General features: G+C 50.1%; 9 protein-coding genes, 3 long non-coding RNA genes and 2 other non-coding genes across 28 annotated transcripts; 7 read left to right on the forward strand and 7 right to left on the reverse strand.

The window, feature by feature from the left end:
- The first annotated feature begins 801 nt into the window (after nucleotides 1–801).
- On the forward strand, nucleotides 802–10,821 carry LOC137212338 (uncharacterized). The gene is made up of 3 exons (XR_010937456.1): nucleotides 802–2,967; nucleotides 9,275–9,392; nucleotides 10,325–10,821. It is a non-coding gene; the product is annotated as an uncharacterized lncRNA (long non-coding RNA).
- A 2,852-nt stretch (nucleotides 10,822–13,673) lies between these two features.
- On the reverse strand, nucleotides 13,674–81,546 carry FOXK2 (forkhead box K2). 2 transcript variants are annotated; one of them, XM_067715610.1, is made up of 9 exons: nucleotides 81,119–81,546; nucleotides 39,529–39,723; nucleotides 36,707–36,854; nucleotides 33,001–33,147; nucleotides 27,738–27,931; nucleotides 26,746–26,921; nucleotides 25,315–25,611; nucleotides 24,881–25,090; nucleotides 13,674–14,012 (listed from the first exon to the last, which is right to left on the reverse strand). In XM_067715610.1, the coding sequence occupies exons 1-9, from the start codon at nucleotides 81,529–81,531 to the stop codon at nucleotides 13,819–13,821; spliced, it is 1,974 nt and encodes a 657-aa protein (XP_067571711.1). In that variant the 5' UTR covers nucleotides 81,532–81,546; the 3' UTR covers nucleotides 13,674–13,818. The 2 variants fall into 2 exon arrangements, with proteins under 2 accessions (XP_067571711.1, XP_067571710.1); XM_067715609.1 differs by having other exon boundaries at nucleotides 13,674–14,015.
- Nucleotides 69,450–69,522, forward strand: TRNAG-ACC (transfer RNA glycine (anticodon ACC)). Its single transcript has one exon. It is a non-coding gene; the product is annotated as a tRNA-Gly (tRNA).
- Nucleotides 81,547–101,260: 19,714 nt separating the features above from the next.
- TRNAM-CAU (transfer RNA methionine (anticodon CAU)) lies at nucleotides 101,261–101,332 on the forward strand. The gene has a single exon. It is a non-coding gene; the product is annotated as a tRNA-Met (tRNA).
- A 2,760-nt stretch (nucleotides 101,333–104,092) lies between these two features.
- Nucleotides 104,093–125,008, reverse strand: NARF (nuclear prelamin A recognition factor). 2 transcript variants are annotated; one of them, XM_067714619.1, is made up of 11 exons: nucleotides 124,851–125,008; nucleotides 123,833–123,913; nucleotides 120,703–120,846; nucleotides 118,085–118,217; nucleotides 114,947–115,081; nucleotides 110,956–111,074; nucleotides 110,237–110,366; nucleotides 109,155–109,218; nucleotides 108,107–108,244; nucleotides 107,673–107,830; nucleotides 104,093–105,755 (listed from the first exon to the last, which is right to left on the reverse strand). In XM_067714619.1, exons 1-11 carry the CDS (start codon nucleotides 124,875–124,877, stop codon nucleotides 105,514–105,516), a joined length of 1,371 nt encoding a protein of 456 aa, XP_067570720.1. In that variant the 5' UTR covers nucleotides 124,878–125,008; the 3' UTR covers nucleotides 104,093–105,513. The 2 variants fall into 2 exon arrangements, with proteins under 2 accessions (XP_067570720.1, XP_067570721.1); XM_067714620.1 differs by lacking the exon at nucleotides 120,703–120,846.
- A 634-nt stretch (nucleotides 125,009–125,642) lies between these two features.
- On the reverse strand, nucleotides 125,643–129,424 carry LOC137211892 (uncharacterized). The gene is made up of 3 exons (XR_010937266.1): nucleotides 129,332–129,424; nucleotides 128,090–128,245; nucleotides 125,643–127,549 (listed from the first exon to the last, which is right to left on the reverse strand). It is a non-coding gene; the product is annotated as an uncharacterized lncRNA (long non-coding RNA).
- On the forward strand, nucleotides 129,371–135,642 carry CYBC1 (cytochrome b-245 chaperone 1). Of its 6 annotated transcripts, XR_010937265.1 has the most exons (9): nucleotides 129,378–129,517; nucleotides 129,888–130,097; nucleotides 130,551–130,678; nucleotides 131,514–131,555; nucleotides 132,157–132,230; nucleotides 132,807–132,903; nucleotides 133,519–133,663; nucleotides 134,066–134,454; nucleotides 135,171–135,642. XR_010937265.1 is itself a non-coding variant. In XM_067714623.1 (8 exons), the coding sequence occupies exons 3-8, from the start codon at nucleotides 130,594–130,596 to the stop codon at nucleotides 134,184–134,186; spliced, it is 564 nt and encodes a 187-aa protein (XP_067570724.1). In that variant the 5' UTR covers nucleotides 129,378–129,517; nucleotides 129,888–130,097; nucleotides 130,551–130,593; the 3' UTR covers nucleotides 134,187–135,642. The 6 variants fall into 6 exon arrangements, 5 of the variants coding, with proteins under 5 accessions (XP_067570729.1, XP_067570726.1, XP_067570724.1 ...); XM_067714623.1 differs by having other exon boundaries at nucleotides 134,066–135,642; XM_067714626.1 differs by having other exon boundaries at nucleotides 129,420–129,517; nucleotides 129,867–130,097; nucleotides 134,066–135,642.
- On the reverse strand, nucleotides 135,581–153,645 carry HEXD (hexosaminidase D). Of its 4 annotated transcripts, XR_010937264.1 has the most exons (15): nucleotides 152,983–153,645; nucleotides 152,634–152,683; nucleotides 150,720–150,860; nucleotides 147,846–147,955; nucleotides 146,058–146,145; nucleotides 141,448–141,612; nucleotides 140,134–140,317; nucleotides 139,224–139,295; nucleotides 138,898–139,093; nucleotides 138,061–138,143; nucleotides 137,045–137,123; nucleotides 136,868–136,969; nucleotides 136,595–136,684; nucleotides 136,076–136,219; nucleotides 135,846–135,984 (listed from the first exon to the last, which is right to left on the reverse strand). XR_010937264.1 is itself a non-coding variant. In XM_067714617.1 (14 exons), the coding sequence occupies exons 2-14, from the start codon at nucleotides 152,646–152,648 to the stop codon at nucleotides 135,838–135,840; spliced, it is 1,404 nt and encodes a 467-aa protein (XP_067570718.1). In that variant the 5' UTR covers nucleotides 152,649–152,683; nucleotides 152,983–153,644; the 3' UTR covers nucleotides 135,581–135,837. The 4 variants fall into 4 exon arrangements, 3 of the variants coding, with proteins under 3 accessions (XP_067570718.1, XP_067570717.1, XP_067570719.1); XM_067714617.1 differs by lacking the exon at nucleotides 136,076–136,219 and having other exon boundaries at nucleotides 135,581–135,916; nucleotides 152,983–153,644; XM_067714616.1 differs by lacking the exon at nucleotides 136,076–136,219 and having other exon boundaries at nucleotides 135,581–135,984; nucleotides 152,983–153,635.
- On the forward strand, nucleotides 153,591–172,665 carry OGFOD3 (2-oxoglutarate and iron dependent oxygenase domain containing 3). 2 transcript variants are annotated; one of them, XM_067714622.1, is made up of 9 exons: nucleotides 153,591–153,725; nucleotides 155,640–155,857; nucleotides 158,642–158,717; nucleotides 159,847–159,889; nucleotides 162,041–162,105; nucleotides 162,661–162,717; nucleotides 163,656–163,809; nucleotides 167,099–167,222; nucleotides 170,628–172,665. In XM_067714622.1, exons 1-9 carry the CDS (start codon nucleotides 153,652–153,654, stop codon nucleotides 170,762–170,764), a joined length of 948 nt encoding a protein of 315 aa, XP_067570723.1. In that variant the 5' UTR covers nucleotides 153,591–153,651; the 3' UTR covers nucleotides 170,765–172,665. The 2 variants fall into 2 exon arrangements, with proteins under 2 accessions (XP_067570723.1, XP_067570722.1); XM_067714621.1 differs by lacking the exon at nucleotides 170,628–172,665 and having other exon boundaries at nucleotides 167,099–170,322.
- On the reverse strand, nucleotides 163,807–177,141 carry LOC137211893 (uncharacterized). 3 transcript variants are annotated; one of them, XR_010937269.1, is made up of 6 exons: nucleotides 176,957–177,141; nucleotides 176,696–176,774; nucleotides 175,919–176,014; nucleotides 167,740–167,803; nucleotides 166,346–166,417; nucleotides 163,807–164,441 (listed from the first exon to the last, which is right to left on the reverse strand). It is a non-coding gene; the product is annotated as an uncharacterized lncRNA (long non-coding RNA). The 3 variants fall into 3 exon arrangements; XR_010937268.1 differs by lacking the exon at nucleotides 175,919–176,014 and having other exon boundaries at nucleotides 166,346–174,307; XR_010937267.1 differs by lacking the exon at nucleotides 175,919–176,014 and having other exon boundaries at nucleotides 163,807–165,139; nucleotides 166,346–174,307.
- A 5,304-nt stretch (nucleotides 177,142–182,445) lies between these two features.
- UTS2R (urotensin 2 receptor) lies at nucleotides 182,446–186,863 on the reverse strand. 2 transcript variants are annotated; one of them, XM_067714932.1, is made up of 4 exons: nucleotides 186,636–186,863; nucleotides 185,867–186,040; nucleotides 184,736–184,776; nucleotides 182,446–184,147 (listed from the first exon to the last, which is right to left on the reverse strand). In XM_067714932.1, the coding sequence occupies exon 4, from the start codon at nucleotides 184,001–184,003 to the stop codon at nucleotides 182,909–182,911; it is 1,095 nt and encodes a 364-aa protein (XP_067571033.1). In that variant the 5' UTR covers nucleotides 184,004–184,147; nucleotides 184,736–184,776; nucleotides 185,867–186,040; nucleotides 186,636–186,863; the 3' UTR covers nucleotides 182,446–182,908. The 2 variants fall into 2 exon arrangements, with proteins under 2 accessions (XP_067571033.1, XP_067571032.1); XM_067714931.1 differs by lacking the exon at nucleotides 184,736–184,776.
- A 4,037-nt stretch (nucleotides 186,864–190,900) lies between these two features.
- On the reverse strand, nucleotides 190,901–191,482 carry TEX19 (testis expressed 19). Its single transcript, XM_067714231.1, has one exon. The coding sequence runs from the start codon at nucleotides 191,480–191,482 to the stop codon at nucleotides 190,901–190,903; it is 582 nt and encodes a 193-aa protein (XP_067570332.1).
- A 20,988-nt stretch (nucleotides 191,483–212,470) lies between these two features.
- On the forward strand, nucleotides 212,471–214,086 carry SECTM1 (secreted and transmembrane 1). The gene is made up of 5 exons (XM_067714232.1): nucleotides 212,471–212,558; nucleotides 212,742–213,056; nucleotides 213,630–213,662; nucleotides 213,888–213,952; nucleotides 214,057–214,086. The coding sequence occupies exons 1-5, from the start codon at nucleotides 212,471–212,473 to the stop codon at nucleotides 214,084–214,086; spliced, it is 531 nt and encodes a 176-aa protein (XP_067570333.1).
- Nucleotides 214,087–217,102: 3,016 nt separating this feature from the next.
- CD7 (CD7 molecule) lies at nucleotides 217,103–220,015 on the forward strand. The gene is made up of 4 exons (XM_067716291.1): nucleotides 217,103–217,172; nucleotides 218,416–218,730; nucleotides 218,975–219,108; nucleotides 219,908–220,015. Exons 1-4 carry the CDS (start codon nucleotides 217,103–217,105, stop codon nucleotides 220,013–220,015), a joined length of 627 nt encoding a protein of 208 aa, XP_067572392.1.
- The last annotated feature ends 15,005 nt before the right edge of the window (nucleotides 220,016–235,020 follow it).

The raw sequence follows: 235,020 nt of genomic DNA on the forward strand, positions 1-235,020 counted from the left end.
GTTGCCCTACTACAATGCCATTTATCAACTGATTCATTTGTTACGCACGGACTTACTGTACTACTTCACAAAGAACTGTGTTCTGGTTACATGGCTCTGCTGATCGTAAGCATCCTTAAGCATTTTTTTCCCAGATGAACTTTAAATGGAATAATAGCTAAAAATAGAATTTTATTGGAATTCCAAAAACTCAAAAATGATTGTTTCTGAAGTGCTGAGGGACAGAATGTATCAGGATTTAATAAATATTTTCTCCCCAACAGTAACGTGGTAACATCACTGAGGACACCGTAAGTGCACTGTCATTCATATTTGTTTTTTTTAATGACAAAGCTATTCAACTCGTGTGGAAAGAAGCTGTGAGTCTTCCTTTTGTTCTTCCTGTGTCCTGTTTCAATATGATAAAAATTATTTTATGAAATTACAATTTGGAAACTATGGTATGTCTACATTTGCTTTTCTTTGTGTTTATCATGCATGGGGCTTGCTGAGCTTCTTGAAACTAGATTTATGGCTTTCATCAAATTTGTGAATTTCAGCCATTTCCTTGAATAATTCTTCTGCTACTGTCTCTTTCCTATTGGGATTCAAGTACACATGTATAACACCTTATATTGTCCCACTCTGATCATTGAGGCTGTTCATATAGTTTTTACAGTATTTTTTCCTGTTTTTAAAGATAGCATTGGGACTGATCATTGAGGCTGTTCATATAGTTTTTACAGTATTTTTTCCTGTTTTTAAAGATAGCATTGGGACTGATCATTGAGGCTGTTCATATAGTTTTTACAGTATTTTTTCCTGTTTTTAAAGATAGCATTGGGACTTCCCTGGTGGTGCAGTGGTTAAGAATCCACCTGCTGATGCAGAGGACATGGGTTCGATCCTTGGTCCAGGAAGATCCCACATACTGTGGAGCAACTAAGCCCATGCGCCACAACTGCTGAGCCCACGAGCCACAGTTACTGAAACCTGTGCGCCCTAGAGCCTGCGCACTGCAATTACTGAGCCCACGTGCTGCAACTATTGAAGCCCACGCACCTAGAGCCCGTGCTCCACAAGAGAAGCCACTGCAATGAGAACCCCATGCACTGCAACAAAGAGTAGCCCCCGCTTACCACAATTAGAGAAAGCCCACACGTGGCAACGAAGACCCAACGCAGCCAAAAAATTTAAAAATTTTTAAAAATTAAAAAAAATTAGCATAATTTAAAAATGACCTATTACTGCCCACTCTGCTTTCAAGACTGTACCATGTACTTTAAACTTTAGATGAATCGGTCAGTTCTAAAATTAGTTTCTAATTCTTAACTAAGCTTTTTCATTTGCTCATTCACATGAACAATCTTTCTTTACGTCCTTGTGCATATTTGTAGGACATAAGTTAAAATCTTTGTAATTCTCACATTTGGATTTTCTCAGAGCAAGTCTCCATTGATTTTCTTTTATTCTGTGTATGAGTCACATTAACCTGTGTGTCTAGTACTTTGGGGTTGTACCTTGGACATTGCAAATGGTATGTGTGTTGTTATGGATTCTGTTATGTTTCTCTGAAAAATGCAGGTTTTTTTCTTTAAGCACTCTGGACCCACCTGAACAGTCAAGACAAGAGTGAGGCAGACGAGGTGCTGAGAACACCAAGTTTAAGGAGGCGCATGCTCGCAGCTTCATGCCACTGGGAATGATTGTGTCGTTTTGTCTGATGGTCTCTTTGTTAATGTGGTGAATCACATTGATTTTTTTAAATTAGTTTTTATTTATTTTTGGCTGCATTGGGTCATCGTTGCTGCACGGGCTTTCTCTAGTTGTGGCGAGCAGGGGCTACTCTTCGTTGCAGTGCGTGGGCTTCTCATGCGGTGGCTTCTCTTGCTGTGGAGCACGGGCTCTAGGTGCACGGGCTTCAGTAGTTGTGATGCGAGGACTCTAGAGTGCAGGCTCAGTAGTTGTGGCCCACGGCCTTAGCTGCTCCGTGGCATGTGGGATCTTCCCGGACCAGGGCTCAAACGCGTGTCCCCTGCATTGGCAGGTGGATTTTTAACCACTGCACCACCAGGGAAGTCCCAAGACTACATTTCTTGTCATTCGTGATCACTGAAGTCTGTTACTTTAGCTTGTGTTCAGCTAATGTTTTGTCACAGATTTCCTTATGTTCCTGGATCCAATAAGATTAAAAAAAAAGAAGCTATTCTGCCCTTTTAAATCACCTGACCCATGCTGCCAGGGAAGCTACTTCAGGTTGTGGGTGTTAAATAATGGCCAGATCTGAACCAGCCCCTCAGCAAACCGCCAGGCAGATTAAAATACACAACTCAGAATTTTGGAGGAGAAAGTCCCTATTGTCCACCCTGACTTCAGCAAGCTGTACCAGGAACGTGGGGTGCTGTCCCCATGGCTGTCTGCCACAAGGCTGGATGATGGGGGATGGTAGTTGCTACGTGAAATGCCAAAATTCACTGCAATTTACCAGCCTTTCTATATGGAGCACTCCCCTGGATATTGCAAGTGTTTGCGTAGACTCCATAGTTCCAAAATAGTTAATTCAGACAGTTCTTACAAGCTCAGTAGCTGATTTGATGGGGGGACAATTCCTGGAGCTTATCTATGTTGGAAGGTTTTGAGTTACAAATTCAATTTGTTGACAAGTCTATTCTGTCTACCTATTTCTTTAGTAAATTTGGTAGTTTGTGTATTTCGAGGAATTAGTCTGTTCCATCTAAGATGTCAGATTTATGAGCACAATTTTTCATAGGATTCCTTTATTATCCTTTTTACAGATGTGGATGTGGTAATGAAGCCTGCAATTAAGGTTCAGTATTACGTGCTGCCTTAACATTTGGTTCAGCTGGGAAGGCCTGGAATGGCCTAACTACAAGTTCTGCTACCCACTCTACTTCCATGGATAAAGCCCCCCCAGCCAAACAACTCTCCTTATCAAACAGAACAGGTGCAGTTCCTGCTTATCCCTGAGTAAGCATTTTCAGTTCCCTTCCAGCTCATGGGGTTATTCAAACAATCACATCCTCCCGGAACGGGGTCCCGCACTGTTTTTTTTTTTTTTAAACATCTTTATTGGAGTATAATTGCTTTACAATGGTGTGTTAGTTTCTGCTTTACAACAAAATGAATCAGTTATATATACATATGTTCCCATGTCTCTTCCCTCTTGCTTCTCCCTCCCTCCCACCCTCCCTAGCCCACCCCTCCAGGCGGTCACAAAGCACCGGAGCTGATCTCCCTGTGCTATGCGGCTGCTTCCCACTAGCTATCTACCTTACGTTTGGTAGTGTATATATGTCCATGCTCTCTCTCGCTTTGTCACAGCTTACCCTTCCCCCTCCCCATATCCTCAAGTCCATTCTCTAGTAGGTCTGGGTCTTTATTCCTGTCTTACCCCTAGGCTCTTCATGACAATTTTTTTTCTTAAATTCCATATATATGTGTTAGCATACGGTATTTGTCTCTCAGTCCCCAACTCTTGATACTACAAAGCCTGCCTCCTGTAGCCCTAGGTTATTCACTGTGTTCCCAAGTGACGCCCATGTGATCCTACTTGGCTTGCAGTGTCCTCGGGTGTGCGTATGTGTGACTGATAAACTACAGTTCATCTCATCTGGCCAGTGTCATAGTGTCACGTCCAGCCACCCCCATGTACACAGGGTGGGAATACTGCCTCCATAATAGGGTGAACAGGTGGTAGGTAGAGCAACGGAGCTTATCACAGAGAGCCCATCTCTCATTCCTGATGGTGGTCATTTGTATCCTCTCTTTCCTCCGTCATTCCAGTCGAAGTTAATTTGTTGATTTTTTTTTTTTCAAAGAATCAGCTTTGATTTCATTGATCTTTTTTTCTCCTTATTTATTTTTTCAATTTTTGCTGATTATTTGCTATGGGTTATATTCATTCTTTTCTAGTTTAAGGTAGAATTGTAGATGACTGAATTTTAGGTTTTCTTTGTGCTATAAAATTCCCTATAAACACTTTTAGCTGCATTTCACAAATTTGATATATTTTCATGTTCATTCTGTTACAATTATTTTCTAATTCCCTTTAAGACTTCCTGTTTGAATCATGGATTATTTCAAAATATGATGTCTAATTTCAAAACATTTGAGGATTTAAAAAATATCTTTATTATTGATTTCTAGTTTAATTCCCTAATTGTCAAAGAGCATACTATGTATGATTTTAATTCTTTAAAGCTTGTAAGTTTTGTTTTATGACCCAAGGTTTGGTCTATATTGGTGAATGTTCCATGTGCATTTGAGAAGAATGCGTTATTCTGTTGAGTAGAATGCTCTATCAATGACAATTACATTGACTGGTGTTGCTCAGAGCTTTTATATAGCCTTGCTGACTTTCTGTCTACTTATCAATTACCTAGAGAGGAATGTTGAAGTATCAAAATGTAATGTGGATTTATTTATTTTAGTTCTTTCAGCTTTTGCTTCATTTATTTTGTTACGTTGTCTTGCAGAATTGTTCCTTTTATCATGATGAAATGCCCATCTTTATCAGTGATAACTTTCCTTGGTTTGAAGTCTGCTCTCTCTGAAAATAAAGTAACTACTCCTGGGAATTCCCTGGCGGCCCAGTGGTTAGGACTCTTGTGTTTTCACTGCTGAGGCGTGGGTTCAGTCCTGGTCAGGGAACGAAGACCCCTCAAGCCGCGCGGCACCGTCAAAACAACAACAAAAACTACTCCTGCTTTTTTTTTCTTATCAATTTATTTGTTTTTATTTTTGGCTGTGTTGGGGTCTTCATTGTGGTGTGCGGGCTTCTCATTGTGGTGGCTTCTCGTGGAGCACGGGCTCCAGGTGTGCAGTCTTCAGTAGTTGTGGCACGCAGGCTCAGTAGTTGTGGCTCGCGGGCTCTAGAGCGCAGGCTCAGTAGTTGTGGCACATGGGCTTAGTTGCTCCACAGCACGTGGGATCTTACTGGACCAGGGCTCAAACACGTGTCCCCTGCATTGGCAGGCAGATTCTCAACCACTGTGCCACCAGGGAAGCCCCTCCTACTTTCTTTTGTTTTTGTTTTTTTTGTTTTTGTTTTTTGCGGTACACGGGCCTCTCACTGTTGTGGCCTCTCCCGTTGCGGAGCACAGGCTCTGGGCGCGCAGGCTCAGCGGCCATGGCTCACGGGCCTAGCCGCTCCGCGGCATGTGGGATCTTCCCGGACCGGGGCACAAACCCATGTCTCCTGCATTGGCAGGCGGACTCTCAACCACTGCACCACCAGGGAAGCCCCCTCCTACTTTCTTTTGATTAGTGTTAGCATGATGTCTTTTTTTCCATTAATTTACTTTTAATCTGTATTAAGTGTCTTTATATTTAAAGTTTCTTGTAGAAAACGTATAGTTGAGTCTTGCTTTTTGATCCACTCTGACAATCTATGTGTTTTATTGGTATATTTAGACCATTGATGTTCAAAGTGATTACTGATATAGTTGGATTAATATCTACCACATCTGTTATTGTTTTGTATTGTCCTTGTTTTTTGAAAATGTTATGCCTAGGTAGTTGTTTTTTGCATTTATCCTGATTGGTATTCTCTGAGCTTCCTGGATCTGGGGGGAAATTCTCATTCATTCTTGTTTCAAACATTTCTTCTGCTCCTTTCTTTCTGGTACTTCCATTTTCTCTAGTACTCCTGTAACACATAGGTTATACCTTATGTAGCTGCCCCCACAGTCCTTGGATGTTCTGCTTTTTATTTTTATTTTTCCCAGTCTTTCTTCTCTTAGCTTTTTACTTGTGAAAGTTTCTATTGATGCATCCTGAAGTGCAGAGATTCTCTCCTGTGTCCGGTCGACTAGCAAGCCCATCACAGACACTTCTGTTACAATGTTCTTTATAGTTCTTTAAGGATTTCCGTCTCTATGCTTACATCGCCTATTTGTTCTTGCATGCTGTCTACTTTATCCATTAGAGTCCTTAACATATTAGTCCTAGTTGTTTTAGATCCCGTCTGATAACACGAACACCCCTGCCACGTCTGGTTGCGATGCTTGCTCTGTCTCTACAAATTGTTTTCCTTTTAGTTAATACTTGTAATTTTTTCTTGACAACTGGATATGATGTACTGGATAAAAGGAGCTGCTGTACACAGGTCTTCAGTGACGTGGTAAGGTGCAGGATGGGGGTGGGGCAGGGCAGCGGTGTACAGTCCTATGGGCAGGTCTCAGGGAGCCTGTGCCTCTGGGCTATGAACTACATAAGAGTTTCTCAGGTTTTCTTCCCTCTTAGATGGGACAGGGTGGCTAGAGTGGGCTGGTTGGGAATTTCCCTTCTAGGTCAGGTAGGCTCTGGTTAACTCTTTTCTCCTGAAGGCAGGCTTTGTTAAGAACGCAGTACTCTAGGGACTTCCCTGGTGGTCCAGTGGTTAAGACTTCACCTTTCAATGCAGGGGGTGTAGGTTTGATACCTGGTCAGAGTGCTAGGATCCCACATGCCTTGTGGCCAAAAAACCAAAAAACAAAGCAGAAGCAATATTGTAACAAATTCAATAGACTTTAAAAAATGGTCCACATCAAAAAAGAACCTAAAAAAAAAAGTGCTCTGGTCTATTTCAAACATGGTTCCTTTCCCCTCCCCTGGTTTTTTCCAATATTTTCTGTGAGAACCTGGTTGAGTTTCTGGAAGTAAAATGTACAAAAGTGTGGGGAACCCCTAAGACTGGGTTCCCCTGGGGCATTAACTCTCAGAGTTGTCCAGCAGTTGACTGCTCACAGGGGAGGTTTTTGTAGCCCAGCACCGGTCCCCGTGGTAGTCTCCACTCCTGTGTTCGCCCATCTGTCTCTCCTATCTTGGGGGTAGTGGTTTGCCCTGCACCCTCACCTCTCTTAGCTCCAAGACGAGTTGTTGATTTTTGGGCTGTTGCACTATTTATGTGTTAGGAGTAAGTGGCAGCTTCCCAGCTCCTTACACGTGGAACCTGAAACCAAAGTCCCTGCTTCATTTATTTTGAGGCACTGTTGTTGGGTGCTTGGAACCCTAGGGCTGTTGTGTGTCTTGGTGCATTGACCCTGTATCATTATGTAACGTCTTTATGCCTGATAGTTTTCCTTATTCTGAGGTCTACTTTGACATTAATATAGTCACTCCAACTTTCAAGTGTTCACAGGATATACTTTTTCTATCCTTTTACTTTTAACCTATCCATATTATTTAAAGTAAGTTGGGTTTTATTTTTTGATCCAACTGACACACTCTTAATTGGTCTATTTAGACTATTTATACTTAATGTAATTATTGATAAGATCCTACCATATTATTGTTTTTTGCTTGTCCCCTCCCCTTTGGGTTCCTGTTCTCTGCCTTCGTGTTATTTCAAAATAAATTTTAGCATTCCATTTTAATTTACCTTTTGGATTTTTCCTTTACCTTCGTTTGGTATTGGGATTGCACTAGTGACTACAACAGACAAAGCTAGCTTTTCAGTCTACCTAAGAATGTTTTACCACTTCAGTGTAGAAATGTAGAGACCTACAAACCTTTGCCTTCCTCCTTTATATTGTACTTTTGTCAATATGTGTTAAGTTTACATACACTGAAAACCCTGATAGACAATGTTAAAACTTTTACATTGGAAAGTTAGAATATTTTAAAGAAATTAAGAGGAAAAACTAGTTATTATAGTTGCCCAGATATTTACCATTTCTGTTGATCTCTTCCTTCATTCCTGAAGTTCCAAAGTTTCTGTTATTTACTTTTTGCCTGAAGAATGTCCTGTAGCGTTTCTTTTTGAGCAGCTCTACTGGTTAAGAATTCTTAGTTTTCCTTCATCTAAGAATATCTTTTAATCTGCACTCCTGATATTTTCTATGGATATAGTATTCTAGATTGAGTTACCTTAAGCCCTTTAAAATTTTTCTAGTCATAGGGCCTCCATGGTTTCTGATGAGAAATTTGTATTCAGATAGTTACTCTGTATATAGTAAGTAACTTTTCTTTGGGTGCTTTCAAGATAAAATGTTTTCAGTGTCAGTAGCCAGTGGTGTGTCTTGACATGGTTTTTCTTTGAATTTATCCTGTTTGTGGAGCTTTGTGAATCTTTACAATTATATCTGGGACATTTTTAGGCATTGTTATTATTATTTTTAAAACACCAATGTCTTTCTCCTCTTGCTGTGAATTCATTAACCCAGGGTATATTTGATCTTTTTATATTGTCCCACAGGTCCCTGAGGCTAAGGTTCGTTTGTTTCCCAGCATTTTTCTGTTGATCCACCGAATTTTTCATTTGTTAAGTTCTATAGCTTTCGGTTCAAGAGCGTTTGTCCTTACTTCATGGAGTCTGGTTACAGTAATTAAAGCCATAGAAAGCTAATGTCCTTTTCTGATTATTCCAACATGCTTAAGTTGACATCTCTTTTCTTTCCCCTTAAGAGATTTTCCTGGCTCTTTGTACACTGTAATTTTGAACTGTATTCTGGACATTGTTCATTTTATGAAGCTCTGAGTCCTGTTTAAATCCTGTAGAGAATGTAGAATCTTTTTTTTTTTTTTAAGCAGGCAAATAACCTGGCTAGGTTCAGAATAAATGTGCCGACCTGCCCTCTGTGGGTTGTGGTTTGGGGTCAGTTGTTGGGGGTCAGTTGTTTCCCAAGCTCTGCAGTGCTATTTGGGGCCATTCTTCACGGGAGTTCAATTAATAAAGACTTTGCTTTGCTTCCTCAGTCAGTTCCAGGCATGTGCAGCTGAGGGTGAGCCCAGGATGCCATACACAGCCCTAGAGAATCTTTCTCTAACTTCCTGTCTCCTGGGTACCCGGTTTCCTGGCCCTTGGCTAAGTCTCAGGCTTTAGCCTCCCTGCGATGTTGCACACTCCTTGGGGCCAAAGAAAAGTATTTCTCCCTCCTGCCCCCAACTTCTTTGGACTAGAAGTGTCCCCTTTCCCAATTCCTCTTCTCTGAGTCCTCAGTGTCTCCAGGGCTCCTGCTTACAGGTATACAGTTTTGTGATTCCCCTCCACGTGTCCCACAGGGGCCCCCTTCCCTTGTGAGGGGAAGGCTTCTCTTGGGTATTCTGATGTTCATTCCTAACATGCAGTTCTGATATTCAGGCTGTCCTGGAGTCTACATCAGGAGATACAAGAGGGGAGAAAAATTCAGGAAAATAATGACCACGTTGGTTGTTCTTCCAGTTTTAACCCCCTTGCTACTATTTCTTTTTCAGAGGACTGTGACAGTTGCTTTATTTATTCAGCCAATGGGTGAGACACAGGGCAGAGACCTCAGAAAGACATTTCTAAAATCAGAAAATTTTGTGCCCACAGGTTTAGTCATCTCATCAGAGATCACCTGAGAGACCCATGTTAAAATCTAATTTTGTATTGCTATGGATGTAAACATGGAGGGGTAACAACAAGAGGCAGTATTCCACAGAGACCTACGGTGAGTGCTAGCCAACAGGCTACAGTTTAAATCACTACATACTATGGGTTCTTTCACCTCCCATATTTAGGACTGAACTTACCATATGGCAACTGCACATAGCTTCATGACATGCCCCAATGCCTTCCCTTTTTTTTTGGGCCGTGCCGCATGGCATGCGGGATCTTAGTTCCCTGATCAGGGGTCAAACCTGTACCCCCTGCAGTGGAAGCTCAGAGTCCCAACCACTGGACCACCAGGGAATTCCCCCCTATATCTTCCTTAGAGACTAAATGTGGGCCTCTCCGCAATAACTAACATGGCTTTTGCTACATGAAAGACCTCTTATCAGAGTTACTGAATTGTTTCCTATACCTGAAGGCCTCCTGCCTTCAACATCTTTTTCTTGGGTAAAGGTAGGTTATCCTGTAGGATAGCTCTATTTGACTCAGTTTAACTTCAACAAGGCGACCCTAATGAATTACCAGAGGAGCTTTTCCTGAGTGAGAAGGGGGAGGTAAGACCTAATGCACTTTAAAGCATCTACAAAATGGACTGCACCTAAGAGCCTGTGCTCTGTGACAAGAGAAGCCACTGCAATGAAAAGCCCGCGCACCACAACGAAGAGTAGCCCCCGCTCGCTGCAACTAGAGAAAGCCTGTGTACAGCAATGAAGGCCCAATGCAGCCAAAAAATAAATAAATACATTTGTTAAAAAAACCAACATGGACAGCAGATCTGAAAAAAACATTTAGGAATGCTCCCTTTTGTTAGGAGAGAGAGTCTCAGTACACGAAGAGCAGCTCTTTTACGCTAATAGAACTGTTTTTACACTAGGGCATCAATGTCAAGAACAAAACTCCATGTGAACACTCTGTGCTTGAGCTTCATTTAGCTCCCAAAGGGGACTTCGTGTCATTTCAGTATTCTCCCTTCCTCTTCCTACCCCTCAGGACATCAGCAATCCATACCTTCTAGGAGCTGGACAATCCAAGTGTTAACAGTGTGGGGACCGGAATACCATGTGCCTATTTAGACAAGATTTTCATCTCATGGGAGGATGTATCTCAGGCTGTTTGCAATGATCTTTCTCAAGCTGAGGCGCAAGTCTGCAGAAGAAATGGCAGCTACAACCAGAACCTCAAAGTAAGTTTGAAAACTCTAACATGATGGATTGAAAGCCAGCAAGACTGTTATCGCTGCCTGTGACCCAATGCCCTTTTCACACGCAAACACTCAATGCCCCCTTTCTTCTGGTGGAGTCAAGAAGCCTGAACTGCTGTCCTCACAGCAGCTCCTTCGAATACTCGCTCCAGTGCTCTAGGCCTTTGGTGTGCTCAGAGAGCATTTAAAAAAAGCAAAAAAGCATGCCTGCTTAAGCTTATCAAAATGACAATGATACTCTGTATTCAATTAAAATTAATAAAAATATTTTATTGAATTTCAGGAACTTGGTACTTTTAAAATTTCAAATCTTTGCACACAAATCACCACTATACCTTCTAGAATAGTGGAGGTTAGGACTTGAAGATTGTCACTTGTCTCTTTGTGTAACATAGCACAGAAATCCCAAGTCCTGACACGCCCCACCCCCTTCTGACCATGGCCCCCTCTACTCTGTTGTTCTAGGAGAGGACGATGAGAGGTGTGATGCATTTAAGGAGCTCAGCTGTCCGGGTGGAGACTCAACTGACGTGAGAGGAAGATTAATCCAAAAACCATGCATAGACACCTTGGGATGCGCCACATCACTTGGATCACGTGTGAGTTTCCCTTTTGTATTTTTGTCTGGTTCAGGGCAAAGCTGCTGAAATGAAATTTCTAGTCCCTGAGGGAGCTCAGAAGTTTGGCAGAAGTCAAAGCAGAGACTTTTTGAAATGAGACACTTAGGAACCACCAGTGGACAGCCGGGCGGGAGTGAATTGCAATGTGACTGTTGATGTAGCACCAGGCATCAAGTGGAGCCACAAGGACACACTCAGTGACTCCTGGGTGTTGAAGGGCTCCTGGGGATTCAAAGCTAAATTTAAAAAAATTTTTAAGTGCCCAGGACACGGTAGTTTGTTAATCTATGTTTTCCTTTTCCTGCCCTCTCCTTGATATTCTTAAATTCCTGTGTGCCAATGAATGAGCCAAATGAATAAGACAGAAGGAAAAAGGAAAGAGAATGCCCCACCTTTGAAAAAGGCATGCTCTAGCTCCCAGCAGCCAAAACTAACCTTCTCCCTTCTTTAAATTTGAGAACAGGGTACTTTTTCTTACCTATAAACCAAGCAGAAATCCCTCCAGGCCCATAAAGTCTACATTTTAGGCTCAGAAATAATCAACTGATGGACTGGGCTTATGCAGGGAAAATCTACCCGAGTCTTTCTGGACGGCTGTGGAGATGCGTCTCCTGGAGGACGCACAAGGCATTTGCTTAGTGTTGCCCAGCCCATCTCCCCATCAGGGTGGTCTTGTCCACTCACCTCCCCAGAGCTCAAGGTTAGGGGGCTGCGGTGGCCATGACTAAGGTCTGGAGCACTCAGTGGAGTGACCCGATCCCACATGTAGGACACAGCAGATCCGAATTATTTTGCAAATTGCAAACCTTCTGAGTAAAAAGAAAAAAAATATACATTCCAAGGTATCTGTAAAGTGCTGGGAGATGCAGCTTGCTGCCCTGAGGTGCTCTGATCCGTCCGTGCTGCAGTCTGCAAGTTAGATTTTGCTACTGTCACACACGTGGTCTCATTCACATGATGGTTTCGTTTTTATTTTTTAAATGGCTGAGTTATAAATCCAGCTAGTGTGCAGTAATTTCATGGTTTTTAATATGCATTATCTGCAACAACATCGTGACAGCTCCATACCGTGGATTGACACACAATACTTAGAACAGGTTTATCATATTTGGTCTTTAGGTAAATAATAACTGTTTTAAAATTGCCTAAATATACCATTCTGAGCTGTTTCATTCCACCAGGAAAATACAGGGGTTTTTTCCTCTCTTTAAAAAAAAAATTAAATACCAAAATAACTACATTTAAATAAATAATGACGATGACATTTAAAAATTCACAATAAGGCCAAAGCCCTCTTTCTGTTTGCATGCTGCTCAGCTCTGACCCCCAGAACCCTCTGGAAAGGTGAGTGGCTTTCTTCTGGAGGTACATGGGCTGAGGCCGTGCGGGCCTCCTACTTCTCATTCTCTCACCTTTGTTTCCTTTCCTTTCGCTTTTATTTTTTGTAGGAGAGAAGTCAGCCTTAGTACTGAATTCAGTTCTAAAAGGTTGAGGGGAATTTCCTATTACAAATCAGAAAGCAACCTAGGTGTTTCCAATGCTTACCGGGACAGAGGGTGCCTGCTTCCAAGACCCTTGTATCAACAGGCAGCTTCTGCTCCACCCCAGCAGCTGCTCCTGCCATGAGGGGGGCAAACCGCACCATCATCGGGTGGCCGGCTGGTCGGACGATGCCGAGAGCTGGTGACGGCACCTAAAATAGCGAACGTGCCACGGAGAGATCTGTGATGTTTGTTTGAAAAGGGTGTGTGATAAAAGATTGAATCTTTTTTTCCAAATGAAGAAGTAATAGTTCTTTTGTTTTAAACATACACAATACATAGGAGACTTGTTTTACTTAGAGTGGAAAATTATGCCAGGGACAAAGTCAACACAAAGAAACAAACAACAAAAAGTAGCAAGAAAGAGAAATGGGTAAGTGCAGCTCCGCGAGCCTGGCAGCTCTTTCCGTCAGGGTTACAAGTGGCCCGCGGGTGTCCGTCTGTGTGTCTGTCCGTCTTACACACGGAAATGGAGGTGGATTAATTCAGGTAACTGCTCTAACGTGGAAAATTTGTAGATGTCAAGTAGCTCCACTTAACTTAAACAGGACAGACAAAAGTAAATCATTCCATAGGCTGAAAACAAACAACAAAAACAAACAAAACTACTTTGTTTCTTCTCCCCAAATGAAATCCACACAAAAGGTCCTGTGTGATTCCAAAATTACCAGAGTAGAAATGGAGTGATCTGAAATGTCAAAGACCCCATTATTTTGTAAAGAAAGAAAGTACACCTCAAAATATTCTAATTCCACGTGTGAACAACAAAATACTGTCTTGTCTACTGGTGGCGGGGTGGCTCCGGCCCAGCAGGCCTGCTCGCACCGGGTGCGTCCTCCCTCGGAAGGACTGAGAGTATCTACTCGGAACTAAGCTGAGCGCTGGGCGGGGAGACACTGCCGGAGCCCAGCTTTGCTGCGTGTGGTTTTGTTCAGGGGTGACTTCAGTCTTTAAATTAAGGAGTTTTAAGGCCACCTGGGTTTGTGTTTCCAGTGCTGAGGTGAAGTCCAACCGCAGGGCCCTCTACCCACCGAGGGAACGCGCTCTGAGCGTCGGTGAGAGGCAGTGTCTCCTTTTGGCACCACAGAGTTGACGTTAAAGTGAGAAACACTCTCCTGGCCGCTAGTTCTGGACGCCCTTCTCCCGCACGGCTGCCGGCGGCGCATCCATGCTCAGGGCGATGACGAGGCCCTCGCCATCTTCTGTCTTGACCCGCTTTAGCTCTGGCTGCTCCGCCGGGTCGCCGTTCTGGCGCTTGGTGGGCAGGGAGGCCGACGCCGAGGCGTGTGTCGCCAGCATGTGCAAGGGACTCGCCGCTGCTGTGGAGAGACAGTGAGTCAGCGCCCATGCTTCTGGATGGACCCTCGTCCCCACCACACATTAACCGCGTGAACAGTGAGTCTGTTTGTTTATGAACAGCCGGCATCTGTTTATTGCTTCCAATCGTGTGCTGTCTTGCTGAAGCGAGAGGAGGGGTAAAGGGACTGAGGCAGAGGTGGGGCACAGAGCAGACAGCTTTGCTGTTTTGGCCCATGGGCTGCTGCCGGCTTCTCCCCGATGCAGAGTCCCCAAACCCAGAAGGGGATCGGGGTGCAGCAAGCCAAGCCTGCATCGGAGCCGCACACCTTCTCCTGAGCCCAGCCTGTAGGGAGGGAGCTCTGCGCGCCCTGGGCCGGCTTCCCCACACCCCTCCACCCAAGCCCTTCTTCTCTCCAGTCTTCATTACAGAGGGGCCCTTCCTCCTCATGGGGCTCTCACTGGGCACAAGGGTCTCCACCACCTCTGATCTCACCTGCCTTGTGCTCTGCACAACCAGGCAAACTGGTCGTCCCACACCTGGAAGTGCTGCTTCCTGGAAGTGCTGCTTCCTCCAAGGGGGAAAGCAGGCCTGGGCTGGGAGGAGCCTGGAGCTATTCCACTCAGAGGGGCTTGGGGGTGAGTGGGGGGTGGGATGTGTGCTGGAGGATGCACAGTGACCTGGAGAAGCAGCATCCTGTCCAGGAAGACCCCTGCCCTCATGCCCCAAGGGAGGTTTAGGACCGTGGCAGCAGGTGGCCAGATGGAGAAAGATAAGTGCACAAAGAGCTGGGAACAGCGACCCTGTCTCCTGAGCACGCCTGAGTTCCAGCAGTGACACGCGTGCTGTCCCGCCACACTGATGTTAGTAAGTAGACATTACGGCTGCTGCAATTCATGACAGTTTGCTCTGCATGCTGCATAAGAGCTGTAAGTATAAGGAGTTTACGCCAAGCTTTATAACTTTAGGTGTTTAACATACCGCTTTAGCTGGCACGGGGATTACAGAATTTCCTCTCAAGAAATGGAACTTGAAGCTAAGTGAGATGAGGGAGGGTCTACAAAATGAGAGACAGGAAGCCACGGGACACAGACTGAGGTCAAAGAAAGGGCAGCTCTGACACTGCCAGGATGCCAGTGTCTCCACTTTGATCTCCAGATTCAACACCATTCCAATCGAAAGTCCCAGTAGGAGTTTGTGTAAGGAAATTTCACGTGCATGCCTTTAGGGAACAAAGGGACCAGCAGCTGGACCCTGGTTAACATGGGGCCTCTGACCACCTCCAGTGTCATCTCTCAAGAACGACTGCTGTGTCACTTTCATGAATAAGGGCATGTGTGGTGCTGGGGCAGCACTGCCACGGAGCCTGGGTTCTTCCAGCAGGACACACACTTCACTGCTGCAGTCCATGGCAGAGACCCAGAGCCTTGGCTAGTCTAGGAGCTGCCCCATTCTGGCTTGAATAAATGCTATTTCAGGAGGATTTAGTGGTTGTAGAATCAGAGCAGAATGGAGTTAACGGTAGATCAGTGCAAACGGTCAAAGCCTGAAAAATGATGTGACTGGAAGAAGGGGCTGGTGTGCTGGGGCGGGGCAGCAGAGAGCAGGGCCTGCTGTCTGGGAGGCAGGGATGTGGGTGGAGCCTGGGTCCCAGATTCCCAAGCAGGCATGGCGTGGTTCCTAGGCCAGGCTGAGCAGGGTCTTCCGCTAACTGCATGAACTGCAGACCCTTAAGAAAGGTGACAGAAAGAAAAGGAAAGGACCAGGACAGTGAGGGAGACTGAGGAGTGGGCAGAGGAGAAATCTCAGCAGGAAGAGTGCAAAGGGGCACTCAGGCTACAGTGAGCAGGTGGGACGCCACCTAAGCACGGTGTCGGCCCAAGACTCCGTATCTGACCAAAATGATGAGGAGTCGTTGAAGAAATAACACAGCCATAACCATGCTAGTGAACCACACATGTGCAACTGTGACTGAAGCCAGGGCCAAGAGCCCACCTCACAGCTGGACTCACCCTACCTCTCCACTGCCCATGAACACCAGGCATCAAAATGCCAGGCTTTCCTTTCCGTGCCCTCCTTATGCCCGTGGTGGCAGTAACTGGAGCTCAACGCACGTTCCTGGGGAGACGGGCTTCCTTTCCCAAGGGTGAGAGGGCAGCTGTGACAATGTGCTATGACAATGTGCTGCACCGGGGCGCTCTCGAGAGGCCACGCAGGTGCCCACAGAGCAGGGAGAGCACCATGTTCCTGTTGGGGGTACTCTGCCCTCAGTCACATGGTGCCTCAGCAGGAGGGTGACTCAACTCCAGGGTCACATTCCAAGGGGACGCCAGGCACCATCCTGACCCCTCTCGCCCCCCCACCCATCTAATTAGCACTGTCTGCGTACACAGGCAGAGGCCAGCAGCTCCAACCTGGATGGTGGCACGGCCTCCTGGCTGATCCCCTGAAGCCCCCAGCCTCCTTGTGGCTGTGAATGCCCCTGAAATACCCATCTTAGGCTTGGACACTCGTTGGTTCCCCAGCTTGCCTGCTTCCCACACCAGCAGCCCCTGGCCCTGCAGGTCTCCCTGCCAACGTGCTGTCCTACCCAGTTTCCTGGCTGTGTCCTGGGATGCACTCTCCACTCAGGCGAGACTCAACTCCCCTCCAAGCATAACGCGCGGACACATTTCCTGCTATAGCCCAGCACCACTGCTCCTAAGAGATGCCTGACACGGCTGTGAGTGAATCAGTGCCCAAAGCTGAGCCATACCAGGTGAGATACCAAGCTGGCAGGTGCTGAGCTGCTGCCCCGGGGGAAACACGGGGTAGGGCTTGTCAACTGATCAACACATACCTTGTTTTATGTGGCTTTTGATTAAAGACGACTTAATCTATACTGTTGATCCATTAACACTGAACTCATGCCTGTACTTTCTCCATAAGGCACATCACAGCCTTCTGTGCCTAGAACACTCCAGGCCTTTTCAGAACCATGCTCGGAGTCCACTTTAAACAGCAAAACCGGGACTTCCCCGGCGGCGCAGTGGTTAAGAATCCACCTGCCAATGCAGGGGACACGGGTTCGAGCCCTGGTCTAGGAAGATCCCACATGCTGCGGAGCAACTAAGCCCCTGCGCCACAACTACTGAGCCTGTGCTTTAGAACCCGTAACCCACAACTACTGAGCCCACAACGATGCAACTATTGAAGCCCGCGCACTTAGAGCCCAGGCTCCGCAACAAGAGAAGCCACCGCAATGAGAAGCCTGTGCACCACCATGACGAGTAGCCCTCGCTCACCACAACTAGAGAAAGCCCACGTGCAGCAACGAAGACCCAATGCAGCCATACATACATATACACAGAGTTTTATTAAAAAAACAAACAGCAAAACCACCAACAAAAATTACAAAACATGAAAACCGTGGCCCTAAGAAACAGTGAGTACAACACGTGTTCACAGTGGGAGCTGAAATGAGGAGGGGGCACTGCCGAGTTGTGCTCGGCTGGGAACCAGCATGCTGAACTTGAATACTTTGCTGCTCTGCACAAGCCCGCAAAGGGCTGTGAAATCAATACAATGAGTACTGATCTGGGAGTTATAAGTAAATTTCAGTGATCTGCAAGAAATCTGCAAATACGGAATCCATGGATACAGGCTCAAGTGTGTGGGACCACCTACCAGGAGTCCCACAGAGCAGCAGCCTCACACGGGGCGGGTGTTGCAGATGCAGAGGCAGAATGATGCCCCAGAGGAGGCGGCGCCGCCTCACTGCTAACCTGGCCACGCCCCACCAAGTCCAAGCAGCTCCTCCCCTTGCGCCAGCGGAAGACGGTGCTGGTCCGGCGGGCGCTCTGCCTGCTGCTACCACAACCTGCAAGTGGTTCCCGAAGGACGCTGGGGTAAGTCAACAGAGCACACCACCAGGCAGATGGAGAAGGCTCCCACAAAACCCTTTCACCTCCTCAACACCTAGCAGGGCCTGGACCCCAGGGCAGCACAGGCTGGAGGCTGGGGCCACTTTCTTATAAGAAGGAATAATACCTGTGAGCCCAGGGGAGACTATTCAGGACAACAGGTGGGAACGCTGGTCATACGAGGACACTGTCTGCAGGGTAAAGACACCTTTCCTCCCAAGACCACTGCCCCACAAGATGGAGGTCTAGGGTAGCAGAGTCTCCACAAAAATGGACTAAGTACCTGTGACCATAACTGTGGTCCAGTGCAGAAGAGGCTGAAAAGTGGCCAGAGCATGTTGGACTCAACCAATGGAATACACTGTTTTAACAGACTAAAGGAGTAACGACCATCTTAACACACGACCATCTTAACACAGAAAAAGTATGTGACAAAATTCAACACCCTTTCATGATAAAACTACTCAGCAAACCAGGAATAAAAGGAAAAGTCCTCAACATAGTAACATGTACGATAACCCACAGTTAATCAGCTTCAATGGTGAGAGACTGGATGCTTCCCCCAAGATCAGGAACAAGACAAGGATGCCTGCTTTGTCACTGCTAGTCAACACTGCATTCGAAGTCCTACCAGGGCAGCTGGGCAGGAAAGGGGAATAAAAGGCATCCAAATGGGAAAGGAGGTAAAAAACTATCTCTACTGGCAGATGACATAATCTTTATATATAGAAAATCTTAACAAATTGACATAAGGAAACCCCCTAATCAAAAAGTAACACAATCAGGGCTTTCCCGGTGGCTCAGTGGTTGAGAGTCCGCCTGCCGATGCAGGGGACACGGGTTCGTGCACCGGTCCGGGAAGATCCCACATGCCGCGGAGCGGCTGGGCCCGTGAGCCATGGCCGCTGAGCCTGCGCTCCGCAACGGGAGAGGCCACAACCGTGAGAGTCCCGGCAAAAAAAAAAAAAAAGCAATACAATCAATTAGTATTAGTGTTTGAATTCAGCAAACTTGCAGGGTACAAGATCAACATGCAGAAAAATCAGTTGTATTTCTATACAGTAGCAATGAACAATTTCAAAAGAAAATTATGAAAAGAGTTCCATTTAGAAAAACATTCAAAAGAAATAAAATAGGAAGAATTTTAACCAAGACTTAAACACTGCAAGACTTATATACTGAAAACTATAAAACACTGAAGAAATCAAAGACCTAAATAAATGGAAAGACATTCCATGCTCAAGGATTAGAGAATTAATATCATTAAGATGGCAATACTACCCAAAGTAATCTACAGCTTCAATGCAATCCCTATCAAAATCCCATTTTTTCCCCCAGAAATGGAAAAGCTGATCTTAAAATTCACATGGAATTGTAAGGTATCCAGAATAGTCAGAACATTCTTGAAAAAGGATGGTGGACTCACACCTCCGGATTTCAAAACTTCCTACACAGCTACAGTAGTCAAAACAGTGTGGTGTTGGCATAAGGGTAGACACGAAAATCAGTGAAATAGAACTGAGAGAAATAAATGCATACATCTGAGGTCAACAGTTTCAACAGTGGAGCCAAGACCATTCAATGGGGAAAGAACAGTCTCTTCAACAGGTGGTGCTGGGACAACTGGATCTCCACATGCAAAACAATGAAGCCGGGCCCTCACATTATATACAAAAATTAACTCAAAATGCATCAAGGACCTAAACATAAGAGCTAAACTATAAAACTCTTAGTAGAAGAAAACACAGGAGTCTAAGTGTAAGTCTTCATAACCTCAGATCTGGCAATGAATTCTTACATATGACACCAAAAGCATAAGAAACAAAAGGGAAAATAAACTTGACTTCATCAAAATTAAAAACTTTTGTGCATTAAAGACACTATCAAGAAAGTGAAAAGACAAACCCACTGAATGGAAGAAAATATCTGCAAATCATATACAGGTATCCCCCCACGCCCCCCTTTGCAAAAGTTCCCTTTATGCCACTTCACTTTTATGAAAGACCTACGTTAGTACCCATTTTTGATAATGGAAAGAAATCTGAAGAGGATTTTCACTTTTATGGAGAAAGGCAAAAAGCAAAAATAGCGTTTACCATGTGTTTTGCAGCGAGCCATTGGAGAGGCAGCAACAGCCCGAGCAGTGAGTGACATCGCCAAGTTCCTCCCCAGGAACCATACTCCATCTCAGCATCAAGCCGCCAGAGCTCTGAACTGTGTCTCTGAGTGTCTGTGCTCTACCTTGACTCATTTTGTGCATCTGTTAGGTTTCACAGGAACCCTCTACTTTGGATAGCAGGGGAAACCTGTATCTGATTAGGACCTAGTATCCAGAATATATAAAGAGCTCCTATAACTCGACAACAAACAACCCAATTTAGAAAAAAAGTCTAAGGATTTAGACATTTCTTCAAAGATGCTATACAAATAACCAACAAGCACATGAAAAGATGCTCAACACCATTAGTCATGGGGAAAATGCAAATCAAAACCACAATTAAGAGTAAGATGGCCATGATCAAAATAAAGGAGAAAATACCAAGTGAGGATTTGGACAAATAAGAACCTTTGCACATCATTGAGGATGGAATGGAAAATTGTTGTGGCTGCTGAGGAAAAGTTTGGTGGCTACTCAATAAATTAACAGAGAATTACCATACAACCCAGTAATTTCACTCCTAGGTATACACCCAAAAGAAATGAAAACAAGGACTCAAACCGATACCTGTAATATGAATGTCATAGCAGCAATATTCCCAATAGCCAGAAGGTGGAAACAACCAAAATGCCCATCAACTGATGAATGAATAAACAAAATGGAAACATATTCAGCTAAGGAATGATGTACACATGCTACAACATGGATGAACCTCAAAACATTGTGCTAAGAGGCCAGCTAAGAAGAGCCACAATTCATACGATTCCATCCACAGGAAATATCCAGTACAGGTAAATCCACAGAGATGTAAAGTACATTAGTGGTTACCAGGGACTGAGGTAAGTGGGGAATGGGGAGTAACTGCTTAATGAGTGTGAGATTTCCTTTTGGGGTGATGAAAATGCTTTTCAACTAGTTAGAGGTGATGGCTTCAAAATACTGTGAATGTACTTAATGCCACTGAACCACATACTTTAAAATGGTAAACTTTATATTATGTGTATTTTATTGAATACCCCAATTTTAAAAAAAATACAGATGATTTGAACCCTAAGGAGACACTGGGTATAAAAGAATTATTGTTGGGACGACTTCCCTGGTGGCACAGTGGTTAAGAATCCGCCTGCCAATGCAGGGGACATGGGTTCGAGCCCAGGTCCGGGAAGATCCCACGTCGCGGAGCAACTAAGCCCGTGCGCCACAACTACTGAAACTGCACTCTAGAGCCCGCGAGCCACAACTGCTAAGCCCGCGTGCCACAACTACTGCAGCCTGTGTGCCTAGAGCCTGTGCTCTGCAACAAAGAGTAGCCCCCGCTCCCACAACTAGAGAAAGCCCGTGCACAGCAACGAAGACCCAACGCAGCCAAAAACTAACTAAAAGAATTACTGTTTATTTTTAAAACTATAACAATGGTATTGTGCTTATATACTAAAAGAGAGTCCTTCTTTAGAGACGCATGCCAAAACAGGGAATGACATGTCTGGATCTGGGTGGGAGCAGATGGGACGGGTGAGGAATATGGAACAAGGCTGGCTGTGAATTAATTTTCAGAAAGTTTGTAATTTTCCGTAATAAAAATTTAAAATACCAAAGCTGCTGATTTTCAAAATTCATTAGTACTAGGCACTGCTTCCCTTTCTTGAGAGTGACTTTCAAGGGTAAGGGAGGTCACAGCTGGGTCATACAGCATCCACATCACACCCAACAGCAGTTTTCAAAAAAAACCACCATCAGAGTCTCTACTTGCCCATGGAATCTTTCTATAAGCTGATCTGCCACCTCCTCCCTCCTCCCCTTTCTCAACAGCCTCTCTCTCACCCACTCAACTGGGCTGCTTTTGGGGATGCAAATGTCAAGATGGAGCATGAAACAAAGGAAGAGTGGAACACTGGCACTGTGGACCTGACTTACTACTGACTAGACATCAAATCCTCTTCTAGACCAAGTGATTTCTAAGTAAAAGGTTGAGACTAAATTCAAGGAGAACCAATAAAATTTCCCACTAACAGATAACTCCCACTAAAAGATGACTAAAACTGGAAGGAGTTTTAGCATTTCTTCTACCCTTCCTTCTTCTGAGTGGGAACAAGGTTTCTCAGGGCTTACCCAGCACTTTGCCTACTGTTCCCAGCAGTGATTGTCAATATAATACAATAATTGTGTGGTTTTCTTTAAAGCCCAGATATATTGAAAAATGCATCTTTAATACTACCTACCTATCTATCTATCTATCTACCTATCTAGCTGTGCCATGCGGCTTGCAGGATCTTAGTTCCCTGACCAGGGATTGAACCTGGGTCCATGGTAGTGAAAGCGTGCAGAGTCCTAACCACTGGACCACCAGGGAATTCCCAAATACAATTTTTAAAGAATTATAAGTTTGGTTTTGATCAATTCTATAGTTATAACAATTGATAAGTGAATCCTTATAGTCACAGACAATTAAATCTTTAATATTTCTCCATTTTATTATTGCAAAGAAAATATGTACTCAGTAAATGACATTTAAGCATAAAGTATGTGGCACTAGCACAAAATCTGTGGGGGACATGGGATTGAGCCACGAGGATTGGCGAGCCTGCTTGTCTGTGTGCTGATATGTGGGTGAGAAGGGGCATCAAATCAGAGCAGTATTCAGAGCCAGGAGCACGTTTAAAAGAATAATGTAAGTTTTATTTTAAAACATCAGTATTGGGAATTCCCTGGTGGTCCAGTGGTTAGGACTCCGCACTTTCACTGCTGAGGGCTCAGGTTCAATCCTGGTTGGGGAACTAAGATCCTGCAAGCTGTGCAGCACAGCCAAAAATAAAAATTAAAAAAAATATTTTAAAATAAAACATCAGTATTTTCAATAGTGGAAAATTTAATTCCTTGCTTATTAAATTTATAAAGAAAAATTTTAGACACCAATTTAAATATGTGAAAGGGATACACAGTTTCTCAAACTCCTTAGACAGGTGGCCATAAAAGGGCCCTGACCTGCACAGCAGTTCTCAGAAGGTCTGGAACATGTGAGAAATGTACATTCTAGGGTCCCAGGCCAGACCTGCTCAGTTGGGGACTGTGGGAGGGAGCCCTTGAGTGATTCTAAGGCACATGGTATCCGGGAATCAACAGCCTACACCATGGCTTAAGACAGGGAAGAACGGCTCTGACCAGAAATAGACTGTCCACCTCTTGACACCACCTGCTCACAGCCACACACAGGGCCACCAGGTTTGCCACATCTGGACCACCTGTGACAACCAAGTAATTCATGAAGAAAAGAAGAATGAGGCCTGAAAAACTCTTAGTTACTTAGGAGACACCAGGCTTGAGGAAGAAAGCATTTTAAATGGGCAACTGGTTGCAAACTTCTCAATTTATCCACAAGTGGCAGGTTACCTATTACTTAAAAACAAAAAACTCTCAGTGGTTAGTCTTCCCTAGAAAAGGTTGCAGATATTATTCGTCCATTAAATTTGGGGAGGAGCAAGGGGGAAGCGGAATCACATGAGGTGTCTGTCCCAGGTCTCTGTCCCTTAATAGCTCAGTAAGGAAGGATTCAGAGGTCAACACTATTAAGCCTTCTGTTCCCCACCCTCTTTCCAAGAAACTTTCTCTGGGCACAGAGAGCTACTTTGAGCCAGTAGCTTCTGATTCTACTGCTTGGAGTCCTGTAGTTGAATCACGACAGCCCACGTGTGTGGACAGCAAGCACACTCCACATGCCTGGGTGAAGCCTCACTGCAAAGATGTCTAAACACCAGTTCCAAGGAGCCCAAACTCCTGAGCTGACTTAACAGCCAGCTGGACTCCTACCCTTCACACTGCTCCACAGGACTGGGTGGAAGAAGGTTCTCTGTCCTCTGGTTTAAAAGCCAGGCTCCCTTAGGCTCGTCCATGTCAGAACATCCGTGGGAGCTATGTGCACGGGGCTCCAGAGGGCTTTCAGAGCAAAGAGAACAGGAGACCAACATTCTCCCCTTCCACCATCAGATACTCTCAAGCACACCCGTGCCCCAGGGGAGGGCACCGCCATTGGACAGATCAGCTGTGACAGCCCCCAGGTTGCTTCTAGGCCACACCCAGATGTCTACAAAAGGTGGGAGTATTTTCATCTCTCTAGATAAGCAAGTCCCCTACATACAAACCTTCAAGTTGCAAACTTTCAAGATGAAAATGTGCATTCCATCTACATCAGGCGTGGGTGAAACTGCAGCTTGCCCTCCGTCTCCTATTGCTGTTGATCCTTCAGCTCTACCATCTCCCACCTCCTCTCCCTTCTCCAGTCAGTAACATTTCTTGCCTGTTCACTCCATGCCAGCCCCCGTATGCCAGCTGTTGTACTGTACTACTGTACTTTTCAAGGTACTGTGCTGTAAGATTAAAAATGTTTTATTTTTTGGTGTTTGCTTGTTTTTTATGTATTATATGTACGAAAAGTTATTAGAAACCTATTAACAGTACAGTACTATACAGCCAATTGTGTTAGTTGGGTACCTAGGCTAACTTTGTTGGACTTACGAGCAAAATGGACTTAAGAACGCGCTCTTGGAATGGAACTTGTTCATATGTAGGGGACTTACTATATTTAGAAATGCTTCTCTCTTCAGATGGCTCCTCCAATGGGAATCACATGGGAGCCAATTCCCACAGCCAATTCCCTGGTATCCTATAGCACTATTCAGTTTCCTATAGTTTACAAATGCAAACATTTCTTCAGACAAAAAAATTAAAATTGTAACAGAATGAAAACCTTGAACACCACGCTCCATAAAAGGACAGCAGAGGACCTTTGCTCAAGTTGTTAGCACCCAGTAACCCATGGAGGACACTGCTTACCATTATTCACCTGGCCGTGGATGGCGGCGGGGATTGGCACCACGTGAGTCCCGTTTTGTGTTACAGTTTTTATTGGAAGCTGGTGCTGACCTAGAGGTGCCTGCTGCACTATGGTGACCGTCTGGACAGGGGTGGTCTGTGACGTCTGAATGATCCGGCCAGCGGCACCTAGTGTGGCATGGCTAATCGCAGGAATAGGTTCTACTTTCACTAAATTCAAAGAAAAGGAAAAGAGAAAAAATGACACCAACTAATATTACTGGGTAGCTTACAGAAATCTCACTAGTTTGAAGTACAACAAACCAGGCGGCGAACAGCCCTGCTCCAGCACAACATTACATAACATGTTAGCAGCAAGGGGGTCAGGATGAATGAGGCTGGCGGGTTTCTAAGAGCTTGAAAAGCTGCCCGAAGTGACTGCTTCCGCTGCTCACCTTTTACTTCTCTGTGGTCTCCATTCTCTTGTGGCTCTGCCTTAGGGGGGGCCAGCACGGCCGCCTGAGTGACCACAGCCTGTCCTGCGACGGTGTACGTATTTGCCGGGGCCAGTCCGGCCACGCTGGTGACAGACACCGCTGGGATCTGGTGGACGACATGAACCGTCTGCACGACGGGCTGCTGGGAGGTCGAGGTGGTCACAGGGGCGGCGACAGTGTAGGTAACAGGCTTGATCGTCGGTGGCAGTGGTCGCTGCACGGCGATTAAGACGGGCTGACTAGACAGAGGTGAGCCTACCAAGGACGGGAGTGGAGGTGAGGCTCATACATCCCAAACCAACTAACTACGACCCCTCACTAGCAACATGCAGACTGATTTAAGAAAACAGGACATGGCCCTTTCGCCTGGTAATAATAAAGTCATTCATGATGAAAGAAATGACATATTTAATGGGGATATTTAATGTATGTCTAACTGCTAAAAAGGCAATCTCTGCTTTGTTCACATTTCTTTTCTTTTTTTTTGGCTGCACCATGCGGTACGCAGTACTCCCTGACCAGGGATCGAACCCGGGCCCCCTGCAGTGGAAGCACGGAGTCTTAACCACTGGACCACCAGGGAAATGCCTGTTCAGATTTCTTACAACACCTCTTCCCACAGTTCTCTCATCATGAAAAAGAAAACCTCAACACAGGATATGGGAAGAAGCTGCCCAATGAAGCCTGAAGGAGGGGGCCATGTTCCCCAAGATCAGAGTCTCCATCTTATGATAGGTGCAGAGGAGCAGGAAGTGTGGAGACAGAGCTGGCAGCCAGCAGCTCTGCCAGTCTCTGTTCTTTCTGATTTGGGCGTTTAGGCTCCAGCAACAGGAATGGGGGCTGGCAGGGGGTGTTGCCAGCACGGCCAGGAATCCCAATATACCAAAATGCACATTTTGCCAACCAACTAGGAACCATGACAGAATTACTTTGGACACATTTTCACACTTTTTTTTTTTTTAATTCCCCAGGGCACATATTTTTATTCTACATTGCGACTTTTATAAGTACACTGAGAAATGCTCACCTATTCATTAAATAGACATTTTTTTTGCTGCTAATGTCTACTTTGTCTAATTTATGCTATTTCTTTACGAGGGGAATCTTTCTCATAGATTTTTGAATGATGAAGCAACTAAGAAACGGGTTAATTCTAAAATTTTTCAGGCACCTACATACAGAGTCATAAAAGTTGACTGATTTTTTTTTTAACACAGTGCAATTAATTTTTCAGAGCCTATAAAATAACATTCAGGTACTATGCAGAAAGTATCAGGCACAAGGTGCAAAGGATCCAAGGCCTCTTGCTATTTCTTCTCTGATGAGACTGGCTCACATGCTCATCTGACCCACCCCTCTCCCACCACACTTGCCCTCTGCACATCTCACCTGGTGCACTCTGGGCAAACCGTGCCTCCTGGATGACAGCGAGTTTGGGCTGTGAGGCACCAGGCTCGGGCTCCAGAGGGGCTGGTGAACCTTCCCTCGACAGGCTCTCAGGGGTCTGGGCGCCACTGGAGTGAGCAGACAGCACTCCAGCATGATTGGGGGAGGCTGGGGCACTTCTGTATGACCAAAAAGAAGACAGTGGATTTTTACAGGTAAAGCACTCATAAAGCTGCCTTGTTTTAATAGGTGTATTTTGCAAAAACAAAGGTGTCATTTGTCTTCTGCCAACCAACTACAGTTCCTTAAGTCTTACTTTAGGTGTGATGCCTGTGACCTGAGATGGACACTTAGTGAGGCTGGCATGGCTGTGACAGAGCCACTGTATGCAGGGCGCCGCTGCTCCACACCCAGCACAGGCCGCACAGCATGGGGCGGGACTGGTTGCTTCCCTAAAGCTCCCATCCACAGCCAGGCAGCAGGAGCCAGCAGCGTGCGAGCCGGCTGGGGCTCAAGACTTAACATTACAGTCATTTCTTTTTTTTGTTTAAAAACAGAAATCTACTAATGGAGCTAAAAATATGGATTTTAAAATCAGGCAGTTAACACTGTATAAACCAATCTTGAGTTTAAGCAGCTAAGATGTAGCTTTAAAGAGCTTTTCACATCCAAGAAAAAGGAAAAAACATGATTCATCAACGTGGCATCGTGATATTGCCGACTCATCATATTGACAATATGCATTCAACGAAGCAACAGTGTTACATAGGAATGAAATTTAAGTAAAACTTTATAATCTGAATTGTTTCAGACCACTAGAAACAAAAATACATGGGTGGCATCCAACATTTTTTTTTTTCCCAAATCCCCAACCCAACATTTAATCATAATGCATTTGGTAATTCCTTCATTTTCAAAAGGAAAATTTACCAATACGTCAAAGGTAAATTTACTGACCATTAAATGAGGTCTTTTTGTTTGTCTTTTTTCCTTACCTAGAGGAGAGCGGTCCCAGAGGGGTTCTAAAGCAAGGCACGCCCCTAGGCCGTCTTTTCCTAAAAGCCTGCTCTATTAATTTGCTTTCAGAGGCAGGGTCTATCCTCCAGAATGAGCCTTTGCCTGGTTCTTCCTGGGAACGTGGTACTTTGATGAAATAACGATTCAGAGAGAGATTGTGGCGAATTGAATTCTATGAAACATAAAAAAATACGTAGAATTCATATATTTCTTTGCTGAGAAATAAAAATGTGCCCCAGTTTTAGTGCCCTGCAAAGGTCCTGCAGCTCTGTGCTGGAAGGAACCGGCCCTCCCCAAAGTGAAGGAGGAGCTGCGGGGGTGACTACTCAGAGGCTGCGACGTGGCTTCTACAGAGGACAAGACACAAGGACACAGGGCACTGTGAACAGCATGGCAGGATGGGCACCAGGAGGCAAGGAAGGGAACTGGGGAATGGGGAAGGGGTGAGAAATCTACACCACACAGAAAGAGGCTATTTCCAACAGGAAAAACGTCAACTTCCACCTTTTTACCAGGTAGGAAATCAAGGGCTATCACTGTGACCTCTCCCTGTTTGGAGAAGGACAGCGCTGAGATCCACTATTCCTTTAAAATACTTTTTTGAGCACAAAATTAGCTTATAGAAACTGTCACAGCCTTTAAAATGAATTAATCCAGCATAAAGTATTTGGCAAACCAGCAAAGGAGAAAAAATGAGCCAAAGTTTAGAAATATTATTGACACCATCTGCCCGTAAAAGAACTATATACTTTGATTCTCAAAATAATATTGTGAGGCACATTGAGAAAATTTTTCTCAATTCCTAAGTCCATTCTTTCTATTACAAAAAGCTCAGCTCACAGTTTACATGTGATTTGAGGACAGCTCCCTGATGCACCGAAATCTGAGACCTACGAAAGGTCAGGAAAAGCTGGATGGAATCCTGCATTCAGATCCTTTCGGCATTTACATTAATGCTTAAATTTAAAATTAATAAAGTTTCAACCCAAACTAAAATTCTGGCTATCCAAAAATCACTTCTAAGTTCTCTAACTAACTTTCTAATAGAACTGCTAGTCACGACCTGAAATTCTGAATTCCCAGAGGTGGCTCAGAAATCAAAATATGTCAAATACTACTTTACAGCCAATCCAAGGGACTATTCAAGAACCAGACCAGTCACAGGCCATGACGAACCACCAGTGCCCGTGATGTCAGTCACCTCATTGGCAACATGAAGCGACAGGCTAAGCTATGTCTGTGATTTGTGAGACTGTTTAGAAGCAGATGTAGTATATTAGATTTAGAATACATGCATAACCACAGATACTTGCTATGACGTTTTATCATAGGGTTTGGCTGATAACCAACCAACACCTACCAATCCCTCCAGAAAATCGAATCTGTTATTGGTGCCCCCATCAAGCCAGAGCAGGCAATCCTTCCCCATCTGCATTCAGACCTTTCGGGTGTGGAGTAGAAGGCAGATTCTAAGAAAAAACGCTGAGAAAAGCCAGCCCAGATCATGACACTGGAGGACACTCTCACTGTGAACTGTGGGTGAGGGTCCTGAGTTCCTGACTGCACCGTGGGAGGCCGGCACCCAGATGGGAGCTCAGAAGTGACCACTAAGCCACAGTGCTAGGTGACACGTGACAAGGGAGGTGCCGAGCATCAAGTGAAGGCTGGAACTGCACTGACTTAGGTGAAGTAGGTTCACATGCATGTTGTTAGGAGGAGAAAGGGAGGTCAGCACAGTGGGAATCTGGAGGCAGGAAGTGCTACTTCAGGGGACTGGGCACTAGGATTTCTACCCACTGACAAAGGTCAGAACCAGGATCAGCAATACAGCTGCTCCGTTAACCCTCACACCACGGACAAACTGTACAGTTAAGTCCTTAGGTCAGGGAGTTGCTATTTTCTGTTCTGAAAATGTAACAGAACCCAGTCTGCACCATCAAAAGAGAGTCTAACTTCCTCTGCGCTCTGACAACAATCTCACAGACAAATGAGCCCAATTACTGGTCACCTGTGATTCTCCAGCCAACAAGACTCTAGAAAACATGAAGAGGTAATAAGAGATATTTAATGTATACACAGATAGAATAAATAATTGTATTTCTAAGGTAATTAAGGCCTTTGTAATCTGATCAAACCAAGCTATATACATTTAAACCACCCTGATTCAATTCCAGTGACTCAAATTATTTTAAAGTATTCAGAGAGAAGGCAGGTTATTATTTAAAACTAAATACGAAGAAAAGGATCTGCAATACTGTGCACATTCTCTTTCCCCCAAATTCTCCCCAGTAGGGGCTGCTTCCCAGAACCCAGCTGACAAAGGGGAAAGGCGCAGAGCTGATCACTCGTGCCTGCTCTGTGCTGTCCTCCCTGAGCGCCTCCAGCCTTCCTGCCCATAACCTACACTTCTCATGGGCAGTTTGTGTCTGTTAGTCCCACTCAGCACTGAGCATTTGCCAGTGTGTATTCAGCATAGTAGGACTTGTAAAGAAATTTAAGGGAAGGACCTTCCAGAGGAGAGTCCAGTGTGCAGGGTGTGGGTGAGCACAAGTCACTCCCTCTACTTTCAGAAACCAGCTCTGGTCCTTTCAGAGGCCAAGAGCTCCAGAATTCTCAAACTTTTCAGTCACAACAAATACCTCAATTCTGAGCAGGGTAAAATTATAAGTCATAACAAAGTAAAACATTTTGGCATAAGTATGCAACCAAAAGAGATGCCATCTTTCCAGCTAGTGTTACTCAGACCACCTTGCTTTATACTCAGATTTGCTCCGGATTAATCAAAAAGCTTTTGGCATGGGTAGACTGCAAAATACCAAAAGTCAGTCTGAAAGGAGCCATGGATTTCCATTAAGTGCTCAGAATTGGCATGGTGGGAAGTGTCCACAGGCGTCATCTTAGGAACTGAGGCAGAGCAAGGGGCTCAATCACCGGGACCTGAGCTCCGAGAAGCATGGCACTGCCATCTCCCCTGCCCCACTGGGGAGGGCAGGATGCAGTCTGCAAATCCACACTTGAAAAATGGGCTGTTTTGGTTGACAGTTATTTGTGGGTTTTTTCTCAAAAGAAAAAGGATATGGGTCTTTTATGAAACAAGGTTGCAAAATAGAAGGCTTTTTGTTTTCAGCCAGGAGAGAGGGACTAGGAATGAGCCTTCCGTGTAGAGTCTGTAAGTGCAGTCCCTGAGGATGGGCAGCTCAGAGAGTCCCATGACAGAAAAGGACACATGCGGGCATGCTGGGGAGAGCAAGGACTGCTGAGGACAGGAATTTGAGTGCATATCCATGAATTAAAGGAGGGCTGGAGCAAGAGAGCCCTTTCTCACTAAAATAGCTGGAGCAGGAGGTGTGAAATGTCCCAGGAACAGCCTTACACAGGCAAGAGGCGCAGTCACCCTTACGAACCTTTATCTGGACAGAAAAGAAGATGTTTCAATAAAAACAAGCGTTAATGACAGTTCAGTAAAGAGAGTGTTTATAACTCTCAGTTCTAAGTGGGCTGTGAAGTCACTTCAGGAGCCAGCAGCAATCAGAGTACTCAGGGGTCACCTCTGCAAGCCTCGCCTCTCTGTGATCACGGCCCCTCCTGACTCACTCCCCAGGACCCCGAGGCCAGGAGGAGGTCGCCCTTCAGCCTTCAGCCTTCTTTAGCAAGAAAACCCTGTGATGCACGGAATCAGTTCTCTCGTAAATGGATGCTACAAAGCACAGGGAAATACGACCAGAAGGGAAACACACCACTGAAAGTCTGGCCAGGCTTTTCAGAAACACTCACTCCCATTACAACCCAGCTCACTGGCATTTCAAATCATCAGAATTCTACACACAGCTCCTGGACAGGACTGTGTGACAGATCTCACCTGCCTGTGCCCAGGGAGCTGTGTGACATAGACATGGATATAGACTGTCGTCTGCTTCCACTTCTTTTGTTTTTCGTTTTCTTTGAAGCACAAGCTCACTGTTACAGATTAAAATACGGTAAGTACTGCTGGGACCTAATTGTACATCATCTTAAGAGAACTGCCAGGTAGCTGGATACGGAAGGGTTCTCCCGAGCCACTGTTTCCCTCACGGCCAACTGAGAAATGCCACCTTGCTGTGAACAGGAAGGCGGGCAGGGCACAGATGCTCCAGGCCAGGCTAGGTCTCATTTTGTACCTTTAGTCTTTACACGACTAAAGACCCCTTACAGAGGAAACAGTCAGGATTTGGCTGGAACACTTTTTTATTACAACATGTTTATACATCTGCAGGTAGAAGAAAAAAGGTTTTACCTTCCGTTAAACAGAGTGGCTTACCCCCTACCCCGCCCACGTCACTTGATTATGGTTATGGTTCAACAGATGCATTTTTCAAAGGATCGTTTACTCATTAAGCCTCAAAGGAATTCTGTAGCCACTCCTGGTTACTTAATAAATTCAGAATATGTAAATGTATGTTTCTTCTCTCTTTTGTGATGCTTTTCTATTCCATACTTCAAACTTACCCTTTCCCATACTGTCTGAATTAGTGAGGTCCTGCTAAACACCTGGTAAATGGCCACACATAACACAGACACGCAGAACAAGGGAAAACATACACAATGTAGAGGTTTAAAAATTAAACTAAATTAAAAAGCCAAACAATGGAAATACTATGCACCAATTTCAAAGTGTCCTCTGAGGAGGCCTGGATTCACAGACAGCCTAGGAATAGGCTGGAAGTCCAGGTAGACAACTGAAACAGGGCAGCGCTGTGTTCATCTGCTCTGTACACTGGCCAACTGGAGGAGGTATCTTTTGAAGAAAGGGTTCCTCAGTAAAACAGTTTGAAAACCATCTCTGTGCAAACTTCAAAAAGCTACATATGTCAGCAGACGTATAGCTAAGGAAGACAGAAGAATGCCAAAGTAAATGGATGGACAGGATTTTTAACTCTCCCTCACTTTAGACACATGAACTGCACTGGTCCAAGAGAAACATCTCAAACGATCCACACCTTTCCCATCCATGGAGACCATAACAGTAAGAAACAGTGCTGAGATTTCTTCTAGAACCACTATTCCTCCCACTCTGCGCTAAGGAGGTCAGAGAGAGCGTGGCAACAGCAGGCCTCTTCCTTTCTCGGCACAAGAGGCCCTCACTCATCTCATTCTACCTGTGCCCCAGCTACATACATAGCAGCTCAATTCTCTTCTCATTTGCCAACCAGCATCTACAAGACATGTAACAGAAACATTTAATAACAACTGAAATGGATTTACCTGCCAGCCCTTGTCCGCAGTCCTGTAGTAGGGATAGTTTTTCGTGATGTGCGTATAAATTCCATTTAGGGTGAGTTGTTTATCAGGAGCCATCGTAATTGCTTGTACGATTAATTGTGCATAGGAATAAGGTGGCTTTGAATCATCCTGTGTTTAAGTTAAAAAAAAAAAAAGTACTGAAATTATCAAAATTTTTACTAAATTTACTAAAATTCAAGATTCTTGACATTTTTGAGCATTCCTATGATAATGCTTGGTTTTCCTTCCTATAAAAGTAATCTAATATGATGGGGGAACTCCCTGGCAGTCCAGTGGTTAAGACACTGCACTCTCACTGCTGAAGGCCCAGGTTTGATCTGTGGTCAGGGAACTAAAATCCCACAAGCCACGTGGCAGGGGGAAGAAAAAAAAGTAATATAATATGATGGGAAAGCATTTGGAAAATTGGGAGGAAGCAAATGGATGCATGTACAGCAGCATAAAAAAGAACATTAAAACCACATAAGGAAAAAGTCCAAATGGCAGAAACGGAAAGAATAAGAAGATGAGAAAAGCTGCCTCCCCTCAGCAGGGTCCACAGCATGCACACTAAACCACGCCAGAGGCCCATCACGTGGCTCTAGCAGCCGAGTGAAGAGCTGGGCCAGGACAGTGGTGGCAAAGGGTGGAGTGAGCCACCCTCTCTCAGGCCCCTGTGGGGGTCCTCATACACACAAGGAGATGGGGCAAGAATGCTGAACACCCCAGCGCCAGAGTGAGGACCACTCAGAAACAAGTGTCCATCAAGAGGCTCCTCCTGTAAGAAAACCCCACTCAGAGGAGAGTACCAGAAGCCAGACGCAGGGTTCCCACACCGGGGTCCAAGGCACTTGGGCAGGCATCATTCAGGTGTGCAGGGCTGCCATGCACACCACAGGATGTTGGCATTCCTGGTCCCAGCACACTCAAAGCCACCAGTGGCTCTTTGCCATTGTGACAACTCAGAACCCCATACACATGCACAAAGTCACTGGGGAGACGGTGCACCTCTGCTGTGAACTGGGAAATACACATATCAACGGAGAAACCACAAAACGTAACGCTATGTAAACAGTAAGCTGCAAAAGAATGCATTCAAGATGATACTCCTTATATGAGGTTTAGAAATGAACAATTTAGATATTGTTTAGAGATAAATACAAATAGGCAGACAAGCAGAGGACTGTAGGATGGGTGAGGAAGGAGAGTGAAGTGCCAAAGAACGGAATGCAGGCTTCACCTTCACTAAAGGCTAACTTTAGTCCTGACAGCTGGCCGTGGGCATGTGCTCTGCACTGGAAGACTGAGCCACCTGTTATCCCAGCACCCCACTTTCATTTACATTTTTTATTTTTTAAAATATTTATGTATTTGGCTGCACCAGGCCTTAATTGTGGCATGTGGGTGTGGCCCGTGGGATCTTCGTTGTGACGTGCGGGATCTTTAGCTGCGTCACGCAGGATTTTTATTAGTTGCGGCACGTGGGATCTCTTTTAAGTTCATGTGGGATCTAGTCCCCTGACCAGGGATCGAAGCCGGGCCCCCTGAATTGGGAGTCTTAGCCACAGGATCACCAGGGAAGTCTGTTAGCACCCCATCCATCCATTCATTCACTCATTCATTCATTTATTTATTTATGGCTCCATTGGGTCTTTGCTGCTGTGCACGGGCTCTCTCTAGTTGCAGCGAGTGGGGGTTACTCTTCGTTGCAGTGCGCGGGCCTCTCATTGCGGTGGCTTCCTTTTGCTGTGGAGCACGGGCTCTAGGCGCGCGGGCTTCAGTAGTTCTGGCACTCGGGCTCAGCAGTTGTGGTTCGCGGGCTCTAGAGGGCAGGCTCAGTAGTTGTGGCACATGGGCTTAGTTGCTCCGCGGCATGTGGGATCTTCCCGGACCAGGGCTCAAACCCGTGTCCCCTGCACTAGCAGGCTGATTCTTAACCACTGAGCCACCAGGGAAGTCCGCAGCACCCACTTTTAAATAGCTGATATTTCCTGAGCACTTGGGCCAGGCTCTGCCCTGTCTGTCCCCTGAGTGAGCTCACGCTGAGTTACAGGAAAGGGACAATGGAATGGCTGAGCTGGAGTCCACACCAGGTGAGAGTACAAAGCCTTCCTCACTGTGCCTATGCTGCTGTGTTTCCTTGTTATCTTTCTTCTATACATTTCAATTTTTTAAAAAAGCTTTTTTATATTGAAAAACATAACACAGACAGGAAAGCCCATAATACATCCATATCAGGTAAAAACAAATTTTTGTAAAGTGAACAACAGTACAACCAACACTAGGTCAAGAGAGAACACAGCCCCCGTCTCAGTAGCTTCCTCATCCCCCGCTGCCTCCCAGAGAGGCCACCACTACTCCTGACATTTTATACTAATCATAACCTTACTGTGACTTAAGTTTTACCATCTAAGAATGCATCTTGAAACAGTTTAGTTTTGCCTGGTTTTAAACAGGCAAATGGACTATGGACAAAAATGGAATCCAACAGAGGGTGCCCCTCTGTGTCTGCCCCTGCCCAGCACCTGTGCAAGAGGCTCCTGGCTGCTGTGGAGAGACAGTGCACGGCCACAGCTTATCCATTCCCATGGCTATGACGTGTCCTATGACACGAATATACCACATTTTATAAATACATAAAGTAATACTATGCCTGGTTTTATTTTTTCACGTAGCATTACATCAAGAGCACGTCCATATCAGTAACTATGCCACATAATATCCCCTTACTTAATCATTCTTCCCTCAGTTAGGGGCATTTAGGTTGCTTTCAATTTTCTGTTTTATATGAACTTTTGTTTTGAGATTTTTGTCCATTTCCCCTAAATGAAGTCCTAGAAGGGGTATTACTGGGTCAAAGAATAGAAATAGGCAGGGTCCTATTGTGGGCCATCAATAATTACCATCCAGGGACTTCCCTGGTGGTCCAGAGGTTAAGAATCCGCCTTCCAATGCAGGGCACGTGGGTTTGATCCCTGGTCAGGGAACTAAGATCCCACATGCTGCAGAGCAACTAAGCCTGTGTGCTGCAACTACTGAGCCAAAGCACCACAACTACTGAGCCCAGGCATGCCACAACTATTGAGCCTGCACGCTCTGCAGCCTGTGCTCCACAACTAGAGAGAAGCCTGCGCACCGCAACGAACAGCCTGCGTGCCACAATGAAAGATCCTGCGTGCCACAACGAAGATCCCACATGCCACAATCAAGACCCGATGCAGCCAAATAAATTAAATAAATAAATAAAATTTTTAAAAATAATAATAATAATTACCATCCAAAAGGGGGACTGATGTGTCCTCTCTAAAGTGTGTGTTTGTGTGCATATGTGTTCACATGTACATTCAGACATGTGTGTGTGCAACCTTCACCATCTGGGACAGGAGGACTAAATCCCAAGAGTGGTCTCCTAGGACACCAGGCAGTGACCTTGTGAGGACCAAGGGTTCAAGCTCTCAGCACCTGGGCCCATAGCTGCCACCAAGGAGGGCCCAGTGCTGAATGACCAAAAGAATGCATCTCTAGTGCCCAGCACTGAGAACATGCTCAGCAATGACCCAACATCCGTGCAGACGTGCACTTCTCAAAAGGCCCTGGGGGGTTGTTCCTTGACATGCAGGCAATGCAGTGAGGACAGCTGGCTCCCCAACAGGCCCTGGGTTCTGTTTCGAGGCTATAAAACATTTACCTTTGGGCTGTCTCCACCTGAAGCTTCCTTCTCATTTTCTGGCTGTGAGTTGTCGGCCATTAAATTGAGGTCAGATGGTATCACACGGCCCATTTTGTACCCTGAAGACCCTGCTCCCCGGGGGCTGGATGGACAGGAATTCGCAGCACTGTGGGCGAGAAAAGGTTGCTCCTATTAGTCTATGGTAAAACGTACATCACACTGTGTTTCAATAACTGACTCTTATTTCAAGGAAAACAAATTTTAAAAGTAAGAGAACTTCAGCATTTTCCATGGAAAAATGGACTCATTAACTCTGTGAAATTTAAGATCACCCTAAGAAATCAGGTATTTGCTTCCACATGTATCATCTTAGGAACTTACCAAGGACACAGAACCATGCATGATGGCTCCAGGGCTCAGCCTAGTAGAGGGACACAGACCACTGCTCTGCTCGCCCCCTCCCACCAGGGAGCTGAGGACAGGCTGCAACAAAGGACATGGCTTCCAGCTACACTGGAAAGGTCAGGGGGAGTCTGAAGAGAGGGGGACAGCAGCGAGGCTGAAGACAGGACGCACAAAGAGGGGAGGAGGCCGTGGATACAGACACGCAGGCTGTGACGGGCTCACAGGGAACACCCAGAAATCAGAAACAGGAACCTGTTTTCAAACATGCACTTTTTTTTTTCACAAGGTAGGGCTTGGCCATGATGCTGAGAATGTTCTGATTCTTGATCTCTGCTGATTAAGAGCCACATTCACTTGTGATAATTCACCAAGTTATGTATTTAACTTACTCTCCCTTTTCTGTACAGTATTATACTTCACAAAAGAGAACAAGCTACTGAAATGGAAGGATGCCAAGATAAGACTGTTTTAAAAATCCAGTAAGTTATAGGACAGTATGTATGGTTAGATCTCATTTATGTTTTGGATAAAAAAAAGTCAAGTATTGCAAATGTATAGAAAATTTCTGGAAAAAATACCTAAGAAACAGTAGTTACCTCCAAAAAACTGAACTGGAAAGGAGGGGCCCAGGAGGTGGAACAACACACTATTACCTGCCACCCCCTGAACACTACTGGGCTCTCTACCATGAACATGCACCGTCAGTATATGCACTCACCCACGAAACAAGTGTTTACCGCATGCCAGGAACAACTCTTAAAGCACTGGGGAGAGAGGAACAAGACAGATGGCAGGACCACACTCTTGGAACTCCTGCTTAATGATTTAAAACTAGCTAACATAAATGAAGGGCCAATGTGGTGAGTGGCCCCACTGGCTGGGTGGTGGTGGGCTCCACCACCGTGAGCTGTCTCAACAGGGGGGGTGCTCTGCTGCTCAGTGCTGGCGGTGGGATATGTAGAGGGGATGAGCAAGGAAAACAGCATGAAGATGGGGCAGGGGGTGAGGAGAGACTGCATCAGCTCCTGACCCAATCCCTAAAGTTTCCAACCACCTCCAGTTCCCTGAGCGCCCACAGAACTTCTGTCTCCACATGGCCAGGCAGTGTGTCAGTGATCTGACCCTAAGGCTGCTGCTTCCACTGTGGGCCGTTGTCCCACGTGGGTAAACACGGGCTTTCTCCTCTTCCTCTGTGAATTCTGTGCACTTTTCACACGGTGCTGAATAAAAATCGGGCCACCGGCTGCTGTCTTCTGCCTACCCACTGCCACACTTACCTGGTGCACAGGTAAGTGCACCTGGTCCATCTACTCACATACAGACAAATTCAACCAAGTGGGAGAGACAGAGGCAGTATCCTCAGCAGAGCAGCCATGGCAGGGGGCAGAGAAGGGGCCCGGGAGCAGCTGCACTCACATAACACCAAGCAAGGGTACAGCCAGAGTCTACCCGACACTCCTTCCAGGCCTTTCCAGAAGGATACCTTTCTGTCCATGCTGGTTTTTAAGATAAGAAACAGAAGTGTCCGACTAAAAGCTACAACCCAGAGCTGCCCGTGTTCCCTCTGTGCCCTCCTTGCTCTGCTACATGTAGGGGTCAGTCCCAGTGGACGAGGCAAGGCCTTCTCTGCCTGCCAGCCATGCCCTGTGGACACACCTGGACAGTAGGAGCTTGGCTCTCAAGAGAAGTAAATGTGTTCCTTTTGCACCTAAGTCTAACATTACTCACATGGAAGAAGATGCCTGAATACATACTTCACTCTTCTAAGACCCAACAGAACACAGGAGGACCGACCATCTGACCCTAGGACAGGGTCACGCCTGCTGGTCCCAGGCAATTCCTGACCTGACCCTCAGCTACTGCCCCCTGAAAGCGCGGGTTATGCAGTGGAGAGCACGCCTTGAAGGCACCATCCTCCACTTCCTGAGGCTCCCAGTCTCTCTTAGGACATCAGGACAAACAAGTTTGTCACCTCACTGTGGTCAAACTCAGTAATCCAAAGTGTAAGTCATCAGAATTTGCATGAAATTGTAGGAAACCAAAAAACTCAAAATGCAACTGAAAACCCACCTCACATTTTAGACCAATAAGACAAATCATCTATCCTTTAAACTTACACTCAGATAAAAGAATCCCAAGTGAAAACAAGGAACATTTGTGAACTGTGTTTCATATGCAGGAAACTAAGAGCAAACAGTGCTCAGAAACTAAACAATATTTTAAGTGCCCTCAACATCTCCCTCTCCATGTAGGTCAGCCCCAGGGAAGGGAGAAGACGTTGCTGTGCGCTGCTGCCCACTACTGTGACGTACGATGGCTTCTGAATGTCCCAAGCAAGAGGCAAGGACTGAAATTTGGACAGGGTCATGTCCACCTTGGCACATGCACACCCTGACCCCACGGTGACCCCGTCTACCATGGAAGCTGCTGTGTACCTGATGGTTCCTGTGGGGGAGGGGAGGGGGCTGATGAGGTGGGCCATGGTGTCTGGAATGTTGATGGTCAGCGGCGAGATGTGAGCCTGCACGGGCTTCACGGGGGACTCGGGCGCTTCCTGTTTCTCCCTCTTCTCGCTGGACAGGGCAGTGAATGTGATCTTGATGTTTGTGCTCGGGAACCTGAACGTGCACCTAAAAAAGAAAAGCCAACTGTCAGCGCCCATCTGCCGATCGGTGGGCAGGATGCCCCATCCACAACAGGTCGCAGAGCCCGAGTGTCCCCAAACATACTGGAGCCTCGACTTGCATGGAAGAGTCGGAGAGAAGCCCATTTCAAGTTCACCTCACATGTTACAAGTCGATTAATGAGGGAAACACAAAGGAGGCATCACATGATTTAAAAACACTAGTAAGCAAAAACATCATTTAGACCAGCTCAACAAGAAAAAAAAAAAAAACGGGAGAGGAGACTCAAAAAAGACTCAAATACCACTTAATCTACACTGGGTAAGGGTCTGGAGACAGGCTTGGGATCTGGAGATGTGCTCTTGGCACTGAGTAGGTGGAGGCCAGGCAGGAATGCTGCTAACCCCGCAGTGCATGGAAGGTCCCATCGCAAGAAGGAGGTGCCCCAGGCATGTCCCTCACCTGCTTACCTCTGATGACATCTCTTGCCCAGCCCTTCTCTCAGGTTCCTACTCTAGTCTGTCTGCAGCCAGTAGCCAGGGAGTTTCTAAAACAGCAAGATCTGCACGTGGCGTTCAAAGATACAAAAAGGCCAGCCTCTGTCTCTGCTGCCCTCGGGGCACAGCCCTTTCCTTCTCGAGGTCCTTCTCTCATGCTGTCCTCCCTCCACTTTAATACCCCAGAGGCCCCCACCCCACTGTGGGTCAGACCCCACATCCCTGCCTCTTGTCCGTTCCTCCTCTTGCTCACTACCCAGGGGTCCCCTCCCACCCCTCAGCTGCCTATCCGAGGGTTTCCTGACCGCCCCACACTCTGCCCTTGCTGCCGCCTTGTTCTTCATTTCACTCCGGCCACATGATTCTGTTACCCCACTTTTGCTTGTTGTCACCCCAATAGGATACAACCTCCAGTAGAACAAAGCTCAGTTCACTGCTATAACCTGGAGACCAGAAGAGTCCCTGGTATATACAGAGAAGGCCCTCAGTACACACTTGTTGGAATTAATGAACAAGTACCCAGTTTCATACATTAAAAAGGTAATTAAAACAAGCAAATCACATGAATACAACGAATGGGAAGCCCACAATCGCAGCTGCCCCTTTGTCGCTAGCATGAGATCTGAATAATCAACTCCAGGCCTAGAAAAGAAAGGGATTAAGACCCCACTGGCCTTAATTTCTAGCACAATATATATAACAATTACAGGAGTAAGGAAGTTTCCTCCTTTTCCTCCCATTTGTAGTTCCCGAGCTCCTGTCCTCAGGCGATAGTCACTGTTCACCAGGAAGGCCAGGCTGTTAGAACAAGCATCGTCACCCAGCACGAGGGCATCCGATCCCGCAGAGCAGTTACCTCTCTGTGTCTGTTTCCTCATCCACAGAACAGATGACAGCATCTATCTCTGAGAGTACCATGAGGATTAATTCAAATATTTATCAAACACTCAAATGTTTATTAAAATGAAAAAACCACACTACCTTCAGCCCCACTGTAAGATGTCAATAATACTTGCTTTTCCTACAGTTGGACACTCACCATCCACTGTGTTGTTCGTTCCGTCATCACCTGGGAACTCACAGAAGCCCAGACTGAACCAGAGGAGCAGCACACCCACCTGCCTGTCCTCCACATGCCACGGAAGCAACAAAGCACTGTGCACAATTCCAACACGGGAATGTGAGAATGGGACTCCTCCCTCCCCCAAGGGGTACCTACATGTCTCCAGGGTTTATTTCTGCTTTCCACAAAATAGGACCACACCTTGCATGTTGGCCCTCAGCCTACACGTTCCCTCAGTGTCACCCACAGGGTCTGTTCGCAGACAGACCTCAGCGCAGGCTGAGCGCTGCCTTCAGGGCTAGCACCACCACATGGAGGACTTCCTTCCTTAGTATCCTATTCCCAAAGTTTCCAATTAAAGACAACAATCGTCTCCACGGCACAGGCGCCATCCATAAACCTCAGGCTCCAAGGGCACAGAGGGCATCTAAAGCAACGCAAGGCACTGTCAGGCCACCTGCTGACAGCCTCTGACCGACAGCATGTGAGAGTGTCCCGGCCATCAGTGGACACTGCCACTAACCCCACCCCCTTGACAGGTGAAAATGGTATCTCTGTTTGCATCTAAGCATGAACTTCTCATAGGTGTATGAGCCATAAAACACATTTAAAAGCTACCCAGGTAGTCTGGTAACTTTCTGTTTTTCAATCTGAGTTATGATTACATGGGTGAGTTCCTATTAGTGAAAATTCATCGAGTTACACATGTATGAAACATACACTCTTCTGTGTATGTAGTATACTTCAGTAGAGAGGTTTTTTTTTTTAATTAAAAAAGCCATCTGTAGATGGATAGAAATCGGTAAAATGTTGATAACATGCCAGGGGGTTCACAGAACATTTCCTATACTTTTGGGTTAACAATGGTGTATTTCTTTACCTGGGCAGCCATGTTATAATTATAACCGATTTTTCTATGTAGGTTACATTCGAAGCAAAATATATCGAAACAGTGTTTGAGTTCTCTATGGAGTTCCATTAGTGATGAAATCCTTGTTCCCCTTTAGGGAATGTGAATGGCCACTGCTTGACTTTTCTAAGCTAGAAATAAAAAACAGTGGGATAGGGACTTCCCTGGCGGTCCAGTGGTTACGACTCCATGCTTCTACTGCAGGGGGCCCAGGTTGGATCTCTGGTCAGGGAACTAAGGTCCCACAAGCCACACAACCAAAAAGAAAGAAAATAAATTAATAATGCAGGTAGGTAGCCCAGCCCACCCTACCCAACATGTTAAAAAAAAAACAGTGGGATAATTTTAATTAATTGTTTCACAAAAGTAAAAAGAGCAGCAAAACATTAAAACAGCAGACAAAGCAAGCTGAGTGTCAGATCTCTGTCTCCCCCACACCACCACCAAGAGGCTGTTACGTCTGGGCACGCTGGTCCTCGTTCCCATGAAGCACTTCAGGTCATGGAAAGGGTTTAAGAGCCTAAGATACTATACTGATTAGGGAAATTAAGAGCATGCTGCCCGGGTCTCACGCTGCTTCGTACCATCACAATACCTAACACCGTGTGCTCTTTAAAAATACTTTAACTGATCCTGAAAGATTTGTAATAAAGCTCAGTATAAAAACATGCATCTGTTTATGAGAACTCTGAGAAATATGACAAAATAACAGGGAAAGATTTTAAAATGAACAATAAGAAAAACCAGACCGCAGAAAGCAGAACGGCAAACCCCTAAGCAAAACATGACCAGGTACTGAGCACCTCTGAGAAGCCGTGCAACTTGAGCCACAAGTCAAAACTGAAGCAACACAACAGCTGATGGCTTCAACCTTAGGCAAGGACCCTGACAAAAACTAAGCTTCTTTTACTTGAATAAACATTAACAATTTTAATATGGATTCAGAGTTGCAAATATCCTTTTCTTCACCTCTCTCTTAGTCCCCTATACTTGGTGACAGGCATTTTTCTTGGAATGGAAACTCTTACAAATGACATATGCAAGCCAATGGCTTGGGTCTAGAGCTCTGAATTTTAGAGCTCTGAATTTTCAGATTCACAAAGAAGCTCTAAGGATTCTGAAGACCTGTTATTTATTTATTTATTTTTTGGGGGGTGGTGCTGCACTGGGTCTTCGCTGCTGCGCCCGGGCTTTCTTTAGTTGTGGCGAGCAGGGATCACTCTTCATTGCGGTGCGCGGGCTTCTCCTTGCGGTGGCCTCTCTTGTTGTGGAGCACGGGCTCTAGGCATACAGGTTTCAGTAGCTGTGGCACACGGGCTTAGTTGCTCTGCGGCATGTGGGATCTTCCCAGACCAGGGCTCGAACCCGTGTCCCCTGCATTGGTAGGCGGATTCTTAACCACTGTGCCACCAGGGAAGTCCGTGAAGACCTGTTCTTTATGTATCAATACAAAGCCAGGCCTTACTGCAAATACTTCAACACTAACATCATACAGCTAGGCAGAAATAATAAGCACACTGAAATAAGCCTCCAACCAAACGGAAAGTCAAATTTAGTGATATCTCTATGCAAAGCAAGTTCAAACAATTAACCATTTAGGCAAACTATTCCCTACAACCAAGTCCAACTGGGCCACTTCAGAGGTGTAGGTGGCCTCAGGAAGAGGTTGGCTCCCATACCCTTTACCCCACAGAGGACGAGACAGGCAGGAACAGTGGTCTGGCCCCACAGCACCACTCGGAAAGGTGAGTGCAGCAGAGCAGCCTTCCACCTCAGCATCCACAGTGACGGCAGGCCCCGGGGGAGGACAGCCATCATGTCCCCCAGCCTCCTGTCATCCTTCTCTGTCGTGGCACAGATTACTCAGACACACTTCCTGAGTTGGAAAAATCTCCCCACAAGTGGGCTCCATTTCTACCTACTTAAAACAACACGTCTGAATGCGATTCAGACAGTCATTGTTAGGATAACTCTGGAGTCCCTCAGTTTTTAAACAGTATTTTAGAAAGTTTAATGGGACAAGGCCTGCAGATGCCACCCGCATGGCCAGGGCACAACGCAGCAACAGTGTCCCTGCCGTGGGGCACCAAGAAGACACTGCCTCACCTTTGGATTTCCTGCTAAAAATAACAAACCCAGATCTCACCAAGAGGAAACATCAGACAAATATTCTACAAAACAACTGGCCTGTCCTCAAATATTCTACAAAACAATGGGACTTTCCTGGTGGTCCAGTGGTTAAGACTCCACGCTCCCAATGTAGGGGGCTTGGGTTCAATCCCTGGTCAGGGAACTAGATCCCACATGCCGCAACTAAGAGCCCACATGCTGCAAATAAAGATCCTGCATGCCGCTAAGACCGAGCGCAGCCAAATAAATATTAAAACAAACAAAAAAAACCCAACTTTCTCCAGCTCCCTAAATCTATGACCTGCTAACTTCCTATCTCACCCCCAGCAGATGACCCTACTTCTTTAAAAAAAACCAACCAAACAAAAATCAACACAGAAGACACAGAAAGGCCAAGGAACGGTCACAAATGAGAGTAAAGTTCAATGCATGTGTGATCTGACTCTAGAAAAAGGGCATCAGTAAAAGACTGCTAAGTCCAGTTAAGGCCGGTGGGTTAGGTCACAGTGTTGTATCAACGCTAATTTGCTTTGGTACCTGGGATGTGGTTATGGAAGGAAATTTTTTAGGAAATACACATGGAAATATTTTAGAGGTAAAAATGCATCACGTATGCAGCTTCTCAAAAATTTCAGGGAAAAAACAGAGCAATGAAGCAAGTGTGGTAAAGGTTAGTATTTGGGGAATCTGGGAAAATGAGAATCTCTGTTCTATTTTTGCAACTTTTCTATAGGTCTGAGTAATTTCAAAGAAAAAGAAAAAAATTTGGAAACTTTCAAGATGTCCCATGCAAAGCTTGATGATCTAGGCTGTGCCACTCCAGGTGTTGCTGGGCCTGAGCCAGGCCAGGAACTGTGTCATGAGCCATGACAAGGTGAGCATAGACACAGAGTGTTTGGAAACCACTCACTCTTCTTCTTGTTCAGAGTGGACCTTCTCCACAGACAATCTGAGAGCCCTGCTCTGGGACACACCCTCATCGTTATCTGTCTTCTATACATTTCAGAATCCCACCAAATTCCAAGGACAATCTTGTGGGACCCCTGACACAGTTATGAAATGTCACCTCACTGCAATTCTTATCAACTCCAGACCCTCCTCCAGAGTCTGTTTGTCCCTGATAGTCAGCCTCGGGCTAAGCAGGGAAGTACAACCCCAGTTCTGGAGTTCACAGGACAGGGTCATGGCCACATTCACACAAGTGACCCTGACACCTGTGCCCTCACATTCACCCAACACAGTTGATGTCTGTTAAACCTACACACCGTCCCATCACTGGGCTTCCAGATTGTGACCCAAGAAGCTGTGGTTTGTGGTGACACCATACTCTGTACTCTGGATTTCTTCTCTCCTGGGAAGATTTGTCCCATCCTACATATAACAATATTCACACAGAACAGTATCTCCCTACCATGTTCCTAGAGCACAGCACTGAGTGTCCTGACAGCCAGCATAGGCTGAACCCTGCTGTTCTACATACGGCCCAAGATCTCTGTGGCTCACAGCAAAGGTCTGGGTCCAGCTTCTACCATCCACCCACCCCATAAGTGGCTGCTTGTGGCTGCTCTGCTCCACTTTTCCCTCACTCTGGGGCCCAGGCTGATGCAGTGGCTCCAGTGAGGATACTGCTGGTTCCAAGGCAGAGAGAAAAGACAGAAGGAGCGAGTTCCGTGGCCACACCTGCGGTCAATGGGCAGAAGGGCTTATAGCGAGGACCCTCCCCACATACCACCACCTCCCTAGTGTTAGCAATCCCAAGGGATGTCTGGAAAATCATTTCAAGTCCTTTCAGCTATGCAACTGGCCACAGAGACATTAGCTGAGCAGCTGAACTGCTCTCCAAGGGAAGAAATGAGAGGCCAGTTACTCTGTCATTCACCTGTGACAGCTGACAAAGATAATCTAATAAGAAGAAGACAATCCGATCATTTAATCTCGGGATTGGCAAAGCAATGACTGTGTTAATAAAAATAACATGTCACACAGGGTGGACAGTGCTCTGAGGCCATCGATGACTTGCTATGAGCAGCAGTGATTGCCAAGGAGGAAGGCAACAGGATCTTCTGCATTTGAAGAACTGTGTGGACAGTTACATCCAAGACTGGATCGGGAGGTAAGGGGGGAAATGAGGAAACCAGTGAGGAGGCTTCCAAGGAGCCAGGGTGTGCAGTGCTCACACCACGTGAGGCAGTGAGGACAGAAAGAGGAGACGGGATCTGACTGGTATGGGAGATGGAAATAAACGGCCCTGATGACCCACCAATATGTGTGGGCACAGAAGGGAGAAGACCACAGGACGACTGACTTCACATCTGGCTCGTGTGGCTAAGAACGCTGGTACCAATTACTGAGATGAGGATGGATGAGGAACAGGCTGGGGGGTGCAGTGGCTAAGTGGACACATGACCTCTGAGGTGCCCGTTACCCATAATCCCAGGGGGATGTCCAACCAGCCCCTCCTGAAACCTGAACAGACACACTCGGTGTTCTCTGCAGTGAGAGGGTACATTCGCCACATCACAGAGGAGAAAGAGACTAAGAAACGCAACCAGCAGGTCTGGTGGAAGAGAACAGCCTTCAGGACTCAAGCAAGCATTACCCTGCAGGAGGACACACTACTGTGGGAGTTTAACAATGGGTTCTAGTCCCAACTCAGTTATGATGTCAAGCCATGCCTCTTTTTTATCTTTTACAAAAATGGAAGAAAAATTCCTTTTCTTTCCAAACCCTGAGGCGAACTTAGCCAAGAAGGAACTTTAAATGGGCCTATATATACACTTTGATCATTCTCTTCTACTAGTTTCCTCTAGTTTTTGACAGAAATATCAAAACTTTTACTACAACCTTTAACGAATTGTAGCCTTTAATCAATCACATTTGTCAGTGACTCATAAATCACTCCCCCACCTGGGGCTGCCTTTTCTGTGGCTCCAAGAGCAACATGTCCACACCACCAGTCAGTCCTACCCACTGGTCACGCTGAGCTGCAACCACCATGGGTCTGAAAGGGCCACTTAGAGCCTGGCGGGTGCTCCCTTCGCCCCAGGAGAAGGTATGTGGAGGGGCAGCTCATCAGCTCAGGAGAGGGCTGCCCCTCAGAGGAGGTGTCTTTGGGAGGCCAGCAGCCACTTATTAAAGAGCACAAGTCACAGGTCAACAGCCTGACCCACTATAAGGCAGGTTAGGACAATGAAGACCATACTGGAAGGAGCCCGAAACCCTAAGTAGTTCACAATTTTCTCTGCTGCTCCTCTGCAGTAAACCTCAAGCAACACCTTACCTCAGCTTGACTTCTTACCCTAAAAAATGATAAAACATTCTATAAAACTCATGAAACACAATGGTGTTTATTAAAAGAGGCCACGTTACTATAGTTTTTGTTGGGTTTAGCATGAATTTCTTTTTTTTTTTTTTTTGTGCGGTACGCGGGCCTCTCACTGTTGCGGAGCACAGGCTCCGGACGCACAGGCTCAGCGGCCATGGCTCACGGGCCCGGCCGCTCCACGGCATGTGGGATCTTCCCGGACGGGGCACGAACCCGTGTCCCCTGCATCAGCAGGCAGACTCTCAACCACTGCGCCACCAGGGAAGCCCCGAATTTGCTTTTTATATATAATAAAGCTATTCCTTCTTTTTTAAATTTATTTTTTATTTTTGTCTGCATTGGGTCTTTGTTGCTGCGCGTGGGCTTTCTCTAGTTGCGGAGAGAGCGGGGGCTCCTCTTCGTTGCGGTGCACAGGCTTCTCATTGCAGTGGCTTCTCTTGTTGCAGAGCACAGGCTCCAGGCACGCACGCTTCAGTAGTTGCAGCACACAGGCAGTAGCTGCGGCACTCAGGTCCTAGAGTGCGTGGGCTTCAGTAGCTGCGGCGCATGGTATCAGTAGTTGGCACGCAGGCTTCAGCAGTTGTGGCTTGTGGGCTCTAAAGCAGGCTCAGTAGTTACGACGCATGGGCTTAGCTGCTCCATGGCATGTAGGATCTTCCTGGACCAGGGCTCGAACCCGTGTCCCCTGTATTGGCAGGAGGATTCTTAACCACTGCGCCACCAGGTAAGTCCCTAGCATGAACTTCTAACCAGAGCCTCAAAAGTCTGATTCAATAAGACACCTGTGGGGCTTCCCTGGTGGTGCAGTGGTTGAGAGTTTGCCTGCCAATGCAGGGGACACAGGTTCGTGCCCCGGTCCAGGAAGATCCCACATGCCGTGGAGTGGCTGGGCCTGTGAGCCATGGCCGCTGAGCCTGCGCATCCGGAACCTGTGCCCCGCAACGGGAGAGGCCACGACAGTGAGAGGCCTGCGTACCGCAAAAAAAAAAAAAAAAAAAAACAATAAGACACCTGCAACCTGGGCTCAGGCCCTGCGAGATTTATCTTTGAGTGAAGCACTTTCACTGCATGTTTAGCTTTGAGGTGACTTAGAAACTACACAGCACGTGAAACAAAGCTTTTCTGCGTGGACAGGGCCACTGCAGGCATGTGGCTAGTTAGTGAGTCGAACAGGCGTTGTGCTCAGAAGGGCCCAGATGAGGCTGAATGTTCCGTAGCCAGCACCCTGAAATCTCCTTCATCATTTTATCTGAGTCTGTGTCTTGTAAATGAGGTCCAATGGGTCAAAGGACCACAGCCTGGGGTGTGGAGGCTCAGTTCACACACATCTTGCCTCCCCCACCCCCTTCCCCTCCACGACCACCCACTGTCCAGGACGGGGCCTGGACAGGGGCACCTTGGGCACCTGGGAGAGTCTGCACTTGCCCCACGAGTACCCCTCCACCTAAGAAAGCTTGATATTAATAACAAAAATACCGCAGCAGGTTGAGAGAGAGAGACCACAAAAGAAATGAAAAGCTTTTTGCAGCTTCTTAAAAAAACGAGGTATAGTTGATGTACAATATTATATAAGTTTCCAGTGTACAACACAGCGATTCACAATTTTTAAAGGTTATGTTCCATTTATAGATATAAAATATTGGCTATATTCCCTTTGTTGTACAATATATCCTTGGAGATTTTTGCAGCATTCTTAATCCACACTTTCATTTTGCACTGGACCCGATGTATTATGGAGCTGGCCCTGTATCCTAAGACTAGTAGGAAATGGTGCATTTCCATAGGCAGATCTGCTTTTGTACCCACAGACCACGAAGCCTTGATTCCAGAAACATTCCTGACCCAATTTAGAGAGCTGGTGTTGGGTTTTCCAGCAACACATGTGACCAGCAGCTTCACAACTGCTTCTGAGGTTTTTCTTTGGCTTGGAGAAGAATTTTGTCTGTTGGCCACTTACTGCACTGCAATTCCATTAATGAAGGTACTGGAAAGAGCTGCCTTATCTACTACTTTGCGTGGCAATTTGCTGTTGGGGGAAAGGCTGACTCAGAGAAGCACACTCATTAAAAATCCTGATGCCAGGCTGAGGGTGAAGGCAGTACTGGATATTAGTGTAGTCAATGTGATGCTTTGTGCTTCCAGCAGTCTTGAGCCCTCTCTCGCCTGGATCACAAGCCACCACACCCACGGCTCTGGGTGCAGATGGCTGGGTGGGCCCTCCGTCCGTGTCACTGACGGTAGCAGCAAACAGTTAATCGTGCTGAGCATACAGTAGGTGCTCAGAGAGAAGCGACTACCCCTTTGAGGTGGGACTACTCCTGAGATTACCCCAAACTTGCCAAAATAACATTCACATGAAACCAAAGCAGGCTCTCCAACAGACACCTGACTCAGACTGAACTCACAAGCAAAGCTGTGGGGCAGGGCCTGGGCTCCCTCCTTCCTCTCCCCAGTTCACAGCAATTCCTTCTGCCAATGCAGAAGAGCAGTAGCCTCCAAATATTTTTGATTGTACACTTTTAAGTGAAAAATTAAGCAGGAGTCAACATATGGCTAATATATTATCAAGAAATGAAAAGGCAAGGGACAGAATCGGAGAAATATTCATAATACACATAGCTCACAGATGACTTGTGTTCAGGATATACAAAGAATTCTTAAAATTCAATAAGAACACAACCCATTAAAAATGGTCAAAGAGACCTTCACTAAAGTAGTACAGAAATGGCTAACAAGCACATGAAAATATGCTCAGCATCATTGGTCATCAGTGAAATGCAAGTCAGAACCACAATAAGATACCACTGCACACCCACAGAATGGCTAATATGAAAAAACTGACAAAACCAAGTGCTGATGAGGTCACAGAGCAACTAGAACTCTCCCACACTGCTGGCGGGAATATAAAAGGGTGGGACTGCTTTGGGAAAGTCTGTTGGCTTCTTGGTAAAGCCACTCCACTCTTAGGCATTTGACAAAGAGAAATGAGAGCATCTGTCCACACAGGCTCCTTCATGAATGTTCACAGCAGCAGGATGCATAACAATTCAACCTGGAAATGGCCCAGGTGTCCAGCAACAGGTGAATGGATCAACCAATGATGTTAAGTCCATGCAAGAAGATATTTCTCAACTACCACTCAACAATCACAAAGGAAAAAACTGGGGGCTTCCCTGGTGGCACAGTGGTTAAGAATCCGCCTGCCAATGCAGGGGACACAGGTTTGAGTCCTGGTCCAGGAGGATCCCACATGCAGCAGAGCAGGTAGGCCCGTGTGCCACAACTGCTGGGCCTGCGTTCTGGAGCCCGCGAGCCACAACTACTGAGCCCATGTGCCACAACTACAGAAGCCCGCATGCCTAGAGCCCATGCTCTGCAGCAAGAGAGGCCACCCACCTTAATGAGAGGCCTGCACACCACAGCGAGGAGTGGCCCCCACTCGCTGCAACTAAAAAGAGAGCCCACACGCATCAGCAAGGACCCAGTGCAGCCAAAAATAAATAAATAAAGTTGCAAAACCAAAACAGAACCCAAAAAAAGTGCCCAAACAAGCAACATGGATGAATCTCAAAAACATGTTAATCAAAAAAAGCCAAACTGAAGAGTACACACTGCATGATTCAATTCTTAAGAAATCCTAGAAAAGACAGAACTAGTCTACAGTGATGAAAAGCAGATCAGTGACTGCCTAGGACTTTCAGTTTAGTGAAGAGGGGTAAAAGGGCAGGAAAGAGATTCTGGAAGGGAGAAATGTTCTATTATCTTGATTGAAGTTTTGGTTACATAAATATATGCATCCGTCAAAACTCTTTGAAAGGTACCCTTAAAATAGCTTTTTTTTTAAAAAATTATTTTATTTATTTTTGGTTGCATTGGGTTTTCGTTGCTGCGGGTGGGCTTTCTCTAGTTGCGGCGAGCGGGGGCCCCTCCTTGCTGCAGTGCGTGGGCTTCTCATTGCGGTGGCTTCTCTTGTTGTGGAGCACGGGCTCTAGGCACGCGGGCTTCAGCAGTTGTGGCTCGCGGGCTCCAGAGCGCAGCCTCAGCAGTTGTGGCGCACGCACTTAGCTGCTCTGCGGCATGTGGGATTCTCACAGACCAGGGCCCGAACCCATGTACCCTGCGTTGGCAGGCAGGTTCTTAACCACTGCACCACCAGGGAAGCCCCAAAATAGCTTTGTTTTATCCTATGTAAAGTATACCTCAAAAAATGTTTTTTAAAAGAAAAGATTAATGTGGCAACAACACATTCACATATGTATAAATTATATTACTGTACTACACATTATAAAACATAAAAATAGCAACCAAACAGGACGAGAAAAACAATCAGAAGTATATCTTCTTCCAAAATTCTAAAAGATCATCTTGATCTCTTTCTGGGGTACACACACACACTCTGGAGACTAATGTACTAGAGAAAACATCACTTTTGTTTTCCCTGTGAGGTTCCAAACACAAGGAATATAATGTCTAGGATTGTGGAATTTTTTTGTTATATTGAGATATAACATGATATAAGTTTAAGATAATGTAAGGTAATGATAAATGCATATAGTGCAGACTGATTAGCACACTAAGGTTAGTTAACACCATCAACTCAATAGTTACAGTCTGTGTGTGTGTGTGTGTGTGTGTGTGTGTGTGCAGAACTTTTAAGATTTACTGTCTTACCAACTTTCAAATTTACAATACAGTATTGTTATCTACAGGCACCATGTTGTACATTACATCCCCAGGACCTATTCATCTTACAGCTGGAAGTTTGTAATTTTGACCCTCCCCGCTTCACCCACTTCCTCCATCCTAGGATTGTGTTTTTTAAACCATTGATAAGGCTACCAATTACACAGCAGTAAGAGACATGACTGCATCAAGTTCCTTATTAAATGGACAGTTGCTACATATGTTCGACAATGGAGTAAGGCACTCCATTCTTGAGGCAGTTTATAAAAAGATAATTTCCACTTTATGGGTAGGAAAACAAAAGCATAACCCATGAGGTCTGCTCTCTGAATCGGCAGTTCTGATGCAGCGTCACCCTCCACACTGATGTATTGCCGATGCTGAATACCTGCAGATGCATTTAGACTTCTCACTTATTAGGTCAGCTGCACACAAGAGGTGTTCATTTGCTCAATCTGCAGGAAAGTCTTTTCAAAATACTACGCTGAATGGCCAATATGCACAGGAAAAGATCAACGTCATTAGTCATGAGACAAATGCAAATTAGAACCACAGTACAATACCACAGCATACCCATTAGAAAACCTAAAATGAAAAAGAGAAAATGCCAATGTGACGAAGCTGTGAAGACACCTGAACTCTATCTTACACAGTGTCAAAGAAGTGTAAATGCAGAAAGTGTTTTCCAAAGTGGTTGTACCTATGAAAGCTGAACATATGTACATCCTGCGAGCCACTGGAGCTTATCTAACAGAAACGTGCACGTGCTTGTCAAAACACAGCTACCAGAATCTCAGTCAAGTGTTCAACTAAAAAAGTCTTCCACTTAAAAAAAAAATCTGTAAGACTCATAGCAGCATTATCCATTATAATAGCCCCAAATAAAACTACCTAAATGTCCATCTATGGCAAAATATCAAACTGCACTATACTCACATTATTCAATACTTTACAGCAATGAGAATGAATGATCCACAGCCAAGTACAGAAATATGGGCTAATCTCAAAAACATTTTACTCAGTGAAAAGCCAGCACCACCCTCTGAAGTACATTCTGTATAACTCCATGTATACGAAATCAAAAGCAAACACTCTACACAGTTTAGAACTCGGGATAGTGGTTCTGTGGCTAGGAGGGACACATGGCGGGCTTCTGTGCGCTGACAAGGCAACGTTTCTTAACTGGGGGCAGGTTACACCGTGGGTTCTCATTAAGCTTTATACTTAGGATCTATATTGAGCTTTTCTGTATGTAGATTATACTAAAGACAAAAATAAGAACAAATTGTAGACGGTGACAAGACTAGAGACCAACTAAGAAAGTACTCCAGAAGGCCAGGTGAAAAATCGCTAAGTCAAGAGCTATGCAGCAGGAAGGTAAGGGAAAGATCTGAGAAATGTTCAAGTGGAATGAAGGGGACAGATAAATAACTCTATGAATTCAGAGAAGCAGAGCAGACTGGGGACAGTGTGAGCCCTGGTCCTTGATAGACATCAGCTCACAGGAGGAAAGGAGGATACTTGAGCAGAGAGAAACAGCAGGACTGCAGACTCTGGGCTGGAGGACAGCCACCTATCAGCATCTTACTCTTCATATCCCACCACAATGACTTGCCTTAAAGGCCTCTACCTTATACAGGCCCACAACCCCTTGTTCACAAATTCCAAAAAGCAAATAGCTCCAAAAAACCTGATCTGAAATGATTTGCAGCCAATTCTGATCTGAACTGAGAAAGAGCTAATTCTAGCCTTTAATTATCCCACTTAGAAAATTCATGTGTTTTGTAACAGAAATTCTAATGTGTTGGATTACAGGGTGCTGGGAATTTGAAACAATATACAGTACACACACTGTACTACTTTTCTAAAATCCAAACTACTCTGATTCTGAAATACGTCTGGCTCCTTAGGTTCCGGGTGAGATCTGTGTATGCCTGCTGGGTTAGAAATGGTACCATTTCCTTAAGAATTTCTCCAGAAATAATTCTGATTGTTGAAGGGGAAATCAGATGGCTTACTTCAAAAAAAAAAAAAAAAATCCATTAAGCTACTGTCCAGAGTAGAATATCAATTAGTATTTTTGTTGCTGTCATTAACAGGCAATAAATGTGCATGGCACAAAATTTAAAAGCCATGAAATAGTAAAAACAGCAAGACTCCCTCTCACCGCACCAGTTTCTAGTGACAGCTCTCAAAGTAGAACCCAGAACTATTCAAACAAACAAGTAAACAAGCAAAGAGAAGCCTGCCTCAAGAGGCAAAGGCCCTGGGTTCCAAGCAGACCAGCAGTGTCTGCCTCTCTGCTCACTGTCATTTCTTCAACTCCCCCCTTGTGGTGCCTCCCCACACCCCAGAGTAGCTCACAAAGTCCCTTAAAAGAAGTGTTCATCAGTGTGCAAAAAGGTTGTCTCACCTACTGCCTCGCTGGTAACATGATTCACTTGTGAATCATGTCTGACCCTCAATAATTTGATTAGCCTCCACAAATGACCAAATTGCAATGTGTTTTTCTTTTTTAAAAAGACATTTCATCAGAAAATTCTGGCACAGGCTACAGCATGGATGAATCTTGAAGATATTATGCTGAGTGAAATAAGTCAGACACAAAAGGACAAACACTGTGAGATTCTATATGAAGTCCCTAGAGGAGTCAAATTCATAGAGACAGAGAGTAGACTGGTGGTGGCTGGGCCAGGGGAGGGGAGGGAATAGTGTCTAATGGGCACAGAGTTTCAGTTTTACCAGAAGAAAAGTGTTTTGGAGGTGGTGGTGTTGCACAGCAGTGTGAATGTGCTTAATGTCACCGAACTGTACACCCTAAAGATGGTTCAGATAGTACATTTTATGTTATGCGTATTTTACCACAACTTAAGAAAAAAATTTTAAGAGCACTTACAATTGTGTCAGAACATAGTAAGCACTCAATAAATCTTTATTGTTTCTTTATTTTTCAAAGACATTTCACTGAAAGTATTTGAAGACAAGCCTGACTGGGAGAAAATATTTCCAAAAGACATACCTGATAAAGGGGTGTTATCCAAATCACACAAAGAACTCTTAAAACTGGACTAGAAAACAAATAACCTGATTTAAAAATGAGCAAAAGGGCTTCCCTGGTGGCGCAGTGGTTAAGAATCCATCTGCCAATGCAGGGGACACGGGTTCAAGCCCTGCTCCAGGAAGATCCCACATGCCGCAGAGCAACTAAGCCCGTGTGCCTCAACTACCGAGCCTGCGCTCTAGAGCTCACGAGCCACAACTACTGAGCCCGAGTGCCACAACTACTTAAGTCTGCACACCTAGAGCCTATGCTCTGTAACAAGAGAAGCCACCCAATGAGAAGCCCACGCACTGCAACAAAGAGTATCCCCCACTTGCCGCAACTAGAGAAAGCCCGTGTGCAGCAACGAAGACCCAATGCAGCCAAAAATAAAAATAAATAAATTTATTAAAATAAATAAAAATGAGCAAAAGAGCCGAACAGACAACTCACCAATAAAGATATACACATGGCAAATGAATATAAGAAAAGATGTTCCACATAATATGTTAATCAAGGAAATGCAAATTAAGACAATAATGAGATACAACCATGCAGAATGGTAAAAATCCAAAACAGTGGCAACACCAAATGTTGAGAAGGGTATGGAACAATAGGAACTCTTGTTCATTGCTGGTGGGAATGCAAAATGGTTCAGCCATTTTGGAAGACAATTTGTCAGTTTCTTATAAAACTAAACATACTCTTACCATATGATCCAGCACATAAACTGTGGTCCATCCAGACAATCCAATATTATCAAGTACTAAAAAGAAAGGCGCTATCAAGCCTTGAAAAGACAGGAGGAACCTTAACTGCACATTACTAAGTGAAGGAAGCTAATCAGACAAGGCTACATATTTGTGTGATTCCAATTCTGTGACATCCTGAAAAAGGCAAAACTATGGAGACAGTAAAAAGCATCAGTGGTTGCCAGGGGTGGGGTTGGAAGAGGGAGGGATAAGTAAGTGGAGCACAGACGATTTTAAGGGCAGTGAAACTACTCTGTATGGTACCATAATACGGTGGATACATGTAAATATACACTTGTCTAAACCTATAGAATGTTCAAAACCAAGAGTGAGCCGTATTGCAAACTATGGACTTTGCGTGATTATGACCTGTGGATGCAGGTTCATTGACTGTACAAATATCCCACTCTGTGGCGGATATTGATAGTAGGGTAGGCTGTGTGTGTGGAGGCAGGGGGTGTATGGGAAATTTCTGGACTTTCCATTCAACCGTGCTATGAACCTAAAACTGCTCTAAAAATATATTACCCCCCTACCAAAAAAAAAAAGACATCTCAAAATATTATTGATAGCATGTCCAGTTTTTAGTTAATAATTCCAAATAGTTGAGGGGGAAAACAGATTTAGAAAATACTGAGCCCCCCACACGGGAAATGACCTCTGACTTGTGGCCCCTCTGGAGACAAGCCAAAAAGGCCTTGCTACACAGTCAGACACAGGCGTATCCACACAGGCAACATTACGCCTTCTAATCAGCTCAGGAAGTTGAACCAATTCCATATCTCCTTCTCATGTAAATAACCTAAAACAGTAGCCAAAGGCAGCCCATTTTAAAAGAAACAGAGAAAAACAAACCCACACAACACAGCAAGCACCACCTGCACACTGGCTGACCAACCCCTAGTTAATGCAGCTCTAACCGCCCCCCGCCCCCCGGCCAGGCTCCTTCTCTATGTCTCAGCCTTCCCACCTCCTGAGCCCACAGGAGCTTTAAGACACAATGTAGTTTAAATAGTAAGTTAAGCATAATAAAACCATTTATCAGAAGTTTGCCAAAAGTTTTGTTTTGAGTGTCATATCTGGTTGTCACGCAAGTTGTCTATTTTTAATATACAGATTTAATAATTAAAAATTTAAATCATTAGACATTCAGAATCTGTAACTACTTTTTGAAATCCCAACTCCATAAAATTGCTTACTTCAGGAGTACTTTTTTGATGATTTCTTCCACACATGCTCTCCTCCCTCCCTCTGTGAGAGAGGCTGGCCTAATGCACACCTCCGCCCAGAGGACGGCCTGTTGGTGGAGCCAGAGACCAACGCACTCCAGTGTGGACCCACCGCCCCAGAAGGTGGCAAGTCAGTCCTCCAAGGGGGCCGCTGCACTCCAGCCTACACAGTATTAACAAATGAAAAGGCTTCCCACTCTGCAAGCCCAGGTGCCAAGTGCCAGGAAAGCCACCCACTGCTCACCTATCCATATGTGTGCCCTCCGCCATCACTCTTGACAAACTACTTGGGAAAAAAACCTCAGAAAATGAGTATTCAATGAAACCTATGATGTTTCTCCTCTAAACCTCTTCTTAATATGACAAATGACACAAATAAAGTAAATGGTACTAGGTCCAAAATTATTAATTATTTTACTGAACTACTGTTACTGTTGTCTTTTCTTCACTTCTATATATAAGCAAAAAAAATTTTAATGTTTGATTCTTTGTAGTTCATCTCAATGTAACTAAATTAAAAATTTTAACATTTAAATTTACATCCAATTAATAAGTTGTCCTAGCTGTAGATGCAAATTTAAAATACTAGTAATTTCTAATAAACCAAATTTAAATATAAATATTTGACCTAAAAGTCAGTCAGCTTTACAGCTGTAAAAGCTTCAATACTCTTTCATTTCTCCCTCCCACACTCACATCAAGTTTTCAACTTCAAAAAGAAATCCTACCACCTCCCAGTTTTAAAAAAATTTTCTATCTCACCAGAAAACAAACCAGAAAAGGAAAGAAAATAAGATTCTCAAGGACTCATCATCACTGCCTGGGCTGGGTGGTCTGTAAGCCCCTCCTCAGTGTGGTAGGGGGACAAGTCCTTCACTGGGCTGCCCATGGCTGAGCATGGCTGGAGGAGGTATCTTAAGTTTGGATGGGGGTTTCTACTCCATATAAAAAGAGCAAAACACTTTGCTCTTTTATTTTATACCACAACACAATACACAGAGGAGCCCCTAGCAGCAGTCCAGAGGGCAGCTTTCCACCATTCATATGTCACAGACAACAAAAGGACCACAAGAGGATTCTGGGAGAATGAAGAGAACTGCTAGGATGGTAGAATCAGGGTGATCTTTCCTTTTGCAAAATGAACTCAATGGTGCTACATGTCACTTTTAATAAACAGAAAGAACATTTAAAAACAGAAATGTGCATCTGACACAGGAACAGCAATTCTAAGAATCTACTAATTCAAAATTCAATCACAGTATTGTTCATAGCAAAAACAGTTAATCTAAATGTTGAACCACAAGGGATGATAAGGTAATTCACAGCACGTCCAACAGAAGGAAGCTCATGCAGCATGTTTTAAGAGTTAACACCATGAAAAAAAGTAACTGAGTGAAAAGAGGAGACAAAAATCCTATCTATAAAGGGAGCCTCTACTATTTAAAAAACAAATTTAAACCTATTCATTGAATAATGCACATATGTTTTGTGCCAACAGTGGCTATCTACGGATGGTGAGATTACAGGTAATTTTTCCTAACCCCTTTAATGGTTCCAAATGTTCTATTGCAAGCATTATGTTATATTATTTTAAAATTTACAGTATTTCAAAATAAACTTAATTTGATCTTTTAAGCTCTAGCCCACAGCCCCACTCAGCTGTGTGCTGGAGGTCCGCCCTCAAACACATGCCCAGAGCATGACGCACGAAGAGCCTTCTGCAGCAACTGCTAAGTTTTATATGCTTTTTCCTGGAGAGTGCTTTTTAACCTCAGGTGCCTATCAGAAGCTGCTGGAGAGGTTTTCCAAAGTATACACACACACACACATCCCTCCCACTGTCCCCTCCGCCAGTCTCTGCAGGGAAAGGGAGGGTCCAAGCACCGTTTTTCAAAAGACCCCCGTATGACGGTAATGCGTACCCCTGGTAAAGAGCCAAAGGTGGGAACGAACAAAGTTGGACATTTGGCACCACCTCACAGCCCACCCCAGTAAGGGGCTGAGTCAACTAGGGCTCCCGCTTCGCCTGCAGAGCAGGGCTTACTCAGGTTCTAAGCACCAAGTAGGGCCAACACATCACCAAAATGATAGTAATGAGGCCAGTGAGGGGTGCGAGGCAGAGGGAGGGAGCAAAGGCGGCGGCCGGGGAGCATAAGGGCTGAGAATCCCGAACCTGGGCAGGGCACTCTGACCACAGGCCCCACAAGTCTGAGCGACAAGCTCAGCTTCCACTGCACATCCTATCTGCTCCCCAAATGCTATGTTTTTGGCTGATGTCAAAATTGGAAAGGCCAAAGAAACCTGTGCCTTAATAATAAATCCTGGGGATTTACCAGTGCCTCAAATTCAACAGGTCCAAAACGAAATCCAGCCACTCCCCATCGGTTAGGGCAGCACTAAGGTGTAGGTTTACTCCTGGGACCTCCCCGCCCCCGCAGCATGTGCTGCCCTCTGACAGGACCCGGTCCTGTTGAGGTGCTGGTCTCAGCACCCTGTCCACTACAGCCTGTGGCCCACGCAGAACCAACCAGTATGCTTCCACCTCTTCTCATGTTTTGAAACAGGTGACCTCCTGGGAGCACCAGGCTAGATCCTTCCCCTCCCTTCAGCCAGGAGGGAACTCAGGTCCATGGGAAAGCAGGAAGAGCCTAAGGACATCACCACCGAGAAAGACACAGGAGACAGTGGGGAATGGAGACATCACAGGCCCTGAGTAGCACCTGAGACCACCTCAGTCCCTCCTCCTCCATAGTGGAGCTTCTGCTTCAACTAGCTTGAATTCCAGCACTCCGCAGGTCAAAGGGGGCCCAGGACAAGAAATACACAGAACAAAGAAAGGACAGTGAAAACTATAGGACAAAAAAACCAAAACAAAACAAAAAAAACTATAGGACAATACCAGAAAAACCACCAGACTAGAACATTAATGCCAGAAGGAAAAACATAAAGGGCATATACGTAAGCCAGAAGATCTGTGTTATCCTCTTGGACAGGGCTTAGCACCTGCTCTGTCTCCCATGTGCTCAGACTAGTCAATGGCAGCAGCCAGAACCATTAACTAGAGCCTAGAGGTCTGTCTGCCTGATGCCCACACCCCCCTCACTCCCGCGAGCTGCACCATACAGTATCCCTGCTCCCTCCCTCCTTGCAAGAGCACCTATAGTTGCCAGCTTACCCACATGCTCTTGCAGTCAGGTAGAGCCATGAATTCCAGTGCTAAGCAAGAAGATGCACAGGAAGTGCCTGGGACTCCAGGAAGTGCTCACCCTGCTGCCTGGAATGCAGAGGTAATGCTGGAATGCTGGCCATCAAACACTACAAAGACAAGAGCCATAGTAAATTCATATTTTTAAAATAAGAGAGAGGGACTTCCCTGGTGGCGGAGTGGTTAAGAATCCACCTGCCAATGCAGGGGACATGGGCTCGAGCCCTGGTCTGGGAAGATCCCACATGCCGAGGAGCCACTCGGCTACTGAAGCCCCGTGCGCCACAACTACTGAAACCCTCTTCCCTAGAGCCCGTGCTCCGCAACAAGAGAAGCCATGGCAACGAGAAGCCCGCACACTGCAACGAAGAGTAGCCCCTGCTCGCCGCAACTAGAGAAAGTCCACGCACAGCAACAAAGACCCAACGCAGCCACCCCACCACAAAAAATAAATTAAAATAAAAAAATAAAATGAAAGAGAAATACACTTCCATGGGTACAAAATCTCTCATCCATAATTCTGAAATCACCAAAGTCTGGGTTTTTTTGTTATTCATTTGGCCACAGAGCCTGATCTGAAAGCGGCAATGTACATGTTTCTCTGCAGAAACAGGGTATGACTGAGGGGTAGCACTGCCCAGCCTTTGCAGGAGACCCCAGGAGCTGATTTATACTTAAGCACTGGGTCACCCTTCTACAATCCCAAAGGATTCGGAATTCCAAAAGATTTCTGCCCCGCAGGCCTGTGCAAGGATCTTTTTAAGGCGCTGCTAGCTTCTGTCTAGTCACGAGCAGCAAAACCTAGGCCTGGCTCTGCATCCATCTCCAGGCCCCCTCTTCTCAAGTGCAGCACCTAACCCTAATCCCCCACCCCCACCCCACCGCTGTGTAGTCATGATCGTCCTGCTCAGACCACCAGAGCTCCCTGGCTGACGAAGGACAAACTCCTGGGCAGGCAGGGTACTCCCTAGCCTCAGGCCCCATGCCCATCAGTCCACACACGGAGCTTTCTAGACTGTGCCTTACTCCAACTACCCCCAGCCTCCCTGTCCCCACATGCTCCCTCCCACCAAGGCAGGGCCACATCTTCTTGGCCCTCGCATCATAGCCCTGCCTGAAGAAGCTCAACTGCTGGGCCCTCGAAAAGCCAAGGAGTTTCCTCGTGGATTCTTGTTTATTGTGAGGGAGAGACTTGAGATCAGAGAGAGGCAACATTTACTATAGTTTAAAGTACTGGGGACTTCCCTGGTGGCACAGTGGTTGGGAATGTGCCTGCCAATGCAGGGGACACGCGTTCCATCCCTGGTCCGGGAGTATCCCACATGCTGTGGAGTGGCTGTGCCGCAACTACTGAGCCTGTGCTCTGGAGCCCACAAGCCACAGCTGCTGAGGCCCGTGTGCCTGGAGCCCGTGCTCTGCAACGGGAGAAGCCCCAGTGGTGAGAGGCCCCCGCACCACCAATGAGGCGTAGCCCCCACTCGCCGCAACTAGAGAAAGCCCGCGCGCAGCAATGAAGACCCAAAGCAGCCAAAAATTAATTAATTTATTGATTGATTAATTAATAAAACTGCCCATGCTCAAGCTCCAGTCCAGGCTAACTAAATCAGAGTTTCTAGGGGTGAGGCTTGAGTATCAGTGTTTTAAAACAAAAAAAGTACTGACCTCTCTAAACTGGAGGTGCCCTGAGGCCCTGCCCCTGCTTTGCTCCCCATCTGAAGCCTCCTGGGCCCACCCCAACCAGAGAAAGGGCAGGTACCCAGTCACCTAAAAAAGGCACAGTTACTACACGGAAGGAGAAGAGTGACCTTGAACTGTCCAAAGTACAGATGCCAACAACAGACAGGATGGTCTGGGGCAAAATCAGGAAAAGTAATCCCTCTTTCCTTTCAAACATGAAAAGAAAGCTTTCTTTGCCTATGTCCACAGATAAAAACTTTAACACAAGCCCAACAAATAAACAATTTATTTTTGATGAATCGGATTTTCCTTGCTAGCAATCAGAAAGTTAGATCTAAAGAATAAAATCCCCATCAGACTGCCCTATGAAGGCAATGCAAACAGAACACAGAAATTTCAACACGTGGGGGCCATGTAACATTTATGCCAATAACTGACTTCACGTTACTTCCTATTCCTCCTTTAGAGCAGGAGGGCAATCCTCACATCGCTGAGAATTGGAGATTATTTTTAAAATACTCATTCCTAAGAGCTGACAAGCAGTGACATCATCTACTGATGGGCACAGATGCCACAATCTGTGGACACAGCCTATTCTACGAACAAGACACACATAGCATTTCAAAGCGAGACTAAATGTTCTTCCATGTCAAAAGAGTATTACAAAATAAGCAAATATTCACCTATATCATCACAGGTCTTCAGCCTATTATATGACATACACAGGCCACTTCACAGTCACAAGGCAGGTCTAGAAGCCACAGGGAGTGCAATTCACTTGCTGCAGAATATGAATAACTAATATGCCTAAAGAACACATTAATCTAAATCAGACTAGTCAACTTTTAGATGCAACAGTTTCATATTAAACAGAAACATATGCTCATTACAGTAATTTTTTAAAAAAGGAAAACAGCAATGTCAACCCATGATGCCCTTTTTTTTGCGGTTCGCAGGCCTCTCACTGTTGTGGCCTCTCAATGTTATGCCCATTTGAAGATAAGCATTCTTACCATCTTAATGCTGTTTTAAAGGCAGATATGCATCAAGTATGCCACACACATACACATACACGATGGAATTACACCACACACTGTTCTTTAACTTTTCCTGCTGAATACGAGACTTCCTTTCTATGTGAATAAACACACTTCAATGACTATATAGTATTTCCCTGGCCATGAGTAATTTACATATCTAAATGCAAAAAACAGATTAGAGAAATCAGTGCTATTAAAAAGCTTATTTTATTATTAGAGAAATGAAAATCAAAACTACAATGAGGTATCACCTCACACCAGTCAGAATGGCCATCATCAAAAAGTCTACAAATGGACTTCTCTGGTGGCACAGTGGTTAAGAATCCGCCTGCCAATGCAGGGGACACAGGTTCGAGCCCTGGTCCGGGAAGATCCCACATGCCGCAGAGCATCTAAGCCTGTGCGCCACAACTACTGCAACCCGCGTGCCTAGAGCCTGTGCTCTGCAACAAAGAGAAGCCACTGCAATGAGAAGCCCACACACCACAACAAAGAGTAGCCCCCGCTTGCCGCAACTAGAGAAAGCCCACGCACAGCCACGAAGACCCAACGCAGCCAAAAAATACATTAAAAAAAAAAAAGTCTACAAATGATAAATGCTGGAGAGGATGTGGAGAAAAGGGAACCCTCCTACACTGTTGGTGGGAATGTATATCGGTGCAGCCACTATGGAGAAGAGTATGGAGGTTCCTTAAAAAACTGAAAATAGAGTTATCATATTATTTGGCAATCCCACTCTGGATCCTACGGGGCATATATCTGGAGAAAACTCTAATTCGAAAAGATACATGCAGCTTAATGTTCACTGCAGCACTATTTACAATAGCCAAGACATGGAAGCAACCACTGACAGATGAACGGATAAAGAAGATGTGGTATATGTACACGATGGAATATTACTCAGCCATAAAAAAGAATGAAACCTGGCCATTTACAGCAACATGGATGGACCTAGATATTATCATACTAAGTGAAGTAAGTCAGAGAAAGACAAATATCGTAACACTTATATGTGGAATCTAAAAATTATGCAAATGAACTTATTCACAAAACACAGACTCACAGACATAAAGAACAAACTTACGAAAAAAAAAAGAACAAACTTATGGTTACCAAAGGGGAAAAGGGTTGGGGAGGGATAAATTAGGAGCTTGGGATTAACAGATACACACTACTATATATGAATAACAAGGTCCAACTGCATGGCACAGGGAACTAGATTCAGTATCTTTTTTTTTTTTTTTTTTTTTGGTGCGGTACGCGGGCCTCTCACTGTTGTGGCCTCTCCTGTTACGGAGCACAGGCTCTGGACACGCAGGCTCAGCAGCCATGGCTCACGGGCCTAGCCACTCCACAGCATGTGGGATCTTCCTGGACCGGGGCACGAACCCGTGTCCCCTGCATTGGCAGGCAGACTCTCAACCACTGCACCACCAGGGAAGCCCCCTAGATTCAGTATCTTATGATACCCTATAATGGAAAAGAATCTGAAAAAGTACATATATATATATATCTGAACCACTTTGCTATACATCAGAAACTAACAGCACTGTAAACCAACTATAGTTCAATTTTTTTTTAAAAAAAAAGAGCAAAAATAAATAAATTGAATAAACATCTTATTGGATTAAAAAAAAAAAGCCAATTTTAGATTGACTTGTAGAGTTCCCCATCTTCCAACCAATGGCTTTTTCTTGGCCTTGAGTAAAGCTTCGGGCTTTAAAACACTGGCAAGAAAACTGCATGTGGGTTCGAATCTCAGCTCTGCCATTTCCAACCTATGCAACTTTGGGTTAATACCTCCAAGCCTCAACTCTCAACTGGAATAGGGATAGGAATCAACTCAACAGAACTCACAGAGCAAATGAGAGCAGAAGCTGCAGGTTGGTGCCCCACAGCCTCCATTCCATCCTCGGTACCATCTATATGTAAGAACTTCACCCTTTCCCACTGGCCTACACATGGCAACATTTGAAAACATCTGTAATAACTTAAATGCAAAATTATTTCTTACTTTATGCAAAACATCCTGCAGGTACTAAGAAACATTTAACAAAATCACTATTATGATCTTAACTTTTTTCTAAGGGATTTTAAAGAAAATGAATCAACTTCACACAGTGTTAAGACTCCTGAAGAAATTTCATAACTTCTGATTCAAAGTATAGACCCTAACAAATTACTAAGAATAGCCAAGACATACTTATTGGAAGTGAATGAGAGTGTGACTTTCATGTCATTTTGCACTCAAGGTAATTTAGAAATTTTGTCGCACTCTATTTCACTTTTTAAAAAATGAGACAATAAGTTTGATTTTATTCAAATATTGTCATATCTCTAAATGCAAGGAAATCAACTGGACTATTTCATACTCAGTGAAAAATGAGAATTAAAAGAATTAAAAATTTCACTGGCAAGAACTAATCAATCAGGGTGATATCAGCAAAATGGCTCAGTAGGAAGCTCCAAGCTCTCTTCCCCCACAACACACACACAGAAAAACAAGCAGAAACGGTCAGAACCAATTTGTGGAAAACCCTGCAAAGCAGTCAGAAATCTGTAACCACTAAGTGCTGAATTGAGAAAGAGGTACTGGAAGGTAGGAAAGTTTTAGAATTTGCTACCCCTGTCCATCCCCTCTGCAGGGCAGCAGCAGACTTGGTCTTAAAGCATAAATGGTCTTAAAGTGAAGCAGCCTGGGTTGCCAATGTGGGACTGTTTCCCTGGTCCTAGGGAGCAGAGCATATCTTAGGACAATTTACTGCATATGTCTGCTCCAACCCGTCTGAGGGCTACCTGAAGGACTGACACAGGCACCTCTGTGTTTTGCCTACTTCAGAACTCAGGCTGAAAAAGCTTGAAAACACTGAAAATCAAATCTGCCCCAGAGCAGAAGGCAAAAGATTACAGTCCAAATACACAATACACTGCCTAAGGGCAAAAGCTGGGGAGAGTTTTCCTGGGAAATTAGGACATTCAAAAGTAACAGTGCAGGGGGTAGAGGGGGACTCCGAATTGTACTAAATACTTTGCATATTGTCTGATTAAATACAAACAGATGGGGTGGGGGGAGTAACAGTGCATGCTGGGAAATTAAGAAAGCCACACAGATACCCAGCGCAAGATGCATGCTCATGTAAGACCTGAGAAGACCCTGGGCTTTCACCTTCGGCTGATCCCCAAGCACAGTGCAAACCTGACCAAAAGTTGAAGGAGGGCCCAGGCACAGAGACAACTTTCAAAGACTGGGAGATGGGAGAGCTCCTGGTGCTCAAGGAAAACTCTGTCAAAACACCAGCTGAGGGACTTCCCTGGCAGTCCAGTGGTTAAGACTCCATGCTTCCACTCCAGGGGTCATGGGTTTGATCCCTGGTCGGGGATCTAGAATCCCACATGCCACAGCCAAAAAAAAAAAGAAAAACCAAACAACAACAACAAAAACCCCCACCAACTGAACACAAGCCATGAAATAGGACTTCAGGGATCACTTTGTCAATGAATACAGTCTTTGCAATAGCAGTCTGAGAAAATCACTAGGCAAAAAGGAGTCCTGTAGCCTTCAACAAATGAAAAACAGCAACCCCTAGGGAAGGAGGAAAATCTGATTTTCAGAACTATTACAACAGTCAAATGTCCGGTTTTCAACAACAAAGAAATTACAAGGCACACAAAGAAACAGGAAAGTATGACTCAAAGGAACAAAATTAATTAACAGAAATCATCTCTGAAGAAGGTGAGAGACAGGACTTGCTAGATAAAGACTTTAAAACAACTGTGTTAAGTATGCTGCTCAAAGAACTAAAGGAAAACACAAAGAACTAAAGGAAATCAGGAAAACGACGTATTGACAAAAATGGAATATCAATAAAGAATACAAAGTATAAGAAGGAACCCAACAAAGCCTGGAGCTGAAAAGTATAGTAACTGAAAAAATTCACTACAGGGGTCCAACAGTATATTTGAGCAGGCAGAAGAATGAATCAGCAAACTTAAAAGATAGGACCACTGAAATGATCAAGTTTGAGGAGCAGAAAGAAAAAAGACTGAACACAGCCCAAAGGACTCATGGGACATCAACGAGCAGACCAACATACACATTTTGGGAGTCCCAAAAGAAGAGGGAAAAAGATAGAAAGAATATTTGAAAAAAAATCATGGCAGAAAATGTCCCAATTTTGATGAAAGGGCATGAACCTACAAATCCAAAACACTCAACAAAGTCCAAGTAGGATAAACTCAGAGGTCCCACACTGAAACATTATAATTAAACCATCAAAAGACAAAGAAAGAATCTTGAAAGTAGCAAGAGAGAAGTAACATGTTATATACAAGCACTCTCAATAAGGTTAACAGCTGATTTCTTATCAGAGACCACAGAGGCCAGAAGACAGTGGAATGACACTTAAAAACAAAACAAACAAACAACAAAAAAAACTGTCGACCTACCAAGAATTATATCCAGCAAAACTGTCCTTCAAAAACAAGGAAGAAATTAAGACATTCCTCAATAAACAAAAGTTGAGGGAGTTTGTTAACACTAGACCTGCCCTACAAGAAAGGTTAGAGGGTGTCCTTCAGGTTGAAATGAAAGACCAGTAAACAATGACTCAAAGTCATACAAAGAAAAAGAGATTTCTAGTGAAGATAAACACATAAGAAAACATAAAAATTAGTATTGTGACTATGGTTTGTAACTCCACTTTCCTACAGGATTCAAAAAACAAATGGGGCTTCCCTGGTGGCGCAGTGGTTGGAAGTCCACCTGCTAATGCAGGGGACGCGGGTTCGCGCCCTGGTCCGGGAGGATCCCACATGCTGCAGAGCGGCTGGGCCCGTGAGCCATGGCCACTGGGCCTGCAATTCCGGAGCCTGTGCTCTGCAACGGGCGAGGCCACAACAGTGAGAGGCCCGCATACTGCAAAAAAAAAACCAGAAAAACAAATGCATAAAAATAATTATAAATCTGAGAGTTCCCTGGCAGTCCAGGTTAGGACTCGGCACTTTCACTGCTGTGGCCCCGGGTTCAATGCCCAGTCAGGGAACTAAGATCCTGGAAAATGCAAAACGCAACAACAACAAAAAAAACTATGTTATTTGGCACATATGTATGAAGATGTAATTTGTGACAAAACATAAAAGGGAGAAAGAGGAACTGTATAGGAGTAGAGTTTTTGTTTTTGAAGTTGATATCAATTCAAAATAGACTGTTTTAAATTTAGGATATTAAATGTAACCCACATGGTAACCATAAAGAAAATATCTTAAAAATACACTCAAAAGGAAATGAGAAGATAAAACAGTTGACTACAAAAAAATCAACTGAACATAAAAGACGGCAGTTAGGGAGGAAATGAGGAACCAAAAAACTCTAAGACGTTGAAAATAAAACAAATAGCAGAGTCCTTCCTTATCAGTAATTACTTTAAATGTAAATGGATTAAACTCTCCAATCAAAATACTTGAGACAAGAAATTTAAGATGTTTTCTTTAGAGAATATTAATATTCATTCATCAACTCTCCTAAGTCAGGCAAAGGCAATCCATACAATAACCCCATGAAGTCGATTCAGTAATATCCATATTTACAGAAGAGGACCCTGAGGTTAAGAGATTAAATAGCTCAGCCACAGGGGGAGGGGCTCTTGCCTTCCCTTGGCCAAAGTGACATTATGACAGTGTTTCAGTAGCCTGATGAGCATACAGTGCCTGCCTTAGTCATTCTCAGCCCACCCTCAACCCTTCCTACGTGGAGAGGTTTGTGGAGAATAACACAGAGAGGGGAATAACAAGCAACCTCTGGGATGTGATTCTTAAGTGAAGCCCCTGGAAAGCTGCCCTCCAAAGAACAGAAAGGAGACCTAGGCTGATCCAGAGCTACCTAGGGATACTGGACACCAGGAGGTGAGGGATGCTCAACCAGCCTTCTCAGTTGAGCTCCACCTCAACCTACAGACAATGCAATGACTCACAGAGGCTTAGTCAGATGCCCAAAGTTAATCTGCAGCCAAGCCAGGATGCTGTTCCAACAGCATGAGGTGTCCTCCAACAACTCTAACCAAGGCTTGGCGCACTACTTTAACAAATAATGGCGCAAGTATACAAGCCAGTCACAAATAAAAGCGGTCAAATAATCGTCATTCCCAAAATACTAAAATCACTTTAAAAATTATTTATACGGACTTCCCTGGTGGTCCAGCGGTTAAGACTCTGCTCTACCAATGCAGGGGGCCCAGGTTCCATCCCTGGTCAGGGAACTAGATCCTGCATGCCGCAACTAAAAGATCCTGTGTGCCCGCAACTAAAAGATCCTGCATACCGCAACAAAGATCTCGCACCTGGCAACAAAGATCCTGCGTGCCACAACTGAGACCAAGAAATAAATAAATAAATATTTTAAAAATTTATTTATAAAAGTAAAGCTCTTCCCATTAGAGATACACAGGAAAAGAAACCCTAAACATTGAATGCCTGGTTACTAGGAACCCACAGATGTTATAAAGAACTAGATATTTTTCAAAACTGTGACTAACAGATAAATTTGCATCAATGAGAAAATGAACACTCTGAAAGACAACTTTTAAGAGAGAACAAAATAAAAGATCAATGGAAAATAAAGTATAACTTTCAGAGGTGGGGCAGGAGTGGGGGTTAAAGTTGGACCACCTCATTAGGACAAGGACACGCTCTGGACTGGGCAATCCCAGAAGGATCTCCCCAGACCTCTGCAAAAGTCCTAAGCCAGAAGAACCACTAGGAGACTGGCCCTCCTCCAGCCTAAGGCACGAGGCCATAGGAGCCAGGATCTGTGCACCTGCTCTGTGGGAGAAGTGAAGACATATTTGCAGGGATGTAGGCAAGACTAGATCCACCTTGTCTAGCATGGAGCAACACTGAAGAAAAGAAAACTGCATGGTCTGACTTGCTCCTGGAACAGGTCTACAGAAGTTACCCTGCAGCATGACAACCGTTATATGATCAATGCACATCATCAAGGACATTTTTATTCAACTACAGGAAATTCTGTCCACATGTATCCAGGCTTCCCCTGACCCCCTCCATGTATCAATCAACTTTAACTTTAAAAAACATATATACAAAACCAAAAAGCCCACTTAGGATGGTCCACCATCAATATAAACAAGAAGACAAGTGCAGGGAATTGTAGAATCAAAGAGTGAATTTAATTTTATTTATAACTGTTCTAAACTGTTTCCTTTGGTGCAATATCTATCAAACACAAACCTTGCAGCCTACAAACAAATTCACCAACAGACACTTGAGTCCTTATCAGGTTCCTGGCACTACTCAAGGTCACAGGCCACAGTCCCGGTAAGTGTACAACCTGAGGATGAATGAGCCCAGCCCACAGAACACTTGAGTGCCAAGGTACAGGATATGAGCAGTGTTTAAAACACATGTGGGCAAGTCCAGAAGGAGACTAGGCAAAATGGGAACACAAGACTCAAGGAGGAACCAGAATGGACAGTTTACATTTAAACCACATCTTCCTCCACCCAGCTCAAACAGCTGTAAAACTGATGCTCATAAACCTAACATCCTCCAAAAGTTTAGAAGTGGCAAAAACATAGTATTTTTAATACATCACTTATGCACTCAAAATGCTATTACAGTCTGAAAAAGACCAGAAAAACACAACAGTCTCCAACCTACTTGTTTAGGGTTTTCTGTATCCCATCTGTTCAAGAGTCAAAAGATGAGTTTCATACTGCCGATTACTGGTGACTAAATACTATGAGAAAATGGCATCTGACAGCAGTCTTTCACAGTGTGGTTGTAGTGACACTAATTCACACTCCCTCACACCATCAGTTCGTTTTCCAGGAGAACCAAGACCACAGAAAACTGGAACAACTCCACTAAGACAACTCAATGTTCTTCTCATTAACCGTAAATGCTTGTGAAGTAATTTGACCAACCTAACTAAAGCCACTGGATATGCCTGAGTGCACATATTCCAAGGGGGAGAACATCAGGCTACTCCCCAAAGTACTAAGGCCAATCTCCTTACAACCCAGGTTAAGATTTAGGATTGCTTCCTGTGAGCATCCTTGCAAAGCTGCAAAGAGAAAGATTCTATGCCAGGCCTCTCCACCTCAGGTTTCGTTTCAGAAAGGCACCTGCCACTGAATTAGAAACAAACGCTTTGGTACTTTAAAGGTTTTAAATAGGTACCATTTGTAAGTTATTAAAATTCACCATCTATGGGGTTAAGAATAACATCCCACTGTTACTGACTGCTAAGATCACTGTGCTCCAGGGGTCTCCACCGTCCTACCACTGATGCTTGGGGCAGGATCATCCTGCTGTGTATCGCATTATTTTTGGCAGCATCCCTGGCCCCAGCCCACTAGAGGCCAGTTGCACCCCCTCCCAATCGTACCAACCTAACATGTCTCCAGAGATTGCCGAATATTCTGGGGAAGGGAAGGGTACCCCAATGAGAACCACTGTTGTACTCTGATACCTTTCACTGGATAAGATAAGATACAGAAGCACTCTGCAAATGACAAACGGCAGCAAAAGCCAAATAATGTCTAAAATCCCTACGGAATTCTCAGCAGGGCACCAAACATATACTCCAGAAACTGAGGCATGCTAGGAAAGGGAGCTTCCTACGAGGTACTTTCTAATCTCCCTGCAGCCACGTCCGGGGATGATGGCAGTAACACTTTGTCATGGTGCTCAAGCTGCTTCAAATCAAAGACATGGCAATGTGTGCCGCCTTCAACGTGCCCTGGTGTACTGTGTTTCATTAGCAAATTCAAAAAATCCTCATTATAAAAAAAAAAAAAAAAAAATCCTCATTATAAGCTAAGACCAGGGATTTCCCTGGTGGCATAGTGGTTAAGAATCCGCCTGCCGGGCTTCCCTGGTGGCGCAGTTGTTGAGAGTCAGCCTGCCGATGCAGGGGACGCGGGTTCGTGCCCCAGTCCAGGAGGATCCTACATGCCACGGAGCGGCTGGGCCCATGGGCCATGGCCGCTGAGCCTGCGCGTCCGGAGCCTGTGCTCCGCAGCGGGAGAGGCCACAACAGTGAGGAGAGGCCCGCGTATCGCAAAAAAAAAAAAAGAATCCGCCTGCCAATGCAGGGGACACGGTCTTCGAGCCCTGGTCTGGGAAGATCCCACATGCTGCGGAACAACTAAGCCCATGCACCACAACTACAGAGCCTGTGCTCTAGAGCCCGTGAGGCACAACTACTGAGCCCGTGTGCCATAACTACTGAGCCCACACGCCTAGAGCTGGTGCTCCACAACAAGAGAAGCCACTGTAACGAGAAGTCCGCGCACTGCAACGAAGAGTAGCATCCGCTCGCCGCAACGAGAGAAAGCTTGCGCACAGCAACAAAGACCCAACGCAGCCAAAAATAAATTTATTTTTTAAAAAAAACTAGGACCAGAAGTGTGGGAGCTGACTTACTGTATTATCGTTAAGATATTGTAAACTCTCCAAAACCCAGACATAAAAGAAAACATGAGCTACACAAAAATGTTAAACAGATAAGAATACTATCCAAAATGCTAATTGCTTTGGCTAAAAGCTTCCTTATTTTAGAAATCCTCTTTTCTTCATTTAAAACACAAAAAAACCTTTCTCCTCAGCAAAGCAAGAATCGTTGAATTTTCACAGTGGAAAAACTTGCTACTGTTACTGAGGTGGCTGCCTCGTCTTGTGGAATATTTCCACCAATTATGCATGAAGCTATGCTGTGCTTCTGCAACTGTGTATCTAGATGAGACCTGCTGATGAACAGGGTACCATAAATGGGGGAGCCACACCTGACTAGAATCATGACACTAAATGATCAACATTTGAGAATATTCAAGTAACAGTAATGTCCTAAATCAGCAGCCAACAGGCACATGTATGTTATTTTTTTTTAAGATTTTTTTTGACGTGGACCATTTTTAAAGTCTATATTGAATGTTACAATATTGCTTCTGTTTTATGTCTTGGTTTTTTGGCCCTGAGGCATGTGGGATCTTAGCTCCCTGATCAAGGATTGAACCTGCACCCCCCTCGTTAGAAGGTGAAGTCTTAAACCACTGGACTGCAGGGAAGTCCCTGCACATGTATTATTATATATGTACCAAGTGATGATGGATCTGTGCCATTACCAGGGGGTACAAAAACGTGTAGGACCTGGTCCCCACCTTGGAGGACCAGCAGGGGAGAAAGTCAAACAAGAAGACAAGTTCCAGCACAAGGTGATGAGGAGGGAACGTTCTGCCTCACCCAGCTTGACAGCGGAAAGTGTTGCTGACAGGCTAGTCCCAAGAATGGGCTCCATGACCTATCCCTCCTAGGGGGTCCACAGCACTTTGAATGTCTGAAAAGCACACGGCTGACATTCGAGGGCTGCAGGGGAGCCCAGCTTCAGGTCCTCACTGCCTCTAAGAAAGAGACCATGGCCCAAGTTTCAAAAGTATATGGGGGAACTTCCCTGGTGGCACAGTGGTTAAGAATCCACCTGCCAATGCAGGGGACACGGGTTCAAGTCCTCGTCCGGGAAGATCCCACATGCCACGGAGCAACTAAGCCCGTGTGCCACAACTACTGAGGCTGCGCTCTAGCGCCCACATGTTGCAACTACTGATGCCCACGCGCCTCGAGCCCATGCCCCGCAACAAGAGAAGCCACTGCAATGAGAAGCTCGCGCACCGCAACGAACAGTAGCCCCCGCTCGCCGCAACTAGAGAAAGCTTGCGCACAGCAACGAAGACCCAACGCCAACAAACATATATACATACATACGTACATACATAAATAAATAAAAAAATTTTAAAAAGTAAACGTGGTTTGTGGGACTTCCCTGGTGGCGCAGTGGATTAAGACTCTGCTCTCCCAATGCAGGGGGCCCGGGTTCAACCCTTGGTCAGGGAACTAGATCCCACATGCATGCCACAACTAAGAGTTTGCATGCTGCAACTAAGGAGCCCGCCTGCCACAACTAAGGAGCCGGCAAGCCGCAACTAAGGAGCCCACCTGCCACAACTAACACCTGGTGCAACAAAATAAATAAATGAGAAATAATTTCTTTAAAAAAGTGTATGCGGGGGCTTCCCTGGTGGCTCAGTGGTTGAGAGTCCGCCTGCCGATGCGGGGCACACGGGTTCGTGCCCCGGTCCGGGAGGATCCCACATGCCGCGGAGCAGCTGGGCCCGTGAGCCATGGCCGCTGAGCCTGCACGTCCGGAGCCTGTGCTCCGCAGTGGGAAAGGCCACAGCAGTGAGAGGCCCGCATACCGCAAAAAAAAAAAAAGTGTATGCGGTTCATTACACTTCAATAAAAAGGCAATTTTAAAAAGAAAAACAGTATACTGTAAATTGCAAAGTTCTTCGACTGGACAGAGAAGCCATCCTTCATTTACAAAATGAGTTTGGCCAATGGCATTAATGAACAAGAATCCTTCAAATCAGGCGGCAAACAGGACATGACTTTTAACCAGTTCCTTTTCCTGACTTTGCCCCCAAGGCAGAGGCACTTTTCCTTTCCCCCTGAAACTGGGAAGGTTTGTGGTGAAGCCGACATACTGGAGTGGAGGAGAACCAGAACAGAGGCTCTGGGAGAGAGGGCACCCCCAGACAGACCTCTCGTAGCCTGGCGTGCTGGACGACACCATCCTCGTCCCATGGCCTGGCTTTATCCTCAGGTCCTGGCAGCGAAAAGACAACTTTTCCCAGCTGAAGAAATTTCAAACTTTGCTCACTGTTCCCAGAGGCTCTTGATCAATTTACTGCACACACGTGTGCATGTGTGTGGAGCTATGAGCAAGTTGGAGAGTGCTGGCCCCTTGAGGACGTTTTCACCCCCATGTCATATTTTCTGTCACGTTAGATCTCCATAGGCCCCTCCACACCAGGACACTGTGATAGATAAAATACAAGCAGCCCCTGATGTCTAACAAGGGCAAGGGCACAGGCATGGTGCTAACCGTGCCACACAATGTCAGTTATTATCCCTGTTAAAAGTAAGAGAACTAAAACTCAGGTTAAGCGGCAGGGCTGGAATTTGACTCCAGTCCGTCCAGCCCCAAAGCCCATCCTTGCCTTCTCCTGATACAGTTAGCTGGCACACAAATGACCACTACAGGTGACAGGTCCCACCATGTACGCTTGTTTTCAAATTCTGTTAAAAATTAAAATTATTTAAAATCTAACCATCTTAAACTATTCCTTAAGTAAACATTAAAATGAATAGACTGAGCTTTACCACTAGAAGAACTACTAAACACCAGGTAAAGTGCAAGTAAGCTGGTTACTGGGTTATTTTTAACTTAGTCAAGTAACAATTATGCTAAAATAGCTGCACTGTGTTCCCAATGTCTACAAATCAGTGATAATAAAAATGTATTTCAATTTGCCAAATGAATATATATTGTAGCTTTTTAAAAAAATACATAGTGGTCATTAAAAGCAATTAATTTGTAAACTGAGCACTTTCCGAAGTGTAAAGCACCTCCGCTGCTCTGCTATGGATCTGCCATTACATGTCGCCCACTTCTGGGTCCTGGACTCCAGCCATCCTAGACCCCAGATCTTAGCTCTGCCTACAGCTGGTCAGTCTCAGGTCATAAAATGAAGGTGTTTCAGCCAACCCTGCAGCCCTGAAACAAAAAAACACGCCAGACCTCACTAGTGGCTCCGCTTAGGTCTTCTCAGAAGACAACTTCGGGACTTCCCTGGTGGCACAGTGGTTAAGAATCCACCTGGCAACGTAGGGGACACAGGTTCAAGCCCTGGTCCGGGAAGATCCCACATGCCATGGAGCAACTAAGCCCGTGCACCACAACTACTGAGCTCATGTGCCACAACTACTGAAGCCCATGAGCCTAGAGCCCGTGCTCCACAAGAGAAGCCACCACAATGAGAAGCCCGCACACCACAACAAAGAGTAGCCCCCGCTCTCCAAAACTAGAGGAAGTCCGCGCACAGCAACAAAGACCCAACGCAGCGTTAAATAAATAAAAGACACCCTCATTTTGGTGGGAATGCAAACTGGTACAGCCACTATGGAGCACAGTATGGAGGTTCCTTAAAAAACTGAAAATAGAGCTACCATATGAGCTAGCAATCCCACTCCTGGGCATATATCCTGAGAAAACCATAATTCGAAAAGATACATGCACCCCAGTGTTCACTGCAGCACTATTCACAATAGCCAGGACATGGAAGCAACCTAAATGTCCGTCAACATAGGAATGGTTAAAGAAGATGTGGTACATATATACAATGGAATATTACTCAGCCATAAAAGAAGAACAAAATAATGCCATTTGCAGCAACATGGATGGACCTAGAGATTCTCATACTGAGCGAAGTAAGTCAGACAGAGAAAGACAAATATCATATGATATTGCTTATATGTAGAATCTAAAAAAAGGCTACAAATGAACTTATCTACAAAACCTAAATAGAGTTACAGATGTAGAAAATAAACTTATGGTTATGGTGGGGCTGTGTAAAGGTAGGGGAGGGATAAATTGGAAGACTGGGATTGACACATACACACTACTATATATAAAACAGATAACTAATAAGGACCTACTGTATAGCACAAGAAACTCTTACTCAATACTCTGTAATGGCCTATATTAGGAAAAGAATTTAAGAAAGAGTGGATATATGTAATTTTGTAACAGGTTCACTTTACTGCAACTAACAAAACATTGTAAATCAATTATACTCCAATAAAAATTTTTAAAAAAGAAGACACCCTCATTTTATCATCTCCTACTGGGAACTCTAACCTCCACACCTCATCTGTGTCCATTCTTTGGGCCTCAGCTACATCTCTCAGTGGTTCCCCCACCCACTTCACCCTGGTGATCCACATGGTTTCTACTCCTTCTAACCCTAATATCGCCTCTGCCCTCCTTAGAATATCCACACACACCCCCTCACAAACACTTCTTACACCCCCACTCCCTCCTCTCTCTCTTCACCCCGGAGTCCCACACCCCATCTCCTTCCTCATCCTCCAAAACATCCTAATCACCAAGCCCATGGCTTCCCATGGAGGGTGACACTGCAGGTCACTGTCCTTTTCCTGAGGCTCTCCTCTCTTGGCACTCCCCTTCTTATTTCCTTCTTCCTGGTACTGGTATTCTCTGGGAAACTTGGTTCTGCCCAATCCCTTTTATCTAAGCAGGACCGAGTCACTGTGAGATCCTTCAGTTCTCTTCTTGGAGTCTTCACCTGCGAAGCTCCAGAAGCCACTGTCTGCTCAGCTTTCTCCTGTCCTCACCTTAGAGGATGCTACCTGTGATTTAGTGAGGAAGTCTTCAAGTGTGACATTACCAAACTTCATCTGCAAGATAAAACATGCCACATAAGAAAGAGGAGGTTTGCTGTATCACCAACCCATAGGCAGTTAATTCAGCATAGAAACAGGGTCACTTTCTAAATAAACACAACTGCAGTTCTGCATGTTAAATATCTTTGGGCAATAGTAAATTCAACTTGTTCTATTTATGCTTGGCTATTAGATATTTAGGATCTTACTGATCGAAAAATACATCAAATTCACTTGACATTTCAAAGTATAAACAACTGTTAAAGAGTTGTTTATTTTTATTTATAAATTATGCTTAGTTTGCTACCATGGCCACAAGAAGAGCAACAGCAGCAAAACCAGACATTCCTGCCCAACAGATCTTCCTGAAACACTTTACTGCTCACTCAGGCGCCAGACCAGGTCCTTAGACAAACAAGGACCCTGTCCTCAAAGAGAACATTCTTCATTCTCTCGTTGACCACTGTGAAAATGCTCCCCCACCAGGCCCAGGCAAACATCATGCTCCACAAACCTGTCCCCAAAGTCCTTTCCAGCCTGAATTCTATCTCTCCAGTGCCAGGATGCTGGCCCAGCCACACCTGCAAGGTCACTCTACCTGCCCACTTCAGGAGCCCGGCCCAGGTGGCCCAGGGCTCCCCCACCTAGACCACTCCACAGACCACCTCCCCCCCGAGTCCCAATAACACCTGAACCTCCAACAAGTCAGACGCTCCTGGGGAGGAAAAAGTTGCATCTCTGTACACACAGCCCTGCATACTTGGCCAAAAACCAAGGATTTTTGGAAATCACTTGTTTTCTGGAAAACCACACACTATGGCACTCTTGTACATATTCAGCTCAAACCCCCGCCCCCGCAACATACACACTCACGTACGGGTCCTCACTAGGCATGGAACTTACCAACCACCATGGAGAAGGTGCTTGTACTCAGATCTTACCCAAACCATTTAAAATACTCACGACACCAACATACAGGATCACACTCCTCATTTTCCTCTATTCCTCCCAAATTAATACTTTAGTATTTTAATAAAATAGTGAACCATACTTTAAGCCTAAAGTGTTTATATACTCTTCCAAGTTCTCTGTATATAAACTTTTAATACTAACTACAAAATTTAAGTTCATTTTAAAATTGGAATAAAGTCATTTTTATTCAAATAAGAGAGCAACCATAGGCTGTCATATTTTTAAAACTCCTCAGTGATTTTTCAATTCAGTAAGCAAGTATGAAACAAACAGTAAGAATACTTATTAACCTCTGGGCACTTCCCTGGTGGTCCAGTGGTTAAAACTCTGCACTTCCACTGCAGGAGGCGTGGGTACAACCCCTGGTCAGGGAACTAAGATCCCGCATGCATTAGGCGTGGCCAAAAAGAAAAAAAATTTCAACCTCTGCGTAATCACTCTAAGTTACATTTGCTTTTAAACTTTCACAATTTAATTTTTTTAATGTTAAAAAGAACTTGGAACATAAAACTGAGATTAATTTCAAGAAAAAGATTTTTAAAACAATTTCTCTGCATTTAGCTAGCACCAATCGTCTTTACACAGTTTTTTTCCTATAACCTGTATCTATGATCACCCTATACCAACTTGGAAACAATGCCTTACAAAAAGGGAGGTGCTGCAAAATCCTAACAGTTATCCACTCATCTCACACTGTAAAACTGCCAAAACCCCTTCCATGAAAAAAACCACTCCCCTCTGTCAGTATGGGCAGAGGTTCCCAGGCCCAGAAGTCCAGGGCTGGTGGTAGGCTTGGTGGTCCACTGTACACTAGCTGGAGATGAAGGCCAGAGACCCCCGCATCTACCCATCACCTTTTTTTGTTTTGTTTTGTTTTTTGTTGTTGTTGGTTTTCTTTTTTTGGTCCCTGCCACGTGGCACGTGGGATCTTAGCTCCCCAGGATGAAACCCGCACCCCCTGCATTGGAAGCGTGGAGTCTTAACCCCTGGACTACCAGGGAAGTCCCCCCATCGCCCTTCTTACTCATCTCCTCTGAAAGCCTCACTCCACTCCTCAAAAGTCTGAATTCTGCTCCCTCGCAGAAAAATCAATTTATTTCCATGTTTGGTATGTCAACGCAAATGGTTTTGGCTGAATGGTAATAACAGAATTTTCTTTAAAAACCTCAAAGTCCTCAGAGTAAAAATATAATGCCCTTTGCTGTGATGCCAAGTTATTTGTAAACAACCAACCATCAAATTAAAAAGCTGCCATCAGGTCCCTACTATCGATTTTATGCAATCTATAGTACAAATACACACAAACAGCGTTCTAGTTTGAAAAATAACCATCCCATCAAGATTTAAGGAACTAGCTGGTGCAGCTTTCCAGGCTAAACAGTAACACAGCACCCACATACAAAAGTGAAGAAATAAAGAAAAGCAAGAGCTCTTATCACCATCTCCAACAACTGAAAGCAGTCAAAAATTCCAGTTTATGGAGAAAGGTTCTACTTGGAATAATCTAGAAAGCCCCTGAGGAATAACTAGCATTTCCTAGAGAGCAAATTTGTTTTTCAAGCAGACTAAATGATAACTTCACAAAACCACAGAACCAAGCTGAACTGCTTTGTAGCAGGATTGACAGTTCCTCAAGAAGCTCACTTAATTATACTATATAACACGTTATAAAAATTTCTAAATAATTGATTTTTTAAAAAGTATGTTGAAAGTATCTAGTTTTCCAACATTTTAAGGTTCAGAGCACAGATTTAAAAATCCATCATGCTTCAAGAGCTTTCAATTTTTAGGCTACAAAAAGCACAATGAGAAAAAGAAGTCCTTTCAGCTTAAAAAACACACGCTTGAAATAATACACTACTGAAAACGTGTAGAACAAAAAGAAAATAACAGATAACCCAACGGCAGTTAAGAAGACACAGATTTTTGTTTTGAGCAGTTCCACCAACCAGAGTTTTACATTTCTATTCCATACTACCTACATGCTAGTTAGGAAAATTATATGCGAACTCCCAGAACACACAGAGTACCCCAGAAAACCTCAGCCCACGTGGACAGCTGCCTGAGCCTCCAGCTTTGGATAGGTGAGGATGGGGGTCCCGAGCAGGAATTGTAGTCTGTGTTCCGGTCGTGGGTACGGTGGATGAGGTCGGGACATTGGGGTCATGGACTGGGATCCGGTCGGGATGATGGGATCTGGGTCTGGTTCTGGCCGTAGAAAGAACGAACCCAGATGTCGGGATCTAGGTCCTGGTTGGGAAGATGGACAAGGGCTTGGGGTCGGAATGGGGCTCCGAGTCTGGGTCCTGACTGTGTCCTACTCGTATATAGGTCCAGGCGGGGATCGCTGGCCGGGGACTGGGTCCTGTAGGTGGGGGCAGCAGATCCCGGGGGGTGGTCAGGACCCAAATCTGGGTCCTCCTGGTCGTGGGTGGGGGTAGGGGGGTCGTGGATCGCGAGTCGGTGGTCCGGGTCGGGGTAGAGGTCGTGGTCTGGGTTCCGGTCCCGCCGGCCAGGCCGCACCCCCGTCCGCCCGCCCCCCCCGGCCCGGGCCCCACTCACACGCGCGGCAGCTGCAGTGGCGGCGCCCCGCGCCTTTGGAACACGCCGTCCACGAACACGCCATTCTTGCCGAGGCAGCGCAGGTAGAAGTCGCCGCCCGCGTCGGGCCCGGGCTGCGCCGACGGCTCCGGGGCCGCCCCGCCATGGCCGCCGCCGTCCGGGGGCGTGAAGATCTCGAGGTGGCGCCGCGAGATGAAGCTCGAGTGGCCCATGCTCACGTCCACCGAGCCCTGCGACGAGTTGCGCCCGATGGTCACCGAGCGCTTCTTCATCAGGTACTCGAACTCGCGGCCCTCGAGGCGCGCCACGGCCCAGCCGCCCGGCGGGGATCCGCCGCCCGCGCCCCCGCCGCCCCCGGCGCCGCCGCCCGCGGGAGGCCCGCCCGCGCCCGGGAGCGCCGCGGCCGCCGCCATGGGCCTGCGAGGGCCCGGGCCGCCTTCCGCCGCCGCCACGGAGCTGAGGGCCGAGCGAGGCCGCCGGCCGGCGAGCGACGAGCGGCGGCGAGGGGCGGGACACGCGCGGCGCGCCGCGGGCCGGCGCCGGGCCCGTGACTGACGGCGGCACCCGCCTATAGCGGCGGTGCACGGCAGTGGGGCTACCAGAGGCTGGTCAATGGAGAGGCACGCCGGCCGTGCGCCCGCACGTCGGCCGCGGCGCCCGACGCAGGCGCGGCTTCTGGCGGCCTGGAAAACGCGGTACGGAGCAGGGCGGCCTTGGAGCCGCCGAGCCGACGCACGGAGCCGCGCAGAGCGGGGAACCAGGACGGGGCGGGGGCGGGGGCGGGGGCGGGGGCCGGGCCGGGGTCAAGGTCGGCGGGGGCAGGGGGCGGGGGCCCGCACACTCCGCACCGGCCCCGTGGTTTGCCGCTGCCGTCACGCGCGCATCCTCAAGCGTGGCCGGAGCCTGCCTCGTGTTACCAGCCGAAATCCACGCGTTTCCACGGTTGCAATGGCTGTGAGACCCCACCGCGAGTGTCTGCGGGCTGGCGAGGAGGGAGAGAAGAGTGGGGAGAGTCCGTGAGGAGGGTCCACGAGGCAGGGGGAGGGTCCTCCGGGAGGAGAGTGGGGAGGGCCCGCTGGGAGGGTCCAGGGGAGCGTGGGGAGGGGACGAGGGGAGGGGCGCAGGAGCGCGGGTCAGCGTCCCGACGCCGTGGGCCTGGAGTGAGCGGGAAGCTTCGAAGGCCGCAGGCAGGTCGGGCTCCGGTGGTGGCAGAGCCCGGCACTTGGTCTCTGTGTAAAAACCCATTCTAAAGAAATGGAAATTAACGTGCCCCTCTGAATGCGACATCTTCCTGTCTCATGTGCTGTAGATGTGTTTGTGGTTATAGTACAAACCCCCAGGGGTTAACACTGCTTTGAAACAAAGGCCTGGCAGAATCTCCTAGACAGAAGAAAAGTAGTTTCGTTAAATACTTATTATATGTGGGAGAGATTTTAGGTGGTGTTGAGACGAGAATTTAAGTATTGGGTTTGGCCAATGAGTTCGTTCAGGTTTTCCATACGGGAAAACCCGAACGGACTTTTTGGCCAACCCATAATAAGTGGGGAACCTTTCATTTTCAAACAAAACACAGTCGATCAAAAGAAAGAGCATCCCATCAAGTATAACTGATGTTTTCAAACCAGTTGTCAAAGTGACCAGTGTGTTGTCCCGAGGTCCTGGTGCTCTGGTGGGGGACAACCACCACTCTGCCTTGCATTCGGAAGCTTCCGTGTGATAAAGTAACTGACTGTGTTCGGTGTATGTGTTGTGTGCTGTTGAACTTATGTAAGGCTGCTCACTAGAAACGTTCACTTGCTTTTCACATTTTTTCGTCAACACACAGTGTCCACCGCATGCAGGGAACCCAGGCCTATAGGTATGAAGAGGGTGAGTCTGTCCCATTGAACTGATGTGTCTCAACAATGTCCCTCCTATGTAGACACAAGGCCCCTTGATGAAAAGATGGACAATGCCAGGCAAGTGGAAATGGTAACAACCACACGGTTCTGAGAAGGAAACAGGTCACCGACACTGGGATAGTCAGAAAAGGCTCCAGAGCAGAGGGGGCTTGTACCAGCCCTTCCATCCATTCCGAGTGCTCAGTAAGCACCCGTTGTATACCAGTCACAGGCCAGGGTTGGACAGAGAGCAGTGAGCAGACCCGGCAGCCACGTCCCATCAGCACGTGTGAAAGAAGGGGCCAAAAGGAAGCAGCATGCACGATCCATTGAGACAGAGGAAGAGCACCAGGAGATGCTCTCGGGGTTCAGCAGCATCGCTGCTCTTTACATGGAGCAGCTGAAAGCGGAGATGTGGAGGAGACACACCCCACCCAAAGGGCTTACAAACCTATGTTCTCTCATCCTGGAGTGTGTCCATGCTGGACACAGGTGCAGGAAGAGAGCGAGACCACGGGGCACCTGCCCGGTGGGGCACCTGCCTGGTGGTGCTTACGGAGGACCCACAGTGCACGTGTGAACACATATAGGCACAGCCAAGGAGCAGCACATAGAGCAGAGTGAGAGGTCTGAGAGGTGGGCAGGAGGACCAGAGGAGGAGGATACCTCTGACCTGAGGCCTGAAGGACATGAGCCAGGGCCACAGTGACCTCTGGGCAAAGAGCAAGGGCAATGGCCCAGAGGCAGGAGTACTATATGCTCCGTGTGTCAGGGACCGGGGTGGGGGGCCCTGCATGAGGGGAGAGACAGCCAGGGAGCAATTCAGAGGCTGCTGCTCCATGGGGGCCCTTAGCACCTGAGATGGGAAACCACTGGGCATTTCAAGCAGTGAGCAACATGATCCAATTTAACTTTTACAAAGATCAACCTTTCTGCTGTGTGGGACAAAACTGAAAACAGGGAGGCCCATTTGTGTCTCACAATGATTCAGGCGACAGAAAAGGGTAGTTGGACTCATGATACTCAAAGCTTTTTGCGTAAGCACCCAACAAACTATTAGTTTTGTGAAAATTTGTAAGCTTACACATTTAAGATAATAGCAAAAATTTCCACCATGTTTAAATAGTTGCAATAGATACAATTTCCCAAATATTAGAAATACTGCCTTTTAAAATAAAATCATGGGGCTTCCCTGGTGGCACAGTGGTTAAGACTTCGCCTTCCAATGCAGGGTGTGCGGGTTTGATCTCTGGTCAGGGAGCTAAGATCCCACATGCCTCGCAGCCAAAAAACCAAAACATAAAACAGAAGCAATACTGTAACAAATTCAATAAAGACTTTAAAAAGGGTCCACATCAAAAATAAAAATTCAAGTTTTGATTAAGACTGAAGAGTTGAATTATATTGGAGATTTGTCTCCATAATGTCTAAGGCTTTTTTTCCCTGACAATTAGTCCATATATCCAGTGATGAGAATTACTAGAATGAGGCAGGGTACAGAATCGGTATTATCCCTATTTTTTTCATAAGTGTATACACATAAGTAAACAGAACTGGGGGAAGTTTTATTAAAGCAACCTAACTGTTCTTTGAACCTCTTCTGTCTGCAGGTCCTACATGAGAGCTGAACAGAGATTGCAGAGGTCCTGCAGGACTGGGAGATGTTGAAGCAAAGAGAAGAGATCTTGGTGCAGCCCAAGCAAACAGCTGGGACACCAGAAAGGCCACACGCTAGAAAACTGAATACAGCTGAAGAGAGGAAGTTTAAACTCAAAGTCACATCACTAGAAATCATCTGAATCAAAACACAGGGAAAGGGACTTCCCTGGTGGCACAGTGGTTAAGAATCTGCCTGCCAATGCAGGGGACACAGGTTTGTGCCCTGGTCTGGGAAGATCCCACATGCCACAGAGCAACTAAGCCCATGTGCCACAACTATTGAGCCTACATGCCACAACTACTGAAGCCCGCGTGCCTAGAGCCCGTGCTCCGCAACAAGAGAAGCCACCACAATGAGAAGCACATGCACCGCAATGAAGAGTAGCCCCTGCTCGCCACAACTGGAGAAAGCCCACGCACAGCAACAAAGACCCAATGCAGCCAAAAATAAATAAAGTTATTTAAAAAATGAAAATAAGGAAAAAAGATAACAGAAAAGAGTATTAGAGACCCATGACAAGATCAGAAAGGTCTAACGTACATGAAATTGGACTCTTAAAAGGAAGGAAAAAGAAATGGAACAGAAGAAAATTCTTCTTTATAAATTTATTTTTGGCTGCGTTGGGTCTTCGTTGTTGCACGCAGGCTTTCTCTAGTTGCAGCAAGTGGGGGCTACTCTTCATTGCAGTGCACAGGCTCCTCCTGCAGTGGCTTCTCTTGTTGCAAAGCATGGGCTTTCGGCGTGCAGGCTCAGTAGTTGTGGCTCGTGGGCTTAGTTGCTCCATGGCATGTGGGATCTTACTGGACCAGGGCTCGAACCCATGTTCCCTGCATTGGCAGGCGGATTCTTAACCACTGTGCCACCAGGGAAGCCCCCAGAAGAAATTTTTAAAGAGAGAATGTGTACAGATTTTACAAATTGGTGAGAATATACCAACCCACAGATCCAAAAAGATTAGCAAAAATAATATATAAAATATATATTAGGGCTTCCCTGGTGGCACAGTGGTTGAGAGTCCGCCTGCCACCTGCTGCCTGCTGATGCAGGGGACACGGGGTCGTGCCCCGGTCCAGGAGGATCCCACATGCCGCGGAGCGGCTGGGCCCCGTGAGCCACGGCCGCTGAGCCTAAGTGTCTGGAGCCTGTGCTCCGCAACGGGAGAGGCCACAACAGTGAGAGGCCGCGTACCGCAAAAAAAAAAAAATATATATATATATATATAAACATACATAATATATATGCCAAAAATACAATAGAGGAGATGAAACAAAATTTTTAAAGTACATGAATAATTTAGTAGAAGGCAAAAGAGAAGGAATAAAGGGCAGATGGAACAAATACACAACAGCAAGGTGGTGGCTTTAAACCCAACCATGTCAATCATTACATTAAATGTAAACGTACAGAAAACTACAATTAGAAGTCAGAGACTTTAGAATTCCCTGGCCGCCCAGTGGTTAGGACTCGGTGCTTTCACTGCTGTGGCCCCAGGTTCAGTCCCTGGTTGGGGAACTAAGATCCGGCAAGTCGAGCAATGCAGCCAAAAAAGAAAAAAGTCTGAGACTTTAGACTGAAGGGAAAAAAAAAAAACCCACCTAATGTAAATGAGTTTACAAAATCCTGAGCAGATATAATAATATAACTGCCTAATGTTCAAAGCAAAAACTGACAGAACCAAAAGGAAAAATAACCCACTAATAATAGAGTTTGAGATTTTAACACGTTGCTATGTAATTAATGGAACAAGCAGGCATAAAAGTCAGTCAGGATATAGATTTAAATACTTATTAACTAACTCAGCCAGTTACACTCCATAAAAATGATTATGTACCCTGACCATCAAAACTCTGCAGTGGTCCAGCCACATTGTATGCCAGCAGAGTAAGAAGGAAGAAGGCACTGGGGAGAAGTCTCAGATTTCCACCTGGGTCTTTCCACTAACTGATGAGTGGTGTGGTCTGGGCCCCACCGTCTTGTCCACATTCTCAGTTTCCTCACCTGCAAGGTGAGCCACAGCACGGGCTGCTCTCAGAAGCCTCTTCCAGCTCTAACCCTCCATTCTGAGGAAGCTCTAGGGGCTACCCCAGGATGCTACCCCACTTGAAAACCCTCTTTTTAGAATAAAACGAGATTCAAACAAGGCCTGACACCTCCAGTGTTTATGTTGGGGCTGTCCTGACGGAACCTGCTATCAAAATTGTCTGTGATTCAGTTAACAAACTCTTGTGCAGCGTTCTCTGCATGCCAGGTACTGCTCTAAGGACTCTAGATACAGGCTCAGGCCATCCTCATGATACACGTCTAGTTGATAGATGCTCTGACTGCCCACATATTACTCCTCGGAGGCACAGAGAGCTTGACTAACTTGCCCATGTCAGCACACCAATCTGTTCTTTATCACTTCATTGGAGAAGCAAAAACAAGGCTTCCTGTGTGCCACTCACAATAAAGAGGGTGCATATTGATGATATAATAATCATGAATTTTGATACTCTAAGAAACAAAAATTCAGATTAAACTCCAGCACTGCAACTGGTGTCATTTAACAAAATAATATGAACAACTTGTGATGAGAAGTCCTGTGATCTTGAGAATGTAACACCAGTTTTCATAACTTTTCCTAGTAAAAAACCTTCAGAAGGGGCTTCCCTGGTGGCGCAGTGGTTGAGAGTCTGCCTGCCGATGCAGGGGACACGGGTTCGTGCCCCTGTCCGGGAAGATCCCACATGCCGCGGAGCGGCTGGGCCCATGAGCCATGGCCGCTGAGCCTGTGCGTCCAGAGCCTGTGCTCCGTAATGGGAGAGGCCACAACAGTGAGAGGCCACAACAGTGAGAGGCCCGCGTACCGCAAACAAACAAACAAACAAAAAAACCTTCAGAAGTTCATGGTTAGACACCAGATGGAAGCCAGACCCAACAGTCTGTGTTTCCTCCCTGTCCGGCTCCTGCCCAACTTTCCCCATTTCTTCCCACTGCACCCAGGTGGCATGGAGGACCTGTGCCCACCAGCCCTTCAGCTCCACCTGTGCCCAACTCTACCCCGACCACCACCTGCCCGTTGATTCCTGCATTCCACCTTTGTTCATCAGCTGCCTGCACTCAGCACTCCTCCCGCCTATCCAATTCCCTCTCCCTGCACGAAGTATTCCAGGGCTCTGCTAGGCTCTCCAGGGCCCCGGACTTCCTAATTTGTGTGTTCTGTGACACTCAGTAACATACTGCCTACCTTGCATTGTTACTTACTTTCCATACTGTTACTTTTCACTAGTGTGTAGTGTATGTCTTGTCTCCCTGACACTATTACTGCAAACTTTGAGCTGCCACTCCCAGTGACAGGCATTCAGTGCACAGCTGCCTCAGGAAATCATGCAGCTCTAACTATCTGACTGGACTGCCAGGTGCTGCTTTCAGCTCTGTCCTTGGCTGTGGGTACCCTAACCATTTTGACAAGATGGAAGCAGCACTTCGAATTGCATGGAAAAAAATGTACTCTACAGAGAGGAGACAAATATTCTTATTTTGGCCAAGCTTTCAGAGGAAATATAATGTATGTTCATTAAAACATGGCCCTGCTGGTAGTCAGTACTGGAAATTCAAAAGGTATTACCTTGGATAAAAGATTAATTTCACATTTCTGGTTCTCTTTACAGAAAACACAAATACCACGGAATAAATAAGTCATAGTATCATAAACTTTTTGCTACCCAGGATTCTGAGACGAATGAAATGTTCCATTTGATCACACATCCTCAGCTCTGAGGCAGGAAAATGGCTGTTCCTATGTTCCTACCTCAGCATCACAGAGCTGGCAGGTAGTAGGTATTTCATATATTTGTCAAACCACGGAGCTGAATTGAGGCCCACTTGATAAAGAAATCCAAATTTATCATATGATGATATCACTTATATGCGAAATCTAAAATATGACACAAATGAACTTATCTACAAAACAAACAGAGTCACAGACGTAGAGAACAGACTTGTTGCCAATGGGGAGGGAGGAGTGGGGAAGGAAGGGTTGGAAGTTTGAGGTCAGCAGATGCAAACTATTATATATATAATGGATAAACAACAAGGTCCTACTGTATAGCACGGGGAACTATATTCAATGTCCTGTGATAAACCATAATGGAAAAGAACAGGAAAAAGAATGTATATATGTATAACTGAATCACTTTGCTGTACATCAGAAATTAACACAACATTGTAAACTATACTTCAATAAAATAAATTTTAAAAAATTTATCATATGACTGTGAAGTTTCAAATAGTTGTGATACAGTCACAACAACCTGACATCAAAACCTTACTGACGTGACTTTTCTTGACAATTCAGGAGGCATTTCACGATCTCATGGTGCCCATGATCATAATTACAAATACCGTTTTTTCACTGGCATGATATATGTGGAAAAGTACCTGCCAACGTGGAGTTCATCCTGATTGGTTTAGTTAACTATATTGGTATAGATCATTAAACAAAAGTAGTGTATTCTTGAATACTGATTTGCTAAGTTGGTTATATGGCCCAATTGATCTATAGAGTCAATATCATCCCAATCAAATCCCCAGCTAGCTTGCTTGTAGGAATTTACAAGCTGATTCTAATATTCATATGGAAGTGCAAAGGATCAAAATGATCTTGAAAAAGAAGAACTAAGTTTGAAGGATTTACAGCTATATTAATACAAATTAAAATAAAGCTGTAATAACCAAGTGAATATAAGATGCCTTCTCTAATTCAGCCTTTAACAAAAAGCTAATAAAATACAGTATAGCTATAGTAATCAAATCAACATAAAACTATACTAATTAAAATTGTGTGGTACTGGTGTAAGAGTAGACAAATCAGTGGAACACAATAAAAAGTCCAGAAATAAACCTCCACATAGAGAATCAATTGATTTTCAACAGAGGTGCCGAAGTTACTCAGTAGGGAAAGGGCAGTGTGACATAATAAATATACACCTGGCCTGTGCCCCTGGCTCCTGACACAGAGCTCCTAAATCCCTTGGAATTTCCTGGGTGATAGGAGCATCTTTTGTTCTAATGAGGCAACTCTGGGTGGGCTCCTGGATGGGGGCTGGTCACCAGAAAGACCGAGCCAGGGTTAGAAGCGGATGTTTTAGCCCCACCCCCATCCTCTGGGAGAGGGGCTGGAGATTGAGTTAATAATTAATCATGACTATATGATGAAACTTCCATAAAAGTTTCTAAACTATGGGGTTCAGAGAGCTCCCAGGTTAGTGAACACATGCATGTGCCAGGAGGGTAGTACCTCAACCCCACACAGGCAGAAGCTCCATTTAAGACCCTTCTGGAACTCTCATACATCGTTTACAGTAAGAACATACAATGATGCAGCCACTTTGAAAAATGGTCTGACAGTTCCTCAAAAGGTTAAACATAGAGCTACCACATGACCCTGCAATTCTACTTCTAGACATATACCTAAGAGAAATGAAAAAGTATGCCCATACAGAAAACTGTACATGAATGTTCATAACAGAATTATTCAAAATGGCCAAAAAGTCAAAACAACTAAAATGTCCATCAACTGAAAAATGGACAAAAAAGTGTGGTATATGGGGACTTCCCTGGTGGTGCAGTGAATAAGAATCCGCCTGCCAATGCAGGTGACACAGGTTCGAGCCCTGGTCCGGGAAGATCCCACATGCTGCGGAGCACCTAAGCCGGTGTGCCACAGCTACTGACCCTGCCCTCCAGAGCCCGAGAACCACAACCACTGAGCCTGAGCACCACAACTACTGAAGCCCACGTGCATAGAGCACGTGCTCTGCAACAAGAGAAGCCATCGCAATGAGAAGCCTGCACACCGCAACGAAGAGTAGCCCCTGCTCACCACAACTAGAGAAAGCCCCTCCAAAATTTTTTTTTAATTAAAAAAAATTTTTTTAATGTGGTGTATCTACGCAACAGGGAGGAGATATGGGGATATATGTATATGTATAGCTGATTCACTTTGTTATAAAGCAGAACTAACACACCACTGTAGAGCAATTATACTCCAATAAAGTTGTTAAAAAGAAAAAAAATGTGGTGTATCGATACAATGCAGAATTACTTGAAACCAAAAATTTAAACAGTAATACATGCTACAACATGGATAAACTTTGAAAACATTATGCTAAGTAAAAGACACCAGTCACAAAAGACCTCATATTATATGGTTTAGGAAGTCTACTCAATAAACAATGCTGGAATAACTGGATATCTGAATAATCATAACAACCACAAATGAAAACTCTGACCCGTATCTTACACCATACAGAAAAATTAATTTGAGATGGATCATAGAGCTGTATGTAAAAGCTGAAACTATCAAGCTTCCAAAAAGAAAACATAGGAAACTATCCTTGTCTTTTGGGTCCCAGCACCCCAAACATGAAAACCATAAAAGGAAAAGAATTGTTTAAATTAGAGTTATGAAAAAATAAATAGGCAGGAGGCTTGAACAGCTACTTCACAAGAGAAGATATGTGAATGATCAATATACACATGGAGAGATGTTTGGCATCACTAGTCATCAGGGAAACGCATATTAAAACCACAAGGTACCGGAAGAATGGCTAAATTTAGTAAGACTGACCTTTCTAAGTGCAGACAATGATGTGAAGCAACAAGAACTCTCGTACGCTGTCGGTGGGAATATAAAGTTGGTACCACCACTCTGCAAGAAAGCCTGGCAGCTTTTTACATAAAGTCTTACAAACACACACACACACACACACACACACACACACACACACACACACACACACACCCCTACCACGTATGTGTAGATGCAACCACTGCACTCCTAGGTACTTACCCAAGAGAAAAGAAAGCAGATGCCTGCAAAATTGCTTGTCCAAGAATGTTCATAGCAGCTTTATTCGTAATAACCAAAAGCTGAAACAACCGAGTGTCTTCAGCAGGCAAGTGAGAAACAGATGTACGGGATGGGTGCAGCGGGGCAGGGGCGCCTCCCCGGATTCCGGGGAGCTGGTGCGGGCTCTCCCGGGCATGCCCTTTGGTGCCTCCTCATATAAGCATTTTGTAGAAAGTGTTTTGAGTTTTCACAAAAAGGTCATTCGAATAGAGCAAAGCTGGAAGTGTGGTGTCTTCAGACTTGGAGGTTCCAGGTGTAGGAATTTACAAGTTACCAGCACAGCTGTGCTAGGTTGATTCCTGCAGGGTTCAAAACAGAAATCTACACAGCACTGTAATGTACATCAGTGGCAGCCAGCTGCATATTTACTAGGACATCCACACGTTAAAGAAGTGAAGAGGTCCCAAGACTTCCCTGCTGACGCAGTGGTTAAGAATCTGCCTGACAATGCAGGGGACACCCAGGAAGATCCCACATGCCTTGGGGCAACTAAGTCTGTGCTCCACAACTACTGAAGCCGCGTGCCTAGAGCCCGTGCTCCACAACCACACAAGAGAAGCCACCACAATAAGAAGACCGCGCACCGCACTGAAGAGTAGCCCCTGCTCTACGCAACTAGAGAAGAGTAGCCCCTACTCCATGCAACTAGAGAAAGCCCGTGCAGCAACGAAGACCCAACGCAGCCACAAATAAATAAATAAATAATAAATTAATTTAAAAAAAAAGAAATGAGGGCTTCCCTGTTGCGCAGTGGTTAAGAATCCGCCTGCCAATGTGGGGGACACGGGTTCGAGTCCTGCTCCGGGAAGATCCCACATGTCGTGAAGCAGCTAAGCCAGTGCGCCACAACTACTGAGCCTGTGCTCTAGAGCCTGTGAGCCACAACTACTGAGCCCATGAGCTGCGACTACTGAAGGCCACGCGACTAGAGCTGGGGATCTGCAACAAGAGAAGCCACTGCAATGAGGAGCCTGTGCGCCACAACGAAGAGTAGCCCCCACTCACCGCAACTAGAGAAAGCCTGCATATAGCAACGAAGACCCAATGCGGGCAAAAATAAATAAATTAAATTAATTAAAATAAATAAATAAAATTTAAAATTAAAGAAAGAAATGAAGGGGTGCCCAAATAAATAAATAAATAATATATATATATATATATATATATATATATATATATATATATTTTAAAAGGAATTCCCTCGTGGTCCAGTGGGTAAGACTCCGCGCTCCCAACAGGGGGCCCAGGTTCGATCCCTGGTCCGGGAACAAAACCCCACATGCTGCAACTAAGACCTGGTGCAGCATGCATGAATGAATGAATGAATAAATAAATAAATATTTTTTAAAAAAAGGAAATGAAGGGGGTATCTGCCCAGGTGTGGTAATGGGGATGTGGTATGTGCCCCATGGTCAGGGCTGATCTATCACCTATTCACCAGGAAAGGCCCAGAACAACACTCTCCCAGCTGCTCATATGAGCTACTCCCACTTCTTAGGATTCTGCCCTTTTCCATAATAAGAAACAATAAAAAGCATGTCTCACTTTTGTCATTGCAATTTAAAATTACATTTTAATTAAGGTTGGAAAACATAATTAGGTCATTTAAAAGTTAAAAATTGGTGAAATGTTTTAAACCCTGTCTAATTTTTGGAAAAAGTGAGTTTTATAGGTGAATAATACACACATTCCTAGTTGAATTTCATTCTAAAAAAATGAGAGCTTCAGGGACTTCCCTGGTGATCCAGTGGTTAAGAATCTGCCTTCCAATGCAGGGGACGTGGGTTCGATCCTTGGTCAGAGAACTAAGATCCCACATGCTACAGGACAACTAAGTCTTCACGCTGCAACAAAGATCCCACGTGCCACAACTAAGACCCAACCCAGCCAAATAAAATAAATTTTTTTTAAAAAATGAGAGCTTCAGAGATAAATCTTATAATACCAATTTTAAAAAGAAAATACTGAGAATACCCTTAAATTTGCTGATATTAACTGGACCTGAAAGTGTGTTTCTAATCCTCCTCCACCAAAACCTCTTCTCCAAAGACCTCCCTTTGGAGCTTTGGAAAGAGGGGGAGGCGTGTTCTCACTCTCTGTACACCTGGGGGCAGGAAGGGGGTCCTTGGGTGTGTCCCTACATAGTTCTTCACACGTCACAGAAGCCATTACATATGTGGCTATGTGTACAGTAAGTCCCCTAAATACGAACCTTCAAGTTGCAAACTTTCAAAGATTCCGAAGTGCATTCCACCAATGTGAGTGAAATTGCAGCTTGCTCTCCATCTCCAATTGCTGACGATCCTTCAGCTCTACCATCTCCCACCTCCTCTCCCTCCTCCAGTCAGTAACTCTTCTTGCCTGTTCACTCAATGCCAGATGCTGTGTGCCAGCTGTTCTATTTACTGTAAGATTAAAAATGTTTTATTTTTTGTTTTTTGTTTTTATGTATTACTTGTGTGAAAAGTATTATAAACCTATTACAGTACAGTACTATATAGCCAATTGTGTTAGTTGGGTGCCTAGGCTAACCTGTTGGACTTATGAACAAACTGGACTTACGAACGTGCTCTTGGAATGGAACTCATTCGTACGTAAGGAATTTACTGTACTTACCTCCTGAGTTAAGGCAATGCTCCCAGAAAGGCAGCCCTCAGAATGTGCCCTGGGGCAGGGGGGCCCTGCTCCAGCTGTCTTGTGTGCCTCTGTGCTGTAGGCCACATTTTTTTAAAAGATTTATTATTTATTTATTTATTTTTGGCTGCATCGGGTCTTAGTTGTGGCACTCAGGATCTTCGTTTAGGCATGCAGGCTCTTGGTTGTGGTGTGCGGGCTTCTCTCTAGTTGTGGTGTCCAGGTTTTTCTCTAGTTTAGTTGTGGCGCACAGGCTCCAGGGCATGTGGGCTTTGTAGCTTGTGGCACACGGGTTCTAGTTGAGGAACGACAGCTCAGTAGTTGTGGCACGTGGGCTTAGTTGCCCTGCGGCATGTGGGATCTTAGTTCTCTGACCAAGGATCGAACCCACGTCCCCTGCATTGGAAGGCAGATTCTTTACCACTGGACCACAGACCACATTTACCTAAGTTTGAGAAGAACACCAGGAATGGCCTGGGAGCGGGGGATGAAGGTGTGAGGCGTGTGCCCCTTGTAGTGACTGGTGTCCCATGGTCAGCCACATGCAGACCCATCTTCGGTTGCCCTTGGCATCGCCATCCAGCCAAGTCTCCTCCAGGTGACCTTTCTGGATCTCTGTGCTGAGGTTAGTGTCCCCCAAAGCCCACATGGAAAACATGCAAAACACAGACAGTAGGACAGACAAGGATTCAATAGCTAAAGGGTATTTCTGAATAGAGGAACTTCTATTGCCTCAACTCAGGGCCCCCAGCCCCAGCCCCACCCAACCCAGGCTGTGGCTTCTCAGAATTTGTCTGGGCATCTCTGGTCCTCCCATCTCCTGAGCTCTAAACCTCCAGCCTAACTTTGACTCATGGGCTACTCATCGCCCATTCATGCATTCACTCTTTCATTCCTTCATTCAGTAGCTTGTCCACTCATCAAACATTTCCTATTTCCAGCTTCATGCTGGGCCCAGTGCTGGATGCCCAGGCCCACGGGGAGCAAAGGGGAGCCGGGCCCTACCTTCATCGGGACAGGGAGGGGAGGCAGCCTTGATTCATCACTCCTCACCTGGACCAGCAGCCCACATTCCCTCACACATGGCCAGCCTCCTTCCCCGGGTCCCCCTCCCCTCACATGCTCACCCAGCCACCCAAATGCAAGACCCAGCTCCCATGGCACCTCCATCAGCCGCCCCTGCCACCTGCCATGCAGTGAGAACTGCTCCTCCCTCGAAGCCGCTTGGTACCCACCTGGTTCCCAGCTTGCAGTCTGGGACAGTCATTGCGTACATGTTATCCCAACAGGACTCTGAGTCTGGAATTGGATTAGGCTTGGCACTGGTCTGATGCAGAGTAAGTTTGGGAAAGTGACATAATGAGTGAATGATTATTCCAATCAGTTACTGTCCATTGGCCCATGCAAAAAACTTCTCTGAGCTTATGTGAAGCACAGAGGACCAAGATGAAAACCTTGCCTCATCCTGCTGGCCCTGGATTAGGGATGAGAAATAGAGAGGAAGCAGGCAGTCAGAACATGAGCATGGAAGCTGAGGCAACTATTTTGTAGAGAATTCTGATGGTAAACATCAAAGCTAAACATGTCAATTCAACATCGGTGCAGAGCTACATCTGTAGGAGACACTGTGCTTCATTTAGGAAATAAAAAGATGAGAAGACAGGGATCTTGCCTCTAACAAATCAAGTACCACAATTTTTAAAAGTGGGCAAAGAAGATTTCTCATGTTGGAGAGTGAGTTACAGAGAAGCAAGGAAAGGCTGGAGGAAACCACGTGGTTCTGGACTAGAGCTGGAAACGTCAGTATGAACTCATTTCAACCTTCATATGACACAGCAAAAGGGCCTGAAGAAATGTGTTTTCCTATGATAGAACTCCTTCACACAGTCACCTGTAAATCATTGTATGTGGTGTACAGTTATTTTATTTCATAGTCATGGAGCTCAGTACACATAGGGGCAATAAAAAATGCATCTGAGTTGCACTTGTACTTGCCCTAAATTCAGATTAACTTTGTATACTTTTAAAGAATTACCGATCATATCAAAATTCAAACAGAGGGAAGTAGTTTACTGGAAGGGAGGGGAAAAAAAAACAAAAGAAAAAGTCTGGTAGAAACTTCAAAATATCAAAACAAATGTAACACAATGGAAACTAAAAACGGTAATGGTCAAAATCATGAAGGGAAAGAATCATGATAGCTAAGAAAATATGGGTAATGAAAATGACAACACAGAGATGAAAGGTATTATGAGAGTCAGAACACTCCTAAACAGGAAGCAAAAAACAAACAAACAAACAAAAAACAGAAGGAATAAAAAGCAGAAGGAAGATGATGGTAACAGAAAGGGAAACCACAACCAGTCCACTCAGCAGGACACACCAGGTGGCCCCACCCACTGATTTTTTACTTCATTGATTACTTCACTAAACCTGTTAGAATGAACACTAATTCCCCCAACCCTGTTTAATGAAAAATTCATTCGTTCAAAATTATGATTCCATTTACAAAGAATCAAGGTACAACGGACAAAAAAGATGTTTCTTAAAACATTTGAAAGTTACTTTTTAACAGGAAAACTGCTACAGGATGTTGACTAGCCTATTCCAAGACTAACATTGCCTTTATTTGTTTTGCTTGTGTAGTTTTCAATAAGACAGACATCACTTACATCAGACATTCACATCAGTGGATGTCTTTAGAACTGTCAAAAATCATGAAGACTGCACAAAGCACAAGAACATGTTTACTTGGGCCACACACAAATCACATAAAAACAGAGTAGGCTCCTTCTGTAAGGAGGTCGGAAACACACAGAACGTATGGGATCCAATTAGTGAAGATGAGGAAAGCAAACATGGAAAGTGTTTTCCATTTCTTCCTGGTCTGACATGAAATACATGACACAAAGCTCCTAACAAGTCACTGTGAGGCCACCACGGATTAGAGGTGGGTCCCTGCCTCCAGACATACAGGATAGGTTTGGCCAAGTCTGATGGCAACCCTAAAAGAGTATGTAACATCATCAAAAGAACGTAACTCTGGACAATCTGTTCTAAACTATTAATAATAAAAAGCAAAATTTGATTAACCCTGCTAAAGAAAAGACTGAATTATCTATTTACCATATATAAACAGTATTACCAAATCATTCCCATATGAAGGAGTAATTAAGGTCTGCATTCAAAAATTTAGAAAAAATTGAGACTTCCCTCGTGGTCCATTGGTTAAGACTCCACGCTTCCAATGCAGGGGGCCCAGGTTCCAACCCTGGTCAAGGAACTAGATCCCACATGCTGCAAATAAAAGAAAAAAAATTAGAAAAAAATATATGAGGTGTGTTAGGCAGTTAACTAGTGAAATGTTTTATTTAAAATTTTTTTAATTAATTAATTTTATTTTGGCTGTGTTGGGTCTTCATCACTGCGCGTGGGCTTTCTCTAGTTGCGGTGGGCAGAGCCTACTCTTTGTTGCGGTGCACGGGCTTCTCATTGCAGTGGCTTCTCTTGTTGTAGAGCACGGTCTCTAGGTGTTCAGGCTTCAGTAGTTGTGGTCCGCAGGCTCAGTAGTTGTGACTCACAGGCTCTAGAGCTCAGGCTCAGTAGTTGTGGTGCACAGGCTTAGTTGCTCCGCAGCATGTGGGATCTTCCCCAAGCAGGGCTCGAGCACGTGTCCCCTGCCTTGGCGGGTAGATTCTTAACCACTGCGCCACCAACGTAGTCCTAGTGAAACGTTTTAAGTGTTTAAAGTTTGTGATATTAATCAGCTGTGTATAATTTGCAGTTTGTTGTGGTTACTTATTCCTATCAACATTCACCTTCGTATCTAATTCCGCATTCTTCTTAAAAAGGGAGCTCCAAACTGCACAAGCTGGAGACCCCACCCATCCTGTGCCCTGCGTGGAGCAGGGCACCTGGGGCCCGACCGGGAGCGCGCAGCGTCTGCACGGCAGGGGCATCAATCAGCGCGGCCCCACGGAGGGGGCAGGCCCGGAGTTCGCCCTGTCCCCAGCGCGGCCACCAGGGTCCCCGACCCACGCCACTACATGCGAAACGTACGCAACCCCTACGGGTAGGCAGCAGCGCCGCCGCCCGACGCGGATTTACTGCAGGGCACGTGACTGCCCTCCCACGTGACCTCCCCCACGTGACCGCCGACGCCGTGCAGAGGGAGGAACCCAGTTCCCCCGAGACCTGGCGAGGTCCGGGCTGAGTCTGCGGCAGTGTGGCCGCCTCCTTCGGCGACGAGTGGAGCGGGTGCCACGCTTGGCGGTGGGCCTGGGGCCCCGAGTTCGACGGGGCTTCAGGCGGAAAGCGCGGCGGCCTCCTCCCGAGCAATTAGGCACAATTGTCCGCGGGAACGGAGCGCTCCTTCGCTTTGGTCCTAAGCTTTCCCTTCTCAGCTGTGCTGAGGAAACAAATAGGCGCCGACGCGCCTTTCTAGGGCACTGCCTCTGGTGATGAGGTACTGGAAAGAGAAATCCTTTCCCACGAGCAGAGACCTGTCATTGTAAAGCCCCGTGGTTTGCTGGGAGCGGTGTTGTGAAGGGCGCGATGACAGTGGGGTTCCCGAATGGAAAGCAAATAAGTCCAGGTCCGGAATTCGGGTCTGTTCCGACGTGACCTCACCCTCGGGTGGCTGGCTGCCCGCTCTGCCCCGCAGTCAATACTGGGATTTAGGGTTGGCCACTAAAACTTGTACGTGGGAGGCAGGCAGGGCAGGCTTAGTGGGAGAGTCTCCTTCCCTGTCCCCACGGCCAGTTCGGCCCGACGGTTAAGCAAGCATCACTAGGATGGCTGAAGAAAGAGTCTGACAGTTACCTGCAGATTACCTAGGCCACCTGGTTCAGCCTTTCCCACAGTTGAGACCTTTGGAAGAGCTTTTGTGTGGAATATGAATCTCTCAAATTCTGGACCCGTTCAGAAAAGTCCATCCCCACACCTCACTGGCAAAGCTCTTTGACCCCAACCCTCCAATGTGGTTTTGTTCAGGCCCTGCCTGAGGCATTGATGAGATGTGCTGCCTGGAGAGCTTCCCCCTGTCTTCTCCCAGTGGCCACCATTTTGCCTCACAGTGTACCTATATGGCTAGATTTATCAGACTCAGACAACATCCTAGACCCGGGTGGTGGCGATTCAGGCTCACGGTACAGCCTTGTGGGTGCATTCCAGGGAGTCTTATCCCCCAAGGTAACTGCCGGTCTGTTTTGATATTCTGAGCCAGGGGCTGCCCCTTGTGCCCCTTGTGCTGGATGTGTCACTAAAGTTGCAGAAGTCCCTGCCTGGTAGCTTTGCCCAGGCCTTTGCTAAAGTTCCTCCCTCATCTTCACTCTCCCTTCAAAGCCCTTGGCAATGTGGTTGTACGTCTGGATTCTCGTTGTGTTCTGCAGTTCTGGGTGTCTTTTGCTTCCCCTCTAGATCCACCACTACCTTCCTCTTCCCTAAGACCAACAGGAAGCTGGAGGGCAAGAGAGCTGATTGGCTGCAGCCAATGAGAGGCACTGGTAAGGAGATTAGAGGTTGGGGGAGGGGGGAGAAGGCCTGGGTATTCCTCAGTTCTTCCCTGCCTAGCTGAAGGTCCACAGCCTGCTAGGGAAGAAGGCCACAGCTCCTGTTCTTACTGGGTCCAGGAACTCCAGCTTCCAGGCTTTGGGATTCTGACGGCTCAGCACTGTGGCCAGTGTTGGACTGCATACCGTGTCTGTGGCTTCATTTAACCCTGCTTGTAGAAATAGTTCCATGCACCCCAATGTTCATTGCAGCACTGTTTACAATAGCCAAGAAATGGAAGCAACCTAAATGTCCATCAACAGATGAGTGGGTAAAGAAGATGTGGTACATATATACAATGGAATATTGCTCAGCCATTAAAAAGAATGAAATAATCTCATTTGCAGCAACATGGATGGACCCTAGAGATTGTCATACTGAGTGAAGTAAGTCAGACAGATAAAGACAAATATTGCAGAAGCTAAGAAAAATGATACAAATGAACTTATTTATAAAACAGAAACAGACTTAGAGAATGAACTGATGGTTACCAGTGGGGGAAGGGTGGTGGGGAGGGATAGTTAGGGAGTTGGGGACTGACATGTACACACTGCTATGTTTAAAACAGATAACCAACAAGGACCTACTGTATAGCACAGGGAACTCTGCTCAATATTATGTAACAACCTAAATAGGAAAAGAATTTGAAAAAAAATTATAGGTACATGTATATGTATAACTGAATCACTTTGCTGTACACCTGAAACTATCACAACATTGTTAATCAACTATAGTCCAATATAAAATAAAAAGTTAAAAAAAAAAGAGATAGTTCCATGTCCTTTGAATGTCCTGGTGTTCATAGTCTGGCCATAGAACTCCAGCAGTTTCAGTCTCTTTGTTTCTTTTTCCTGATGATTCTGTTGGCTTGAGAGAGGAGACACCCTACTATCTGCAACGGCAAGTTCCATGGACACTTTTTACATGAAAAGCTTCAGCAGAAATTCAGCGAATTTTTTCCCCCAAAGGATTTATTTCCAGAATGTTCTTGGGGGAATAGTTTCTACCTCTTTGAAATGCAAAGTTATTTTTAATTTTTTCTTCAAATTATAAAGCTGAACAGCAAGATTTCATAACACTGTAATTTTAAGCAGTTTTGTATGGAAAAAACAGCTTCCTTGGCCATGGGGAAGAAGTAGGTCAAGACAAGAAGCCGAATTAAAAGGATAGTTTATTGATAATTGGGACAAATTAGGAGTCTTTTTCAAATGATGGGGAGAAACGTTGCTTTTGTTCTTTTCCGAAATCCAACCAGCATCGCTGCAATACAGAACCTGCCACCATTGTCCAAAGACACTCTGGGCTGAAGCTTGTGTTTCTTGACTTTTTTAAAACAGCAGAAAAGGACGTGAATTCAGAGATTTCTCTGGGTAAGAAGTTGAGGGAGGGAGAGCAAAAATCCACATTATTCTTAAAAGGGCACTTGCAGGAGACTCCCTCCCCCCCGCTTTTCTTTTGTCTTCTGGGCTGTACCCCAGGGAGGCTGTAGGGCTTGTTACAGGCAGGCTCAGAGGGAAGGACAGTACAGCAGAGTGGCGCAGCGGGAGCGTGCTGGGCCCATAACCCAGAGGTCGATGGATCGAAACCATCCTCTGCTATGAGCTTACACTTTTGCCTGCTATATCTGGCTTTTGGGTCCCCAGCTGTGGGGCAAGGTCCGCCTGTGGACCCTGGTGTCTAGGGGTGGCAGCTAGTTCTATGATGTAACGGTTAGCACTCTGGACTCTGAGTCCAGGGATCTGAGTTGAAATCTCAGTGGGACCTGTGGACCCTTTTTGTCCCTTCCCAGGGGCACTTAGACCAAGGGTGGCCAGCAAAGGGACACAGTGGCATATGGTTCTAAGGCGTAACGGTTAGCTCTCTGGACTTTGAATCCAGAGATTCAAGTTCAAATCTCGGTAGAACCTGCTTTGCCTGGGACCATTTTGTCTCCCTCTCTTGTGTCCCGAGCAGTGGGACACAGGGACATAGTCTGGCACAGGATAGGTGGTAACTCTGAGACCCTGGCAGTCCACCTGATCACCAATGTTCCCCTCCCTCCCACCCCAGAGGGAGCCACGTTAGGGATTTCCCGATCTCCTTGTTCTTTTTAATGTCCTTCCTCCCGTCCTGCCCCCCCAGTTTGGCTTTAAAAAAAGGAGACTAGGGGAATTCCCTGGCGGTCCAGTGGTTGAGACTCCAAGCTTTCACTGGCGAGAGCCCTGGTTTGATTCCTTGGTCAGGGAACTAGGATCCCACAAGCTGCACAGCACAGACAAAAAAATTAAAATAAAAAATAAAATTTAAAAAGGAGACCAAAGGGGCTCATACGCTAGTTCTGAGATGTCCCATCATGCACATTTAACCTCTAGAATCCCATGTCAGGACTGACAATTACTTAATCTTCTCCACTGATGAGCTTCAGTGCGGACTGTTTACTCTTCATGCAAATGCAGAAAAGGGTCCATTCAGGTACTGCCCATTGGGCCCCTGGGCGGCTACTGTCATAGGAAAGGCTCTTGAGAGTGACACTGCCCACAAGTGCACCTGCTCTTCTCATTGATACCAATACTTCATAGGTCGTGTGCCCAAGTATATGCTTTGTGTGTATGTATATATATGTATATGTGCATGTCTGTGTACACATGTATATGTGCGTGTGCACGTACATATGCCTGTGTATATATGTATGCGCACACACGTACACACGTCAGCGTATATGTGCACACATGCACGTGTATGCGCATACACACATGCTCGTGTGTATGCGTGCATGCACGGGTATGTGCACACGTATGTGTGCACATATAGTTATGCACGTGTATATATGCACACACGTGCACGTACACATATACATGTGTGCACATGTGCATGTATGTGTATGTGCAATTTGATTTCAATTTAAAAATCAGACTTCCGTTCTCGTACCTGCTCTCCTTGTCTTTAAAACGTACGGCTTGAAAATAATTACCTTTCACTCAAAGAACATTGTGCCTAAAAGTTTTCATGAAGCTTGTAAGAAAAGTCTATATAAATTTAATTTTTTTTTTTTTTGCTGTACGTGGGCCTCTCACCGTTGTGGCCTCTCCCGTTACGGAGCACGGGCTCTGGACGCGCAGGCTCAGCGGCCATGGCTCACAGGCCCAGCCGCTCTGTGGCATGTGGGATCTTCCTGGACCAGGGCACGAACCCGTGTCCCCTGCATCGGCAGGCGGACTCTCAACCACCGCGCCACCAGGGAAGCCCTATAAATTTAATTTAAAAGGAAGTCTTTACAAGGAGACGGTAAGAAAGACAGTTTTTCCTTCAAGAAATCTAGGCTTTTGGCAGCTTCAATGTAGCCTTAGAAATGCTAGTGCTTTATGTCTCATAAAATTCACTACTTGCATGACTCACTGAGTGTAACTACCCTTCACTCTTAGAACGCTGTGCTTGAGTTCTTTCATCAAGCTTTTGGAAACATCCATATAAAACTAACGTGGAACACTTTACAGGGACACGGAAAAGAAGACACTTTTTCTCAGTTAAAAAGCCAGGCTTGGGCTTCCCTTTAAGTCAGTGGCAGAACTTAAGAGCCTATAACAGGCAGTGCCCTTGTCTCACACCCTAGGCCAGCATCAAACTGATGTGTGGGCGGTGCATGAACTCCAGTCCTTACTCCAGCAAAGCTGAGGAGGAAGCACCAGTATCTACACTGGCTGGAACTGGACCAAGCGGACAGGCCTGGAGGAAATGGAATTGAGAAATCTGGGCTCGGATATGGTCCAGAGCAAGGGCACTAGAGAACAGCTATTCACCAGGATGACCGACATACACACACCTACAGGACATGATCACGGTCCACTGGAGGTATCAGTGGCACCAGGACTCAGACAACAGCACTCCTGTAGGGCAGCTGCTGGGTGTGACACGAATCTGGACCTATTCTGTTCCCCTCCTCATGCCAGGATAGCACTGCTCACTAGCAGACACCCCCTGCCCGATCATGGTGCCACCCCTCACTGTGACTGCTCATATCACTTGAGTTATAACGAAGTAAAACCAATCCTCATTCCACTTTCCTCTCATGTGGCTGTAACCAAAGGTCAGCTGTGGGTAGGACCTGACGCCACATGTGCGAACGCCCCGTCCCCCAGCCTGGGGGGGCGTGTTTTTGTTGTAGCTGGAAGAGGTGGCTTTCGAAGCAAGAAGAGCAGCCCCACCGGACTCCTGGCATCCCTGGCCCACAGAGGGCTTCGGGCAAAGACGCTCCCCTGCTCCAGGGTGGTGCTGGCTCCCAAAGCGCGAGGGAGTAGCCTGGGTGGGGCTGGTGAGGGAGGGCACACACAGGCCCCTGGCTGGGGAGTCAGCATCTGGTTCATGCACTCTCCACACTCAGACACTCTTCAAGTGTTTATTCCATAATCAGTTACTGTAGAGGATAGAAACTCAATTGTATATAGGTTAAAAGGAAAAAATATACAATTTCACACATTATATCCAGTTGTCAACCCAGATAGGTATACAGGTACAATACAACATAGAGTAGATGAAGGAAATCTAACAGCTCAGGCTTACAGCACTGAGGGATCCAAGAAGAATGTCACCACCCATGATAACAAAATTCAAGTGCTTTGAACAACCAACTGGAGGCCTATCCACAGAAGTCTTTGTTTCACAGGATGAGCCCTGACATGGAGTTCCATGATTCCATAATTTCCAATTCTTTGCTAGCCCTTTCTGTTTGTGGGTAAACTGCTCTCTTCCACCTTTCTTTAAGGCGAGCTCACATGAGCACTACATGCCAGGTGGGGGAGTCCCGTCAGGAGCCACGGAGGCTTCACCGAGCCCTGTGGACGAGCCAGGCCCACGATGTGTGGGAAGGACACCAGGGAGGAGAACGAGGAGAGGCTGGACCATCAGGAAGCTGCCTCACCCGAGTTCAGGGTCAGAAGGGCCGTCACCTGCCTGACCCCACCCAGGGAAGGATGGAGGAGGCTGACTGCCGACCACACAGCCTAGCCTGAGCAGGGCAGCTGCCTCTCCATCCTTCCATCTGTAACACCCATCACCCTTCGCAGGCCTCCCTCTGCCTCAAGGTGAGTTCACTTAAAGAATGTGAATGTGAAAGCGTGAATTTGGGACATAAGCTGCAGAGCCTGCAGGGCCACAGTTAGAGGGTCTGGTCCCAGGAGGCGGCTGTTACACAGCACTCTGGACACCACAGCAGTAAGGAATGTGGCCCACTGTTGCCAGAACTTTTTCTCCAGAAAAGCTGAAAATCCAGATTCATATTTATGAGCCCCCTGATTCCTAAAGGATGCAGTTTATTCACATTCTGGCAAAAACATTTTTAAGAATAAAATAAGTGGATAAAAATAAGAGCCAACTGGGCAGGCCATGGACCCCCGCACCCTGCCCACTTCCTGTCATTTCCACATCAAATCTGTCTGAGGCATGTGTATCAGAATTTCTGGGGTCTTAGCTGTTCACAGGACACTTTCTGGATTTTCACTAAGCCCAGAAGACAGTACTCTGACTCCATTCTTGTTCTTTGGAATTTTTCAGTCTTAAAGGAAACTCAAATTGGGGCACCCTTCTCTCACGTTAGAATATTCCAATCACATACATATTACGAAGATAGCACCTCATCGAACTGAGGGAGGGGGCTGCTGACAAATGGGGGTAGCAAAGAATTCTGAAAAACCAAAGTAGTAAGAGAAAAGCTGAGCTGTTTTCTTCCAGTGTCTCTGATACCCATACATGGCAGCTCCTCCATCCTCAGGCAGCAGACAGGCCTGCCTCCCAGCCTCCTCGACCTTCACCACTTGATGTCTCGGCTGTTAGCAGGATGCCCTGGGCCCTGGTACGCGGTATGCAGGGCTTCCTGGACTCGGGGGGAGTCGGTGCCATCCAGCCACTCCTGGTACAGCTCCTGCACATGGGAACTGGTCTCCGGGAGCCGCACGGGGATGTCAGTGTAGATGCCTTTCATCTTCTGCAGCAGGGCCTTGTCCACGCACCCATCCTCGGTCTGGGCTTGGCCTCTGCCGTTAAGGCACCCTGAAAAACAAAGGGAGCTTACTCTTTCCCTCCTTTCACCTTTTTTTTTGGCCGCACTACATGGCATGTGGGATCTTAGTTTCCTGGCCAGGGATCGAACCCTCGCCCCCAGCAGTGGAAGCACGGAGTCTTAACTGTTGGACCACCAGGGAAGTCCCCCACCTTTCATCTTAAAGGGACGATGGTTCTGGAAGAGAGGAATGACAGCAGTGTGCAGTGTCTCGTGGCCAGAGCCTGGAGCTGGACCTTGGGCCCCAAGACCCCGGTCACAGGCTCATAGTCCCTCCTATTTACATTACCCGTGAAATGTTTTTATCTAAAGCCGAAATAACTTGCCAACCTTTTAGAAGTGAGTGGCTATGTACGCAAATCTGGATTTCCAGTTTCTCTTGAAATTTATCAAAACCAGGAGAACATAGAAATTACTAATGAACAGCTAAATCACTGGTGTCTACATAATGTGTGCATCCACATCTGGGCTGCACAGGGGAGGGGGATGGTGGATGGAGACCCATGAGCCCAACACCCTAACACCTCAGCCTGAATAAGGAACATGCCTCCTATGTATGGGCGCTACTTATTTTCAAACATGTTAGATGATGTCATGACTTGTAAGATAAAAATTCATTTAAGCGAACTTGCAGCAGGACTTCCCTGGTGGTCCAGTGGTTAAGACTCTGTGCTCCCAATGCAGGGGGCCTGGGTTTGATCCCTGGTCAGGGAATTAGATCCCACATGCCACAACTAAGAGTTTGCATGCCGCAACTAAAGATCCCACGTGCCTGCAACTAAAGATCCAGCATGCCGCAACTAAAAGATCCACACGCAGCAACAAAGATCCTGCGTGCCGCAACTAAGACCCGGCACAGCCAAATAAATAAATAAAAACATGAAAATAAAAATAAAAGAATCTGCAGCAAATTTCCAAACCTCCCTCCGCTTATCCCTTGGCTGCACCCAACAGCTGCCCTCTGGACCTCACATCTCACTTGCCCAGGGGCTGCTTCTCTCTCCTCAGATCCCAGCTCCTGCTCCCCCAGCTGATGCTCTAACTACAGGGCACAAGTGAGTCCTGCTGAGCCTCTACCCTGATCGGCATGCAGGTATGGGGTGCCTCTCCTGGAGGGCCTGCATGGACCCCTCAAGCCCACAGCTCCCCCGCTGCCTCCTCGTCCTCATCTCCTGTCCACTCCTCCACTCAGACCATGGGATCTGCCCTCCGTGTCCTGGTCCCTGGAGCGAGGTCCCCAAGGCTGCCCATCCCCCACGGCCAGCGCTCGCCTCTCTGCCCTCAGCCACTCGCACTGGGGCCTCCTCTCCCTGAGCCCGTCTCGCACCTGGATCCGCGTCCCCCCCGCCCCAGGTATTTCCACCTGCGTATCTTGTGGGCACCCCCCACCCCAGAATGGTACAGACATCCCTGACCCCCTCTCTGAGTTGGCTCTATCACCACCAAGGGGCCTGATGGGCCATGGGGGCCGCACGCTTCCCTCCTGCCCGACTCCACCAGCAGGTCCTCTTGCGGGACCCCTACCCCCTCTCATCGGCCTCCATCCATCACACGGGTCTCTCCCATCACTCACTGACAAACCTGGCTGGAGGAGGTAGGGGCCATTCAAGCTACCAGGCAGTCTCAGTGTTCTCGACACCAGCTGCCACACGAGCCGGCTCTCAGCTGGTGTCACCCAAGCAACTCTTCTCTGGGACCATGTCCCCAAGAGGTTTTCCAAGGTGACATCTCCCAGCCTGCATTTTCCAATATGTGGGTGTGAGAGGGACCATCATGCCACAACCACCAGGGCAGCATCCACACTCCCACAAAGCCCTTGGAGCTGAGTGAGGCTGGGGGTGGCCAATAGGGCCCGTTTCCTACAGGGCTCGGAGGTGCCCAGCTCAGCCTGGGCCCCTGAGTCTTACCCCCGGCACAGGCGAGGACCTCCACAAAGTGGTACGGGAACTTGCCCTTCTTCAGCTTTAGGACCACGTTCTGGATGTTTCGAAAGCCATAAGCAGCAGCAAAGCGCAAGAGAACCTCCCCGCTCTTCTCGAGGGTGACCTCCTGGAAGTCTTTGTTCCTATAAAATCAACAGCACAGACTTTCATCTGTAGGGTCCTTCCTCTGTGGTTTGAGGATTATTTCCAGTCTAAGTTTGGAGTGTCAGCAAAATTTAAAAGTCTGTGAATAACACATAAAAGGCCTTTCGATCTTGACTGGTGTAAATTCTATAAATAGGACCTCCCTCCCAGACCTGCAGCTAGCTTTGCAGGGTGGGGGTCCTATTTATAGAATTTACACCTGACAGGCAGCACTGCCCACACAAGAAGACAGAGGCCACCCCAGCCCCACACACCTCAGGGTGCGGTAGGTGACCTCCCCCACGTCCTCGTTGAACAGCTCCTTGGCCGCATGTCTGAAGATGTGCGCCAGGTATCCGTCGGAGCTGGCTCCGTCATGGCGTCTAACCTCCTCTTCCTTCATGTCTCCAAACCTCACCAGGCAGGAAAAGTGACAGCAAGAATTAAATCCAACTCCCTAAGATTTATGATCCAAGGTTGCGAAAACCTTTACAAGTATTTAGACTTTGGGCAAAAACCTCATCTGTGTTGGGTTTCACTGGCTGACATGAAGCCTGCAGGTGCAGGCGCACCCACCACTGCCCCAATGACTCCTTTCCTCTGGCTGCACGTGTGTGAAGGGTACGACCCTTAGAACCTCACAACTCGGGGCATGAGAACTAGGCATCTGAGGGCCACTTGAGAGGGCACACCATCTGTGCCCGGCCAGGATGAGGCCTCTGGGTCAGCCTGGGCCCAAGCACAGGCTCTGGCCACAGGCACACCAGTCGCTTACATCCTATGCTTACAGTCTGCCTTCCACACCAGGGCTACACGTGGGCCTGATGTCACTGCCGGAAGGATCTGCTGCGCAGCCCGTGTGTGCCCTGTGGCCCTCGTGTGCTCTTGCAGTCTGTGTACACTCTGGGGAACAGGATGCAGCAGGACCACGGTCAGTGGTTGGGGTCACCACTGATGGCAGAAACCCAGTCTGCTGCTCTTGGGCAAAGGGACCTGAGGGAGCCACTCTGTGTCTGGAGGTGGCCCCCATCCCCCAGTAGGTCCAGGTGTAACGTCAGGAACATGTGAAGTTCAGGAGTGGGGGGTGCTGGTGTCCACTCCATGGTGCTGCGCATGCTCTATGCAGAGCCAAGGGTCGTACGTAGTGGGGCAACAAAGGGAGTGGCCCCCGAGGCCAGGGGCCTCACCACACCCATGCCTCAGTGTGGCATGTGGCCTCACTGTAAAGGAGGGAGGCCTTGGGACATGCGCCTGGCAGAGGTCACAAGGTCACACAGGAGGCCCCCAAGGTGCAAGGGTGCGTCTCCCTGCAAAGCCACTTACAGAGTGTCCAGAGCAGCGTCTCTCACCGAGAGGTCACTTTGTTCCATCATCTGAGTGATTTCACCTACAGACAAAGAAGCGACATAAGATGCCGTGACAGGACACGGCCCACATTTCCTCAGGAGCTGCTCCCGGTGTCACCTCCTTCCCCCGGAGGACATTCTAGGTTACAATGACCTTGGTCATCACGCCTGTCACAGGCAACAGATGCAAAGTAACACTGATGAAATGCCAGGGAAGAGTCTAATTCCTCCTTCTGCCCCTGAAACGGGGGCTTCTACAAACGTCTCCCGGTGTTTTTGTTTCCTGAGTGGAAAGCTTTCATGTGGATAGGATGACAGTTATCTGCAACAAGACCGATCGAAAATCAGGACCACTTTTGTATCTCCCTTTGCACAAGGGATCCTGAAGAAACCCTTAGCACTAAGGGTGTATCCTGAATCAACTGCTGTGGTGTCAGGTGTGTGTGAGAAGACTGAACATCTGTGAAAAAGAGTAAAAATCTACTGTATTCAAAGAAAAGATGCCCGAGTGTGCTTCTTAGGAAAACCCATCATCTAAGGTGAGCAGAGGGCTGTGGCTGAGGCTCTCCCACCCCACTCACCCCCATCACCGCCATAGGAGCCTGTGCGGTGGGGACCTTTCCACGGGCTTCCATGTGGGGAGTTTCTGGTCAGGGGACCCACTGTCCTCGGAGGTTGCCAGAGAGCCAGCCACTCTGCCTCCATGCCGTAGGGACCTGTTTTCAAGGCCATTTAAAGTACACCCAGCTGGGCTTCAGCAAAGACTTAATCTACCTCTCAACTGATGGCAGCATTCCGAATGGGTCTTGAGGATTCCAGGGAATCACTCCCATCCCAACACTGAGAAGGTGCTGCGGGCTCTCTGCACAAGTCCAGGGGCAGGGCCTCCACGAGGAGTCCCCCAGCAATGTCCCCGGTCACACATGTGCTTTCTGCTTTGCTCTGAAGGAGGAAGCTTCAGTGTCCCCAGTGTGATTGTGTGTCAGGCCCTCACCGCGGACACGCACTGGCCGCGGGGCTGGCCTCCCCCTGCTGCCTTTCCCGAGGCCCCACCCTCACCTGAGGTTAGCACGCAGTCAGTGCCCCGGGAACCCCTCGAAGCCGTGAGAACATCTTCCTGAAGGGCCTCCAGCTTCTTATCATAGCAAGGGGCCACGATGACATGGAAAATCTTGTCTGGGGACAGGTTCTGTGCAGGAAAAGCAAATCCACGTTGGGGGCCATGCAGAAGGGAGGGGGCAGCTTAATGCACTGGACCCAGAACATGCCACAAGGGAGCAGGCCTGGTGCTTTCTCGGGGTCCAAGACCCGGGTCCCACAGACCAAGTTCCTGAGCCGCAGCACCCCCAAGCCCACCCACGGCGCCACCTCGCTCCAGACCTGCTGCCTGGACACTCACAGGGAGAAGCCAGAAGCTGGCCTGTTTCCCCTGAACTATGCACATGGTGACCAAACATCGTGACAACAAGCCGCTGCTGGACTGTAAATGAACGCCCAGCCGTTTTCCCTGCAGACTTTCCAGATGCTTCCCAAGAGACCAGGCCGCCCCTCTCCGTGCCCCTGGCTGAGCAGGAATTGGTGGCAATGCCAGAAGCTGGAAGCTGAGTGACCAGGTGTCTGGATGCCCCCTCAATCAGCAGGGCCTGGGGCTGAGACCACCTTGCACGCCCGGTGGAACCTCCCCTGCCCTCCCTCGCTTGCCCTGAGTTCCCATCAGCACCTGTCCTCACATGGAAGCTCGTTGCCTGACCTGCATGCTGCCCTTCAGGCCGGCTTACCTGCCGTCTGGCAAAGTAGTCCTTCACCAGGGATCCCATAATCTGCTGGGGAGACTTGGCAGTGCAGAGGTGGGGGGTGACAGGGTGACCTAGCACCCGCTCAGCATATCGGACCCAGCCTGAGGAGGAAAGGGCCCCGTGTCAGCTCCTCGTGGCTGCCTCACCCGGAGTAGAGCAGGACACGTCTTCTTTCAGGAGTGCGTGACAAGCTCCCTCTGACCAGGCCGCCTCTCCTCAGCGGCTCGGCCACGGGAATCCCAGGTGCGTCTGCCACAAGACTGGAGGGTGCCGGGAATGCGCGCCTCCCTCGGCCCCAGACCAGACAGAATAGAGCAAGAGGAAGGTAAGAGCTGGGGTTGCAGGTCTCCCCAAATTGAGAACAAGCTTGAAGGAGCAGCTACGAGGTGGCGTCCTGGGCGGCTTGGTTCCAGCTCCACCTTGCCAGCTGCAAAGTTGTTCTCATAGCCAGGATGGGTGGCCACAGTTCAGACAGGAGCCAATGGCCACCAGGCCTACCCAGCTTCACTCACCTATTGGAAATTAACAGCCCAGTAATTGCCCACTGTTAGGACAATGCAATATGAGAAACCCACACCCCCAAGCAATGCACAATAAGCAGCACAACCTGCAGCGTGCCCACGGCATGCCCAGCATGGCCCTTAGCATCTCCCCTGAGTCGCTGACTCCCACAATGCCTTGTGAGTGCACCACCGCTGCCATAGATTCTGGGGCCGACTGCAGGTCAGAAAGGTCAGCGGACCAAACAGCCAGCAGCTCAACCTGCAGGAGCAACAGCCTGCTCCCTTCTCCTGCTGGGCACGACCTGGTGAGGAGAGCGTCTGGTGACACTGCTGATCCTACAGCTGTGTCTGGTGTGCACACCACAGCACCATGAAAGGGGTGTCGGGGGGGGAGCGGGGGCGAGGAAGCCTGGAGACAAGCTGCCCACCAGAACCCTGGGGCAGCCGCCTCCCCATGCCCACTCCCGGAAGGAGGAACAGCAAGCACCAGCCAATCCCATCTGAACAAACTCAAACCACAGCCATCACCTGCTTGCAGGCCTGAGCATACTCAGGCAATGTCCATGGTCACCAGCATAAGCCCCTAAGAGAAATGCTGCTGGAGGATGGCTCCCCTCGTTCCCAGCCTCTGCACATGTACACAGAATGGTTCACATTAAAAAAGAAAAACTAGGAAATTCCCTGGTGGTCCAGTGGTTAGTACTTAGCGCTTTCACTGCCAGGGCCCCAGGTTCAATCCCTAGTTGGGGAACTAGGATCCCACAAGCTGCATGGCGCGGCCAATAAATAAATAAGTAAAAAGAAAAAAGAAAAACTATCAAAGGTCGTTGAGCATTTGCGGGCTCAAGGCCACTCCCACCACAGGTCTGGCTTTGTAAGGCCCCTGTGCACCCTGGTCTCAGCGCCAGTGCCCACACATGCAGACTCGGCTCTCAGGCAGACCCCAGCTCCATGCTGCGGGTGAATGTGCTATGTGCTGTGAAGGCCTCACACAAGATCAGGCAGAACACCAGGCGGTAGGAGCCAGGGCCCCGGAGAACCTCCTGGCCAGGGCGGGGAAGAGGACCAAACAGGCATGAGGAGGAGGAACCGGGTCACAGGGTCCACAGCACCTGGCACAGACACCAGACAGGCTAGCACTTTTTCACGGGCACCCCTGATCAGAACTTGCCACCAGCACCGGCGTGGGGCTTGGTAAGCCCCGCTGGCCCCCCAACTTGGTGGCAGCATGGGTGTGGGTAGGGCACCCAAATCCCACCCTGTCAGACTACCCACCTCTTCACAGTGACCCTCTCTAAAGGCAGAAAGGGAACCTGCTCAGAGAAGTGCCTGGCACAAGGTTCCCGCTCTCCAGACACTCTGCTGGGTTGGAGAGATTATTTCCCACACTTCAGCTCAATGAGTGCTCTTGGCGGGATATCACACAGCCCAAGGCCCGTGAGCATGTCCAGAGTTGAGCAGCTCAATACCCCCTCTCCCACCCACCCCCGCTGGGCAAAGGTGCGTCGGCAAGGTGGTGCTCCATTGGCTTGTGGGCAGCAAAGGCCTGCCCAGATGTCCCTATCCCGGCCTGGACGTGCTGCCCTCCAGTCTGAGGAAGCATGACTGGGACATACGGAACCTGTGTGCAGAAGCCTGGCAAGTCAGTCCAGGACCACCTATAGCCTGATTCTGCGCACCAGGTCAAATCGTCCGACTTGGTGTTGTTTTAATTTCCCTAAGTTGTCACAGGGAAGCAAAACGTCAGCACCAAATTCTAGAAAAGGGTTCGGTCCGAACCAGATCTCACCTCATCTCCCCGAATTTGAGGGGTGGCATAAACATGAACAACAGATACAGTTTTAACTGGCTTAGCTACGAAGAGCTCCCGAAGGAAAATGCATCATTATCTAGGAAGAAAACTCGGAGAAGCTCCAAACCCACGAGTAAACAGCCCTGAGCAGCTCAGGGAGACCACCAAATGCAGCAAACACCAAGCTGGAGGAGGGGGAGTGGCTGGTCTGCAGCAACAGCAGACAGCCCAGGTCTCCACCAGTGCTGCGCTCACTCCAAGGACAGAGGGCCCATTGCTTTCTGCAGGAATCAACCACCTGCTTACTACCCAGGTCAGCAGGGCTAGTTCCTGCCAGGAGTGGAGGCTTCTGTCCCAGGCTCCATCCCAACAGGGCCTCCCACATAAGGAATCCATCGCTATCTGAAGGTTTGGTGTCAGGACAGCACAGGAATTCCTGTGATCCTGCCGACAGGAATGTGGAATGGGAAGTCTGGAACCACCGCCCTGGGGGCACAGGCCGAGCTCGGGTCATTTTATACTGCCTCTTCCTTGGATGGGTGGGAATGAGCCACAGTGAATGGCTGTGTGGCATCGAGTGAGGGCCCCACAAGGAGCCGGTGCTGGGATCCCAGGGGCAGGGGCATCTCTGCAGTGCCCTTGGAGACCTCAGCTGTGCATATCTACTCCTAAGCAGCTGCAAAAACACCTACAAGGACGTAAATGCAGAAGTGGACACCACGGTCCAGCAAAGTGTGCATTTAGAGTCAGTTTATACATAGACTCTGGATACAGAAACTGCCTGACACGCCTGGAGAGCTGGGAGCATCCACGTGGGGGGTCATCTTTCCAGGAGGACAACCTACACACGGGAAATAAGCCCCACCTGATGCTGATGACCTCTCACCGGCCCGTGGGCCGCTGAACAACATCGCTCAGTTAATGAATCAACCCATGGGCCTCTTGGACAGATGGCAAATTTGCTTTCCATGGTTTTACGACTGGGTGGAAAGTATTTCCAAATTCTAAGCAACCATAATGTCAACATTCAACTTTATTAAATCGTAATCCTAATGATTGATGGGCGACATGTAAAATGCTAGAAAAATTTGGAACCATGGTGGGGGAGGAGAGGTAAACTGAAAATAGAAACGTGAACAAAAACCTAAGATTATATAGACCATAACTGGGCTCTCACAGACCTGATTTATTTAGAAATAATTTTTTCACTAAATGTCACTTACCAGTACAGCACTTCCTCCCTTCCCTTACGCATCATCTTTAAACATTTTCTTATTCCAAAACTTTCTATTTTTCCAGAATTAAAAAACCTGTGATAAAATTTCTCTACCTCAGGCACCAAGCTCTATATAATAAAACTAATTAAAGACTGGTTTAAAAAGTGCTCCAGGATGGAATCTAGTATTAATGTAAAGAAATATTTTTTATTATGTAACTTCTATTTAAGTTGGCAAAAGATCCATGGGTGTTCATATTATCTATAATTGTTTGGACATTTGAAATATGTCATACTTTTAATAAATATGTTGGTCGATGTAAAACTACTCAAGGCTGAAACTACTCCCCAAGACCCACTGACCCCCGACCTCATCCACTGCCTAGGCCTGCCCCCAAACGTAGACTGATGTGAAAAGGTGCTTCAGGCACCCAGAGGCCCAGCCGCAGGCCCTGTGCTCACCAGGACAGGCAGAGGTCAGCATGGGTAACGTGGGCTCTTCCTCATTGTGCTGGCGGAATCGACGCACAAATTCTTTTTGACTCTCCAGGATGCTGAAATCTGCAGCGATTGTTGTATCGAAGACATAATGCACCCCTGCAGGGAAGAGAGGCGCATTCGGCTCCACATCACAGGATGTGGGATCTATTCTCAGGGTCTGGAGTGTCAGGGACAAACTGAAAGGGCAGACTCCACAAGCATCGATAGCTGCCGAAGTAGGAGACTGTGCCCTTTACTCTTTCAAACAACAGCACGTATCATTTATCACAATAAAACATATATATTCTCTCTCCTGCTTCCTCTTTTCCCCTCTACATGTACACAAACACCTTACCGTACTCCATATGTAAATTAATGGAATATTACAAGGTACCAGCAGTATTCTCTTCCAATTCACTGGCTAAATTAAATTCCAGTCTGTAATGCTCTTTGATATCTTTAAAATAAACAAAATGAGTAAACTGGCTGAGCATACCTTTATTAAGTTGATTTTTAACTAGCTATTCTTTTCTTAATAAATATTTTTCTTTTTTTAAAACTGAAGTATAGTTGATATACAGAATTATATAAGTTACAGGTGTATGATATAGTGGTTCACATATTTTAAAGGTTATGCTCCACTTATAGTTATTATAAAATATTTGCTATAGGGAATTCCCTGGCGGTCCAGTGGTTAGGACTCAGCACTCTCACTGCCATGGCCCAGGTTCAAACCCTGGTCAGGGAACTAAGATCCTGCAAGCCGCGTGGTGTGGCCAAAAACCAAATTTTTTTTGCTATATTCCCTGTGTTGTACAATATATCCTTGCGGCTTATTTTATACCTAATAATTTGTACCTCTTTATCCCCCACCCTTATAGTGTCGCTCCCCCTCTTTCCTCTCCTCACTGGTAACCACTAGTTTGTTCTCTATCTGTGAGCCTGCTTCTGTTTTGTTATATTCACTAGCTTATTATATTTTTTTAGATTCCACGTATAAGAAATATCACACAGTATTTGTCTTTCTCTGTCTGACTTAATTCACTTAGCATAATACCCTCCAAGTCCATCCATGTTACTGCAAATAAGTTCTTAATATTGGAAAATAAACCTAAGACAAAAGAATGTGCTCTCAATTACAATAAAATAAAGCAAGCAAATAATTTTAATATCTGCAGCTGGTCTAAACCTTAAAAGCAGCCAGTTATTCTTAAAAAGAAATATTATGGGGCTTCCCTGGTGGCGCAGTGGTTGAGAGTCCGCCTGGCGATGCAGGGGACGCGGGTTCGTGCCCCAGTCTGGGAGGATCCCACATGCCGCGGAGCGGCTGGGCCCGTGAGCCATGGCCGCTGAGCCTGTATGTCCGGAGCCTGTGCTCCGCAATGGAAGAGGCCACGGCAGTGAGAGGCCCGCGTACTACCACTACCACCACCACCACCACCACCACCACCACCACAACAAAAAAGACATATTATGGGGACTTCCCTGGTGGAGCAGTGGTTAAGAATCTGCCTGCCAATGCAGGGGACACAGGTTCGATCCCTGGTCAAGAAGATCCCACATGCCGAGAAGCAGTGAAGCCCGTGCGCCACAACTACTGAGCCTGCGCTCTAGAGCCCACGAGCCACAACTACTGAGCCCACGTGCCACAACTAATGAAGCCGTGTGCCTAGAGCCCGTGCTCTGCAACAAGAGAAGCCACTGCAATGAGAAGCCCGTGCACTGCAACGAAGAGTAGCCCCACTTGCCGCAACCAGAGAAGGACCACGAGCAGCAACAAAGACCCAATGCAGCCAAAAATAAAAATAAATTTATAAAAAATAATAAAGAAATATTATAAATATTGTGTCACCTTAAAGAGTTACCTTAAAAATATCAGTTTCACTGTGGATATATTTTCTTTATTAATATTAACACATAATGCCCAATTATTTATTTTTTAAAAATCCCCCCCCAAAAATAGGGCCTTTCACTATGAGAAGACAGAGCATCTAATAACTTCGATCTCTGGTAAAACTAAGCTAACCTTAGGCTTTTTTTTTTTTTTTTTTGTGGTACGCGGGCCTCTCACTGTTGTGGCCTCTCCCGTTGTGGAGCCCAGGCTCTGGATTCGCAGGCTCAGCGGCCATGGCTCACGGGCCCAGACGCTCCGCGGCACGTGGGATCTTCCCGGACCGGGGCACGAACCCGCGTCCCCTGCACTGGCAGGCGGACTCTCAACCACTGCACCACCAGGGAAGCCCTAACCTTAGGCTTTTTAAGATTAAAAGCATAAAGGATGACTTAAGGAGTCCACGCTGGTAGCTGCAGCCTTAGTTTTGATTGTGGCAGGCAGTGCACCGAGAAACAGCTCCACGTGGAAAGCAACACGGAGCAGTGAGGCAGGCAGACCAGTGCGAGGACATTTAGTCTACATGTCATCTTATTTTATTAGTAATCCCAATGCGTTTACATCTTTAAAAATCCATTGAGGAACAGTAAAAACTCTTATTTGGCAAATGGCTCAAGTTCTCCTCTTCTGAGCCCACCTGTAGGACACTCTGGGTTGGAGGGGAAGTTCTAGTCTGACATGACAGACAAGACAGAAGCACTCTTATCACTGTTTGAGGCAGTATTACTCTAGTATTCATTCACATTTGAGTCCTCACGTACTGACCTTTCATTCTTCACACAAAGGACATAGCCCATTCCCTTCCTGCTCTGATCTTCAGAGAGCTTCCTGGGAAACCAGATGCCAATCATCGTAGATGTGATTCTCTATCGAATAAACGCCCTCTGTAACCACTATGAGCCAGGCGACTCGACATTGCTGGGCAAGCGTGGGTCCCAGGTGTCCCCAGCTACGTGCCCTAAGATGGTCATTTGCTGTTCCCAGAGGGGCCAGCCCGGCCGTAACACAACACCCATCTGCATGGCAAGAGGGTAAGTGACACCAGCCTACCATGCATAGGTCAGAGAGACGGTCCTCTTATGTTCCACAAAACTCTCATGGAAGTTCTTACCTATCCTGTGCCCTTGAAAATTGAACTCTAGAGATTAAAAGGGCAGTTAAAAACTCAAGTTATAAATTCAAATTAAATCAAATTTATTTGCTATAAATAATATCAAAAGGCACCTCACCAAGACTTTTGAGGAAGCCACAGAGTCTTCTGGATGCATCAGTCACACTGAGGCTGAATTTAGCAGCAAAATAAGGCAGAGACTGAGGACATACCGACACTGCCAGCACCTTGTGCTTTGAGGTATCACATTTCTAGGAGAAATAGAGAAGAACATTGTACATGTGGTGATTACACAAGGAGTGAAAGTAAGACACCTTCGTGAAAAGTCTAGAACAAACAGAATGTAACAGATGCCCTATGGAAAAACTAATAAAATATACAAGACACTGGCAAGCACAAAGAAAAAGGAGAAAAAAACGAGAATGAAAAGAATGAGACATTCCAAGAGATTTTATCAATTTTAAGAACAATATTAAATCAGAAATATATACATCGATATTATACATAAATGCAAACATCTGGAGAAAATGGATAAATTTAAAGGAAAAATAAAAGTTATGTACAATATTGGACTGTAAGTAACTGAAATGACCCATAACAATGAAAATACATGAAAATGGGGCCCTGAGGTCTGCCCCCAAGAGACCTCAAGCCCAGGTCACTTAGTGGCAAATTTTAGCAAATTTTTAAGTAGTAGATGATCCTCATTTTCTGTGAAGTCTTTAATAAATACCAAACAAACAAGCGTGAAACCAGGCTATCACACCCTGAATCCAAAACCAGATGCTGGCAGTTCAAGAAATCCCTAGAAAAATATGAACAATTTGAGTTTAGAAGAATGCTGACTCATCACGGACACGCAGGATGTAACCCAGGGGAGCAGCATGAGCAAGCATGTCGGGTATTAGAAAGTCAGCAGTGGGATCCCTTGACCTGGGATTAGAGGAGAGAAGATGCAGGATTATCATGACAGAGACTGTTAAGGTCAGACACTGCCTGCAAATGAGGAAAAGCAGAAACCTGGACAGAGGTGTTCAGTGGTCACCTTCCACCACAGTCTACCTGTGGACTGGTCACAGGACAGTCTGGTCCTGTCCCCATGCCCCTGCCTCGAAGCTCAGGCGAGACAATGCTGAGGCTGCCTGTCTCCTCTGGATGGGATTTCACTTTCATGTGACGCCTGGGAAACCCACACCCAACAAATCCATCAGGGCACCAAGCTGGCACACACTGACCTCCAGCTCCCTCACCAACTCCTATGATGCCCGAGCCAGCCAGGCATGGTTTCTGTGGTTTGTGACCAGCAGCATCCTAATATAAATTTGGAAGCAGGAACAAGGGGGTGCAAGTTTCAAATGCTACTGGAGGAGGAAGAGCAGAGGGCGGTCTGTCCCCAGCTTCAGGAGCCAGACTCGGCACTTCCTGCCCCTCTGTCTGACACCCTGCCCAGGGAATTGCGAGGACGCACTCCTCACTTCATTCTCACTCAAATATCACCTCCTCTGAGGGAGCCGATTTATGACCAAGAGGGGATCAGCCTGAGCCCAGAGCCGAGGGCAGCAGGGAAATAGAAACTGCTTTTTCCTGATGACAGCCCTGACTGACTGACTCAGCCAAACCCAAAACCTCTCCCACTTCTAAGCTTTCAGTTTCATGAAATAACTAAGCATTTCCTTTTTATGCTAGTCTGACTTGGGTATCCATTTTCTATAGCCAAAATGCTGATTGGTATGAGTATCTACATCTCTTTAATAGTAAAAGATTCTGCAAACATCTATTTAATAGTAAAACTTTACCAGCATTTCCACTAAAGTCTGAAACAAGACATTAGTACTATTTTTTAAATTTAATTTTATTATTATTATTTTTTTAATTGGCCACGCCACACGTGGCATGTGGGATCTTAGTTCCCCGACCAGGGATCGAACCTGTGATCTCTGCATTGGGAGAGTGGAGCCTCAACCACTGGACCGCCAGGGAAGTCCTGACATTAGTACTATTTTTATCACTACTGCTATTTCAGGTTGATTTAAAGGTCCTAGACAATACCATAAGAAGAAGAAATAAGATATACAAAGACTGGAAAAGAAAAAATTTGTTACCTGCAGTCAGTACACCTAGAAAAAAACCTGGGCCTCACGTGGGCCAAAGTGCCCAGCACGGTGTGTAGAGCCGGTACACACACTTCCTGGGAAGCAGCTGTGAGAGCACAGAAACACCCCAGGCCAGAGTGAGGGCGAAGAGAGATGTGCTTTACAGCCTCATCTGCCTCCGCCTTTCCTGTCTTTCCCCTTCACCTGTCTTCCTGTCACTACTGGAATACAAGTGACACTGAGTAGTTCCGTCTGTACAGGGAGTCTGCAGGGATGAACTGAAGGACCACAGCCCTGCCCCAGGACGCAGAGCCTGTGAGGACAGAAGCCCTGCCTCTGAGAATGCCCCAGAGGCAGAGCGGCAGCAGCTGAGCCACCACACCATCCCATGACCAAGCACTCAGAGGCCTCCCCCAAGCCAGGGGAGCCTGGTCGGTGGTGCCGGCCATAGTTGCTGCCCACATAAATGAGGGAGTGTGACTGTGGATGCGGTTTTGTTCTGACAGGGCTATGGAGAGGGTCAACTACAGCAAGGGACACAGGGCCAGGGCCAAGATGCACTCCCCAAGCCCGAGCAGAGGCTTCATGCCTCACCTTGACCTCCACCCACCTCTGGCGCCAGAAAGCGCCTGGGATGCCATACCTTGTTAAGGTTCAGAACTCGGAAGAAGTCCTTGGCGTTCTGCTGGGAAACCTGGACTCCTTCCTCTGCAGAAACACAGCTGTCACAGGCCAGGCAGTCACTCAGGAATATCTTGGCATCAGCCAATTTATGGAATTCTCCTTTCTACGAAAAAAAGATGATGCTCTGGCCTGATTCTTCAACAAAAACTCTTTAATACTTGCTTTTTTAGAAAAAGTAACAGCGCAAGCATAATACAGAAAACTGGTGCAAAACCCCTGAGACATCCAGGCCAGGCCTGGAGCTTCAGGTGCTGCAGCCACCATGGTACCAGGGTCCCACGGATGGCAATATGCGGGGAGCGGGCCAGCACCGTCAAATGTGGCAGGAGGAGAGCTACACTTCTGGGCTTCTCCTGCCCCCACGCCTCTCCCTGCTGCCACTGGGGGCTCCTGGCTTGGCCTGCTCTGCACTCCCCGTTGAGCTCGCCCAGTCCCACGGCTCCCCACAGAAGCCTCCTGTGGAAGCCCGCAGACTGGCCTCCCTGAGAGGCTTAGCACTAACGTATTTCACTGCTGACCCGTGGGCAACAGGGCCCTCACGTCACAGAGCTGTGACGCTCAAACTCACACATCAGTGACTCTGCTCCCTTAGACACCAAGACAATAACCCTTGGCTGCTTTGTCTTCTCCTGGCTGCTCCTGCGCCCACTTGCTCCCTGCAGCTCCCTCCCTAGGCAGAGGTCCACCAGAACACAAGCCACACCTCCGATGGAGGCCCTCATCACCGTCACTCCTCCCAGCTCTCACCTCTAGCCACTCTGGCCCTTCCTGCTCTGGGTCTCCCTGAGGGAAATGCTCCCTGAGAGCCTGGCTCACCCCTCGGACCCTCGCAGACACCTGCCAGAACAGCACCCCCTGGCATCTACGTGTTGCCTCTTTTCCCTGAAATGCAAGCTCTGAGGGAGCAATCTTGTCTCATACCCTTCTGTTCTCTGACATCTCCTGTATACAGAAGGCACTCAATAAATATTTGGTGGATGAACATATGAATATTCTGAAGCCTACCAGAGCCATTTCAACAGCCCCTGATGGTTGTACATTGGTTCTTCTTTCAAACATTTGGTGAGAGAGGGCTCGCGGTGGGGGTGGTGTGGTCCTCCCATCCACAGCAGCTCTGAACAGGAGTGCACACTGTCACCTCCGTCCTCCCCATGTGCCCCGGTGTCACTGTGCAGCGCTCACTCCGGGACCTTGTTATGTTGCAGATGCTCATTCAGGAGGTATGGACAGGACCCAAGGGTTTGCACTTCTAACAAGCCCCGAGGTGGGGCCAGAGCTGCTGCTCCAAGGGTCTGGAGCACATGGCTTGGCACACAGCTGGTGCCTAATAGGTACTGTTGAGCGGCACTGAGACTTCTGTCTCCACTGCCCCTGCAGAGGTGCCCAGGACCACACTCTGAGCCGCCGCGGGCAGCAGGGCCCCCTCCCGGCCTATGAGCCACACGCCACCCCGTCATCCTCATCCTCTGCAGGCTTTCAAGGGCCAGGCCTGGTTCCTTCCCACCTGTTGCGGTCCTTCCTCTTTCTCCTGCTGCCTCTTAAACACAGGCATTCTCTGCAGAAGCCTATCCATCGGCCCTTCTCTCCAATCAGCCTCACTTCTCAGAGCAGCATCAGGCCCCTACTCAACCTCTCCAATCGCGGCCTCCAGGGAGCTCTCTCCCTCCCAAGCTCCAGACTGATATCCTGCAAAGCTCAGGGTCCGTGCAGCTCAAACTGCACTCAGCTCCCTGTGCCGCACCCCCTTTCCTGCTTCTGCCACTCTGGCTGGCCCACCCAGGCCTCACCACCCTCAGCCTCCCAAGTAGTTTCCTTCTATTCTTCCCCTACTCTAGTCAGCTTAAGCCACCTGCCTTAAGACATGCATCCAATCTATCTCCCTGCCCTTAACACCTTCCCTGTGCCTGATGAGCTTTCACCCCATCCCTACATCCCCCACCCTCAGTTCTCACCACCCCTCAGGGCCCACTCCAGTAGCCACTTTCCTGACTGGCTCTTCCCATCAGGGGGTCCGCCCACTGTGCTGGCAGGGCGCCCACTTAAGCCATGTACACACATTATCTCCCGGCTACCACAGCCCTGGGAGAGAAGTAACCCAACTCCCCATGTCACTGATAAGGAAACTGGGGCTCCCAGGGTTAGATGTCTGTCCAAGGTGATGTAGCCAGAGGGTGGGTGTGGGAGGCCCCAGGCCAGGTGCTCTGGGGCTGGAGGGCCCCAGGTGCTCCCTGCCTCTCTTCTGCCTCAGTGCCCTGGGTGCTTGTCTCATCCCCTGCTGCTCACTAAGGCCTACAGTCACCAGAGCACACAGCAGCACTGGTACATGACAGAACCAGATCAAAGCCTGCCTGACTCAATGTTGTATTAGGACTCCTAAACTAAAGAGGAAACCTGCTGCTTGCTTCTTCCATGTTGCCAATTTTCCATTTCTAAAACCGGTACCAGTACTTTTTAAGGGAAGAAATAACCTTAACCTCCCTGTACCGCATCCTCCTCTCTGTAAAATGGGGACAACAGTAGGGCTTACTTGAAATGCTCATTCTGAGCACGAAATGAGATCACATGTATAAAGCACTTTCTCTAGCACCCAGCTCAGGGTATGCACCTAGTAATTGTAAACTGTCACTACTGGCTAAGGAAAACCTAAAAACTCAAGAACTGAGAGAAGAAACCATTAGAAAAATAAACTTACAGAATCAGGAAATCTGAATTATTTTATAAATTACCTACCTAAAATCCCATCTTACAGAATAGAACTTTTCACTAAAAAGAAAAGAAGATTTAAACATTACAGCTCTATTTCTAATAAACAGCCAAGGACAACATTTTTCTTTGTCCCTAACATGGTATGTCTTGGCTTGGTGTATTCTGCGAAGAGACACTGTTTCGTGCTCTTACCTTGAAGATCGTGTGCCTCCAACTGACTGACTTGCACGTTTGGCCCCTGGCAGGGGCTTTTTAGCCCCTGCATTTCTTGCTTCTTTCTTTCTTACAGCAATGATGTACCTGGTGATGTGAGCCCCCAAAGAGGAGAAAAACAGCAGCAGCTGTTTACTACAGGCTGATACAAAACTGAAAAATCTACTTGCCTCTCCATTCTCGTGGGCTGGACTTGGTACATCGACTGATGCATTCTCTTGGTCATCGGTTTTTGTTTTTTTACTACATTCCTTGAAAAGGCAAAGGAACATATGAAAGAACAACTTTTAATCTGACTCTGTGAATTTAAAAAAACATACATACTTGCTGATGAATTCATCACATGTCTCAAAATCTTTTCTACAGAAATAGAAGCACTTATAATTGTGGACATACAAACACACCCATACACACCTTTATACCTGCATTGTTTGCAGCAAATGAAAACTAGAAGCAATGTGGCCTCTCATGACAGGTAAATTAATGCCAGACTACCTGGACATGTGTATACTTGGAATACAACAGAGGTTGTGTGTAATGCTATGAAAAGGTATCTCCTATATAACGTTGACTGAAAGAAAGAGCAAGTGATGGAATAATATTTATGATACAATCCAATTTTGAAAAAACAAACAGAAACCCCCCTGTGCATCACAGCCTAGAAGTAAGTGGGTAACGCTATCACAGTTACCGTGGTTACCCAGGTAGCAGAAGGCCCAGCCCGTGTTTCCTTCCTGCACTTCTGTGTCGTTTTCGTTACTGTAAGCACTAAAGTTTTTAGGTAGCATAAAGCCCCCTAAAAACACTGTTGATCACCGTATCGCTAATTCACACCAAGGATGGTGTCTGCTGTGAGTGCCCTGACTGGTAGCAAAGGTTGGTCGGTTTTTCTGGTGGTTTTTGGCTTCGAAGATACTTTGAAAGGATAGACATGCGCCCCGACGTCACGCCGCCTCCGGGAGACGGGAGCGGGAACCGGACGCGCGGGTGGCCCACTCTCAGCGGCCTCCACCCCCGAGAACGGGAGCTGCGGGCCGGCGCCCGGAGGTTCTGTCAGCGACGACGCGGAGGCAGAGGCGCTCGGAGCTGCCAGGCTCCCGACGCCCCCGAGGCCCCAGGCTCTGCGAGCGTAGGCTCGCCCCGGCCCCTGACCCGTACCCCGCCCCGGCCCAAGCGCGCGGACCCCACCTTCCGCGTGCAGTGCTCACACTTCATCTGGAGCGGGGCTGGCAGGTCCGGGTGCGCGGCCTGAGCGGAGCACCAGGAGACGCGGTCACCGCCACCCGCCGCCCGCTGCCCGCCACCCTTTGTTGTCTTCGCTCCGACGTGGCCCCACCCTTCGCCGCTCCGCTCGACCAATGAAATCTCCGGGAGCGAGCGAGCCACAAGCCTGAACCAACAGGAACGCGTAGAGGGCGGTGCGGCTCCACGCTTCAGGGCTCTGCCTAGGCCAATGAGACCGCGGGAAAGGGGCGGGTCAGGCCCTGGAGCCAATAGGAGCACGCGGGGCGGAGCGGGCGGGACCCCCGCGGAGACCGCTGCCGGTTACCTGGTGGGTTTCCGCGGCGTGCGGGTCTGACGGCGGCTCTGGGCGAGCTAGCTCACCGTCCCGAAGGGACGGCCCGAGATCGTTCCTAGAGTGCTCGGGCGCGTCAGCTTGGCGCCAGACGCGCGCTCCGCTCCGGGCCAGCCGAGACGGCGCCGCCCCGCCGCCATTTTCGCCCCGAGAGGCGTCACGTAGGCCCGGCGGGGTGGCAGTGCGCACGCGCGGCGGGTCGGAAGCACGTGTCGCCGTCGGGAGCGCGAGGCACCTGTGAAGCGGTGGTGCTGGACCTGCGTCTTTCCGCTGCCTCTAGCAAACCGGGGGTGGTGGTGGGGGATACAGGGCTAAGTGGAGATGCTGAACTCTGTCCACTGTGAACATTTTATGAAGTCTGTGCATGGTCATCGTACCATCGGAAATGAGAAATACACCTGGAAGAAAAGCATGAGGGTGTCTCTATCAAACACCAGCAGTTCACAGGAATCTCAGGAATGGACCCTTCTTCCTCCTAACCTTGGGGGGGGGGCGGTCACAGAGGTCAGCAAAACATTCAAGTATATTCCATGTCCCAGAACGTCACCAGGATCTTAAAATTTTCCCCATTAAAACCTTTTTTTTAATAGTTTTTGGCTCGTACCACTTTTTTTTTTTTTTTTTACAAATGCCATCAGTTAAATTCAGGAGGTCCTAACTGGCTGCCAGATTAACCCATTGTATTACTCAAATCTATGTCTGCACCTCTCAGAAAACATCTTCAATTATCAGCTCAAAGAAAAGAATAATTTTAGGTTGTTATTTGTATATATTTCGTTAATGTTTTAAAAACATAAACAGTATCATCATGTGTGAAAAAAGCAAGTTACAATTAGTTTCATCAAATGTGTAGTTAGTGTTCAGGTTTCTGTCCAGGTTTCCCCAATGGTCTCACATTTTTCTAGTTTCAATCAGGATCTAAATAAGGTTCAATGTTTTATTAGTCTATATTTCAATTGGTTTGTGTGTTTGTCTCTCTTAGAAATCTTTGTTTCTAGAAAAAAAAATAAGGCTCACTTAGAAGTTAACAAATATAGTACAGGGAGTTCCCAGTCTTAAGGTTTTGGGAGTTTTTTTGGTTTGTTTTTTAAATCTGTAGGTTCCATCCACATACCCCCCTCTCTCCTTGCATATCATAAAGAAATCAGGTTGACTGCAGGGTTTTCAGCAATCGCTGACGGCATCCATGTGGAGTTCTTTAGCATACCCTTATTCTGAATTTTCAGCAAAGGGTAGTTAAAACATTCTAGTGGCTTGATCACAGGTAAAAATTTTTTGTCAAGACTACATAGATAGTGTTGTAAAATCCCTTCAGGGGGTTCTATTGTCTGTCCTTCTTGTGATGTTAATTAGCAGCCATTGATGAGATTGCCTAGATTCATTAGGGTGATGTTTTAAAAATTATTTATTGGCTGTGTTGGGTCTTCATTGCTGCGTGCGGGCTTTCTCTACTTGCTGTGAGCAGGGGCTACTCTTTGTTGCGTTGCGCGGGCTTCTCTCGTTGTGGAGCACGGGCTCTAGGGTGCGCGGGCTTCAGTAGTTTCACACGAGCTCTAGAGCGCAGGCTCAGCAGTTGTGGCGCATGGGCCTAACTCCGCAGCATATGGGATCTTCCTGGACCAGGGCTCGAGCCCGTGTCCCCTGCATTGGCAGGCGTATTCTTAACCACTGCGCCATCAGGGAAGCCTCCTCAGGGTGATGTTTTACTCCTATCATTTCTTCTTCACTTATTAGCAGGACTTCCATAATGAGAAATACCTCTTATCCACTATTTTATTATTCTGTTGAATTCTTCTGACAAGACATTAATAGTCTCTTTGCATTTTTAAAAAATAAATTTATTTATTTTACTTATTTATTTTTGGCTGCGTTGGGTCTTCGTTGCTGTGTGTGGGCTTTCTCTAGTTGCGGCAAGCGGGGGCTACTCTTCATTGTGGTGCGTGGGCTTCTCCTTGCGGTGGCTACTCTTGCTGCACAGCACGGGCTGTAGAGCGCAGGCTCTGCAGTTGAGGCGCACGGGCTTAGCTGCTCTGCAGCATGTGGGATCCTCCAGGACCAGGGATTGAACCCGTGTCCCCTGCATTGGCAGGCAGATTCCTAAGCGCTGTGCCACCAAGGAAGCCCAGTCTCTTTGCTTTTTAATACATTTCCTTGTACATTTCTTACTTCAGACCTGACATCAGTCTCACTGGAGGCACTCTGCTACAAAACCACTTTGGGCTTGCTGGGGAAGGTGGTGGATGCTGGGTGCAGTTGGCCAGTGTGTATTGTAAAAGCTGGACACTGGAGAAGCCCTGTGTACTGCAGAAGCCTGTGGATCCAGCACAACAGAACTAGAACCAGGAAAGGAAACTCTTCCTCCAAGTGTCTCCAGCACCCTCTATTGACAAAGCTTAATATCATGCCAGAGAGCACAGAACAAAATAAGGGCTCAGATGCATTTTCATAGAACAGGCAATGAAGTCTGAATTTGGAAGAGATATAACGCATTGATAACTGGCAAAATATGCAGATTTTACTCAGTCCCCTATTTATGGATTTTGTATTTATTTCCAGACTTTTGCTCTTATCAATATTCAGCAGGATTTTAACCAAATCAGACATCATTTGTTCACTCATTTAACATTAGTAGAAAGCTAGTCTAGGCTTCATTTTTAAATGGCTTGTACTCTAGTAAAAAAAGGTGAAATTATGCAAATAACTGTAATGCAAAGTAGAATTATCTGGGTATCAACTCAGTTCTCCCTAAGTCCTAAGCAATTAAGATCACTTTCAGCTGCACCAAGCAAGAGGGACTTAAAGGAGGTGCCAACCAATTCAAATGGACCTTCAAGATGGTGTGGGATCTTACCAGAGAAGGCATTTCAAGAAGATGGAATGTGAGCTGAGGCATCAGGTGAGGAAACCTGCTGCATTCAGGCAGAACCTTCTTCTGTTCCAGCTTAGCGCATAATTTCTCTGAGTGTGGTTCCCAGAGCAGCAGCACGTGTACATTTCAGGCCCCATCCTGCTGGGAACAGGTCCAACAGTCTGTGTTTCAACAAACCCGCCAGGTGATTCTGAACCACAGGCTGAGAGTATATGGAGACTGGTAAAATAGAAAAGTCATCTCCAAATATTTGACATTGTGCCTATATTGATAAAACATCTAGGGTTATACATATACATGTATGTATATTTCTTTATAAGGTAATATGCACTGTGTATTAATCTTATGTAAATTATAAGACACATGACAATAGATATAAAAACATAAAATAAGTAGGAATACAAGCTCTAGTATGTTTTTCTAGCACTCCACAGATCGTCTTGACCATCCCAGTTTGGAGGTCACTGAAGCAGGCAGTGGCCGTGTTGTGGAGGCTCTCCTGTTCCAGGTAGGGTCCTTCTCCATCTGGTGGAAAATAGGCAAGTCAGGGTCCTGCTTGGGGCCTCATCTGGGGGCTGTGGGGACAGGTGCTGAGTGTTTTGGTGGAGAGTGGAGCAGGGAGGCCACCGAAGCGGCCATTCAAGATTTTCCTGGGGAAAACTGTCTCTCCTACTACAATCCTCCTTCCCAGACACTGGGGCAAGTTTCTGAGCAGCAGCAAAACTGCCATCACGAACATGTGAACGTTCAGTTTCCCCAGCTACACTGAGTTTTTTGGGGGTCAAGGATCTCTGGTTTTCCCCTACCCTCCTCCACTGTGCCTTGCAGCATTGTTCAGATTTAGTTTTTTAACCTGCTGATATTCTTACTGGGTTCGCAATTGAATCTGCAGATCACATTGGAAGAATTTACATTTTTACAATAATTTTCCAGTCCATGAACAAATATCTTAGTTCTACTTTAATATTTCTTATTAAAGTTTTTACAGAATCTACCATAATGTTCGTACGTATCTGTTGTGAGGTTGACTACGTACTTCACGTTTTCTCACCATCCTAAGTGGATGTTTCGTAGTACAACCCACCTCACCTTCCTCTGCGGACTTTCTAAGGGTTGTGACCCCAAACGCTTTGTGCTCAGCGCCCGGGCGCGCACACCACACCACGCGGCCGCCTCTGGGGCTACGTAGGCGACCTCCCGTTGTAGCCCCGCCCGTTCTCCCACCTCGAGGGCTGAATGGGGGCCTCAGAAGTCAACGCTCGCCCGCTCCACCGCCAGTCCGGAAGTCAGCTGTCCCATCAGCCCCTGCGGGTCCGGAAGTCAGCCGGCTTAGCCCCCAGCTCCGGAAGTCGGAGGCCGGCGGGTCCTGAACTCTAGCGGTCCGGTCTTTCCCCGCGTCCGCGCCTGCAGGTTAGTGTCCGCGGTGGACGGGCCATGCCGCCCTCGCGGGTGGGAGGTGCGGGGTGGGCTGGGGGGCGGCTCCCGCAGCCGGGGTCCTGCTGGGAGCGCGGTCTCGGAACCCGGCCCGGCTCAATGCCCCGGAGGCCTGGCGGCGCGCGAGCCGGGCGGGGCGCCCGGTGTGGCCGCAGGGATCAGCGGGGCGTGTCCAGGGTGGCTTGTGCCGGTGACAGGCGTGATCTCGCCCCGCGGGCGGCTGAGTCGCGCGTGGAGACAGATGAGGCATGTCAGGGGAAGGAGCCGGTGATGTCCCAGGATCCTGGCTTCGTTTGTGTGAACTGAATTCACTATTTGTTGTCAGAAATTTGACTTGACTTCACAGGGAATATCTGAAAAGCTACCCAGAACGGGGTCCCTGGAGCCAGCATTTCGAGCGTATTGCAGCGTGCAGGGCAGAATTCTCCACGTGTGGAAGAGCAATCCCCTTTGCTGACTCGTTCATTAAACCAGTGCTCTGGACCCTCCACTCCCTCCACTGGGTGCAGACTGTCCTTCTCGGCAGCTGTAGGAGACCGCAGAGCTGGCTTTTTCGGTCAGTGCCAGTACAGACTCAAACCATGATGAGACTTTCAGTTCCCTTTTTCAGAGGCCAGCACAGGGAAATGAGGGTGTTCTGGTAGGTTCCGGTAGGGTGCCGGAAGTTTGAAGCCTGCTGGGGGCTAACGGTTTCCAAGAGACTGAGGTTTCCAGGTAGGAAGGGAGCAGGTGATGATCAAGTGCTTGTTGATGCTTTGTGAGTCGGAGCAGGGGACAAAGCTCCAGTGCAACCATTACAACAGAGCAGAGAAGAAACTTCCTTACAGGTCTCAGGGGGATTAAGTGATTTGCCTGACCACAGAGACTGCAGTCAGCACGGGCTGACTGGTTCCTGAGCCTGTGTGGGCCTTGCTAGTGGGCAGCCTGGCTTCCTGTTCTGGAGAGGAGCTGGGTTCTTGTCTGTTGGCAGTGGCTCGAGGGCTCCAGCTGTCTGTCTGCCCTTCCCCAGCCCCCCAGTCTCCTGTTGAAAGCTGTGGCAGCACGTTCCAGGGATGTATATGCAGGTGGAGACACGCACCAGTTCCTGCCTCCATCTGAAGAGGGCTCCAGGCATCAGGTCCTGGTCCCTGCTGGTTGGTAAGGATGTTCATATTTCTCCTCAAGTTAAAAATCTAACTTTAAAAAAGGATGAAAATTACACTAAATTTTTCCGTGGTTCTGCTACCCCAAGATATGGCAACTATTGTGCCTTTCCATCTTTTATCCTCTACGCGTGCTTTTACAGATGATGTGTGTCTGTCTTGTCTTTTTTCACCATTTAACATCCTTTTGTTAATACTCTGCATGCTCTTCTGAGGTCCCCGTACTTCCCCTTTTGCTTGTTGTCATACACCCAGCCCCAGGTATCTGATTTATGTCAGGGCCCACGTGATGGAGACAGTGAGGAGTAAGGCGGTGGGGGCCCTGGCCTCCATCCCTGTCAGTACCCATTGGAGGGCCCTGCACTCCCTGGGCAACTGCACCATGCTGATTGGAACCTAGGTGTGTGGGGAGAAGCTGCTGTGCCTTCAGCGGCCTGGCTCTGGGCCTTCTTTCCCAGGACTCTGCCTGATTTGTCTCATGTGCCGAGTTGTGATTCTTTACCTTCAGTCTTGTCTTCATTCCACACAATGTGCTGTCAGTGGGTAAAACCCACATCAGGTTCCTCTTTCTGGTTCCCCCGTCAGCTCTGCAACCTCACATAGACATGTGTCCAGTGAATACTGTGACTGGTGTAGAACATTCTTCTCAACAGACTTCCCAGTTGTTTCCCCCACTTCTGAGCCTGGTGGTCTTCTTGCCCCCTGCTCCCTGCCCTCAGCCATCCCAGGCAATGGGAAGGGGCTGCTTACCTGGGTCTGTGGGTCCTGGGAGGAGTTGGGCTCTGGGCTGGTGGTGGCCCAATGGGAAGGTACCTGCTTTCTCCTCGCAGGAATCTTGTCGATTGGCCTGGCTGCTGCCTACTACAGTGGAGGTGAGATGCATCACCTGGCCCCCAGGAACTTCCTCAGCTGATTGGAAGAGGGAAAAAAGGAAAGCCCATCACTTGTAATCTGCCAGGGCATGGCTTTGGGGACTGCCACTGCCTCTAAATTGTTTGCGGATGCGGCCCACTTCCACGTGCTGGTGTGTCCCCCGCAGCTTATGTTTTTCATTTACATCTTCAGCATTTTCATATATCATAAAATATTTTTCAGAAAGGCACTCCTGTGTCTGCCTCATGTTCTGTTGCAGGGATGATCCGTGCTTTCAGCAGCTCCCTGTAAGCGTTCCCACCTTTCTGCTCTTACTCACCGTGCCGCGATTGCCATCACGAGTAGACTTCCAGGGGAGAGTGAGGGCAGAACTGGGGGAGCACGTCCTATCCCAAGTGACAGGGCCTGCAGTGCTAGGTGGCCATGGTGAGGGTTGGGTGTCCTTGCAGGCATGGGCAGCAAGCCAGGCCCCCAGGTGCCACTCCTGCCCTCGGTCTGGGAAGCAGCTGTGCTGGGGAGGGGGCACCGTCTCTGGGCACGTTGGCCTTCACCCCTCTGCTGCCTTCCCTCGCCTGATTGTCTCCTGTGTTTGCTCCCCAGATAGTCTGGGCTGGAAGCTCTTCTATGTCACGGGCTGTCTATTCGTGGCCGTGCAGAACCTGGAGGACTGGGAGGTAAGGCCAGCACAGGAAGGGTGCCCAGGCTTTTGGGCTCCTGGGCTTCCCTGCAGTGCGAATCAAAGCAGGAAGAAAGGCTCCAGGGGCCTAATGCCCCCCCATCCTGAAACTTGAGCTTAGTGGTTTCTGGATAGCTGGACTTGGCCTCTGGACATTGCCTGTCTGTGACCATCCCTAGGTGAAGGAATCCTCTAAAGCTGTTGTTCTCCCAGAAGTTCTCCTAGAACAGAAGGGCAAGGCCACTTCCCTCACCTCCCTTTTGTCCCTCTTCACGTGTCCTTTGGGTCACCTGGCCCCAGTATTGCTGACTGCCGATCTCCATTCCCTTGTTTGATGACCTCGTCCGCTGTGCTCGCTTCTCTTGAGTGCGGAGAGGCTCCTCCTTTTCACACCCCAGCCCCTGGAGAGATCAGGCTGCAGGGGTTTGGGGTTCTGACTGGGATGGGAAGGAAGAGGGGCCGCCTCCTTGAGTGTCTGCTCTGGTGAGGGTGGGGACGCAGTCGGCAAGTCTGTGTGTGTTGGGCTGGCTCACAGGCTAGCAGCCAGGTGACTGCCTTGTGGCTGGCGTTCTAGGAAGCAACCTTCAATAAGAGCACCGGAAAGGTCGTGCTGAAGACGTTCAGCTTGTATAGGAAGCTGCTGACTCTCTGCAGAGCAGGCCATGATCAAGGTGAGGTGTGGGGAGTGAACAGGACACGGGTTACTCTGGGATGGACAGAGGGCGGCGAGCGTCTGTGTGTGATGGCAGGGAGCAGGCTTGAGGCCTGGAAACGGGCTGGGTCCAAGCTGGCCGCTCAGTGACCAGGGTTGTGTTCTGCCTCGTGGACGCTGTGTACCCCGGACGTGCCCTGGCCCAAAGGAAATTGCTGGGCAGCCCCCAGCTCAGTGACTGGCCACTAGAAACCAGGACGGCATTTTCCCGCGGTTGGGGAAAATGAAGCAGAAAGCTGGGCAGCACTGTGCTTAGCCGCCCCCTGACGTGTTAGACTGAGAGAAGGGGTGGGCTTTTCAAGACAACAGTGGGCCTGCTGGACATTCCTTCTCACCCAGACTGGACGTTAACCAGCAGCCACACAACCCTGCACTGTGGTCACTGACCTGTGACATCTAGGGTCAGGGTCTCGGCATGAGCCCAGCCTCAGACATGGAGTGACACGTGCTCTCTGCTTCATGACAAGCGTGATGTGATCCTCTGCATTGTGGCCCCGAAGCAACTGTGCCAGCACCCAGGTGGGAGGGGCAGGGTGAGTGGGGGACACGGCCACTGACAGGGCCCTGCCCACAGTGGTGGTCCTGCTCAGTGACATCCGGGACGTGAACGTGGAGGAGGAGAAGGTCCGGTACTTCGGGAAGGGCTATGTGGTGGTGCTTCGGTTTGCCACGGGCTTCTCCCACCCCCTCACGCAGAGTGCTGTCATGGGCCACCGCAGGTAAGCTGAGGATGGGTGACTTGATTGGCCAGGGCTGCCCCTCGCCCCCAGTCAGGTGGTCCTCCCCAGGAACTGCCCAGCACGGCAGGGCATAGAGAGAGGCCTCAGGAACGTGGGGGAGGAGGTGAGGCCAGGGGAGCAGGCCTGGCACCACCCACTAGGGGGAGGTCAGGGGTCCCCACAGGGACAGAGAGGGGATGGGGACGTCAGGGGTCCCCAGTGGGCACAGAGGACTGGGCTAGGGTCCGGTGGGGGTGGGGATCAGGACTGAAGGTGCTGGGTCCTAGTGGGTTACCGGAGGCAGATACCTGGGGTGAGACAGGTATGGTCTTGTGGCTGCTGCGGGGTGGCCAGTACCTGTCACGATAACACACCCTTCCTCCCTGTGCCCATCTGGACCAGTGACGTGGAAGCCATCGCCAAGCTCATCACTACTTTCCTGGAGCTGCACTGCCTTGAAAGTCCCATGGAGCTGTCTCAGAGCAGTGACAGTGAGGTCGATGGCCCTGGGGACCAGAGCTGACCTCCACGGAACCCCTGCCTTGGTTCTGGTGGGGCCCCAGCAGGACTGATGGGCCGCCTACAAGTCCTCCTCCTCAGCTCCCTGCTGTGTCCCTGGAAGCCCCGGGGCAGGACCCTCAGCCGTTCCTGCTGCTTGCTTCTGTCCTCTGAGCAAAACCACAGTGGGACCTTCTCTGCAGGCTCCGAGCGGTCCAGAGAGGGCACAGGCCTCAGATCTGTCTCTTCCTGGAATCAGACAGCCCACTGGGACAGCGGCCTGGTGTGGACAGGTCAGACATGCTAGCTGTGTGAGGCTCAAGGCCTGTGAAATGGGAAGGAAGAACACCCAGGGTCCCAGGGTATCAGGGCCAGGGCTGAGTTCTTTGGGTCGAGAGGTTCTCCAGGACCAGGTCCTGAGGGCTGCGGTGAGACTCCAGCAGGGCCAGCGGCTGGGCGAGGCTCTGAGGATGGTGCCGCCACACATCATCCCCAGGAATCCCATCTCCTGCCCTGCTCCCCATGCCCATCCCTCCCCGCAGCTGGATGTCCTCAGTGGTCAGAAGTGAGGTGCTTGCCTGCGGAGCTGCCGGGGCTCAGGGTGGACGCTAAGGGGCACGCCTGGTTGGTGTGCTGCAGCCACTCTTGAGGCTTCCACAGCCCCCAGACTGCTGTCCACTCAGGTGGCTCATCTCGAGTCCAACCAGGATTGCAGCCGGGCTCTCAGAGAGGATAACCTCCCGCCCCTGCCCCCAGTATAGGCAGAAGTTCCCTCTTCTAGCATTGTGCAGCACTTAAAAACCTGGACCCATCCCTCAGAACCCAGATTCCCAGCTTCTCTTGAACTCTGGTGCTGGGCCTGTGTGTTTGGGGCCAGAATCGCTGGGCTCATGGCTGCCCCTCAGCAGCGCCTGAGCAGCTAGCTGCAGCCACCCTCGTGGAGTCTGGGTGCCAGCCACACTGACCCTCAACTGCACTATTAGTTTTCTCCTGCTTTCTCTGAACCTAGGCTCCTCCGAGGTACAGCATGTGCCCAGAGCACCTCTGAGTGAGGGACCCAGGAGGCTGTGCACCTGGGAACAGCTGCATGGACCAGGGGTTCTGAGGCTGCCTGGGTGAGAGACAGCAACTTCCAGGAAACTCCAGAGAAATGAGATCCTCTCCCTTACCAGTGGTGGCCGCCAGCCAGCCCTTAATTTGGGCACACAGTCATTTAAACATGCCAAAGTTAGGTTTCTAAATGGTTAAACCTGAAATACTCTTTTCTTAAAAGGTGTGAAACAGCTATGGTTGGTTTCTTGTGTGTTTACCGCTGGGCTGGAGGAGGGAGGGTGTTTGGCCAGCTCCCCTCTCCCAGGGCTGGGTGGGGCGAGGAGGGTGTCCAGACCATCGTGAGGGCCAGTAACTAAGCCTTTGAGATTTCTGGCTTCCACTCTCCTTTTTATTTTGAAAGAATTAAAGTTCTAATGCTGATCATTGTATAGGCCCAGAGTGTCTTTTCCTTCCATGTTTACTCTTGTTTCTGTGGGCGCTGTCTGCTGGCACGGCTGCCCAGGGCTCAGGAGGCGCACGTGGGGCCGGGTGCAGCTGGATGAGGGTGCAGGGAGGCCGACAGCCTGAGCTTGGCCCCCTCCCCTCAGGGGTCCTGACCCGAGTCGGGCCTGGGGCCGGCTGCCTCACCCAGATCCTGCAGCAGAGCCTGCAGCCGCCGCAGGCTGGGGCGCACGTTTTCCTCCAGCCACTCCTCCACTGCGTCTGGGTAGAAGACACGCTGCAGGGCAGCCTCCAGCTCCCCCACGAGAACGCTCCACCTGGCCAGGAGACTGAGGACCAGGAGGCAGTGAGCCTGCCTGGCGAGGGCCCTGGGGCATACCTCATGGCCTCCAGAACCCCACGGGTCAGTACATCCCATACCTCAGTTTACTCATCCATAGAACAGGGCCGTTAGCACCAGCCTCATAGGGTTGTTGGGAATAAGTGAATGACTGTCACAGTTTGGCCTCTGAAACTAGAAGGCACTTCACAACTGGCTGGCAGGGTTTTTCTTGGTGCATGAACCTGTTGACAGTTGACTGCATCTTATACTCAGCGGGGACAGTCTGTGTTGGCCTCTCTCAGAGCCAGGAGAGCACTGGGGAAGGCTGGCTGGGACCCTGTCCCCATGGTGACACATGCAGCCGCAGGGCCAGGATCAGCCCTAGGCAGTCTGGTTCTATGGTGAGCCCTGGACCCTGCTCAGGGCATCTGGTGACCCTCACCCTCTCAGGCAGGAACGCCCCAGCTTCTCTAAAGCCTAAAGGCACAGCTGATGCAGTTGCGTCACCTAGGAATCCACGGCTGCAATACCTAGAAAGCTTGTCCAGAAAGCTGCCAGCATGCAGCAGAGGGTGGGCAGCCTTGGGGATGGGCACAGCTGGGAGGGGCATGGGCTACCTGTGCGCCTGGGGCTGGATGTGCTGGATCATGACGGGGTGGATGAACTTCCGCCTGCGATGGTAGGGGCTGAACCAGCCGGTCACATACCTGGGGGCAAATCCACACACACAGGTAGGTACACTGTGGCTCGTAAGGCTCAGTGGTTGTAAAATAAGACCTTTGAAAATCTGGTGGAAATTTTAAAAAGGTGTTTTCTGCCCAGAAAGTCTTCTTGCAGGATTGGCTGGCCCTCACCCTGCCGGGTGGGGGGTCACTCCCCCGCCCACTCACCTGTCCCTCTCCAGCAGCGCATCCACGGAGCTGCACAGATGGAGGCTGACTTGTGTGATGAGGTTCAAGATGTCGCTGCCAGGGAAGGAGCCGGCCCTCTCACTGCACAGGGAGCCACTGTGCTGAGGATGCATCCAAATATGAGGGGACGGGCAGGGCTGGGGGTGAGGGTGTTACCTCCTAAAGTCTGTTGCTTCCAAGCTCGAAGTCCCAAGAAAGTTCTCCACTCTTGCTTTAACGTTTTCGGCAAAGCCTCCTAAAACCAACCACAGACGGAGGTTGGAGGGGCCTCTGGAGGAGGAGGTGGCCTGGACTCCGTGCTGGCTGGACCTCCTGGCCCTCAGGCATGGGTGGTGGGCAAAGCAACTGAGAAGGACCGCCGGCCAGGCCCAGCTGGGCACATGCTGACCTCAGGGATGGGTTAGCCCAAGGCTACTGCAGCCTGGTGGGGAGGTGAGAACACGCTGGAGGCTCTGTGCTGCCTGCCTCCTGGGGAAGGGGTGCCAAGGCCAATGTGCTCCTATTAGCACAGGCATCTGCTCTGTTGTCTGTACCTTTCCCCAAAGAGTTCAGAACTGACACTTCAAAAAAGGATAAGCCAGAGTCCCAGTATCTGTCCTTCTGGAAACCACCCTGTAGCTCAGCACAATACCAAGTGTGTTTATTTTTCAGTCCTCACTTTCCTCAACCACCTCGATGTTTTTCTGTGCCAACACCACATACGTTGCTACTTAAATTCCCACCTGGTCCCGTATAACATGCGGTTTATGTAACCAGGGCCTCGTCACCAACCTTGCCTGCTGGTCTCCTCTGTCTCTAAGCATCTATGCCCACACCTGGCTGCTCCCTCGGGAACCAGAGGTAAGGGAGCTGCCTCTCTGGGGCCACACCCACCAGCACTGGGCATTCAGGATATTTATGCAGCAAAGGCGGGCTCTCTCCTGCACCCTATGCATGATGAATTTCCTTGTGGGTTCACTGTGCCTGCAGGGCATGTCCCCCTAACTTCCTGGTCTGTGTCTTGGGTTTAGGCTCGAAGACCCGGGCTGCAGTGGGGTGGGTGGGTGGCTGAGCCGGGGCCATGGGTGCGTTCCCCTCCCCCGCACTGGTTGGAAGACCACAGTCCAGCCCCAAGGAGGTGGCAGTTGGGGGCCCCGGGCACTAGGCTTCCTGGGAGAAGCAGGGGACCATACCATGTAGAAGCACCTGCAGACAGACAGCCAGGGACGGGATTCCCACGGGCAGCAGCTCGCACAGCACAGAGAAGTGGTCATACCTAAGTCCGCGGGAGAGGGGTGCTCAGCACAGCAGATGCTCAAACACGAGTCACCACGAGACAGGACAGGGATCTAGAAGCTTCTGCAGAGCGGTTGCTGCTTCCTGAAGGTTCCATGGCTTTGCAGGAACCCCACCCAGAGTGACCTGCCTGGGCTTAGTTCTCTGTGGTTGCCACCCTGAAATCCCTAAGTTAACCTTTGACTGAGCTTTATGAGTGAGGGCTGAGGTCCAGGGTCAGCCCTGCCTCCTGCTCCCTCCTGTGGGTTCAGGGCCTCCTGCTCTTGGTGTCAGGGCCACCTGGCCTCCCCCTCAGGATGGGACCTGAGGGCAGGACTTGCCTGGGACCAGGGGTTTAACTGTAGCTCTACTTTTCAAATGGTATGAAATCCTAAACAAGCCAAAGTCTGACCTCATGCTTCTCCCAACATGACCTCGGGTGGGGCGCAGGATGGGGTGAACAGGCAGAGACGGGTGGTTCGGACAGTGCCCTAGGGCCCTGAACACCCCAAGCAGCGTCCCCTCTGCAGAGTGTGGTGCGAGGGGCTTGACCCCAAGTGGCTTGTTTTGTGCAGCTGGTCCTTCCACACCCTCCTCAGAGGGCCGGCTGCTTCCCCTTGACCAAATGGCGGGAAGGACTGAGGCCCAGCCTGGATGGGCCAAGGAGGGCAGTGTGTCCTAGGTGACGGGAGCCGCTTGGACCCTCCCGGGAAAGGCCGGCCCCGAGAACGTCCCTGGGGCCTGCATGGCCTCACCTCTGCCAGCCAGTCAGGACGATGCCCTGCAGCGTGTCCGCTGGCACACTGCCCGCCACCTGCAGCCACTGCATGTGGTTTCTGAGGTGGTGCTCGATGGGGGTCAGGGCCTGGCTTGCCCCCGTGGCTCCCTTGAAGGCACTGGCGGCCCAGAGCCAGGAGAAGCCGCTCTTCCGGTACTTCTCCATGAGGAGCGCTGGGTGAGCAAGTGAGAGGTGTGAGTGGCAGACCCTGAGGAGGTGCAGCCGGGAAGCCCGAAACACACACTTGTCCAGGTGGAAAACTGGGAGGAGCCCAGGACCACCGGGCTCTGCTCTGGTACTGACCCTTGCTGTGGACGTCCAGGTCGGCCCCGTAGTCCCAGAGCACAGGCTCCACCAGCTGCGGCACCCTCGATGCTGGGGGTGGAGAGAGGCTGTGAGGGTGCGTCCTTCTAACTCTCCCTTATTGTGTTAAAATGGATTTAAGTACAGACTCAATACTATGCTATGATTTGGGCTGTAAATGCCGCAGCCACAAGGCCAGCTGGCTTTGGAAGTGACTGGACACTGCTGGAGCTGCCAGGGGTGAGTCCCAGGCCAGCGGTCCCAGAGCTCCCTCAAGGGGGACACACTGTCTGCACGTGGGGCCGGCCCAGGTACAACAGGGACATACCGCTAAGTGGACTTAATTATAATTAATTAAAACCCAAGTGGCCACATGTGGTAGAGGCTGCAGCAAGGACACCTGGGTGGGCCTTGCGGAAGCATGGGCCACAACCTCCCTGTCTCACCCCAGAGCCTCAGGCAGGCTGGGCCCCGGAGGGCTGGGGGGCCACTGCTTCCCTCCACCAGCCAGTGTGAACCTCAGTAGAGGCCCCTGCAGGGCTGGCTGTGCAGGTGTGTGGGGCTGAGGCCCCTAGAAGCACTGGAAGCTCTCAAGTGGCACCAGGGGCCCTTGCCCCCCCGCACCCCCAGCTTTTTATGGCCAGCGCCCCTCGGGGCCTCGTGCTGCTCTCTGGGTCAGATCTCTCACAACAGTACTGCTGGAAAGACTCCAGGAGGCCTTTTAGGGGAATGACATTTTCATGTGAGAAACGGTCCTAACAGGACGGTCTAGAGTTAGCTTTGGTACGGATCTACTACACGGTCTCTCCTTGACAGTCGGGGGCTCAGAGTAGCTCGGCTTCCTCCCCTCATGGCACCAGGAAGCCCCCTGCGGAGCGTGGCCGGCCCCCCAGGGCCATGCCTGGCCGACCTGAGAGCTGGTCCTCGGGGATGTCCCGCAGCATGTCATCCCACACCAGGGGCGTCGTGGTCGGGTGCCGAGCCTGCACATGGCTGGCCACCGCCTCCATGTAGGACAGACACAGCTCTGCTCTGGTGTTGGGCTCCTGCTGCAGCCACTGTCTTGAGTCCTCACCCTCTCCGAGGTAGTAGACCTGGGATGAGACACAGGTGGGTTTTCCCCAGGACCACCCATCCTCACCCGCGGGTTCACGCTGGGGGACTCCTGGGGCAGCTGCCCACGGGGAGGAGACAGTGAAGGGTGCCCTTTCCTTCTGCACCGAGACCCGAACCTCGACTCAAGACTCCCTTGAGGCTGGGCAAGGGAGTCTTGAGTCTGGAGCCCCACAGCAGCCAGAAGGTGGAAATAACCAGATGTCCAATAACACAAGATGGATAAACAGAGCATGGCCCGTCCACATGCTGGAACATCACTCAGCCACGCTGGAGAAGGTGCCCAGTGAGAAAAGCCCACGCACGGGGCAGGACTCCATTTATGGGGTGCTGGGGGGGCAACGCAGAAATGGAAAGGAGACTGATGGATGCAGGGGCGGAGGACGGGGGGCAGGGAGATGAGAGGTCCTGCAGTAGCCGGGGGGAGGGCTGCACAACACTGAGAATGACTTAAAAGTTACCGGATCATTCACTTTACAGTGGTTACAGTGGTAAATTTTATGTTATGTGTATTTTACTACAAAAAAGAGATTTTGTTTTGAATAAAAGGATCAAGCTCTGGGGTAAAATGTCTACAAACCACCGTCCCAGCTCAGATGCCTAAGCTCAGACGAGCAGAGGCCTTTGGGTCACTGTGCTCGGTGGCTTGGTATCTTCCTGGCCACTGTGTTTCTCAAGGACAAGGAGGGCACCCCCGGGAACCACCTTTCCAGCCAGTGCTCCACGGCCCTAAAGTGGTAATTTCCTTTCTCCCACAGTCCAAAACTGTACTTCTTCAATTGGAGGAAAGTAACCGGCTCAAACTCATGGCCACACTGACCCCGAGGACATGAATGTGCCGTAACCAGGGGCTGCTCTGCTGCTGTCCCGTGGGTGCCTGCACCCCACTGCACCCTGCTTGGCTTGGCAGGTTTGCCAGCACGAGATCACCCATCAGCTGGGACCAAGGCCCTCACTGGGGACATCTCCTCGGCCAGCACTTCTTTATCCTCGGAACTACTTTTCTATTTAAGAGAAGAACCCACGAGGTGGGAGAAGGTGACCGTGAGGTGAAGAAAAGGGGCTGCTGCAGAGCTGGGGGAGCCGCCTGCTGGCAAGGCAAGGCACCCACCTCGTCACAGCCGATGTGGAGCCACCGGGCGCCCGGGTGCAGCGCCATCACCTGGTCAATCATGGCTCCAACCAGTGCCAGGGACTCCGCCTTGTGGGGATTCAGGGTGTTGGGGAAAAGTGCCACTTCCCGGAGGTGAGCGAGAGCCTCGTGCTTCAGCACAAACTGTGGGGAGACAACAGGAAAGCTGGTGACCCTGGGGAGGAGCTTGTCCCCGAGCTCCCCGAAGTCCGGCTCCTGCCTCTGCGTCCTGATGGCCTCATGTCTATTAGAGTCCCCGGAGGGGCTGGCGGGGCTGCACTGCAGACCAGAGCCAGGGTGCCAAGTGGGCGGGTCTCTGAGTAACCTGGCTGCTTGGTCAACAGTCCTTCTCCCTTCCAACTCTAACTGGGCTGAATGAGAAAATGGAAAAGGTAGCTTCCCTTCACAACAGAATTACACACGGGTGGACTTCTTGCTCAAGTGAAGAGGCTGGCAAATCCTCTCCCCAAAACAAGTACAAAGAGGAATGATTTGTCCAAAACGACCTTTTGGGGCTCCAGAAACCAACCAAAGGTGAACAACAAATTGGGAAATGCGTGTTCATGAAAGGTTGCCATAACTGGGTAAAAACAGATTCTGCAGCTTCTGCCTAGGTGCTCCCACCCCCCACAATGGCTGGCTGTGGGTAAACCTGGCCTTTGGGGACCTGTCAGTAAAAGTGGCAAACTGTTCTGAATTCTGTGGTCCCCACAGGGCTACAGAGGGACACATGTTCTCCGTACGCACCGGCTGGCTGGGGCCACACCCACCTGGGGGCCCGAGCAGGCTGGGTGGAAAGCAGAAGCCGCGGCAGACTGAGAACTGCCTGAACCCTGAGTGTGGCCTCCCAACCCCTGTGCCACAAGGTGGGGCCTATGGGCTCGGGCACAACCACCACCCAAGCCCTGCGGAATCATCAGCTGTGAAGACCGAAGAGTGACCCCTAGGGCAAAAACCGAAAACAAGAATACAAAAACAGAGGCATCCGTGGCCACACACAGCTGGGGAGACATTAAATCCAGGCAACTTACAACTACCCATGGGGGCAAAAGTCAGACTTGCTACAACATATGATCTGAAATGTCCAGTTTTCAACCAAAAATTGAGACATGCAAATAACTGGAAAGTGGGACCCAGACTCAAAGAAAAAACAATTCTATGGAAACTGATGCTGAGTGGGCCTAGATGTTGGATTTAACAGACAATTATTTCAAAGAAACTATTATGAATATGTTCCAAGAATTAAAGGAGGGGCTTCCCTGGTAGTGCTGTGGTTAAGAATCCGCCTGCCAATGCAGGGGACACAGGTTCGATCCCTGGTCCGGGAAGATCCCACATGCCACAGAGCAACTAAGCCCATGCACCACAACTACCGAGCCTGTGCTCTAGAGCCCATGCTCTGCAACGAGAAGGCACCGCAATGAGAAGCCCCCACACCGCAATGAAGAGCAGCCCCCGCTCACCACAACTAGAGAAAGCCTGCGTGCAGCAACAAAGACCCAACACGCCAAAATAAATGAATTAATTTTTTAAAAATTAAAAAAAAAAAGAATTAAAGGAAACTATTTACAATAAGGGAAATTAAAAATCCATTCAGGGGGAATTCCCTGGTTGTCCAGGGTTAGGACTCTGCACTTTCACTGCTGAGGGCCCAGGTTCAATGTGCTAGAAAGCACATTTTCTTAATGTTGTATTTCACCTTGCACAATAATACTTTGATGAATATACGGTCAAGGAACTAAGATCTTGCAAGCCACGCAGTGTGGAAAAAAAAAAAATACATTCAATGGGCCCAGCAGCAGATTTGAAATGTCAGAAGAGAGAGTCAGTGATTGGAACAAAAGATCAACAGAAATTCAAGCTGAGTAACCGCGGAAAGGTGCAAGAAAATGAACAGAGCAGAGACCATAGGGCAACATCGAGCTACCAACGCATGAGCAAAGGAGTCCCAAAAGAAGAGAAGGGGACAGAAAAAAACATGAAGAAATGGCCCCAAACTTCACAAAAGTGAAGAAGCTCATCAAACTCCAAGGAAGATAAAGGCAAAGAAACCCAAACCTGGACACATCATAACCTAAAAGGCACATTTAGGGGAATAACACAATTAATGGCTGATATACCACGTTCTGGTTTGGAAAACTCAACACAGTAAAGAGGTAATTTTCTGCCAAAACTGATTTACAGATTTAACACAATCCCAATCAAAATCCCAGCAAGGTTTCTAGTAGATACATAGAGAAACTGAATCTAAAATACATATGAAGAGGCAAAGGAACTAGAATAGCCAGAATAATTCTGAAAAAGAATAAAGTTGGAGGAATCTCACTACCTGATTTTAAGACTTACAATAAAGCTATAACAATCAAGATAATGTGGTATAGACAAAGGGATAACACATGGATCAATGGAACAGAATAGGGTCTAGAAATAGATTCTCATAAATGTGGTCAATTGATTTTTGACGAAGGTGCAAAGGCAATACCAAATTTCAAAGAAAGCAGTCTTTTTGACAAATGGTGTTGGCACCATTGGTCAAGGAGTGCCATACTACATGCAAGAAAAATGAATCTCCACCTCACACCTCACACAAAAACTAACCCCAAATCGATCATAAGTCTAAACGGAAAATGTTCAAGTGTAAGACTTCAGAGGAAAACAGGAAAAATCTTCATCACCTGGTGACTGGCAGAGTTCTTAGAAATGACATCAAAAGCATGATGCATCAAAGAGAAAAACTGATAAACTGGACTTCACCAAAGTTAAAGACTTTTGCTCTTTGAAATACATTGTTAAGAGAATGAAAGGACAAACTGCAGATTGGGAGAAAATGTTTGTAAATCACGTATCTAACAAAAGACTTTGTCCAGAATACACAAAGAATTTTAAAAACTCAACAGTTCAGAAAGTGAAATGAGCAAAATCCTTAACTGTGCTTCACTGCTGAAGAGGGTATTCTGATGCAAGTGACCAGACGTAGAGTCTTCGCCAACCCTGCTGACACTTGACTTCGGACCGCTGTCCTCCAGACAGTGAGAACAAATGTCTGTAGTTTAAGCCGCCTGGTTTGTGGTCCTTTGCTATGGTAGCCCCAGGAGACAAATCCACCGTAAGAGCAGAGCAAGGCCACTTAAGGAGAAGGAGGGCGTGGTACGATGGAGCTGTACTTGAGGCGCTCAGACCAGCTGTGGTGGGGAGCAGGGCGCGGGGTGGGGATGGGCGGAGTGATGCTGGGAGACCCACTGGAGGACTTTACAGCCGGTCCAGCAGTAGCTTAGACAAGGATGGTGACAGTGGGACGGAGGGAATGCTAACTCAGGAGGCAGAGGAGCAAAGGGTAGGACCTGACAGTAGACGGGAAATGCAGCTGGAGTGGGGGGTTGGGGATGGTACAGCCCCTCCCTGAGGCTGGAAGAGGCCTCACAACAGAGACGCCAAGCAGACAACTGTAGACTAGAACCCAGGGTCTGCCCGAGAGACGGGGGTCCTGGGAGTCACTGAGGACAGGAAAGGGAAGCAGGAGGGGAAATGGCTTTATCCAGAGAAGGAGTGTGAAGTGAGTAGAGGGCCCTCGAGAGGTGCCATGGGGACAGCCAAGTCCAGTGCAGCTACAGGACAGCACACGGAGAAGATGTCGGGCACAGCCAGAGCCGGGGACCAGGAGGCCATAGGGTTTAGGAGGAGGGGGTTGTGGGTAACGAGTGTGTCAGGACCGGAGCCCAGAGAGCACAGCAGGGAGAGTCCACCAGGAGAGCTGGAGGGCAGATGGTGGGAGAGAATCCCTGAACAGGAAGGAAAGGGCAATCACTGGAAGTGAAAGTGAAGATGTGGGGGAAGGACTGCTGATAGATCTAAACGGAGCCTGAGAGCCATTAAATCAGTATTATGTTTAATTTGCTTCCCCTTATCTGAGGCAGACGTGAAAAGTATTTTTGAAGATCACATAGGAGCTTGGGAGAATACTTTCAACATTAAGTGAAAAAGGAGAACACAGAAAGCACGTTTTCTTTTTTTTTAATAAAGTATTTTTTAAAAAATATTTATTATTTTGGCTGTGCCAGGTCTTAGTGGCGGCACGTGGGATCCTTAGCTGCGGCATGCAGGATCTTTAGTTATGGCATGCAGGATCTGTTTTTAGTTGTGGCATGCGGACTTCTTAGGCGCAGCATGCATGAGGGATCTAGTTCCCCGACCAGGGATCAAACCCTGGGCCCCCCACATTGGCAGCACAATCGAACCAGGCCTCCCTGCATCGGGAGTGCGGAGTCCTACCCACTGGACCACGAGGGAAGTTCTAGAAAGCACATTTTCTTAATGTTGTATTTCACCTTGCACAATAATACTTTGATGAATATACGTTAAAAAGGAAAACAACCCAGTCTGCAGGGCTCTGTGGGAATCAGGCCCCCCATCCAGCTCTTCCCCTCCCCTCCTTGGACAGAGGGTGCTCCCACCTAGAGCTCCGAGCTCCTCAGCCGTTCACAGAGCTTCTCTGTACAGTGCTGAGCTGCTCCCTGCCTGTGTCTGGCCCCATCCGCGCACCCCTGAACCCCACACCTGGGTACCAGGTAACTTTCCCTCCTCCCACTTACCTCCATGTGCCCAAATGTCTGCACCAAGGGAATGGCCTCCAGCTCATTCAGTGTGGCCAGATGCAGGATCTCTTTGATTTCGGAGGGGCTAGAGAGACCGAGACCACCCAGAGAGCTTCACACAGCCTTCCATTCAGGCTCCCCCCAACCCCCCTCGTCAGGTTCCTGGGGGAGTCTACCACGGAAACTAGCAGGGTTGCTAACTCTGAAAAGCCCAACAGATATTCTTAAGTTTTCAGAGAAGACTCCCACGCTAGAGTTTAGGAAAACGATGCTGTTATGTCAAGTAACAGTTTACTTCTTGTGAGAATAGTACCAGCTATTCTGACCCAAACTCGACAAGAGGCTAAAGCCATTTTACAAGAAACTAGGCCACACAAGCAATCATATTTTAGAGCAAAGGTGGAAAGACGGGCCTGAGAACAAACACACCACCTGTTTCTGTACAGCCTGTGACCTAAGAATGGTTTCTATGTTTTAAAATTGTTGAGAAAACTCAAGAATATTTTGTGACATGTGAAAATCGTATGGAATTCATCCTTCAGTGTCCACAAATAGGGTTTTATTGGAACACAGCCACGCCCACTCATTATTATCACCTGTGGCTGCTTTTGCCCCACTAATAGTTGTAACAAAGATCAGATGGGCTGCACAACCTAAAATATCTACTGTCTGGCCCTTTGTACAAAAGGTTGGTGATCCCTTTAATAGAGGAAAGAAAAATGAAGAGTTTCAAGATTCAGGTGGGAGTGTCCCTTCAGGCCAGCATTTCGTCGCTGAGGCCACTGAGGATGCCAACCTGGAAGGGCCCACTGCCTGCTCCACCATGAGTTGTCATTTGTGAATTTATCTCAAATTCTGTATGTGTTTGAACCATCTCTAAAGTTAACCAGTTCTATAGATGAATTGATTATATAAAGTTCTGTCTTTAAATATACTTTTTCAAGCTTCACTGGAACCCTGGCACCTTTTTCACTTTCAAAAACAAAGGAACAAAACGTGTTCATTGTAGGAATAAACACGAATACCTCCACCATCTCACCACATTAATGCTCTGGTTCATGCCTTTCCTGTTTCCTGCCCACACGTACGTGCTGGGAGTTCTACCACATGGAGCCAAGCTGCCCTCCAGAGCGGCTGGGCTGCTTCACAGCCCACCAGTGGGAGGCTTGCTCCTGCTCACCCCCGTGGACACAGAGCATTAGCATTTTTTTAAAAGCGTCACCAATTTGGTAGCCAAAATGGCATTTCACTGTTATTTTATTACTATCATATACTTATTGGCTATTTTTCTTTCTTTTTGGGGGATCAGAATGTTCTTTGCCCATTTTCTTTTGGGCTATTACCGATTTACATGGATACCCATAATTTTAAAGCCAAGTGGGGTGCACCCATGACCACACTATCCGACTTCACTGATTCTGATTCTCTCCCCTTTAATCCTCACTTTCCTGGTGAAGATCCCGCCTTAAAGAGCAGCCCTCCCTCCCCTGCATGGACACCTGTCAAAGTGTCCTCCACGCACTTCACACCCAGACAAGACTGAAACAGATCACAGCGCTTCCTTGTGGGGGATCATAGCTGATGCTTATTTTCTTCTAAACGTTTCTAAATTCTCTTTGGTGAACATGCTTTATTTTTATGATTAAAGACATGTATTTAACAAGACAGAAGAGGACTGTCCTGCTGTCGTTCAATTCTCGCCTGCCCTCCACTCCCTTCCAGGTTGCCACCCCACACACCCCATTTTCTCTGCAGAGGCATCGCCTTGCTTGGCGGCTCGGGTACCTGTATGCGTGCTTGGCCCTCAGCAGCCTCAGGTGGCCCTCGTAGGGAAACATGTCTTCATACTCGATGAGGAGGCCGTTGGCACCCAGGGCACGGAACAGGGGGAAAATCTGGGGGAGAGGGGGATATGATGAAGAAATGACTATTTGAACAGAAAGTGACACATGTGTAGCTCATGGACTCATTCTTCCAGCTGATGGACATGGATTGTAGTTGATTTTTGTATTTTTCCCACGTACTCTGTGTGACGCCAAATCAAATTCTAATGTAGTGATGTGTTCATTTGATACAAGGGGGCGGAATTGGGGGGTGCTGGGGTAAGGGGAGCCTACAGAGCTCTGGAGGGTTACTGGAGCACCTGGAAGGAGCCTAGAGGAGGGAGATGAAGGAGGAAAGAGGCTGTCCCACTGTGCTCATGGGGTCCCTCCCCTGGTTCTCCCCCACTTCTTTCTCTACCTTTATCTCAAAGAACATGGATCCCTATCCTCCAGTACTTTTAGGACTGTGTCTACTGTACACAGGACTGAGATTTTCTTCTAGTCTGGCATCACGGCCAGGGGTGGGTGTTAAGGGAGGGGGCTCCTGCAGAAACTCAGAATAGTAACCCACCTCCAGACAAGGGCCACTGTGAGTTTTATGTGATTTGTAGCATTCTTGTTGATGTTGCTGTCAGAAGTTTTCTTTCCCCAAGAATATGGGGATGTTCTGAAGCATGCTGGATGGAAAGAGGAAATCAGCTTGGGACTAAGAATTAGCTGGGATAATTGTAAAACGGGTAATCAATAATTGACTGCAAATTACAAGAAGAGGCAGATTGTGGAAAGGAGTCAAACTAACCCAGGTCAGTCACTTACACAAATGGAACATAATGGTTACGGCATTCTCGTGTTTTCGTCAGCGTTTTTGCTCCTGGTTTCCCTTGTAGCCTTTTGGCCATCTGACCACTGGGTGGCCTCTTTGGCACTTCTATTGGGGGTGGTAGGGATCCTTGGTGCTGTTGGTGGCTAAGGGGCTGCTAAGCTCAGCCTAAGGGTGCCACCCAGCCAACTTGTGGAAACAGGAGGAATAAGAAATTGTTGTCTAAACCTCTGACTCTGTCAGCAGCAGCAGGTAATGAAATGGGGGCTCCAGCTACACATAAGCTGGATCTTCTTTGCCTGTCTTCCACATCAATCCATTTGTCACCATGCTTTTATCTCTTTACACTTGACTTTTTCTTCTCTGCCATTTATTTCCCGATACTGTTTCCCATGGCGTCTATTCACTTTTGTTCTTTTCCTAGTTTGGTCTCCGTTTCTGACTTTTTTTTTTCTTTTTCTTTCTAATTCATTCCCGAGTCTGGAGGCAATCTTTTCACAACCTCATTCTGTCTGGCTGTCACATTTCTGGACTTTTCTATTTCTGACTTACACTGTTCTTCCATAACTGTATCACTTTCCTAGTATCTCTGCTCTCTTTCTGAAATACTGCGGAACTATGTCATCTGCTTTGTGGTCACACGTTCCTGGTGCACCTTCGCTGTTACTCAGATCATCGTCCTCTTTTTTCTTAGTGTCTTTGTGTGGCACAACTACACTCCTTTTCTGTTGCTCATTTTTAAATGAGATGTGTTTTCTTGTGTTTTTGAGAGCAGGTTCTTCTGTTTGGGATGGAGCTGGGCCAGGCCAGGGCTCCCTCTGCTGCTGTTACATAAAGGATTAGCGGTTATAGACTTTGTGCAGCTACTGCCACAGCACGTGGTCTCCACTCCCTCTGGATCCCGTCTCCCCAGTATTTGAAACTTCTCTCCACTTCACCCTCAATGTTCCTGCCCAGCTCAATGTGGATTTTTCCCCCAACACTGTGTCCTTAGTGTGGGCTCTGTCCTTCTGGAAGAAGGTTCTGGAAGGTATTCTGGAGTGCTTTGAGGCCTTGGGCACTCACCCTCAACCTGGAGCCAGGGACAACTCGCCCAGTTTCTGACAGACCTTTACTAGCTGGGCTCTTTTCTGGGTCCTCTGGTCTTGACATCGTCTGAATTCTCTTTTCTCTTTCCTCTACCACCACCTGCCTGGCTGCTAACCCCACGTAGGTGGTGTGCTACAGGTGGTTTGGCCCCACCCCTTGCATTTTGGAATTCACGGGGATACCCTGATGCCTACTTTTGATTTAGAGTACATACGTTTTCTGTGGCTGCCATAAGAAGTCACCACAAACTGGGTGGCTTGAAACAGTCAGAATTTATTCTCTCACAGTTCTGGAGGCAGAAGTCCCAAATCTAGGGTGTCAGCAGGGCCATGCTCCCCCTCTGAGGCTGTAAGGGGAATCCTTCCTGTCTCTTCCAGCTTCTGGGAGTTTCCAGCACCCTTGGTCCTCCTGGGCTTGTGGACGCATCGATTCTAATCTCTGCCTCTGTCCTCATGTGGTACCTTCCCTGTGTCCTCACATCATCTTCCCTCTGTGTATGTCTCTGTGTTTAAATTCTCCTCTCCTTATAAAGCCACCACTTATTGGATTAGGGCTCACCCTATCTCCATATGACTTCATCTTATGTCAACGACATCTGCAAAGACCGTGTCTTTAAATCAAGTCACATTCCAAGGTTCGACGGGTTAGGATTTAAACATATCTTTTTGGGAAACACGATTCAGCTCACAATGAAGAGGTTGTATGTGTCTTTTGTCCTTTCTGTTTTTCCTTTTGCTATCCTGGTTGCTGTCTGCTTTGTGAGGGGATTTGGGGGAAATTCAAAATCTATGCTGTTGCCACCACCGTGCCCCAACACAGAACCCACAGTTGTGTTCCAAGCACACGTCTACAGAACATCGATTGTTCACAATTTCATAACCAAACCCAAGGCAAAGTGATTCTCTAGAGGAGAAAGGGAGCTCTCACCTCCGAGAGGTAGCAGACCCTCGGTGGGGCTCCTTTCAGGTCCAGATGAACTAGTCGCATCTTAAATGGTGAGCAACCCGACATCGTACTATTTTTTGTGAAATCATGTGACAAAAAAACCTCTTGTCTGGACACTTCTTCCTAGTGGAGAAATTCAGGGTTATAGACTCCAGAGGCTCAACTGGCCTGGTCCTTCCAATGTCTGTTTCAATTCTGACACGAACTGGGAGGGAACTCATTTCACCGACATGAAATCGAATCAAGATGTCTGTCTTGGGACTTCCCTGGCAGTCCAGTGGTTAAGACTCCATGCTTCAGACTTCCCTGGTGGCACAGTGGTTAAGAATCCACCTGCCAATGCAGGGGACACGGGTTCGAGCCCTGGTCCGGGAAGATTCCACATGCCACGGAGCAACTAAGCCCGTGCGTCCCAACTATTGAGCCTGCGCTCTAGAGCCCACGAGCCACAACTACTGAGCCTGTGTGCCACAACTACTGAAGCCCGTGCACCTAGAGCCTGTGCCCCACAACAAGAGAAGCCACCACAATGAGAACCCCGCGCACTGCAACAAAGAGTAGCCCCTGCTCGCCACAACTAGAAGGAAAGCCCGTGGACGGCAACGAAGACCCAACGCAGCCAAAATAACTAACTAAATAAATAAATAAATAAATAAATTAAAAGACTCCATGCTTCCACTACAAGGGGCATGGGTTTGATCCCTGGCCGGGGAACTAAGATTCCACATGCCATGCAGCGCAGCCAAATCAAAAAAAAAAGGATGTCTGTCTCCATGTTCAAACATAGGGACCCTTGCCATTTAGTTATGATTTGTCCCTAAAATAGAACAGCACTGTTTCCTTATAAGATAGCTACAATCTGTAATAACACAAATGACTGCAAAATAATTTCTCGTTTTAAAGACCCTCTTATCCTATGTATACTATGCCAGTGAAAACAGGCAAATATCTCAAACACTTTTCAGGCCCCACAATATGATGTTTTTGTAGAAAATTTATCCTCAATTTTATTCTACTTTGAATAGCGTTAAAAACAATTATGTTTCTAGAGTTCGAGTCAGCTTGGTTGTACAGAGGAAGAAGCTCTAAAAATTTATTCTAGGTCAGAGAAAACTATCTATGATTTAAAACAGGCCATTGATAATTTAAAAAACAAGTAAGCCACAGTTTATCAGTGTTGGCTAGTTTATGTTAAACTAGAGAAAGTATCTGGATGATACTGAAGCAGCTGGGAAACAGTGAAATCTTATTTCTTCTATCATAAAACACAAAGGATTAGATTGGAAAATGAAAGAAAATCTTTGTACATTGGTCATATATTCAGCTCAGTAATTCAAACTACTCATTCTGTGCAAGGATTCATAAATCCCTGACCTTAAGGAATCCATAATATAGCAGAGGAAATAACATAATGCACACAGAAACCAATCAGTTTGATTTTTTTAAGAATAAACTATATTCAAGACAGTCTCAATGACAAAGTTCTTAAAGCAATTACGTAAATTACCACTGATAAGTGGATGAGTTTAAGACAAAGCATTCTGAAAAACTGCAATGTTTTAAAGTTGAATTGTTTTACATTTAAACCCCCCCCAAAAAAACCCAAATCTATTTTCCTGGGAATAGAATTAAAAGAAAAAAAATTTTTATTTTTAAATATTTTCCTGGCTGCGCCGTGCGGCATGTGGGACCTTAGTTCCCCGACCAAGGATCGAACCTGCGCCCCATGCATTGGAAGTGCAGAGTCTTAACCACTGGACCACCAGGGAAGTCCCAAAAGAAAAAATTTTGAGCTGAGAAGTCTGCATTGGTCCTGTGTGTGCCTCCTCGTGTTCTGAGAGAAATTCTCCAATTATTCTTGTAGTCCTAGGGCAGGAATGAACACAAACATCTTACCTGCATCAGACACATTCAGAGTTGTTTACCAATGTAAGTTGCTGCAAAATCTAAAGGAAAAGGAGAGGAAGAATTCAGTAATCCATCTTGTGAGTCTGTAGTTCTTTGCTTTGATTCCCTCCTGCATGAAGTCTATAAAAATGTGATTATTTCAAAGACTCGGGTCAACTGTCATTGTTACCAGACAACCTGGCAGGTCTGCAATTGTCCCAGTTCCTCGGGCTTCCAGGTAAGTTACCAGGAAATGGCATCCGATTTCCCCAGTTTCGGGACTGTTGGGCAGATCTCTTTTCTTGTTCAATGAGTCTAAGTAGGTTTTCTTTTCCCCCTGTATCAGTAAATTACTCACCTTCTTCAGACTTAATCCTCATGAATGAACCTCACTGCTAATTCCACTCTTTCAGAATCAGGTATCTCCACAGGGTTGGTTAAGATCTTACTTCTTGCCCACTGGACGTAAGGTTCTCTGGGGAAATTCAATGTTGTAAACAAAGCAGCAGGGCCTAACGGATACATGTGTACTGAGCACCAACTGGACCCAGTGCCCTCCAGTGTGGCATGGGCCGGGGGAGAGGGGCATGGAAACCCCACAGAAGAGGGTGCGGAGTCCCTGGGAGGAGGGCTTGGAGACCCCGGGAGAGGAAAGGGCTTGGAGAGCCCCGGGAGGAGGACTTGGATACCCCCGGGAGGTGGGCTTGGAGACGCCGGGAGAGCACGCACGGCTGGGCGAAGACACACTTCAGACGAAGACTTGGAGACTCGTCGGATTCCGCGGAGGGCAGGGGAGGAGGAGGGGGCAGGCAACGGCGGGTGCGCCGCGGATGCCCTCAGGTCCCCGTTCCGTCCCGCTCGGCGCTCGGCCTCCGATTGCTCAGGCCTGGCCACCAGACCGGAGGTCGACGGCGGAACGCGTCGCTCCGCGTCCCCGGCCGCGCTGGTCTCGCGCTAACTCTCGCGGCGCTCGTCCCGGGCTCGCGGCGGATCCCGCGTTCGACCCGGCTCCGCGGCGGCCTGGACAATGGCACCTCAGAGGAGGGGCGCTCCCAAGGCGCCCGAAGGCAACCGGGCAGCTGACCGCCGGCGCCCGAGCAGGTACTGGGCAGCTCCGGGAGCGCGCGGACGGCGGCGTGGGCGGGGCCTGGTCGAGGGGGAGGGGCCTGGTCTGGAGGGGCGGGGGCGTGGTATGGCGGGGCTGGGGGCGTGGCCCGGCCAGGAAAGGCTGGACCTAGCGTGGGCGGGGCCTTTCCCGGGACGGGCCTGCAGTGTGGGTGTGGCCTGGCCTCGAGGGGCGTGGTGTATGCTTGGGCGAATCGGGCTCTAGAGGGGTGTGGTCTGTCTGGAGAGCGTGGCCTGAAGAATCCCGCGAGGCCCGCGCCAGGAGGGTCGGGGCTGGGTGGGGGTCGGCCCAGGACGGGGCAGACCGTCGGGAATCTTTTCTGACCTCTCTCACCCATGTGTACCAGGGGGGCCTGATGAATGAAAAAGTGATCTCATCACGTAGCCTTCGAGGGGATTCTGCCTGAAGCTTTAAGAGCCAGGGGTGTATTTTAATCATTCCAGGATAAATTACCTTGTCGTTGTGCTTGCCCCATGGGCCATGGACCTTGCTCCAAATCCCCTTCTGTTTTGGCAAGATTCTAGGGGTGCAGCTTGAGCGAGCTTACCCTGAACAGGGGTGCTTATTTTGAGGAGACCTCCAGGGGAGTGTTGCATCCGAATCTGGCCCAGGAGGCTGTTTTTTCCCCTCTTGTCTCTGTCCCTTCCTCTCTGTCCCTTTCTGTCTCAGCAGCCGGGCTGTTCCAGGCGAAGGTGTCACCCACAGCTTTGCACCTTCAGTTAGGGTTCCAGCCCCTGCTGCTGAGATGGGCGGGCAGTCTCCCTGCCCCATTCGGAATTGGGGAAGAGAAATGATGGGGCCACCGGAGTGAGGTGTCCACCCTGGTCTAATTAGAGGAGACCAGGTGGGCTGGAGGCTATACAGCAGTTCTAGGAGTGGGGGTGGGGGTCTTTGTGTTCTGGGCACCTATGCTCCCTGTTTAAAATGATCATGTATTCACCCAACCTAGTCTGAGTGAGCTGTGCCCACCTTGGGATTTATTTAATCGGAATTTGTGTGTTATATATATAGCAATTTGCAGTGTGGAGAAACATAGAAAAATAGAAGGCAGGCTATCTGCTTTTAATCATATACTTGAAGACATGAGGTGCACCTCCTGAAAGGATGCCTGGATCTCTTTTCTCATTTCTGCCAGTGCTTCAAGCCCTTCACATTTTTCTTAGATAACAGAGTGCACGGCTACTCAGTTACACACACGTGAAAACACATGTGCATGTACACAGACACACATATGCATGGTTATATACCACCCAAACACACATAGACACACATGTGCACACACACACAGACATGCCTACAACTTCTGCACAGGCAGTGTGAATCCCACAGTTAACCCGGGTGGTACAGAAAGTGTCTTACTGGTGAATCATTTCTGTTGTACTTGTATTCTCTTTGTGGCTGGCTGGTGGTTTTAGTGAAGTGGGCTTGACTCATGCTTAACTTACTTCACATTGTGTGTGTGTGTGCACGCACGCATGCACAGGCATGTGCACTGGGACCATATGCGTGGGGTTGTGGCAGTCATTTTTGGATGCAGGCAACGTGATCGGTGCCACAGACTCTGCCAGGACCTCGCAGACAGGTTCTCCATGGGCCTGGCCAGGCTGGGAGGAACACCAACAGGCAGTTCATCTTGTTGCCCTTGGGAGCAAGTGAGCCCTGTCTGGTCATATGGGGTGAGGGGCACGTTCCCCACCACATCCTCCCATGCTGGCGAGTGCCTCTGGATTGATTGAGAGTAGCTCTGACAGCAGCCAGCATGGGAACAGTTTAAGGCTGTAACTAAGGGTGGGTGTGGTCTCTGGTCATTGTGGTCTCTGGTCATTGTGGTCTGCATTTTCAGCACATGCAGGTGCATTTGGGTGACCACAGCTGTTTTCTGTTCTCAGCACCAAGAGTGTCCGGGCGCCTCGGGATGTGTGGAAGAAGTGGCTGAGAGTTGCCGTCCTGGGGGCCTGCACCACGTTCGTTGCACTCCTGCTCTGGGGCAGTCTGGGGGGTGATGACAGCATCACTGAGGTCCTAGCTCATCGAAGTGAGGTCCTGCCAGGCAGGTTCATTGAGGTTCCCTGCTCCGAGGACTATGACAGTCACCGAAGGTTTGAAGGTACATGACGCCGAGGTGATCCGGGAAAGAGCAGCATGTTAACATGGAATTCAGTGTGTTCAAAATGCGTCTTTTTTTGCTACAATGAATTGATGGGAATCAGGTTGAAAGTAGTGTGGGGGTGGCGTTGGGCAGGTGACCTTCCTCACCCCCCGCTGCTGCCCCCCCGTCCCCCGCCCCCAGTTGGTTAGCCCACACATGGACCCGGAAGTGTGGGTGTTTCAGGCCCTGCCTGTGCAGGGGCAGGCCCACTGGTCACTGCCCAGGCCTCATTGCCCAGGCCGTGGCCAGTGTTTCACTGAGGTCCCCCACACTGTGGGTGCCATCTGATGGAAGAGGCGGTTTGCCTGGAAGGATGTAACAGAACTGGGATGATAGTAATGAGCAAGTGGAACCCAGAAAAGGCATTTTCTGTCTTAGGGTGTTGTAACTGCAGAAGATGTTGCAACAGGGAACGTAGATACCAGAGGCCCTTCCCCCATGTCGTGTGCCCCATCCCAGCGCCTGACTCCTCTGCTCGAGGGCAGCAGTTTTAAAAACCTAACCAGAGTGACTGGGTTTTAAAGACAAAATTCAGTTTATTTTTCTCTTCAGAGCAATGCTTTGGACTTGAACCAAGAAAATATTGCTAAATCCTTCCACCAAGGGGCGCCATTGTGATGCACACAAGCTGGGTTTAGACGAAGGGAGGCAAAGACGCGCCCAGGGAATGGGGGCTGCCTTTCCCTTCAGGGGGTCAGGAAAGTGGATAGGTTCTGTTGTGGGAATGCTCTCTCTGTCTTGGTCAGCTTTTTCACTCTAAAGTCACAGCTTTTGAGAACGTATTTTTCCTACCCATTTAATAATTTATCAACATTAAAAACAGTTGGAATGAGGTAGAGGGGGAGTTAGTGGAGACGGGTATGGGTTTTCAGTTGGGAAGATGAGAATGTTCTGGAGATAATGATGGGGATGGTTGTACAACAACGTGATCATAGTTAACGCCTCTGAACTGTACACTTTAAAACGGTTAAAATGGTAAATTTGGGGTTATATATATTTTACCAAAAAAAAAAAAAAATGGTGGAGTGTGCATTAAAGCCTCTGGACTCCCCATCCCTCGCCCCTCTCTCCTCCTGTAGCTGACAGGGGCTCCGCCTGCCCTGGGCCTGTGTGTCTGGGTGGTGTGTGTGCGTGTTTGCAGCGTGTGCACTCGTGTATGTGCACTGACATTGTCAGCCACTCACAACTCACTTTCTCACCAAATTATGCTTTTGATGCTCATTCACGTTGAGCCTATTGTGTCGCTGCTGGATTGTCTTCTTGAACTTCTGTCTCGCCGTCCCCAGTTACTGGGAACCGCGAGGCAGGGTCCCCACTGAGACTCTGGGTCTGGTGGCCGCTTCGCCGCCAGAGGTGTTTGAGGCGATGTCACTTGGTGCTTTTGTTGCCCCTGCATCTTCCTGGTGAAACTGTTCCTTTTATCAATCTTTTCCCCTCTCACAATTCTTTTGTGTTAAAATGTATTTGTTGATATGATGTTGCTCCCCAAGCTGTCTTTTGGTTATCGTTGTTTTTGCTTTTACCTTCAACTTTTATAAAAAGCATTTTTGTGTCTTAATAAAAACACCTATATTAATATATTGTATTTAGCTCTGTGGAACTGAGGCACCCCTCCCCTAATGACCCCCACGTAGAAGTTTATTTTTCCCACATGATGAGACCCAGAAAAAGGCACCCCAGGCCAGCCTGGCTCCCTGTAAGCGCCCCAGGCCGAGCGCCCCAGCTCTGCCACTCAGCATGTGGCTCACATGGTCCCAGGACAATCGCTCCACCTCCAGGCATGTTCCAGGCAGGAAGAGAGAAAGGAGGATGAAAGCTAAAGGTCAGCCAGCCCAGTGTGTCCTGAGAGTGTCCCAAGGCCAGGGGGTGGCCATGAGGGTGTCTCATCGGCCAGGACATATCCTAGGGCCCACCCAGTGCAAGGCAGCCAGCCTGCCCTTGGCGCCAGGATACCAGGGGCTTGCTAAGCTTGTCCATCTCTGGTGCTCTGCCTCATCCTGGCCCCATCTACCTGACCCTGGCCCTTTCCACCCTGACCCTGGCCTTGTCCACCCCAACCCAGTGGCAACCCTGGCCACTTTAACCCTGGTCCTGTCCACCCTGACCCTGGCCGTGTCCACCCTGGCCCTGTGCTCCCGACCCTGGCCACTTTCACCCCGACCCTGGCCCCATCCAAGCTCCCCCATCCTCCTCCCTCTAAGCAGCTCAGTCCTGGGTGCAGAGGCAGGAGGAAGCAGGGTAGAGTGTGTGGTGACCACCTTGGGGCAGCTTTGCCAGGCCCTGCAGAAGGACAGTGACTACAGTTGCAAGCACAGCTTTGGTCATCCAGGAGGCACTAGCCAACGGGTCTGGATCTGTGGTCAGTGATGGTTCTAGAGTACCGTGGATGCCGCCTCTGGGCTGTTTTCTCAAGGGTGGGCAGAGTGTCAGCTGCTTCAGGAGTGACCCACCTGGTGTGGCGCTGCCAGGACCCACCCCCTTCCAGTGAGATGTGTGCGCTGCAGGGGGTCTGCTTGTACTGGAAAGTCACCGTTGCTTCTCTGAAATTCACATCTGACCGAGTGGCCTATATTTTATTTGCCAAACCTGCCCCCCTAATCCCATGGAAGGCAAGGCCCCATCCCACAAAATTCCGTTGTCCCTGGGGAGGGCCGCCCACAGGTGAGTCCTTGACAGCAGCGGGCAGCTCTTTAGTCGGGGTTCAGCGGGGTTGGCGTCTCATCCCAGCTCAACTCTCTCCAGGCTGCTCCCCGAGGAAGTGTGGCCGGGGCGTCAGCGATGCCATCATCACCAGGGACGAAGCCCGAAGGATTCGCAGGTACACGTGTCTCTGAGTTTCTGTCCTGAACGAGCAGGAGAGTGGGGCTGTGGGTGAAGCACAGGGAATTACTACTAAAAGGATGATTTAAAGAAATTCATTAGAATTCCCTAACAATTCCCCTTTGCACTTCCAAGGCAAAGAGGGGCTTTTCTGATTTCCAGGAGGAGACGCTGTTGTCATCAGTGATGTGGTTGCTGACGGAACCTTCCAGAGGCCTGGGCCCTCTCCAGAGGCAGCAGTTCTGGCCCAGTGGGGAGGTTGGGGGGATGCTGTCCCGTCAGCCATTGAGGGGCCCAGCAGGTGCCTGTGTAAAGACAGTGTGTTCACCCAGCAGCCCCAGGCGGTCACTAGACTATTTTCGTCTCCTCTCCAAAACTGGTTGGGATAGCCCTTCTGCCTCCTAGCCGTGACTCATGACAGGGCAGGAAGTCTTACTCAGAAGTAGTTGGCACTGGATTCTTCCTTATTGTCTTTTAAAAACAAGATCTTGAAGCTCTGATTTTCCAACAAGGAGTTCAGACCCAAGCACGTGCCCAGTGGAGCAGCGTCTGGTCCGCATGCCGAGCTGTGTCTTGAGGGGAGATGTTCCTCCTGTTTCTAGATAACATTGTAGAGGCTGGTTGGGTGGGGAGGGTCCCTGGTGTGAGGGATGGATCCAGCCCCCAGTCAGTTTCCCGGGCGGCCATGAAGCATCTGTCAAAGGCACCAGAAGCCCCTGCATCTTTGGTGACGTGGGTGGTCCTGTGAGCTCCAGCACAGGCCACCATGTGGCCACTGCCTCCTGAGCTGGTGATTACAAAGGCTGCCTCCGCAGCCTGTGATGACAGGAGAGGGACCTTCCAGTCCAGAGGAACCCATTCAACTCAGCACCAGGTCTCTGAGCTAAAGATGGAAACTAAGCCCACTTGTCCCCAAGCTATGTCATACGTGGTTAAGGAGATGGTGACAAAATATTAACATTTACTCACTTAGCTTGAAAGTCAAGTCCTTTGGTCCAAATGTGATTTTGTCATAAACATTAAGCAGTCTGTTAACGTTGTGCTAGTTGTGCTGTTTGATATGTGTCTAGATGTATCATAGATGATGCTGTTAACTGAATTCTGATTTAAGACGGTCTTCCCCACAGCATAGCTGAGAAGGGGCTGTCCCTGGGAGGATCGGACGGAGGGGTGAGTTGTGTGCCGTTCCTGCTTCGGTTTTCTTTTTACCCCTTTAACTTTGCTCTCCCTCCGAGGGGAAGGCGAGGGCACCGGGTGTTCAGGCCCTGCTCCTGGGAATGAAGTACCCCCTCCCTTCACAGGAGGGCTGCCTCGGATCACATCTTTGTGTCAGGCACCCTGGCTGGGGGCAGTGGGGGGAGGTCGTAGGCAGTGAGTGAACAGAGCAGGTGACGAGCAGGGGCCCACTGAGGAGGGTGACGGCCCTGGGAATGGGAGAGCCAGCACACGCAGGAGGAGCTGGTGGGAAACAGTGAGGACCATGCAAGGTGGAGGAGGCTCCCACAGGTGCTGCATGGGGACTGTCATCCACCAGGCGAGACTGCAGGGGGTCTAACAGTGGCCCCTGAAAGATGCATCCACCCAGAACTGTAAATGGGACCTTACCTGGGAAAAGGGTCTTTGCAGATGTCATTAAGTTACGGGTCTCAAGATGAGATCTTCCTGGATTACCAGGATGGACCCTAAATCCAATGACAAGAGTCCTTGTAAGAGGAAGGCAGAGGGAGATTTGAGAGTGAAGAGGAGGCCGTGTGAAGATGGAGGCAGAGGTGGAGTGACGTGGCACAAACCAAGGGACCCCTGGGACCACCAGAAGTCCAAAGATTCAAGGAAGGATCCTCCCCTGGCGCCTTTGGAAGGAGCGGGGCCCTGTCGACACCTTGATCTCGGCCTTCTGGCCTCCAGAGCTTGAGAGGATGAATTCCTGCTGTTTTAAGCCTACTGTTTACGGCAACCATGGGGAGCTCGGACAGGCCAATGCAGCTCTGCATCTCATCCGCTTCCTGGGCAGGCTTAGGAGTCCACCCCTGCGAGCACCTTACGTTGGCCGGAGTTCTCGTGTGGTCCCAAATGGGGATCTCCTCGCCTGGCATGTGGGCCCGTAGGAAGATCCACTCTCCTCTGCATAGTTTGGTGATTATCTTCATGAGTCTTTTATTCTGCAGGCTCTTTCCTCTTGAGATCTGAAAATTAAGCTTCTCCTTTTATTTTGGTTCAGTTCAGGGGAATATTTATTAAAAACCTATTCGTGCGTGGACTCATCTTTTGCCCAGCGCTCAGCATTTACTCGGGAAGTTGTCTTGCAATGAATCATCCAGGTTTGATACCTTTAAGTGCAGTTAACGTTTTTAAAGCCCAAATTGTGTTCAGACGAACCCCTGGGCTGATCGCTGCATCCATGAGAAAAGACACCCAGACAGGGTAGAGGTGGTCCGTGCTGGCGCCCACTCCCCTCTCAAGACGTGGGAAGCCCCCCCGGAGGCAGGGTGGGCAGGGGTGGAAAACACTGGCTGTTCATTAAAGGGTTATGACCCAGCGATTCCACTCCTGGGCATTTACCCAGGAGAATGAGAGCATCTCCCACGATGAAATGCTGTCCCAGTGTCACAGCCACTTCATTTACAACAGCCCTAAGCTGGAAACAGCCCACGTGTCCATCTCCAGGTGAATGGACCAACAACTGACTCCTCCCCAAACGATGGGTGCCCCTTGGCCATGAGACAGTGGGCGGCGGGTACTGCACCGACGTGAGGGAGTCACAGGGAGGCAATGCTGAGTGAAAGGAGCCAGGCCAAGAGCGAAGTGCACCTTCGTGACTCCAGGGCCTCAGGTTCTAGAAAGTAACCAGCTGCTGTGGCAGAAGGCACCTGGGGAGGGGCAGGAGGGAGGGGTTGCAAAGGGTGCAAGGACATTTGAGGTGATGGATGTGTTTCCTATCCTGGTAGTGATGGTGGTTTCACTGGTGCATGCCAGCATCAAAACTTACCAAACTGAACACTTTAACCAGGAGCAGGTCATTGTGTGTTGGTTATACCACAGCAAAGCCGGGGGAAGGGCTTGTTCTTAGACCCATGGAGGAACTGTATCTGTGGACTGTTTTCAGAATTTTAGACCAGAGAGTCTCCATTCTTAGGGCAGGAGAGAAATATCCGCCGTCACACACCTTTGTCCAAACGTCTTGACACCCAGCCCGTGTGCATCGTCGCCCTGACCCGGGTGTGCAAAGATGGGTCTCAGGAACACGTGTTTAACGTTGGTGGCTTTTAGAGCTCAGTCGCCTGCCAGGCAGCCCTCACGCCGCCCTGCCAACGTCTTTTCCAGGCGTCTATCCTGGACCTGCACTCGGGGGCCTTGTCTGTCGGGAAGCACTTTGTGAACCTGTACAGGTGAGAACCCTGGGGTCGGGGGTGGGGTGGGGTCTCTGCTCGTTTCTTAGCTGGAGACACCTGAGTGAGGCTTGCGTGTATGGATCAGAGCGGCTTCAAGTCTTGGGTAAACTGCGACGTTTGCCGTCGGGCCGAGGCCAGATGAGGACTGGAAGGTGCAGCTCTTCCGAAGGGCGGGATCCTTGCCAGCTAGCTTCAGGGAACAGCTTAGTTAGGAATGGACCAAGGGGTGGGGTTGGAGGGAGAGGTGGGAGAGGTGAGCGGCAGGCCAGGCTCCTGAGAGCTGCCTCCTGAGAAGCTTTGATCCTCCCCGAGGGCCAGGAGAAGCAAGAGATTCCCCCAACCTTGATAAATGTCACCCCACCTGCCAGGTCCCTCCCTCCCACCCTCCTCCCTTTTATCACACAGTTATCACTGTAGAAGGAGCAGCTCCAAGATAATAAGGACCAGCTGGTTTTCAGGGACTTGCTGGTTAACTGAAGGAAAGGCTGAATTTAACGGAAATAAGGAAACATTAATAAAACATCACATTTGTCAATACTCATTTTTTCACAGATACTTTGGGGATAAAATACAAACTATCTTCTCAGAAGAGGACTTCCAGTTGTACCGGTGAGGGAAGGAATGCCCAGGTCAGGAAGGGGGAAGGTGGCGGCAGGGCTGGGAGTGCTGGGGTCAGTCCTGCAGAGAACTGGCCCTCAGGTTCCTGGGTGTGCACGTGATACCCTGTCCCACGTGTGCGGACCTGTGTGTGCATCTGTTCACCTTTCACCTTTGCCAGCCCTTGTCTTTCTGTAGTGTTACCGAACCCAGGTCCAGCTGCTCGCTGCTCGAAAGCCAATTCTTGAGAGACAAGTGTTGGTGGGGAAGGAAAGGTTGCTTTATTTCAGGGGCCAGCAACCGGGGGAGAGGGTGGAGTCCTGTCTGAGAACCAACTCCTGATTGCTGCTCAGGGGACAGGGGCTTTTAAAGGGGAGTTTCAGGGTTATATAGGCAGAGAGAGGGAGCAGAACAGCATAGTCAGTTCTGACAGTCAGCTTGAAACCAGTAATGTGGTCTGACCAGCGTCATCTTGGTTAAGTACAGTTAATCTTTAGTTCCAGGGTTTGTTCCCATTTCTCTGAGGCCAGTTCTCGGAATTGTGTGAAGTGGAGTAGCTTATGTCGTGGCTTCAATTTGGTCATCATGTAGTCATCCTCCTTCAACCTGGTGGGGGCCTCAGTATCTGCAAAACAGCTCACAGGATATGGCTCAGAATATTATCTATAGCCCTTGAGGGGGAACTAAAGGTCCTTGACTTTGCTTAATGACTAAACTATTATTATTTGGTCTCATTTGACTGTTTTCCTTTGTTTCTGCATTTTCTCACTTCTCTGATTAAACTTATTCTTTGGCTAAAGTGTTTCCACAGACAAAAGGCAGGCTGAGAACATGGGGGTTGGGGGCAAGGACCAGAGGGTCCTGCTCCGTTTCAGTGTCACATGGTGCGGGCCCTATGGGCCCGGGGAGAATTCTTTCCTGTGTGGCTGACACCTGTGTCGTCTCGGCAGGGACCTGCGGCAGAAGGTCCAGCTGGCAATCGCCCAGGCATTTGGCATCAGCGCGTCCTTGTTGCACCTGACGAAGCCCACCTTCTTCTCCCGCATCAACAGCACGGCGGCCCGCACGGCTCATGACGAGTACTGGCACGCGCACGTGGACAAGGTGAGTGAACCTGGGGCTTGTCCACCATGGCCCAAGCTGGGTGCTGTCTGTTCACGTGGTCAGGGTTTTAGAAGTTTCCTCTCTCACTGATGAGGTCGAGGAGATAAGATTTGTTTCTCGTGTGATGAGGTGACAGAAGACTGTGAAAAGCACGTTACAGAACAGTGAGGGCCTGATGGGGACCATCCTTTGCTACTTGTTCCCACACGCAGAGCTGTCTCCACCTGAGCTTCGTCGGATGTAACCTGACCCGGCCTTGACTGACCTGGCCTTTCTGTCGTGTGGTCTCTCCTCAGGCCTGCGTCCCGCACCCTGCCCAGGAGGCCCCCTTCTTCCCACTTTTCACCTTTCCTTGGGAAGATTTCTCGACCACTCCAGATTCTGCAGATTCCCCTTTCTTGATCTCCTGCTGTTCCCTAGACACAGTGGCGCCTAATCAGTCTGCGGTCCTGGTCAGCCACAGCTGAAGCCCTCTCCCGCCTGCATCGCAGCCACTGCCCCGCCCCACTCAGCCAGCACACGCAGCGTGGCGCCAGGGGACGGTTGGCCACGGAAACGTCTGAGGGCTGTTGGCGGTCACCCCAGCCGCGGGTGTGCTCAGGTGACCCAGATAATCTCTGTGTCGCTTGACCCTGGAACACAGGAAGCGAAGTGAAAAGTAAGCAGAGGGTTTGGGCAGAAGCTCGCAGGTTGGGCTTCTGCCTGAAGTTCAGTCAGATACGCATGTGTTTATTTCATCTCGACTGTCTGAGCTCAGTGGAGGAGGGGAGCACGTAAGTGTGGTTAGTGAGATTGAGGAACCCAGTATTTAATTAAATTAACTTAAATTGAAGTAGCTTTATGTGGCCAGTGGCTTGTCTGAGCCAGTGCAGCTTGGAGGGCTCGATGGAACTCGGGTTGGAAGTGTGGGCTTCACCCTAAGGGGGAGTACAGTGTCTGCTCGTTCTCTTCCCATGGGCTTAAGGTTGATCAGTGGGTTCGGTCTGATCCATCCACGATCAAGCCTCCTGTCCACCCTCACTTCATGGCTCTAGCAGCCATTGACCCATTGATAACCATTGCCCAGGTGCATTATTTCATTAGGGGACCAGGACTGAGACCTTCAGTATAAGATCATCGTAGATATTGCAGAGGGAAAAACAGGGTTTTATGGGGTTGAGGGCAAAGACGACGTGTGTGGAGGACAGACAGGTTCGCACAGCAAGGAGCCTCATGCGTGGGACGGAATCCGGAGAATTTCCCTGCAACGAAGGAAGAGCAGCCCTCCATGTACCGGGAAGTGTGGGTTCAGGAAAGACAACACTGAACGTAGCCTGGTTTGGTGATCCAGCTTCAAAGGAAGAAAGATAAGGAAGAAATTCTTCAGGCAGAGAAAACGAGTCAACAGTGACAAGTGGGGTAGCCTCAGACATCTCAGAGCCAGGAGACCTTGGGACAGGGTCTACAGGACCAGGGTGGCTATAACAGCCAAGGGGTCACTCACGCATGGACACAGCAAAAAGACGTACTCGCACAAGGGGACCCCATGCATCTGCTCCTTCCCTTGAAGCTCTCCAGCCTCTAGCTCAGGACAGCTCAGGCCCCGCTGGCCTCTGCCATCCCATCACCTGCCATTACCTGCCTCCTTCCCAGGTCACTGTGTTCGTGTGGGTTTGGGGTGGTTCCTTTGCAGAATCTGAGCTGGGTGGGTAGGAGAGGGTCAGGCTCCTGGACACCCCCCGCCCCCGGGTCTCTTTTATGTTTTATGCAGGTAGTGGACATGAGGTTCACTGCTGAAGCGATTCAGAAGCACTGCCCTGGGCTGTTCTCAGGTTTAGGTCACTTTGATGTTTGTTTGGTGCCCTGATGCTGGATAAGGGGCCCCTAAGTGGGGTCTTGGTGGGGGAGGTGGAGGGAGCTCAGGTCTGTGTAGAAAGTCCAGTCCCACAGATGGCATGGTACTGAGTTCATGAGAAGGTGACAGGGACTCAGTCACCTTGGCAGGCTTGCTGCCTCTCCCTCCTGGTCAGCCCACCCTCTCTCAGGAGATGACCACTGTCACGGTGATGGTGGTCTAGCTGGTTGCAGGGGGAGCAGGGCTTTTGGACTTTTTGAGCCTTGATCAAATGTGTTATGGATATTGACCTGGGGCTTCTGTGTACCGCTCCCATGGTGCCTACAGGCGTCAGTAAAATCATTTAAGAATCTATTCCTAAACACAGGAGCCTTGGGCTGTGCGATAGGGCACTGGTAGGATGACTTTGGGCTGCTGTCCTCGGACTCTTTCATTCTTCCTTATCTCTTACCCCAGTCTTACTAATTGAATGATTCCTCAGGCTGGGAGCTGTTATCATGTGATTAAAATTCCTTGTACATGCAAGTCACTATCTTTGCGTGGAAAAAAAAAAATAGCCTATCTCACTGATTCCCTCTAATAAGTAGGTGCTAATTTGTATGAGTTCTTATGTCCTTGGAAACAACACCTGCTTCACATATTACAGACAGCAAACTCCTCTATCTCACATTGAAATCAAGCTCTTCATGTGGCACCCCTTACCTATAGTAAGTCCTGAAGATCCACAGATGGGACAACTATCCGGCCACCTCCCGTCCCGGACTTCAAGGGGTCCTTGGGAAACAAATGATAGTGCCTCCTGTTTACATTATATCCAGGCCCAGAGGGTCCACGCTCCTATGAGCCCAGAGCACAGATTTCACCCCCCATCCCCTGCTTTCCACCGCCCATGCCATCTTCCAAAAGAATGTCCACGCAAAGAGGACCAGACAGGAAAGGACAGACAGTGTAGCGTGGGCACTGGGTGGTGGTGGTGGGGAGTTAGTGTTTAATGGGAACAGAGTTTCAGTTTGGGAGGTTGAAGAGTTCTGGCGATGGTCGGCGGGGGTGGGTGCACAGCAGTGTGAATGTGCTTAGTGCCCCTGAGCTGTGCACTCAACGATGGGTAAAGTGGTCAATTGTATGGTTTGTGTATTCTACCACAATTTAAAAGAAAGCTTGGGGTGCCCACATCTGGAGAAGGAGCGGAAGCACCACCTTTGCTCCCTGTGCTGACGCGGGAGGGTCCTATTGGTGGGTGGGTGGGTGGCGTGGCGGCCCTGGGGCTCACGCGTGTGGGCTTCTTGGCGTGGGCTGTGCCTCTGACTGTGCGGGAACCAGGCAGGACCGCACGCCTGTGCTCAGCAGAGGGTTTTCTGTAGTTGGGAGGCAGAGCGAGGCCTGGGTCTGTCCCTCCCTGAGGAGCGTGTCCTCCCACAAGCAGACGGTGACACGCCCTCACGCTCTGCCCCGCAGGTGACCTACGGCTCCTTCGACTACACATCGCTGCTGTACCTCTCCGACTACCTGGATGACTTCGGTGGTGGGCGGTTTGTGTTCATGGAGGAGGGGGCCAACAAGACGGTGGAGCCGAGAGCAGGTAGGACTCATGGGCGGGCGTTTCCCGGGATGCAGCGTTTACGGTGTGTCCAGTGTGTCCATGGAGCACATTCGTCAGAGGAGGAAGTGGGCGTGGCCACGGTCACTGAGTCACTGCAGAGTGAGTTCCCAGAGCCAGCCCCCACTCCATCCCCTGTAGTGACTCAGAAGCTTAAGACAGACGGATGAGGCAGCGATCCTCACCTAATGTTGGTAAACCACACCCGACCTGGTGGTCCCAGAGCTCCCGCTGCCCCCAGCCCAGCTCGGACACTCAGTGCTGCTCAGTGAGCATGTGTGGAGCGAGGAAGCGTCCCCTCTCCTCCCCAGGTTTTGGGGTGGGGAGGGGCGGGGATCCCCCAGGGGCTTCCTGAGGGGCAGCCCAGGCCCCGGCCCAGCCCCAGATGAGACTCAGAGACAGAGCCAGGCCATTTGGCTCCGGCCTGGGCACCTCGACTGTGCAGCACCACTCACCTGCTGCCGTGGCTCACCCGACCCCACTGCGTCACCCTGCTTACTGGGTGTGTAGCTGTGTCCGCTTCCGCCTGGCAGCAGGCAGCTCAAACCAATGAGGCTGTCCACCTGTGTTGGTTTAGAATGTTCCCGTCAGCCATGAGGCGGTCCTGCAAGCCACTGAGTCCAAATGCTCCTTGCAGTAGCGCTGAATCCACGCAGAAGTGGCTTGGACATCAGAAGGTGTAGAAAGGAAGTTAAACAGCTCAGGACTGGCTCTCTTCCCTCAGGGGGTGAGTGCTGGAGGGGGGCAGACCCAGGCGCAGGTCAGTGGGCAGGAGGGGCTCAGAACGCCCTGCAGCTCCAAGGCTTTAATGGACCAAGAGCCAGAGAAGCTGCTGGTGCTAAGGCTGGGGGTCACATGTCACGTGCTTCTGGGAGGTGTCCAGGAATGCTTGTGGACTAAGAGGAGAAATGCAGGTGGGTTCCAAAAACGGAGATGACTGTATTTTTGGTTACTAAGTTGCCGAGCTAAATCCTGCTTTAAAGAAGTGGGTGATAATCTAATAGCTGTTTACTGAAGAAAATAAAAAGCCAGAAAGCACTGTTCATGAATGCCGAAAGTTTCACGTTTCTGGGGTTGGGTGGGCCGTCGCCTCCATGTGAGTGTTACGCCTTGTAGGGTGAGTTACCAGCGCTGGCCTGCTGGTCACTGCGCGGGTGGTGATTTCATGCCAACAGTTTCCTCCTGGTTCTGATGACTGGCGGCCTGCCCTCGGGTTCTTCCTGGTGTTTGTGTCGTGCCCGTCATTGTGTTGATCACTCTGGACTTGGGAGCTGTCAGAATAGGTGTGGGGCTTAACTACTGGTGCATTAAAAAGGAAAGAAGGTCTTAGGCAAGATTGTGAGCCCTTGTGGGCCTTTCCTCAACAAGCTATCACGTTGACGTTGGGTTGGGTCAGCAGATTGCCGTTCCGGGTCAACAGGACGAGAGTCACTAACTCTGTCCCATCTGCACAGACGTCACCGGGAGCCTGGCGTTTGGCGGGGAGCGTGATGCAGCTGCTCTGACAGGCTGTGCCAAAGAGGTTATCATTTTCCCTAGAAGAGTTCATTCTCTCTTATGGAAATTAACAGGAAAATATGCTGAATGTTTTCAGTTTTCCCACTTACTTTCCAGAGCCCTCCGTCCCCTCCTGTGCATCCAGGTTTCCAACAGGTACATTCCCCTTCCGCCTCAGCATTTCTTGGAGTGCAGGTCTGCTGGTGATGGTGTTTCTGAAAATGTCCTTATTTCACCCTTTTTTCTAAAAGATATTTTCACTGGATGTGAAATTCTGGATTGGTGGGTTTTTTTCCTTTTTCTTTAAAAGCATCATCCCTTTCCTCTGGCTCCCCTGTTGCTGTCACCGCTGTCACTGCCCCATAGTAGCTGCCTCTTTGCTCTGCCACCTCCAGGATGTTCTCTAATCTCTGGTTTCATCAGTTTGACTATGATGTGCCTCAGTGTGGAGTTGTTTGTATTTATCCCACTTGGAGTATTTATCCTGCTAAGCTTATTGGATTAAAAGTCAAAGTTTCGTCACATTAGGGAAAGTGTTGGTCATTATTTCTTCAGATCGCCTTTTCCTGCCCCAGTATGAACCCCTCCTCTCTCCGAGGCTCCAACATGAATGGTGGACGGTTTCCTATTGTCCCACAGGCCACGAGGAGCTTCACTTTTCCTCAGTCCTTTTCTTCTCTGTTCTTTGGTGCCTCTGTTTGCAAAGTGTGCAGAAATGCTGGGGTGTGGGGGGGGCGCCCAGAGACCCCCACTCTTGCTGTAAGTCGGCGACATTTGATAACTGTGTCTGCAGTGGGGTGGCGACAGAGGCGTGCACAGATGGCATGGATGGGCAGATGGGCCTGGCTACGTGTCTGAGGTCTCAGGTGTGACTAAAAGTGGAAAGACTGAGGACAAAACGTCCTTTAGCAACGTGAGCCTCAGAAAGTGGCGTGACTCCAGATTGCTCTGGGAAAGAGTGTTTCCTTCAGGTCAGGGGCGGCCTGGCTGGTGCAGAGGAGGGTCTGAGTTCTTGGTGTCCCCGGGCCCCCATGCAGAGGTTTCCGTGTGTCACACGATTTCTTTTGCTCCCTTGTTTCCGGGCAGAGCACGGTTCTCTGTTTACAACCAGAAAGCAGCAGACTCTGGGGTAGACTTTTCTCCTCTCTCAAAGATTTAGCAGTTGAGTTCCTGGCAGTGACCTTCTGAAGAGAAATGAAGTTGTCATGGGACATTTGGGGCAGGGCCGTGTGGCGGTGACGTGGCGCCTACAGGATCCCGGGGCTCCTCCCACACGATTCTGTAACGGTCAACTCGTTTGTCCTAAAAAATCTATGGTGGGTGTATGAGACCAGTTAAATATGGAAGCCCATAAACACGGGGTTCTCTGAACACAGGTGGGTGGAGGACCCCTGCTCCAGGACGCTCGGAAGCCGCCTCCCGAGTCCTGTCTTTAGCTGCCCTGGAGGGAGCTACAGGCGCTGGGTGTCTGTCTCGACACGCCTTCCCTGATCCGTTGCCAAAACATTGTCATCACCTCGCAGGGTTTGGTTTTGTTTCATGTGTGATTAGAAATAAGATCATAAAAAAAAAAAAAAAGAAAGAAGATCATAAGGTGGGCCCGAGGAGGTCACATGGCTTGTAGAGGCCCCTGGGGGTGGCAGCAGGGCCTCACCCCAAGTCCAGGTTGCCCCACAAAGAGCCCGCGGAGGCTGGGCTGGGTGCTTGGGGTGCCCTTCGTCCTGTGCGAGGGCTCTCCTGCTGGTTTGTCTCCAACCCCCGCCTTCCTGCATCAGCTGTTTCTCCAGCCTGCCTGGTTGGTCGTGTTGCTGCATTGGCCTAAACACAGGTCCTCTGAGGCCCGGCCACACATATGGCCTTGAAGTCATGCTCTGCTCTCCTCTCTCCCAGGTCGGGTGTCCTTCTTCACCTCGGGGTCTGAGAACCTGCACCGGGTGGAGAAGGTTCACTGGGGCACCCGCTACGCCATCACCATCGCCTTCACCTGCGACCCTGACCATGGCATCGCAGACCCAACATTCACATAGCCCCAGGAGGCCTGTCCAGCAGCCCTGCAGGGAAGCAGCCATGCTGGCCACACACCCCTTCCCTCTCGCTCAGCCCATTTCCACTGAACAAGGTGCCTTACGAATCATCCTGAATTTTGATTTGCTAACATTTGATCATTTTTCAACTGTGAGTAAATGGAGGGAACCAGTTTCCCCTCACAGGCATCAGCGTTGGCTTTGCTATGCTGATGTGGGGCCCGGGAGCTGGCAGGGCCAACATGCCCTCCTTTTCTCAGGAAGGGATCCCGTGCCCGGGGTGGAATCCCTGTTTGTCAGCAGACAGAGTGTCATTACCCGGCCACTGGAGACTGACTTAAGTGTGGATGAAGCTGAGTGGGGCCAGCAGCCTCCACTCGGGGAACCAGAATCAGCATTATGGCACCTTGGAGAAGGTTCTGGGGGCAGGCGGCTCTGGGAGCAGCAGCTGGAGGGCTGATACTGCTGGATTCTGGGTGGAGGCGAACATCTGATGTTCTGGCGACTCTGGGCAGAGCCCCCAACACTGCTGGCCACTGAGAGTCACCCTGGCACCATGTTCATGCCAGGCTGGGCTCTGCCCCATCACCAGACAGGGTCCCTGACACAAGGTCCGAGGGTGTTCCCAGCGTGGCCATCCGCAGCTCGCCTGGGGCCTTCTGCCAAGCTGAGGGTCCGTCTGCTCAGGTTCAGGTCTTAGCAACCCTCTTCTCGTCCTGGAGCTGTCCATGCGTTTTACATAAAAGTAACAGGGGAGCCAGGAATAGTAAATAAACTGGTCATGGGGGAAGCCTGGGTTGCGCGGCCCCAAGATAAGGGCAGCATGTCCATCAGTTGGCTTCTGCCAGGGTCGGGCAAGGTCCCAGGGCCGCCCCACAAAGCAACTGGCCTGGGGTTTGGGCATCTTCTGGGAGAACAGCTGATCACCCGCTGTGAGTGCAAAGGGATCCCCAGAAATGGCTCTGGGAGCAGGACTCTCCCGGCCACCCTGACCCAGGAGCCTCAACACTTTCCCCTTCGCCCACCCAGCATGGACCTGTGGACACGGCCACCGCAGCCCCACATGCTCCCCACACTCTGCAGTCACAGGGCTGCTTGGGCTCATACAGAAAGGGGCAGCATTCCTGGACCCTGGGATGAGCCATTTGCGTGGCACCTGAGGAGGCTCCATGAGGGTCTGGAAGCCAGGACCCCTGGGTCTGCCCCTTGGTTTGCCGGGTGTCCCTTCTGCACCGTGATGATGATATGCGTGTCTCAGGGCTGTAGGGGCCGAGCTTCCACGTGCAGACAGTGGCTTGGGATCTGCTCCCTTTTGGGTCATGGTTGCAGTTTCCAGAAAGGCAGGGCCACCACCCACATGATGGCCTGGATCGTGGTTCCTGTTTTTAAAGGACTTTGGGCAGATCTGGGAAGGATGAAGCCCACGCTCTGGGTGGCGGGCAGGGCTGACCTTAGGGTTGGCGATGCTTTGGGGACACTGTCTCTAGGCTGGACCAGCCGGCCTCAGTCCTGTGCAGGAAAAGCTACCCCCTCCCATCCAGGTTGTCCTCTGGCTTCTCCTGTCTTGGCTTTTCAAAGGTTTGTTGCTCTGGTCTCAGGTTGGGATGCGAATTCCGACAGGAGAGCCCCATGCAGGCCTCACTTGGTTCTGTAACCTTCACGTTATCTGAATGACGCCTTACCCTCGGCGTGAGGATGGGCAGACGTTCTCGGGTATTCCACAGCCCACTTGGCCACTCAGTACATTTAAGGAGGGGGCGGTCTGATGGTTTAGTTGTGGTTAAAGTGCTTTGGAAATAAGTAAGTTATTGGTTTTAATTGACATTCTTTGCTACTTTTCCTGTTCATAATCATCACAGAGGTACTTGGACAAAGAAATAAAGATATTTGGGCAAAAGCAAGAATGTCCTTCTTTTTAGAAATTCCCTGGCGGTCCAGTGGTTAGGATTCTGCACTTTCACTGCTGAGGGCATGGGTTCAATCCCTGGTCGGGGAACTAAGATCCCACAAGTCACTCTGCGTGGCAAAAAAAAAAAAAAAAAAAAGAATGTCCTTTTAAAATAAGAGAAGATGCGTAGCCCATGCCGGTGACCTCCAGACGCGCTCACCTGGGGCCGCATGGGCATCTCCGTCCTACGGGACGGTCCTGACTGAGAGCAGATGTGGTGTGTTCCAGGGAGAAGAGGACGTTCCTGGCACATCCTCTGCTGAGTGATTTATTTCCTAATAAAAGTGTTTAGTCTGAATCAAAGAACACGAGCCTTGGTCTCACTGCTGGAAAGGAGGGGTTGCCGCTCTGTCTCTCCTGGTGAGCTGGCCGCCAGGGCCAGGTCTGAGCACGGCTGAGCCTCCGTGAGAGCGGAAGCTGAAACATCAGGTCAGGAGCTGACCCAGTGGGACGGGGTCCGAGCCAGCTGCGAGTTACCTCACCTGCCCCGCGCAGGAGGAAATGGCAGAAGATCACAACGTGCCAGGGAGGGCGTCCAGGGAGGGCATGCAGGGCAGGTGTGGTAACTCCCCACCATTTGTGTGGGAGTTGGGCTCGGCCAGTGCAGGGAGGGTGGGGTCCCTGTGTCCACCTTGAGGCTGGGCACCTCCGCTGTGCAGGGCCTCTGCTTTCTCACCGGGTGGGCAGGTGTGGCTGACCTCTCGCCTTGCCTTGGGGTTCCGGGAGGCTCGGAAGGTGCTCGGCAGCGACAGACAGCGGGACCGGGCGTGAGCGTGGGCAGGCGGGAAGGATGTGGCTGTGGCATCCCCGTGATTAGGGCGGGGCCGGTGGGCAGGGGCCGCAGAGCAGGGCGCCGTGGCTTCGGGTGGTTGTCGCAGGGGCCACAGAGGTGCCGCTGGCGGGACGGCATGGAGGTTGCTGTTTATAGAAATCTCCGCAGCTGCCCAGCCTGTCTCAGGGCTGGCCCCAGAGCAGAACACCAGCCTGTTTGTTCCCCTCCGAGTTACAACTGGAGCCACCTCGAATGGGATCCATGCTGCTTCTCAGTCCTGATCTTCTAATCCTGGAGCCACTTCGCGTCCGTGTTCTCTCCTCCAACATGGTCTTCACAAGAGAACTGGGGACCGAGCTGCCCTGGTCCCCACCAGCCCTCAGCCCCCAGGCAGCACTGACTCCCGGGCATCTCTTGGGCTTGTGCTGTGGGGCCTCGGGCGCAGGTATTTCTCATGCAGTCCAGGGAAGTGGTCCCAGCCACCAGCCCCCTAATTGGCGGCATCTCTGCCCCGGCCGCTGGGTACTGGCTCATTTGCCTTCTGAAGTCACAGCGTCTCAGAGCCTCTCACACCTTCTAGAGGTTTTCACAGGGAGGAAGAGTTTGGGGACACTTCTGCTTATCCCTGAGACTGGGGGCCAAGGCCCCAAGACCTCAGCAATGTGAGTCCTGAATGATGCAGCGTATTCCAGAAACCAAGCCAGTCACACCAAACTCAGGGGCCTGGCAGTGCTTAGCCTGGAAGGCAGGGGCCGGGGTGTGTCGGGGGGAGGCAGGTGGGGGCAGGTGGGAGCAGCAAGAGTTTATCCCCCAGCGTGTGTACAATCTGAGAAGTGTTGACAAAGTACAAAGCAGTAAGACAGAGAAAATGACAAAGCAGATTGAGGCCAAGCACGGGAGAACACCAGTGACCCAGATGTCAATCGAACTTCAGGCCTGAGGCTCCCGGTGGCCCCAGGGAAGAGGGAAACATCCTAAGTCCACATCCAACCCATCTCGGGGTCTCCTTGGATGTACTGACACATTAATACCAGTTTCTTATCTTGATCTTGAGTTTAACGCCCCCATTCTGCCCCAGGAATGGGCCCTGCAGGCTCCTGTCTACCAACTCGGCCCCTAGTAGCCCCTCTGTACCCCTGTTCACCCTCGGGGGCCTGAACCTCCCCTGCTGGCCAGCACACCATGCCCTGCAGAGTGGCAGGGGAGGCTCTGGACCAGCACTGATGGCTGTGCTCTGTCCTCTGCAGATCTGAGGCCCCACCTTTGTTGCAGCAAAAAATTAAAAAAAGTAAAAAAATAGAAATGAGTAAACGGCCTTGGGCACGTACCAGCCAAACAGGCCTGAAAGAGTTAAGCAATCTCAGTTATTCTTTAGCTGTTACTACTAACACTTGTGGCTAGACTTGCCCTTCACAAAGCTAATTACTTTCTGATTCCATAGGAATTATACTCTGCACCTGGCATCCTTCTCCCCTACACTTCCTTGTAGGATTCTGCATCTCAAAAGGAAGGTCACAGCGACAACTTCGGGGACACCAGACTGGGTCGCTGAGCTGCCTGACGCCAGCTTTTGGCTGAAAATTTGCAGAAGAAAAAAAAAAAATACAAGACCTTCATTGCTTTGAGACTTATCACCTACCCATAGACCATGAGCCCTGGAATATAAAACTCTCTCCCTTCCCAGGAAAAGGGAGGCACAGTTCTCAAGGCGCTAGCCTGCTGTGTTCCCCCTTTGCCAGGCAAAGAATAAGAAAAGCTATCTTTCCCGTTCCTCCAAAACTCTGTCTCCGTATTTCTTTTCGGCATCGGTGCCCAGAGAGCCAGGATTCTTGGCATCACCTCTATGTTCCTTCCATCTCAGCACCCTTGAGGCCAAGCAGATCCCAATGGAGCTGGGGGTGCAGGTGAGCCCCCATTCCCGAGAAGCCCAGTGGGGGCTCTGGGAGGGCTGGGCCTTGCCTGCCCCAATGCAGGGCACCTCTCCCACCCTGCAGCATGTGGGTCATGGCTACCACCCCCCATCCCGGTGAACACACGAGGTGGAGGCTTGGAATCTTGCTGCAGCGCACACCTGGCCAGGTGCCCAGCTTGAGCGCCCTGTCCCCACCAGTTGTCCCTGGGTTTCCCAGGCCTGGGGGCATTCACCTGTCTCCTCCCATGCCCCTTGCTAAAGAACAGACAGCTTGGGAGGGTCTCTTAGGAAAGGCCCCATTCCCGGAAAATTCCAGTGACAGGAGGAGGGAGGGGAGAGAAGGGGGGAGGTGGGTGGGCACCGTCCAGGTTCTCTGCACACCCAGGGTGGGTCCTGGACCAAGACGTCCTCCCCAGGAAAAAGTGGGCCACGTGCTTATACCTGCTGCCCCTCCCAGAGCCCCCAGCCCCCACAAGCTCTCCCTGCCCGCCCCATGCAGCCAAATCCCCCCTCCCCTGCCCTTACCTGTAGGGGCTGCAAGGGGCTTAGCAGGGCTAAGGTGAGGTGGGCGTGGCAGTGAGGTGGGGGCCACGCAGTGGGTGCGCTCCTGTGCCCGTGTCTCTATGAGGCCAATGCAGGGCGGGGGTGGAGTTGCTGTTCCCTGGGGACCCCTGCCCTCCACGCCCCGCTGGCCCCTTGGAGCCCTCGCTGAGGCCTCACATCCAGGGTGTGTGGGTCTTGCCTCCTGGGGCATGGCATCAGGCACACACCCCTCAGAGGGGGAATCCAGACCCCTCAGCCAGGTCAGGACCTGCCCACGAGACCCCAGCTAGCACCCCAACCTCGCTGCCAGCTCAGGCAGCCTTCCTGCACCCATCACAGGTGGGCACGTGGGCTCACGTTGATCCTGCACACCTCCCCCCTCCCTGTAATCACTCGTGCACCAGGACCACCTCCCGGCCACATCTCTGGTGGAGAAGGCTCCTGGCTTCCAGCTGCCTGCTGCCCAGCCTGGCGCACTGTGGGGCACACAGGGTCCATCCTAGCTCTGCCCAGCCACCGTGGGCTGGGGGGAGGGGCCAGGACGAGGAGAGGGGTGGGGGCGCTGGGAGGCTGAGGGCAGAAATGGAGGTCCCCCCCGCCCCATCAGAACCCAGTCCCAGCCCTGACTCGCCCCGGCCCTGGGGAGTAATCTTGGTGCAGGGCAGCCAACTCTGAACCCGGGCAGCCTCGGTATTTCACACTGACACATAGTTTTGGGGTGAGACCAGGCTCTGGGCTTTCAATCACGCTGCGGGATACCTCGAGCCACAAAGGGCAAAGGCAGGTGGATGCTCCCAGCTCCTGCGGGTCCCGGGTCCCATGTGGCCTGGTTCCTCAGCTGTGAAACAGGAATAAGAGAATTTTGTATAAAAGATGACCCAGTGGTGAGCTCGCCAAGGGGGCCACCTGAGGGCCAGGGAATTTGCACATGGAAGAAGGGCAGAGAGGGGCTGGAACACTGGCCCGGAGTCCCCAGTCCGCCTACCGCCCCAGCTGCCTCCTGGCTCTGACCCTGCTCACCACTCAGGCCTGCAGGCCTTGGTCTCCACAGCTCCAGGAGGGGAAAGGTGGCAGGACAGAGCCATCCAGCCTGGGAGCCGGCTCTGGGCAGCTCAGGGGATGGGGCTCTCCTCTGGGCCCTCACGGGGTCCCAGGAGAACTGGCCCCCACCCCCTGTGTGGGGCTGGGCCCTCGGCCGGCCTGGAAAAGGCAGGAGTCTGGAGCACCTGGCTGCTGGCCATTGGCAGCCTCTCGGGCTTCCTGCTCAGAGCGTCATCTGTCTGGAATTCCAATGGAAAAAACCCTGCTCTTGCAAGTGGGCCCTGTGGCTCTCAGATTCCCGGTTTGGTGGTTTGCAGATGTATGGGACCCAGGCTGGATTCTGGTCATCCCCACCCCCTGCCTGGGATGGGGGGCTCCCACCTTCTGCTGACTGAGCCCCCTCCTTTCTCTTGCATGCTGGGTGTGTGAGTGAAGGTGCCGATGAGCTGAGGGCTTTCTCCAGAGCAAGAAGGCTGGCCCTCCAGGTGACCTGGATCAGGAAGACCAGTCAGCTGGGCGTGTTCAGGTGTGGAACCAGGTAAGAGTTCAGGTCTCTGCACCCCTGAACTAGGCCACCCTACCAGGCAGGGCCACTGTCACTGTGTCACCCATGGCCCCAGGCACTGCCCCCCAGAGCTCCATTTGGTGAGGACAGTCTACAAGAGCAGAGAGCTCCCTAGGCAGGTAAAAGTGATGTGTCTACTGGTTGTAGGTGCAACTCAATTCCCAAAGAATGACTTCCTGGAAGAACTAGGAGTAGAGGAAACTTTGGACTGTGTGTGTATCTTTGTTGATGAGTAATTTACACAAAGTGCAGCAGCCCTGGGCATGCAGCCTGGTGACACGCACTCTGTGCGCTGGTGCATCTCCTTGTGGAACTGGGCTCTCCCTGCCTCCACCCCTGGGGACCCACAGAAGGTGGCAGGGAGGGGCTCAAGGCACAGGTCTCTGGACTGGGCCAGGCCACTCTCCTGGGCCTGTAAAAACCCACAGGTCAGCAGCCAAATCCCGGCCAAGCCTGAGCCTCTTGGAAACTGAGTGGCCTGCGAAGCAGGAATGCGCTGCACCTGGTAAGTCCATCATCCATCATCCGATCCGCCGCCACTAGGCTCCTGGATCCCTGCGCCTTCTGTGAGCTTGGCTGTGAACTCGGCTGTGAACTCACCCGCCTCTGGCTCCTTCCCCACCTTCCACCAACCCCCTCCACCACCTCCAGGAAGACGGTAGACAGAATAAGAGGGGTCAGCGGGTCCCTGGTGGAGGGACAGTTTGTCCATTCATTCATTCATTCCCCACTGGGTGCTGGCCGCCTGGTCACAGGCCCCACAGCCTGCATGACCCCTGTCCCCACTCCTTGTTTTTGCTATAGGAACCGAAGGGAATGGGCTGGAGAAACTCAGGCAAGAGGGTGCAGGGGGTGGGGTTGGGGCCGGGGACATGCTCCCTCCCGATGCAGCTGGGCACCCAGTCCCCATGGCTCTGTGCCCAAGGTCTTCCAGAGGAGCTTCATGCCCCACCCCCAGCAAAGGCCTCCCTGCCCAGCCCGCACTCCATTAACCCAGCTTCAAGGGAGACCCCCCACCCCGGAACCAAGTCCAAATTCACAAAAACCTTCCATCTGAGCACAGTGTCTCACAAAGGGATCCCAGTAGCCGTCTATGAAAAGAAATTGGTTCCCCCAGTGCAGTGTGGGGGTGGCCCTGGGGCAGTGGTCGGGACTGAAGTGAGGGCAACAGTGCCTCAAAAGAAAGCCGTAAGGAGCACCGTGGGCTGAGCCTGGCCTTGGCATTTTGCCTCTTCACCTGCAAGTCTGGGTGTTGGGTGGATGGCATTGAAATGTCGAGACCTCGTCCATCACACTGAGTGACCCTCAGCCCGAGTGCTCATCCGTCAGACAGCCGACAGCCCTCCCGTCCCCACTACTGGCCACCACTGCCTTGGAGGCCAGGGCTGGACTCAGACAGAAGGCGCACTCAGCTCCTGGCATCCAGGGCTGTAGCAGGAGCGCCGGCTGCTCTTCCTGGTCCTCCCGTCATTTCCCACCCCTCCCCCTCCTTTCTCCCCCCATCCCTCCCCTTTTCTCCTTCCTCCTCCCTTCTCCACTCCCCCGACTGGCTCCTCAGGCCAGGAAGGCGGTAGCCCCAGGTGAGGCCTCCAGGTTTCAGGAGCTCGGTCTGGAGCTGATGCTTGCAGAGTGGACAGGGACACTGTCACGATTTTCTCGAGTGGTGGCCTGTGTCCCCCTCCCTCCCTGGTTATGTGTAAAGAAGCTCTGTGCACAGCTCTGGTGGTCCCCTGCTCAGGATGAGCAGATGCTATCATCTAGGGCGTCCAGTGCAGGCTGTTGGGGGACTGGGGGCCCTGACAATGGGAGAAGGACGCCCAGGCAGAGGCCCACGCCCACGCTGGCACCTGTGGGGGCCTGAGATTCTGGGGCAGGCAGGGAAGGGACAGGATGCAGGCAGCGGAGCAGCCCACGCTGGTGCCGACAGCACCTGTGCCCACCCCAGGGGGGCCCTGCAGGACCAGGCCCCTCACCACAGGCCCAAGAGCATCTCAGGCTCCAACTGTGTTGGGGAGTGTGGGAGTTAAGGTCAAAGGGCCCCAGCGCCCGGGGGTGAACATCCACCCGGGGCTTCCCTGGCTCTGTTCCCGATGACCTGCCCCCCACGGCATCCACACTGCCAGATCTCCAGCAAAGCCCTGTGGCCTTAAGCGTCGGATACCGTGAGGGAATCTGCAGAGTGAACCCCGGGTTCTGAGCCCTCCTCCCTGCCTTTGAACTGTTGGAAAAGAGTCAGCATGCGGAGCAGCCCCAGCCTCCCAGCAGGATGTGAGAGCAGCCAGACCTGTGGACACGCCTGGTCAGCGCCTTCCTGGAGACAGGGGACGGGAGGCCTGGTCGGTGCCTTCCCCAGGTCACAGGGGGTGGTGGTGACCTGGTCAGTGCCTTTCTGGGGACAGGGGAAGCTGGCCGAAAGGGTTCCGATGACCTATAGAAGCAAGACGATCCAGAGTGAACATGGCCGTGAGGATGTCCCTTTGTCTCGAGGGGCCCTGCCGGCTGCCCCTCCCTCAGTACATGTTGCCAGGTGGGGAAGCCCCAGGTGGCTGGGACAGAACTGGAGGTGAGGAAGCCTGCACTCACTCCCGTTGGAGGCCAAGGTGATGAGGATGGGAAGGGGGGTGACCCTGCCCCCCACAGCCTGCGGGCAGCACTGCCCTCCCCGCCCCTGCCCATCTGAGCAAGGCCTATGGCCCTGGCCCCACAGGCGCGTGACTCTGAGAGACGGTCACCATCGGAGCTGCCCGTTCTTAATCCGAGTTTACCCAGAACAGCTGCTCTTTCGTCATAAAACAGTGCCTGCCCCGAGGGAGGGCACCGTGGGCAGGACGGAGAGGCCAGGAGGACATGAGGACAGGAGCCCTCACGCAGGGCAGCTGGAAGGAGCGGCAGATGCACAGTCCTCCGGGAACAGTCCAGAGGTTCCAGAGCAGCAACGCCTCCACACAGACGCGCACACGGGCGTCCACGGCGGCCCTGTTCATTTGGAGAAAATGTGGCAGCAGCTCACATGCCCAAAACCGACACGTGTTCATCCAACGGGGCATATTCAGCTCTGCCCAAGCTGTGCAGCCGGGCGTCTGTTCCCGGAATGTGGTGGGTGAGGCTCCTCCACGCGGTGGGAGGCCTTCCAGCAAAACTGGAGGTTTCCGGGAAAGAAAGAATTCTACCCCAAGGCTGCAGCATCTTCTCCTGCCTGAGTTTCCAGCCCACCATCCCATCGATGGACCTCAGACGTGCCAGCCCCTTAATCGCTGAACCAGTTCCTTCATAGAAGCTTCCATTATTTATGTCTGTCCTCACTGGTCAGTTTCTCTGGAGCTCCCTGCCTGACAGACGTCTTGAGACTGGATTGTGAGGATGGTTGCACAACTCTGTCTTTTCACTGAAAATCATTACTTGCACTTTAAGCGGGTGAGTTTGATGGTGTGAGACTGTCCCCAGGAGAGCTGTAGCATTTGAACAGGAGCCCTCACCTGCTAGAGCCGGTTCTAGACATGCCCCGGTTGGCCCCTCACCCCAGGACCCTCTGCTGTCCAGCTTGCCAAGGGCTGGGCACCATTCCTGATGGGCTGGCAACTGCGGGTCTTGAGCCAGACTAGGCCTCCATAAATCACCCGTCCCTGACTGGTTGGTCCCGGGGGCCCGGGCTGAGGGGAGAGGGAGAGGCTGTGGGTGGTGGACCCAGGGAGGTCGGCCAAGCCACAGTAGGCCAGCAGGAGTCTCCTTGTGGCTGTGTGTGTGGGTACACAGGCGTGAGAGCCTGCCTAACATTTTGAAACACTCTGAAACACTCAGGGTGTCATCATGAGGCTCCCCAGAGGCTGGGCACTTCCAAGCGGAAGATGGGAGGACAGCCCCGGCCGCTGTCCCAGGCCTGGCGGTGGAGGCTCGCCCAGCCCACCTGGGAGCATTAACCAGGGTACTCAGGTCTTAAGTTTGGAGCCAAAAATGGAACTTTTTCAGCATCACTCCGAGAAACAGCACACAGAGCACCTTCACACATACAGATGAATGGGGGCCGCAGGGCCATTTCTGGGGGTCTCAGTTTTCTAAGTTTGGGGGCTTCTCAACACATCCTGGAATCAGGATTTGGGAAGCAGAGACCCAGGGTCTTGGTCAAGGTACAAACTTTGGGCTGTTTACTTCCAAAAACATTTGGGGTCCCAAGTTGCACTGGTGGCCTTGGACCCCATACTTAGGGGCCAGTGGGGAGGGAGGTGTAGATCTCCACCTGCCCACACGTTAGGATCCTGTCAGGGTCTTGAAAGGGGTCCAGGAGGGCCTGGCTGGTGGTGAGTCTGATGTGTAGCCAAGGCCGAGGCCCAGCTGTGGGATGTGAGCTGGGGCCACAGTGTGGAGTGTGCAGGCCGCTGGACGGTTGGGTAGGGGTGGGGAGAGGTCCAACATCTCTCCCTGTGGGCGGGCTCTCTGCAGGCGGGGTCCAGTGGCCTTGACGTCCACAGGAGGCCCAGCTCGGATGCTGCACACAAGAGGCATGAGATAAACCCCTACGTGTGTTGTATGATCCACCCCCCACCTGACCCCCACCCCCCCCAGGTCTGGGGAGGGAGAGGCAGGTGAGCTGCTGAAGGGAGAGGAATTCTGGCTCGTGGTTTCAGTTTAGGTGCCGAGTTCCTGCCCTGGAGTGATGCCCCAGCTCCCCCTCCTCCCTGAGCAGCTTGAGGCTGGTGGCTCCCTGCCCCGCCCCAGGGTGTCAGGCCCCACATCCAGGGCCCGGCTCAGGCCTGATGGCGCCCGCCCACCGTGTCAGGAAGGCTGAATGGCTGGACGTGTCTCTTCCCCAGCCAGGTGGACAGGCTCATCCAAGTGCGGGGGGACGTCCTAGGGGTCCTGCCTCTGTTGACATCCCACCCACACTGCTGCGGCAGGACAAGGCTCAAAGAGCTCAGAGTTTATTGTTCCAGGTGCTGAAGCTGTGAGGGATGGAGCCACATGGGAGCCGGGAGGGATGGGGAGAGGGCCATGCACCAGCCAGGAGGAGGGTCCCATGCAGTCAGCCTGTGTGCCTACACGCTGTCGCCTGCCAGTGTGTGCCCTGCCACGCGTCATGTAGGCGCTCACGTCTGCTGGGGGCAGTGAAGACTCCACTCACCACCGTCTTCAGAAGCTGGTCCTGGGCCTGAGCCTCCTACAGACCCTCACAGATGGATGGGGCAGGGGGGCATTACGGGAAGGTGGCTGGGCTGATGGAGCTGAAGTGAGTGATGGGGGAGGGAGAGCAGGAAACTTTCTGGAAGAGGACTGAGGAAGGGAGGCAGGCAGTGGGGGAGTCCAGGAGTGACCTGGGCTCTGGGGGCCACTCCCCACCCCCACTCCAGCGCCCACGTGGAGGCTGGGTACGCTCAGGTGCAGAGCCCCCTAGGGGCGGCCTGGGACAGCGCGATGGTCTCGCTGGCCTGCTGGCTGCTGGAGGACAGTGAGTGGCCTGAGCTGCGCTGGCAGCCGGTGCGGGCCTGCGGGAAGCTGTGGGTACCCCCGGGCCGGTGGGCACCCCTGCCTTGGAGCGAGCGCTGGCGGTAGTCGCGGTAGTTCTTAGTGAGCAGCGTGTAGAGGAAGGGGTTTACGCAGCTGTTGCTGTAGGTGAGGCAGGTGGTCAGGTAGTTGACGATGCGGGCGGAGCGGGGCGTGAGCGGCGGGGTCCCACGGTACTGGGTGAGGAGCTGCCACAGCCAGAAGGGCAGGAAGCAGGCCCAGAAGAGCAGCACGATTCCCAGGATGAGGTAGAGCACCCTGGGGTTGGGTAGCCGCCGTGTCTGTGTGAAGGAAGCCCGCTGCGACTGCCAGTAGGCCCGGGCCAGGCGGACGTAGAGCAGCCCGATGACCACGCCGGGCCCCACGATGCTGGTCCCGAAAAGCAGTGTCAGGTAGGTGCGGTGGGCGCGCTGGCCCCAGGCCGGCAGGCAGAGGCTCTTGTGGCCCCTGCGGACCAGCCGGATGGCCAGCATCATGGGCAGTGCCAGCAACAGCGCCAGCAGCCACGTGCCCAGCGCCAGGACCTTGCGGTAGCCCTTGGAACGCTGCACCATGTCCAGTGGCCTCACCACGGCAGTGTAGCGCTCACTGCTCATGAGGGTCAGGGTGAAGATGCTGGCGTGCATGGTCAGGAAGTCCAGGCTGAAGAGGACACGGCAGCCCATGTCACCGAAGTGCCACGCCTTCGTGACGTAGGTGGCCACGATGAAGGGGATGCTGAGCAGGTAGAGCAAGTCCGCCAGCGCCAGGTTGATGACGTAGACGTACATGGAGGCCGAGGTGTGCAGGAAGCGGCACATGACAGCCAGCGTGTACAAGTTGCCCACCACGCCAACCACGCCCATGGCCGAGAGCACCACCCCAATGGTGCCCGTGGCCACCAGGTCCTCCAGGGAGCTGGGCTCCGCTGGGCTGGCCCACGAGCTGTTGAGAGAGGCATTGGGGGTGCCAGGCGGCTCGGGCATGGTGCTGCCTGTCGTAGCCAGCACAGGGAACCTGCTCAACGGCTCTGGACTCAGCACCGTCTCTGCTGCCTCACACTGGGCTTGGGGCTGGGGCCTGCTGCTCCTTTAGGCAGAGAAGGGGCATCTGTGGATGACAAGCTCGTCCTGCGGGAGAGGATGCCCATTAAAGATGCAGGTCAGGCACCCCCTCCCACTCCCAGGAGGCCGTGAGAGGACACAGTTCCCACTGGGCTAGGGAGGCCTGCAGAGGGATGGGGTTCGCCAACTGCAACACCCCCTTGGGGACTCTTCATTCAAAACTCTAACACTCTGCCTCGCTTCCCCAGCTATGTAGGGGGACCACCTAGACCAGCTGCTCCCGTGCGTGCCCCAGCAGCACCCCCACCCTGGGCCTCAATGCAAGTCCAAAGGCCTCTGGGCTGGCTGGACTTTTCTGAAAACCAGAGCGCAGCAGGCAGACTGCAGGGGTGGGGTCAGCAGTGGATGGAACCAGGAGTCCTCCCTAGGCTTCCTCACTTCCTCATCTGTGAAGGGCAGCGTGACCGTGCTGACCCCTGCGTCCTTTCTCCCAATTTATTTCTCCTGTATGTTTAAAAAAAAAAATTTTGTCCGGATTGCAAAAGTAGTACCTGCTGACTTTAAAGTTCAAATAGGAAAATATGTTTGGTAAAGAGGGGAAAGCCCTTGTAATCTCTCTTTATCTACGTGGGGAAAATGAGCCTTAATGCCTACCTCCCACCACACGTGAAAATAATTCAAGATGGACTGTGCACCTGTATGTAACAGAGTAAATCAATTAATTAATCAAGTTCTGGAAGAAAGGAGAATATCTGCATGACCTTGGGTAGGCAAAGATTTCTCAAAAAAAAAAAGCAAGAAATACTTGCAATAAAAGACCCATCAAGTGGATTTCATTACAATTAAGAACTTCACTGAGAGAGTAAAAAATGTAAACCATGGACTAGGAAAAGATTATCAGAAGACATATATCAGGGCTTCCCTGGTGGCGCAGTGGTTGAGAGTCCGCCTGCCGATGCAGGGGACACGGGTTCGTGCCCCGGTCCGGGAAGATCCCACATGCCGCGGAGCGGCTGGGCCCGTGAGCCATGGCCGCTGAGCCTGCCTGTCCGGAGCCTGTGCTCCGCAATGGGAAAGGCCACAACAGTGAGATGCCCACGTACCGCAAAAAAAAAAAAGAAGACATATATCATACAAAGAACTAGTAATCAAAATATATGAAAGAACTACAAATCAATAAAGACTAATGACTCATTTGGAAAAAAAAAAAAAGACAAGATTTGAATAGGAAATTCTCAAAAGAGGATGCCCAAATGGCCAAGAAGCACATGAAAGGATGCTCAACATCATTAGTCATCCAGGAGATTAGGGTAAAAACCTCTGCACCCCCACCAGGATGGCTGGAATCAAAAAGGCAGATCCCAAGTGCTGGGAGGATGTGGAGGAACCAGACTCCCGAACTGCTGGAGGGGCCATAGAATGGTGCAGCCCCTGTGGAAAACAATCTGGCACCATCAAAAAAAAAAAGTAAAGTTGGACACATGCATGTCCTCTCATCCAGCAGTTCCACTCTTAGGTTTGTGTCCAAGAGAAATGAGTGCAAATGTCCACAAAAAGCAAGAGTGAGAATGTTCACAGCAGGCAGGAGCTGGAAACCACCCAACTGTCCATGAATAGTAGTGTGGATAAAGAAACTGTGACCCCTCCATAAAAATGCTCTGAGATGATGAAGAAGATGGAATTACCCTACAGTCAACAACTTGATGAAACTCAAATATGCTACGTTGAGAAAAACAAAACAAAACAAAAAAACAGACACAAAGAGTACACTGTGATTCCATTTACCTGAAGTTCTGGAGCAGGCAAAATCTCTATGATAGCTGTTGCCGGGGTGTCAACTGGTAGGGGGCGCTGGAGAACACTCTGAGGGATGGACTTGTGCTGTGTCCTCAAGTGGTGGTGGTTACACAGGTGTAGACACGTGTAAAAACTAACGGAGTTGCACGCCTATGACCCTTGCTGTGTGAAAATTGCCGTCATAAGAAAAAAAGACCTAAAACTGGAAATACTCGAACTGAGAGGAGAGGCCCCTCTGTCGCCCCATCTCCCCACATCCAGGGAAAACACTGGCTCCAGGTTTTTCCCCTCTACAGGTCCAGCGTTCACACTAACACAGATAAACTCGGGGCGTCCACCCGACGTGGTCTGAGCCCTCCGTGCAGAAGGGAACCTGGATGCAGAGATGCCGCCCCAGACCCCCTCTCCGCGGGACCCGGCCCAGCCTCGAGTCTGGCGAGGGCAGCTGGGGGCCTTCCTACTGGCCGGAGGCTCCCTCCCCGGCGGCCGCCCCCCGGGGGTCAGGGTTCCGGAGCCCTCCCCCAGGGGCTGCAGCGAACCGAGCCGAGGGCGCCCCCGGGAGGGACGCGAAGCCCTCGCCGAGACCGCGGCGGGCACCTCATCGCTCGCCACCCGAAGCGCTGCACACCCTCCCCGAGGCGCGAGGAGGGCTCAGTGGCCTTGCGATCCTACCTGGCACAGTGCGGGCCGGCGGGGAGGGCGCCCCGCGCACCAGGTCCCGGCCCCCGCCCCGCACCCTCTCAGCGCCCATGCCCACCTCAGTCACTGGGCCATCAGGTCTGTGCGCCGAGCCCCGGGGTCGCGCTCGGGACGTCCTCCTTGCCGCCACGCGTCTCCGGGAACCTTCCCGAGGGTTCCGTCCCGGACGGGAGCGCGGAGGGGCGTGCGGGCTCCCAGCGGCGCGTGGTGGAGGGGAGCCCGCCCGCCTGTCCCGCCGGGAGAGCCTCTCTCCGCGCCCAGACCCCTGTCGCCGCCGCCACCTGCCCGGCCGCCAGCTGGGAATGCGCCGCGGCCCTGCGCCCGGCCTGGGCATTAATAACCCGGGGGGGCCGCGGGAGGGGGGGCGGGGATGCGCTGGGGCGGCTGGGGAGGCGCGGGGGGGGGGAGGGCAGCCGGCGCGGGGGCGGGGGGGCGCGCAGGGAAGGGGGCAGGTCACTCCTCGGCCGTGGGGTGAAGCCGAGTCCAGGCAGGTTGCAGCCCTTGTGCGGGGCGTCTCTGCTTCCCTTCGCCCTCTGCACTCCACCCCTCAGTTTCCCAGGCGCTGAGCGGTTGTCAGTGAAGCCCTGGACCCTCCCGTGCACCTGGTGGGGACACAGTGGGGGGGTTTCTGAGACACCGAGGCGGGGCCGCGACCCAGTGGCATTAATGACATTCATAATGTGCACTTGTCACTACTTCCAAAACCTTTTATCAACCCAAACAGAAACTGTTCCCATTAAACAACTCTGCATCCCACCCCCCCAGGCCCTAACAACCACTATTCTCCTTCTGTCTCCATTTTTTACTTGACTACTCTAGGAACCCACCTCCTGCGAGTGGGATCATACAGTTTTTGTTGTTTAGTGTCTGGCTTCTTTCACTTACTATGATGTCTAAGAGGTTCCTCCATGTTGTAGCAAGTGTCAGAGCTTCCTTCCTTTTCAAGGCTGAATACTATTCCGTCGTTTACATGCCACATTTATTTATCCCTTCATCTGTGATGGACTCTTGGGTTGTTTTCCCCTTTTGGTGATGGTGACTAGTGCTGCTATTTTGATTCACAATTTCCTGTTCCTTTTATGGATCATATTTCTTCCTTAATCTTTTTTTTTTTTTTTTTTTTTTTTTTTTTGCGGTACGCGGGCCTCTCACTGTTGTGGCCTCTCCCGTTGTGGAGCACAGGCTCCAGATGCGCAGGCTCAGCGGCCATGGCTCACGGGCCCAGCCGCTCCGCGGCATGTGGGATCTTCCCAGACCGGGTCACGAACCTGTGTCCCCTGCATTGGCAGGCGGACTCTCAACCACTGCGCCACCAGGGAAGCCCTGGCAGGTGGATTCTTAACCACTGTGCCACCAGGGAAGCCACTGCAGCTGTTTTAATGGAAAGAGTGAATTAATTCTTATTGGAACGGCATTGCCAAGGGGTGGGGGCTGGGAGGACACTGGAGGCTGTTCGTCACAGGTCCTCTGGAAAGAGAACGGACAGTTATCCCTACTCTGGGCCAATGTGCTACAACTTTTACATTTGATTTTTTTAAATTGAGGTGAAATTCACACAACATAAAATCAACTGTTCAGTGGCATGTAGTGCATTCATAAAATTGTGCAAGTTATTGCCTCTGTCTAGTTCCAGAACATTTTCATTACCTCAGAAGGAGACTCTACATCCATTAAGCAATTATTTCCCCCTCCCCCTTTCCCTCAGTCTCTGTCAACCACTCATCTGCTAGTCTCTATGGATTTGCCTATTCCGGACATTTCATATAAATGAAATCATACAATGTATGGTCTTTTGTGACAGGCTTCATTTACACTGTTTTTAAGATTTATCCACCTTGCAGCATCAGAACTTCTCTCCTTTTTATGGTTGAATAATACCCCTTTGTATGGCTAGATCACAGTTTGTTTACCCGTTCGTCAGTTGATGGACTTTTGGGTTGTTTCCACCTTTTGGCTATTGTGAATGCTGCTGCTATGAGCATGTGTGTGTATGTTTTTAAATTATTTGGGTATATAGCTAGGAATAGAATCACTGGGTCGTATGGTAATTATATGTTTAATTTTTTTAGGATACATTGGATCTTATTTCGTCTTCACCATAACCTTGTGAGTTGATGTTCCCCCCCCCCCCATTTTCAGAGGAGAAGAGCTGAGGAACCAGCTGTAGCCTCTTGGCAAAGAGCTGGGGCTCTTGCTTGGATCCTGCTGCAGGGCTGCCTTCTCCTTACCTCCGCATCCCACAATACTGCAAAGCAGATGGGTCATTAAAAAAAAGAGTCTGCCCAAAATAAGGGTTTGTTGGAGTGATGAATAAACGGACTGTTTAACCTGGAGGGACAGAGAGAGGAGGGAACGAAGGCAAGACCGTGCTGAGTTTATTTGGAAGAAGAGCCAGGTGCACGTTGAAATACAGATTCCAAGTCGATAAATGCCCACAGAATTATGAGATCGTGTTGAAATGAAGTGTTTCGAATGGCTGCTGCATTAATGCCTTCTCTCTATCTAATTAGCATCGGAAGTCTTCATGATTTAAGACCTGGAGACTTACTTCTGAAAGATACGAGAGAAAAAGACTGCCCCCAAAGTTCGATGAAAGGATCTCATTGCTACTGTTAATACCTAACACAGCAGCACCCCCTCACCCCCACACCCCCAGAGTGGACCCTTAGATCTGCATCTTTCACTGAAAGGGATACAGCCCATCCTTGAATCATTGGAGGCTATGCCAGCTGAGACCCGCAACGGAGGATTGTAGAAACCTCCAGATTGGTCGTTTATAAGAAAGAGAAGCTGCCAATTAAGAGCTTTTTCCTGGCCCACAGCACCCTGGTGATAAGACCTCCACAGCTTCCTTCTCCAGTGAGTCTGCAGAGAACGGGTAGGCTGACGCATACTGCCCCCTACCCCTGGTGTCATGAACGTTATTAGCAATCTTTGCACATGGTTCTGCCTCGAGTTGTTTTTGTTTTAATATCAAGGGCACAGACTTAGATTCATTAAAATCTGTATTTGGTGACACACTCTCATTGTAGTTCAAAGCATTCCCTTTCTTATTTTAGGCATGTGTGTATGTGTTGTTCTTTATAATGCGATAAATACCTGTGAACACCATGAGCCGAAAAACTGACCAGAACCCTCATCTGGCCTGTGCTGCTCCCCACTCTGTTCCCTGCTCCCAGGGGATTTAAACATGTAACAGTGACTCCACCGAGACACTGAGGCCAATCCGCAGGGACTAGTTGAGGATAGTCAGCACAGGGGCTTGATACAAAACTTTTATTGCATTGTTTAATTAAAAAAACAAACAAACGGGAACTAAACTGTCAAACGCATTAAATGGCCAACATTTGAAACCAGGTCTTCTCCTGCTACAGACTAGAGTGTCCAGTGCTGCTGACAGGGTCCTGTGGAGCCCCAGAGGCCGTCTGGTGATCCTGTCACCCCAGACGCCTGAGTGTGCCTGGAAGTATCTCACCCATAACGTCTCTCCACGAGTCCAGGGCAGGGCTGGGGCATGGCACTGCACCCTGCTCTCCACGCCACACTCTATAGCAGTTGTTCACACCAGCACATCCTTGTCAGTGTCATGTCCCTAACTCCATGACAGCTGACAGGTAAAAACTTCCCTCCCCAACACTGGCATTTGTGTTGCTTTCCCCCTTAGGCTGCGGTGGGTCCCATTTCTCAGTCTCTGGGCCACTCACCATTCTTCTTCCCCAGGCCCAAGTCTCCAACCTTTGCTAATTGCTAATAACAACCCTGGCTGTTGTGGAGGGGTCAGTCCCTCCCAGCTTCTGGTGTCCTGGGGAAGCCAGGACAATGGTGACCACTTGGGCCTCAGTTCCTCAGTTCAGGGGCCCTGGGCTGAGGGTCTGGAAACATGGCAGCTCCCCCAGGGCTGAGGCTCCCATGACAGCCAGGCTCTCCCCAGGCCCTCTGGGCCCACTGGTGCTGGGATCCCATCCTTGGGTGGAGGACTGTGGCCTAGAGGCCGAGTCCCCCTCCTCTGCCTCCCTCTTGGTCCAGGGTGAATAGGAGAGGATGGTGAGTCCCCTTTGAAGCAGGGCTGAGTCCGCAGGGACCAGCTCTTCACTCTGCCCTGGAGGAGAGGATTCCAGAATGCTGAGCCTCCACCGGTGCAGGTCCTGCTTCTGGGGTGCATCTTGGAGTCCCACCACTCTCACCTCATCAGGCTCCAGCAGCAGTTTCCAACACTGGGCTGGGGTCCTCAGGGCCCATCCTGGCTTCATCTTCCGGAGGTAGATGGCGTCATAGCAGCCCACCATAAAGATGACCTGCAGGTCCAGTAACGAGGCCTTGGCCTCAACAGGGCCCGTGGCCCGGGTGGTGCCCAGCTCCAACGCCATGGGCTCCCGCCGGGGGCAGGTCCACGCTGAAAAACGCCTGCCATGGAGAAGGGCTTGGCCAGTGTGAGCAGGTAGGGAGTCCCCCGAATCTCCAGGGAAGGCTTTGGGTCCAGTCAGCATCCTCAGCCCCCAGGCCCAGGGGTGTGGCATCCTGAGGCTCCAGCTCGGTGGGCATAAAGTGCTCGTCCAGGTCCAGGTCCTCCTCGTCTGACTCCACGAGGCCTAACGCCAGGGTGCCCCAGCCCCAGTCCACAGACCCACCCTGTGCAGGGTGCCCTTGGGCCAGCCCCCAGCTTGGGCCCATCCCCGGGGATGACCCCTGCTCAGACCCTGCCTCAATGTGCTCCATCAGCTCAGGGCCCCAATCTTCATCTTCCCAGTCTTCCACCTCCAGCACCTGTCCAAGGTCCAGAAAGGCAGCCTTGAAGCAAGCGAAGCAGACCCTCAGCTGGCTGCCGTGTTGAAGCTCATACATCCAGGACGTGTACAGGTAGGACAGCCCCTCCGCCTCACACCGCAGGCTGACCGGGGGGCACATGGCCACGCCGCCTACAGGACTTGCTGGGATCTTAGGGGGTCTGGCCCACAGGTGGGGGGCACAGTGAAGTGCTGGGGGGCAGGGAGGATCAGGAGGACGACAAAGGTGTTTCCTGTGTGGGGATTTGGGGGCGGGGGAAGAACTGGGTCCTAATCCAACAGGGACCTGCAGAGGTTGGGAGGGACAAACTTCTGGAATTATCTTCAGCTGATGCAAGTGTTCTGTCCTCTGGGAACTGCAAAGGAAAGCAGTGAGGTTAGGGCCCCCCAGCAGGCAGGTGGGAGCAGGTCACGCAGGGACAAGCTGGGTGCAAGGACCTTTGGGGTCAGACCCGGCCCTTTCGCTCTGCCTCTGCTCAGTTTAGCTGATCTGGGGCCAGTGGGCCACACAGCCTCTCCCCCATCCGACTCCCTACTCTCCCACCTCAGGGATCCCCAAACCCAGTCCGCCTTGCCTGATGGAACTGAAGGAAACTGAGGCAACCTGTCACAACCTGAGGGAACCTGACTGAACCTGAGGGAAACTGTCAGAACCTGATGCAAGCTGTCAGAACCTGAGGGAACCTGTCAGAACCTGAACAAATCTGACCGAATCTGACAGAACCTGACTGAATCTGACAGAACCTGACTGAATCTGAGAGAAGCTGTTGGAACCTGACTGAACCTGGGAACCTGAAGAAACCTGTCAGAACATGACAGAACCTGAGAGAAACTGCCAGAAACTGAGGGAACCTGTCAGAACCTGAGAGAATCTGTCAGAACCTAAGGAAAGCTGTCAGAACCTGACTGAACCTGAGGGAACCTGTGAGAATCTGACAGAACCTGAGTGTACCTGCAAGAACTTGACGGAACCTCACTGAACCTGTCAGAAACTGATGGAAACTGAGGGAACGTGTCAGAACCTTATGGAACCTGAGAGAGCTGTCAGAACCTGACAGAACCTGAGAGATCCTCACAGAACCTGAAAGAATCTGTGAGAACCAGTCAGAGCCTGACCAAATCTAACAGAATCTGACAGAACCTGACAGAACCTGAAGGAGCCTGACAGAACCACCCCTACCTGAGCTAGCCCGTCTGGCTTGAGGCCACGCTGGACCACGTGAACTCTTCAGCCGCCAAGCCCCACACTCCAGCAGCCCACAGGCCCCAGACCCGCTCCTCAGTCTGAGGGGCTCTCTGTTGGCCTGGCGCCTCCCTCCTGTGGGCACCTGGGGGGAAAGGAGGGGACACAGCCCACCTGGGTATATAAAGGGCCATTTCCCATGGTGCTCTGGGCTCATTTGCATATCTCCCATGAGCCTCAGCCCACCAGGAAATGAAACTGCTGAGTCATTCCTCTCCTCCCCTCCCCCCTCAACCCCGCCCCACCCTGCCCTGCCCCGCCCCGGAGAGCCTGTGCAGCCCCCATGGAGGGCAGGGCAGTTTCTCCGACACTGTCCACAGGGTGATTGTTCCCGTGATATTTGCACCTCTGAGGGCTGAGAAGACTGTTTCCATCCGTCTTTCAATCTGCCGGTTTCTGAAATTCTGTGGGCAAGCGTCTCTCTTATGGTCACTGTTCTATCCCTGGGTGCCCTGGGTGACCTGCTTGGTCAAGGGTCCTAGCCTTCTGTGATTATAATAGATTCCTTCTTTGTACCTCTTGGTTAAAGTTTCTTTATGAATTTCAGAAACTGATCGATTGCCAATTATTTACCTTTTAAGCACATTTCTGTCTCTTTGGCTCGTCTCACTTTTATTTTGTTTTGTTTTGGTTTTGTTTTTTTTGCAGTACGCCGGCCTCTCACTGTTGTGGCCTCTCCCGTTGCGGAGCACAGGCTCTGGACGCGCAGGCTCAGCGGCCATGGCTCACGGGCCCAGCCGCTCCGCGGCATGTGGGATCTTCCCGGACTGGGGCACGAACCCGTGTCCCCTGCATGGGCAGGCGGACTCTCAGCCACTGCGCCACCAGGGAAGCCCTCTTCTCACTTTTAAAATAAAGCCTCTTTAAATGAGCCTTTAAGCCTCTTTCACTTTTTTGAAAATACATTTTAACCACATTTTACACTTTTGTGTTTCACCTTTTCACTCTGTTTAAAGTCTGTAGGTATGGTTAAATGTATCAATCTCTTTTTTGAGAAAATATTTTTTTGGTCTTTGTAAAGAACATCTTCAGTTCTCCAAGACCACATGTTAGTTTCTTATATCTTCATATAATTCTTTCACATTTTTTTGTTTCTTTTGCTTCTTAATTTTTAATTTAAATGTAAGTTGCTTTTGTAAAAAAAAAAAAAGAATGTAATACAAGAGAATAGGTACAGGTATCCCTCGCTTTTCAAAAGTTCTTTTTACGCCACTTCTTTTTTATGAAAGACCTACATTAATACCTGTTTTCGCTAGCCAAAAGAAATCCCAAGAGGATTTTTGCTTTTACAAAAAAGGTGATTGTTTCATTGCTTTATGCCATTTCGGCTTATGAAAGATTTCATAGGTAGGCTCTACTTGTATAGTGGGGATCACCTGTAGATGGCTTTTTAAATAATTTGCTAAATTAATCACATCATTCAGTCCTTCCTTGCAAATTTCCAACCAGTGCATCCAACTGCATCTGCCACATCTCCCCAAGGACATCTGACGAGTATTCCCAAGTGAACAAGTTTGCGTCTAGGCTCCTGGTCAGCATCTGGGTCTGCAGGAGAAGACCACCTGACTCTGGAATTAGATGACAGTAAAGTTCCTTGGATCAGGGGTTCCCCAGTTTTGCTGCATGTTAAAATTGTCTTAGGAGTTCGAAAAATCCCATGGCACAGCATGTGGCAGACACCCTGAGATGACCCCCAGGCAGTCATGCCCTCCTCATGATTGGAGGGGAAAATGTGAGTTGCTTCTAACCAACAAAAGTGACAAGGTGATGGATGTCGCCCTCTTGATTACATTATTTTATATATATGTACGTTATTGCATATATTATATATTACACATTATTTTCTATACACACATACACTATCAAATATTTATATCTTTATATACATGTACACACATACACATGTACATGTGCAGACGCACACTTCCTCTCCCATGGTCTTAAGGAAGGAAAGCTCTGTGCTGTGACTGGCTAGAGGCTGAAGCTCTGGGGCCCCTGGCCCTTGCCTGCCGGGCAGGGACTGTGAGGGACAGGTGGCTGCCTCGGGTGGTTTGGAAGAGCTGTGGACTTGGAGGTGGAGGGACATTCTGTGACCTGCAGGGACACGAGGTGCCCCCTCTCTGGCCCCTCCCAGGGCTGGGACACTAACAAATAGCAGTGACCCTCCTGGTGACTTCTCACTTGTCTGCTGAGCCCGGCAAGCCATTGCCTCCCCAGCATTAGTCTGTCCTCTCTATGTGCCTTTATCACCACCTCTGGGCCGAGCACCCAGAGCAGAGGACTGACTTTGACTCAGGTCTCTGTATTTGTATTCAGAGAGGAAACTCAGAACATAAAATGTGATCATTTGGAGAGATATTCCCCCATTCCCTTCTCAATGCCCAGGGTTGTCAGGCTTTGATTCCACCCAGGACATCTCTGAGGCAGAGCCTGTGCCCCCAACCCCTTACCTGACCCCAGCTGTCCCCTCCAGCAGATGAGCAGTGCTGAGGCTTGGGGGGCGATGCCCCCACAGCAAGGAGGCCAAGAGTGGGCATCTGAACCCTGGCCTGTCGAACCTTCTCCTGCCACCCGACACTGGGGCTCACCATCGAGGGGCCTGCCCTCAGCCGTGAGCTGTCATGGACTCCAGCATGCAAGGTGACAGTCTTGGCTCGTGGACCCTGAGCCTGGGTGGGAACGGGCTGCCCACCTTGGCTCTCCTGGCCGTGTGTGTGTGTGTGTGACCTAGGGGAGTGAAGGCACTTACACACCTGGCGGGGGCAGCCCCCATCCTCCCACTCCCTCCCCCTCCCGGCATTAGGGATCCCCTCCGGAGCCACTACAGATGAGCACGGAGGATCCGAAGACAGGCTCGCTTCCTGCGGATCCGGTCCTTGATTTTTTTTTTTTCCAAAATTGTAAAAAGGTTAATCATGTGTTCATATATTAAACCCAGTGCTTTAATATTATAACTTCTTCAAAGAATAATCACTTCTTAGATGAAAATGATTAAACTTGCTCTTAATCCGTGTGAATTCAATAAAAATTTAAATATGTTTTGTTATAAAAATCTTATCATTCCTGATGACAGAGTCAGGGTTACTCAAGAGAAACAATATCCTCAATATTTCAATCAGTTTTTCTTCAGTGAATTCAGACATGATTAACTAAGATCTCTCTTTATGAGGACTAGTTTTTTAAATGTCATTTTTTAGATTATTTGTTTTTATTTTTACATCTGTAAAATTCTGGTCATTGGTTTTTCATTGATCCATCCACACATCTGTTCAACAGGCTCCAACTGCCCCTGCCCTGTGCTGAGCGCTTGTCCTCGCAGGACGCACCATTGTCCAAAGACAGGCCCGAACAAACGGCCGGCACAGTGCCAGGACGACATGAGCGAGGTGCTGGGAGCGGTTTCCCACACTGGGGGACGGCAAGACTTCTGGAGCGGTTCCCGAGCTGGGAGGGACAGCGACTTGTTCTCCGTGTCATGGAGACATGGGCACAGGCTTCCCAACATCCACGCACCCTTCAGAATGCTCGGGTGGGTCCATGGAAGGAACAATCTAGAACTTAGGACAGCCTGGGGAGCCTCAGACCCGTGGATTCTCCCCGCAGGTCTCTTCAGAAACCAAAGGCAGTGGCCAAGGATGAAGACAATAATGAACATCATGAGAGAGACGGAAGGGAATGATCCTGCACGACAGGAAGATTGCAGCCCCTTCCCGCGAGGGGTCAGCAAAGATGCTGATATTTACAGGAATAAGTTTAAAACTGCAAAACTGGAGGTCCATTTTGGAACGACGTGAGGAGTGGAAATTGGGAAACAATATCAGCGTCCACCGGTAGGGATGCACAGGATACGGCCACACCATGGAACACACACGGCCACACCATGGAACACACACAGCCACAGACAACAAGCTTCAAAGAAGATCTACTGTGAAGTGATCAGCATCTGTCCAGTGAAAAGAAAAGAGCAGGTTGTAAGTTGTATACATATTATTTTTTAAATGTGGGCCATTTTTAAGGTCTTTATTGAACTTGTGACAATATCGCTCCTGTTTTTATGTTTTGTTTTTTTGGCCGAGGGGCATGTGGGATCTTAGCTTCCCGACCAGGGATCGAACCCACACCCCCTGCATTGGAAGGCGAAGTCTTAACCACTGGACGGCCAGGGAAGTCCCTAGGTGTGTACATAGTATTGCCTTGATTTTGTAGAAGAAAAAAATCTGCGGCCACGTGTGCAAATGTCAGGTGTGATACGTGCAGGTGGATTCCTGCCCGTGTGGACACGTAAGTGCCATGCGTCTGGGCACGTCTGTGCCCTGTGCACACATGTTGGGTATCACATGTCTGCAAGCGTATAAAGAATGGAAACACGAAATCAGCATGATTACCTCTGGGTGGTGGTATTGTGAGTTATTGAATTTTCTTCATAGATTTCCATATTCACCTAATTTTCTAGAATAAATATGTGCTATGACCACACCTCTGGAAGCCACTGAAAGCCCTTGGAAGTGCTTTGTGTGTGGTGGTGGGGTCTAGACCAGTCCCTCCTGGCTGGAGTCCTGAGCACGGCTCTCTCCACTGCTCACCTCCCCCAGCCGCCCTCCAGCACCTGCCTGTTAGGCTGCCATGGACTGTGGACCCTCACACCTCCAGACTCCAGCCAGGGACTGGCGCTCCGTGAATGGATAGGATGGCGGGGTGAGTGCTGTCCCGTGAGACCATGGCAGGGCTGGACCTCCTTCCCAGGGTCTTCTGCTGCCCAGAGCCCTTGGGGGGATGACTCCGGAGCCCCTGGAACCACCCTCAGGTTCTTTCATGTCAACCCTTGTGAGTGTCTGTAGCTCCCCCGTGCCACAGCCTCCACGTGCACTCAGACCTTGAGCGGCTGTACACACATCCATCAGCCGTGCCGTTGCCACAGTTACTTCCAGGCAGGGGAGGCTCCAGCAGCTGCAGCAGCCGTGAGAAGAGCCAGATTCAGGGTGAACATCCCCCAGCAAGTGATCATCACATGTTGCCCGTGTCCCCACATGCAGTGACCAGCCGCCCAGCCTAGCTCTGGTCACACTCTGCTGGGAGGCACCCATCCCTGCTCTGGATGCCACCCTCGACATGGCTGCCTTGACCTCAGGGAGCGCATTGGACATGGGACATCTCAATGTCCCCTACTCCAGAGCCCCCCAGAACGACCCAGGCAGAAGCACGTTCATCCTGTGAGTTTGTGGTGGCTGCCACAACTCAGTGGCTTAAAGCTACACAATTTCTTCTCTTAGAGTCTGTAGGTCTGATGTCTTCAGTGGGTCCAGGGCTGGTTCTTTCTAGAGGCTCCAGGGGAGAAGCCCTCCATCCCCTGTCCCAGCTTCTAGAGGAGCCATACTTCTTGGCTCACGGCCCCTTCTTCCGTCTCCAGGTCAGCAGCGCAGCGTTATCTGTGACCCCTTCTTCCGTCCTCATGCCTTCTCTCTCTGACTCTGCCCCCCTCCCCCTCCCCTTGTAAGGATGCTGGTGATGCCATTGGTCCCACTGGCGTCCACGCCATCCCCACCCCCACCGCATGTCAAGGTCCCTAACTTAACCATACCTGCAAAACCTCTGCTGTGTGCGGTGACGTACTCACAGGTCCCAGGATTAGGGGACATTTGGGGGGATGTTGTTCAGCCATCCTGTGCTCTCAGTTGTTCCTGTCCAGCTCTGGAACTCTGGAAACATCTTTCCTCTCAGGACACATGGGAAGTGCCCTGGCTCTCAGAAGCTGACTTCTTGTACGGGGCCGAACGAGAAGCTCACATGAGTCAGAAGTGGAGGCTCAAGGCCACCCTCTGCTCCGAGTTCTGGGACAACTTGTCACAAGCATCTTCCCAAGGGGCTGAGAAAAGCCAGGCTCTCGGAGCACACACCTCCTTTCCCTCTTGTTCTGGCCTTTTTCATGCCCCATACCTGACAGAACAAGCTTAAACAATGATAAAAAAAAATCTCCCTTCAGTGTCAGATATGAAGAGGGTTCTGCTGCCCAGATGATCCCAAAATGAAATCTCTGCACAAACCATCCATGTTTCTAAAGGGCATTCCTACAACCCTTGAGAAGAAAATGAATTCATCCAGTTACAGATGGTTGGTGCCACAGAGACTCGAAATGCACATTTGCTGTGAGAAGTAGCAGCAGAAGAGAGAAGGAAGAATTAAACGGATTTCCTGCGTCTGCCCGGGATGTTGAGTCTCCCACGAGCATTCCCCTCCCGCACGTGCCCTCTTCCTAGCTGGGATCATAGCATCAACTCCCGCAGTGGCCCCACTGTGTCCACGGCGGCCCTTCCCTGGAAACCCTGCAGCCCAAGTTCCTGCTATCAGACGTGGCCTGTTAGTATCGTTTGGCGATATCATTTACCTCATTCTGGTAAAACACAGAACTTTCAGCCCCAAATCTGAGTCTGGCAGGTCAACTTGGTATGGAGGGCTGGGCGTGTCTCCCCCTACATGGAGGTCCAGCTGCAGGGACATAGTGCAGCTGGATTCTGGAGCCCACTGGGACTCCTGCTGCTGGGACTGACAGCCCACCCGCCCACCCATGGGACAGATGCCTGCCGAGGGCCTGTCCTGGGTTGCGGAATTCAGGGGGTAAAAAAAAACGTGCCATTTCTTGCTCTGCGGGCTCCATTTTAGTGAGGAGGAGCTAACAACAATGTCCTCAGCAGAGAAACACCTTAATTTCAGATGGTGGAAGTCCGGGGCGATGTCGTGGAGAGTGTGGCCACGCACAGGGCATGTCCCTGCAGTGTGACACGTGGCAAGCCCTGCGTAAGGAGGCGCAATCTGCAATATGTTATCCCCCCAGGAAGCCCCCGAAGCTTGTGCTGCCTGGAGACTGGAAAAGGCAAAAGGCCTGTTGGGGAAGGTATCCTTTGAGGTCAGACCTCTAATTGGTGGCAGCTGGAGGCAGAAAGGACGATGGGGCTGTGACTGGATGTGAGACAAAGACCAGTCAGGACAGAAGGAGAACGGAAGCAGCTGAACTCTTTGATTCTATAAAATTCTAACGGTAAGAGGGAAACAGATGAAAATGACTCTCACACGCTTAGGTGCAAATGATATGAAAATGGAAATCCAAGATTCTTGCTATTTCTTCAGATTTATCATGGCATTCAAAATTTAATGTCCCTATAGAAGTATGTGCCTCTAAGGGAAACTGGAGCGATTCGAACCCACCTCTCCCAATCATTGACAAATCAGCTCAAGATGATAAAATTCGGCAAGTATATAAAAGACCTGTACTACCCCACCGATCACCTTGACGGGAGGGACCACAGAGGATACAAGGATGTCTCAAGGACCCCGAGGCATTTATAACAATTGACGTGCGTGAGTGTGTGTGTGCGTGTGTCTCAACTGAGGCACAAAATGGCAAGGTGTCAAAGTGAGGGAGCCCAGAGAATGAGGACTGAAGTTAGAACGAAGTTACAAATTGGCAACAAAAAGATAAACATCACAGCATTTCTGGGATATGAAGAACGTGCTGCTGAATGTTTTTTTTTTTAGTCAGATAGGAAATCAGAACTGAACTCTACGAATTCCTAGACCTGAGGGAAAATGAAACTCCACCTCTAAGCAGAGGCTGAGATTCTAGTGTGAAACTTCTGAGAGAAGAGAAGGGAAGACAACGAGGGAGCCCAGTGCCCTCCAAAGACGGGTCCCAGGATTGTCTAAAAACGTGAAAGATGCACACTTTGGACAACAAGCATGTGTGTTTGTACAGACACAGAAAACTTCTAGAAAGTTATATGAGGAAGTGTACACAAGTGTTACCTCTGGGAAGTAAACAGGAGTCCCAGCGAGATACAGCACAGTTTGTTTCAGCTTATCTTCTTAGGGCATGTGACTGGCTTACTTTCAGTACAAACAAACTAGCTTCATTTCAAAAGTGTAAATGCTTTATCAGGACAGCCATGTTCATCAAAGCTCCGGTGGATCTCATTTCGTAGGGACGAGACTAAGCCCTCAGCTGATGCTCAAGGCCCCTCAGTGTGTAGGACCCTTCTCCCCCCTGCTCGAACAGCCCCTGCCCAACACCCCCCGTTGAGCTGAGAGACCAGGCAGGGCTGGATGGGAGGGGAAGGAAGGACTGACTTGGGAGGTGGCTTTAGGGATCAGACGCTCCTTCCAGCCCAGGTGGGCATGATGGGCAAGGGGATGGCATAACCCCAGGCCAGGTTATTTGTGAGGCCTTTCTCTAGTGCCTCGTTGGCCCTCGGGATGGGGCTGGGGACCCCAATCTCGGTGCCCCTCTGTGGGGGGGCTGAATTTCACACTGACCTTGGTGCCACCTTCCCGTGAGGATGACTGGCTTTGAGGTTTATCTGCCCACTAGACAAAGACAAAGGTTACTCCTTTGGCACATCCAAGACTTTGTCCTGTTCTGCCTAGCTCAGATGTCAGGTTGTTGGTCAACCTTCAGGCCCAAGTCCAGCTGAAGAGGTGGTCCTTTTGCCCTCTGACATCCTTGAAGGCCGAGATGCTCCACCTGTGGGACAGCTGGAATGTTCTGTCCTGTCCAGTCTGGGCCCCTCCTCTGCCACCCACAAAATTCAAGGGTCCCCCAGAACTCAGCTCTGCATCCTTCTCTCTTTTCAGGAAAGTGGGGCATCACCTACTCCGGCACCTCTCACTGCCTGCCTGACAAGGACTTTCCCACCCATGGGTCCACAGCCTGTGGGACCTCTCCCCTGGTGGCCTAGAAACATGTCTTTGCCCCTTACTCAACCCTGCCAGCAGGTCACCTTGGGTTCTAGTGGAAGGGGGCAGTCCACGTGCCACCCAACTGGCACTGGGGACTTCCAGGCTTCCTCACCCCACCTCCAAACCACCAATATCTGTGGGCTCTCCCTTCTGCATACACCTCCGAGCCTTCCCCACCCCCATGGAACCACTGCAAGCACCTCCAGACTCGCTGCCTCCACCCCACCCCTGCCTTCCGGGGGGCTTTTGGAAGCTCAGGTCTGATGAGGGATGTCCCACTCTGGATAGAGACAAACCCCTTCTCCTGCCCCCATCCCCTGACACAGCCCTGCACACGCCCCCTTATTTCTCATAGCCACTGACTCATGACTCCACTGCCCCAGGTGTAAGTTCACAGGACACAGACTGCCTACAGTTGCATCTGTACACCTGCCCCTCTGTCACAAGGAAGATGAAGCTTGGTGAGTTTAAGCAGGTTGGTCAGTGGGGAGTGACAACGAGTGGATGAAGGGTCAGCAGCTGCCTCCTGGTCTGCAGTAAAGCTGGGCCTTGCTGACGAGTCCCCGAAAGCGGGCAAAGCTGGACATGGACCAAGGACTCTGGATTCAAGTCCACAACACCTACTTCCCTCCAACAATTTGAAAAATGGAGCCTAGAGTGAACAAAGAATGACTCAAACACGTCCGCCCTTCCCCACCCATGTAACACTCACATATTGCCCTTATTCCCCACTTTCAGAGTCTCAAAGAGAAACTTTTAGCTTAGTGATTTTCATAATAAGCACCAAAACCATCTGTACATGAGAAACGTACAAACCCCTGTAATAAACCCCTAGCTTCCAATGTTTCTCCAAGGTCAGCACCTATCGGCCTCCACCCTCTGGGAACGATTTCACACAGGTACGCCCCCTAGGTCGCCTTCGTTTGCCCATGATGTGACTCCACACCCACCCTGGGTATGACCCTCAGTGCGGAGGGAGCTGGGAGGAGGAGCTCCTTCTGCTTAAGGGCTAATAAAGGGCAGTCTAACCTTTTAACTCTTTACCACTGCGCCTATTTATCGTGGTTCCTTATCCCTGTCTGCACCCCCAGTCCTACTTCCAAGTGGACCCAACTTGCATTTCTGACAAGTTGGAATCAGGCTCTGAGGAGTCTCAATAGGCAGCACCCTGCCCCTCGGGTGCGAGCCTGTGTGTGTGGGTGGTGCACACAGGAGGGGACCGGCAGGTCCCCTGATCCACGAAGGGCAGTGAACCCACCCAGCTCCCCAAAGAAGCATCTGTTCTGAGGAAGCTTGAGGATGGAGAACTCCAGGGATCGGCTCTCCAGGAAAACAACCACCTGCTGTTGTCTTTAGAATGATCATCTAGTGCAGTGTAGGAAATCACTACCAAGAAAATCGTCAACTTTTCCCGTGAACTCAGGGCAGTTCCTGAAACTCGAGTGACTTCCGATTACTTGGGTTTCCTTCCTGAATATAGGACCTGGGTGCCCAACCTCAGGCGGATCCTGGATCCTCCTTCCCGCCACCTCCCAGCCTGGCTCCGCCCCGGGATCGCTCAGTTTTATCCGGCCCACGGCGCGCAGACGAGCTGCAGCTGCGAGCGTGGAGGAGCCGGGCGCACCAGGACCCTGGACTCAGGTGACGGGCTCGCGGGCCGGGAGGGGAGGCCCAGAGGGGCGGGGGCGGGGCTCCGGTGTCGGACAGCTTGGTGCACTCAGGCACGCGCTGGGATGAAGACGGCGGGGCGCGGAGCTCCCTACCTTCACTCACGCCTGCCGCCTCTTGCCACAGAGATGCTCCCAGAGCGCAGGGCCGGGGTCCGCGAGCCAGCGACCGGGGGCGCAGGTTGCACGCCGAGGGAGGGGACAGGGACTTCGCGTCGAGGTGGGGAACTGCGTCTCTGCAGGGCGTCCCCAGGCTCGGCTCTTGGAGGGGCAGAGAGGTGGCATCTCGGGCTCCCAGGCGTCCACCCATCCGGACAGAGACCCTCCTGCCCCCGACCACGTCTGTGGCGAAACACATTCACGTCCGGGCCCAGCACGGCGGCTCTCCCACTCGCGCACACACGCTCACTTTCGTGCACACATTCACACTTGTGTGCACTCCCAGGGGCGCACACGCACACTCGTGGACTCACAGGCACTCAGCTCATTCACTCACAAACACTCGTAAAACAGAATGAAACCCCCCAGAGACTTCCCCTAAGGGTGGCGTGGGGTGCTCGACTGCCCCTTTCCACGCTTCCCTTTCCTTTCTGGTTTAACTGCAGCAGCAATCACTAAATGCAATTCACCACCCACGACTGATTAATGAGCTGCAGTTTGAAAACCACTTTCCATGCCTGTGGTGCCAGAGCCCCTGGGAGGCCTTCATCCCCAGGAACATAGTGATAGTGATAGTGAAGGTGGTGGGGAGGCGCCGAGGTCCCAGGAGGGTACGACCAGTAGGTGCTGGGGGAGGAGGGTTCTCAGAGGAAGTGCCTTGTGGTTTTATTTAATTATTATTTTATAAAGTCTTATGGGATATACAAATGTATGTATTTGTTTATTTAAAATATTTATTTGTTTATTATTTGTTTTGGGCTCACACCGTGTCTTTAGTTGCGGCATGCATGTGGGATCTAGTTCCCCAACCAGAGATAGAACCCAGGCCCCCTGCAGTGGGAGCACAGAGTCTTACCCACTGGAGCACCAGGGAAGTCCCCAGGAAATACCTTGTGAACGAGAGTGAGAAGGAGCCAGGCAGAAAGGCAGAAGGGAAGGCATGTGCGGAGGCTGAGGTGGGAAGGGTTTTCAGGCTTGGCCCCTAGGCCTGGTGGACTTTCATGCCCAGTGGGGATTCCCTCCAGGCCACTGCAGCAGGGACAGGACATGGGCAGTGGCGCCCTGGACTGGGGCATTTCCTCCGTCTGAGCCAGGATTGGGGCTCTGCGCCTTTTCAGCTATCTTCTGGAGGTGGTTGGTCACCTCCCTCCACAGTGTTGGTGCAAAGCCGGCCGGGGCAGCATTGCGCTCACCTTCCCATGTAAACATCCACGTACATACAAGTGGGTGTTACCGGAGCCTCTGCGGTAGGCGGGAAGGCTGTTCCAGCTGCTCTCAGGTGCTGTGGGAATGGAGATCCCCGCTGACCGAGGACCCCTGTGCACCTGGCCAGCCGACACCCTTGATTCCACAAACCTGCTGCCTCAGTTTCCCCAAGATCCTGTGGCAGGACAAGGTGCTGGCAATGACATGCACTTCCCAAGGTGTTTCACTGACTCCCAAATGTGAACAGCTCCCAAGTGACTGCACAAATCCCAGCTGTGTTGCCCCATCTTGATATGTGCAGATGCCAGCACCTGTGTCCATGATTTGAGAGAAATCTGAATTGTTGCCTCGCTTTTCCCAATCCCAGAAGTCTTGGGGCCCCTCCAGTCCTTGCCCCATGCATGCAGTCTTCCTGTACCACACCTGAGCCTCTGCCTTCTCACCCCTCACTTTCCCTGTTGTGCCCTGGCCTCCCTCTCTCCCATTTGTCTGTCCTTTGCAGCACTGGAGAAAAGAGGGGAGACTCAAGCAGAGGAGTGGAGCTGCCAAACTTAAAAACCCATCTGAATTTCAGATAATGAATCGCTTTGAAATACAAGTATGTCGCGAATGTTGCATAGAATATACCTAGGTTTAAAAATAAGACAGCAGTGGAGCCCCAGACAGATCAAGGCAGCAGAATGTTCCTGAGGACATGGGGATCTCCCTCCATGCCCAGTCCAGCTCCTCCATCTCCAGTATAGCTCTTTGCAGACAGCCCTTCTGTGCTCTATAAGGTGGAAGTTTGTGTGTCCATTATATAGATCTTGTTCAGTTGAGTTAAGACTTGTCCACAGTTTTGGGGGTCTGCCCCGAGGTGGAGGTCTGCCCAGCTCTTAGGCTGTATCCTCTGATGGTGAGGAGCCAGGCCCAAGGTGGCTGTGCTTTGGGGGCAGAGATGGGTGCGACCCAGGTGTTTTCTTATCTGGATTCTGGAACCATCCAGGGGCTTTCCCGGTGAGGAGAACCTCAGGGAGCACATGAGGTTTGACTGAGAGGTTTCCTGTGTGTGAGGGCAGAGCCCCCCATGGCCTGAGGAAGGCTCAGAGGAGACTGGAGGCTTTGGGCAGTGGGAAAATGAGCCTGGAGTCCCAGCCAGGGCCTGTCTGGGAGCCCACACCTTCAGCAGCCTCTGGCTTCCCTCAGACAACATGACAGAGCATGGCCAGGAGTCACCTTTACACAGGTCATACCCCCTCAGGAGGACACCAGGTGGTGGTAGGAAGTCTGTGACACTTCCTGGTCTAATAGGCTGGTCATTTCATTGTGTGTGACAACATACCTATAAATAGCACATCTAATGACTACAGACGGGTGTTTCTTAAGGTGAGGCTAAAATAGATACTGTTTAAAAAATGAGTCAGTGTAAAAAAAATGGTACTGATGAACCTAGTGGCAGAGCAGGAACAAAGACACAGACATAGAGAATGGACTTGAGGACACGGGGGTTGGGGAAAGGGGAAGCTGGGGTGAAGTGAGAGTGGCATCGACATATATACACTACCAAATGTAAAATAGCTAGTGGGAAGCAGCCACGTAGCACAGGGAGATCAGCTCGGTGCTTTGTGACCACCTAGAGGGGTGGGATAGGGAAGGTGGGAAGGAGGCTCAAGGGGGAGGGGATATGGGGAAGTATGTATGCTTATGTCTGATTCACTTTGTTGTACAACAGAAACTAGCACAGCATTGTGAAGCAATTATACACCAATGAAGACGTATAAAAAATAAATAAAATAATTGTTAGGATACTGGGGTATGTAGTGTGGTGAAAACCACAGAGGTTGGGGCGGGAGGCTGGTGGGATCCAGAGACTCGTGGGCTGGCCTCACTAGGATGTTTCCCTGGCAGGCAGGTGAAGTAGGACATACCAATACTGAGGGCAAAGGGTGGCCTGGCGGACCTGACTCAGGCTCGGGGAACCCCTGCACACGTCTCTCAGAGGGCCACGTCCTCATTGCTGGAGATCCCCGGTTGTCCTCCCAGCCAGCCTCTGGACCTCAGCCTGCTGCTTCCTTTTGCTTTCCTTTTACTTGGTAACATACATGCTCCCTCCCAAAGTCCAGCCAGGCAGGTCAGCCTCTGCTACGTAAACATACTTTTGCTGAGGTCACCCCCGCTCCATGTCACCTGATCCAGGTGCGAACAAAGGCTGACCTTTACCCTCCCAGCTCAGCTGAGGTCCCTGCCCAGGGCCCACCATGGGGGACTAACTGCACCCTTCATGGGAACAGCCCTGCAGGGGAGGCTGAGCTGGTCTGCAGGGGTTGAGCACCTACTGTATGCAGAGCAAGTGGGAGGCCCTGAGGGGCCCTCCCCCCAGCACTGTGTGTGTGTGTGTGTGTGTGTGCCCTGTGTGCTTGCTTGCACGTAGAGGGGTGGGCCTCGCAGGGAGTGGGAGTAGGATCAAGGAAGCCTCTGAAGAGGAGGCAGTTTCTCCCGGCTGTTGAGGCCCTGCATGGTCCAGGATTGTGAACTAACCCACCCATTCATTTATTCTCAATCAACATCCCAGAAAGTGTACTTGGAACTTGAAACACGACTCTTAAATTTATAGGAAAGATAAACGCTGGACAACAGTCAGGAAAACATGTGATGAGGAAAGGTTTTGAGGGGGAGGGTTTCCTTCTGGATACTACAGACCCCTGGGTATCTCCCTCCCAGAAAGAACACGCCTGCTAAGTCTCGAGGTTGCACAGAAGGAACGTGGTAGAAATATATTCCCGTTCAGAGGACTCCGGGTGTCAAGTCTGTGCACTGGGCATTCGGTGGATACGCCAGGCCACCAGCAGGGGGCTCCACCACTCATGCCGCTGAAGGGCCAGGCTCCCAGAGCATGGGCTTAGGTGGCGTTCATGTTTTGGTCCCCTGGGGGTGAATCCTTCACGTGGCCGTGAGGACACCTGCCTGCTCCAGCCTTGGGGGTCAGCGGGCAAGCCTCCCTGGGAGCGTGTCCTCCCACATCTCCTGCCTGGGGAGACTTGGCCTGCCTCCCCGTCTATGGGGCACCCAGACCCACGTTGGATGGCCGGGGAAGTGTGGGGACCAAAGACTGTTCTGAGGTCGGTGGAGGCAGCAGAGCGGCAGGGGTCGGGGGGAGACCTTGAGGAGACTGGAAATGCTGGGGGTCCTGCCCAAGGCTTCCTCTAGGGAGGGCCAGTGGCCAGAGATGACCACACAAGATGAGTTTCCTGTCTGCTCAGCCAGACTCGGGGTAGGACACACCTGTGCAGGGGTCTCCCTCCAGGTAGCCCTGAGGACTCTGGCCAGGGGGCCAGGAGTCACTGTGTACCACCAGCAAGGATGCCTTTGGGCCCCATGTGTTGCTCGGCACCATTTTGTGTATTCCAATTTAAGAAAACTTGTTTTGCAAAAATACTCAAGAAAAGGACTGAGCAGATCTTATCTGAGGTGCCAGGAAAAGCCCCAGCACAGAAAGTTGCAAAACCTCTTTCTAGAACCTTCTATCACATAAGGCTCTCAGCAACATGTAATGGTGATGAGCTATTTATACCCATCCTGGCAATTGCTGACTGGCAGTAAAATCAGAAAGGTAGCCACTGGATTGTGTCCAACTGCGAAATCTCAGCCTCTTTTGTGTTATGCTGAGCAGGTTCGGGCAGGATCGGGACAAAGGCCCCTCTCCACTTGGTTCTAAAAAAAAAAAATTGATTAAAATTATGTTAATGTTCTCATGGAACACAAAAGTCCAAGGAAAGATAAACAGCAGTAGAGAGAGCCTGCCATCCCAGGGGTGAAAACACACGATGGACAACAGTGGCTTGGACCGCATGGCTTGGCAGACTCTGAGTGGCCCCGCTTGGTGGGGGTCCCTCGGCCAGAGGGGACAGGGTGCTTCACTCTTCAGTGCCTTGGGCACCACTTGCCCTCCTGGAAGGAAGCAAAATTAGACCCTGTTACATGCCACTTGCAAAAAGACCTTGAGGTGGATTTAAGATTTGAACATAAAAATAGACAAAATTTGGTCATGATGGATTCTCAACGGTCTGGGAGGCCATTTTATTTTTATTTTCTTTTAAATTTATTTATTTTATTTTTGGCTGCGTTGGGTCTTCATTGCTGCGCACGCGGGCTTTCACTAGTTGCGGCGAGCGGGGGCTACTCTTCATTGCGGTGCGTGGGCTTCTCATCATGGTGGCTTCTCTTGTTGTGGAGCACAGGCTCTAGAGCACGGGCTCAGTAGTTGTGGCGCACGGGCTTAGTTGCTCCGCAGCATGTGGGATCTTCCTGGACCAGGGCTCAAAACTGTCCCCTGCATTGGCAGTTGGATTCTTTTTTTTTTTTTTTTTTGTGGTACGCAGGCCTCTCACCGCTGCGGCCCCTTCCGCTGTGGAGCACAGGCTCCAGACGCGCAGGCTCAGCGGTCACAGCCCACGGGCCCAGCCGCTCCGCGTCATGTGGGATCCTCCCGGACCGGGGCACGAACCCGCGTCCCCTGCATCGGCAGGTGGACTCCCAACCACTGCGCCACCAGGGAAGCCCGGTAGGTGGATTCTTAACCACTGTGCCACCAGGGAAGTCCTGGGAGGCCTTTTTAAAAAGATACTTTAAACAAACAAAAACCACTTTAAAACAAAATCTTGAAACTTTCAAGGAAAAGACAGACAGGACGACATAAACATGTGGAGTCTTTATTCCAGAAACAATCAGGGGAGAAATGATGATGGGGAGGCACTTGCCGTGGATGGTGGTTTGTTTCTGTAAGGCGTGAAAGTCTTATAAACCTGTAAGGAGAAGACAGACAATCCCAGGAAAATGGGCAAAGGGTTTGCAAAGGCAGTGGCAATGCAGAAACCCAAAGGGCCAAAAACAGGATAAGCCGGTCTGCCCCCTGTAGTCCCGGGGGACTATAGCTATAATTAAAGTCTCATCTTTAATTATAGCTGCAAAGGCCCTATTTCCAAGTGAGGCCACCTTCACAGGTTCTGGATGGACATGTGTTTTGGGAGTCACCATTCACCCCACTACATACAGTATGAAGGGAGAAAAGAGAGAGGACGGGCAGTGGGCATCTCTGATGAAGCTCGTCTAATATGATTCCACATATGTAAAATTACTCACGTGTGTTTGCACACGTGTGCACAAGAATACGTGTCTCTCAGCTGACATCTTTCAGTGCTGCTTTCTTCCCCAGCTACAGATATGGTACATATATGAGAAAAGAAGACTGTCCTTCTGATGGTGCATTAGGAACAGAAACAAGTTTAGAAAGTCAAACAAAGGAAGCTGGGATACAGCAGCACGGGTCACACGAGTTCAGACTCTGGCCCGCTGACCACTCTGGAACCCGACCCCGACCCCACGAAGCTCAGAACCGCTGGAAGGGACCACACCTGGTGAGGCCTGGCGACTCAGCTTCCAGGGTGGCCTACACCTCCGCTGCCTCAGGACCTGCCACTGCCTCCTGGCAACCGGGTCCACCAGCTAAGCCTGGAAGGATGGCAAAAGGAGGCTCCCCACCCGAAACTGGCCAGCAGCCTATCATACTATTAAAGACAGCTAAAAGAAAGCTTCTCTATTTTTTAGGAATGCAAAGGCGAAAAACAATGCATAAAAAAGCAAGAGAGTGATGTGGAGGGTTGGGAGGGGGAGGCAGCGGCTGGGCCGGCGGGGCCGCCTGGTGGGTGCAGGTTAGGGGCAAGGTCAGCCAGAGCCTGATGTGGGAGGTGGGCTCATGGGTGCTGATTATTGTGAGTGAATGAATGAACGAACTGGACCAGTGGTGGGAAGACACACACCAGGAATCACAGTAACGCAGCTCTGGGCCACGTGTGCTCTTCGATTAAACGGGCATCCAGGCATAGATGGAAAACTGGCATCCAGGGTAGAGCAACTGCCTCTGATTTATGAAGTTTAGGAGCAGTGCTGCTAGCACTGTCATCAGATGCCTGGGCACATGCAGCACAGCGATTAATCAGACCTCAGGGAGATTCAGGGTCCCTGTTCTTAGGAGAATAGGCACATACCACGTAGAGTCCATTCTGGGTTTGCCATGGGGTCTCATCCAGGATGCACCCAGGGTCAGCACCATCTACGAGAGACCAGAGCACCAAGACACCTAAGGGCAGGGGGATGCGTTGTCACCGGTACACCTTACCCTGTACACACCCCACCCCGGGACTCCAGAATCCCATGTGGATTGAGTGAGAAAGAAAGCACCACCCATCCATCAGCCTGGCCATCTGTCTGTTTGCTCTGCCTGGTCCATCCCCCTGGAGGGTGAGCCGGCTGGGACCAGCCCTGGGCCCATGGGCGCAACCATGCTAGAGTCCACCCCCGCCCTCCCCAAGAGTGTGGCCGCCACCCCAGAGCCCCTGCAGACCCAGCCATTCAGGAGGAGGACAGGAGAGCATGGGTTGGTTCGCATTTTACGTTCTTGAAACCCTTCCTGACTCAAATTAGATATTTATTTCAAAAGCTGGATATTGCCATTTTCCTTCCAGGGTAGAGTGGGCCTCCTTCTCCTGCTGCTCCGAGGCCCCCAGATCAGCAGGGCTGGCACCCTGTCCCACTCCCACCAGGAACTCCCAGGTCCACCAGTACACTGGCCAGGACCTGCTGGTCCAACAGGAGTCCCAGGGGCGAGGCAGGTAGAGGAGGCAAGACTACAGGCAGTCAGCTGTCAGCTCCGCTCTGAGGCAGGAGCCCAGTGAGGGTTGGGGCGGAATGGGGAGATGGGACAACAGGGAGGACCACAGGCCCCACCTGGTCAAAGTCCCATGGATTTGACGAGTTTCCACACATGCAGTGCTTGGAATGGGGGTGCGATGTGGCCACAGTGTGTGTTGGGGGGACTGAGATTGTCCCTCCCAATGTCATTCTCCTTGCTCGGCCCAGAGCCTCCTGAGGTCAGGACCGAGCCTGTTCACCGACGGCCCCAAGCTCCTGGAAGCGGTTGCATTCACAGTTCCCTTTGCTCCTGGCCCTTCTGCCCAATTCCCCCAAAAGTGGAAAAAAATCAGAAAGGCTGAATTCAAAATGGAAGGGTCCCAACTCTATGACATTCTGGGAAAGGGAAAACTATGGACACAGTAAAAAGATCAGTGGTTGCCAAGAGTTGGGGGGAAGGAGGGACAGATAGATGGAGCACAGAGGATGTTTAGGGCAGTGAAACTACTCTGTATGGTACCTAAAGGTGGATGCATGTAATTATACATTTGTCCAAACCCATTAAATGTCCAACACCGAGAGTGAACCCTGATGTAAAGCGTAGACTTCAGTCAGTGAGAACAAACCACTATAGGCTCATCAGGTGTAACGAATGCCCCACTGACTGGAGATGCCAGTAATGGAGGATGTGGGAATTGTCTGCACTTCCTGCCCAATTTTTGTGTAAGCCTAAAACTGCTCAAAGACAAAACCAAAAAGTCTATTATTATTATTATTTTAATCAAAGGGTCAATCGTTTAAATAGCTTAAACTAATCAGGATAAATGTCACTTTTACTGGAGGCTGAAGCCTGAGATGGACACTTGTTTCAGAGGCAGTGAAAGTTCAGTTTTCCAGATCAGAACTCACGAGTTCCACAGGAAGACTCTTTTTGTTAATAAATCTGGCAAGCGGGCCAAATGTCCCCAAATGCCCAGCTGTGGAATGCAAGAGCGGGAGAGGGGCTGGGGGCTTCCAAGGTGGTCTTAGGTTGGTGTCAGGTTCAAGCGGCTACACGAGATTCTATGTGTCACGACCCGTCCCTACAGGACACACGGCTCAGGCAGTTTTGTATGTTTTATATAAAATTGAAGGGTAACCCCTGCGATGTAAATGGGGTTGTCTCCCAGGGACTTGTTTCCTGTCTCATCCATGTTTCTCATCTGTCTGACAGTGGCTCCACTGCACACATCATAAAGGTACAGAGAAGGGTCGAGGCACAGTGGTCAGGGAGGAGCTTGGGGACCCCCACCCGCCCTGGCCAGGCTGTGGCCGCTCCCACCGGCTTCTGAAGGAGGCCAGGGGGCCTCTGACTCATCGGCTTTCCTTCCTCCAGGGAGTGTCCAAAAAACCACTAAGGAAGACGAGGGACCCCTGAGGCCTGCTCCCCATCCTGCCGGCCATGTTGACCTCGGCATCTCCCCTTCCCACTCCCAGGATGCTCTGGGCCCTCCTGCTCTTGGCCACCTCTGGGACTGCTCAGAGTAGAGGTAAACTTCGTGGTCCCACTCTGCTAGGGGGGCCCCCCCGGGGGTGAGACAGCGGTGGAAGGAGAGACCTAGGTCAGGCCAGGAGGGCCCAGGCCCCAGGTAGTGTCAGTAACCCCAGGGAGGGCAATCAGTGGAAGTCCTGAGGCCCAGCCGTGACCCACGTGTTGGACTGTATCCCCACAGACTGGGACAGCCCCAGCTGCACCAAGGACGTGGTTTCTGTGTTCAGGGGCAAGCCAGCCGTGATGGCCTGCAGCATCACCAACCTCTTCTCCCACATCAACATCTCCCTGCGAACCTACCACGGGGAGAGCTGGCAGCTCATCTTCAGTGTAAAGGCCCCAGGAAACTTCCGTCAGGATGGATGGCAGCTCTGGGTTAAAGGGGGCGAGGCGCACCTGGTGATTGAAAAAGCCCAGGACACCCAGGCAGGGCAGTACAAGTGGAGTCTTGTCGGGCTCCAGAGAAACCTCAAAACCACCACCCTGAACGTCTCAGGTGAGGAGAGGAGCACCTTGACCCCCAGGTGCTTGCCTGTTTGGGAGGGGCAGCAACCAGGGAGGAGCAATTCCTGCCCACCTGAGGTGCCCAGAGCCACAGGGATGGGGCCTAAAGAGGGCTTCCATCTGCTCCACCCACCCCACATCTGTGACCCCTCCGAGCTTCTCCCCAGGGCAGCCCATGCATGCATGCCCTGGGCACCATCCCCTGTCTGCGCAGGGAGCTGGTCCCTTCCCTCCCTAAAAAACTCCTACCCCCGACTTCCTTTGCTGCAAAACTCCCCAAGTCACCACCCCTCACTCTCATCCCCCCACACCTGGTTGTAATGCAGTCATGGTCACCCCGAGCTCTGGGGACAGGGAGCAGGGGTTCAGCTTTGCCCCCAACCAAGTACAGTGGGAGGGGCTAAGAACGGCACCCCCAGCCTAGCCGGGCCCTGGGAGGGGAAGCCAGTGAGGCCCTCGTGGACTCCTGTATCCAGAGCTCATCTGATACCTGGGGTGGAGGGGCTGCATAAGGGCTGGCCCTGGGCAGGTCCCCACCAACCTACCTGCAATCTCTCTTTGGCAGAGCCCCAAGACACACTCTTCACACCTTCCTGGGGTAGGTGTTTCTATCTTCATCCTGGGGTACAGGAGGGGAACCTCAAGGAAGCCCCCTGGGGTCTCCCCCATCAGACACCCCCACCCTCTGTGCCTGGCACCTTGCCCATCCCATGGTCTCCTTCCAGGAGACCTACAATGTGTGGGCAGTTGGTGTGTCCTCAGGCGTGCCGGTAAGCACAGGTGTCTGCCGATGGCTCTCATCCCTCCCTCCCTCTCTCCGCAGGTAAGGAGGCTCTGAGCCACAGTGCGGAGTCCTGTGCACCACGCACTGCACTACACAAAGAGCAAGTGAGGCGAGGGGCAGGCCAAGGACCAGGAAGCCTGGCAGCATCCTGGCCTCTCGCTGACACGCAAGCCAGGGGGGGCTCTTCAGCAGCTCCTGTGGCCCAAAGTGCAAAAGTCTCAAGTTCCAAAGCACTTGACCCAGCAGGACCCTCCCCCTCCTCTGCTCCATCCAGGCCTCTTGGCCTGGGCTCCTCCCTGGGGCAGGAGGGCCATGCTGCTGTCACCTCGGAGACACCCCAGTCTGGGGTCCTGTGTTGATCGTGGACACTCTCCTGTCTTTGGACTATGAACAAGGACAAGTTTTGGGGACCCTCCTGCCAGCAGTTGTGGCGCCAGGATGCGGGGATCAGGGGCCTGAGATGGCGCGTGGGCCCCTCCTCCACCACCAGGGGGTAGAGCAGCCCCTCTGGAAGGGAAGCAGGGCAGGTGGCTGCTGGGGACCTGTGTCCAACCCCCTGCTCTCCCCTAGCCCTGGGGCTCCCCTCCCCCACATCTGCCCCACCTGCTGGCTCTTCTAGGTCCCAAACCCATTTATGCCAGATGTCTTCATGATCAAAACTGTGTAACTCCACTGAGTGTGTTCTTTTTTTGGCGGCGGGGGGTAGGTCTTTTTTCTTCCTTTCCTCTTTCGTTCTCTCCTCATGATTTGATGACTGTCTTTAGTGTTGTGTTGGAACTCCTTTTTCTTTTTTGTGTGTCTATCTATTATAGATTTTTGGCTGTGGTTACCATGAGGTTTTGATATAGCAGTCTATACATATGCATGATTGTTTTAAGTTGCTGATCTCTTAATTTCAAATGCATTTCAAACATCCTGCATTTGTTCTCTCCTCTCGTGATGACTGGTCTTGATATCATATTTGTGTGTGGGTGGTTTGCTACCTTTACTGTGTGTTTGCCTTCACTGGTGACCTTTCCCGTTTCATAATTTTCTTATTTCTAGTTGTGGCTTTTTCTTTTCCGCCTAGAGAAGTTCCTTTAGTATTTGTTGTAGAGCTGGTTTGGTGGTGCGTTTAGTGTATTCTTAAAAGGTACATATAAGGTGATAAATGAAGGTTTTTCTAGAAGTACTGCATTCAGTGCTTTGCGAAACATCCGTATTGCTAACCCTCAAGATGAATAAACTAAACCAAATAGCAAACCATCAAATGAGCTGAGAAACACATTTTTAAGTGGAGAAAATAAAAATCTGAAACAAGCTGCTTTGAGTCTTAAAAACTAAAAAGTCCCAAGGCATCCAAATGACCAGACATCTGGGAGTCCTCACTCACCATGAAGAATCCAAAACTGGAGACCCTGTGCGGTGCCCGACGACCGTGGCCTCACAGGAGGATGATGACCCCAGAGCAGCTTTGCTGGCACCCAGAGTCCAGGTCTAGAATGGGCTGCATTTGCATCTCTCAGGTTAAAGTAAGGTTCACACGAGAAATACTGGGTTTGTGCCACCACAGGGCCAAGCCCATGGGACACAGTGTGCACGGCACCTGGGACCTCCATGCTTTGGGGGCCATGGAAATCTGTTCCGTTTTGCCTGAAACAGACAAAAAGTGTTGATGCATTTGAAGTAATTCAAAGGTTATTTTAACATTGGTATTATGGTGGGAAGGGCTCGCGTAAGTCATTCAGCCCCTGCACACCCAAGGCAGGAAACCTAGAAGGAAATACTGCATCTGGGTCTTTGACTAATTTTCATTTTCTACTCGTTGCTTGTCTGTATTTTCAAGGATTTCTCTAAAGGAAGTTTAGTTCTGAGTCCTTGCAATGCCCTGGAAGCCCTTCCTCCTGATTCCCCCTCCCCCTCTGTAGCCACACTGGCCCTCTTGCAGACCCTCAGACACACCAGGCACTTTCTGGCCTCAGGGATCATGCAGCTACTGATCCTTCTGCTTGGAATGCTTGTTCCCAGGCACCACATGACCCTCCCTCATCTCCTCAGTCCTTTATTCTTATGGCCCCTTGAGGTTTGGCCCCCCTCTCCCGACACAGGTTGTATGTCCTGTTGCAGGTCTGCTTGTCCATCCCTGGAGGTCAGCTCCAGGCCACAGGCCTCTTGTCCATTTTGCCCTCTGCTCGTGGCAGGCACTGGCACGTACGGGTGCCCAGTGAGTGTTGGTGATAAACAAAGGCAGAATGAGATGAGGAAGGGTCTTGTTTTGCCAAGCCCTATGCTTTCATGACTTCCTGCAAACAACCTGCTAGGTTCCTAGGGGCCTTTGGCAAGATTCTGCCCCCGAAATAGATACCCCTCGTGCAAGGAGAGTCTGTGGGTCTGCCCCCACCCCCAAACCCCACTCAGGACCCTGAGCCATCAACAGACAGGAGCATCTGGCCAGTGGAGGGGGCTTCCAGGGAGGAAACAGCTTAAGGCTGTCAGACCACACGTGAGCCATGCGCACACACCTGTGTACATGCACATGTGGCTTTGGGCGCAACACTTGAGGCTTGGCCATCTGGCCCGTGGCCCACAGAAAAATGACCTCCTGGTTGCCTAGAGTCTGCCTCCGTGTCCTCGGGGTCAGGGGCCAGGCATGGGTCTCCCTCTGCCCTGGGGGCTGATCACCAGGGCCTGGTGCACCAACATAGGATGCTAGTCCAGCTGAGATGCCTCCAGCCCCTGCACCCACAGGAAGCAGAATCTCAAGCCACCAGGGCAGCCGTAGCCTTGGGCACATGCCCTGGCCCGGTCCCTACAGCCACACCAAGCCTCCACACTGCGGGTATGACTGACATAATACTCCAAGTTTCTGGGCATAAATCAGGTCCCCACGTGGGGACCCCCTTATCTTTCTCCTGGGCCTGACCCTTCCTCACCCTCCTTTCTCCTCTCCCTGTTGTGAAGCAGGGGCAGAGGACCAGGACCATGGGTCTACCTGGGGGCACTCAGCAGTTTAGAGGCGGGGGGATGAGGGCCGTCCCTCCCAGCCTCGCCCACAGCGCCTCCCCTCACTCAAGGCACTGCCTCCAGGAAGCCCTCCTGGAGTGCCCAACCTACAGTCACTGTGTGCTGTCCCCCTGCCTACCTCCTGCTCCATCCTTCCGTGACTGCCCCTGGAAGTGGCAGTCTGTGAGGTGGTGGCACACAGTTGGGTGCTGCAGACAGGAAGTCTCGACAGCCCTGTAAGGGGGCCCTGTTCTTCCCCCACTGCAGTGAGCATGGCTGGGCTCCTGGGGCTCCAGCTGCTCCCCATGCTCCTCGTGCTCCCCCGCAACCTGGCTGCCCAAGGTAAGCACTTTCCAACCATCCGTCCCCCCGTCCCCCACTGCACCCATCAGCGGGCTCAGCGCTCCCACCCAGCCACCCTTGCAGCCCTCCCCTCCCCGCCCCGGACTCTCCTTCTGGGAAGGGGGTGCTCCCCCTTCCCAGGGATGCTGAGTGTGACCTTCCCTTGAAGCCTTGGTAGCCCCTCCAGAGGGTAAGGTCCAGCTTTGGACACTTAGACAAAAAACAATGGGCACCAAGATGCTGATATCTGGGTGCAGAATCACTATGGTTGAATCTCTTCTTTCTCTTTACCTGAATGTCTGGGGACTTTCTCTCCTACAACCAGCAAGGCTGTCTTTGTCCTGAGAGAACACTGTCCTTCGGTTTACCTTTTGTGCGAAGTTCTGCAGTAAGAAGGAGAGAGCATGATTAGTTCCGCAAGGTGGGATGGGGGACCCGGCAGGTGAAATTCTTGTGTTCTCTCTCCCAAAAACAGCTGCAGAATTTAGTTTGTGGAGAGCTGGTATTTGGATTATGTTTGCACCTAGAAGTGGGTCCTGCTGGGCCTTGCTGGGCAGGTGAGGGAACTTTCTGGGTGTCCCACAGACAAGCCAGGATATGCCCACCCCATGGAGCCACTGGCTTCAGGTGCCTGGAAATGGTGGAGAAACTGAGGCAGTAGGCATTGGAAAGAGACAGGACAGTGCCCCCAGCTCTCTCGGGAACTGTCGTTTAAGAGAGGGAGAAGGTGTAGAGCCTGGGAGAGTGGTTGGAGGTCTCAGCGGACGGCCTGCCGCTTTGGAAGGAAGAGGCCCCAGCTCTGACTTCCCCCGACCCTCAGGGTGGGGAGAGGTCACAGGCTGCCCAGCCCCCTGGGGCCCCTTTGGAGCTTGAGTATAGCCCAGGGTGCTGGCGCCATGAGCTGCTTCAAGGCTTCCGAAAGTTGCCTCGTCCTTGACAACAGCCGGCTGTCCAGGACTTCCTTGGTGGTCCAGTGATTAAGAATCCACGCTTCCACTGCAGGGGGCAGGGGTTCGATCCCTGGTCAAGGAACTAAGACTCTGTATGCCATGCGGTGTGGCCAAAAAAAAAAAAAAAAAAGAAATTAAAGCCTTCTTTCAATTAAAAAACAAAATAAAATAAAAACAGAAAAACCCAGCGGGCTGACCCAGGGCACCTCTGCCCTGCCACCATCCCTGGCAGAGAGGTGGGTCCCTGCCCCTCTGGCCAGGCTGGTGGTGACAGTGGCAGGTCCTCCTTGCAGAGGTGTGGCAGTCCCCCACCTACACGATCGCTTTAGAGGGGGACTCTGTCAACATCACCTGCTCCAGCCGGGGGCCCCTGCTTGGCCTCTACCTGAAGCAAAGGTGGCCGAACTGCAGCAACGTGATTTACTATGAAAACGGGAAGGAGCCCACCGTGGACCAGCGGTTCCAGGGCCGCGTCACCTTCTCAGGGCTGCTGTACAACCTGACCATCAGCATGCACCACCTGCAGCTGGCCGACACCGGTGACTATGCCTGCCAGGCCATCATGAATGATGAGGTCTGGGGCCCCGGGACGTTGGTCGTGGTGACAGGTAAGGAGTGTGCCACCCCAGGGACCACTCCACCTGCCTGCTGGCCAGCCCAGGCTCCATCTGCCCCCTGTCTGAGGATCTTCCCTCTACCCTTGCTTGAGTTACCATGAGCCCACCTCCTCCAGGAAGCCCCCTGGATTCCCACATGCACACACACTCCAGAGCCCCGCCCTTGCCCTGAACCCCAGAGGCTCTTGTGGACTCCCTCACCTGCCAAATGCCTGTCTCTGTTCCTTCTTCCCAGAAAAACTGCCCCAAACAGTGAACACGTGCCAGGAGACTCAGCTGATACACTTTGCCCTCCCCACGGCCCTGGCTATGGGCTTCTTCCTTGTTGGACTGGGGCTGGGAGCCGTGTGTGTGCTGAGAAGGACACAGGTCAGTGTGGACCCTCAGATGTCATCTGATGTCATCTATAAGCCCGCTTCTCTCAGAGAGAAGGGAGGGAAGGAGAGTGGTTAAGCCCCAGGGAGTTGGCCACATGGGAAACCTCAGCACCCACCCACTCCCTCCGTCAGGGTCTCCTGGAGCTCAGAGGGTTTGGACGGCAAGGTCCAAGGTGGGAGGAAACCCAGGAACTGGAGCCCCCAGCAAGGACGGGTGTGGGGCCAGGAAGACACGTCCTGGTCAGACGTTTACGGGGGAGCGAGAGGAGGGTCCAGAGAGACCCTTTCGGAGAGCATGGGGATGCCGCGCGTAACTGTGAGAGTGTGCACGCGTGTGCGCACGTGTGCATGGGTGTGCATATGCGAGTGTCAGGCCTGTGGGTGTGTGAAATCCATGTGCGATCATGGGCTGGAGGCAGGAGGGGAGGGGGCAACAGAGACAGGGGTCAGGAAGTGGTCAACTTGTCCCTGGTCCATCAGCTTTTGCCCCCACCTTCACCTAGCGCCTCCAATTCCATGTCCCCTGCAACAGCCAGACCCCTCCCTGTCCAGGGCCAGGGAGCAAGGTCACTTCCACCTCCACCTCCCTGCTGCTGCCCAATGGCCCTGCCTCGCCCACACTTGCCCAGGCCTGGGAAGCTCTGGAGAACTGAGGGTCTGGCCGAGGACCCTCCTAAAAAGGGTTCATGCAGTCCCCCAAATCTAAAAGCTTCCTGAAGGGAGGTGCCTTGAAGATAGAGGGTGCCCCTGAGCGAGCTGCCCCCAGTGGTAGATGACAGGCTTTCTTTCAGATCCAGAAACTTTGCTGTGCGAAGGAAAAGAACTCGGTGTGCGTGGTCTACGAGGACATGTCCCACAGACGCTGTAACACCACGTCCATCCCCAACCACTACCAGTGAGCCTGGCAGGACCCCAGGCCTCCCTCTGTCTAGCAGAGCTCTGGGCAGATCATCCAACCCAGCGTGGACACACAGGCAGCTCCCCACAGCAGTCAGGCTCCTGCTGCCTCCTCCAGGCAGCCCTCCTTGCCTGCCTCCCACCCTTGAGGCTGTTCCTGGCACCTTGGAGCCACCGGGAAGGAAGCTTTTCTGTCGTCCTGCTGCCCTGACCCTTCCATGGCAGAAGAGGCTGCTCTGAAGGAGGGACTTGGGCCTGGGGCAGCGGGCAGCTGGGGGGGCGGGCTGCGGAGGCTGGGGACTGAGCGCTGACCCCAGCCCAGCCTTGCCAGAAATAAAGGGCTTGTCTTCTCCTCTTTCCAACTCCAGTGTCTATTTCTCAGCCAGCTTAGAGTCAAGGAGGGGAGGCTTGCCTGACACCCTAGAGTCTCCAAGGACTTTGACAGCCTAAGGGACTATGTGTGAGACTTTCAGGAAGGAGGGAGGGGCAAGGGGACACACACTCACTCCAGCCCCTGTTCAGGCTGGAGAAGGGGCAAATCAACCAGAGTCCTCCTGGCCTCACTAGCCTCCACCATGGGGTGACGTGGGGATGGAGGAAGGGGAGCTAGCAGCAGTGGTCTGGGGGTCTTAACAGAGGGCCACTCCCGGTGTGCGCTCATGTTGGGGTGTGATGCGACCTTGGGGAACCGACCTTGGGGAAACAGGCGTGCCCAGAGTGGATGTGAACCGTGGCTCTGTCCTCCTGGACTCAGGGCCAAGAAACCGCAGACCATGCTGCCCACCAACTGAGATGAGGTAACCCTTCATCCACGGGGTTTGCAAAGATTAAAGTGTCATTAGCGAATGATGTTCGTTTTAGCTGGAATTATATCTTTGGGAAATGATCTTTGGGCATAGAAACAAGATTGCAGTGATATCCATGGCAGTGTTGCTTTCAATACAAAAATCAACAACTGAGAAATTACCTAAATGTCCAAATAAGAGAACTGCTATATCGATTACGGTTTGCACATGCAGCAGACATTAAAAGGGCACCATGGGGGCTTCCCTGGTGGCGCAGTGGTTGAGAGTCCGCCTGCCGATGCAGGGGATACGGGTTCGTGCCCCGGTCCGGGAGGATCCCACATGCCGCGGAGCGGCTGGGCCCGTAAGCCATGGCCGCTGAGCCTGCGCGTCCAGAGCCTGTTGCTCCACAATGGGAGAGGCCACGGCAGTGAGAGGCCCGTGAACCGAAAAATAACACACAAAAAAAGGGCACCACGAAGAATCTGAAACACCACGTTAGGACCTTTGCAAGATGCCGTAACGATACAAGCTGGTGCAGAGTGTGTGTATGATCCCACATTTATAAAGCACAGATGGGTGTATGTAGTTGTTTAAATACATGACTGTACTTTTATGTCTACACAGATCACATAATGGAAGAACAAATGGGGTGTTGACACTGGTTCTCTCGCTGTGAGGTGTGTGTCACCAGGGCAGGGAGTCACTGGGACACCCTGGGCTTGGGTTGGGCAGCTCAGGATGTGATCTCAGCTGTTCTTGTGGAGGGTACCGGGACCTGCAGCTGGGACCCAAACGGGTACCAGGGGCAAAGGCAAGGAACACAGCGCCCCTGTACCCTCCACCTCCCAGGGCCCTGAGGAAAGGCAGGCCACCTACAGAGCCAAGTATACAGCAGGTGTCCACCTGTTGCCTGCTGACTTCTGATCTCCACTCTTGTGGCCTTGGGCAAGTCCTGCCTCTCTGGGCCTCAGTTTCCCCATCTGTAAATTAGAGGAGTGGGATCCACGCTGTCTTCAAGGGCTAGGCTCTGTGGTTTCCCAGTCACACTGGCCACCCTTCCCACTGCCCTGACCCTCAGCTGTCACCCCGACCCTCGGGTGTCACCGTAGCTCTGCCCTCTTCCCACCACCTGAGACGGAAGCAGACAGCGCCATCGGCCCGCCTCCAGAGGCCCTTGTCATCGGAAGCATCTCTCCACCCGACTCCACCCCAGCGACAAGAGGCTGTGCCCCCTCGGTGCTCCCGTCCTTGTGATCTGTGCTCGGGGTTGTGCTCCCTACCGTCCTCCCCTCGCATGATCACCCCTGAATCATCTGCTTCTCTGTCCTTTGCCAGGACTGTGATGACACGAAGGGCAGGGCTGGGTCCCTCCTCCATGTGCCCCCTGCCCCACGTTGAGCACCACTGCATGCTGGGCATGTTACATACATGTAAGCACACTGGCATTTGTTTCCATTGTGACAGAGAACCCGAGTGTGGCCTGAGTCCTGGTTCTCACATGTCTGTGTCTGGGTCTGAGCCTCTTGGGCCTCGATTTCCTCAGTGTAAAATGGGGGCAGGGAAGTGGTCCAGTGGTCAGGACTTGGTGCTTTCACTGCCGAGGGCCCGGGCTCGATCCCTGGTCGGGGAAGTAGGATCCTGCAAGCCGCATGGCACGGACAAAAAATAAAAATAAAAAATGGGGGCAGGGCTTCCCTGGTGGCGCAGTGGTTGAGAGTCCGCCTGCCGATGCAGGGGACAGGGGTTCGTGCCCCGGTCTGGGAGGATCCCACATGCCGCGGAGCGGCTGGGTCCGTGAGCCATGGCCGCTGAGCCTGCGCGTCCGGAGCCTGTGCTCCACAACGGGAGAGGCCCGCGTAACGCAAAAAAAAAAAAAGATAGTCTCAAACTGTATTTAAAAGAAAAGATTCAATACTATATTGTCTGCAAAGAACAATAGGAACAATAGGACACCATGGGTTGGAAGGAAAAGAATGGAAAACATATAAAAAGCAAACATGAACCACAAGAAAGCTGGAGTTATCAATCCTACCTTCTGGCCAAATAGTAATACTGGCAAAGCAACAATAGAACAAAAACAAATAACCAGTGTGAACCCATGAATCTAAAAATAGCAAAATACATAAGAACAGGAAGGACATAACCACTGTGAGAAATAGATCAATCAACCAATTAAGCCTGAGATTTCAATTTGCTCCTTCAGATCTGAACCATGCTGTTGGTTAATGTGAAATCCCACACTCATGGAACAGAAAATAGACATGACTGTACACCATATGTGAAACTTTACAAAATGATCATTTACTATCAAGAGGAGCTGAGCAGAAATAGAAGCAGAATGAGGTCTTCAGGCCCAACGCTGTTGACGTGAGCTACAAACACACACACACAAAACAGCAGTGCACGTTTTATCCTAACTAGACACGCCTGGGACAAACTCAGCCTTGGGCTTCTGAGGAGGGGCAGGTTGTGAGTTATCCTGGACGATCTGGAGGGGCCTCTGTCAGGGACCCAGCCTGAAGGCCACGTGGCCACCCCCCCGTACCACCTCAGGCTCGCCCCAGGGTGCGGCAGAGAGGCTCACTCCGAGGCGTGGGCAGGGGTGCAGCCCAGGGGAGCCTGAGCTCATGCGCACCAAGAGGGGCTCTCCAAGGAAATAAACACGAAATCACCGGTGCAAAACCAGGTACAAAAGCAAATGTTTACTTAGAACAAAAAAAGGAAACCACAAATTTTAAAAAGCATCCAAAATATAAAAGGAAATAACAATATTTTAAAATTAATGACCATCATTAACAATTCTATTTTATGCTCCATAATTTCACTGCCTACCCTTTGGTGGCCTCTTGATATGACCACAAAAGAATCCAGAGAGGGAATTCCCTGGTGGTCCAGTGGTTAAGACTCCGCGCTCCCAATGCAGGGGACCCGGGTTTGATCCTTGGTCAGGGAACTAGATTCCACATGCCACTACTAAGAGCCTGCATGGTGCAGCTAAAGATCCCACATGCAGCAACTAAGACCCAGCGCAGCCAAATAAATAAATAAATATTAAAAACAACAACAACAACAACACAGAGAAATACCATCCTTCTGAAAACACCGGTGGATCAGGATGTGCTTGGCCAGCTGGAGAGGCAGAACAAGTGCCTTGGCTCCCTACAAACACAGGGATTTCAGAACGTTCTATTTTTCAAGAGTCTCATACCAGAAGAAAAAGGGAGGGGGGACGGTGCTGTCGTAATTGGGTCGGGCTGCATCATGGAGGGCAGTCCAGGAGGTGAACCAGGTTTTGACCGGCGTGGATGAGCACCAAGGCTTCTGCCAACAGCTTCACGTTTTACACACCTCACCTGGCACTGCCAGGCACGGAAAGTCGCAGGCTCCCTCCGTCCCCCACCCCTTGCCCCAAACTTTCCTGTCATGAAGCCAGAGAGCCAGCCCACAAGCCGGGTGCGGGGAAGAAACCTGTCTTAGTTTCCCGTGGAGTCCGTAATGAATTACAAATCTGGTTGTTTAAAACAACAGAAATTAATTTTTTCACAATTCTGGAGGCCAGAAGTACAAAACCAAGGTAGGGTTGGTTCCTTCTGGAGGCTCCGAGAGAGGCTCTGCTCCAGGCTTCTCCCAGCTCCTGGTGGTGCCAGTGATGTGTGCTTGCTGGGCTTGCGGCCGCATCGCTCCGCTCTCTGCCCCTGTCACTGAGACAGGAGATAGATGGGCTCCAGGCTAGACATTTACAGCTGGCCTCCTGTTTACATTCTTTGGGGCAAGAAAAAGATTGGCTTCAGGCTGGACACTCACGACCAGCCTCCTGTTTGCACTTCAAAATAGAAGTAACGGGCTTCCCTGGTGGCGCAGTGGTTGAAAGTCCGCCTGCCGATGCAGGGGACACGGGTTCGTGCCCCAGTCCGGGAGGATCCCACGTGCCGCGGAGCGGCTGGGCCCGTGAGTCATGGCCGCTGAGCCTGCGCGTCCGGAGCCTGTGCTCCGCAACAGAAGAGGCCACAACAGTGAGAGGCCCGCGTACCGCAAAAAAAAAAAAAAAAAAAAAAAAGAAGTAACAGCAGAAACAGGGTAAATAAGCCACGACAGTTTAAGATAAAAGTCACGGCAGGAACAGAGAGGGGCTAAACCCTGTTTAAGTAAAAGATCAAGAGGTCATATATTTCCCATCCTTGGGGCAAGGGAGACATTGCATATGCGCAGAAAGGCTCCTTGGGGGTCAAAAAGGAGGGGGCGGCACCCCAGAATAGGTGATGCCAAGGCCCCCCATAGGCCTCTGGTCTGGAATCCATCTTGGAAAAATGTTGCACACTTATGTTGGGGAGGATCCTAGGGCGTCAGGTGTGGAAAAGGCAACCAGATGATGGGTCAAAGGTAAACAAAGCCCGGGAAGAACTGCCCTGTATAAATGATTTAACCGCCTCTTTACTGTGCTCCCTGCCTTAGGGGGGATGCCCACACCCTTTTTCTCTGCGTGTGTATCTCTGCCTTGCTTCTGTCTTAACTAAACAAACTGCTTCTCTGGGTGCTCTCCCACTTGTTGTACTGTCTTTAATAGTAAACTTTGTACCTGTTTTTATAGTTTTTGCCTCCTTGAGAAATGCATTTTCTCAATGGGGGCAAGGGCCGGGGGAGTTTTGCTTCTCAGCCTCTAGCCCCTGGTGGTACAGTGGCTAGGGTTTTCATACAGGTTATCCAGGTTCAATTCCTGGGCAGGGAGCTAAGATCTTGCTTCAAGCCACCTCTCATTGCTGCCTCTCCAAGATCATTACCACATGGCCTTCTCCCTGTATCCAAATTTCTCTCTTCTTATAAGGACACCAGTCATAATGGGATTAAGGCCATTCAGGATGGTCTCCTTTTAACTTGACTACATCTGCAAAGACCCTGTCTCCAAATAAGGTCCCATTCACAGGTCCTGGGTGGACATGAATTTTGAGGAGTACCATTCACCCTCAGTGCACCATCCCTCTCCCAGATACATAGCAAAATCTTCATAGATCTTGAAGCCACTGCACATTCATAAGTAGACCTACTAACCAACTAAATGTATCCCCAGCCCAACTTCCTCTTAGCCAGGCCCCAGAGATGCTCTGGGCCAGCCTGAGGCCACCTGACACACAAGCACACTGGAAGGAGACAGGGGTCTGAACCACCGTGGTTACACACCTTTACCAAGTTTTACATCACACCTTACCCTCCAGGCCTTGGGAGGGGCTGAGGCCTGAGTGTCAGAACCACATAGCAAACCCGCCTGGGCCCACCGGCCAGGGTGGTTCTGGGAGCTACGTCCACCCTGAGCTCCAGCTCAAGCCACCTACACACAGCTTCTAGATGCCACAGAGTGGGTGGTCATTTCTGTACAGCAGGCAAGATGGGGCCCAGGTACTTGAGGGGCAGCACCAATCCCAGGTCGCAGACCCGACTCAGCCCCACATCCTGAAGCTTCCCTGAGGGTCTTCTGTGGGCCTCTTGGACCATCAGGCCTGAGGCCACCCCAAGCCCCTACCCCACTGAGGAACTTTCCAGCCCTGCCATACACCACATTGCAGTGGGGTCAGCTCTTGGCTCCCCAAGTAGGGGACACTCAATTAAGGGGCAGTGGGTGCTCAGCCCCTGAAGAACACGCTGGCTGTGCCCTACAGATGTCCGTGTGATGTCCGTGTGATGTCCGTTGTCCCCAACCAGGTTGGGGTCCAAAGGTGGAGCCAGGGGCAGTTCTTGTTCTTCTAAATGAACAACTTTTATGTCCATCCAACAAATACTGACCGAGTGGCCATTCTGCGCAAAGCACAGGTCTAGGTGCTGTGGGTACAGCGGTAAACAGACTAGGGGCCCTTCCCCCAAGGAGCCAGCACTCCTAGGTGGCAGGAGAGAGATCTGGAAAGAGGCACCTGGGTGCTGGGGAGAAATACCGCACGAGGGGGATGTGGGGAGCCGGGGGCGGGGGAGGGAGGCCATGCTCCATGGGGCCAGCGTGGGGACACCAGGGGAGGGCCTCAGCCTGACACCACGCCGAGGGTCAGGGCTGTAGATGAGTCCATCTGCTGCCCTCACTGCCCCTATGGAGGACTCTCAGGTCTGCAGGCCTGGGCGAGGGGGAAGGGTAAACACGAGGAGACCCTCCCCACAGGCGCAGAGGTGAGCAGCCACAGAAACGTCAGTCTGCTCACAGGCACCTGTCAGCCGGGCCAGCAGAGGCTGTGGTTGCCATGACGGGATCTGCTGTCTGGGTGCAGGAAGGAGAGGCGAGGCCTGCGGTGCCCCCCACCAAATTCTCGCTCCCCCGCCGGCCTCACATCCGCCCCCAGCCCTGCTCAGCCCTGCAGTCCCCCATCCTCCCCAGCCCCCAACACCCACAAGGGCAATAGCACAAGTGGTGCCTGTATCCAGGCAACTGTCTTTCATACCTAAACCAGGGAACCAGCAGCTAATAAAATGTCCCCCCATCACCACCTTGGCAAATGAAAACCCACAGCCCCAACATGGGCCAAGGATGCTTGTGCACCTTGCCCTGAACCCCTGCCCCCACCCAGCCACCGGGGCAGCCACAGTCCTGGTGGGTCCAGCCCCGCCCTGCAAGCTGGGCACTGCTCCCACCTCCCCTGGAGCCCTTGGCCAGCCCTCCCCACCTGTCCCCAGCTCCTGGAGGCTCCTTCCACCCTCCTGCCCTCCCCTCTGCCTCCTACCCTTCCCAGTCCCCCTCTCCCCCTCCCCCTCTTGGGTCCCCTCCCCCTCCCCTCTTCCTCCTCCCCCTTCTCAGTCCTCTGGCTGAGGGATGTCATCCCTTTGCAGACTGACCATTCTGCCCTCTAGTGGATGGTGTTCAGGGCCTCCTGAGCCTCCCTGGTCTCTCTGGGGTTGGACAGCCATGAGCAGGTGGCCTGTCTCCTCAGCCTGGAGCTCCCACAGTTCCTTGGACCTGGCCCCCGACACATGCATGGCATCTGCCTCTCTCAGACTCAAGCCCTGGGCTTCAGTCCTCACAAGGCCATGCCCTGCCCCACCCCCCGGGGACAAAACCAAGCCAGGGTGGGTGATGGCCCCCACCTCAGCCCCCACCCTGATGGATGGCCCAGGAAGGAGGGCTCCCTTCAGGTTATTACCGAACGCAGGTTCAGCTGCTCGCAGCTCAAAAGCCAATAATTCAAGAGGCAAGTATCAATAGAAAGGAAAGTTGCTTTAATCACAAAAGCCAGCAATCTGGGGAGAAGTGGATTCACGTCTCAAGACCAACTCTGAAGATTCTGCTCAGCCATGACAGTTTTTAAAGGGGAAAAAAGGGAAAGAATCTCAGTGAACCATTGAGGGAGGATGTCGGATTCTGCATCATTCTCCATCGTGTGCACGCTTCAGACATTATCTTGCCTGCGTGGTCTGCTTATAGGATTGCTAAGGGGACTGTTGCAGGTAGTCATTTTTTAACTGCTCAATTCCTTCCCCCCCCTTAAGATTTATTAATTAATTATTTATCTTATTTTATTTTTGGCTGCATTGGGTCTTAGTCATGGCACGTGGGATCTTTGTTGAGGCACGTGGGATATTTCATTGCGGCGCACGGGCTCCTCTCTAGTTATGGCGGGCAGGCTCCAGGGTGCGTGGGCTCTATAGTTTGCGGCACACGGACTCTCCAGTCGAGACACATGAGCTCAGCAGTTGTGGCGCACGGGCTTAGTTGCCCCACGGCATGTGGTATCTTAGTTCCCTGACCAGGGATCGAACCCGTGCCCCCTGCATTGTAAGGCAGATTCTTTACCACTGGACCACCAGGGAAGTCCCTAACTGCTCAATTCTTCATTCTTTTTATCTAGGAAACAAATCAACAGATTAGGCAAGCCATGGTGTGCATTCAGGAGAGCATAAGTCAGGAGTTTGGTTAAATTGCCTAGTGATCTCGTTCCTATAATTAGGTTCTTTTAAGGTTGGAGGGGAACAGAAATGGGCAAACAGGAAAGGGGCAAAAGAGCTGCTTTCAATTCCCCACTGTCAAACATCATTCCATTTCTATGAGATCATGGGTGAAGGTTCATCTTCTGTAACTTCTTCATGCTGATATAAGGCACTGTATTCTTAGAGTGGAAGATGTCAACATGCGCCTGTAGTATCTCTTTACTGATAATTTTAATTGCCCGCTTACATATATGGGCAGAGCAAGCTATAAGTATTTTGATGCCCTCAAAGATATAGATTATTATGAGCGATAATATGAGTCCCATTCTCTTGAGGCAGTTCTTGGAATTGTGCTAGCCATAGATTCAGTGCTGCTCAAGTCGGAGCAGCTTCTTTCGTGGCTGCAGTCTGGTCATCATAGCAAGAAGTTCCAGGCTATTCTCAGCACGTCCAGAGAACGACTACCTTGACCTCAGAGTCTTCTACCTGCCTTCCCCCCACACACACACCTTCTGCCCAAGTGGGTCTCTCTTCACCTGGGCTTGAGGCTTTGGTCTTCACACACCAGAGGTGGGGGGTCTCCTGGGAGACCAGGCAGAGGCTGGGAATATCCCCTGCCCAGTCTCCCATCTCCTTGGGTTCCTGCCAAGGGGCTGTCACTTGCCAAGCTACAGGGCTGGAGAACAGTGGTCAGCCCCCCAAAATTGGCTGTGTTCCTATGATCCTCTAGCCATGGTGTCCTGGCGACTCACTGATGCCCCTCACTCAGACCTCATCAGCATCATCAGAAAGAACATCTGGTCCTGGTCACTGAGCCTGGGAGGGCTCTCTTGTGACATGGTCGGTCACATCTTCTTGTCTGTAGCTGGGCCACTTAGAAGGGGGGCTGCCTCTCTCATCCCCTCCCAGGACATTGTATGTCTCCCAGGTCGACCTCAAGTATGCTGGACCCCTGCCTGGACCCCTTTGTCCGTTCCAGCGCCAGGGCTCCAAGACCCGCCAGCTTGCACTGCCCCTCCCAACTCGTCCATTTCTCTTCTGGTTCCCTGCTGCTGTCACCTCCTCCCTCTTCACCCAGACAGCCTGCTCTGAGCTCAAATCTGCCCCCAAGATTCCCCATTTCTGCCCCCTGGTGTCTGAGCCGAACCCTGATGGCCCCACCCAGTCCATTCTGTGTGCCTGTAGCTGGGAGGTCCAGCTGGGCCTGCATGTCCTGGCCCCTCCCTTCCCATCATCTCAGCTGGCTATCCTCCCATTGCCCCCAGAACCCCTTGCTGGTTCTGTGAGACCTAAGGCTTCTCCATCCACTTCCTCTGGAGCCAAAGGCAGGGTCTGAGCAAGGAGTGGGGCCCTAAGGAGCTGCTGTGTCCATGGCACATCCTGCACACACACTCACACCTTCACCGGCCCCTGGCCTGCCTGCGACCCACCCTCTTTGCTGTCTGCTGGAATCCTCAGAGCTGGCCCCTGGCTGCCTTCAAGGGCCTTTACTGCCTGCAGGTGACGAGCTCCCAGATGATGTCCTAGCACCCAGCCTGGCACAGCATGGTGGTCAGGCAGGTTCTAAGCAGGGTCCCCAGCCCCTGTGGGCACTGTGGAGCCCGTGGAGCCCTAACCGATCTGGGTCCAAGCACTGTCAGCTGCCACCCCTCGGAGCGATGCAGAGAGCAGAGCCTCCTGCCCTCTGGCGGCAGGACGGGGACAGGGCAGGGAGCCAGCCCAGCTAGTGTTCCTGGCTTGACACACCAGACCTGGAAGGGAGCACCAAGTTCCTAGAGTTCAGCTCCTCATTGACAGATGGGGAAACTGAGACCCAGAGGTGGCAGGGGCCTTTGACAAGAGATGGAGTCCCCCAGCCTCAAGACGACTTCCCTAGTGGGCTAGGCACTGGTCACAAACCAGTCTGTTCTCACCCGACTGTCCCCCTGTCCCCAAGAAATGATCATCCCCACAATGTTCCTGATGGTTTGGGGGTCTAGGGTTTAGGAACTTTAACAATCAACCCGAGAGGCTGGGGTTATCTGGACCAGCAGGGCTCACACCCCAAGTCAATGATTTGGGGAGCTAGAGGGACAGAGGGCACGGAGCCAATTTTCTTCGTGGGAAAGAGCTCTCCGGAAATGGGTAAGAACGGGAGGAAGGAGCAGGCAGGTCGCAAACAAGGTAACAGCTGACGTAGACACACATGAAAACGCTCACCCACAATTAAAGAAAAGCAAAGGGCAGCTGTCAAGTTTCACCTGTGACTTAGCAAGTCTCAGAAATCTGTAATACAGGGTTGGCGATGCTGTGCGGATCAGACCCCTCACACTCGACATCTTGTTTACAGAGATGAACTCAGCAAGAAAAACAGGCAAGGGGGACCACGGCTCCCAGCAGCCGAGACCCGTGGCCGTCAGCACAGGACCTGTGGCCACCACCGCCTACCAGGAGAGGCGTGAGGACGCAGCCAGCCAGGTGGAGGGCACCTCACCCCTCAGACTGGCTGGACGGTCCAACCGCAGCCGATGTCGAGGTCTGGAGGTGTGCGGCATGGGCAACACTGTTCGTTTCACCAAAACCTCTGCAGGGGCCCGAGCCCAGCCTGGACCAGGCTCCGGGCTCCAGGCTCAGGGACGGCGCCACAATTTGTGACTGCAGCTTTGCCGACTGGTGGCCCCCAGACCAGCCTGAAAGGAGGGACCGGCAAGGTGTGTTTGCCTCCACGATGAGGGGTGTCGGCGTCCTTCCCAGGACACCTACTTCATCCAGGCTAGAGGCTGCTCTCATGGAATCCAGCTGTTCCTGCCCCCTTGACCTCTACCTGCCCTTCTGCCAGCCTGCCCTTTGGGCCCCTCCTTTCCTCTAAACTTCTAACTGCCTCCTCCTGGAGCATCTGCTCCTCTGAACCACCCCTCAGCTTTTGCCCTCAGCTTGGTTCCTTGAATGGCATTTGGGGATTTTAATGTCCCCGAAGTTGAGAGGGTCTGAGGTTGCCCAGGGCTTCCTTGCCCTGGGGATGGGTCTAGGCATGAAAACTTCTATCATTGTGAAGTCCTGAGCTAAGGTCTGTCACAATGTCAAGGGTCTTACAACAGCGTGGGGAGGCCTCTCTCTTTCAGTACCAACTCGCAGACCTCTAGGCCCATCACCTTCATGAGTGAAATAAAGACCTTTCCCCACGGTGGCTGCAGCAGGTATTCTGCGGAGTGGGCTTTTCACTGTTCCTTCCCAGACATCCTGCTCCAGGGCACCAGACTCTTGCCTTTGGTCTCTCCTCCTCATCTGACCGTGGAGGGGGCTTCTGGCCAACACCTTAAGACACAGCCCCATCTCCCAGCGTCTGTGGGAGGGCAGGAGTCTAGCTCTGATAAGCACCAGTTAGCAAGCCCAGGTAGGCTTCACAGGGACCAAGCCCCTTCCCACTTTTGCAATTTTCCACTTCTCTGACTCTACTGAGCCATCCCCCTCCCTACTTCCTCATTTTTCCTTTAAAACATCCCATCATCTCTGCACAGATCTGGAATGGAGCTCAGCTCCTTCCCTACTGGCAGAGTTACAGAATCAAATCTTTTTCCACCACTTTGACCAGCGTCCAGGAGCCTCTGCCACGCTCACAGGGCCTCAAAGGTACCTCTCATTCCACGCCCTTCACTCCTGCCCCCAGACCAGTCTACACACTGCTCCCTGCCCTGGGGGGTGCACAGTGCCCTGTTATCTGGGGATAACAGCTGGGGGCACACTCAGAGACGCTCCCCACCCCACCTTCCTGGTGGATGCTGGCCTGGCTTACGAACACAGATCCGCTGAGTCAGGTATTTCATGGGAAGCTACTTGTCAAAATAAGCAGCCTGGGATGATGATTCAGAACACACTGGAAATATAGGAAAGGAAGCTCTTGTAGAGGCAGGAGCCCCACATCCCAGCACACATGCTGGTTCCTGGAACGGTCTCAGGCCCAGGGACGCCTGCCCAGTCTGCCCCCAAACAAAAACACACAGTGTGCTCCTCCCCCACATACACCTGCTACACACATGCACCTGGTCCCCCTCCTATGATGCCCCCCACCCCGGCCCTGGACTCTTCCCCCCAACCTCACCCCTCTCAGCTTTTTCAGGCAAACACCTCCTCCCCATCCTTCTCACCACTCTCTCATCCTCCTGTCCCCCACCTCCATTTCCCACCCCGTGGTCCCAGAGGGAAAGGGCCTGCAGGGCTGGCATTCCACCCACCCAGCACAGCCCTGGGAGCTGAGGGCAGTCCTCACCCCAGTATGACAGGAAACAGACAATGGTCCCCTTTTACTTTTTGTATTTTAATTCAGATTACAAATAATAAATGGAATATTACCTGTCATATCAGTAAACAAAGGATGTCACAGTCATCAGCAATTGCAGCCCTCCAACGTGAGCCGGTGAGGCCTAAGGAAACCCAGGTTGTGAAAACACAGGATACTGGCCCCCATAGCTAAGATGCATATCAAAGAAATGATTTCAGTGAGCCCAGACTCTTGCATCTTCCCATACATAGAAAAGCGCTAAATTCCTGAACTTGAGGTATCTAGTTTTCTTTAATTAATAGTAATCTTTTGTTCCTACTACCTGCCCTTGGTTGCAAAACTTCTATATAACCTAGCTGCCCCCCTTGCCTCTTCGGAGCAATTCTCTCAGGGTTACTTGAGATGCTGCCTCCGGGCTTGAAGTCCTAAAAATTCCCATAGAATAAAACATAACTCTCAACTTTTAGGTTGTGAATAATTTTTTAGTCAACACAAATAATTCACAAAAGTAAAAATAAAAGGATAATAAAATTCTTTTTTAGAAATTTTAATAGGAATTTAAACAGAAAACCTCTTTGTACTTTTATCAAGCGGTTTTAAAGCACAGACATCAGAACTTCCCCGGCAGTCCAGTGGGTAAGACTGCACTTCCAATGCAGGTGGCTCAGGTGTGATCCCTAGTTGGGGAACTAGATCCCGCATGCATGCCTCAACTAAGAGCTCACATGCCGCAATGAAGTCCCCGCGTGCCACAGCTAAGACCCAGTGCAGCCAAAATAAATAAATTTTTTTTTTTAAGGCACAGACATCACTGAAGATGAAACAGTACTGTCCTGGGTCCTTTCAGTCGTGTGAGATGGTCCAGGTGCTGGTGGCAAAATACTGGGATGTGGTCGCCTGATGACCATTCCTCCCACCATCGCTGGGGCCCAGGACTGCTCTGTTCCTTTTCATCTTCTGATGCACTTGCTTCCCCTGTTTCTTCTCTTTGCACTGAGGGCAGCAAATGGGAGATTCCGGACCCTCCACTGTGTTAAGTAGAGCAAACTGCAGCCACAGAGTGGTGTCTGCAGAAAGAGGCTGATACTTCCGAGGCCCCATGGGAAACTGAAGAAGCAGCGTCATCCTTCCAGGTGATGCCATCATTCTTCCGTTTTCTTACTAGTTTAGTCATTGTGGGCATAGTTGGTAATAGTTGATGAGTCATGACGAAATAATTCCTGTAACCAAGCAGGACCCTATGGTGCCTTCTCCCATATCCTCTGCTTTAGCTCCTCTCTGAAGTACCTAGATAACAGTATCTGACACACATTTCCAGAGCAGTCTTACAGATGCTAAATCCCCCGCCAAAAGGCAGATGTTAACTACTTGCTGACCATGAGCCCCAGGACTCCTGGAGCCTAAGGATACTGTTAATCCCTGTGACACCACCCTGTTACCTCACCATCAACCTATCAGAGAACTGTGCATGAGCTGATCACACACCCTAGGACTCCCCTCCCACACCTGGCCTCTAAAAAGGCTTCCCTGAAGCCCACTGGGAGTTCGGGCTCTTTCAGCACTAGCTGTCCCAGACTCCTTGTATGGCGCCTGACAATAAATGCTGCACTTTCCTTCACCACCGGGTGTCAGTAGGTTGTCTTTACTGGGAGCCTGCCAGCGGACCCAAGTTTGGCTGGGTAACATTCCTAGAATGATGAAGTAGCAAAATGTCTCAAGATACCGGAAAAACAAGACAGGGGTCAGTGGGCCACAGCGGTCAAGTGCAAGCCAGGAGGCGCTTTACTCTGTTTAGAAACAAAAGTAACCTTGTGTTCCCTCTGTGCTTTGAAGACCTGTAAAAAGTAAAGTCTCACGAGTTAGAACTGCCCACTACCTGGCGTGCTTAAGAGGCAACCGAGACCGAAGCTGGCCCCGGCCCGGGAAGGTGCAGCAGGGGTCCGTCGGGGCGCGGCCTGGAGGGGCGGGGAGAGGGTGCAGGAAGGGGAGATGGGGGTCGCTAGACGCGGAGCGGGCGGCGTCGGGGAGGGAAATCGCGGGGAGGGGGAAGGGGCAAGGCAGGGAG

Source organism: Pseudorca crassidens, chromosome 19, assembly GCF_039906515.1.
Source record: "Pseudorca crassidens isolate mPseCra1 chromosome 19, mPseCra1.hap1, whole genome shotgun sequence".
NCBI lineage: Eukaryota > Metazoa > Chordata > Mammalia > Artiodactyla > Delphinidae > Pseudorca > Pseudorca crassidens.

Excerpts from the sequence above, each read along its gene's own strand:
- NARF (XM_067714619.1), bottom strand. The coding sequence starts at position 124,877 with ATGAAGTGTGAGCACTGCACGCGGAAG. Across the intron at positions 120,847-123,832 it reads CAGCCCACGAGAATGGAGAG|AAAGGAGAATTCCATAAATT; the intron begins GCAAGTAGATTT and ends TTTTTTTCGTAG. Across the intron at positions 110,367-110,955 it reads ACTACTTTGCCAGACGGCAG|AACCTGTCCCCAGACAAGAT; the intron begins GTAAGCCGGCCT and ends TTTCCTGCACAG.
- CYBC1 (XM_067714625.1), top strand. The coding sequence starts at position 130,594 with ATGTATATGCAGGTGGAGACACGCACCAGTTCCTGCCTCCATCTGAAG. Across the intron at positions 130,679-131,513 it reads GTCCTGGTCCCTGCTGGTTG|GAATCTTGTCGATTGGCCTG; the intron begins GTAAGGATGTTC and ends TTCTCCTCGCAG. Across the intron at positions 131,556-132,156 it reads TGCTGCCTACTACAGTGGAG|ATAGTCTGGGCTGGAAGCTC; the intron begins GTGAGATGCATC and ends TTTGCTCCCCAG.
- TEX19 (XM_067714231.1), bottom strand. The coding sequence starts at position 191,482 with ATGTGCCCCCCGGTCAGCCTGCGGTGTGAGGCGGAGGGGCTGTCCTAC.
- UTS2R (XM_067714931.1), bottom strand. The coding sequence starts at position 184,003 with ATGCCCGAGCCGCCTGGCACCCCCAATGCCTCTCTCAACAGCTCGTGG.
- OGFOD3 (XM_067714621.1), top strand. The coding sequence starts at position 153,652 with ATGGCACCTCAGAGGAGGGGCGCTCCCAAGGCGCCCGAAGGCAACCGG. Across the intron at positions 155,858-158,641 it reads CAGTCACCGAAGGTTTGAAG|GCTGCTCCCCGAGGAAGTGT; the intron begins GTACATGACGCC and ends AACTCTCTCCAG. Across the intron at positions 162,718-163,655 it reads GAGGACTTCCAGTTGTACCG|GGACCTGCGGCAGAAGGTCC; the intron begins GTGAGGGAAGGA and ends TCGTCTCGGCAG.
- FOXK2 (XM_067715609.1), bottom strand. The coding sequence starts at position 81,531 with ATGGCGGCGGCCGCGGCGCTCCCGGGCGCGGGCGGGCCTCCCGCGGGC. Across the intron at positions 33,148-36,706 it reads CAGGTGGAGACAGCCCAAAG|GATGATTCAAAGCCACCTTA; the intron begins GTAAATGTTTTA and ends ACTTAAACACAG. Across the intron at positions 14,016-24,880 it reads CCACGGCCAGGTGAATAATG|CAGCGGCGAGTCCCTTGCAC; the intron begins GTAAGCAGTGTC and ends GTCTCTCCACAG.
- SECTM1 (XM_067714232.1), top strand. The coding sequence starts at position 212,471 with ATGTTGACCTCGGCATCTCCCCTTCCCACTCCCAGGATGCTCTGGGCC. Across the intron at positions 213,663-213,887 it reads ACTCTTCACACCTTCCTGGG|GTAAGGAGGCTCTGAGCCAC; the intron begins GTAGGTGTTTCT and ends CTCTCTCCGCAG. Across the intron at positions 213,953-214,056 it reads CTGCACTACACAAAGAGCAA|TGCAAAAGTCTCAAGTTCCA; the intron begins GTGAGGCGAGGG and ends TGTGGCCCAAAG.
- CD7 (XM_067716291.1), top strand. The coding sequence starts at position 217,103 with ATGGCTGGGCTCCTGGGGCTCCAGCTGCTCCCCATGCTCCTCGTGCTC. Across the intron at positions 218,731-218,974 it reads GACGTTGGTCGTGGTGACAG|AAAAACTGCCCCAAACAGTG; the intron begins GTAAGGAGTGTG and ends CCTTCTTCCCAG. Across the intron at positions 219,109-219,907 it reads GTGTGCTGAGAAGGACACAG|ATCCAGAAACTTTGCTGTGC; the intron begins GTCAGTGTGGAC and ends GCTTTCTTTCAG.
- HEXD (XM_067714616.1), bottom strand. Across the intron at positions 136,970-137,044 it reads GAAGCAACAGACTTTAGGAG|TGAGAGGGCCGGCTCCTTCC; the intron begins GTAACACCCTCA and ends CTCCCTGTGCAG. Across the intron at positions 135,985-136,594 it reads ATCCAGCCCCAGGCGCACAG|TCTCCTGGCCAGGTGGAGCG; the intron begins GTAGCCCATGCC and ends CCTGGTCCTCAG.